Source organism: Centruroides vittatus, unplaced genomic scaffold (assembly GCF_030686945.1).
Source record: "Centruroides vittatus isolate TY-2023 unplaced genomic scaffold, ASM3068694v2 contig_150, whole genome shotgun sequence".
Taxonomy (NCBI): Eukaryota; Metazoa; Arthropoda; class Arachnida; order Scorpiones; family Buthidae; genus Centruroides; species Centruroides vittatus.
Window position 1 is genome coordinate 41,321 of NW_027120928.1, and position 246,824 is coordinate 288,144.

Below are 246,824 nucleotides of genomic sequence, written 5' to 3' on the forward strand. Positions count from 1 at the left end.
AACAGCTTAACATATTAGCAACAGGACTACATTCTGAATTTAGTGGCAGTGAGATTATACTTCATTAGATATCATGACACTAATCATCAATTATGTTGCTATTTAAATTAGATTTCAACATGCATGAGGGAAAGATACTACTTCCATTTTTTGGTATGTGCCAGTTGATATTAAAAGAAATAAAAATGCATTTGACATTTACATAATATAAACAGAATTCAAGGATGTGTTTAAATATGCTTAAGTTAAACAACAAAAACTTATTAACACATTATATACAAGGGCTATTTTTTAAATAAAGTCTGTTTGTGAACGAGAGTGAGAATGATGTGCGATTGCAGCAGTGTGCATAAGTGTCTGCTCCCAGCATGCCTTGCGCACATTTAGATGCCATTTGCGGCCGTATCGTCTGTGTTGAGCCGTAGAAGTTTATAATGTTTAAGAAAATTGAGTTTCCCACCAACTGTGAGATACGATCCGTTATTCGATTTCTGCAAGAAAGATCATGGCAACTATCTTTTGGGACAGGAAAAACTTTATTAGTGGATTTTATGCCAAGAGGCACAACAATCAATTCTGATGCATATTGTGTGACCTTGAGAAAACTCCAGCATGCCATACAAGATAAGCGGAGTGGCCTAATGTCTTCTGGCGGCAGGCTTCTTTGAAGTGAGAATTAAAAACAATTGTTGAGCGGTATGACAAATGTTTGAACAAAAATGGAAATTATGTAGAAAAGTAGATAAAAGTATGTAGAATATGGGAAAAAATATCTTTTAATGATATTTACTGTACAGTATTTTTCTCTTCATTAAAAAATAGACCTTATTTAAAAAATACCCTTTGTATTAATATTTCATATTTATTATTATAACATTATATTGCATTTGTAGGCATTTTTATGCACAAAATATGGTTTAAAAGGTGTAAAAAATAATAATACTAATTTGGAGTCAGGAAAAAATTAATCCACTTTATATTGTTTCCTATGGAAAAATTTGTTTTAGAACTTTTAGGAATGAATTACATTCAAAAACCAAAGTTTCACTGTGTAAGAAAATAACAAAAAACACTTTTAAATAAATATAACAGTAAACTTTGCAATATTTGCACAAGCACAAAAAATAAGTAATTAAAGTAAAGGCTCGGTGATTAAAACTAAATTCTATTCAATGCAGTTTTCACGTGGTACTAAATGAGAAAGATAATTTGTACATTTCATGTATATATATTTAATCTCTCTTTTTGACTGCCATGCTTCAAGAGGAAGATGCACTTTCTACTAAACATTTGGGAAGTGAAAACTTCAGAGTTGAATAGTCTTTCTGCTGCTGTTCTCAATGATTTCAATTTGATCACCCATCAACTCTAATGCAAATTGCTTTAGATATTCTCCTTTTAGAACTTTTACGTATTTGGATTAGATACAATACTACAGAACTACAGAAATATTTTATAAAATGCAATTAAGTTATTGCATACCTCCCTACCCATGGCATTGGTAAATTCACTTGATTTTTCCTGTTTTTCTTGTAAATCTTTCCCACTATTGTCAGTTTATCATCAGATCCATAGCCAACTTATAATTGATGAACCAGATATCCATTGTTACATTTTTGCCTGATTGAAGTCTAGGTGCCATCAAACATTTTCACATCATTAGTTGAAATGGAATATGGGCCATCAAGCTGTTTCCTGCAATAAATTTCAAAATAATGCAGTACATACGGGAGTCAACAAAAAAAAATTTGATCTTTTATTTACTAGGTTCAATTGGTATATACTGTCAATCTACAACAATCATATCAATATGTGAATGAGCACTAGGCAACATAATTAAAATAAATTACAAAAATACCATTCCTGGTTTTGTTTATTCTCCTCTCATTGCTGCACAAACAAATCTCCAAAATGAGCAAGTGGAATTCCAATTAATTTTAAATGAGATATCTACATTTGCCAATGCAACTTACACTCAATCATTTACAATACAGCAGATATAAAAATTAATGTTAATAACAAACTGCAACTTATAAAATTTTTGTTCACTTCGTAGCAATGTTATTCAGACATTGTGATAAATGCATTTATTTGTTAAAATTGCTTGTACTTTTTAATTTCAAACCTTTTAATTTATGCATTTGACATGCTGTAAATTACTAGATTTTTGTTGGTCCACTCTCCATTTCTCTTATAGAACACATTCCTTATTAAGCAATCAACAAAAAATTGATACTTTCTTTAATATTTTGAGTAACATTAATTTTCGAATTAAGACGACCGATTTTTGATAACCACAACTTTTATTTTTTATGCAATATAAAATTAAAGTTTAATATATAATTATTGAATTTGGATTTTAAGTCAAACAATTGCAGGATTATTTTAGCATATAATTAATAGTAATACAGCCTAAGTAATTTGGCACTAGAGACAGGCATTAGGCACCATCTGCTAAATTTTATAATTAAATTGAGCAAGAGATGGCACCTAACACTGTCTCTACTGCCAAATTTCTTAGTATTTAATAATAGTAATATAACCACACGTAATCCAGCAAATGTCTGGCGTTAATAAAATTAATGATATCAAATCTGACAAAACTGTACTTTTAAATACATTCTTCAAAGCAGAAAATAAACATTAATATTGTGATAATAGGTTAGAGCAGTGATTCTTAACAGGGGGTCACGGCCCACTGGGGGTCCGTAAGAAGTTTGCCGGGGGCCACCAAATTATGCCAAATTTCCTTCAGAATATAATAAAAAGAAAATTGATGCATAACCGAATATCGTATTGAAAAGTGAAATAAGAAAGATAAATAAAGTTTTTCCTATTTAGTTTTTTTTATTTCTTATTTCTTCCTACATATAACTTTGTTAGTACAGAAGAAATAAATGCAAATATGCTACTTACACTGCAGTACAGTAGAGAGTCGTTAATCCGAACCCCGGTAATCCGAATCGCCGGTCATCCGAACGATTTTCAGTCTGACTGTGTCGTGCCAAATCGAACGTTTTTGATACTAGATTAACTTCTAAAGTATAATTTTTGTGTTTTTATATTCTTCGATATATTTATTTTGTTTGTAGAAAATAAAGAAATAATTTTTAACAATACAATAGCCTCAACTATTATTATAAAAATTTTCGTTAGGCTTAAAATCGACGAAAATTCAATACGAAGCGACACGCAACGGAGAAAAATTTGAACATCAAACAGGTTAGTATCTTTTTTCGTACATAATCGGTTATCTGAACAAATCACTAATCCGAACAACCCCTGTCCTCAATTGATTTGGATTAACGACTCTCTACTGTATTTACTTTTTTATTCCAAAGTAATTCAATGCTTGGAATTTTAAAAATAATTAGGAAAAATAGTAGGCTTAGTAGTTGGCTTTGAAAATTTAAATATTTTTGCAAAAGATATGCAAAATCTTTACAAGTTGTGGGTGTTTCAGTTTTAGTTTAGTTTCAGCATCAACTTTGGATTGAACAATAGTGCATTTCTTTCTTAAATTGTGTGTTTAGTTTTAATTATTTATAATTAACCCATAAAAATGAGCAAAAAACAGAAAGGAACATTAGAAAATTTTTTAGGTTGGTTGGTTAGTTGGTGTATTATGGCACAAGGGCCATATAGGCCAAATGCACCAAGGCAAATAGTCAATCTGTATAAATTAATATATATATTATATAAAGTAACAACAAAAATAACAAGTATATACAACAATTAAAATAAACAAACAACAATATATATATACAAAAGTTAAAAGTAAATAAATAATTAAATCTCTCTATACAAATTAATGACTTTCAGAAAGTCTAGTAAATTGTCAAGATTTGGCCTCTGGCCCAAAACCTCAGTCAGACGTGCATTTCCAGAACATTGTCTACGTCTCGTCTCGAATGCAGAGCAATCACACAGTATGTGTTTTACACTTAGAAAACAGTTGCAATACTGACATACAGGCTGGTCATCACCCTTCAGAAGGTATTGATGTGTCAGTCGAGTATGTCCAATTCTCAAGCGGGTAAGAATAACCTCAGATCTCCTGTCATAGGGTTTCTTGTGTGTCCAATTTTCTATCATAGGTTTGATCTCGTGTAGTTTATTGTGGACTTGTGCATTCCACACATTTTGCCATCTCTCTGCTAGTCGTTTTTTAACAACTAGCTTCAAATCCTCCTTCAATATGCATTGTATGCTGTGAAGAACTAGCTGACTTTGCAGCTGTGTCAGCTTCTTCATTTCCTCTTATACCTACATGGCCTAAATTTTACAGAAATATTACTCACAATAAGATGGCGTAACTGTTTGCAAATTTTAATCACTATGGAGTGAGAAGTAGGTTCACACGAGACCAAAGCCTGAAGTGCACTAACTGAGTCCGTGTAGATCATGCAGCAACAACGACCTTTCCTAATTACATATTTTAAGGCTAGGTAAATAGCCTGCAGCTCTGCAGTAAAGATGGAAGAATTCAGTACTAATTGTACTGCCAAGATTTCATCCTGGCAGACAAAGGCTGAGCCAACGTAACCAACAGATTTCAATCCATCAGTGTATACAGGAATTAAATTCCTGTCACAATGTTGAATTTCAGCAAAGTGCTGTCTATAGACATAATCTGGAGTGAATTCGTTAGGAAACTGCTTTAAGCTAATGTCAACATTTATCACAGGAGTTGACCAAGGTGATATATTATCGACCTCAACCTGTGAAATGTTGCCTGTGTCCAGGTCAATCGTGCTGCTTGCATTTTCCATTCTTATGTCGAATGTAGGGACACTACTTGGCCGAGCTGCAAATAATCTTTTCAGCTGAGTATCTGATACTGTAAAATCAACTGAAGGTCTAGCCAGAGATTTCTGTTTTGATATAATAAAAAACAGAAAACTGTTCTCTCCTGAGAGATAGTGAGGGCTCATAAGCATCCATGTACAAACTTTGTACAGGGGAGGTGCGGAAGGCACCAGTGCACAAACGCAGTGCTTGATGGTGAATTGGATCCAGCATCCGAAGAGTAGATTCCCGTGCAAAGCCATACACAACGCATCCACAATCCAGCTTAGAACAGACAAGGGCCCTATAACTCCTGAGCATAGAACATTTGTATGCTCCCCAGGATGAGCAGCACAGCCCTAGGAGTGCTATTTCCCCTTTGAAAAAGTGAGAAAAGTGAGTTGAAATACAGAAAAAGTGAATAAAAAGTGAGTGCAATAGTGACAAAACAAAGTGAAAACACAGAAGGAAAACTCAGCAAAACAGCAGTAAAAATTGTTATTTCTTTTTATTCTGTTATGGTCAAACACATTTTAAAAATTTCTGTATATACTGTAATATAGTAGCCACTCGTTATATCGCGTTTTTTTGGTCCCCTAAATTTTAAAAGCATTTGAGTCAATTAATTTTAAATTACCAATTACCACTGAATTTCTATTTGCAACGAAATACGAGAAAGAGCTAAATATGCAGAACAGGTGGATAGATCGATTGTCATTTGTTTCCTTTTGATATAAAAGTTGTTTATTTATTAGTTTTAAGTACAGTCTCCTCATTTACAAGTTTCTGTGAATTCGAAATTTCATACATTTATGTGAATTAACGGTATTGCGTCAATTCACATAAAGGTGTGAAATTTCGAATTCACCGCATAACGTGTAAGGAAAAGATCTCTCTAATTCTGAACGAAAACTTCTAAAATTTTTATACAGTAGTAACTTCATTTTGCTTTTTAGAGAATTTTTACTCTGTAATTTTATAAGTTTTGATGTTCTATTATATATTCAATATTCATTTTTTTTAAATTTTCAATTACAGCATTTATAATTTTTATTGAAAAATATAAACTACACGAATTTCTAATAAGCGATTTATATAGTACTGTATAATAAAATCGCAATTGATGTTTTGTTTTTATATCGACAGTATTTGTCTTTCAATGTCATTGTTAAAGAAACAATGCTAAATGGGCATTCATGGTTTCCATGTTTACGTAAACGTCAATTAATTCGATATAACCTACGAATAAAATTCAGAATTGAAAAACTAAGCTTATTTTATATCAGAAACACTTGCTGATGAAAGAACAGAGATTCCATAGCATGTATAATCTGTTTAGTAAAAGCCCAGAATTTTTATTACTCCGTTATATCGCTTTTTTTTTTCTGTTTCCGGATAACCAGTGGCTTCTGTATTTCCAGTAAACCATGAATACTTGAAATGTCTTTGGCTTCTGTAAATAATCAGTCATGAAAGATGATGTTCTTTTATTAAGATTATTCTGCATGTTATCAACTTCCTTCTATTTCGCTTCCTCTTGCTTTTGAACACTTAACACTAATAAGCATCACACGTGCTGCTTGTACTTCATTCATGTTCTTGCTGTTAATAGCCTTCTCCAGTTTTTTTGTTTGCTGCTTCTAACAAAACTTAGACTGTCGCATGTATTTCATTTTCTTCTACATTTTTCTGGTTTAAACTCAGTTGCCGTTCCATAATCTTCATGTTACGAACAGCTTTCTTTTGTTGTTCTTCAAAACATTTTTGTGCTCTTTTTTCCGTTTCTCTTATTCTTTTAACTTCTTTTCATTTTCCAATCGTTCTTGATAATTTCCATGCACCGAGGAAGCTAATTTCAGTCGTCCTTTGCAATAGGTACAAGGTGTGGGCTTTGGTCATACATGTTTAGTCCCTCCTTAACAATCAAAAGTGAATTAAGCATTCTTTCCAACACTGATGCTCTATCAGGAGAAAGTGCCCGGCATAAAATTGATCCTCTCATTCATGGGAACGGGATTTTCGATGCTGATTTCACTAATTTGGCTATTCTCGGATATTTATCATTATCAGAAACTGTTTATTTTTTAATGCTTCGAGATGTGTAAATATTGATTTCCAAATAAAATAATAAATCTGAAATAAATATACTCCAAATAATATAAGTAAAATAATATTTTATTAATGATTTCATAAATAACAAAAAACTTTTTCCTGCAGATGAATAAAAACCAACATCGTTGCAAAGTTGTTAACCTTTGGGAAGCCTGTGAAAATCTTTCTCACAAGCAATTACGTGTTGTACTTTTTACAACACTTCGAATATTTTAATTTACTTGGTAAATTTTATATGTAAATATGAATTTACATTTTCGTTTACTTTTTTAGTCTCTCAATTAATGCACAATTATAATCGGCATAAGAGAAGATTAAAAAATGGATATTTCACAAGCAAAGTAATCACACATTTTATGAAAATAACACTTACTATATGGAATAATTATACTTGTAGTCAATTTAAACATACATTTATGGGAAGATGTAGATGTGATTTAACGTTAACAATATGCTATGAAATCATTAAAGTAATTTTATTAAACTCAAGTTTATGAAATTATTTAAAGATAAATCAAGTAAAAAAATATTTTTGTAAAGGACAACTCCATAACCCGATTGTTAATTAAAACCAAATAATCTGCCAAATTATTGGGCTATAACCAGGATAACTAAATGGTCAAAAACAAAATCTTTTTTAGTGGTAGGAGGTTACGCTACTATCTCGTGTTAATTTTAATAATTATATATTTTGAATTTAAAAGCGGCAGCAGTGTTGTCAGCTTGAGAGATTAATCCCTCTGCGTAATGTGCTTTCCCCTGCAAAAGGACTTTAGTGATTTTCTTAGAAAACAGCCAAAACTGCAGGGATGCTTAGAATACTTATTTTTAAACTCTGTAGAAGGAAATGCAATTCGGATAAGGTAGATTTTGGCGAATAATGAAAATATGGCATGAGTACATAACTTTACTCAACACTGGCTTCTGAATTTGTAATGAGAGGGATTTTTTAAGTGCATAAAAGATTTTTTTAAATACGTTAAATAAATTTTTGTTTTCTATAACCTAACGACACTGAGCGGGCAGTTGCAATTTTGAGTCTGCTCAGGGCCGCGTATTTTCTTCTAAAAAATTCTATTCTGATAGTCCGATAATTCGGCAATTCGTTTGGCTTTAAAATTATTTTTGGTTTGCCCCACATCTTAATTAAGCACGTGAAAATGACCAAAAAAGTGAGAAAAGTAAGAAAATGACCTGAAAAGTGAGAAAAGTGAGGATACTTCAGAAAAGTGAGTACAAGTGAGAAAAGTGAGCGACTCCGAGGCCTGGCAGCATACCACCTTTAAAAGGTTCAGAGATTTTAAACATCTACTCTTCAAATCGTACAAGTGTGGCAAGAAAGTCAATTTATGGTCAAACAACACCAAGAAACTTAGTCTCGTTGACCATTAAAATTTTAACCCCATTTAGGTGAATTTCAGGATCCAAGTGCAAACCACACCTTCAACAAAAGTGGATGCACGAGGTCTTCTCTGTGTTAAAAGTAAAACCATTGATCTTGGACCAATTGTTTATGCGATTCAGGGAGTTTTGCAGTTTCTCTTGATGAAACCCGTTACTAGACTGGCAGGCAATCTGAAAGTCATCCACATACAGAGAGTGTTTCACACTGGGAGGAAGACAGTTAGCTATGCTGTTAATTTTAATTAGGAACAGAGTCACACTCAAAATACAACCTTGAGGAACACCCTCTTCTTGTATGAAAATCCTAGATAAAGTGTTGTCCATCCTGACTTGGAATCTACAATTCTGTAGGAAGTTTTTTTACAAAAATTGGCACATTACCCTGCAATCCGAATTCATGCAGATCACAGAGTATCCCATATCGCCAGCAGCGATCGTAGGCCTTCTCTATATCAAAGAACACAGACACTAAGTGCTGTCGTCGAACGAACGCTTCGCTTATAGATGTTTCAAGGTTTACTAAATTGTCCGTGGTACTTCTGTTCCTACGAAATCCACTCTGATGTGGTGAAAAGTAGTTCTTTTCCTCTAGGAGGAACATCAGATGTCTTTTTACCATTCTCTCGAAGAGTTTACAGAGGCAACTCGTCAGAGAGATTGGTCTGTAATTACAGGGATTCTTGTGGTCTTTACCTGGCTTGGGAATGGAAATAATGATTGATAGCCTCCAAGAGTCAGGAAAAATATGTTCTGTCCATATTCTGTTAAACAGATTCAGAAGATTACTAAGGGAATTGTTTGACAGATTTTTAATTATGCTATAGTGAATTTTTTAAGGGTCTACAGCAGTATTCCCCAAGCGAGAGATTGCTGTATGTAATTTGATTCTCATGAATGGCACATTATATTTACTCATTAGAGGAAGAATGGAAATTTAAATTTGGTTTTTCTCTTTGGGCTTTATAAGCTTGAAAATTCCTTGTATACATTATATTGCTGGATGAAGAAGAAAACATTTCACCCATCAACTCAGCAATACCCTGTATATCGCCGATTATTGTGCCATTATTTTCCAGCATGGACAGAGAGTGAGAAACATATTTCCCATTAATTTTATGGATTTTATCCCAGATTGCTTTTAAGCTGGTGGAAGATGTTATGCTAGAAACATACTTCCTCCAAGAATCCCTTTGGCTTTGCCTTCTTATTTTTCTGGCATTTGCCTTTGCTTTTTTAAAAGCTAACCAAACTGTTAGCAGTGGGGTATCTTCTGAAAATCCCCCATGCTTTCTTTTGTTTTTTAAATGCTGCCTCGCAAAGAAAATTTTTTAATGTAATTAATCGCAGACCACGACCTATAGTGAAGAAAATACTAGTGAAAGTTCTGATAATACAGTGAAAAATGCAATGGAAAAAAAACCACAAGTCCTAAAACTAAAGGTATAAAATTAAGTAACATTAAAATTAGAAAATACAATCATGATTATATCAAATATGGGTTCGTAAGCATAGAAGTTCAAGGAATTATAAAACCCCAATGCGTCATTTGCAGTGCAGTTCTCTCCAATGAAGCAATGAAACCAAATAAATTGTTGAGGCATTTAAATTCTAAACACAAACAATATAAAAACAAAATACAGGATTTTTAATAAGAATAAAAGACAAATTAAAAAATCAAAAGATGCTCATAAATGTAACTACTAAAAATAAATTATTATTAAAAGCATCATTTATTGCAGCTCTTCACATTGCTAAAGCAAAAAAACCATTTACAATAGCCGAATAATTATTAAAGCCTGCCATGTTTAATATTTGTAAAGAACTATTCGAACCATTTGTGTCAAACAAAATTATTTAAATAGATAATGAAACAATAAAGTTATGATTTACATTTATTATATAAAAAAATAAAGCAATAATAAAAAAAATCAATTTATTATAGATAATTTAACAAATATGAATTATTATTAAAAAAATTATGAAATATTAAATTGGTGGGACGCAAGTACAAAAAAGGTTAAGAACCACTGGGTTAGAGAACTCATACTTACTCAACTCCAACTTGCTACCAAACTTGAATCATCATCATCCATTATTAATTCAATAATGGCATCAAGTCTGAAATAAAATCTTATTTTAGTTGAATTCTTTAATAGCAAACATATAATAATAATGAAGTTTTAATCAGCATCCGGTAAAGCAAAATAACTTTTCATTTTATAAAATCAAAGTAGTAATTATCATCCTAATATAATCATTACTACATATAAAATACATATGAACTCACCAAATCCTTTTATGTTTGATTCTGAAATAGAAAAAACAATATATTTATAAAAATCTGAAATTAATGTTCTTAATAATAAATTTTTTTTTAAATCAAAGTAATTCAGTTTAGACTTTTTAATCACAAAAAAATCAAACAATGTAGGTAAATAATTAGTCATCATTAAGACAATTTTGAAAATTTTGATATTTTGATTAAAAAACTTACCATTGAGATAATCCAGTGGAATTACTTTCTTGATATTTCCGTTTCAAAATCAATCTGAATTATTTATATTTCTGTAATTTGAAAATTTGTTATACTAAATAATAATCAAGTATGTTATTTCAGTAATACTTAATGACAAATCTTTTAGAGCAGTGTTTTTCAACCTTTTCTCATTGCAGACTGGTAAAATTACAGATATTTTATATGAACCAGTAATTGCGTGATTATTATTGTGTTATTATTCTTATCTATTATAATTATGTATTATTATTCTTATCTATTATACTTATATATGCTTATCTAAAGTTATTGTATGTAACAAAGTATGTATAATTAACTCTAGATTACTATTTAAAATGTCACCCATAATCAACTACAATAGCATTAGTCGTCAAATTTTTCAGAGAACTGGCGGTTGAAAAACACTAGCGTATCAAAAGTATAAATTAAATTTCATTAAAAAGCTTACCGGAAATGGTAGGAAATTCATCCATTTGAAACTGACCATCAAAATGGAAGTCAAACAAGTTCCATGCTACCAATGTGTTTGAATATTTTCCAGCTATTACCAAAACACCTTATTTCTTACTCCATTCCAATGTATCAACTTGCTGATCTCTAAATACTGAAATCACAGGAAAAACAGATCAACTTCATTACAGTAAGATCTTAGTGCATGCACTTATTCTATTGAAATCAGTATCCGGTAAAGATATCATTTTTAATCAGGAAATGAAGTATCATCATAGAATTATTATTCTGAACACATGCAAGTACAAAAATACTATGTACTTACCTCTAAATCATCTAACCTTCTGCATATAATTGTTTTAGAAAATTACTCTGAAACAAAAGAAAATTTTAACATCTGCAATTGATTTTACTTATTATGTAAAATTTTTGCAACTTTCAGTAAAGTTTTCTTATCACAGAATTCAGACAATGTAGGTAAGAAATTATATCATCATTAAATACTTTAATGCATTTTAACAAAAATTTCAGGTACTTGTGAATCTTTGTCCCAGATGATGGTGTCACCCTGGCAACCAACATCTCAACTAGTAGTACCTGTATCCCCTTGAAACAAACTGACTCGGCTGGCTAACCTACCAACAGACGCATGTTATCGACTTACGTTTGTTTCTTTATTTCCAAAACTTTGTTTGAAAGAAAGATGTGTATGTTATACGATTTACCAAGCACAGAAGAATCTATATTGTATTTTCAAGAGAGAGGTATTTTACCTAGTGTTCAAATATGCAAAAATGGCCATGAAATGAAATTAAATATGTCTAAAGACGTTGGTAGCTGCAACCTAATGATAAGCATCCATTCCAATAATTGGTTCGGTGGATCACAGATACCATTTTTAACAGCAGGACGATTTATTTATCATTGCACGGAGGAACTTACGTCTATTAAGTGGTGTCAAAAGTATCTAAATATTTGAAATAAAACAATTATAGACTGGAATAGTTTTATGAGAGAAGTGTTTTCTACATTTGTTGAGACAACTGAACAGGCAAATAGTGGTCCCAGGAAAATTGTGGAAATCGACGAAACGCTTTTCACAAGACGAAAAAGCAAAACTGGAAGGGTTCTTCCACACGGTAGATATTTGGCAGAATATGCCAAGAAACTGGCAATTGCTTTCTCGTTACAGTTCCGAATAGAGAAGCAACCACATTCGTGGCAAAAATCACGGAGCATGTCGAACAGGAATCAATGATTTATTCTAACTGTTGGCAATCCTACAGGATGTTTAAATTGGAAAGAGCAGGTTACAGTCATTTTACTGCAAATCGTAAATATAATTTTGTCAATCCAAGAACGGGTGCTCGCACTCAAAATATTGAAAGACTGTGGGGCTCCTCTAAGTGGCACGATAAAGAACGAGGCACGGCTCACCATCTGGAGTCTTACATTGCGCAGTTCATGTGGAAGTCCTTGGGACAAGAAAATGCTTTTGAAAACATTAAAAGCAATCATGGAAATATGGCAGCCACAAACTATATGCCAATAATATGTAATAATGTAAATGGTAAACATGTAATATACTTTAAAATAAACAATAATTTAAACCAATTTAATTGTTTGCTAACTTTTACTTAATTAATTAAAACTTTGCGATAATCTTAAGTGCCGAAATAACAAAACAGACCGAGTCGACAGCACGTGTCCGTTGGTAGGTTAACCGGCCGAATCAATTTTTTCCAGGGGATACAGGTACCGTACTAGTTGAGATGTTGGTCACCGGGGCAGTGCCACTATCTGGGATAAAGATTTACAAGTACCAAATTTTAATATTGATACACAAAGCACTATACTTAGTCATGACTTTTCTGAAATATAGATTAATTTGTATTGTTTGAGTAATAAACTTTAAACTGTATAGAGTGATTTACACTGGACAAGCTGTAAAATGTAACAAAGTTAAGAGAGCTATCAAAGAAACATGAGCACCCAATCTCACTAATTAAAAATTTCCTTATTAGTCAATGAGTATATAACAGCTAGGGCACGATACAAAGCACAAGCCAAAGAAAGTAATATTTACCTCAAGTTTTCCCCATACACCGCAAAAATAAAGACTTCTGAATTAATAAAATAAATTTTGTCAAAGTAATATTTTGTATAACTTGTTTCTAAAAGAATACAGACTTCAAAAATCAAGAGAAGGTCTTGGAGAAGAGGTTGGTGGTACGAACAGAGTTTTCAGACTTCATCCAACACCCGACAAGTATATAAACAATCGCCTAAATATCGGGCTATAATATGGCTAATTAAACGATCGGTATAAAGTAATTTGTCACTAGAGGTAGACGTTAGGCACCATCTCTTAAGTAAATTAATAATTATAATTAAATAAATTAATTAAATAAATAAACTTAGAACCTTCCGGAATAAAAGAACCGACCCGGGACGAGGCTCAAACCCGCAACCTCCATTTTTTGAAATTCATACATCGACGTGTTAATAAAATTGCCGTATTCAAAGATCGTTTCTACAATCAAATATTAAAAACAGGCAAAAGTGGGGACATCCGGTCACCCTAGGAGCAACCTTCCGATAGACCCAGATCAGTTTTCACGTATCTTGCTCAAGGTAAAAGGAAACTTTTAAAGCACATTTCGTCAACAACTGAATCCACGAGATCCCTTTTTGATTTACTCATAAATAGCTTGCAAGTCTCAACAATCTCTGGCAGAGAAATTGTTAGTGCAGAAGGTTAATCTTTACCTACATGGACCGAAATCCCGACAGCAAACATGTTTTCGATGTAGGCGGCGCTGTTGGTAAATTTGAATAATTTTATCGTCCGTTTTAACCTAACCTATTCTAATTGCTAAAAATTATTGGTAATTTATTAGAATAGGTTAATTAGAACGTGCGTCATCGGGCCCGCGAAAATTAAAAATCTGCATAATTCCTTTTACTTTCGGATGGAGAATTATTGAAGAAAATTCGCATAAAAAATGAACAATTTGATCAGTCATCTACATCGGATTTCTAATCGTGTATGCTATCGAGATTCCGGAAGTGCGGCCATGACGGGCCATGTAGATAAATATTAATCTTACAGAAGAAAAAACAAAACAACTTTTTTTAATATTAATTTTTGAAACAATTTTATTAAAAACGCAAGATGTTAAAAGGGATCCTTCAAAAATATCTTTAGCAACTTCTAAATTTCACTCATAAAAATACATTTTATACATTTCAAATTCCAAGTCACATTATAAAGTATTTTAGAAAAAATAAATAAATTACAACTACTTTTACTTCGTTAGGATTCATCATTACGAGTCATTCGCTTAAATAAAATTTGTGAACAAACATTACGATGAATGATCACAATCCAAACACATCGCTTTTTAAATAACAAGATTTATTTAAAATAAATGTTTTCAATAATTCTTCTACTGAAAAAGATCGAAAACCAATAATTATTTTAATCATTTAACCTACGATTTACAACTTACCCAACAAAACCTTCCATAATCTGTAAAATGCAGAAGGCACATGGCGCAAACATTTTTATATGTTGCATACATAGCGCCCTCTGAAAAATTCAAAAATTTTCTGATATATACCAACAAAAGTAACATGTATTTAAAATAAATCTGTAATTTAATATTATAAAATTTTAGCTTCATTTTTTAAATTAAATAAATAGCAATTATGTTAATAAGAACAAAAAAGAGTATAGAACTAATCTGTAACTTATTAATGAACTGTTTGTAACCTGAACGTAAATAATGTAAAAATAAATCTACTCAAAATTTAAAATTTTTCACGTTTATTGAATGATTTTGTTGCTGTTTTGAATCAGTGTCGGGGAGAAAATATCTATTTTTTATTTTTTATTTTTCATTAATAACTTTTAACTTTAAATTTTTAAAATTAAGCAGTTATAAGCAGGAAAATCTGACTTTCGAAGACTCAAATTCTAAAATACGTGATTTATAATAAAATGTGTAATAGTCACTTCGCGATCTCAGTCCGTTCCAAAAACTCTATCATGTGACAATAATGCCTTGCGAACTAAAAGTACCGTAAGGTTTTGTCTCGGTACTGTAAAATCAGACACGCAGCTAAAGGTTGCCACTTTTGCTGTTCGGCCATCCTACCGAGCCGCTAAGGTGCAGCCTACCCATTCTTGAAGACCAAGAATCAAATTTGGAAAAATCCCAGGAATTTGTGGGTGGCATCCATCGGGATAAGTCGCCTTATTGTGGGCCTGGCCGAAACCATAAGGCATTAAGAAGGTATTTCTTCCTGTGGGCATTAAGAAGGCATTTTTAAAAGATAATTTTTAAAAAATCTAGAGGGGGCATATATATACTGTATATATCAGGGGTGGGCAAGAGTTCAGTGGGAGCCGAAATGTAGGTTTTGCAAAATGCATGGGAGCCGCAGTTCTGTACTGTTCTGGCGGATAGTATGGTAAGACGCGCGATTTTATTATATAATATAAACATAATATAAAACAAATATTGATTTTTTTAATAAACATATTTTCACAAAATTATAAAAATAAAATAGTAAAAATAATAATAAAAAACAGAAATTAACACTTTCAGCAACAGCGGCATGTAAGTCAAAAAGAGCCGCATGCGGCTCTCGGAGCCTCATTTGCCCATGTCTGGTATATATTAATTATTATTAACATTAACATTTTATTAACGTTATTGACTGTTACAAACATCAAATAAAAATTAAGTAAAACATTAAGTAGGTATAAGAAAATTAGTGCTGACCAGTAGCCATATTAATTACTTCCTAATTTTAAAAAGTTTCTACATTTATATTGTTTTACACTTCTATGTTCTCTCGCTTATTTAAACGAAATAGACGCCAACACATACATATCCACGGAATTTTTTTGACTTTTTTGCGTTCAGGAGTATCAAAACATGGAGATTTCCAAAAAAAAACTCGGAAGGGCAAATTTGACACGATTCCAATACTTTCCCTTGTTACGTGTACATAACAGCCTGAAAATTAAACTACAGTAGAGCATCGATTATCCGACTCAATTGGGAACTGGGGTTTTTTTTTTTTTTAAACTCTTTCCGCCCTGTAGGCACTAAGAGGGCCTCTTTTAGTAGGCCCATTATGGGTTCGGCCAGGCCCACAATGGGGCGACCGGGTGGTGAGGGACGGGGCCCGACATATCCGAACGGACCACCCCCCGAAAAATTCCTGGGGATTATTCGACCCGTCCGGATTCGATCCCGGGTCCCCCAGAGCGGTAGGCTGCCACCTTTACCGCTCGGCCATCCGGCCGTCTGGGGACTGGGGTTGGTCGGATAACTGAAAAGTTCGATAACCGAAAAGTATGAAAAAATACATTATTAGTATAGTGTATTAGGCCTGGTTTAAACACTAGCCTCCCTTTCACGGTCGAGCCAGTGCTGCCAGCTAAAACATGCAAAAATTTAACAAAAATAATATTAAAGTAGAAAAGACATAACCAAATATTGTAGCGCCACATCACTAGCGGACATTTGAATTTGCCGACTAGAACGCAGTCGGTTAACCGATAAGGCGGTTACTCGAGGGTCGGATAATCGATGCTCTACTGTACTTTACTTTTTTAAGTAGGTATAATATCAAAATTGTGCTAAATGAAATAATATTAAAAGGCTATTTAAATCAATCGTTGTACTAAGGCCATAAAATTTAGAATTTAAAAATAAAAATATAATACTGATAATTTTTTATATCCCATTTTAGGGCTTTCCTTCGTCCTGGGTCTTGTGCCTGTGCACCTGTTACGTCTGTGCCTACTTATGGCACTGTCTATTCCATTGCAGATATGAGATGAGAAATAATGTCCTGATCATGAGATACTTATGAGAAATATAAAATGTCAGCCAACTTCAAACTGCTATAAGGATAAGCTGACATCTTATCGCGTTGGTCATAGAGAAATATACTCGGCCATGATACGATCGATCAGTTTGGACGACATTTCGACACGAAATATCCTCGAAAGGACACAATGCTCATATCATAAGATTCAGATGCGAAAGAGACTATTTGCAGATATCAATGTCTTCGCTAGGTTATCTCCCGCCTATGTGAGAGATTTTTTGCGCTCCTTATGAATTAGTGCAAATTTACCATTGAATTCCCATCTTTTGATCACCATCAAAACACTTTTGAATTGAGTTTGGATGGTGTGAAATCTGGCATCGTTGTTACTTAGTAGTCCGTACAAGTTTATTCCTTGTCAGATGAGAAAATCACCACAAGGATCATTTCGCACACGTTTGATCGTGGAATTTTTTAAATTCATGTAAATATATAATGCAAGTGTTAACACTTGGACCACTGGAGCTCGCAATTTTACTTTTTCAACGTAGTGTTCAGAGGCGCACTACATTGTACCCGTGCATTGAGACACTTTCAGCACGTGCCTTTTTTTTGCCTGGGTTGTCCTTTTCCTTATCCCCAAGAAGACCCAAAATTTCATTATCAACAAACAACAGAAAACTCGTTACTTCTGGCTAGCCTATTCTGCAAATATAAAAGAAACTTATACCTGTCCAGTGTCCCACGCAAATATTATTATGTAGTTATTCGTTGTATGTTGATCAAAACCGCATTCCTTGTTTTCCAGGCCAAGTTAGTCCGGAATGCAACCACCACCACCTAACGGAAACGCTGATTCGACGTTAAATCATAGTTTGAAGTTTCTTGCATAATGTCAATCAATTCTTTATTGTATGAACCTTAGTTCTTTACAAGGGATAATTTGTTACAAAAACAAAATCAATAGTAATATAATATAATATTTAACAAGTTAAATTTTAGTACAAAATAACACAAAGTAAAATATCGAGTAATAATCGGTTTTTGAGAAGCGCGATATATCAATAATACCTTTCCAAGTCTTGAACCTTATTAAATACGTCCCTATTATCTCTGAATTTTACACAATGAAAGAACACATGTTCCCGAGTTTCGTATACTTGCATAGTACACTTACTGCATACTTTTTCAGGATCTATTGTTAGTCTGTTATTATACGCGGAGATGTAATTTTAACCGCATCTCAAATGAAGGATTAATCGTTTAACATAATTTATATCTATAAGCAACTAATCTTCACACGTGAATGTCGTTTTAATGCTGCAATATAATTGAAAGTGCTTATTCTTTTCTAACAGAGACCAATCTTCTTGTATACTTTGTTCTCAGCACAGTTTTCTATATTTAACGGTTGATAACTTTCAATCAGATAAGGATCCTGAGATAGCCATAGTCAATCCAACAGATTTTGCAATGCCGACGCTCAGTTGCATCGATTGTCGTCGAACACAACCTGTGAAGCTTTTCATACGCTAGTTTAACATAGTTTTTATCGTCTACTTTTAAGAGACGTATTCAAAATAAAATTATTACTTTTATTGTAATTACTGATATTCTAGAAACTCCAAACTGTAATCGCAACATGTAGGCTGAAATTTTGTTGAATAACATGGATATTTTTCTAAAATATAGAGCAAAGATGATTTTCAATTTATCATAGTAAATGATTGCCCATATAGGAGCGGCGTAGAGTAATACGGATGAAATCATTGAACGAAATAATTGTAGGCCTATATAAGTAGAAGAGAGTTAATTTTCATGCTTGAGAAAATAGGTCACATTAGAGCCTAGTGCTATTTTAGTTTTACATAAACTATGATTTTTAGCCTGTAAGAATTGCCCGGAAGACGAAAATAAAACTCCCAGGTATATGTAATTTGAAGCAACTTGAAAGGTTGGTTGTTCAGAAACCATCTTTCTCTAGGTGACATACGACCTCTCTTCTTAAATACCACTATCTTCGTTTTTGAAACATTTATAGTTAACCCATAGTCATGCAAAATTCCTCTAGGATTACTATTTTCTTTTGTAGCATTAGTGCAGTGTCAGCCAAAATTACAGTGTCATCGGCATACATTAGTGCATTTATCTCAACTTGATCGGAGAGAGAAATACCAGGTAAACCAGACTTAGTAAGGCCATTGACATACAAATTAAAAAGCAGCGGGCTCAAAATCTCACCCTGCAAAACTCCTATGTTGACACCAAATGAATCGGTCGTCTCAGATATTTTCATTTGCAGTGGCTTTAGAATATATCTCAATCACAAGACCAAGAAACTGTTTGTTTAAACCCATTCCTTCTAGTAGAGCCCATAAAACTTTATGATTGACAGTATCAAAGGCAGATGGAAAGTCCACGAAAACAACATAAAGCTTTCCTCTCTTTTTTGCAATTTTAACTGTATCAGTGCGTTTAATATAAATATTTGATCTTACAAGATCGGCCAGGACGAAAACCTGCTGGCTCCTGACACAAAATCTCATATTTATGTATCCATTCCTCTAGTCTTTTATTTGATAAGGATGTAAATAGTTTCCCAATCACAAGAACAGAGAAAATAGGACGATTGTTTTTTCAGATCATCTACATCACTTTTCTCGTATATTGGAATGATTAGAGCAAGTCTGGCCAACCCGCGGCCCGTCACGTTAAATTTAAGCGATATTATATATCTATTAAAACTTTTGTTTCCCGTTATGTGTATACCAAAACAATTAAATAAATTTGCATGTATCATTGTTATAATGCGCAAGTGCGAGTACGAACTCTTGATATAACAATAAAATCTTATTCATTTTGTATTTGTTTTACTTTTTTAAAAGCATGTTTGCCTAAATTGTGGCCCACTGTAATGTTACGCGTGATCAAAGTGGCCCGGGAAACAATTTGGGTTGGCCAGGCCTGGATTAGAGATTCATTCTAACCTTCTGGAAAACTACAATACGGTTAAAAACTTCCAATATTGTGAGTAAGAATTGTTCTGAAAAACATTTTAAATATTCTGTTCGAATAAAATCCGATCCAGGTGAGGTGCCAGATTTAAAACGATTAATTGCTCTTTTTATCTCTTTCAACGTAAAGTCTGAGAAACAAACATTCTTCCTTTATTGGAAGCACTTTATATATATATCCATCGACAATTGATCTTCGTTAATAAATACAAAATGACCTTTAAAGAATTCAGCAGCATAAAAATTTAGCCAGCTTTCCAGAGGGTTTCTTGAACTGTAATTCGGTAATCTTTTACGTCTAAAGCCGTTGTTTGCCAAAATGTTTTAGAGTTGTTACATGTCATCAGTCTTCTGTTTAAGTTCCAAAAATAAGATTGTTTTTTTTCTTTTGACATAAACGTTTGAAATCTTTTAAATAATTTTAATATAAAATATAATATTCATTTGTATATGACTTTATTGCCCTCTTAAACAGCTTCCACAAATTTTTCTTCGTGTTGTAGCATTCATTATCAGACCATTCATTTGTTGTATATTTTACGTGGTAAGGATTAACGTCGTAAATTAAGTCCAAAGACATTAATGCTTTAGCTATATATTCTACTAGATCATCAGGTGTAAGAGTCCACCATACACATTTGATAGGACATTATCTAGTCTAGCAGAGAGTGAAGATTTAAGTTCATCTTTCCATATTGCACGTTTACTTAAAAGTTGTCTATTAAAAAGTCCAGATGATACCAATGGGATCATTGTTAGTAGAACTGGTGAATGTTCTGAGCCTATCTCTGTCAAAACATTTAAATCGTTTACAGCACTGTTATTTTCACATAATTTACATAAAATTGTCCCTCTATCGTTAACAATTAGATCTTTCCAAGCTCTCAAAGTAGTTTGCCAGTCACCAGTAAAACTTGACAAATAATCGGGATGTCCCGAGTGCAGTGGCGTGCCGTCATTGGAAGCGATGGAAGCGCCGATTCCACCTTCCAATGACCTTCCCTTGTATTTTATAAAATATAAATTTTCATATTTTAACCTACTTTGCATTAATTAAAAGTAATATTTTATTATAACTGCATTATGTATCTTTTACAAATTTCTATACTACATGTGAAAAAAAAAAAACGATAAGATTGCTATTGTATATTCGAATAATTCGGTGGCGGAAGGAGTGTCGAAACCGGGTCAGTCTCCAATCAGCCAGATTATATAGGCATTGGCACATGCGGTTCACAGAGCACCAACCTCACCCGGTTTAACTGGTAGAAGCAACACGCGCATAAAGCATCTAATTTTATATCCCGGACCGGTTCTCAGCTGTTAGCTGCCTGCCCGTCAACTTCCAAGCAGCCAGATTATAGGCATTGGCGCATGCGCTTTACAGAGCACCAACGTCACCCGCAGTGGCGTGCCGTGACATTCGACGATAGGGAAGCCGTGTTTCTGTAAGAAGCCGACTTACAGGGGCAACCAATTAGTTGCGCGTCGGGGCCCGTTCGTATTCGTTCGTTCGATAAGCCAGTAAAAACCGTACACTTCTTTAAATGTATTTTTAATAGATTATCCGACGTACTTAATAAATAAGAAAGTTCAATATAATTACCTCCGTTATTAGATTCAATAAATTCCCTTTGCCCTCTAAATGCCAATTCTCGCTTCGAGAAAAAACATATAACGTCTATTAATTTAGATATACCTATTAATCGTAATTATCTCGTTATAATTTTCAATATTTATTTTATATCGTCTACCAATGTTAAATTCTATTCCGCCTCGATTTCCAAATTGCTTCACTTCTACGAAAGAATCGTCATTCGTCATAAATTTTATCGTCAAAATGTCGAAATTTTTGTCGACATATTTATATTTAATTTAGGCATCGGTCTTTCTCTTTTAATAACGTTTTCTTTTTCGTTATACGGTCTCGAGCCAAAACTTTTTTAAAATAAATTTTTGAATCACTAGCCACGATATAAGGGCTAAAATTAAAATTATAAAAAGAAACTTACTCGGTAAAACAAAATGTGTGACGAATATACATACCTAGTACAAAAAATTCTTCAATCGTACGAATATACTTTTAAAGAAACTTATAATTAAATGTAACTTTGTGAAGAAACGTACATAAAAATAACAAAATATTCTTTACTTTTTAAATCTTAAAACAATCCACTTAGTGAAATACTGTAGCTCCATACGAGTGGCTAACGAATGGAATCGGAGACGGTCCGGGTAGGTGTGCGCTTACCAAATCCCGATGGTGCCGATACCGGTCGACGTCGAATGCCTCTTTTGTCGCGTCACTAGTATACTTCAAAGGACGCGACGGGGTTGTCGTAGATTTTAAACGTTTCTCGCCGTAGCCGTAAAAATCTAAATACGTTAAACTTAACGGATTGTCCGTCGTTCGTTTTCTAACTAATTCGTTTTAGGACCGAGTGTTGGCGGAAATTTCCAAAATTTACGACTTTTCGGTCACTCTCGTCGAACTGGAAAAATTTCTGTCTTTATTACGTCTAATATTACGAAGAGATCGGACCCCACCGTACTCGGCGAGAGATCGGTTCGGTTATGCTTCCGTTTAAGTAAAATTTCGGCTCTTTCATCAGGATTTTATTTATGTTTCTAATTTTCTAATCGCTTAATTATTTAACTACTACTTAATGCTACCGTAGATAGCCAAGATGGCGGACCTTCCGGTAATCTCGATCCAGGTTACTTAGTGACGTCAAAATGGCGGCCATCTTGACTGCGATTTACGATGGAGCAGATGTGATCACGTGATTTGCTCCGCGATTTATTAAATACTAAATCCCGATTTTAGAATTTAAGGATTTTGTTAAAATAATTACTATTTCGAAATATTAAAAAATAAAAAATAAAAAAAGTGAACGATAATTATATAATGTTATTACTTATGCCATTGTGCATGCTGCTGTTCTTTTTTTTTCTGACTCTTGGTTTGGATAGGAATTGATACCGTTTGACTACTTGTTTTTCTGTTCTTTTTTCCGCCCTCGTTCCTACTTTTATCGTTATCATCATCAGTAATATCGCATTTCTTCTTTTCTTCGACCACCTTTTTTACTTTTTTCTTAATATTAGAAACTGGGGCTGCAGGGACTGTCTCGGGTTCTTTCCACAAAGGAATTCGTCCCGAACCGGGATATACCTTACTTAAATGGTTCACAAATGTGTAGAATTTTTCCCCGGGTTTTTTTGAAGGCCAACCACAAAACTTTTTATACATAAAGGAATACATGTACGAGTCTGACAGATCCTCGGTGTAATGCTTTGGTAGATTTTTTTTTTAAATACCCCCATAGCCTTTCTATATTTTTCGTAAATGAGTACTATGTTCTGAAATATTAAAAAATATAAAAATGAACAAAAAATAATGTTATTACTTACGTTGTCCCGCGCTCTATTTCGACTCCTCCTAAATCTTCCACGTTGTTGTAAACTTTCCGGTCGTCAGTTAAGACCGAGCTTCCCGAATTGACAAATTTCGATATAATCCAATTTAGCGTGATTTCGGAACGATCGTCTACTCGACAGATAAAACGGCTCTCGTCTTCTCGACGTATTCCCCCTACGACCCATTTCGTACTTTTTAGTTCGCGGCCTTTTTCGTATTTTCGTTTACATACGACAGTCTCGTCGATTTCGACGGTTTTCTTCGGACCTCCGATTTTAAACGACGTCGTATTGGGCGAAGCAACTGTAAGGAACCAAAGTCCGAGCGTTATTTTTATTTTACTTTTATTTTGCCTATTATTCTATTTTGTTTGGGGCTTATGTTTTGTTAGGACGAAGGTTTCCTCACCATTCACCTTAAGTATTTAAAAAGGAAGAAATAAAACCCAACTCACCGACGACAGAAAAGCGCCATATGACTCACGCACATTTGCGCTCCCCGAGCGGCAGAAAATAGGTCCGCACCGAGAAGAGGGGGGGGAGAACCCACAAGCACGAAATAAACTCGCTAAACCTTAAGTAATAAAAACGTCCCGGAAAGAATTGTAAAAACTAATAATGTAAAAGGTTAGTGAGTAAACTGTCGGAAAAAGGGCTGCCAGACGATGAAAAACGTTATTGTTAGCATTTAAGTATGTAAATGAGGGGAGTGACCGCATTCAGAATTGTGACGTCACCTCACACTATAAATCCCGAGTCTCAAGTGAAGACGGTGAGGTGAATTCTGATAGCAACGAGCTTGGTGAGCTTCGCAGCAGTAATAGAGAGGTGTCCGATAGGATCTCGAATAAGTTCCAAGGTGATTTTGAAGTGATTCGAAGTTTGGATCGACAGTCTGAGAAAGTCTTGAGAGTTTAAGGAAATAGGTTCCGAGTATATTGAGGTGACGATTAGGATTTCTAGTTTATAAGAATTATTGTTTTAAGTTAAACTTTTTGGTTTTGTCGGATTCCCAAGGGGAATAGAGTTAAGTTAGACATAGATTTGAATTGAGAATTGTCGGGTTGACTTTGTTGAATTTCTTTGAATAAATTATTGTTTGATTTTTACTTAATATTGTACATAGTTATTGCTAAACGATTAATTAAATCTTTGATTTTTTTCTATTGACAAATATTGTCTTTATTTAATTCGGTGCACGCTTAAAGTCCAGGCCTGGCACGCTAACGCGAATCCGAGTAAAGTACCCGGTAGGTTAACGGTTGTTTCCGACACGGTAGAGTCGATAATCGTTGTAAATTAAAATAGTACTTTACACAACTAGCGTAACAAAACGTATATGGTTGGACCGGTCGACGGCAGCCTTATTCGAAATACCTACGGCGATAGCCGAGGTGGTCGAAGAGCGTTCCAACGCAATGTAATGCCGTATAAAAGAAAAGATTCTACTCAGTGATATTTTTCCCACGTTTACCTTTAAAGGTTCCTTCGAATGCCGAACTATTTCTTCGACATTTTTTGCATCTCGTCGCGCACGAATCTCGGTCGTGTCGATAAAAAATGTGGCAAGAATTCGAACAATTCTTACACACTTTGGCGATACGCCGTAATCCTAGACTCACCGCAAATTTAAAACCTTTATCGATTCTGGGGTCCGTACCTAATTTGGAAAATTTCGATTCGAGCACTCGATAGAAATTATGGGTGGTGCGCGCTGCCCAAAACTCTTGGGAAGAAATATCGAAAGAACTCATAACTAACCAATTAATATTAAACGAAAAACTTCGAAAAGAAAAAAAAATTACGTCTAAAGTCAAAAATCACTCAAATCAGCACAATTATCACACCTGTTGCTACTTTCCGTCGATAACTCTACACGAAACGCGTCGTTACTATTAATTTGCATATCACAACGCGATAGTTTGCAGCTCCCTCTATCTTGACGTCACTAAGTAACCTGGATCGAGATTACCGGAAGGTCCGCCATCTTGGCTACATAAGGTAACATTAACCCTCTTTATCAATTTCGAGGACAGAGAGTCTAGATTCAAGATCTACCATAGCAGTGTCTATATTTTCAATCCATGCCTGCATTCTATCTAATCGTTCTAAAAGTATTTGTAATTTATTATTTGAAGAAACTTGCAGTTTCAACAAAAGTTTAATTCCTTCCTGAACGTTAATCTCTTTTTCGGCACTTATATAAGACAAGAATCAAGTCCTCCGTTGAGTCACCCGTAACATTTTCTTCACTTCCAATTCGTTTCTTCACGTTTCGTGGTGATCCATCCTGGGATGGTGGTGAAAAAGTTTTCCTTTTCAGTCATTTTCCAAAAAGATAACAATAATGAGTCAGAACGTAAGAGAGCAAAACAATTCGCACCAACAGCTACGACCGCTAGACAGCGCCCTCCTCTTGCATAATGTACGATGCCCTTTTTTCATAGCTTGTGCCCCCTTTTCTAGTCTGCGGACACCACTATAGTGTTCGTTCTATTTTTCGTCTTTTCATAATTCAAATTAATACTTAATTAAGAATGTCGTCTCGCTCCCGCTTGTGACAGCACTGGTAATTCTAATGCCATGTTCTTTGTGACATTCGTTCCTAATAATAAAATGAGAAACTGTTGCAAGTGTACTGTACATAAACTAATTGATCATTCCCCCTTTAAAAATTTTACAAATTACACACTGATTTTAATTGTTTTCAAAAATTGTTCATTTCGAAACAATTATTCATTGCGATATCGTCACAATGTCGGGCTGCAATTTTTAATTTATTTAATTTAAAATATATGCCCTGCACTTCAAATTAGTAATGGCTTGACCCTTACATCATACTTTACCTTTAACCAGTGGCGTAGCGTGGGTGTCAGCCGCCCGGGGCGGAGGAAAATTTCGCCGCCTTCTTATTTAGATATCTCAATTCAAAAGACTAAAATATACAGTAATTCTAAAGAACTTTTCGGCAAAGAACAATCATCATTATTGTGTATTGTACAAGAGTATTGTGTATTTATTGTGAAATTTTGCCGCCTCCTAAAAGTGCCGCCAGGGGCGGGCCGTCCCTGCCGCCCCCACTACGCTACGCCACTGCCTTTAACAATAGAATTGTGCCGGTTATCTATCTAAAGCCTGGTACCCACATGCGGCAACGGACGACGGAAACGGTCGACGGAACGGCAAAATGACGTCACTTTTGCCGTCGACGTCGACGGAATACGAAGTTGAAAATTTTCAACTTTTGCCGCGACGGAAAGCGGCACGGTAAAAATTAGACTAATAGGAAAACCGTTTAGCAATGTCGTCATAGAGATCACGTGGTCATTCAAACTATGGCGGTCAGTACGAAGAGACAGCGTGTCATGTTTAATAACGAATATTTTATTGAAACAGTTCGAAAATATCCGTGTCTGTATGACAAAAAATGTACAGATTTCAAAGATACAACATTAAAAAAAAAACAATATGGACTGCAATTGGCGAGCAGTTCGGAATTAGCGGTGAGTACTGACTTAACATTAGTTCGAAACTATAACACGTTTTATAATTTTTATATTTTAAATTTACTAATATAATTACTAATTTTATTAAATTTACCGAATGTTGTTAGGGGATGATGCCGAAAAAAGGTGGAAAAACCTTAGAGATAGATATACAAAGGAGAGGAGAAAAATGCGCGAGAGCCACGTGAGTGGCGCAAGTACTTCGGAAGTATACTTCACGAATTGGAGTTTAAGTACATTGATGGATTTCTCGGATCTGTTTTACTACAGGCAGACAGGTATGATGATTATAAGTTATAATTTATATATATAATCGAGACGAGTTGATAATAATAATAATAAATCAGCGCAGAGCCCAAACGGTTAGGAGTTGAAAGTTGAAATTTGGTACACAGTTAGGGTACGTCACGAGAACGCACACTAAGAAGGGATTTTTCGAAATTCCTCCCCACGGGGGAGAGGGACAGGATTAAGTCTTAACATTTCCATCAACAATGGAAGTGTTAAGTAACAATGGAAGTGTGAAGCAACAATGGAAGTATGAAGTAATAATGGAAGTGTCAACAATGAAAGTGTTAACAATGGAAGTGTTACGTAACAATGGAAATGTTAAGAGCCCAAATGGTTAAGAGTAGAAAGTTGAAATTTGGTACATAGTTACTGTACGTCACAAAAACGCACACTAAGAAGGGATTTTTCGAAATTTCTCCCCACGGGGAGAGGGACGGGATTAAGGCTTAACACTTCCATCAACAATGGAAGTGTTAAGTATCAATAGAAGTGTTAAGTAACAATGGAGAATAAGAGAAGGCGACGTTCAAGATTTACGGGTGCTGGAGGAAAAAAAAAAAGTAATATGTTAGAACATATTCGATTTTCAAATTTAAACAGATTAATTCGGTTTTTCTCGACTTTCTTCTTTACAACATTCGATGAAAATCGAACGATATAATCAGAACACGTCGTGAAAATCGAACAATATTACAATATTCGATTTTCAAATTCAACCTTTTATTAAAATTATTTAGTTTGTTGATGAAATTACTCTTTTTCTTCTGTGACTATAACGTAATAGATCTAATCTTCGCTATCATTACTTTTGACCCGAGGCAGACAGGTATGATGATTATAAGTTACAATTAATTTATAATTTATTTAAGATATTAATAAAACTGATAATAGTAGTAGTTTGCAATGGTTAGTATTTTAATTTCTTAGTTCAAACATAGATTTGAATAATCAGTGATTTTTTTAAAATATTAAAATAGTGCATTACTTAAAAAAACCATTAAATAAAATTTTAGTGTAGTAATCATTTATCAAGAAATAATGATGTCAAATTATTTTAACAGCACTATAGGAAATGACGAACCAATCAGCCAACAGATTGAGAGTGCAGGTATCAACATTTCTGATACAACAGAATCTTTTTGTGAAATGTAAGTGAAATTGTACAATATTTTAAATTTATAACAAATAATTGTAATAGATAATAACAACTGCTGAGATTATATTATATTATATTATAGAGATGAGACATCTGAGATGCCTGAAAGCCCCTGTAAAAAAAAGCAGAAAACATCGAAAAAAAGTGAAGACATGTTGGATGTTGCATTGAAAACCTTCAATGAAACATCCAAACTTCTAACCGAAACTAAAGAAGAAGACAGAATAGACTTTTTTTGTAAAAGTCTAAATGTCAGACTTCGGAATTTAAACAAAAAAGACAGGCATCATGTAATAAAAAATATTGAATTTATGATGCTGGAAATAGAAGAAAAAGAAGAATATTTGAAAGAATAAAAAATTTTATATATACAAAATGTTATCATTTATTTTTCATTTTTACACTATAAATTTTCTTAACAGGAATATAACCCTTGATATAAACAGCCAGTCCACAGCATCTTCAGAATATATTCAGGAAATTTGTTACATGCTTTTTCAATATTTTTGTACATATTTGTATTATGTCTACTTATTTTGTACAAATGTAATAGACAAGGAGGAATAATTCAAATGTGAGAAAAATATGGAAAAATTACCTCAGATAAAAGAACCTTTTTGTAAAATTATCAATATCACTAATTGACCTGTATGTTTCACACTTACTTTTGGTACAAATGAAACTTACTTTTTGACTCACCTTCATACAATTTAAAAAAGTATTAATTAAAATTCTTGAAACAAATATAATTATACTTTTGGTATAATTATAACTAAAAGAATTGCAGAATGATCATGAAAAAACATTCTTCAAAGGATAACTATCCTGAAAAAAAGCATACCTAAAGTTGCCATAAACTACTCAATTACATCCATGAGATCTGGATTAATTGAGAGCTCATATTTTCATCAAACTCACTAGAATTAAACTTACTTCAAACTTACATCAAACTTACTAGAATTAGTTTGCATTTTTTAATATAACATTTTAAACAAATCTGATGGTAACAAATCAGTCTCTATCTTTAAAAAAGTTAAAAATTCTTATAAAATGCACATGATCTACATCTATTTAGATTTAGATAACCATTGAGTAGCTCCTTGCTGGAACACCAAACCAAACAATAAATATGTTTTTTTTGTCTGCTCGATATTTAGTAAGCTTGTAAATTAGAATAACTGAATTATAGGCTTTATTAAACTTCTAATTTGATATGATTTCATTATTATTATTGGATACTTAGACCATATTAATTAATTTAAACTATACAGAAATATTTAGCAATATATCAAAGGAACTGATGAAAGTTCCTATAAAAAAGAACAGATTTTGTGATAACCTTCATATAATATTACAGGAATTGTCAAATAAAGATAGACACGAGGTATTGAAAACACTGAATTATTTATGTTTGAAAAAAGAAATACATGAACAACACAATAAGTAAATCATTTAGCATACTTTTAAAATAAATCATGTTTATAAACCATTACTTTTATATATACAAAATTTTTACAAATATTTTTACATTATAAAAATTTAACAAAGGCCTCGATATATGCAGCTATCTTGCCATGCTACGGCACCTTCAGTACATAAATATTGGGCAAGTTTGTCACGTAACACTTTTGCGTCACAGCTATATGTGTTAGATCCTTGCCTACCACATTTATGTAAATGTTTTTGCTCATCACGCCATTGTCCCAGGTTGACTGAATGACCCGAATCCTCTGTGTCGACAAAACCCGTCGGACAGTATGTTGTGCTGCTTTCGGTTAATAAAAAATTATGTAACACAAGGGAAGCAGCAACAATCTTTGGCAATGTTACATTTTCATCAAAATTCAATGATCGTAAAAATATTCTAAAGCGTGATGCCAAAATTCCAAATGCGTTTTCAACAACACGCCGAGCTCGACTTAAACGATAATTAAAAATACGCTCTGCGTGATGAAAATGAGATTTACGAGGGTAAGGTCTCATTATATTTCTCCGTAAGGGGAATGCTTCATCGGCCACAAAGTAATAAGGAAAAGATACATCAGAATTTGGCAAATTAGCATCTTTGGGAAGATTAATCGTCTGATTTATTATTTTTTTGCCAAATGTACATTTCTGAAAAACTCCTCCATCACTCTCACTTCCATAATGTCCAAAATCTATATAAATGAATTTGTAGTGGGCATCTGCAACAGCCATTAATATTTTACTAAATCTCCCTTTATAATTGTAATTTAGAGATCCAGTATTTGCAGGACACTGCAAAACAATATGTTTACCATCAATACTGCCACAGCAATTGGGCAGTTGCCAACGTTCGAAGAATCCCTCAGCAATGTTTTGCCATTCCTCTTCTGTCTGAGGAACTTTCATGTATGTTCCTTTCAATCTTTTCCAAATAGCAAAACAGGTCTCTCTCACTATTTTAGTTACTGTAATTCTTCCAACTCGAAAAGTATAACTCAAACTTGGAAAAGTTTCTCCAGTAGCAAGAAACCTAGAATTTTAAGTAAAGTTTAAATATGATGAAAGGTATACAAAATTCATCATATTATCATCTCCATTTTGTCACATTCAATTAACTTGTTGTATTTAGAAATAAATAACCATTTATATTGCTGTACATGATAAAATTTAAATGAGAATCACACAAATTAATAACAAACTAGCAATAATTATTTTGTTTTAGTACTGGCCAACTGTTTTTATTGTTATAGAAATTATATAAGCAGATTATAAATGTTTGGTTCTGTAGTATAGCTAATAAGTTAATGTTATTATTTTATCCATTTCCTTTTTTATTATAAATTATAATTCGTATTTTGTTTTTTTAATACAAAATATTAGAATATATAAAACTAATAGGCTGTAAATGTCAATAATAATGCATTTTCTCCATAAAAATGTTTTTAAATATTCTTCCAAAACTAAAAGTCCAGCTTTAAAATATGAAGGTGACAACATCGAGATGATTATAATAGGATTGATTACTACTTGTAGTCTGAAATAATTCATTTTACCTTAATGTTAAACAAAGTCGATCGTGAGCCGATATAGCATCACGCCATCGGGTATTTTGTTTGGTTATATCAGGTTCAATTAATCGCAATAACTTCGCGAATGTCTCGATGGGCATTCGGACAAACCTACATTTAAATAAAATATATTTCATTTATTCGCTATATAGTATTACTATCCGAATTAAATATCATGTCAAATAGATGTACTGTACTTACTGCATGAAGTATTCGGGATCGTTTAATCTTAACTCGGGTACCAAAGTATTCGAAATTCCTAATTTCGAACGATATCGAAATATTTTTCGTACCCAAAATCTTCGCTTCTGTGGCTTTTTTATCTGTGACAAGACTGTCAGTAAACTTAAAAAGTTTAACTGGTATAACAACAAAGTTTCGTCGGCGCCATTTTCGTCTACTCTCGGTAGCTGTTTATATTTACAGCGGGCAGAGGGCGCGCGTTTCAATTGTAGAGTATTTGCCGCATGTGAGTACACGCGATACGGAAAGACGACGGAACGGCAACCGTTTCCGTTGACGGTTTCCGTCGTCCGTTGCCGCATGTGGGTACCAGGCTTAACTCCTTCCTCTAAATTAAGAAAGGACAGACAGTCAGTGGAAATTTATAGGTCTACAATTTTTTTCAAATTGAAGCCCAATCACATGACAAGAAGGAAACTTGAAGCGTTTGGAGTGCAGTTTGAAAAATTAGAAAAGAATTCGATAGAGTGAATAGTTCGAATTTAACACGCAGTTCGAGAGAGAACTCGGAAAAACAGTTTAACAGAAAAGACTTTATACAGAAAATTGGTTCAACTCAGTGATAGAAGATATTGCAGAACGTAAAAAATTGGAACAAAAGAGAAAATTGAGCAATATAGAAAATTCTACCAAATAAATAGGAACCAGAAACCAGACAGAGTCATCCTCGGTCGTTACGACAGTGACTATAAATTGACTTTTAAAGAAGATTCGTAATAAATCGTAACGAAATTTTCGAACAAATGAAGTTATACTATAAATCAACGCCACGAAGTACCTGGGCGACGCCCTGGTACTTCTTTAAAGAATAGTAAAGCCCTTGTACTTTATAAACATCTAGGTTGGACTTTAGACTATGTACCGCGGCCAAAAAACTGAGAAAATTATTTCTTGGGCTGTTTTTTGCGCTGATCATTTTTTGCACATATTTGCCGTTTTGTAAGTATTGCACCACAAAGTTGGCTTTTGCCCGTACAAAACTCCATTGACGGTGGCGATTCAAACATGGGGCGCCGGTTAGCGCGTTAGCGCTTCTCAATTTACGAGTATAAATGTATAAAATTTTAAAGCGCTTTCATGTTCTATTTTTTAATTCTTGTTTTTTATGAAAACACAATATGCAACTTGGATGATTCAAGTTTAGTTTATGCTTTTTATAATTTATTATCGATTCGAACACATACAGAATTTTTTAATCGTTTTGTCTTTAGTTGATTACTTTCTCATCAGATGGCAGTTCGTGTCCACTAGGGTTTCTCGTTTCCCGGTCTTTTGCTTGTCCCGGGATTCCGGGATAAAAGTGAACTGTTTCTCGGGATAAAAGTAATTATTTTTAACATATACAAAATAGCTTGAAATCAAATGATATAATTATTTTTCGTTTTTTAAAGTAATCTAATACGTTCTACAACCTCCAAAATCACATTAACAATGCTGTGTAAGATATATAGGCCTATTAAAAATTATCTTTGAATTACGAAGAAATGTTCACTAATAGAAAAAAATGTATTAAAGTTTGCTGGAAACTGCATACAACAACAACAACAACAACAAAAGACTTTGAATTGATTTAAAAATTTAAAGACAAATGAATTTAGATCAAACTTCTAACTTAGAAGGTAATTTTTCTTTCTTAAATAAAACATTATAATAATTTACAATAATATTTTGTATTATAAGATTTTAAAAAGCAAAGATGGTCAATACTCCGATCACTGGATCTAATTCTTATTTTAGTAATGAAAAGTCTCGCTACCGAGAATGCCCTTTCCGATTCAACTGATGTGATTGGAATCGTATTTAATGCATTTAAGAAAAAATAGATGTTATGTGTTTTTTCACCCGTAACCTGGAAGATTTCTAGTTCGTTTTCGAGATCGTAATACTTCTTTTGCTCTCTAGTATCCTTGATTTGTCTACCTTGGCTACTTTAATAGCGGTATTAAGCTTGTAGCCCGATAATTCGACAGTTCGTTTGTCTTTAATAATCAGGTTTATGAAGAAAAACTTCATACTGGTTTGCATCCTTGCCAATTTGCACAATCTGGCATAATGCACTTATTGAAGCTACTGGGCATGGTTAAAAATTAAGACAGCGTAAGCACAATTATTTCATATATTACGGATTCTGACAAGTAAAGAATTTTCAGAGTCCTGCCACAAATAAGCTACACATTGATTATTGACCATTTGTAACATGCCATAACGAGGAAAAAATTTAAAAAACTAATAAGTAGGTTTAAAATTAATAAATACAAATTTATTCTGACGGTTTATGAGTTAATTATGCTTTCTATTTGCAAAATTTCCTGAACTTTAACACAAAATAAGAAAAAAGTGAATTTTTAAGAAATTTGCGGGATTTCCCGGGTTAAAAAAACGACCGGGATCCCGTTTGAGAAACCCTAGTAACCACTAACGCCTTTAAATACGGATAGGTAATGCTGTCATATCGTATATATTGACATATTAATATAATAGATGATATTTATAAATTTATATTAAGGTGAGTAGAAAGTCTACTAGCCAAGGGCCTGATGAAGAAGGCTAAAGTGCTGCCTGCTGTCGGAGGAATTCGGGTTCGAGTGTTCGCGTCCAGAATAAATGGTAAAAATTTTCATGGATAATTTCGTACATGTCGGGCTTCTTCTCTTATCTACTATATGAAACCGAAAAAATGGTTTCTATCACGGTATGCCAAAAACGGCCACTAGAGGCGCTCCTAGCTATTATTTAAATTCATTTAAATTAACAATATAAATTATTTTATATTTCTACAGTATAATACTCAGTATATTATTATTTTTATTTGTAATTTAGTATGCCCCGATGCCTGCATCGGTCCTTTCGACTGGTCTTACGGATATTTCCTTATTCGAACTTTTGATGGACATGAGTAATAGAAGTAACAGACTTAAAATTTACAGAGCAGGAAGAATCCAACAAATAAATAAACGGAATTTCTGTGCCACAATCAAAACCGAGTTTGTAAAATATTAAAATCAATAGAAGAATATTGAAAGTGGAGAAATTGCTATTTGGTTTGGTTTATTCGTTTACGGGAATGCGAAACAATGGCAATTTCTCGGAAGGACTTTCTATGGAGAAACTGGCTCCTATGAACGTAAAGAATAACCGGAAAACTCTACATCGTTAGCCCGTTGGCCAGGCGCGAACCTCACGACCAATTAACAGTGTTCAATGATTTTATCCACTCGGGCACTGATGGAAACGAAAAAATGCTATTTGGAAAAGCTTGATTGGTAAATAACATTTCATTAATCATCATCATTATTATCAATCTATTAAGTTATTAATAACGACGATGAAATGTGAAATATGTCGAAATGTTGTTAAACTTGTATCCGAATAGAATCAACTTACTTTCATAATGGAATTAATTGGATTTGCAATAAGAGACATTACAGCAGTGTGCGCCAGGGCGCACTGGTGCGCCCTATGGTATTTCAAAGAAATATGTGCACAGATATAAAAATAAATATAGTTACTCTATTATACCATTTCATTACGGAAATACCGCTCTTTTTGTTAACACATCATTATTATATTTATTATTAACACACGATAATATTATTTTTAAATAAATATAACCAAGTAAAATGGATAGATTTCTCAAAAAAAAGCGTGGTATTGAAGAATCTGATTCTGAAAGTGAGCAAAAGTTAAGTACAAGTAAGAAAGCAAAATCGCTGCCTACTCGCAAATATAATGAATGTTATTTAAGCTTTGGTTTCACTTGGAAGTGAAGATCATCCTTTATCGCTAAGTTTAGTATGTGGATATAAAATGGCAAATGAATTATTGCGTTCTAGTAAATTGAATCAACATTTAAAACTATACACTCTACAAGCCGAATCTGTAAGTTTTTTCAAGAGATTGTCTGAACAGCAAACAAAAGCAGCAAATTGTTTTAAAAGTATAATGACTGTTTCTGATAAAGCTCAAATCGCTTCTTATCAACTCTCAGAACTGATAGCAAAAAATATGAAAGCTCATACTTTAGGTGAGTCACTTATTTTGCCTGCATGCAAAAAAATGGTCATGACAATGCTAGGAAATGAAGCAACAATGAAAATAAGCAAGATTCCTCTGTCCAACGATACAGCTCACAGGCGTATTATAGAAATGTCTTCTGATATCGAGATAATGGAATAAATAATAAGCTTTAGTATTCAAATTTTGCATTGCAAGTTGATGAGTCAACAGTCATTACCAACACGGCGCAGCTCTTAGCATTCGTCTGTTTTATTAATGAAGATCAAATAGTAAATCAGTTTCGTTTTTGCAAAGAATTGAGTGTTTCTACAAAAGGTGAAGACGTTTTTAACATTTTGAATAACTATCTTGATAAATGGCAGTTAACATGGAAGTCGTGTGTAGGCATTTGTACAGATGGCGCTCCTTTCGTGGTAGGCTGTATTAAGGGTCTTACATCTTTTGTAAAAAAACAAAATGAGAATGTTATTGTAACTCACTGCTTTCTTCATAGGGAGGCCTTGATGGCAAAAATTAAGAGTTTTAGATCAAGCTGTTCATATGGTAAACTTTATTAAAACAAGACCTGTCAAATCGCTTTGTATCGCTATGAATTCACAATACAGACCGCTGCTTTTACACACTGAGGTGAGGTGGTTGTCAAGGGGGAAAATACTTACCCGGGTACACAAGCCACGACAAGAACTTCTTGCATTTTTTAAAGAGATGAAACAGTTACATTTTTGTATTTTCCTTCGGTGCGAATTTTGGATTGTCAGATTACAGTATTTGGTCGATATATTTCAGCAGCTCAATATTTTGAATAATAGCAAAGTTCACGTTTTAGAGATGAAAACTTCGGCCGCAACCTCTCTATTAACAGAAGAAGAACTGGCAGCTATATCCAATGATCGTGGATTGATGATTAAACCCCATACATATATATTAAGAACTATATTTGAAATTTTGTATATTTCCGGCCCAAAATTTGTCGCCAGTCCGATGCTGTTTCGGGATATTTTTTATTTAATTTACATATTTAGAGCTAGAACAAATCGTGTTAGAAATCACCAATCAGATATCCGTGCAGTGCAATGTTAGCCTATCGCCCTGGAGGATCCACATTCAAACTGTATTCAGATATCCATAATTTATCATGCGCACAGCGAATCGAGACAAAGATTTGAACCTATATCTCATCCATATTGGTTGATCTCATTATGAATGAGGCCCTCCTATAACGGGCGAAACTGTGGCCGGTTATATAACCTACATATGGGTGGCACAGATAGCAATGTGAGTCGAAAAGACAGAAAGTCATATATACTTTAGAATTAGGAAAACAAACAGGAATTGCAGATAGGAAAGGGTAGAGAGAAGTAAATGGAGATAGGCGAGCAACTTGATGAGAAACCATGATGACAGATGAAGTAAAAGGGGTACTGAATGGCAACTCAGAGACAGAAAGAGGCGCAGTGGAAGACCAAGGGCACAATGGAGAGATGATATCGTTACATATGCTTAAGAAACAATGAACAAGAACGGCGTGGGATAGAGAAGTTGGAGCCTATGTTCAGCAGTGACGTTCAGATGATGATAGGTGATTTAAAAGTCATACATAATTCCATTTCTTATACAGTCATTTAAAAGTTATAAAATATGATTTAAGTACCATTTAACTGAATGCATAATTTAGCAAGTCTAATGTTGTATGTATACATACATACATCACAAGTATACCTATTTGGATGGTCTGTATTTCGCATAAGACTTGAAATTCATCCTGTGTAATGCGTTGATTCCACGCTTTAATTAATTAATAAATCACATAGAAATCGTTATTATAATTAATATCATAAAATAATTTAAATCGCATCTTGCGAATTATTACCTTTCTTTTTATGTCCTTCAACTATATTATTTAATACTCGTAATTTTTCTTTATCAAATTTTAACGCAATCGAGATAATATTCTAATTATATAGGCCTAAATTAAATCGATTTTACTTAATGGGAAAGACAAATTCTTAGAATTAATTTTACAATAGGCAAATCAATTGAATAATACTTCCATACTTTATAAAAATAAAAAATTAGACCCAAGTTTATAAATTAAAAACAAAAATTTAAAAAAATACAAGCATGCAACAATAAAAGAAATGTATACTTTGTAATTTTTTCTCCTCCTTCCTTCGTCTTCCTTTCCCCCTTTTTATTCTTCTTCCTTCTTCTCCCTTCTTCGTAATAGTTTTTATGAAGTAAACTTTAAAAATTTATAATTTAAACAATATTCTCGAACTGATAAAAGAAATTTGTTGCGACATACAATGAAAAAAGTATCAAAGATCGTGAGAATGAGCCATTAGTAACAAGAGAAAATGATTATCGTGATAACCATTAGTTTCGATAATGCTTCCAACTAGTTAATTAATCAATGTATTGCCATTGTACATGATTTTCCATCATTTATACATAAGCAAATCATTGACGAAATTACATTGCATTATATAAATTTCAGAAAATTAGATTTTTCTAAGTTTTTTTCCCAGTCAAATGCAGCTATTAAATAGTTTAATAATCTTTATATTTAAAATTTATTATCTTTATTAAAAGCTGAAATGAGAATTTGATTTATTGTTTCTGGTGTAAGGCTGATTTTGATAGGTTTGTTATGTAAAGATAGATTATTTTTTATGCATAACAATTCTGAAATTTGTTCTATAAGAATTAAAACTGTAATGATAATTTTATTAACGTTAAATGCATAAAAACCTGTCTAAAGCGGATTTCCTACAAAACGAAACCCGCCTAAATAAAAACTTAATCTCTGAAAAATATGATTTGGCATTTATTATTTGGAACGAATAGCTGCGATAACACAACACCGTTGTTTCTCCCTCTCTACAAGAATTAATAAATATTTCATAAAACGGCGAATTTTGGCCGGTCCCCAGTGTTCAGTTTTAAATAGGTTTTACTGTATATAAATAAAGCAAAATGGAAATAATTTATGTAAATAAGTTTAGATTTAAAACATTATTTAACTCTATTTTTATAAACAAAGGTCGATAAAAGTAATATACAGTATAGCCTGTATATTTCTGCTTTCTTATCTAGGTACTGTATGTATAAAAGTCGAAATACAGTCGAATCGCGATAAGTCGACATTCTCGGTTAAGTAGTCAGTTTTCTGTGGTCCCGGCCGACTTACATAGGCATTAATGTTAAAAAACTCCGGTTTACTCGACATCGTTTAACTCGACATCCCCTCCCGAAAAAATGAATTCACTCCGCACGTGTGGTGCGAACTCATTTTTTTCAGGAGGGGAGTCGATTTATTTATTAATATATAATTAATATATATACATATTAATAAAAATGCCTTAACATTTTATGTATTTTTATGTATAAAATAATAACAGATAAACAAAAAGAAAATATACAATCTACATCAACGTCATACCAGAATCCAATTTTGAATTTTCTCACGCCAGAGGCATTAAGAATCCTTAGACGTTACTTGCCAACAAGTGACAATTGCGAAGATGATGCTTTCGAGGCATTCGTGTTCGTTGAAAAAGAAAGTCGAGATAGTTAAGTGCTCGAAACAAACAACACTCAACGAATTTTTCAGTTTATCATCTACAGAATAATTGTAAATGGAGAACACAATGTTTTGTAAGTCTGTGTTACTGTATAAAGCACTACTGTATTTTATTAATTGTAGTTTTGTGGTTTTTTTTCCAACTTCGCTTTAGTCGACACATTTCCACTTCCCCTTGGGGTGTCGACTTATGCGGAGTCGACTGTATGTACAGTACCGTATTATGTTAGGTAAAGGTTTCTGCACCATTAAACGTATCCACACCAAATTTCTGACTAATATTCTGCGACACCCTAGAAAAAAACACTGCGAGGTCCCTCACCCATCCCTAAAGTTCAACTCCTCTTAAGTCCGAATAATTATTTTGTTAAGTGAATACAGTAACTACTGTATTTTATATTAGTAACGTTGGTTTTCTCTACTGCATTACGGATCAAATAGGCTACAATAGGAACCTCATTTATCAGACTGTTCCTGTTTTTATTCAATAAATAAATCAGAATCAATTAATTTTAGATAATGGAGAAGCAAATCACAAAACAACGGGGTAGATGGACTAAATTTTAATCTATTGTTTTCTAACTAGAATTGGTTCTAGTTTATTTTATTCTATTTTTTGGAGTTTTATTTCCTTTAGAAATTGCGACCGATTTGATTTGCTTTTGATTCTCAAGAAATACATGTTTATCTTAATCATAATTTGTGTTTATTTTTATGATATTTAATGATTTAAGCCAAGGAACACAAATTGCAAATATGGCCGAATGTACACCTTTTCGAAAATGTTTTATTTTTGACAGTTCTAATTCAGTCAGGTACTGATTTTCTCGATGTCACATTCGATGTTCTAATGAATAGTGCGTGGAATTTTCGTTTTTGCAAGTCCAGTTTGTTAGGGAAAAAATGTCAAAGCGCAGCTAGGCCTTGATACTATGACCTAGCTAAATATATATATTCAGAACTATAGAATTATATATACATTTATTTTATGGCTTTGTCATCTTTATTCCTTATTTCTAAGATTCTATGAATTTTGCAAACTGTTTATTAAAACACTAGCTAACGAATTATTTCCGGTGAAATATGTGTAGTTTGTTCATGATAAAAATACTCTGAACAGTTCTAGAATTAAACTTGTCAAAGCCAGTTTTTACTATTTCATGAAATTTTTCTTTACGCAAATATTATTATCATGTTCATCTTGAGGAAGTTAAACTACAGGAAGGGGAAAACTCCAGAAGGGATGTGTTGCGAATCTTACAATTGGTATATTTATTTTAATTATACAACAAACTTTCTCTAACATAAAAATTCTGTTACAAAGTACAGAATTAATTTATTATAATAATTTAATGAACTTTCGGTGTAGCGAATAGTTTGGCTCAGTTCTTTGTGAATTCGCTGTATTGAGGATCCATCATATTATAAATTAATCTTGAAATTAAGCATTCTGCATTAAGAATAAGAAAGGTGTAACTTTTTAAATCATTTGCATTATTAATTAATTTAGTAAAGTTTATAATTTAAATTTGAAAACTAAGACATAGAATTTCTCCCAATAAACTAATATTTAAAAAAATAAACAATTTAACGTATATCAGTAAATGATATACTATACACTTCACCATTATTTTCTACTGTACGTTAAATTTATAAAAAGAAGGGGGAAAAAATTACTAACTCCTTTAAACAATACATTAAGCGCTAGTTTCTTTTTTCCTCTCTTCTATTTTAGAAGAAAAACAAATTTACTTAGAAACCATATCTAATTTAAAAAATTACATTGCACAATATTTAGAGGCAACGATTATTAAGCGAGTAATCTTGTAGACATTAACTAGATCGGTTTGGCTGTTTTCTCTTTATTCTTTAAATTAACCCGTTAACTAAAGGGAAGGATTTCGTGATGTGTAAACAACCACGTCGAACAGTTTTGTGATAAATTACGTCTCCACCAAAATCACGAATTAAGCGAAAATCGAAACGAATTAAGAGCAATCACACCCTATAATGATTGCTGTTTTTTTTTTTTTTTCTTATCTAACAGCAGCTGAGGGGGTGCTTCTCTCTTTCTCTACCTACTTTGATGAACTACATCCACTCCCAAGTGGTGATGATGCTTCTAATTAAAATTTTAATTTTAATTTTAATTAGTTTCTCGTATAACGTTTTTCTTTATTAAGAATGTATGGTTATAAATCATTTTCCTTTCTTCATTTTCTTGAATACGGAAACTACTTTTTTAATGGAATAAATAATTTGTTTGAAAATATGTGAAATGTTTTATTAATCTCGGCATTATTATAATCTAAAGTATTTTTATGATAACCTTTGCAGACAGTTCGTTCTTTGAATAAGAACGAAGATTATGTCTAACCACTTTACTCCGCACACACGAAGGAAAAAAAAAATTTTTTAAATTACTTATTTAAATATATTCAAATATTCTAAATAAACTAGAAACATTTTAAATAAATATTTTACAAAATTTCTCTCTTAAAAATGTAATTAAATTGTTTTATTTTCAAATAAACTTTAAAAGTTTCAAGCGTGTACTGCTTCACGTCGCAATATTATCATTATATAATATAATTATGCGTACTTAAATTATATTTTTTGCTCATATATTGGACAAATCATCTTCTATTTTATTTGCATATAAATTTTTAAATCGTTGTTAGAAATATTCAAATATTTAGGAATATAATTGATTGTAGCTGAGGTCAGGAACTGTGAAGTTTGAGTAACTATACACATATAACTGAAGCTTGCGATACTGAAATTTTGTAAAAACAGCATTATATGCTTCAGTTAAGCTTGAAATAGCTTTTCTTCCTATTCCTTTATCCATACAGAAAAATAGTTTTAATTATAATTTCTGACATCTCCTAACTAAACGTAGTTATATAATATTAACCGCTGTACAAACCATACTCACTGCCAGTGGCGTATTAGGTTCCACCGAAGCCCTAGGCGCAATTTTGTCATAAGGCCCTTTAGAAATGTTTTTTTTTATATTAAAAAGACAATACACTCCTTAAACAATAACAATTTTTTTCTTTAATTATAATTTATTTATTTAATTTGTCTAGTTAGTATTAAAACTTATCTGCAAATTCATATTTAAGGCTGTAATAATTTAATAATAAATTTTTAGAGGCATATTATTTTTATTTTTATTTATTTATTTATTTTTTGCTGTGTAATTTTTGAGACTATAAGGTCCTAGTGCGCCTATTGGGTAATCCGATAATCCGACATTGCCACTAGAAACAGCTACGTAAGACAAAATTACAGAAACAAAATATATAAAATAACCATTAATTTCAAGTACATAAAATGATAGAAGTCAACTGTAAAATAACTGTAAAATAAGTTCATAATGATTATTATACATTTTGTCGTTATAGATACAGGAAAGGATCTTACACGAACAAAGCGTAGGCCAATATTTTTAATATTTTCTTGTAAAAATGGCTTCTTATATTTAAAAAAAAGTAATTTTATATTCAAATAACTAGCTTTTCAATACATCAAGCTTTTTCAAAAGAATTTTTTCTGGTTTATGGACGATATTCCATAAAAACCATTTTAAAACTAAGTTTCTCCTCACTCATTTTGACACGTGCATAAATGATTTTGCTTGGTGTAAAATTCTAATAAGAGAGAATTAATTACTTAATCTGCTTTTTAATCGTTACCTTTTTGTCTATCTCTAAAAATAAATAGTAATTTATTCAATTTATTGATAAGAGGGAAGAATAAATGTTTATAAAAATTTCTGATACGATAAATGTAGAATTATTAAGATAAAACAGATTTCGTGCGGTTTTTATAGAAAAGTAAATAACGATTTTACTAACATATGCAAACTTTGCTTATCTATATATATAATCGAGACGAGTTGATGATAATAATACTAATAATCAGTGCGGAGCCCAAACGATTAGGAGTTGAAAGTTGAAATTTGGTACACAGTTAGAGTACGTCACGAGAACGCACGCTAAGAAGGGATTTTTCGAAATACATCCCCACGAGGAGAGAGGGACAGGATTAAGTCTTAACACTTCCATTGTTGATGGAAGTGTTAAGAGAAAGCGACGTGCAAGACGCAGATGCAGTTTTTTTCGTTTTGGCGGGAAATCGAACTATTTTTAAACCCAACTAAAAATTCTCTAATCAGTCTGGAAACAGGGGAACCCAATTGCTGCATTCTGTGAAAAAGTTGACTATAACGTAATAATCTTAATCTTCGCTATCGTTACTTTTAACCGAGCAACGCCGGGCCTATCTGCTAGTTTAATATAAGAACAGAAAAGATAATACATATTTTGAAAGTGGACCATTGTAAAATCTTTTTATTAGCTCAAAATTTTACAACTTAACTTTTAAAATATCGAATTTTATAAGAAAATAAAAATATATCTAATTAATATTGTGATTTTACGTTGGCATTAATTATTTTTTCATTATTTAATTGATACTTTTTATTTTAAATTTAAAATGATCGGAAATCGAGATCATTTTTGTACTGTACCGTACGTACAGTACTTACCTCTAACTGAACTGGCTGTATTTCTGTAAGACCCATTTATATATATACTATTTGGAATGAATATAACTATGTATACTTTTGAAGTTGGAAAATTTTATAGCATTTTTACTAAATAATTTAGTGAAAATGCTATAAGTCTCAAAGTTATTTGAGTTACATTTGGAATAGAGGGGAAAAACAATTTTTCTAAATGTCAATTAAAAACAAGTACTGTACTAAAAATTAACCTTTCTGCAAATTCTAGATAAACTTTAATTTAATTATAGATAATTTATTTTAAAATTTAAAAATAATTTTATTGATAATAATTTGGAGAATCAAAGTTTTGAATATTCCGAATCAAAGCATTATAATGATTTTCCAATATTTCAAGTAACTATTCCTGATAGCTCAGTTTATACTTAAAACACGCATTTTATATAATAGCAAATACTATCTTTACCATACTCAACTTTGCTTAATTTATCTATAAAATTTAAACGCTTGTTTTTGAATAGCTGAATTGCATTTGATTTCTTTACGTGTAACACAATGTTTCAAAAAACTATTAACACTACAGATGAAAAAAGGTTAATATTTGATTTTCTGAAATTCTGAAGAAGCGTCTGTAATAGATTGTAACACTATTGTGTTACAATCTATTCCGTTTCTTTCAAAAACGTGGCGAGTAGATAAAAACCACTAAACACTGGTCGCGGGTTCGCACCTGATTAACGGGCCAGTGTAGAGTTTATACTTATAGGCAGACGGTCGAGACGTCATTCCTATCCCTCACTTGTGCTGGTTGACCCCATTGTGGGTTAGACCTACCTATAATGGTGGCTATGTTTAACGTTCTTGTGTTTCATAATCTTTCGAATGGCTGTTTTGCTAATTTTTTCATTAAAAATAAGTTTTTGTTTACCATCGCTGTATAAACTAGTTTGCGGCATTCACATTTATATGAAAGGGTCCGAAATTCGAGTGTGTTTATGTGATATTTCTGTTTCGTGTGAAAGTAGGGTTGGTTAGTTGTGTTGTAGTTGAAGCCAGAGGTTCCCTTAATAATTTTATTCTAAAATATCGAAATAGGCATCTCTCCAGTACGGTTTGGGAGAGATGCCTATTGGATTTAAGAGAGATGCATACTTTTTCTGAAATAGTTTATTATGAACTTAATTAAATGTATTAATTGTAGGTGTCTACTGAATACAAAAGAAGGGAAACTGGTTCCAATGGGCCGAACAGGACTTAGTTCTTCCAGCTGAAACGGTACAGTACATACTAATCGTCTAAATTACTATTGAGCAAGTAAAGAATTTAACATTTCATATCGTACTCTTCGCAGAGATTAAAATAGTAACTTAGGAAAGCGAGCACTTGGATCAAATCAAATTCAATGTTATGTACCCAAAATAAAAAACATTTGCTTATCATAAAGTATAAGTTACGAACTAGAGACGTCTTACTAGTGAGTGGCCTCGTGGATAAAACCACGGAACACCGGTAGTTGGTCGTGGGTTCGAGTTTCGCCAACAGGCTCGCCATATGAAGTTTTCCAGGGTTTCTTCACTTTAGTAACATCTAAATAGGGGCCATTTTCCCATACCATGAAAAGACCTCCCGCGGCAGATCGCTTTGCCATAACTAAATAAACCAAACAAACTCGAGACAAGTGAAGCCGATCGGAATCGATGTGCGATGTACAAAAAATGGAGGTATGAAACATGTATAATGTATATTAAAGAGTATAATAATCGTGGAAAGTGCAAAATGTTGATTAAGATAAATAAAATAGGCATCTCATCCTTAACTAAGCATTAGGCAGCACTCTGGGAATACCTCCCAGAGTGGGAGAGATGCCCAAAACGGATAAGTGTCATTTTGTTGCTCCTTCTGTTACGTCAAGTTTTTATTTAGCTTTGTTTGCTTTAATTAAAAGATAACTCTTAGCTATATATGCGTTATATATTTATTTCTTCTGGATTCCACAATTAAGCGAGTTATATGCGTTCATCAAAACTATAGGCGTCTCACTAGGTTTTGCCCTATATATATAATATAATATATTATCTACAATTATACTATGTAATCATTACAATACAATCGAAAAAAATCCAGCAACAAATTGCTCAACATTTGATGGCGCCATCGATTATCATATTTTATTCTTAAGATCTATATATAAACGTGTTTGTGCCTATATCTCACTCTGCAGCCAAAACTACCATCGCACATGAATAGTGTTTGTGTGTGGTAGTAGCCCCAAGTCTCCCATCGTGCACTATGGTAGTTGCGTCTCGATAGCTATAAGGGTGTGGGAGATATGGGGGTTGAAAGTGGTCGACTACAAAAATGTATGACGCTTCAATGAGAATGTTCCAGTTTTTTCTAGAAATTTCCAGAACCTAGACGTGAAATTTGGTACACAGTTAAAATACGGCATGAAAACGCACATTTCCCCGCAGGGGGGAAAGAAAGAGGATTAAGTCTTAACCTGAAGAACGGCTTTCTACTGTACTATTTTAGATGCGATTTTTTGCATTTAACTACGTTTCAGTAGGGTACGCAATGAAAATAAACACTAAGAAGGGATTTTTCAAAATTTCCTCCGCGGGGGGAGAGGGAGAGCGTTAAGTCCTAACCTGAAGAACCGCTTCTACTGTACTATTTTAGATGCGATTTTTTGCATTTAACTACGTTTCAGTAGGGTACGCAATGAAAATAAACACTAAGAAGGGATTTTTCAAAATTTCCTCCGCGGGGGGAGAGGGAGAGCGTTAAGTCCTAACCTGAAGAACCGCTTCTACTGTACTATTTTAGATGCGATTTTTTGCATTTAACTACGTTTCAGTAGGGTACGCAATGAAAATAAACACTAAGAAGGGATTTTTCAAAATTTCCTCCGCGGGGGGAGAGGGAGAGCGTTAAGTCCTAACCTGAAGAACGGCTTCTACTGTACTATTTTAGATGCGATTTTTTGCATTTAACTACGTTTCAGTAGAGTACGCAATGAAAATGAACACTAAGAAGGGATTTTTCAAAATTTCCTCCGCGGGGGGAGAGGGAGAGCGTTAAGTCCTAACCTGAAGAACGGCTTCTACTGTACTATTTTAGATGCGATTTTTTGCATTTAACTACGTTTCAGTAGGGTACGCAATGAAAATAAACACTAAGAAGGGATTTTTCAAAATTTCCTCCGCGGGGGGAGAGGGAGAGCGTTAAGTCCTAACCTGAAGAACGGCTTCTACTGTACTATTTTAGATGCGATTTTTTGCATTTAACTACGTTTCAATAGAGTACGCAATGAAAATGAACACTAAGAAGGGATTTTTCAAAATTTCCTCCGCGGGGGGAGAGGGAGAGCGTTAAGTCCTAACCTGAAGAACCGCTTCTACTGTACTATTTTAGATGCGATTTTTTGCATTTAACTACGTTTCAGTAGGGTACGCAATGAAAATGAACACTAAGAAGGGATTTTTCAAAATTTCCTCCGCGGGGGGAGAGGGAGAGCGTTAAGTCCTAACCTGAAGAACGGCTTCTACTGTACTATTTTAGATGCGATTTTTTGCATTTAACTACGTTTCAGTAGGGTACGCAATGAAAATGAACACTAAGAAGGGATTTTTCAAAATTTCCTCCGCGGGGGGAGAGGGAGAGCGTTAAGTCCTAACCTGAAGAACCGCTTCTACTGTACTATTTTAGATGCGATTTTTTGCATTTAACTACGTTTCAGTAGGGTACGCAATGAAAATAAACACTAAGAAGGGATTTTTCAAAATTTCCTCCGCGGGGGGAGAGGGAGAGCGTTAAGTCCTAACCTGAAGAACGGCTTCTACTGTACTATTTTAGATGCGATTTTTTGCATTTAACTACGTTTCAATAGAGTACGCAATGAAAATGAACACTAAGAAGGGATTTTTCAAAATTTTTTCCGCGGGGGGAGAGGGAGAGCGTTAAGTCCTAACCTGAAGAACCGCTTCTACTGTACTATTTTAGATGCGATTTTTTGCATTTAACTACGTTTCAGTAGGGTACGCAATGAAAATGAACACTAAGAAGGGATTTTTCAAAATTTCCTCCGCGGGGGGAGAGGGAGAGCGTTAAGTCCTAACCTGAAGAACGGCTTCTACTGTACTATTTTAGATGCGATTTTTTGCATTTAACTACGTTTCAATAGAGTACGCAATGAAAATGAACACTAAGAAGGGATTTTTCAAAATTTTCTCCGCGGGGGGAGAGGGAGAGCGTTAAGTCCTAACCTGAAGAACCGCTTCTACTGTACTATTTTAGATGCGATTTTTTGCATTTAACTACGTTTCAGTAGGGTACGCAATGAAAATGAACACTAAGAAGGGATTTTTCAAAATTTCCTCCGCGGGGGGAGAGGGAGAGCGTTAAGTCCTAACCTGAAGAACGGCTTCTACTGTACTATTTTAGATGCGATTTTTTGCATTTAACTACGTTTCAATAGAGTACGCAATGAAAATGAACACTAAGAAGGGATTTTTCAAAATTTTTTCCGCGGGGGGAGAGGGAGAGCGTTAAGTCCTAACCTGAAGAACCGCTTCTACTGTACTATTTTAGATGCGATTTTTTGCATTTAACTACGTTTCAGTAGGGTACGCAATGAAAATGAACACTAAGAAGGGATTTTTCAAAATTTCCTCCGCGGGGGGAGAGGGAGAGCGTTAAGTCCTAACCTGAAGAACCGCTTCTACTGTACTATTTTAGATGCGATTTTTTGCATTTAACTACGTTTCAATAGAGTACGCAATGAAAATGAACACTAAGAAGGGATTTTTCAAAATTTTTTCCGCGGGGGGAGAGGGAGAGCGTTAAGTCCTAACCTGAAGAACCGCTTCTACTGTACTATTTTAGATGCGATTTTTTGCATTTAACTACGTTTCAGTAGAGTACGCAATGAAAATGAACACTAAGAAGGGATTTTTCAAAATTTCCTCCGCGGGGGGAGAGGGAGAGCGTTAAGTCCTAACCTGAAGAACCGCTTCTACTGTACTATTTTAGATGCGATTTTTTGCATTTAACTACGTTTCAATAGAGTACGCAATGAAAATGAACACTAAGAAGGGATTTTTCAAAATTTTTTCCGCGGGGGGAGAGGGAGAGCGTTAAGTCCTAACCTGAAGAACCGCTTCTACTGTACTATTTTAGATGCGATTTTTTGCATTTAACTACGTTTCAGTAGGGTACGCAATGAAAATGAACACTAAGAAGGGATTTTTCAAAATTTCCTCCGCGGGGGGAGAGGGAGAGCGTTAAGTCCTAACCTGAAGAACCGCTTCTACTGTACTATTTTAGATGCGATTTTTTGCATTTAACTACGTTTCAATAGAGTACGCAATGAAAATGAACACTAAGAAGGGATTTTTCAAAATTTTTTCCGCGGGGGGAGAGGGAGAGCGTTAAGTCCTAACCTGAAGAACCGCTTCTACTGTACTATTTTAGATGCGATTTTTTGCATTTAACTACGTTTCAGTAGGGTACGCAATGAAAATGAACACTAAGAAGGGATTTTTCAAAATTTCCTCCGCGGGGGGAGAGGGAGAGCGTTAAGTCCTAACCTGAAGAACCGCTTCTACTGTACTATTTTAGATGCGATTTTTTGCATTTAACTACGTTTCAATAGAGTACGCAATGAAAATGAACACTAAGAAGGGATTTTTCAAAATTTTTTCCGCGGGGGGAGAGGGAGAGCGTTAAGTCCTAACCTGAAGAACCGCTTCTACTGTACTATTTTAGATGCGATTTTTTGCATTTAACTACGTTTCAGTAGGGTACGCAATGAAAATGAACACTAAGAAGGGATTTTTCAAAATTTCCTCCGCGGGGGGAGAGGGAGAGCGTTAAGTCCTAACCTGAAGAACCGCTTCTACTGTACTATTTTAGATGCGATTTTTTGCATTTAACTACGTTTCAATAGAGTACGCAATGAAAATGAACACTAAGAAGGGATTTTTCAAAATTTTTTCCGCGGGGGGAGAGGGAGAGCGTTAAGTCCTAACCTGAAGAACCGCTTCTACTGTACTATTTTAGATGCGATTTTTTGCATTTAACTACGTTTCAATAGAGTACGCAATGAAAATGAACACTAAGAAGGGATTTTTCAAAATTTCCTCCGCGGGGGGAGAGGGAGAGCGTTAAGTCCTAACCTGAAGAACCGCTTCTACTGTACTATTTTAGATGCGATTTTTTGCATTTAACTACGTTTCAATAGAGTACGCAATGAAAATGAACACTAAGAAGGGATTTTTCAAAATTTTTTCCGCGGGGGGAGAGGGAGAGCGTTAAGTCCTAACCTGAAGAACCGCTTCTACTGTACTATTTTAGATGCGATTTTTTGCATTTAACTACGTTTCAATAGAGTACGCAATGAAAATGAACACTAAGAAGGGATTTTTCAAAATTTTTTCCGCGGGGGGAGAGGGAGAGCGTTAAGTCCTAACCTGAAGAACCGCTTCTACTGTACTATTTTAGATGCGATTTTTTGCATTTAACTACGTTTCAATAGAGTACGCAATGAAAATGAACACTAAGAAGGGATTTTTCAAAATTTCCTCCGCGGGGGGAGAGGGAGAGCGTTAAGTCCTAACCTGAAGAACCGCTTCTACTGTACTATTTTAGATGCGATTTTTTGCATTTAACTACGTTTCAATAGAGTACGCAATGAAAATGAACACTAAGAAGGGATTTTTCAAAATTTTTTCCGCGGGGGGAGAGGGAGAGCGTTAAGTCCTAACCTGAAGAACCGCTTCTACTGTACTATTTTAGATGCGATTTTTTGCATTTAACTACGTTTCAATAGAGTACGCAATGAAAATGAACACTAAGAAGGGATTTTTCAAAATTTCCTCCGCGGGGGGAGAGGGAGAGCGTTAAGTCCTAACCTGAAGAACCGCTTCTACTGTACTATTTTAGATGCGATTTTTTGCATTTAACTACGTTTCAATAGAGTACGCAATGAAAATGAACACTAAGAAGGGATTTTTCAAAATTTTTTCCGCGGGGGGAGAGGGAGAGCGTTAAGTCCTAACCTGAAGAACCGCTTCTACTGTACTATTTTAGATGCGATTTTTTGCATTTAACTACGTTTCAATAGAGTACGCAATGAAAATGAACACTAAGAAGGGATTTTTCAAAATTTCCTCCGCGGGGGGAGAGGGAGAGCGTTAAGTCCTAACCTGAAGAACCGCTTCTACTGTACTATTTTAGATGCGATTTTTTGCATTTAACTACGTTTCAATAGAGTACGCAATGAAAATGAACACTAAGAAGGGATTTTTCAAAATTTTTTCCGCGGGGGGAGAGGGAGAGCGTTAAGTCCTAACCTGAAGAACCGCTTCTACTGTACTATTTTAGATGCGATTTTTTGCATTTAACTACGTTTCAGTAGGGTACGCAATGAAAATGAACACTAAGAAGGGATTTTTCAAAATTTCCTCCGCGGGGGGAGAGGGAGAGCGTTAAGTCCTAACCTGAAGAACCGCTTCTACTGTACTATTTTAGATGCGATTTTTTGCATTTAACTACGTTTCAATAGAGTACGCAATGAAAATGAACACTAAGAAGGGATTTTTCAAAATTTTTTCCGCGGGGGGAGAGGGAGAGCGTTAAGTCCTAACCTGAAGAACCGCTTCTACTGTACTATTTTAGATGCGATTTTTTGCATTTAACTACGTTTCAGTAGAGTACGCAATGAAAATGAACACTAAGAAGGGATTTTTCAAAATTTCTTCCGCGGGGGGAGAGGGAGAGCGTTAAGTCCTAACCTGAAGAACCGCTTCTACTGTACTATTTTAGATGCGATTTTTTGCATTTAACTACGTTTCAATAGAGTACGCAATGAAAATGAACACTAAGAAGGGATTTTTCAAAATTTTTTCCGCGGGGGGAGAGGGAGAGCGTTAAGTCCTAACCTGAAGAACCGCTTCTACTGTACTATTTTAGATGCGATTTTTTGCATTTAACTACGTTTCAGTAGGGTACGCAATGAAAATGAACACTAAGAAGGGATTTTTCAAAATTTCCTCCGCGGGGGGAGAGGGAGAGCGTTAAGTCCTAACCTGAAGAACGGCTTCTACTGTACTATTTTAGATGCGATTTTTTGCATTTAACTACGTTTCAATAGAGTACGCAATGAAAATGAACACTAAGAAGGGATTTTTCAAAATTTTTTCCGCGGGGGGAGAGGGAGAGCGTTAAGTCCTAACCTGAAGAACTGCTTCTACTGTACTATTTTAGATGCGATTTTTTGCATTTAACTACGTTTCAGTAGGGTACGCAATGAAAATGAACACTAAGAAGGGATTTTTCAAAATTTTTTCCGCGGGGGGAGAGGGAGAGCGTTAAGTCCTAACCTGAAGAACGGCTTCTACTGTACTATTTTAGATGCGATTTTTTGCATTTAACTACGTTTCAGTAGGTACGCAATGAAAATGAACACTAAGAAGGGATTTTTCAAAATTTCCTTTCGCGGGGGGAGAGGGAGAGCGTTAAGTCTTAACCTGAAGAACGGCTTTCTACTGTACTATTTTAGATGCGATTTTTCGTTTTTAATTACGTTTAGTCTTCATTGAGTACTTAGTGGTATTAAATTGATAACATTTCAGACATTGATATAAATAGTTTTATATATTTCGATTTTTTAACCAAAGGTTCGAACCGTTTTAAATTCGAATTTGTTATTGCATATTGGTTCGATTATAGAACGATTGTTCCAGAAAATTTATCAAATTAAAAACAGTTTGTTTGATTTTCAGCAATTCTCACTATTCTCGGCGGTAGGTGTTGAATAACAATTACTATGGTTGTTGAAATATTGAATGTAAATACGATTTGCTTGCAAAATCCGCGCGAACGAAGCCGCGGATAACAACTAGTATTTTTATATTTTTAATTATTATAAAATGGCAAGAAGCTTAATTTTGAGGGTAGGGATCAGTTTTATAAAAAAATTGTATATGCTAATAATGAGTAAAATCGTCATTAAGACCGACCTTACTGGAGATAAACACGACCCTTATTATCTCCCTACCCCTCGACTTTTAATCACCAAAATTTAGTAGCATCAAACCCTTAATAAACCAATCTTGCAAAATTTCAGAAATTTTCGAAAAAAAGCACAGGCGTTATTAGGATTCAAAGAGGGCGAACAAAATCGTGCCCCCAAACACACTAACGTCCCTGCATATAGAAAAAAAACCCCAAAATTATTTCGCATTTCTCGACCTGAGTCCAAAAATGTAAGAATCTTGGGGGTTATTTTTTGACTGATTGCCTTACTTTCCCTCCATTAGGAGTGTTTCAAAACTATATGTCAGAAATGTAAAGGAAGGTAGAGAGGACCTAAATAAGCAGATTTCGTAAATGAATGTGGGTGCGGAAATGCAGGGAGATGGTGCTGTTGAGTTCGGTGGATGAAAGCGCTTCGCTGGCTTGAATCGTCATTCTCCACACGGGTTTTGAGCGACATGCATCGTTACACCAATGCGGAGCTTGCCGACATGCATTTCGCGTGTGGGGCTGCGCAAGGAAATGGAATGGCTGCTCACTTCAGCAGGATCGTTAGGAATCACCTGGACGCTGTCTAAGGCCAGCATTGGATAAGACGGTGGACCTGTTCCTTGTCCACTGCGCTCTCAAGATTTGATGTGCTTGAATTTCTTCTTTTGGGATCACATTAAGAGCGTGGTGTATGATAGTCCCATAACATTCTAAAGAAGATTTGGTTGCTCGATTGTCTGTTGCTGCTGGAAATGTGCGTGACATGCCTGACGTTTTTACTAATGTACGCCAATTCATGCGCTGCCGCTGTGAATCTTGTATTGCTGTTGGTGGTCGCTCTTTCGAGCAGCTGTTGTAAACTTCTTGATAAATAAATTGTTGCTTTCCTTTGTCTTTATTTGTCTTTTCACTTACCTGTTGTTAACACTGCCTTTCAACGCTGCATTTCCGCACCCACATTCATTTACGAAATCTGCTTATTTAGGTCCCCTCTTGTAAAGGCCTTTACATTTCTGACATATAGTTTTGAAACACCTTGTATTACATCCGGAACACTAAAATGCAAAAAAATGAAAGATTAAGTACCGGTGAAAATAATAAATATTTTAGTAAATATCGAATAAAATACTAAAATCTACACTGAAAGAACTGTTCTGTGAATGCAATAAATCGCAGCTAAACATATCTGCGATTTGTTGTATTCACAGAATAAAATAATACTGTATTTTATTGCAAATCTATTGCACTCTATAGATACACAATGTAACACCACTTATGAATTTTCTATATTTGAAAATTCTATCTAAAGAGCTACTTTATTTCATACCTTTCCGCCACTTATGAGATGTTTTCCTGAAACTTGGTATACTCGTAAATCTAGTTAGTCTCTATCTATATATCTGGAAAATTAAAGATAGACTAAAGATTCAACTTATACTCAGACAATTATAAAATAATGCAGTATTCGGGCATGAGAAAAGGTTCCACCGGTATTAAAAGTTTGAATATTGGTGTTTTAATGTGTAAGCGTTACACTCGTGGAGGGACAAACTAAAAAAGAAAACAAAGAAAATACAATTCTTTGGCCTTACATTTCGGTTTTAGGGTTTTGGAATTGTGCTCAAGACAAATATGGTTTAATTATAATAGCTTATTATCATTTTAAAACTTATCCGAAATATAGAAAAATATATAGTGATTGGGGGTAAGATGGTAAGCGGGGGAAGATGCCTAATTTTTGTTATTTTCAAATGGTGACGTCAGATACTGTCATATGTTTGTACGATGGATCGTTGGGCCAATATTGAGTGCAGAAAGCTGTAGTTGGCTACCGTTACCACGTTTTCTACACCTGAGAAGAATAAAAGCAAGATAAGAACGAAGTTTTTGTTGCGAAATGTTTCTAGAGTCATTTTAAAACTAAAAGTTAAAATAGAAAAAAACTTAAACCAACACCTTAATGTTCGCTGAGAGATTTATTAATTTAACTAACGTTTTCGGCTTACTCAATAAGCCATCTTCAGGTTTTAACTTTCGAAAAAGAAGCAATATCGTTTTATTAATAGAATACAATTGTTTAAAAAAATTTTTATTTTTTGTCCGTTACTCCCGGACAAACGGACAAAAATAAAAATTTTTTCAAACAATTGTATTCTATTAATGGAACGATATTGTTTCTTTTTCGAAAGTTAAAACCTGAAGATGGCTTATTGAGTAAGCCGAAAACGTTAGTTAAATTAATAAATCTCTCAGCGAACATTAAGGTGTTGGTTTAAGTTTTTTGTATATTGAATTCTGCTGGATACGAGTGTGGTTAAAATAGAATTTATTAAAAATTTCGAAAAACAATTAATGTGTGATGTAGTTAAGGTTCTAAGTTTCCATTGTCAGCTACCGCCGATCCCGATCGGACATGCTAGAACACGTGACTCCACTAGGCATCTTACCCCGACAAATGGGAAAGATGACACATTTTTTCTTAGGATAACATGCCTATTTTTAGTAAATTTTTGTTTTCTCGTTTTATTGCAAGATAAGCATAGAAAGTAGGTATATAGGGACTTTTCAAAAAGGTTTTTGGACTGAGAAAAGCTTTCAGCTAGCTATTGAGCGCGTTAAAACCGGCGGGAGCTTAACAATACTTATATACTGTGCTGTTACACTTACTATAAAGTACTTTCTACTACATATGCAATAAATTAAATTTGATTAAGATATTCGAAAATTAATTTTATGCAATTATATTTGTTATTTTACCCCAATGGCATTTGGCATCTCCCCGGATACTCTGGATGAGATGCCTAAAATGCCAGACAGTGAAAAAGTCGTCATTGCAAACACAATACATAATTATTTTTTATATACTCCAAAGTTTTATTTGAAAAACATACTCAAGAATACGATATTTTCGTTAGAGGCCCCCAAAACCCGAATTATCGCTATAATTTCCTTCATAAGCAAAATGTTAGGCATCTTCCCCCGATCCTCTCTATATACATAATACGTTATCTACAATTTTACTATTTATTCAGTACAATCGGAAGAAATGAAAAAATCGAGTCACCGACTAACTGTATACAGTATACAGGAATCAGAGTTTCCGATTTTCGGGGTCGATTTCTACAATTTTCAAACGTCTATAGTTAATGTGAATATCTCGTTCGAAAAATACTCGTTTTATTAAGTAGTGTGCAAAATTTTAGGTTTTTCCACAAAGGGGTTGCCGAAATATAAGTAATTGAAAAGTGCAAAGATGGTCATAAAGCTGTATCTTTTCTTTTTCTTCTTCATTTCGGCGGTGCAGATACTCCTAGAGAAAAAACGCTACTGGATCTAGAGAGCTCAAATTTTAAACCTAAGCCTTTCTTATTATCAGTGAGGTGCTCGTTAAACTTCCGGGTCGATAGGTCAAAGTTCACGAGGGTTTCCCATAGAGCTAATTCGGTTTTAAGGTTTAATTTTATGCTTATAAAGGATAAAATTTCGTGGAAACAGATGAATTTTATGCAGAACGTTACTCGGAATTACAAAAGCTCAAATTTATGCCAATTAAAACTTTTCATAACGTTATTTCTAAACGGCGTATCGAAAGCGTTCGGTCTGCGGCCGTCGCCAAAAGCCGATCGAACAATACTTCATCATCATTGGTCTTGATTTAATAACACAATCCCAAAAACAATTGATATCCAAACTCTTTAGAGGTCCCCAAAACCCGAATTATCGCTATTAAGATCTGAGATGTACAAAAATTCTGTCAACTAAAAAGTTATAACAGTTTGAATGACAGTCAAACTTTTTCTTAGGGGTTTTTCTTTGGTGAAGATAAGTTTGGCGCTTTCAAGCGAAATGTATAAAACAATAGTAAAAATCTTGAGGATACCGCTCGCAGTGCCAAGCTTACCTTCACCAACGTTCAAATCTATACTTAAACGACTGTTCTGTGAATGCAACAAATTGCAGATAAACAAAAATACAGTATTTTATTGAAAATATATTTTTAAGACTAATTTATTAATATGATATAAACATTTTTTGTATGAATCTTTCCCGATAAATGCACTGAATGTAACACCATTTGCTCTGTACTTTAGAGTTTCGAAAATCTTGGAACAAACTTTTTCTATTCTCTTCTTTATGATTATTTCATGAAGTTGCTAATTTTAAAACATTTCCATGTAACTTTTTCTGTAGATTCTCGGAATATAAAACTATTAAAAATGAAAAACAAAACACAATTCGTTTCATTTTACTTGTGTTTTGATCGTATAATTGATATGAAAATTCTTGCTTTCGTTTCTTCTCTTCTTTAAAAATTGTTTCGTTGAGGATGCATTGTGTAATGAAATTTCAAGTGCATCCTTATTTTCGGTTGAAGAATAATATTTAGAAATATCAAACGAATCTTTTAATCAATTCTTAATATAAATCAGTGATTCTTCATCAGATTCCATAGCCTTCAAAAGATAAAAATCAACTTCTTAATTTTATGTTGTATGAAATTGTTAATTATTATGTTAAGAAAGAAGCATATAAATTACTGTATCGTGTTCTTTTTATTTTAATAATTGGACTTCTTTTGTACTTTTATTTTAAGCATTTAAAAATATTACTCCAAGAACTGGTCCATGATCTTCACCTGACTGGAAAAGGGGTCCATGAAACAAAAAAGATTGAGAATCCCTGATTTAAATAATCGATGCCTATAGGTTTCCGATTAAGAAAATAGCTGTTTTGATTTGAAGAAATTTTAAATTAGAAATTATAAGAGGAAATTTAAATCTTTATATAAAAATTTGAATGGATATTTTGAAATATGATAAAATATTAATTCGTTTATATATTATATATGAAGAACTTTCACTAACTTTCAACGGGAATGATATAAAAGAGCCCGCAAATTATATGAAGCATTTTGCATGCATAACTTTAAATAAGATATATAAGATAACCCAAAACCAAGTTTAATGCTTTACAATTGAACGACGATGTGTACAAATCTTATTGAAATATTCTTAGAATCAGCATTTCAAGTCATTTATATTTACAATGTATTTAATGTATTTGCTCGTAATTCTAATTTCAATTGTGCTCAATCTTATCTCAAAGTTTGATACCATACTTTTTTAAATTTCACACTCAACAGATACTCGATTCCTTCAAAATTTTTAGAATGGTTTGGTATATTCCAGGGGTGGGCAAGCAAGAGTTCAGTGGGAGCCGAAATGTAGGTTTTGCAAAATGCATGGGAGCCGCAGTTCTGTAATGTCCTGGCGGATAGTATGGTAAGGCGCGCGATTTTAGTATATAATATAAATATAATATAAAACAAATATTCAATTTTTTAATAAACATATTTTCACAAAATTATAAAAATTAAATAGTAAAAATAATAATAAAAAACAGAAATTAACACTTTCGGCAAGAGCCGCGTGTAACTCAAAAAGAGCCGCATTTGCCCATGCCTGGTATATTCTATCCTCGAAATATTGTCATAAAAACTCAATAGCCTTAAGTGCTCAGATCTAGAAAATGTGAAAGCTACTCAATTTCCAATTAATACTTGTGCTTTCAGTACAAATATTAATTTGAGGAAAATGCATTGAACGCATCTATATATATAATCGAGATGGGCTGATAATAATAATAATAATTGCCATACAGGATCAGGTCATAAATACTAAAAACTACAGAAAACACATACTCAGAGATACAACAGGCACAAATGACACATGCAGAAAATGTCACATCATGTCTGAAACTATACAACACATCACTTCTGGTTGCAAGCTCTTGGCACAGATAGATTATTTACATAGACATAATCAAGTAGCAAATATAATACACCAAGAGCTTGCAAAGAAACACAAATTAGTAGATATCCACAAACCATACTACAAATACATTCCACAGACAGTATTGGAAAACAACACGCACAAAATGTACTACGACAGAGCCATAATCACAGATAAAACAATTTACCACAACAGACCAGACATCACACTCATTGACAAACACAATAAAATCACATACATTATAGACATATCCATTCCAAACACTCACAATGTACAAAATACATTCACTGAAAAAATTAGCAAGTACACAGAACTCGCCCAGGAAATAAGGCATCTGTGGAAAATGGATGGGGTGCTTATTGTACCTGTTGTTCTCTCCTCTACAGGTATCATACCACACACACTACACAAAAGCCTGGGCACATTACAATTGAATAGAAACACATACATCACACTACAGAAGGCCACTATATTGAGTACATGCCATATCGTCAGGAAATTTCTGAATACAGACACTGACACCGACATACTTATTTTATTTTAGTTTTGTTTTGATTGCTATGCCTTGACTATGGTCTGGCATAGTACACAGCCACTGGTGTCAACCGAGTATAACCCACTAAACCCAACATAATAATAATAAGCGCAGAACCCAAACGGTTAGGAGTTGAAAGTTGAAATTTGGTACACAGTTAGGGTACGTCACGAGAACGTACACTAAGAAGGGATTTTTCAAAATTTCCCTCCCCAATCCTCTCCCTCTCCCCAACGGAGAAGAGGGAGAGGATTAAGGCTTACCCCGAAGAATTCGACTTCTACTGTACTATTTTAGATGCAGTTTTTTGCGTTTTTGATTGAGTTTTAATAGGGTACGCCACGAGAATGCACACTAAGAAGGGATTTTTCGACATTCCTCCCCACGGGGGGAGGGACAGGATTAAGTCTTAACACTTCCATCGTTGATGGAAGTGTTACGTAACAATGGAAGTGTTAAGAGAAAGCGACAAGATTTACAGGCGCGGATGCGGTTTTAAGATTTTTTGTGATAAATCGAACATATTTTTAGACCCATCTAAAACTTCTGTAATTAGTCTGGAAACAGGGGGACCTAATTCTTGCATTCCGTGAAAACGGGTAAGATTGGCTATAATGTAATAATCTTCGCTATCGTTACTTTTTGCCCAAGCAACGCCGGGCTTATCTGCTACTTGTGATATAAATCAGGGGTTCCCAATCTTTTTTATACCGCAACTCCCTTTACAGGCTGTAATTTTTTTACGACGCCCTTCTAAAAGAAGATACTTACGTGTAGCTCTAGCAGACATTAAAATTACTTTATTATTCAAAGAAAACTCCAAAGAATATAGAATCTTAATAATTATTATTTATTAGAAAACATAACAGCACAAGTAATGAGAAGGATGAGCATTGCTTTTCTGAGCATAACTTCTCAAATTGGGGCTGAAGTTTTGAAATGGCTACTCTTCTTTGTACTCTTTCCTGAGTCTTCGACACGTTTTCTATTTATTTGAATAAAGTTATCCATTTTACGATGCATAAATTAAATACAACACACTTGAAATCAAAACACTGATTTATCAACGCTTATAATCGACGAAAACAAAAGACTGAACGAAAGAACAAGAAAATGGAAGAGCGGGGTGATGAGATGCATGCGCCGCGCACTCACTCATTACGTCGCGTGCAGGCGACCTGTGGGTATTGTCTCGCGACTCCCCTAGGATAGCGCCGCGACGCTTCAGGGCGTCGAGACGCACAGTTTGGGAAGCCCTGATATAAAGGATTTAAAATGTTAATTTAAATATTTGAGTAAGATTTGTACTGTACATCTCGTCGCACCATTATAATGAAACATTAAACTTGGTAGATACCTTTTGGTCATCCCGTATTAAAGAAACGGCAGTTCCTGAAATTTTCATTAAATAAGGACTTTCTTTAAGCACGAGTTATATATTAGAGTTTATATTTTATATAGTAGTCATTTCTCCTATGTTACTTTTAATATTCTAAATATTCGTAATAAAATTTCATCAAATTGAATTCTTAAAATTGCATTCATCGTAATGCTCACTTACTAGATTATTTAAAATCTATTGACTTATTAAAAAAAGTACAAATATAGCGTATGGAGATTTTTTAAAATTTTGTCATAAACTATTTTTAATGTGTCATAAAAATGAAAATATATTTGTTAATTGTAATCAACTTTATGAAATATAAATTCAATTTAAATGCATGACTAAATTTTTTGCGCGAAATGCTGATTAAGATTAAGAGTTCTTAATCAGCATTTCGTGGTGTCAAAAATAGTCCTTTATAATTGCTATTTACTGCTGATATAGTTGTTGGAGAGTTCATTGATTAGCAATTCTTAGCTCTCTGAAAGTTCAGATCTCAGCTTATCGAGAGATCTTGGAAACTAATCTGACCAATAGATATATATCTCATCTATACATCCACAAGAGCCGAATTATCGGGCTAGAGTCGGCTATAATGAAAAAATAAATAATAAGACAATTTGGCACTAGAGCTTGGCGTTAGGCGCCATCTCTTACTAAACTTAATAATTATAATTAAATTAAATAAATAATTTCAATAATTTGGAACTGGAGGAAAAGAAATCGGCCCGAAGCGGGACTTCGAACCCGCAACTTCGGCTATCCGTGCAGACACGTTACCAGTTACGCTACCCGGACCTTCAGTACGATCGCCTCCTCCAGTATATATAAGCTAACACGACGACCATCGACGACCATATTTATTCATTATAGCCAACTCTAGTCCGATAATTCGGCTCTTGTGGATGTATAGCTTTGTAACGGGTTAGTCGTTATTTATTTATATATAGCTCATCTGTTTTTTATTTTATAAGAACGCTAAACAAGTTTTGCTTATCACGCCATTCTGTGAACGTCTTTGTCTTTCGTATAATCGTCAATAAACTTAACCTTATCCGGAAGAACATTATTTTTCATAAAAATATAGACCGATGTCTCCTGTATCAAGTTATACAGATAAGTTAAAGATCAGTTAACTTCTTTTTTAACGAAAAATGCAAACTAGAATACATGTTGATAGTGATTCCAAATCAAGCCATCTCTCAATAGATGAATCATAATTTATCTAAAAAAACTACAAAACTATTCTTCTCTATCCGGTTGCGTCGCAGCTTATTCTTAACTACCGGATATCCGGATGATCAAAACGAATAGAATATATAAGCTGCTTTATGTTTTGTGAAGCATATGAAATATTCTTATAACTTATTTATTCTTAGTGTGTGTAATATGCTTTACACAATACAATTTTTTCTGTTAACTGATGAACTTCATAGACAAGTTAGCAAGTTTTCATCGCTTCGTTGCATCTTGGTGGCTAAGATTAGCTGTGGTTAATTCTGAATTCTGTAAGAGCACTGATTATTTTCACGTGCGCTAACACATAAGTTTTATGTTTCATTGAATTGTTCCAATACTTTAATGAAAATTTTTTTGAAGTATTCATTGAACATGTCTAATTTATATTGACTAATTTAACCTTTCTTGATCTATTTTTACTTAAAATTTGATATATTTATGAAAAATGAGTTTTAAGTTAAAACTTAATTATTCATTTTGTTGTATTGTGATAAAATATGTTAAAATCAATGACGTATACTCGAATAAATAATATATAATATCCACCAACAGAGTTGGGTTCGTTTCGCGCCCCCGCTAATTAAAATATTGACATCCCTTTCAGTGGCGTGTTACAACTTCATGGGATCCAAGCAAATTTGAATTAGGGGGCCCCACTTACAGTGTTGACTTCAGACATTTTGGGGAAAGTATTTTCTTATAAAAGATTGGTTTGTAGTCTTCTGTTGATGGGAACCCAAGCAATTTCCCTTTTTTCTCTTAGGATAACGCGCCACTAATTACCTGTACCTTTTCCTCTTCGGCCCTCATGTTATCATGCCACTTCATTGTTAAGAATCTTCCGCTTTTAAATGTAGAAGATTGTATTATTCATTTCATACACAAATATTGTCTTTGTAGCCTGTGAGAGATTAAATGCGTAATTAACATTTTAATTCTTTTCTACTATGTCTTCTTATTAGGCAGCTGTTGGAAAAAATCATAAAAGATAGCCTACAAACCGACTTACCACTGCACCCCTCACAATCGCTGGAGCTGAGGAATCAATCGTGATAATATCTTATAAATTAAATGTGAAGGAAGAAAGAGTAATGCTTACTTTACTCTGTCGATTTGATTTTTAAAAATTTTCCGAGTGCCTATAGCCCAACTATCTTTTATAAGTAGGAAGAAAATTAAAGCTGTAAGCGGTAATACAAGTAATTAAAAAAAGAAAATAATTTAAGTTTCAAATAGGTTATCCTGTGTATAATAAATATTTATTAAAATATATTATTAATAATCAGCGTAAATTTAAAAAAATAAACTTTAATACAGTTTCTAACACGAAAATATTTCAACATTTTGAATCCGAAATTATATAATAATGCGATAATCAATTTATTATTCTTCTTTATATCTAAACTTTCTGTAAGAAAAATTCTCAGCCTCGTAATAGGTAGGCCTATTATAACATTAAAAGAAAAAGGGCAGGAGAAAAGTAATCAACAACCTTTAAAAAATTGTGTAGTTTCATAAGAGATATCAAAATCTCCTATTGTTCATCAACAATATCAAAAATTCGAACCTGTTTTTAACAGGAAGGATCTAGGACATAATGACTGATGAGTATTCTAATTATCATAATTTATAATTCAAGTCACCAGCTATAACTAAATCATGACCGAGCCAATTGCTACTAAATCATGTTTAGAATAAATTGAAGGCACGCGTTAAATTCGATAATAACATCGCAGATATTATGCACGATTTTTATACACAGATAAAATTTATAATTCGTAAATTTTATCGAATACCGAATATATAAATAATCATTTAATAATATAAGCACTACTCATAATTTAACCATTAATTTTTAATTCGTTTTATTTTCTTTAACTCGATGCACAAAAATTACATTTTTTATTAAATTAAAATTATGAGTATTATAATATATATTACACGAATGAATAATATACAAATTTATGAATTGTAGATTATTTATTTAAATTTTATTTAAAATCGGATATTTTGCCGTTGTAATTGAATTATGTTTATCTTTAGTGAGTTTGATAATGAATTATTAAATAGATTAACTATATCTTTTATAATTTAAATTTGTATATAAAGTCTTAAGATATTTATTAATATTTAGGTTAATGCTTTAGGAAATGGCTGAGGGATGCTTATCTTGCCTAAATGGGGTTGCCTTATAAATATATTGTAATGAAGAATGAAGAATTATACATCACTTTATAGAGATTAATCTATTCTCTCGAAAAGATGTTTGTAATTTAGATTAATATTTTATCAAATTAATAAAATACTCTATTATGAAATGCGGTTTATATTAAATTTAAATTCATTATTTGATATTTCTGAAACAATAAAATAAAAAATTTTCTAAAAACGTTTATCGGTTGTGGAATTAAGTAAATAATTAAGCTATTTTATAAACAAACATATTCATTCCTTTAATTGGCTGGAATCGAAAATATTTAGTAAAAGGCGTGTCTGCGGAGATAATAATCGTTTGCTGTTGGATGATTTTTAAATCATTATAAACAATCAGCATTAGTAAAGAAGTGTTGGTTGAAAAGAGATAGGTTGAAAGCGTGTATATTAATATTTATACAAAATTATGCAATAATTCAGTATATATAGCCTATATATTAAATTATTGCATAATTTTGTATAAAATATTTAAAAATTTCAACCAATCAGAGATAGGAATATATGATATTTTTAAAATATCCTAATTGAAAAAAATGCATCGAGGAAGATTTTCACGCTTTATTTAAATAATGCACTTCTCACAGACGATAAAATTTTATTATAGCCAACATTTTTATAGTAAGGATTCTCCAGTGGCGAACTTAGCTGGATGCAGGAAGTGTAGTGCAATGGGCACAGGATTTTGGGATGTCATAGTTGCTAACACCTTACTTCTTAGCAAGAAAGAAAATAATTTTTAAATATTTTATACAAAATTATTATAATATGAAATAATTCAATATGTATATATTGAATTATTTCATAATATATATTTCAATATATTATCAACAAATTTCATAATATATATTTCAATATATACATATTGAATTATTTCATATAAGGTGAATTATTTCATAATTTTCAATATTTCATATTCATATACATATATAATTCAATATTTCATATACATATTGAATTATTTCATAATATGAAATAATTATGTTACCGTCAAAACCCGATTTTACGCCAAACTAGTTTTGCCTAGGCCAAACTAGTTTGGCGTAAGGGTGTCAGGCCAAACTAGTTTAGAATTATTATTCAAGTATATTAATGGTTAAAATTAAAAGGCAATCAATTAGATGAACAATATTTATTCAAACATGGTCTACTTAATTATAAAAAACGGGGTTAATGTTACCCTAGGTATCGAAGGTGGCGGCTCGTCTCCGATTCCAGCGATCAGAAGACAGGGAACAGTGGGGACGCGCGTTCTAACCTAACCTAACCTATTCTAATAAATTACCATAATTATTAGCAACCAAATTATTAGAATAGGTTAGGTTAGGTTAGAACGCGCGTCCCCACTGTTCCCTGTCTTCTGATCGCTGGAATCGGAGACTAGCCGCCATCTTCGATACCTAGGGTAACATTAACCAAAAACGATATTAATTAGAAGTGACACAACACTTGTACAAAACTATAAAATAAAAATAAGCTAATCAGTACTTATCAGTTTGTATTTTTTTAATTAAGTCATGCACTTTTAAAGGTAATTAACTTTCGAAAATATTTTCAAAAGTTCAAACGAAATAATAAAAATAACATTTAAAATCAAACTAAAATTAAAAATGAACTTATTTGTGTTTTATGATTAACTTAAATTAACCATTAATATACTTGAATAATAATTCTAAACTAGTTTGATCTGACACGCTTAGGCCAAACTAGTTTATATATATATATACAGATTATAATTTTGTATATATATATATATATTTATTTATTTATTTATTTATTTATTTATTTATAAGTCCCGTGATACAATTGATCCTCTGTATTCCTTACTAATTTTCTCACAGCTTTCAACGCAGAAAAATGAGTGTTACGTGAAGCATTTTCTACATTGCAGCCAATAAAATTGCATTCTAATTAACATATTATATCAAATATATTTTAAAATTCGAAATTAGGTATTATAAATTTAGATTTTTGTTGCAAATTATTAAACTGTTCGTACCGATAAAATTCTGTTTAAATAACCACACAAGACTAGATTGAAAAGTGATTTTTATTCAACAAATTGTTGGTGTAATAATCCCAATATATTTGTAGCAGTGTGCTGATTGATATGTGCCAACATAGTGATGTATTCCGTCTGAATGATACACAACAATGTTGAAAAATGAGTGAATAGAGATGAGACGATTCAAATATGAGAAACAACTCGTTATTCTTTCTTTTAGGTATTTCGAAAGAAATAGTTATTTCTTCATAATTTTTAAGGACTGTAGAACTAGTCTTTTCGTTTTCGAATAATTAATTTTTTTAATATTTTCATAAAATATAATTGACATTTTAACAATAATTTGGCAAATATAAACATAGGGAAAAAAACACTCTAAATCCAATTTTTCAAAAATAATATTTAATTTGGGTTTATCTGTTTCAAAAATATGAAAACTTTGTTTAATTAGAAATAAATCAATATTGTTTAAGGGCATTTTTGATAAACGTTAAGAAAAGACTAGATCTTTCAATCCTCCTGAAGATAACCTGACATCCCATGTGACAAATATACGCGTTATGGTCCAATTCTGTACACACACAAAACAAAGAGAATGTGAAGCGTGATATATTAATGGCCCACTCTGTCGAAATGTTGAGCATATTATTATTAAGTCTTTTTTTTAATCTTATTTTTGAATCAGTCTAATTTTTTCTTTTAATTATTTTTTTCTTTTTGGTGTTAACTGGGCACAAAACGAATCCACACAATTTAGCAAATTGGGAGAATGCATAATGTTCAATCTCCACGAAGTTTCAAGTTCTCTCTCGGTTTTTTTTTTTTTTTTTTTTATATATTTGTACACATAAACACACACGTGTTACACACTACGGTATAAGCAAACAATCAATTTAAGTGCTCCGATGGGAAGTCCACTTAGGCCCCAATCGATTCCTTTAAGTCATTGTTCTCGGAAATAATCTTGCATCTTCATTGACTAAATATAGTTTAATCATGGTTTAAAAGAGTGTTTGTCACTTCAGAGATTGATAATAATGGATTTCCATCTTGCTTCGCTGAGGGTGGTCTTCCATTTTCTTGCCTGAGCAAAGGCAACTAAGAAAAAAGAAAGAAAATATAAATTTAATTTTTAATTTAAAAATCTTTTAACAAATTAATTTTTTTAGCACACTGATTTGTTTACATGTTCAAATATTTAATGGAATCTAAGATAAATATTCTAAAGCATACAGTTTATCCTATGAAAAATTATGGTTTGTTTGTTAAATTATTTCGTTACATTACTCATCTTCACGATATAATTAATGGCCGATATATTATTTTATTTTATTTTTCTATAAATAGAACCAATATTTATTTAACTTATTTTAATTTCATTTGTTTTTTTATTTTGTTCGAATTATCAAAAAATAATAAACGTGACTGTCAAGCATAGAGATAATTTAGCAAGAAATTCGTACCTTGAAAAAAGCAAAATCCTGTATCGTAAAAAAGAAAGAAAAAATAAAATGATAAAGCATGAAGAAAAGCATAATACAAAGTTGATAAAAATACTTTTTTAATAAAAAAGCACTCATTAAAAAATCTTTAATAAAAAATTTGTTCGGGGAATTATTTTTTAAAAATAAATTAAAAACTAACAAAATTCGAACCTATAAAAAAATTGTAAATGAGCTTATTTACATGAAATTTTTTTATTTTAATTTGTATCTATAATAAAATTGCTGATATTTACCGGGTGCCTTATTTCGAGTCCCATAGAAGGATAAGGAGTACTGCTATAACTGACTGAAGGTGCTACTTTTCCACTTGCTGGACTCGTACTGTTATGAGGTGAGGCTGATTTCGGCGTTGCAACATGTCCCATCCATTTACAAACAGAAGGTGATACACTCGTTAGTTCTGTTGTCGTCCGACAGAGGGAGTCACCGTACTTACTTAACTTACTGTCAAACAATCCCCCACTCGGATGCGTTGTCGAATGTCCTGTCGACCTACTTAAAGGAGAACCCCACATAAGAACACTCTGCCTGGTATCGTTGGAATAGGATGTAGAAACAGGAGAATCACTGTGATCTTTTTCTTCTTTGGCCAGATGAGGAGAATCTCTCAAATGAGGCGGGAGAGCCGAAGTAGTTTTCGGTTTAATTACGTTAACACAGTCCACACTAATCGATTCCACAACACTAGGTAGACCAAAGTTTAGATTTCGACAACTTAGATCACTCAGTTTTGTCGGATCTCTTTCGAGTGGCGGTAGCAGAGGTTGCAATCCAGCAGTAGTCGTACCCATTATACAACCTCTTAACGTGGCACTCGGATCGGCAGGATTTACGTACGCTTCACAACAAGATGGTTTCGAACCGACTTGTTGAACTAATCTAGGTGATTCTCCGTTAAATTTAGCAGCGTCCATTTGACAAGGATATAGTTTGTCATCTTTGGTTAATTGAGAACCATCGGGTGGATAGGGAGTAGGAAAACATGTCCTGGCAGTGCTCGTCATGTCTAAGAAACCATTGCCGCTGTATTGAGCCGCTGGGTGGTATTCTGGATAATATCCTCCAGCGAAATGACGATAGTGGAATAAATTTTCGGGTGAGAGAAGACGAGTATTATCAATGGCTGCTGTAAAAAAGTTCTGAGGCATTGCTGCTGCGTAAGGACTTAAACCATTTGCATTCTCCGCTGGGTAAGGGTAGACGTTATTGTAGCTCGTTTCGTCAATGTAAGGATCTCCGGGTATCTTTCTTTTCCTGCATGTTGTCAGTAATTCTCGAAATTGGGATTTATACCTTCTCGTCCTTTGACATCTTAGAATAAGATCGCTGTCACATAAAAGACCACTCCGGTCGGTAATAGCTCCTAACCCTCCATCTAAATATGTCACTTTAAAGTCCATTGTTCTCTTTCCCAACAAATCTCGGCCTTCTTCTTCCCTGTAATAAAGTAATTTTCCTTTTTTTATTGGCATTTATAAGGTCTGATTATCTAATTTATTTTCTATTATTCTTTAATAAATGTGCTATTTGCTTAAACACAATGTTTTTAAAGGCTTATTAATGTACAAACCTCCTATTCATCGACCATTGTTTTAGAATTTAATCGTAATGAATTTTTAAAATTCAAAAGTTAATAATCAAAATTAAATTTACTTACATAAGTGGCCTATGTGTACATAAAATAAAATCTGGTTTGCTATTTTTGTATATAAGACGAGCACTTGTTTGGAGCCATTGCCATTGCCCTTCTTTCGTCGATAGTCTGTAAGCAATTAACCCTGATGCGCCGGTTTTTAACACTAGAAATGATGATAAAAATAATTTATTAAGCCTAATTTTATATTTAAAAATTCTTTTAAAAATGTAATTCCGTAAGTGCAATAAGATTATTATAATAAATTATGAGAAAAAAGAATTACTCGAAGAGTTTGCTTTCTAATTATTATGTAAATCTGACAGTTAAAAATAATGTAATAATTCAACTATGATATCTTTATTTTTATATAATTTCACTTGTTTAATTCATGATTTGTTTTTCTACTTTGTTCTGACGATTACTTTATAGTAAGGAGAGAAAAATTATATATTCGCTTCGTCAATTTTTTGATGATGATAACTTATCGATGATAATTTTATCGTCAACTCGCTACCCATCTGCATTATTAACTTATCACGATTTGCATGGCTTAATTTAGCTATGGCATTTCATAGATGACTTAAAAATTTGTACTCGAGGTGTTTGAAGGGTTGATAGTAGCAATTTATTTCAACCAATTTCCTTGCAATTATGTTTTTATATGGAACTTGTCACATAATAAAAAAAATCTTTTTGCCTTTTGTATTTTTCCTTTAGGCAGTCTCAATTAAATTCATTGTCAAAGATATAATAATAAACAATTATTCAAAATACAAAACCTAGAATATACAGTAAGTTGAAAGTGTAAATAAACTTTACTGACAATCTACAGTACAGAGATAGAAAAAAATAACTTTTGTTCCATTTAAAGAATTGGAAGTTTTATTTTTTGTGAATGCGTAACTTATGTATAATATTTTCTAATTAATAATTTATTTATCCAATTATTCTGCACGTATAATGAAGCTACATTCTTAAATTTGAGCCTACAGAAGAGCATTTCAGATAAAATTGCTACTAACATTTTTGCTTAATTTTATTAAATAAAATTTTATTTCACTGTATTATATTTATACTTATTATACTTATTAACTGTATTATAATTATACTTACATTCCTGATGTGCACTAGCAACATATGCCAAGTCGTCAAAATGGACTAGATCGTATCCTCCTTTATTTGAGAGGTCGGCATCCGAATAACCTAATACTTGTTTTCCCCTAGAATTAAAGAAAAATATATAAATATTTACATAATTATTAATTTAATGAAATAAATACGATTTAGAAAATCATTTTTAAAATTATTTTATACGATTTTACAGTCAGATTTTATTAATTTCTGTTATTTTAAGATTTTAACTATCAAATTTTTTCATTTAAATTAATAAATAACATTTGAAAGAACTAATTTTAATTAGACCGATGCGAAAAAATATACACAAACAAAGAAACTTTGCTACCTCTTGAAATTACTCAGAAAGATTCTTTCTTTGATAATTAAGTTTCAAAACTGTGTAATTATCATTATATTTTTTAAGAAGGTCTTAGTTTATGGAAATGATTGCATTTATCCTTTAGCCTATATTATGAAGATTATAATTACATATGTAAATTTGACTGTCACAACAAGAAATGGGACGAGAAAGAACAGGAAGATCACGGTTGCATGTGATCTGAGTTCATTTAGCTGAAGGCAAAAGTTAAATGCAAACCAGAATGTCAAATTTAAATATATATATATATATATATATATATATATATATCTTTCCACGGAATTACCTTGAAGTGTTGCAAAGGTTGAAGAGTGACCTTCTTGATTTGAGTAGGCGAGTTACTTGACCGCCTTTAGATTCAAAGTTCAAATCAATTAAAAGACTAAGTTACATCAACGAGTTTTTACTCAAGCTACTTAATCTAGCTCACGAGATAAATTAATTATACGGGCATTTAAAAATTAATTTCGAACTTACCTTTGGTCCATGGAGACTAGAGACAAATCTAATTTATGTTTACTCTTAAACATCGAATCCTTTTGTGGCATCTCCAGTAATGAAGGAGGACCGAACGGCGTACATACAGCAAATAAAGCTAATGGTGGATCTTCCGTTTTGTGATTTTGACCATGAAGAACTTTCACCCTCCCTCGTATATCCAATCTCTATCAAAAAATAGAGTAAAATTGTTTAAAAAATGAAGCCATCTAAATTCATGACTCTATATATTTGTTAGGGATTCAGTTATAATAATGATTTAGCGATGATGATACTTACCAAAAAACCCGATGTATTGTCTAAGAGACAGCGAAATCTGACTGTAAAATTCCTCTCGAGATATTGAGCATTTTCTTCGAAATAAAAGAAATTTAATTAGTTACTGATATCCTTTCAATATACAGATTCGTAAATTACATTTTAAAAAGTTTTAATTATATAAAATACCTGGCAAAAGAACTTCTTGTAAAGTAATCGTTCCTCTATCAGCTGGTAATTGAGAGTTCCATATTAAATGTCTTTGCAATTCTTCTCTATCTTCCGAATGAACTAATTCATATACACTTTGATGACAGATGTCCGACTTGAGGGAGGAAGAGGAAGGAGGAAAAAAAAAACAGCATCAATTAGACAATCATCGGATAAGAGGTTAATTTTTCGTCGATGTTTCTTCCCCTCTACTACTTTTTAGTGATATAGGAGCAACGGACAAAACGCAAGACTTCCAACTCAACACATTCATCAAAGCAAGGTACGGTGACAAGATCATCTGTTACATCCCTGCATCGCACAGTAATCAAGAACAGAGAGGTTCAGTCTAATTAATCATAGCCAGGGATGGCTAATGATCATCTGAACTGTGTTATTCTATCCAGGTCGAGTGGATCCTTGTCTTCCGTTGGTATCGTTCGCTTGACGGATCCACACGCAATTACACAATCAATTACTTTGGCTGAAACATTTCCGCCGTTCCAACAGTTGTGTTTTGATCGTCTGGGTTAAAATGTTTTTCCTTTTTTTATATATATTTTGCATTCGTTGGAACTAATGTATATTTTTATGAGCCTAAAGTTTATATATCTGTTTTTTCTACGCTTTCAAATAACCTACATTTACGTCTATATGTATTTATGAGTAAACATTATTCATTTTCGAATTAAACAGGCATTACTGTATTTATAATACTTTATTTTGGTATAATTCATGTTTTCATCTTAAGAAATTTTATGACAAAATAAAAGTCTAATTTTTGGATTTTTTCGTGTATACGATTATTTTTTTAGATTATTAACAGAAGAAAGCAAAGTCTAACTTTTACTATTTTTACTCGAAATTTGACGCCAATTTTTTAAATTTTTATATAAAATTTCAGTTTCAGAATTTTTATTTAGAATTTAATTTGTTATTTTACTATTTTTTTATATAAAACTTTAATCCAAAAGTGTATCCTTTTTATTTAACATTTTAAGTTTAAAGTTCGCCAATTTTATAGAAAATTTCATCATTTTTATTTAAGATTTTATCTTATCCGTTCTCAGTTTTAACACAATATGCCACTTAACTTTACTCCAAAAATCATTTTTATACAAAAGGCCATCCTTTTAATTTCAATTTTTTCATTTTCTTTCTTTAATACATTATGTGCTTTGTTGGAATTTTTGAACGTCTGCTGGATATTAACTATAATTGAGCAAAACGAATTCGTGGTTAATCTTGCGAAGAAGCATGACGAAAAACTATTTTTAAATTATAAAATACTTGTCCGACATATTTATTCTATTTAAACTAAATAATATTTATAAATTAAATTACAATTTTTTGTTATATACTTAAAACAAATATTAATGAAATAGGCTTAAATATAATTTCTAAACTAATTTTAAAATGTATAGGCCCTAATTATAAGATGAAATGCAAACAAATAACTTATTTAGTTATAAAATAAATTATAAAAGCTTAATATATTTCCGTAATTTAATTCGTGCAACCTTATTGTCTACAGAAGTTTATAATTTAAATAAATTAACGAATTAAATATTTATATTTAATTAAGATTACAATATATATAAAATAAATCATAATAGTTTATAATAATTATTATTTTTAGTTAGTTAATTTAACTATATTATTAAAATTTATAAAAAAAAATTATTATAATAAAGTCTAATTAATGGCCAATTAGTATAACAAAATGACTATATTCATTATTAAAAGATCGATTTTTTTAAATTATTAATAATATAAATCTTATATTTTGATAATATTTATGCTACACAATTGTATATAAATTGTAGGCCTATATAATTGTAGCCTATATATTTAAATTATTAAAAAGGTACAGTACAGTACTGTACAGTAGGCCTACATTTGATTACGTATTTGCCGATTTCATTGATACAAATTTATTATTATAAATAAAAATTAATAATTTCATTAATATTTATCTACTATATTATATAAAATTAAAATTATTCTATTTAGTTATTAAATAACATTTTTAATCCGATTCTATTCGATAAATCACATATAAAATATATAAATTTGACTTTGCCTATACATAGTTTATGGTAAGAATCGGTAATATTTAAATAATACAATAGATTATAATGAATTATAATGTTATAAATTAATTTTTAAAATATATACATATTATTTTTCATAAATGTTAATGATAATATATTCTGTAAATCAATGTTTATGGGTTTCTTCCGGTAATTTAGACTTTTGATATGATAATCCCTCAATTAAGGTTTATTAACCGAGATGAAATAAAGTCGAAATTCATTAAAATTATCTGAATAAATCAATATTAAGTATATGTTTAACCTGTCACACAATTCGTAAAATTTAACATTAAGGTTGCGTGATAGAAAGCAACGAATTCAAAAATTACTGTTAAAGTTTTTAATTCCTTATTTTTCTCACGTAAGTTCGACATCAACTTCAATTTATTCCCATGAAAAATACTTATATACACTATTATAAAATTGTTTTAACTTTATATAAAAGTAAATTACAAAATACATGTTTTATAAATTTTTTATTTTAACATTACATCAATAATTGCTAGAATTTTGTAATAAGTCTATAAGAAACTATAAGTTTTGAATTCATTTTTTTTACGATTTCTATAAATCTTTCCGCTATAATTTTAGATTGTTATTATCAGAATAATATGTAATTAGTGTTTTTAATGTTTCAAAAACATAATCATGATCTATTTGCATAATTTAGCATAAAGAATCGATGTTGTAGCCTTGTTCCACTCTCTTATTCTTGTATCATTCGAATCAACTAAATACAGTAAAATCTGTTTAGAACGAAACCTTACTAAAACGGAAACCTCCCAAACGGGAAAAATTCTTCGGAACGCAATGATTTAGTGTGTTTAAAAAAACCTGTTCAAAACGGAAACCTGCCAAACCGAAGATAACATTCGATATCTTGCGAGTCGGGTTTACGCAGGTTAAATAAATTTTTGAAGATTTAAGGTGTGTTGAATCAATTCTTTATGAATTATAAAATCAAATTGAGCATTTATTTATTAAATTCAGTATAAAAATTATTAAAAGTCGAAAGATCAACCCTACGTTAAAAAAATCTAAAATTAATAAAATAAATTTAAGCGCTACTTACACATAAAGTTTCGTGGATAATAAAGACGTAAGCTTAAATTTATAAAATTTAGAAGATATGCCAAAAATTGACTCAAAATTTGCTAAAAAAAAAAAATTTAATTTAAGCTTTTATAACTTGCAGGCCTATCTTATAGAGGTGTAGCTTTGCGATTGTGTTTAATTTTGATTTAATATTAAATGTTACTCATAAAATATCTTTTATTTATATTAAATTATACAAAAATATATTCTAAATTAATTATGATTTAGGAAAGGCAATTCAAAATACGAAACTATTAAACATAAAATTCTGCCTTCGGAAGAATGACGAAGGTGTAATGTTAGACGAGGAGAAAGACTTGTACTAGGGGAGAATATATATAGTTTTTTCTTTTCTTTTTTTTTTTTTTATTATTCTTTCTAGAACTGACGGCAGTGCAATCGATATGGTAATCGAGGAAGTAATACATTTTTCCCCATTATCTTCAACGTAGTGGTGGGTTACCGAACACCTGTGCCTCCGAAGCCAGACACCTATACCAGAAACATTGCGTACGTGACAGTAATGCTTTTCCTTCTCTTCTCTCCTCTTTGGCATATTCAATTATTGTCGGCAAGTGGATAGCTATCCATCTCTGTCGGGTTCTAAAAGTCTTTCTCGTGCATCTAATGGCTTCTCAGGCGCCTCAAAGTGATATGTAGCTTCTCGCTTGGCCACGTGGGTCTTTCCAGCCCCCTCAATTTTCGTTTCAAATTTTTTCTCTTTTTTTATTTTGGATTATTTATAAAGTACAGAAACGGGATTTTATCCTATCCGTAAAGAAATCGAAAGTTTTAGATAAAATATTTCCTTCCGGAAATACTTTTTTGTAAATTAATTTTCTGGCATTTTACTATCAGACTCTGTTTTTATTCAAATTAAGAGTGTCTACGTGGGCTTAGAAATACATTAATAACAGTAAAACAATTTATCATTTTATACATAAAAAAGTCTTTATTTAGGTTTTAATCATTTATAACACGAATTTAATTTATTCTTTAATTAGCTAAAAACAAGTCTTTCCTTTATCAATTATGCGGTTGGAATTTATCGATATTTTAAATTTTACAGTCCAAATCGTGTAAATAATTTATAAATTTACTATGATTTTAAATATAATCGTTTATAATTTAATATTTCGACAAATATTTTTCAATTTTTATGCAATAAGAATAAACTATTTTGTAAAAAAACTTAAACTATATTATAGTGATTTTTGAGAGTTAAGATCAAAGTTGATCGAAGGGTACGGGTGAAGAAACCTTAAGGTCGTCATTAAATTATTGCTATTGGAAGTCATTAAAGAAACTAGACGTTGACCACGCATTGTCTAATGAGCAAATTAATCATGAAGACGTTACGGGGTGTTGCACTAAACGCCTTCTTAGACTTGCATTAATTACTACATGAAAGTGACTTCTTGTATCACTATCTTCGATGAATCATCTTCCGATTTAATTTTCTTAAACACGACTACTGTTTACAACAACTGACTACTAATTTAGGGAATCGGGCAGGATGCACCAAAGATTTTAATTATACTATTATCGGTTAAATATTCTCTTTCTTCGGGGCATTCTAACGACACCTTTTTTTAATCCCTAGCTTGTTATAAGTCTTTAATTGATGGTTAAAATTTATGCTAATAGATTAAATGAGTTAATTAAGAAGTTTATACTGTTTAATCATACCTATTATTTCCAATTTTATCTGATTATTTTGATGTTTCTGTTACTATTAAATTTAATTAAATTCAATTTCTTCCATTGAAATTAATTTAAGAAACAAATGTTTATATTAGAAATTAATTTATGCATAATTTTATATTTATAAATTTAAAAAATTAACTAATTTTTCCACGTATTTAATTACAAAATTTATTTTTATAATATTTTTTTTTTTTTTTGCTGACAATTTTAAAACTTTTTTTTAAATTTGAAATGTGGATTTGTTATTGCGTAATACGAACTCCTCCTTATTTTCTGATTGGCGACTCTTAACATAGAAATCGCGTTTGTCACATGCTTCCATAGCAACCTAACTGTTGTCCAATTGAGCGAATGGCGCATCCGTATCACGTGAAGTCCGGGGCGTGATATATCTAACTCCTCCTTTCATGAAAGTAGCCTGTAGGCAGCTAATTTTAACAACGAGGAATATTTTCATTCTCGCAATAAAAGTTTTTCGTAATTAAGATGCCAAAATTGAGGTTAATCGTAAACGTTTACGACCCTGAATATAACATGTGTCTTTAGATAAGAGATTGGGTCTTTTGAACGTGTCCACCTGCAAAACCATCTGATAATAACATAAGCGGTGTTGTTTGTTAGAAAACAATGCAGTTTTTTAAGCAGATAATTTTTGAATCACTATCTTTTTTGGTCGTTAACCGCAACCCAATTAATATTTCGAATTTTTTATCGATGTATATCGCTATCTTTGCTAATTCCTTGACTGTAGCCCTGTTGTTAATATATCAAAATATTTTTAGTAAATTTTCTGATGTAAATCTAAACTTGAGATCAGATAAAAGCGAGTAAGTTAGAGAACGATTCAAATTATTAAGCAAAATCAGAATAAAATTGTCATTTTTTACGTAGAATTTTCTAATTTAAACAACCAAAGACAAATTCTACTTTTAACTCTAAACATTCGGATGAAAATAAAATTAATTTGGTCAAACTTTAAATACTAATAGCTAGATAAGACTTAATTTATTTATGAAACGTGTAAGCTATCTCCCTCTCTCTCTCTCTCTTTGCCTACCGTGCTCATTAAGATCAAATTTTTCCTTCTGGCAAGATAAGAAAACAATTTAAAATAAAGTAAAATATATAGAAAGAAAACATTAAGCTAATTAAATTAGAAAAGTTAACGTTTAAATAACAAAATTCGAAATTATTTTAACTTTATTAATGTTTTCTCTTTACGTATCCGTACTCGTTTCCTTCATCTAACTACAATCTGTTAAACAGAACGTGAACGAAAGACAAATGATCATCATTGCAATCGTAACGAGATGTTTTTCAAATTAAATTTTGACTGGATTCCTCACGTAGAAATAACATTATTGTCTCTCTCCATAAAAGACATTCAACAATTTCTAACAGTGGCTGGAAGCAGTCAGGACGGATCTGGTCGATCTCCTACAGTAATTTCTCGCCTTTCACATCTCCAAGATTACTTCGCTAAATTAGTGTCATTACTGCTGCCTCTGCCATACACTGTTATCTGCATGCATTACGGAAGAGATAGTATCTAATGCAAACCGACATTGATTTTCCTGGAGCACTACTGTAATGTCTTCATCTCTTTTCTTCTTGCCATGCAGCAAACCATTTCAAATGTTAGATGATGCCACACTTCGTTGATTGCTCGGTGCCGTACCTCAGAAATGGTTACTGTAGCTATTAAGGTTTAATATCTAAAAATTTCTTAACACTAATTTTCATTTTTTCTCAACCTTAAAATATCTCGTTTTTCAGCTGACAGCTATTTTAATGTAGAATGATCCTTGTCAGTACGGTACTGAGATTATGCTAGAGGCTTTTGATAATAGAGTAATTTTATATTACGAGATGACAGAGAACTTTGTAGTCGATATGTTATATCTTATTTTCTTATATCGCCTAAGGCTTTGTAAAATGATAAGAACTTATCTAAAAGAAAGAAATTGAAATAGTCTTATTGATTACAGTAGTAAACCATCAGCAAGATTTATTATTGTAAAATTGTGCGATATATAATGTATCTTAATTGATGTTTCTATGGAAGAATGCTTAACATTTCACCCAAAGCTAGCAGACTTTGTTCAAAATACAGTGTAATTTAATTTTTTGCCAACGATAAAACGGGAAAGTTACTAAGGTTTATATATATATAGATTATATATCGTTTTTATCGATAATTTAAGTAACATTTCTAAAAAATTATCTAAATTTTAGAACTTTTCATATACACTTTGAAAAAAACGTTTAATTTAAACCGTAAATTTATAAAGAATTCTATTAGAATTTATAAGATGTCATATATAAATTTTAGTGAATTTTTAATGCTAATTAAATATATGAAATATTAGTACAAACTGCATTAAGACTACACTTAATTACAGTTATACTAATTACGAAATAAAATATATACAGTCCATAGGAGATATATAATTTGTCAAATTGAATTTCTTAACTTCACAGTAGATTGAGCCATACCTGATGAAAGCCAAGATAAGTTTCGACTGTATGTGAAGCGTAAAAGACCTCCCCATCACATGTCAAAATCAACAGGAAGCCATTGAGGGCCTATTGGGTAGAAAAAAGAAATTATTTTTTTCAATCTATCATATTATAACAGAATATATTCTATAATTTTTCGATTAAACTACCCTTAAATTGTTTACTATAATTAATTAAATTTAAACCAAATTTTGCTACAAAAATTGATTTAGCCTATTAATTAAGATATTTTCTTAAAATTTTCTAATCTTTTTCTTTTATTCTAACGGTATAACAGACATATAAGTCTAATTTGATCAGATAATTACAGATCTTCTATAAAGAGTTATACCTGCAAAAATAAAAAATAAAAATTTACTAGGCTATTGTCTGGCGCCTACCTTAATTATTCTAGTTATTTTTTTAATATTCGACACGTATTTAAATTATTATTATTTTATTTGACAACTGAGCAATACTTCGATAATCTATATTTAATATTAGTTATTTAGATTATTCTTTATTACTATATACAATATTTTTTAAAGTAATTTACTTGTCGTTGACCTTCTATTCAAAAAATATCCATTTAAAATAGAAAAAAAATGAAAAACAATAAAATTGGTTTTTTGTTGGAAGGTTAATGGAGCTGTTTAGAGAGGCGAACTCAACTCGAACAAATTGTCTAGCAAGCACTTCTGAAAAAAATTCGTCCACCCAAAAGAAACGGTAAGATCTAAGTGAGAATTGAATCTATACCGTGATTATTTTCTATTATTTTAATCCTTGCCTTATGGTTTTACTTATAGGCCTATATGACCTACAACTTAACCAAACTCTCTTTAACATAAGCTGTAACTAGTTTAACAGGCCTAAAACATTTTTTATTCTTTTAATAGCCTACTAAATATTTCAAACTGTAGAAAATACGTAATTTATGTCTCTATGATTTTTTTATATTATTATTTTAATTATAGATAGATAGAGCATTCTGCTGCTTAACCATAGCTTAAATGCATATATTTTACAAGTTTGTAGCCTAAACATTATGTAGGGCAAGACTTTTAGCTTAAGTTTTTGGGCTTATTAATATTAAAAAATTCTGCAGTTTTCTCTATATTTATACGATTTATTTCTGGTGAAATTCAATTAGTAGATAGGCCCTCATGATATTTTTATCTAACGTAGATATTCTGTGAAATACATATAGTAAAACAATCAACTTTGATGTATATTTTGAAAGAACCAAGGCCTTTGAAATCGAATCATTCTAAGTGATCACCCTTCGATAAGATGTAGCACCAATCACGGGAGTAGGTAACCATAGAAACAAAGCAAGGGCGGGAGATGGTTCATAAATCATTCTTGTAGATCCGGAATCCCCGAAGGTAGATGGGGTAATGGTTTTCATCACTCGGAAGCATACGACACCCAAATGGTGTAACGAAGTGACGGGTGGATCCAAGCGATCGATAATTCAAGTAATTCTTTTACTTCAAATCGGAATATTACCTTTAAAATTCTCCGCCTGTACTGTCGATACGTACTCCAAAATCCATAAAATATAAGAATTTTTTTAAAAAATGGAGTAAAGCATCATTCAAATATGAAACTATTTTAAGATTTACAAGCCAGTAGATTGTTACAAATGAACACAATCTGAGATTTCCACATTACCTAAATTGTAATTAAGTAATTATAATTAAATATATTTTAATAAATTTTATTTTATTTTTGGATCACAATTCTCGAATTGGATGAAGGCAATTGTACTCAACACTAATCAAATGGATTTTTTACACGGTTACAACGTTTTATGGATCATAAAATTAACATAAACGTGTAAAAATATTAGTAATTTAAAAATAATTTTTCTCTTAACCGTTTATTTTTCGTAAATTAATAATAAATTATCCATTTATAAGGCTTTCTTTAATGTAAGCAAATGAAGTTATTCTATAATAGAAGAGGCATTTCTTAGAATTCAGTTAATTTTTTTTCTGGTTTATTTTTTTTAATAAAAGCATTCGGTTTGATAAAAGATAGTGGGAACAATCAGATTTGTTGACGTTTAGTCGCGTGACTTCAACATTTGGCATTCAACAATAAGCGAAGCTATGTAAACTGATAGAATGTTAAATCCATCACTCACGACTCGATGTAAGATCCAAAAGGTGAATTCTTTTATATTTTCCCTCTCCTTTCATCCACAATAGGGAAAGGAAAAAAGATAGTAAAAAATAAAGAAAATAAAAAATATTTTAAGACGAATTTGAAATTCACTTTGATTTCGACTATCAGCATAAACCTTTCCCAGTCTGTCATTTCTGTTTATAGATTCCATTTATAAATGACTCCCTTCAACAAATAAAACCCCCTGAACTTTAGATTATGTGTATATACAACTTCAAAATAACGAAAAAAATTACATTTTATGTAGTCCCGTACATAGTCTTCAATGAAATGCATTGCTTTTTCCAAAAATATTGCGATAGAATGGATGGACTGAACAATTGTGCATAGAAATTCAACTTCCTGAGAGCTTTTTATAAAATCTCGTTTTATAAATAATAAACTGTAAGAGTTTTTTTCTTATTATATATAAATATATCGGCTTTTTATACTTGCAAAATTTCGAATTTTTACTGAATATTAACTCAGCTATTTACTTTTTCCCTCGATCTTCTTCCTCTTCTTCATCGTTGTATAACTACTTCAATACGGGATTTCGTGTGTCTTTTAATGTAAGATAAGCTAATTTATTATAACGAAAGAATTCGATTAAAATAGTAACAAATGCGTTTTTGTGCAATAGTTTTGGTAAAATAAATATTTTGTTCGAATGATAATTAAATTATTGTTTATTTTAAAATATAAATTACCAGTTGCGTAACTTTCCTGGCAAGAGTTAAAAATTGCGTTGCGCCTATCTGTCTTGAGATTTTATTTTAAAAATTTTGGTGTTATAAATTATTAAAGTGGCAAAAAGTTTAATAATGTGGGTAGAGATGAGTTTTATTTTTAAAAAATTGTAAATGCTAGTAACGAATAAAATATTCATCAAGTGACACATGACTCCCCTCTATCTCCCCACCCCCTCGACCTTTAACCACCAAAATTTAACAGCATTAATATTCTTAATACACAAACCTTCCTGCAAAATTTCAGAAATTTTCTACAAAAGACACAGGAGGTATTAAGCTTTAAAGTGGGTGAACAAAATCGTTCCTCTCCACACACACTAACATCCATTTACACAGAAAAAAAAACCCAAATTATTTTGCATTTCTCGACGTTTCAAGGTCCTCCGCGTTCAAAAACGTAAAATTTTCGAGGTACATTTTTACCGATTATTACCTTATTTAGTTTATAATATAGTTTTACTGATTATTCAGATTTTATTTTCTTACTTTCACAATATATTTCAACGGATAATGTAAGGAAATAATGGATAGTCTTACATCGTGATATTTTAAAGAAGAGTAGGACAAAGCTGTTTGTTTTTTCTTCTATAAAATTGTTTCATTTTTAAATAAATGCCCCATAAACTCTCTCATAATGTCTTTTAATGAAATCTAGAAACCTAAATTTTTTCATTCACAATGTAGGCTTGTAGGTCATGCTTTTAATAATGATGATAACGAGGGATGAGGATAAATTATCCGGTCTTATAATAGGAGATAATTATTCAGAATATTAAATTTATCGTTGATTATTTTAATAAAAATCAACATTAATATTTTAATTTTATAAATATATTTGTAAAAAGTATAGAAATTTTGAGAAAAACGTTAATTTCAATGCAACTTAAACGATGAGAGAAAGTCAAAAAATACAAATAATATTTTTACGGTAAAGAAAAAAATGGATGAACTACTTTATTATTTTTTTAAATTGATATTTTGTACTAATTTATGTATTAATGTAAGGAATGTAGACAAGATAGTAGCCTATTATAACTAAATTTTCTGTAAGATTATAAGGTACTGTACAGTCAGTACAAGTAGGCTATATCAAAACATTTAGAGGTAATTTTCAATGATTGCTGTGTTATAATAATTTTAAATACGCAGTTAATCGGAGTTTAATAAATATATTAATACAGAATTTGATTAATATTTAATTAAAATTGAGAAAATATGCTTAATCGTTTTACGCGTAACTTAATAATTAATAAGGATATCACAACGTAGCATCCTTATTATGTAACTTATAATAAATTACCTTTATGTATTCCCTGTGCATATAAAAATAATAATTTAATATACATAAGCATGCCTATTAAGATTGATAAGGATGCAGGACTGTATCTATCAAGAACTATATCTCGATAGGTACTGTACAGTATGAATGAGTAATTTTTTAATTTTAATTACTAAAAAAATATCAATTTGTTAAATTTTATTAAGGTAAATTATGAAGATTTACTGTTAATTGTGCTGTACTATACATTATAGACAGTATCTATTCTAGATTTTCTTATACAGATATGAGCAGTTTAACGACGAGCCATGTATACAGTACGACCAAGATTATAATGGAGCTGAAAATTCGTAAAAACCTGTATCTTTCTATATTTGGATATGCTTAGATGCATAATCATTGTGTTACTTACAGCTTATATGAATAGTAGATTATACCATAAAGGTTTGTTTAAGTATAATATAGTACTCTATGAGGTTCTACTATGTATTTCTAATCCCGTCGTTAAGCGGAGTGTACAATAAACCACATAATCTAGAATTACCTCAATTACCACACAAGTTTTATATTAACCTGCCAATATATAAAAGTATTTGAATTGAGAACTTTTACTTGGTTTTATCCCTGATTTGTCTGTTTAATTATCGATTTTAAACTATAAATTTTAATTAAACGAAGCTTATAGAGTATAATTGATATAGTTTCAATAATTCTATAAATAACTCTATAAACAATGGATAGGAAACATTTATAATGCATGTAGATCGAGGCACAAAAATACTTTGTATAAATTAATATCAAAGATACTGTACAACTTTTTAATGAAGTTGATTAGATCATTGTCCTTTGTTAATTAGTGAATCATTCTTGTCAATGATAGTTGCTCTTATCTGACAACGATTGAAGGATAGAGGTGATAAATAATAAATGTAAATGTTCTAAAAAGTTGAAAAAAGTTTATTAGAAGAAAACTCAATTCACTTTCGTTTTTTATTAATTAACATACAAATCCTGTTTCAGTCAGTAAACTCTTCACGCTTATTCTTCTATTTTTTTAACTTAATTAAATTTTCTTTTTTAATTTAAATTTCTGTTTCATTTTCTTAAAGAAACTAATTAAATAATGAGTTTACTATAATATATATTTAGAAACATTGATGAAAATTAAGCTTCTATCATTTTTTATTATATGAGAAATGCTTCAATGTCTGTGTTTTAATGGAACTCATACAAATAAAGCATAGAACTTATCAGAATATGGAAGAGTTATTACGATTTTTATATTTAAATGCTTATTAATTAAACAATAAACAATTTGTTAAACAACTTTACAAATACAGGCGAATAAATTTTAATAAATTTAGTTGATATTTAAAGTTAAAACTTGGAATTTAAATTTTCATAATTTATTTTAGAAGCTTATGTAAATAATTTTTCGTGATTAATGATAACGTTTTATGCGTGATATTACTTTTCGAATGTAATATAATAGGGTAATTGGGTGTAGACAAGGTGAAACTATCGTGAGTGACAAAGAAATCGGAGGAAATAATAATAAACAAGAAAATGGAACGCTATATTGTATCACTTTTCTTCGTTTAGAACGTTCGTAGAGGAGCGTATTTAGTTTCTTAATTTTATATGGTTACTATATACGCGAACTGAATTAATTATATTAATTATGCTGTGGTATTTTAAAATTTTAATGTTTTTCTTCATAACCTTTGGGAAAATTTAATGTTTGTGATTGTAATGTAGGCTTATATAGCCTACGTTTTGCATTATTTGCTGCTTATAAATTAAAAGTTTCTATGTATGAAATATATTTATCATTATTATTAATTTTTTGTTGCTTAAACACTATGTAGTGCAATAAATTCGAACACTTGGCATTCTTTCATCTCTTATTTTAGTTCAGTTCATACGTTTTAAATTACACGTTTGGAGCATAACACGCCCCTTCAGCCAACTAAAAATACGATAAAAATACATACAGCACATAAAAAGGTAAAAATACATATAGGCCTAAATGGTTAAGATGTTTCTTCAAAGACATACCTCGGAATATTTTACGAACTGGGCTCTATTGGATGAGTACATAATATGTATACGGCTTACACATTTATTATTGTATATATATTTGAACAAATATCACAAATATAATATTAATCATTACAATACATTGATTTGCACAATACATATATCTACACTATTAACATACCTTCGTTATTCTTCTTTTTGAGCCAATACAATTAAACGGTAAGTATATCGCCAGTACGGAACTTTACGTTCATACTGTTTTTGTAATTTTAAAACATGTTGTTAGTATTCCTTCTTATCCTTGCCTAAAAAGCAACGTGGTGTTGAATCAAATTTCCATTTCGAATTCTGCCATTTTTTTTTTTTTTTTAATAGGAGGTTGGAAGTTCACTATAAATTATCTCAAAGAACCCAACTGATATTTGAGCATAGGCCCTCATCTATTAAAGGATGAAATAGGTAAAATTAACACTGGCATCTGGTTGCATCATATGTTGTCACCACTTGTGCACCAGATGTGGAAGGTAACACACCTCCTTCGTAACCGCTGCCTACATCTTGTAGTAATGTCTGAACCTGCAACTCTGTCGTCTTACCATTTTTGGTATGTATTTCATATTATCTAAACTGTCTGTATAACATTAGTTCATAACTGTAAACCAATAATTGGGCTAACTCATAACTGTTTTTGTATTAGCACCATGTACAGTACACTTTACGCTACCATTCAACGTTATGAAGAATTATTACTCCTGTCTACATTGATAATGCTTACTGCTCATACAGTCATGACGACGTTTTCATCTTTATGTTGTATAGCTCTAGGCATAGTTTTAAGTTTATTTTTTTCACTTTGTATAATTTTTAAGTAAAGTAAAACCTTTAGTTAATACCAACTGATGAGGGACTACTTTCTATTGGAAAATAGTCCGAAATGCATTTTGGGTTTTTCTATTTTCTACTTATGTAGTCGTCTTATTGTACACCCCTTCTTTGTTTTATTAAATGTTTTTACTTTGATTCCTGAGCGTTTGTGCCCATTATCATTGGTGATAAGCCCTTACTATTATCTGCCTCACGGTTATAGATTGTAATTAATTTAATTATACCTAGGGCTTAAAGCAATCTCTGTAATAATAAAGTATCTCGTTATAATAACATTCACAGAATAAATACGATGTACGGTACCTGTTTATTTTTTATATAAAATTCAATATAACCAGTAAAACACAAATGGTTGTACAGTAGAGCGTCGGTTAACCGAAAGCTTTCCAGTCGGACTGTGTCGTGCCGAATCGAACGTTTTTGATACTAGATTAACTTCTAAAGTATAATTTTTTTGTTTTTATATTTTTCAATATATTAATTTTGTTTGTACAAAATAAAGAAATAATTTTGAACGATACAATAGCCTCGATTATTGTTATAAAAATTTTCGTTAGGCTTAAAATCGACGAAAATTCAACGCGAATTCAACGCAATGGAGAAAAATTTCAACATCGGATAGGTTAATATATTTTTTCGTACATAATCAGTTATCCGAACCAATGTTGCCACGTCTACCGAAGTTTCGGTAGATCTACCAATTTTGGGTCCGGTCTACCGATCTACCGATTGAAGCACCAAATCTACCGAAAAGTTGACGATAATTCAAGAAAGAAATTTTTATTTTCAATGTATCTAAAAATTCTCAATAAAACATTTCTTTGTACCTTCATTTCTTATAGTAAAAAACTTTATTGCAATACAAAGTTATTTCTGCTGATCTGTTTAGCGCCATCTATTATGTAGTAGCATAATCATTGGTTACATTATAACAGAAATAGCCAGAAATGTACTCTTAGTTATTCACACTGTGAATAATTTTAAAAATATTAGAAATCGAAAAATGAGTGACCAAAAGTACGATAGTGGTGGTGAAGGTTCTAGTACCGATGTTATTAAAAAAATATATATATAAACAATTCTACAAACACGAATGGGAATCCCTGCCAGAGTTCAAAGGGTGGTTAACCCGAAGTAAAAAAGGGCGATAATTTGCACTTTGCAAGCCTTGTGGAAAAGACAAAAACATTTCAAGTGGAAAAGACGCTTTACTTAAACATAGTGTCGGAAATTTCATATAAAAAAAGTGGAAACAATCTCAAGTAAACAAGTCTCAATGATGAAAACTTTTGCTATATCCGGATCAAGGCAAAAGCGATTGGAGGCATCAATTAAAGAAGGTACGTTTTTGTGACAGTTAAAAATTAAAAAAACTAAACTAATGACTCGTTACTGTTGTTATATTTAGTATTATTAATGTTATTTGTTATTCAGGGGAAATACGCCTTTCGGCATTCGTAGCAGAGCACAACCTGCCTTTCTTGGTTATGGAGCATCTGCCGAAATGAATTATGAACATTTGTCCCGACTCAAAAATTGCTCAAGGATTGGCATGCAACAGAACCAAAACAACAGCCATTGTGTGTGTTACTGGTAACGAGGGTTTTCTTCGGGTTTGTGAAGATTTACGAAATAAGGAATTTTCCCTTATCGTGGATAAATCAACGGATTGGAACATAATAAAACACTTATGCTTAGTTGTAAGGTATTTAGAAGATGACGTTATTCAAGATAGTTTTGGTCTTGTTAAATTACGCGCTTCTGATGCAGTTACCTTATATAATCGCATTACTGAAATGTTTAACCACAATAATATTCCCTACAAAAACAATTTGATAGGGTTTGCCTTCGATGAAGCTAATGTTATGATGGGAAGTCATCATTCTTTGATGACACTATTAAAAAATGATGTACCTAATTTATATATTATAAAATGTATATGCCATTCGTTTCACTTGTGCGCATCATATGCCAGTCAGAAATTCTCTAGGTACGTCGAAGATCTCTGCCGCGATATTTACAATTATTTTAATTCTAGCCCAAAAAGAGTATGTGAATTCAGCCAATTTCAGCAATTTTGCAATATTAAGAGCCACAAAATTCTACATCCATGGCAAACCAGATGGCTTTCAGTTCATGGTGTGGTAATTCGAATCTTAGCGCAGTACGCTGCTCTAAAACTATATTTTACTGATGCCGTCAACAGTAATGATGTCCTCGCTGCATATGATATACTGCAGAAATCGAATGATTCAGTTTCAAAATTATTTGTAGAATTTTTGGATTATGTGTTGCCTCTATTCAATATTTTAAATATAGAAATGCAATCCGAGTCCCCAAAATTGCATGTTTTGTATGATGATGTTTGCCTCGTTTTGAAAACAATTTATGATTGCTTCCTTCAAAGAAATTATATAACAACCACTCCAATCCAAAGTATTGATTTTAAAAATCCAAGAAATTATGTATTTAGCTATAGAAAACATGTATTTTGGAGCAAAAGTCGTGGCTTCAATGACGCAACCGAATCTTACAGATGAACACATTACATTTTTTCGACTACGTCGTTTGGATTTTTACATTGAAGATTGCACCCAAATTACTGCTAGATTTCCTCTTAAAAACAACTCTATAAAATTTTGGTTTTTTAACCCAACCGCTGTTAAAAGTGGAATTATACATACAATTACAGATGTTGCCTTGTTATTTCCTAATCTCATAACTAATCGCGAGCTTTAAAGTTTAGATTCCGAATGGAGACTGTTAAGAAATTATCAAGAAATACAGTCGTTTAGCAATGATGCGCAAGTTTTCTGGCCAAATATTAAAACTATTACTCTGGGCGATGAAACACTTGTTTTTCCAGTGTTGACTCGTTTTATTGAGAATATCTTGTTTCTGCCTCATTCTTCGCCTAATGTGGAAAGAATATTTTCGTCAATAAATCTGTTTAAAACGAAACAAAGAAATAAACCGAGCTCCGAAACAATCACTGGCTTACTTCTTACTAAACTATTAATTGGAAAAAATTACTGTTACGATTTTCCTGAAAAAGGTAATTTCATTTCAAAAATAACAAACTGTTTTAAAAAACATACAAACGGAAGATATTCAATAATAATTATTATTATTATCCTAAAAATAAAAAATAATTTTCTGTTAGGTACTACATTTCGTCTTATTTTTCTATCTAATTAGTAAATTATTATTTTTACGTAAGTGTTCTGTGTTAGTTTTTGTTTTTTATTCTTTATAGTTTATAATAAAATAAATGACGAAAAAAACGCGTTATTGTTAATGCGCAACCCCCTTTCAGCCACAAAAAGTCGATCTACCGAAAACTACCAAAATCTACCGAAAATTGCTTAAGGAATCTACCGATGGCAAGCAAATCGGCGTGGCGACAGTGATCCGAACAACTCCAGTCCCCAATTGATTCGGATAAACGACGCTCTACTGTACAACCATTTGTGTTTTACTGGTTATATTGAATTTTATATAAAAACTAAACAGGTACCGTACATCGTATTTATTCTGTGAATGTTATTATAACGAGATACTTTATTATTACAGAGATTGCTTTAAGCCCTAGGTATAATTAAATTAATTACAATCTATAACCGTGAGGCAGATAATAGTAAGGGCTTATCACCAATGATAATGGGCACAAACGCTCAGGAATCAAAGTAAAAACATTTAATAAAACAAAGAAGGGGTGTACAATAAGACGACTACATAAGTATGAAAATCGAAAAACCCAAAATGCATTTCGGACTATTTTCCAATAGAAAGTAGTCCCTCATCAGTTGGTATTAACCAAAGGTTTTACTTTACTTAAAAATTATACAAAGTGAAAAAAATAAACTTAAAACTATGCCTAGAGCTATACAACATAAAGATGAAAACGTCGTCATGACTGTATGAGCAGTAAGCATTATCAATGTAGACAGGAGTAATAATTCTTCATAACGTTGAATGGTAGCGTAAAGTGTACTGTACATGGTGCTAATACAAAAACAGTTATGAGTTAGCCCAATTATTGGTTTACAGTTATGAACTAATGTTATACAGACAGTTTAGATAATATGAAATACATACCAAAAATGGTAAGACGACAGAGTTGCAGGTTCAGACATTACTACAAGATGTAGGCAGCGGTTACGAAGGAGGTGTGTTACCTTCCACATCTGGTGCACAAGTGGTGACAACATATGATGCAACCAGATGCCAGTGTTAATTTTACCTATTTCATCCTTTAATAGATGAGGGCCTATGCTCAAATATCAGTTGGGTTCTTTGAGATAATTTATAGTGAACTTCCAACCTCCTATTAAAAAAAAAAAAAAATGGCAGAATTCGAAATGGAAATTTGATTCAACACCACGTTACTTTTTAGGCAAGGATAAGAAGGAATACTAACAACATGTTTTAAAATTACAAAAACAGTATGAACGTAAAGTTCCGTACTGGCGATATACTTACCGTTTAATTGTATTGGCTCAAAAAGAAGAATAACGAAGGTATGTTAATAGTGTAGATATATGTATTGTGCAAATCAATGTATTGTGATGATTAATATTATATTTGTGATATTTGTTCAAATATATATACAATAATAAATGTGTAAGCCGTATACATATTATGTACTCATCCAATAGAGCCCAGTTCGTAAAATATTCCGAGGTATGTCTTTGAAGAAACATCTTAACCATTTAGGCCTATATGTATTTTTACCTTTTTATGTGCTGTATGTATTTTTATCGTATTTTTAGTTGGCTGAAGGGGCGTGTTATGCTCCAAACGTGTAATTTAAAACGTATGAACTGAACTAAAATAAGAGATGAAAGAATGCCAAGTGTTCGAATTTATTGCACTACATAGTGTTTAAGCAACAAAAAAGAATTACGACACGGTTTCGGATTATCAAATTATTATTGTTGTTTGTGCTGAGTGAGTAGTAATTCCAAATGTATGTACTGTACAGGGTGGTCCAAAAATAACTTAACTGACTTTTATGCCACTATACATTACATATTAATGTATAGTGACTTAAAAGTGGTACAGTACACTTCTCTAATGCAGTGGTTCTCAATCTTTCTGAAGTCGGGGAACACTAAACTTTGACATTTTTTTTTTTTCCGCGGAACACTTACAATAGGCCTACATCGGCTTTAAAGCAGGGTGCAAATCTTTTTGAAATCGAGCGCACTCGGTCTAGTAGGTGACAACATTGGCATTTGCTGATTACATTCCTGTACACAAATTATTTTGCATTGTATTGATATTTCTTTTGCGACAATTTTTAATTGTATATTTGATTTTTCGCGGAACACTTGAACTGGCTTCACGGAGCACCCGTGTTCCGCGGACCACAAATTGAGAACCACGGCTCTAATGTATAGTGGCGTAAAAGTGGCTTAAAAGTAGCCTAATAAAAGAATGAAAAATCGTAAAAATTTCTAAAATTAAACAAAGATAAAGTAATTATAGGTGTTTCTGATCACGAAGCGATGCACTAGAGATGTTATTTGATTAAGTGTAACTCGTAAGTATATGCTAAGTTTAAGTATGATAGAGATTAATACACGAAAATTTATTAAACTACTGATTCAAATTTGGTCTATTTTGGATCTAGATATTCGAAAACACTCATACACTGTAAAAATCTTTAGAAAAGTTCACGCTTTCAACTTGAAAGGAGATTCAACCACAATCGAAATTGTATGAATCATCGAAATTTCAACCAAATACAGAATTAATTTCTAACCGGATGTACTGTACAGCATAATTTCTTCTACTTGTTGCAAAATTCCTTTTAATTTACTACTTTTCGTCTTTCTATCGTTAAATATGATGACATTTCAGAATCATGATCACATTCGTTCTAAGAGCTGCACTTCTGTCAACATTTCCTTATGTTAAGCATTCTTTGAGATACTTTAAATACAGTAATAAATAGAAATTTAATTCCAATTAGTTCATACAAATTATAAATATATACTAAACATAAGTGTACTGTACTGTACCTTTAATTGTTATATTAATTCTGCATAATGGACAACTAATAATTTAAGAAGGAAAATGTAATTGTGGACATATTTAATAATTTGTAAATTTTGTTTTAAAACTGTTCGTAATTACTGAGTAAAAAATAATTGTAATGAGCATTTATTTTATAATTGCTTTAACATAATTATAAGATAAACAAACATTTAGAGTTAATATCAGTAGCAGTGAAAAATGATCGTATGGAAGCACAGGTGATACCTTATCTACTAGTCTATGTAAACCTAAATGCATAAAAACTAAAAAAAAATTTAAATTTAAAAGCATTGTTAGTTTATTAAATAAATAAATATTTACTTTAACATTTTATATATTTAGAATGAATAGAATGAAATTAACTTCATGTTCCTCATCTATGGACGAAGCAATGGACAAAACATGGAAGTAGATATGCAGCTGTGTTCATTGCTTAACATTTAAATTAATTAACACCTACATTACACAATTAAGTGCTAGTTTTTATATACAGGTATACCTCGAGTTACGTCGTTCCCGATTATACGTCGTTTGTCAAAAAAGTATATGGAAAAATAAAAATCAAGTTTAAGTCAGTTTATTCGACTTTAAATCCGTCCGCCATAAACATTGAAGATGTAATATGACTAGAAAAGCGTTGAAAGCACATAAAATCATATTAAAATATGTACATTTACAGTAAATGTTAATATAATCATCGTAAAGCCTAGGAAAGGAACCATGAAAACATCTGTGTTTCTGTGTTGTCGTCTCATTTAGCGGTCTTTAAGTGCTCATTATTGGCGTTTAGTTACGACATAAGTCAAAACTACGACTTACGTCGCCTCTCCTGGAACCAATTACCGACGTAAGACGAGGTATACCTGTATATATAGGCCTATATATACAATAAAAACTTTACAGACTTATATTTATAATTTATTAGACAAATAATTCACGATTTTCACAGCGTAGTCGAAAAAAAGAGAACTGGAATTTACGATTTTGTGATCTTTAATAATTAAAAAATGCAAAAAAGTATAAATATAGACATTTCTCGTTTAAAAACTTTCTCGATGGACATTAAATTAGCTATATTTAAGGGGGAGAAATAGAAAAATATTAATTTCGACATAAGTGTTCGAATTATCAGAACGTAAGTCTTCGACACTATCATTACGATGCCAATTGCTTAATATGAATCGGGTGGAGCTGCTAGATATAGCCCTGTAGATCCTTAGAACATAATTAAAAATAAGCTCAAGTATTTGCAATTTTCCCTGGGGAAGTAGTGAAGAGCAATTCTAGTAACACACCCAAATATACTGATTGACCATAAGAAGATAAAGACCGGATGACTTACAGCAATAGTAAAAATTTATGCCAATTAACCCAAATCGATTTGATTTTTCTATAGACGAACGGTTGATTGTGTTAATTCAGCACGTGAATAGATTTTCTAAATAAGTTACAAAAATAAATTAGTCCTTTAATCTGTAATAAATCAATGTTAAAAGCTTGTTTCGCGCGCACAATGGTTTTTACAAAGGAAATTGTACTATACTGCGCAGTACATTCTTCTGCACACGTAGCCATCTCGCTTGCACTTAACCATTGCCAAAAACCTCTACGTGAAGGAAATAAGATGCAGTAAAACCTGTCTAAAACGGAAAAAATCCTTCTCCGTTAAAAGAAAATCTCGCCGGAACCGAACAGTTTGGCCTGTTTCCGTTCAAAACGAAAACAGGCCAAACCGTTCGGTTCCGGCTTACGCAGGTTTTAGTGTAAATACAATTTAAACAAACCTCTTTATTTGAATTACAATTTTGAAATAATTACACTTACCTGCAAAATCAAATCACCTTCCATTAACATATCGGGATATAACAGATCTCTCGACTTATGCCCATGATCTGGTCTATCGTGGTCGCGATGTAAGACTGCTACAAAAGAAAAAAAACAATAAAAAGGGGGAAAAGTAATAATCGCCTTCATTTTCTTATATATTATGTAAGAATAACAATAAGATTTATAAAGTTTACATATTTCACTATTAAACAGTAATTATTTTTTAAAATGTATAACCGCTTAACCCTTAATGATTGTGTCTTAATAAAAGAAGAATAAATCTTTTTAAAAAATGATAAGCTTGAAGACAAAATTAACGTTAGATGGGTATAATTAAGCATTAAACGTTCGATATAAATTGAGGCAAAGAAAACTATCCATGTTTTTTACTTTAGGACATAAAAGACGTCTATGCATTCTTATCAAGGGGTGGGAACCGATCTTAAAGGCATAAACATGTATGATGATTATCATTTGTTCTAAGGCGTCTACACGTTTATGAAATCAGGTATCCCTAATCGTTCAATATCTATATGCTCAGAGAGAAATTTAGCAAGTTATGGACGACAGAAGAGCAAAAGGAGGATCGTAGACCAAAGTATTGAAGTACAGTACAAGTATGTAGTGCCATTTCTGTAGGGGGGAGAAACATCGGTGAAAATGAGGTACTAAGTATTTTCCAATATTCATCCCATTACGTAAATGATGGTATTTCACTATCATGCTGATGCCAGTTTTTAGGTAAGCTACCGTGTTCGGTTGAGAGTTTCTCATGGTTTTTGCAACTGTTCTTATTGAAAATTGTTCTTACTGACCTAACATTAAACAAAAATAAATAAAATAATCTAAATGAGCTCATTAAGAGAAGGTATCTTAACTTAGTCTAAACGTTGAAAGGATTATTTGTATATTAAATTTTTCGTAAAAGTTTTAATTAATAATGTCTGAAACCTGATATGGGTGTAATTTATATAGATTCCAGCTTATTTTATTAAATATATTCCTTGATGTTAAGCCTAAGAAAGGTTAACAAAGTTCTGTTACTATAATATTTATAAATTTATATTTAAAAATAGTAATATTTATATAACATTTAACCTTGATTTCAGTGTAAATAATTTTTTTTCATATGTTAATACCATTATAGTCTATGATATCAAATTAATATAACTTAATTTAGAGTAGGTTATATCTCATAACAATATAGGAGAAACCAGGACAGAACGGAACCCCAGGGCAGAATGGAACTCCCTATATTTTTTGGTCAGTGGGTGGTGCAAACTAGCGAGAACTTGACAAACTTCACAACAGCGCGTATCTGTACTGAAGAGAACTTGAAGAACCCTACAGCGCATATCTGCACTGTCGAGGTCACTAAGTTGGCAATCACGTGTTGAAAAGAGTTCTTCCCTCTTTCCAGCAAGATATTGTAAGTTTACTAATTCTTATTCTCGCTATAAGTCAAAAAACTTAATGCTGAGTGTTATAAGCAATGCTACTGCACTTTGAACTGTAGACGCGTGTACTTACATTGTAATTCTCCAGTTTCTAATGTAGACTAACAGCATTCAAACATAACCTCTGCGTCCGGGGCAGGATCGTTTGCCAAAGTGCCTCAAATGGACTCGCAATTCATGTGCTGAAGTGGACAGTGCCGATGGAGATGCTATTCTCATTTGTGAATTTTTCCATTAATTAATGATAATAATAATGTTTTACTTAACCTTTTAAATTTTTCTTAAGCAGGTGTTCCATGCGCAATATAACTAATTTTGACAAACAATATTTACATGACGCAAAGTAAACTAAACAACAATGTAATTTTATCATTTGTTATTTTCGTCTATGTATATCCTTTTTTACTATTTTACAATCCTTAAAACCCTAAATATTCCGTTCTGCCCTGATTTTCCCTACTCTATTATTCTATAGCCGGGTGGTCCGGAAGTTAGTTAATCATGCTTTGTTTTGTGCTCCAGCACTTTTGAATATGAGTTTAGAACAACGAATTTGTCTCTTACAAAACTGTTGAAAATATGATTAAGTTTGTTAGCAAGTAGGACAGAATTGACGTTTTACAACGGTTAACTGACACCCTTATATAAGAATACGTTATATATCATATCGCATTCTTATCTTTTAACAGAAAATGATGAAATAATAATTATGAAAAAATGAATTCATCAGACACTACTTGATCCATGAAAATTATATAAATGTTTATATAGATTTGTACAGGTTTAAATATACAGAGTTATACTTATATTCTCCTATTGATCCTAAGTAATAACTTTAGTTTAATGATGCAATACGCTTAGCTAAAGCATCTCTATCTGTTTGAAGAGTTTGCTGAACACAAAGAAAACAACAAAATTTAATTTTGAATCGTCTATATTAATTGGAAACAAATTTTTCCGGATCATAATTAAAACTCGCACAAAAATAATGCTTAAATAAGCATTTTAAGCGAACAAAATGCTTAAAATCAAGCTAATAAATTAAACTGGAAGAGCTGGAACCGGTCATGAATATACATTTACATTGCTTGTTGTTGCAACTGGATGCAGAACGATGATAATCTCTATTCACTCGATAAAGATACATTATCTAACAAAAGCAACATTAACCAACACCATTGAATTAATCAAATGAAAATTAAATAATTGATATTTTATAAGTAAAATCAGATTGAACAAGACCAGGCCAGTTTATTATCGAGTGAAATTATCTAACAATTGCTGCTTAGGGATGTAAAGTTTCTTTATATTTTCATGTTCATGTAAATAAAAGCATTTAAAGGGCTTTCTAATAGACGAAAACCTCCATTTACACCATAAAAATATCATTTCCATGCGCAACGTATCCCAATCATAGTTAATGATTGATGTCATTCGCTTATCAGAAGAGATACAGACTATGAGCTTGCTGGTTTCGTGATAAACACTTATTAAACTAAGCTAATTAGATTAATGTTTTATTTTAATTATATTAGATTTTTATTTTGAGTTATTTTTCCCCCTGTACTTTTTAATTCAAAAGCGATTGCCGAGCCGTACTTTTACATACGATAAATAATCTGTTAACCAACATAACCATTTTAAAATCCTTTAATAATATTAATTAATATATAGAAAAATTCTACTATACAATGCCAGATGGATATATATTTACAGTTTATCTGCCATAACATTAATATTTTAATAATAACTATTTGGTTATCAATGCGATAAAGATCTTTAAAGATCGAAATTTTCGAAATGATAAATCGAAATTTATAGTATTATATCGACAGACCTACAATTACATTTATCTATGTCACGGTTATCCAACTAAATGATCTTTTTATATTTACTAAAATGTCCAGTAGCTTCTTGGACCTACAAATTAATACAATTTTTAAAGATTTTTTAATGTCGATTTTAAACAACGTCAGCACAATATTTATATACGTATCTACTTGTGGTGCCAACATTAAGAAGAAGTAGCATCTTGAGCATTTCATCATCTTCCCTAGAGCAAGAGAAATTTGGTTTCCCTCCCCACGTTTAAATCGTTTAACTTCCAACATGAACGTTAATTGGTGGTTATAATGATAACGGAATATCGTTTAATATGTATTGTGCTTTGTATTGAATATGTATTAAGAATTCGGTTATCCATCTTTGGACAACAAGATGATCATTCATCATCATGTAGAAATATAGGGTGTCCGTAACTACTGGTTTACTACCAGTCGATCATTTTTTAATAACTAATTGACTGGTAATCCGATGATATCTGAAAATAAGACCAAGAACGAACAGGTCGAAGGAACGATTTAGTTCATTGATGGAAATTCTGAAAGCAATAACCTCTTTAATGAGTCCTTACATCATATATCTAAGTTGATTAATTATTTGATGCAAACTATATTTACTCGTCTCAAGAATTCTATAATATGCGTGGATATAATATATATTATATAGGCCTATGTGTGTGTGCGCGCTTCTAGACCCATATTTAAAGTAATAGCTATAGTCGTATAATCGAAGAAGTATTTTTAGTAGAAATGCTTAAAAAATTAATTATAGATAAATTGAAAATTAAAGTTTCTCCTATCAAATGTTAAGTTTCCAGCCAATAAAGTAACTTTTATTATATTTTTATAACGGTTTCATTTAAATAAATTGTTTGTTCGTAAATTTAATATATTTATCTAAACAAAATAATTGGTTTTTAATTTATTTTCTGCTAGGAAAATCTGTAAAACGTTGCTCTCTTTCTCTCTTCTATACGTGCAACAAGGTAGCAATTACAAGACTTTGTGTGTGGTTAAACTGCATATCCAAACGGTTTGACAATAAATCTACTGCAGATAATTAACACAATGACCGAATGTATAGATAAAGTCAACAGAAGAGTTCAGTCGAAAGCTGTGTACAGGCCATCAAAGTATTAGAAGCACTTCAATGAACATGACGTCCCAACAAAGGAATATAAAGGTTTGAATAATGGTGCTTTCTCTTTTGTTTGCTCTCGTCGGGGAGATGAGTCCAACCAACTGTCAGTCCAGGTGTATCCAAAATATCTCTCAATTTTTAAAAATTATACATATTTGAATTTATATTCGTTCGCATCAATAACAACAAAAATTCTCAATGGAAATCAGTTATTTTGATAATAACAACTTAAATTGTTTCAGGATAATTTTTATGCTACTTTTCCATAAATTCTTTAAAAATTTATTTAAATATAAATATTGTTATTATAATTCAAATTTCTAAAAATATTTCACCAATTCTTTTTTACAGTAAAAGCATCTCGAATCGTTAGTTTCTTAATTACACTGCCACAAATTCGCATTTGTAATTATAATTAAATTAGAAATTATATAACTTAATTATCGATTGGTTTAATAATATTTACTATAAATATCAACGACGTTTATTTTATTATAAAGAATGACAATTGACAGCCGTTCGATTGTTCTAAACAGCTGTAAACAAAGTAATGAACCAACAAGTAACAGTAATGATGCTTTAACTGCATGTTCATTGTCCGTTCAGCCAAGGATTCTAACAATCAGAATACCCTGTTGTTTCGCCTAATTGCACTTAGTGGCCATTGCCTATGTTGTTAGCTCTATTAGGTGATTCTGGTACAGCGACAATGGATCTAATATTGGAAAGCGGCAGATGGTATACAGCATGGATGCAATGTTCCAATATGGGCTAATGTACAGTACAGTACGGTACCTGCGAATTTGCGCACGTTACGTACTGTACATATACACGTTGCTATATTAAACGAAATTACATAATCTAATACACAATAAACTAATTAAATAATATATATTTAAGCTAATTATTCTTCTTATTACAGGAATAACCAACGTGGACACACGTTAAAGAGGAAGATAAATAGCTCGGAGAAATGCATTGATTATTCTAAAATTTTAATTCAAATTATCGGACTTGTACTAATAATGATCCTTCCTAGTCATGAATTATTTATTTTCCGATACATTATTTATTAATATTAAGATATTAGTTATTTTGAAGACAATATTGTTATATTTAAGAGTACAAAAGGAGGGCTTCAATCTAGAGTTATAGAAGCTGTCTTGTCTATTGGCAAAATATCGATTGGAGCCAATAGCACGTGTACATCTAACCGTCAACATTGCTCTTCTGTAATAGGTCGATACATCTAGCCCTAAGTTGATTAGTTGGTCAATAATCGAGCGCTGGTCCCAATGGTAGCAAAGAACAGAGACGATACTATTAGAAGCGAACAAAGCCAAACCTATAGGCTCATCACTGATGGAGTTCATCGACCTAGATTTTCTACAAATAAATCTTTTTTTACATTTATTTCCTAATCTATCCTACTATGTAAATTATAATTTAACTGCATTAAGATTTTATATTATTTTTACTTTTAAATCTTGTCGTTGGAACGTTTTTATATTTTATATTGTATGACTTCTTAACACTTCGTTTAGTGTTATTAAATGTTTTTTTTTCAGTTTTTTAACATTTCATTTTAAGAAAATCGACTTTAACTCCTTCCTTTTAATAACTATTTTGAAGAAGTAGGCTATAAAACATTTTAAATCAGGAATTCTATATTTTTGTGTTAAAATTATTATACAACTTTATAATTCTACATTTTATAACTCTATAATTCTATATTTAATATTAAGTATTCCTTTCTACATTATTTACTAATTTAATTTTAAAATTCTACGTTCAAGTCTGTAAACTTTAATTCCACAAACCACTGTATAATTCTATATCATAAAGCTCTACATTTTGTAGTAATAAAGTAAGTTTTTATCGTTTAATCACTTCTTTCTTACATTTAAATTCTATATTTTAGTATTATAAACTAGTATATAACTCTATATTTTACTGTTATAAAAACAATCTCCTAACTTAATAACATTAATTTGCATACTCTCTTTCATTTAAGATCCTTTTCTGAAGGATAGAACATCTCTAAATCCAGAAAATTGTTAGATAATATGAAGGTTTGTTAAGATTAAAACTTATTTTTTTAAAGAAAGAAAAATAGCCGTTATACATTCCATTGAAAGGAAGGCCCCCTTCTTGTAGTTAATTTATAGGTTCTATTGTAAAAAATACAATCAATCGTGGAAAGAATTATTGCCGAACTCGTCCACTAATCGCCAAAGCAATCAAATAATGAGATGATGATCTTCGCGAATACAATCTCATGCCTTGCACTTACGATACGTCAACGACTTAGAAATGAAGACGGATTGGATACTAACTAAACAACTTAACGAACAATAGAAACAACCTGGGAGAAGAAAAAGTATTTGAGTGATTAAGTGTGTTTGGATAGTAGTGCTTCGGGCCTATAGGGCTTCACTCTTGCTACTGGAATTAGCTATTACTCAACTATTGCAATTTGTAATCACCAGAATGGTTGCGAGTTTCAATTGGTAAAACTTAGCATTAATATTATAGATTACAATCTTCTCGCTATATAACTTACTTTTTCCCTTTTATCTTATACGGTGTTCAACAGTTCAATTTTATAGCCTAAATGCTTTCTCGTTTATTCTATACAGGCCTATTTACATTTGGAATCATTTATACTTGCCATCGATGTTTTAACTTGAATTTCCAATAATAAATAATAAATTAATGTGATATATATATATAAATTAAAAATAAATTTATGTTAATTTAAATTTAGAATTTTTTATTAGTTGTTTTAAATTCCCTAATTAACAATTAAGAATGTTACTTATTTAAATTCGCTATTAGCACTTGAGTGTTTAGCCTATATAAATAGACCAATTTATAACAAAAACAATTTTTTTCGTTTTAAATACAATATTTGCGCCTTTTTGTGCACAAATTAAGCTTAAAAATATTAAAATTTCCGTATAAAAATCACCAGAGAACATTTTTTAAGATGAAGGATTAATAAAATTTATTATCTATAACGTTATTACGTATAACTTAATAAAGCTATAGCTTATTTTTATAGCTTAATATAAACATATCAAGAGGATAGATCATAAATATAATTACGTTCTTAAACATTATACGAACAATGTAATTATGCACATTAACGAAATATCCGTTTTCTGTGTGACTACGTGATGGTTTTATTGAGATACAGTTTACAATGCCCTTACGTCCAATTAAGATTAAATAATGTCTCGGGACACTATTTATACCCCGAGGTATATCTAAAATGCGACTATGCGTGAAACCTTAATAAGTTAATGGACGTTTGAATAGAAGAACCCCAATTAGAGACCATATAATGTCATAACGAGTAGCAGTCGATTTAAATAGAAAAAAAATCGCTAACATCACACTCGTTACTCGCATTACCTTTACAAATTAATACGAACTATATATAGGTTACAGACGAGAGCTAATTGCATAAATTATTATATAATTATTCGTCTTTAAGGGGTAATCAGTTGGCGTATTAATGTAGTTATAAAACAGATGATCGCGTATAATTTTAATTTAGAAATTTCGTCGAGGTTCTTAAGACGAATTTCTTATTTTATCTGGAAGACAAGGGATGGCCATGGCCCAAAGGTCAGTTAATCCAAGGCTAAGTTAATGTCGTATTCGAATGCCTAAATCGTATTTCTACAAATTTTATATAAAAAGCAAACAAGTGCATATGAAACTCACAAAAGAACCTTTGGGCCGCTGTGTAGGTAATGAAAAATATGTACTGTATTTTGCATAAACTATTAGGCCTACATAATATTTTTTAAAGCAGAAAATTTTAAAAGGGGATCTCGCACGGCTATTAAACCTTTAAAACGTAATAAATTATTATAAGCCTATATATGTATACACCTTGGCTTTAAAAATATTAAAATTTATAAATAAGTATATCTCGAATATGAAGTCGTTACCCTGTTCAAGTACAAGTATCGACATTGTGTTCAAGGTGAATAATAGGTTCTATAATTCCTATGTAATCACGACATATATAGAAATTCGATCAGAATTTAAAAAATATCGAACAAAGTATAAATATAATATGGAGATTTATTATAAGTTAAGAATGAAATTTTTATAGACAAATTTAAGTAAAAGTATTCATTGGTGAATTCGAAGAAGTAGAGAATAAATGTCTTCTGGGTAAAAGTGGCAGAGTTGAAAATAGCCTGGAGAATGTCCAATGAACGAATGATCTACCTTCATCTATCATTTCACAAATTTTCCGATAGAAGATATTTCATGTCTGCGAATTTGTCTTCCCCTCCATCTCTTTCCAAGTGATTCTCCAATCCCACCCCAACCCGTCGGTCACAATAAATTTACGTGTATTTATGATACCCCCAAGCAAACTTACTCACTAACTAAAAAAAAATCCTCTCGTCAATTGGGCTAGATTTTGGGCGTCTCTTTTACGCCCATCTCCTGCAGGTGTAAATATACCTTAGTTGTCACCCTCGTTTATTCTGGTAAATGTTTTACTTAAAATTGTAATAATAGAAACTCGATCACTTACAAATTGAATCCTTTCAATAATTTATATTATGGAAATATTTTCGTAAATTGCGATTTATATTGATAAAGTAACTTCGAGACTTTGTAAATGCATATTAATAAAAAAATAATTGTAATTAATGTCAAATTTAAAATGTATATAATGTATATTAATAATAAGAAATTAAAATTTAATATTTTTATTATTAAAAATTTAGCGAAGAACACGGAATGTCTAATGATTTACACGCGAAAATCTTTAATTCTGCAAATAAATTTTATATCTAGATAGCCTATATTATTAAAGTTTAGAATTTAGTACCTTAGTTTTTAGTTATTAAATGTGTTTTTTAAATCAAAAATAGTAATCAATTAGGAAGAAATGCTCATTTTTTGTTATTATTTAATCGATAAATTATAAAAATAAAATGTCCATTTTACTGTATATTTAACATTATTTCACAGTAAAATACGCTCTTTACTTTTATAGATTATTGACTAAATTATTGGAAAATGTAAATAGGTATTTGTAGTATGGACTTGCTTCGAGTTCAATGATTGATTAATTAGTCTAAAACAAAAAAGTAACGAAATTTCTTCCGCTTTATCTAAGTTTTTAACCTTTTAAATATTATTAAAAATTAATTTATTACAGAAACAATTAATACAGGCATTTATGCCCATTTTAATGATCATTAAAATTGGCATAAATTTATAATTTTAGATTTTTTTAATACACGTAACTATTTATAAATTCAATTATTCCTAATTTGTGTAAAAATATTCATTTTAATGATGTATTTTTATGTATTTATATTCTAGTTACCGTATACTTTCGACGATAATATAACAATGGTTTATATAATTTAAACTATCATCAGTTTATCACTAAAGAAATTGGTATAATTTCTGTTTGATAATATATACGAGATAGCGGCTGTTTACATAGGTAGGTTATAGCCGTTAGCGTAATTTATAACCAAGCATTAAGGTCATCGTCCAGTAGTGTTTCTTACAGTGGACAGTGAAAAGGAGCTTCCTGTTGGACAGTTAGTACATCGCGTGCCCAATGGTCATTAGAGAGAATCATGGTTCGACCGAGAAACTGTCAGATTTTCTTCACACGAAATTCGGTACGTAGACAACTCCCACTCATTTTATCGTCAGAGAAAATTTCATTTCACATTAACTAAAATAAATACATTGACTATTCTTTTTTAAATATTTACGTCACGTTGTAAGCGGGTCGCGTGAATATTCCCGAAGTTTTAAAGACGTTTTTAAGTCTTCTTCCTTCTATATTTATACTATTAAGCTTATAAGGTAAACTGACGTATACTACCGTATCTATTATTTATTAACGAGGTTATCTCCCCCCAAAAAAGTATATTAATAATTAAATATTATAATTTTAATGGGTAAATAATTGATGCGCTTGATACACAGTTTAAACCTTTTGCATAAGCTAAGAACGATTATAAAATAAGCAAAGACCAGGGGGAATTTTTGCACCAGATGAACTAATTAATCACCATAAATTATAGGGAATTTTACAAATTTATGGAAATTAAACGAACTTTCAGAATTTCTTAAATTATTATTAATATTTTTTTAAAATTTGTAGAAAAGAAACGCACTAATTTTCATTACGGAGGGGGAAAGAAAAAAATAAGCCTGCAATAGTGATCGGAGGGAAAATCTGTATCGAAATAATTAATAACAGACCACCAATATGAGATGCACCTCCTGCTGTTTTGAGATCTGCTGGAAAGAGGGGGGATATAAATAGAAAGAGGGTAGCGATAGAACTGTGGCTGCAGGGATCATTAACGGCAACCTCACTGTCTTGACAGTGATGAATAGCTGCCGTAAGTACATCCGGGACCTTAGCATTACGAATGTGCGAAAAATTACCGTTGGTTTAGGAGTCTGTGGTTTTACACGTATCTTAAAAAAATAAAGGAAAAAACCCAAAAATTTTTATTTTTTTCTGCAGTTTTGGGCCGATATCTTCTAAAGAAACTCTTATTTTCTTCGCATTTAGGGAATTTTAACAAAGGGAGGTATTTGTTTCCACCTCTGCAATTTCGAATTTACGAATATATCATGGAAGGGTTGTCATTCGTATGCAAAGTAAACTCTTAAACATTATTGAAAATTTATTTTCTTTTTATTTTTCTAGATATGTTTTAAAAATTATAAAAACCGAATAGCCTCAGAATAATCATTTTTAAGTAAAAAACCCGAAGAGAAAAGTGTGGGTTAAGCGAAAATCATTAATTTATACTTTATGAAATGCGAATTTAATCGATTTTATTCGATTATTTCTTGAAAGACTTTATAATTTTAAAGGTTAAAACATTAAAAATGATCGTCTAAAATAGTTTTAAAGGCAATAAAATATATGATTTTAGATAGAATATCGAGCGATTTTCGTCATAAATCCAAAAAAGGAAGACATGACATCGGAAAAAGTAAATGCTTTGCCATCATACCATCCGTCAAAATTTTTCTAGGATCCGTAATTATGGTGAGACGTCCAATTTATCTCATTATGTAATAAAACATGTCTAGCGGTACGACTTGTGACCGGCTGGGTACCAATTACGCTATTAGACGTTTGAGTAACGAGCGATTTTTAATTCGGGACTTTAATTGAGGGCGTAAGATGTGCACATGACATAGGAGAAAATATATATTAAACACTGTACTGGGCCTATGTTAAACTGTTTACAAATTGTCATACGATGAGTTTTTTTAAATTAAAATTAAGTAATAAAATTCGTTACAGTTAAATGGTTGCTTAATTCTTGATTTTTATTTTTAAAACACGCTAATTAAATGCAATTAAAATTTTTAAGTAAAAATTATGAATATTCTTATACCATTTCTAGAAAAAGATTAGCTATAGCTCATACTTATTTATTGTGATATGTGTTTTACTGTATAGTACTGTATAGTACATTAATTCTTATTAGAAGGATGCTGAGGAAGAGAGAAGAGAACGAGAAAGAAGAGAAATGACGCCAGTAAGGTGCTGGGCAGATAAGGTGAATCATAATAAAGCTGATAGAGTAAAGTTAAAATTGAATTTAAAAAAAAATAATTTTGGGAATAGGCCCTTAATAAATTAGTTTACTTAATAAAACTGTAAAATATATTAAACTTAAGTAGTGCTATGAGTTAAACATACTTTATAATCATATATTCTGCATTTAATGTATTTTATTTTATATAGTATAGGCCTATTATTTGTAAACTAGAGTACGAGTAGAGTGAATGTATGTGTTAAGATTACTTTAATAAAGTAATCTTAAAAGTAATAAAATTAAAAATAATATTCAATTTAAATCACCATTTTCTACTACTGATTTATAAAGTTAACCATATCGCTTATGGTGAGGTGCACATCCTTGGCACCTAAACATGTCACTTTTTCTGATTATTATTATTTTAAATTTCAAATATAAGTTAAGGAATTGATGGAGATTCTATATAGATTGGCATATTGGGTGTGGTTCTCGTAACTGATGTCCGACTTAAACTTTTTCTTAAGTCATTGATGATTTTTGTCTTTCTTATACCATTAAGTACAGAATTGTATCATCAAATAATTTCCCTTTCTTACATCATTCAATAAAGAATTGTATTAATGGCATTAAGTAGACAATCACATAAGGATCATCGTTGGTGTACTTCACCTTAAATCACACTTATTAAATTTCAAATTCAGATCGAAGAATAAAACGATTTAAGAAGGAATTTAAGTAACTTACACACTGTATTTCAACGAAAAGTAAATAATTGTAAGTTCTAAACGCCAATTAATTTTCTTTAAACGGACTTTAATATACTACCTTTCTACATTGGGGTGTTCTTAAGTTCGGAAGATCGAAGCAAGCGCTTGGTTTGCTTGCATGATAATCCGTCACCGACAATTAGGCCCTATAGGTTTTGTATTATAAATAACGAATAAAACTGACAAATTTATTAAAATTTAAAAGGAAATTTCAATTTTTTACGAATTCAAAATGACAAGAACTCGATATTTCGAACGAAGAAATTTGTTCAGCTAAAATTATAAAATACGTATATTTTTAAAACAAAATTTGCATTTTACAAAGACAAAATAAGATATAAAATTAATTTAAAACCAAAAACTCTAAAATAAAATAAGCATCTCAATATTTAAATACATTTATTTTAAAAAATTAGAATAATATAAATATATTAATATCAATTACTCGTAATTTATTTAAGGGACAGTACACTACAGCACATTAAATCTAGCAATATCAATAATTGCAAAGTAGAAAGTGGTTTTTAATATATAAAAAAGGAAGATAAATATTCAATACGGATCTAATATTTAACGAGTCATTTGAAAAATGATTATTGGTTAATCGCCACAACTTAAAGAATTAATTTAACGCAGTATAATCGTAACACGGTAAGAAAAAAATAAAAAAAGAAAGAATTAATGCAATTTTACACTCGGTGAAGTAAGATAGAATACACAATCATTTCATTATCAACAAGGAAATTATCCAATCAATCAATGGTGTCTGATCCTATTGCAATACAATTGCGTGAGACATTTGTACTCAAAGAAAAGCAGCAACAGGAGTCACCCACTCGCCCCTCCCGACTACATCTGCCATAATATATCACAGAATCGGGCGGAGCACACTCTATCTATGAATAAAATTAACTCTAATGCTAGTTCTATTGATTTTTCTCCACTCCCTACTTCACGTCGACGGCAATCGTCTGTTTAGAATCGGAAGACATTCATTTTTTGAATTTTCTAGATAGACGCCAATACATGGAATGATTCAAATTGAGTTTCCACATCACGCTTTTTGGTGTCAAATTTGACTTAGCACGCAACTACTTGTTTGGTTTAAGGCTATTGAACTATATTTACTCGCAAGTTTTAAGAATTACACTACGGCTGAGCTTTCTTTTTTTATTTTCGTTTCAATAAATTAACTTAATCTTCATTTTAGACTTTAATTTATGCATTTATATTTAAATATTTTTACACAATTTCATTAAAATATTGGTTACTGCTTTTGAAAGTTATCGAGGAAACTTGACCAAAGTCGCTAAATCGTAAGCCCGTTTTATCGCTCTTATGGCGCTTAAATTAAACATATTTAAGTATATAATTAATAATAATGTTTAAAAATGAATATTTATATTATTTTTATTAAATATTTTTGCTGAAATAACTATAAGGTAACATTTTTTTTAAATTGATAAACAGTAAAATCCTTAGTCCACTTTACTTCATTTTTTAATTTTAATTTCAACTTATTTACCTATTTTTACACAATATAATTTGATATTTCACATTTTAAGCCATTAAAATTTACGTTTCAGGTTCTCGTGTTCATCACTTACGATCATTGGTTACAGTAATATATAATAAATTGATATAAACCGAAGTTACTTGCATTTATATCACTTTCAATCAGCTTGTGTGTTCAATACTAATTTTGTTACGGTTTTAATTGTGTTCTTTCTATTTAGCAATCTAATAATATCAAGGTTCCACTTTTAGGACATGGAGGCCCATACAGTGTCATTTGGTTTCAGAATGACAAATCAATTTATTGATTTTTCACAAAACTTGGATCAAATTGCCTCGCGACATCTAGAGACACGTCGAGGATGGAATGGAACACTTCGTCGTCTCTGGGCATTTCAGGTCATATGGGAGTTGATGACCGATTAATGTCCTCGTCAACACTACGAATTGACTGGAGTAGTCGATTGTATCATTGACAAGGGATGGACCGACGATAATCGAGGATGGACTCCGTCTTCCAGGAAAAACTATATTTGATAACGCATCCCCAAAATGGCTTCTATTTAAATATCATTCATCTTTACTTTTAACTGTTATTGGACAGTAAAATACGTCTAATTGTATTCATCTTACAATTAAATATCGAGTAAATTTATTTAAAAGTTCATAAGTAATTTTATAGTTTATTTTTCTTCGGTTTAAACTACAAATTAATAAAGTAATAAAGGTTAAATAATTTATTTATTTGTGAATTTTTAGCAGTTGCGGTGTCTTGTTCTTAAAAGTTGGTTGTGTCTGAGTATTTTAACTCGAGGAAGAAATTTTTATATATATTTTTTTAAATTTTTCTTTTATATCGAATTTTATGTAAAATAATCTAACTGTTTTATGGATTTTTATTGCTATAAAGTTCGAGACAATATTCTAGAAATATTCTACAAATTATGAAAGAATTCTACAATTTAGACTATTTTATGACTTAAACAGAATAAAATAATTTCCAGTTTATCCGGATGAATATTTGCTTATATTTCTAATTAAAGATACTATTTAAAAATAGTTATATAATTATTTCTGTAATAAATGGTTAAAACCGTATTGTATGGTTAAAATAGGTAAAACTCATACAGGTATACCTCGAGTTACGTCGTTTGTCAAAAAAGTATATGGAAAAATAAAAACCGAGTTTAAGTCATTTTATGCGACTTTACATCCGTCCGCCACAAATATCGAAGTCGGGTTGTAATATGACTAGAAAAGCGTCAAAAGCGCATAAATCCGTATTAAAATATGTACGGTACATTTACAGTAAATGTTAATGTAATCGTCATAAATCCTAGAGAACGAAACACGAAAACATCTGTGTTTCTGTGTTGTCTTATTTGGCGGTCTTTAAGCGCTCGTTATTGGCGTTTGCCACCGTAGTTTCGACTCACGTCGTAACTACGCAAGTAAATTCGTCTTACGTCGCCTCTCCTGGAACCAATTACCGACGTAAGACGAGGTATACCTGTAGTAAGAGCACATAAGAACTTTATAGAGATGGAAACTGCAGTAAATTCTATAGAATATACTGCAGTTTTCATTTCTATCTTCTACCTTATCAAATGAGAAACTCGATAAAAATTTATAAATCTCTATAAAGTCATTAAAAAATAACAAAGTATTGACCTTGAGCAAATAATTCTTGGGAGAAAAAATGTAGAAAATAAATAGATTTATTCCTTTTAACTTTGCTTGGAATCATTTTAAAGACATTTGCTAAGTCGAATAAAATTTTTATGACAGAAATGATTGTGAAAGTTTAAAAGATCATAAAACTTGAAACTATTCAGTTGAAAACTCCTCCTGATCATTAAAAGATCGACAATAAAAACTTTTAATTAATCCATTTCATCTTATATTCATGCGCCATTATTCTAATATATCAGATTTAATTACTACTATAAACTTTAATGGTGTTTTTTAGTTAATAGAGTGTTAATTCTGATTAAGGAAAAACAAAAAAAAACAAAAAAAATTACTTCACAAATTAGATACATAATTGATCTAGATAGACGGTTCGTTCTAGAACTTTATATTAATATAAAGTGTTTAGATTTTCGATATTAAAACTTGTAAATTTATAATTTATATAAATGAATATGAATAAACAACGTATCGGTTTAATATAGTATACAACAAGAGAGAACAAGTAGAGTTTAGTACACTGTATTAATATAAGAGAGAAGCTACTAATGAGAGAATACAGCTCGGGTACCACCCCTCGTACTCACAACTCAATGAGATACGCATAACCTTCCGCAATCGTGACAGGATCGTGAACATGTCACGACCATGATCACGTAATGAGAACAGTTGTCGGGGAAACACAGCACCTGCGATACCTGTCTGATACCCAAGGCTATGCGCATATTAAAAGCTGCTCGGGGTTGAAACTCGTCTCTCTTTCCCGCGATACCATTTAGATGTAAATTAGTGGTCCGTTAGTCTTCCACCATATTTATAAACAGGAGGACAATATGTTGCTGCAGATGTCTCGTTTCTGCCAATGTATATATTATCTATACAGCTTATGGTTTGTATATCCTACCTTTGTACTGTACATACGTGTATATATATATATGTGTATACAACAATAACGAGCTAAAATTATGCGCTAATTTGCTTAAATTATATTAAAACTACGTTACGTTATCACGTGGTGTAGACGTAGAGACAAATAATCTGTTTATAAACAGGACCGTAGAAGTATTTCGTGTAACAATCTTTTCCCATTTAACTTTACTTCTATGAAATGAATCTTGTACTGTACTGTACTGTACTGTACTGTACAGTACATCAGAAGTTAGACAGATTTAACGTTCTACTTATACAGGCCTATAGAATTAAATAAATTTATATATCTTCTTTTAAAATATATTAAATAATGTATAAAAACTATCGTGTAAAAATTCAAACAGTAATATTTTAATCAACAGATCAATTATTATCAGTTCCAATTTTACATGTTTACGGGCCCTAGGCAAAATGATAGATTGAGCCTTATGATTTGGAAGGTTTAAAAGTATTAAAAATTAATTATTTGTCTAATTTAGGGCTCTCTAAAATCTTAGAAGGCCCTAAATTATGGGCCTTAGGCGAGGTGCCTCGTTTACCTAGGAGTAAAAACGACATTATTTTGCGTTCTTATTTATTAGAGAAATAAATGTTAATTTGAATTTTTATGGAATTCTTCATTTCTGTTGATATATACGTATATATGTATTTATTATTCATTTATTTTTTGTTATTTTTAAATCAAGATTTGAATGAATAAATTAAGTTATCATAACGAATAATTAAAATATTACATATAGGCCTACATTAATTTAACAAAAATAATTGTGTGATGATATACATATTAACTCTAAGCATATTAATGCGACTGTGGACTTTTATTCCTTAAACTATATTCTAACAGACCCTACTGGTTATCATACTTGTAAAAACTCAAAATCATTATCAAAATAGTAAAAACATAATCTAATTTACATATTTAAACCATTAATTATCATAAAAATTGATCGTTATTTAAATTTAACTAATAACAAAAACGCATATCTTCATAATCTAAGGATTTTAAATTCAGTTCAATTAGAATACATGAACAGGGCCTGACTTAAACCTGTTTAAATCTTTAAACTTAAACTTGTTTTGGCCCTAAGCTATAGCATAGAAGTCCTTTCTTCAAATTTAAGAGTGTGCCTTAAATTGTAGCCTCGGTTTTCCAGTTCTTAAGTTGGAGTTTGTTTAGTTTACGTGTAAATTTGGCCCTACATACCAATTAAAATAATGGAATATCTATTTATAGAATCTGTAAGGTGCTTTAATTTTTTTTTTAAATATGGGTTTATATACGCATTAATGGGCCCTCAATTATCTTTTTACTAAATTCCTTTCGGGCTTTATGGGTGTTGAAATTCAACTTTGAATTATAACTTAAACACTTCAAAAGTCGATTATAAAATATTTATTATAACATTTATGCTATAAGTTATCAAGATTTACATAATTTACTCGAACATACTCAGAGGAAGTTCACACATCTCTCCTTTAAATACCTTTCGAGTGTATTATGCGCATCTGAAGTGTTATATAGACTATATCATAATATTAAATTACAATTATAGATTTTTAAACGTTTTTCTCCATATTTAAATTATTATTTCATTCACGAATTGTTAACGTGCAGTAAAATGCATCTCTATATTAACATGGTAATAAGAGAATATGATGTATTATCGTAGTGTGATCGAAATAGTTACGTGATCCCGAAACAACTATTAAATCACACAAACAGGTGACCAGATCGAATCGTATTTTCACGTGCTCAATTGGTGTTATTTGCTGAAGCCTACCAAATTTTATTTTATTTTATTTTTAAATTTAATTGTTATAAAAATCTAGTATAAAATATTCGGTTAAATTTTTAAATATAGGGCCTATAATTAATTTCTTTTAGATTTCTAGTGTCAAATGTGTTCTTCATTAAGCGTTTATAAGCGTTATGTATATTGTATATTATGTCGGGTTTTCACAAGTTTTCTTACAGTAAAACCTGTGTAAACCGGACTCGTATGGTACCGAATATTTTTCCCGTTTAGGCAGGTTTCCGTTTTATTAAGGTTCAGTTTGGACAGGCTTTACTGTATGTTATATTATATTATATGTATAGTGTTATGTATACGGTACGTTTTTATTTATTGTATTTGTTATACAATAACAGAATTACAATAAAATTTATAACCTACTAAAATATAAAAATTATTCCTTTTATTAAATGACTCTCAAAAATTTAATTTATATTATTGCAAAATATGAATTGTAAACTGTAGAATAGACAAATGTATAATAATCCTGTATAAATATATTAATATATTTTCTGTCTATTTTTAAAGTATTTAATACGTAATATCGTAGAAATTACCACAGATTTACGCGTTAAGTTAGAATAAATGTTATAAAATAATAATACTTTAGAAATTTACTTAATTATTCATAAAGTTAATCTAATTATAAATAATTTTAACAAATTATTATAAAAATTAAACCGTTATATTATAATAAACCGCTTAAAATAACTTATCTTGTACTGTATAGGTACTGTACACGACCTTTCCTCGGCTTATGTACTGCACTGTGTGTAGTATAGTAAAATCACCTGCATATTAATAATTTTAATAAAATATTTAACAGTTTTAATATACATTGTGATAATAGTTTATGTACAAGTAAGTCAATAGAAAATGTTTATAGTCGGCTCTATTTGAAGTTAGAAGAAATTTAAAGCGCTTATAAGTTTAGGAAAAAAGAAATTTTATGTAGAAATAGGACTTATCGAAATAATGGTTAATTTTTTTATTATTAACACAGTTATGCGCGATTTATTCGAAAAACAGCTTAAAAGACAATTTTGCACTCTAAGATAGGCCATATTCTTATTAGACTACAAGGCCCGAAAAAGGCGAAATCATAAATATAAGTCGTCGCTTATCTCCAAGAGCCATAAAAATATGTGAACAAAATCAATAATATAAATAAAAACGATTTTTCAGCGCTTGCCAAAAGTAATATTAATCCATGTCATATATTCCTATGATACTTTTTACACAAAGGGCTAAATTTTGGAGCCCTCTGTATTCGAACCCTGTGCCAAATGGCTCTTTGGGTATCTCCTCCAATACAAGATCAGAAAATTATATAAAATTGAAAACCCATTCAATATAAGGAAACAAGCTTAATTATTATACCTATAGAAATAAAAGCCGGTTTAATTTATATAAAACTTTTAAAAATGTATTTGGCATTTAATTCAGATAAAAATAGTAATTAAATTATATTAATTTTAATATTTATAACTTTATTTGTACAATTATAAATTTTATAAAAAGTAAAATCGTTCTGTTTAACGTCTTAAAAACATCATTTTTGCTTAAAGAATATAAAAGGTTTTATTCAAATTTCCTTCTGTGTAATAACAATTTTAAGGTAATTAATGTTTATTTTTAAATTTAAGACATTTATAATTAAGTTTTATTTAAAAATTATATATATATACACTAAGAGGTATTCTATTGACGTTTCAAGGCAGAACTTAGATGTGTTTAGAAAGGAGAAAGATAGAGAGAGAGGGGGAGATATTGCATGTCTCGTTAGTGTTAAATTATTGGAATATACTCCGGTTGTTGCTTTGAAATCTCCATCAGCTTCTTAATGAATGCAGCAGGAATAGAATAAGCAGGGGAAGAAAAGCTCTTCATTCTTTTGCCAACAATGTTGTCTATTGTATGTACTGTACTGTACATACTGTACAGCTCTAGGCAAAAACGACTCCCCCACTGCTTTCTTTAATTGCCAATAAGTCAAGTTTAACATGAATGGTTAGAAAAAAACTTAACTGACGATATTTATCCAATCAAAAGATACGAGTCTAAGTGTAAGAAAACAAGTTCCTTTATTCTTTTTTTTTATTGAAAGATCATTGTAAGAAGAGTTTTTAATTTAGAAAACCGCTTACTTTTAATATTTAGCAAAATATATTAAAGTTTCATAGCAATTTGATAAGGAAATAATAAAATTTTCAAAATTCTGGATGCACGACGGCATTTTTCCGTGAACAAATCACACTCAATCGGCGATGCGATTTGATCTGACATGTCTTCGGTCATTTATGAAACAAAATTTTAACTTTTTTCCAAAAATTTTAATATTTTTCATATTAAATAACACAAAATATATGTAAGATTTCTTTAATAAATCTAATTTTTTACAAAAATATTCATGAAAATTTATAAACATTAAGCATGCAAATTTGATAAAAATGTTTAAAGATTACAATTTAGATATACGATAATAAATATAAGAATTTCCCATTAAAAATGCTTTCAGGAAGGAATTCTTTTAAAGATTAGCTTCAATGGGAAGTTAATATTCGTGCTCTGGTTCAAGAATGAGGATTGGTAACTACCGAAGCCAATACGATTAAGTCAGATTCGAAAAACGCCATCAAAACCATGGACAATCCATCGTCTAAGAAGAAGTTACAAGCAATAGCTTGGGGTTAGGTAAGTTAATGGAGCTATTACGTCTTCTGATCAGGCAGTGTAAGAAACGATCGCTGATACAAACTAACTGGTTGCTTGCTGTAAAGTTCGCAACACTCATATAAATAGCTAAGTAACTCCCACCCCGGCGGAACTTATCTGAAATCGCTTGGGGCGAGTCTTGTTTTGTGATTTAAGATGTCGTATGCTTCTTTCGACGGGTGTAGACATGCTTAGCACGTCTACTAACCAGCTTCAAACCATTAGGGGTAGCTCGTCCCCTTTCGTTGTAAAAATCTTCCTACTAGACTACTGTAAGTATTTAATTTATAAATGACTTTTTTGGAAGTTTATGCCGGTTAAATCTGTGTAAAATTGATGGCAAACTCTGAGAAAAGTCACTTTTCTCTTTATTAAACACTTTAATCATTTATATTTACTGTTTTCTTTCGGTATTCTTGATGCATCTGTAACAACTTTACTCGAAATCTTAGCTAAAAACTCAGTAGAATTTGATAAATTTAATAAAATAAAATTTCATTTTTAAGCGTACAATTTGACCTTCTAGTTTACACTACAGTGTAGACTTTGCTTAAAATTCTTTACATGAAATAATTAAATTAAAACTTATTTAATATCTTTAACGTTTAATAAATTCGATTTTACAGTCGACTTTTTTATGTTATATCGATTGATTCGAAGTAAATCTCTTTTACGTAAGCTTTAATAAATTAATTAGATTGTATTATATTATCCATTCTAATGAAGCGAGATGTTCAATAATAAAGGTGATGAAATTGATTAACGCTGAAATAATTACTTTTAAATCAAAGTTTCTTTATGAAAATAATAACATAAATTTAATTACTTAATAATTTTTCAAAGAAATTTTAATTATATAGTCGAGAAATTTATGTATTTATGTAAACAGTCCTCGTAAGTCTATATTTAATTCTTATATATATATATAGGCCTATATACACACAACTTAGAGCTATAAACAGTAGCAAAATACATTAAAACCTTCCTTCTAATCTCATAAAAACTGATTAAAAAAAAAGTGAAAGTAGATAAAGACATCACCAATTTAACCTGCCAATCTGGAAACGAAAAAATGGCGAACTAAACCACACCTTCTTAACAAAGGTTGTGACTAGTTTCTCTGCGTGGGTTTTGAGTTTATACGATCATTAATTCATACTTTCTGACTTTCAATCTTAACAGATCATCCCCACACCCTTCTGTAAACAACCAGGGCGTTATACCTACGCTCCTTAATCCATGCTTCATAGATTATGCAAATAACCACTAAAGGTGGGTGGATGCTTGTATATACTTTCATGAATTTTTTTTTCCTATCGATAACAATAGTTAGATACATATTAAATATTAAAAATATCTTTAAGTACTGTTATAACTATGGTGTGTATACAAAAGTTAATGCATCTTGAATTAGGTTTATTGTTAAGGTGTTAAAAAGGTTTACTTAAAATTTGATTATTTTATTTTAAAAAAATTATAATTAATTAAAAGTTTTGATATTTAATTCATAATTTTCAAGCGTTTTCTAACTTAAACAATGAGACATAAATATAAAATGTATAGTTGTTTGTATCCGTTGTAAGCATTTTTATGTCCTGTACAACGTAAAAAAAAGAAATTACAGACCCACTTGTTTGTCTTGTTTTGTAATTACATTGTAACACAGTATGGAGTGTTGTGTAAAAAGATGTTTTCTTCTTATCTAAATTGTTAAATTATACATAAATTCCTCCATTGGGGTAATATTTCTTGGTGTAAGAATAGATGTAGTCAAAAGTATTCAATAAATAAAGACCTTGTAAGTGAATTTAATATAAAATTTAAAAATAATTTAAAATAAATGAATTTTTAAATCCGTTAATAAGAAATTTAAAACTGTAAGCGTATTTTTAAATAATAAACACATTAAAATATATAGAAAAATCGAATAACTTTTCTCATAAACTTGCTTAAAGTAACCTTACATGAATAATTGTAAAAAAATAAAGTAATTATTATCTATTTAAAAATAAGTAAATACTCATATATTCATATACGTGTATTTTAAGCAGAATCTATTGTTTGTTTCTACGTTAATAAAAACAGAAATATAAAATTAAATAATAAAAACAAAAAAGTTATTATTATAATGATAGGTTCTCCTTTTAAAACGAAAATCTTAAAAAAAAAAAAAAATTGAAAGTGTTCATCGATAAAACAAGATAAGGAAGGAAATGACAAAAAGAACTTTCGTCCTTGACAAGTTGGCAGTAGGTGTGAGGTTGCTTGCCGTGTTTCCAACAACACTTAAACACGCACGCATCTCTCAGTGCTGCTGAGCACCTTCACTCCGTTGAGCCTGCATGAAATGACTATAATCATAACACCCTTTACTCTGATGCCACCGTCACGAAAGATGGGCGTTTTTCACTCAAATAGTACAAGTAGTGGAACCTTAAAAGCTTCCGTTCCTCTCACATAAAGAAGAAAAAATAAAATAAAACCCTTAATTACTTATCTCCGAAATTATGTTATGTTATTCTTTAGAATAATAGAAGACTTATGAGGCATATATATGATAATTTCACACTAGATAGGAGGCTTATAAAATTAAGTACAATTTTTCTTAAATTCGTTAATTAGAAATTACGTTTCAAAGCGCGTAAACGAAGAGAGTAATTTGATTTTCAGGCAAGGATAATCGCTAAATACTCCTAAAATTTGAATGAATTTAATAAAACAGCCTTTAAATTATATTCTATTTTATTATTATACACAAATGTAAGTTAATTAGAGTTATAATTTTTAAAATATTTTACTTCTTTCGACCATTAACTTATAGAAATGCTACAGATAAGCTGGTGTTTTTTGGGTGGGGCATAAAACAAACAGGAAAAAATGCGTTGATATGTCTATATTTCGAAGAATTTCTCATAAATATCAAATAATTTATCATTTACGTTTATTATTAGTTGATTAAACTACCAGCGTGTTCATTAGAGTATTCATAGAAGTGTCTAAATGTATCTCATCAACTAAAACGTGCTGATAACTAGTGAAAAATTTAAATTATACGCACAAAATTAGCATAATTATATAGATAACGCGTAAATATTTTTGTATCAATTCGAGCTTCGAGCATTGATTTAATAAATGAATAAATATTGTTTATAAACTATACATTATCTCATTAATAAATTTACGTATTAACATCTGTGCTTATAGGGTTTAAAATTGAATCAAATTTTTATGTTTTATTAATTTAACTACGAAGTCGAATTTGTTAAAATCCCGAACTGCTGATGGTAGAGACGATCAGGCGCCAACACCAGCTGTCAGGATAATGTGATGACAGTGTGTAAAAACGGCACGTGTTTCGTCCTACACCTGTCAGTCAGGTCTCGATGTTACCTTCCACGTAATTAGGCCAGTAATTATAGGTTAGTAGACCTAGGTAGAATATCCTCTTCTTCCTCTATCTCTCATTAATTCTTTCATTCTTTCAACCTCATTGATAGCGAAATCAATACTTTAACTCTGGAAATAATATCAATGATTTCTGCGTATACGTGTGTTATGCCTCAAAAATGAATATATTAAAGATGGGGATTAAGTTTAGAAAGTAAAATGAGCACTTAGGCTCATTAAGTGATGTATAACTTTTAACATTTTCACCTCTTAGTGTGTGGAGATTGCAAACAAAGTGATCAATGCTGACTACTTTAGGAGATTCTAGACACGCCTCTTCACAACTCGAGGTTAAAAGGAGCGCTACATAGTGGCAGGAAGATCAACTAAAGAAGCGTGGGATCTTCTCCACCCAGCAGAAGATGCACTTCACCAAAGACAACAATTAAGGTGTCAAGCAAGAGCTCTTGATACACGCCACCCTACACAGAACTCTATTAACGTTAGCTACGGTGTCTGTTGACACCTATTTCTTTAAAGATATTGAAAATGTTACCAATTCCCAGATTTTTCTTCTTAGCAATTACATTTTCTACGCAAGCATTGCACGAATTTATAATATTTTTAAGCTTCTTCACTGGAACTTTTTAATCAAATAACAAGTGCATAATTAGTATATCCAGTATATCCAGGTGTTTAGCGAATTAGTAAATTAAACTGTACGCTAATTATTTATAAATAAGCTTTTGTCCTATATGTATTATGGACATTAGTACACAAAAAATTGATAATAATAACTTCCCAGAGCCTATTGTAGAATCGATAGACCTGTGTTTCGATATAATGATGGGAAAAGTCATGCTCTTTGTCGACAGGGACTCTCTATGAAAGATATGTCTGATATTATTATTGACAGTAAAATTTATTATTGAATGTTTTTTTGCTGAATTCAGTATTTATTTCATCATTTTGCGATATTTATATACTTAATTTCTTATAATAAAAAAATTAAAACATTTATTTAGCGGTTATAAAAGTAGAAAACTTTCATAAATATAAGTCGACAAACGTAAAATTTCTCGTCCTTTTTGAAATCATTTATCAATAAAATAAATTAAAATTCGCGTGTTTCCGTTTATTTTTTAGTTACTTAAAATTTAAACTTTAAAAAAATCAAATAAATAATTAATATAAATCTATACAATTTCCTTTTTACACCGAATATATCGCTGCTTTAATTATAATTGTATAGTTATTTATACACAAAAATTTAATATGTAATTAAAAATATATACTTAAAAATGTCTTTTATAAGTTGAGAAATCGTGTAAGGATTGCATAATTCTAATCGAAGAGGGAGGAGGAGAAAAATTGAAATCAAAAATGATGTAATTTTCAGTTCAATAGTGTTAGAAAGAAATTTCTGACCATCATTTATTTACAAAACAAACGATTTATACTTAGGTAGGAATTTTATATTGTCATCATCATAACCATTCTTTCTTTCAGCCGAAAAGAAAAAGAGAAAACCAGTTGTCTGTCATCGATTCTGCATTACTGCATCTCAGCCATTCAACAACTTCAAATCGCCCTACTCTTTTTCTATATATATGTATCTACTTTGGTGCGACTGCCTGAATATAAATGTTCTGATAACAGCATCTAGTTTAAATCTGACAATTTGTAACTGCTATGCTTAGGCATTTCATGTTTAAAATTCGTTACGACATGAAAATCGTTAGGGGGAAAAATAAAATAAACTTCGAGCTGCTCTTAAGTGAAATTTTCAAATTCTAAAAGAGCCAGCTTAATAAAAATCTATGTCTTATCAATTAGAATCTATTTAAACCAAATTTGTAAACATTCTAAATTCGTTTACTCAAAAATGTTTGCTTATTTTCCTAATTTTCAGGCTAAATCACGGCTTCACTAGCTATGGTTTAACCATGAAAGCATATTATAAATGAGCTACTTTTTCTAATTTTAATGCAAATTAAGCTGTATTACTGACTTTAAATATACAATTTAATACATAATGCATCGATTTAAATACGCAGTTAACTCAATTATTTAACTATGTATTATTATTTTTTTATATATTATAAATGAAACTAATTTGCGTGGTTTAAAATAATTTAAGGTTATTCTTAATTGATTTACACACGGATAAACGAGAAAAATACAAATTTAATTAATTAAAATGAGACAAACGACAAAGTTCATTTAAATGGAATCACATCCCTTGATATTCTATCTTTCGTACAGTACGTTATGAATAAGTAATTTTTATAATATAAAATAATATAAAGTAGAATTTAGTTAGCTTATACATAAATGGAAAGGAAAGATAAACAATTTAGTTAATTTAAACAAATATAAACAGGAAAAAAGTGATTTATATGGAGCCGCGTATCTTGCATATTATTATTATTGTTAATCATTATAAAGAACTGGATTGAACAAATACAGGTTTACTATTTAGATCTATACGTGAATAAATCGATATATTTCGATTAATGGAAGTGAGGGAAATAGAATGCTGCCCTTCGACATGATTGGCGTCACGAAAAGATAAGTTAGCACACGCCATACGCCACACGGACTGGATAGAATTGTTACATTGTACAAACGATGCACATTCTATTATTAAAGAGGATCATTTCGTAGAAACCATATCTGTTCCAGAATTTAATTTGAATAGAATTTTGTAGGAATATGAACGTAAAACAGATTAAATTTGCGTGACTAAAATCACTTCACGTTAAGAGTATAATAGAAACCCGATAAGAATTTTATATTGGCCTGTTTAGTATAATTATGCTTATAAATTTTTGCTGACGAAATGATGATTCTATAAATCCGTAAAGGAAAAATTAAAAATAGAAATAGAAAAAATACAGAATAATTGCTCTAGACGTACTGTACTGTACATTTCAAAGCTTTTTAGTCTGTCTGTAACAATAATTTTGTTAAACATTTATTCAATAAATACATATAATAATACTAGTTTGCTTTAAAGTAGCTTAAATTTATTATCTAAATGTAAATTTAGCTTCAAAAATGGGTTTAAATAAGGTTGATGACTAATTTCTTCGTGGCTATAAACATGCAAGCAAATATAAATTTAGTTTGCATTCAATCTATCTATGTTGGTGGCAAATTTGCAAATCTTACAAACAAAGGTTTATGACATTCTATGGTTAATACCACGTAGAAAGATCAAAATAGTCCTATGTTACCCCACAAACTTAATTGTGTATACACAAAAATTACACAGTATAAAAGTATTCATTTTAAATATCGAATTTAGGATCACAAATAAATATTCACGATTCAAGCAGATTGCCGCTGTCACATGATCTAACACAAAGTAGCGTATGCAAATTCCATCCGGCACTTTAATGAGCTTACTAATAATAATTAAATCAAATATTTTGTAACAAAAATGTAGTCCTAGTCATTATGGAGAGAGTAAAACATTTTTTACCTAAATATAATTAAATAAATACGAATTAATTTAATATGAGCCGTGCAAAAATTTGTTCCAAATAGCAATTAACTAATTGATAATAAATTTTAAAAAACGTTTCTAATAATAAAATAAAGATATAATGTAATTAAATTTGGCCTTAAACGTTCATTAAAGATGGATAACGGCAATATAGATAGCATATATTGCAAGTGCCGTTATCAATAATAAATATATTACAGAAGACATCCAACAGACAGATTTGGTATATCACACGAAAAGCACGTGGATAGAGTGAACTATTTTACAATCTTCCTTGATACGTGGTAGTGAGATTTTCTCGCTGGCGACGTTACAGAAGAAAGTAGAGAAAATTGCAAACTGGCACGCATCCGGTTGTGAAGTAGAGAATCGTAGACCAGATGGAGAGGATGTGGGCTGTGACGTCACAGTAAATCAGGGCAAACAGCTTTCATCTATTTGGAGTAACGGACCATTGGCGAATCTCCAGTATGACGCCGATAACATGACGTAAATCAAGAGGAGGTTCCTAACTGTCTGAGAAATAATATAAAGTTGCTGCATCTGTTTTAACAAGGTCATTTTTGTTAACGACTACAATCAGTCGTTAAAATAACCTTATTTTCTACTTAGATCTTCGCTTAATTTTAAACGTGTGTTCTTATCAAAATTTATTATTTTATATTATCCTTTGGTATTTATATAAATATTTCAAATTCTGAGCTATAATTACATTCAAACAATGATATTCAGTTGTATAAATATTTTATTTTAAAATTTTCCCAGGGAAACCCTCTTACTTTTTAGAAATTCTTGCGTAATTTCGCTAATTACCGTTTAAAATTATAAGCTTGCGTATTACTATTATTTACTCAATAAATACGCATAAATTTCCATAAACAATAAAAATTGGGCATTAAATTTTCATATAAACTTAAAAAAACCACTCTTTTCCAATTGAAATATATTTAATATGTAAGCCATAATTCTTCATATTTTATTCATATTATTGCCTTGGATATTTTAGAATATTTATATGATTTAGGATTTTTTGTCTCTTGGGCATAAAATTACAGTATCTAACAATAAATGTAACTTTACAAAATCGCTGTTATAAATCACAATAAAATGCAAATCCAAATGTTACTTCTACGACTTGAAACATGGCCAATTTATAATAGAAATGCAACTAATGTTTCATACTAAACTCCCCTTTCCACTTTATTGATAAGTAAATAATTAATTCGATATTTTTTACGCTTATATTTTAATTTTCTATGTACGTAGATAGTATACAAACCTACATTATTAAGTCAATTTTTATAATTGAATAATATTTCGAAGAATTTCTATGTATTTTATATAGGCCTGTGTATGCTGATAAAAATATCTGAGAGAAATGAATTGAGAAATAACTTATAAAAATAATATAAAATGAGAATTTATTAATATTTTTATTTTTGTAAAATAATTTTTAAAATTAAAAAATTACAAAAAAATATTTAGCCAATAATTAAAATAAGCTTTTCATGTTGTTTAAACTTTATTATAATTATTGGCTAAATAATTTATTTTACAATTTTACAAAGGGAAAAGATTAGCCTTATATCTTATTACCATTTTAATCTGATTAAAATGTAATTTTAATTATAAAATACTGAAGTAAATTTGGATCAATTTTACAATTTTAAGACATTTTTAGGAATAATTATGTATTTGGCATTCATCCATAGAAATAAATTATAAGGTTCACTCTAAGAAATAAAAAAAATAAAATCAATAAAAGAGAATTTAAATTTTAATTAAGCATTTTAATCGCTAAAATCCCGAATTTCATTTATAGAAAATATAAATTAAAATTTAAAGAATTGAAGACAAAGCTGCGAGACAATGCCTTATATCTTTATTAAGTGTAAGCTGTCAGTTATATCAATAAAAAAAAATGGAGAAATTATAATGAAAGAGTAAAGTTTGTAGTGTAATTGAAGAGAAGATAGAAGGGTAAATTGGGGATATCTGCACTAAAACTTTATAAACGAAGTTTCGACAAGGTGAAAGACCAGGGCGTGTGCTCGCACTTACTCCTCCATTAGTCTTTCTTCACCTACCACACACTTACGCTTGTCTACAGACGGGTATTTTGTCTGTGTCGTGCTGAAAAGCCGAGATACGAACAGAACTTCCATGACTCATCCGCTGTTGTCTACAGTTAATTATAACTCGCATGACATGGAACCCATTACAGGGTGCAGTAAGAAAATGAGGGGTAAAGTTTAGGGGTGGGGGAAAAGGTTAGAAGGGAGAATAGGCGGGCTCCCGTTATTTCTCTTTCCCCTCGGGGTTGTATAATCTGTACCCCGCTCCGCCTTTCATGCTACGAAATACTGAAGGGAATAGCAAGTGAGATATTGATTGACATATTCTTGTTTGATGATGACCCAGTGGAAGATATGCAAATGAGACCAGGTGTGGGTGGAGATGAATTATATGACGTCAGCTTTAGATCTCAGAATTGGGAAACTGGGTATAGGTGATGCATTCGCTGCTTGGTGATAATAATCGATTAGCATCACTAAGCGGATAGTGATTTGTCAATTGCTTTCTTCTTGCTTAAATTGAATATTTGATCAATTTAAATAAGCTACACCTTTGTATTAATCTTTAACAAATTTCACCCCAATTAAATTTTAGTATTTATACGTATAAAATGGGTGATAAGTGAAAACATTGATAGAATCGTTTACTTTTGAAATCTAGCAAATATTTTTGAATCGTGAGTGTAATTACACAACTTGATGTGAAATTTTAATGAAATTTCTTAATTTTTAAAATAGAAAGCGCATTACACGAACGAATTTATATTTGATACCGACAAGTAATTTGAATAAAAATTATAAAAATAAAATACTCTACTTTAAAGTCCTCAATATATTAGAAAATTTCTAAATGTAGAGAGTGGCCATTCTGTTTTCTGTTCCAGGTAAACTCGTTCATGTTTTTCTCTCATAAAGTCGCTGGAAACACCATTAAAAGTATTGGAATAAGACAGTAATTTAATGTTTACAACTGTTAACTGTTGTAAACATTAAACCATCTTGCATATAAACATACATTGCTACGGGATTATAGGTTCAAAATATTGAATAAATTAATGCAATTATATAAATAAATTATTTTTAATTCAACGAAATAGAAAGAAGAAAATAAATATATTTTTCCTTTTGGAGTAAACGGAAAAAATATTTTAAATTAGAGATTATAAAACATTTATTTAAAAAAATTTTGATTTCAGAAAAACAAGGAAGAAGGAAGGTTTTTCTATATAAACAGAACATTAATATTTATTTTTATTGTAGAAAAAGTCAAAATGGAGTCATTTACTTTAATAAAAATAAAAGAAAATCTGAAATTACGTCAGTAAAAATGTATTTTAGAAGATTTTACTTATAGAAATTGTATTTTATTACAGTATACCAGCATAAAAACTTATTAAACTATACTTGATTATAAATTAGTTAATGAGAGGCTAAACTTGTCTTATATGTTTATATTTTTTTTATAAATTAAACTTTAGTTTCTGTATAAAATTAAAAACATTTCAATAAAATATTTTGTATTTGATCATATTTAATCGCTAAAAAATCACTAATATCAAAAATGATATAAAAATTGGTGGATTTTGTATCCTTCAACTAAATTCAAATTTCATCCTGATCCTAAATTATATTAATGTATATTTTAATTATTACTACGAAATGTAATATTTTGCGTATTTCCAAAACAATAATTATGCGAAATTATAAATAAAGTGTACAAATAATAAAAATGCTTACTCGTTCTGTAATCTCTTAAGTCTAAATTTATTGGATATTATATTATTATAATATATAAATATTATCTTTAAGTATAAAATTTTAGAAGAAAAACGTTCAAAACAATCAATGAACAATGTAATTTATTGTTTTATATATTTACATCGATGCAAATCTTATTTAAATCCATAAAACAGTAAACTATATATTGCTATTATTTTATAAATTACTTTTGTTTAAGTCCAAATATAATTTTTCCTACAATTTTTATTTGTTAATATAAATAAGAATTGGAGGTTGAATATTTTTATTTTAATTAAACTTTAATTAATTAACGTTGTCTAAAGACAATATAAAAACGTATGATTAGAAATTTCGAAATTTTATGTGAGGTAAAACCTGTTTAAAATGGAAACTTGCCTGAACTGAACGGTCTTCTATGTTTATAAAAAAAAACCCTGTTCAAAACGGAAACCTGGCAAACGGGGAGCTGTGTGATTCCGGTTTATGCAGGTTTTACTGCATATTAAATTTAGAAATTCTATTTTAAAATTTTAAAAATTTTCAACGAGTATATAATTTTAATGATATTTATAATACTAATTAACACTTGAATTAAGTAAAATTAGCTATTTTGAATTTTTCTCTTTACTAGATCAATTTCTTTAGTAGATATTAATAATTGAATAGGAGTTATTAGGAAGAGTTGTATTGAAAATTATAAAAGTTGGTTGGAAACAATCTAGTGTAGATTAGATAGGAATCTGAGGAAGATCAGAATCGCATTTCACTCTTATATGCAGAGATGCTAGTTTAAATCTTTCTGGTAAATGGATATCTGAAGACTGAGGCGGACAGGTGAACCGGGGAAATTACACCTGAAATATTCATGCGATCTTGGTTCCATCGGCCAAGTAATTACAGTGCTTGTGCATTAGTCCGATGTGATTGAGGAAATGATGTCTATAATGGCTTATTTGTATAGGGAGTTCGGTATTAGAACAATGTGCCCATCCCACTCCTGCTTATATTCCAAATTGCTAAAGATGCTCCTTGCCTTATTCAGGCTTTTATTTTCAAATTCTTAATTACTCAACATTAATAACAACGGTGTATTTATTAATAGAATATATATAATGAAATTTGTAAATGATAAATATATGTTCTTTTACCGTTCGTTGAGAGCAGTTCTGTTACGTTTTTTAACTTATTTTACAGGTTTTACCATGACCTTAAATTACTTTTGCGCGGTTTTAATTGGTGTTTTTAGGGCTTACAAATTTTAAATTGGTTCGATAATTAGGTATAAATTTGGCGAAAATAGTAATATAAAACTATCTACCCTATCGAAAAACATCGTTTTATATGTAAAATTTGAATTTTCGTGTCTTCTAATTGTTTAAATCGTTGTAGAAAACCGTGTATCATGTTCGTAAATTTTAATTTTGTATATAAAATGTATAATTTAATTGTAAAAAAGTGTAAAATACAAATCAAATTTACAAAAATTACTGTGGGACGTTACAAGGGACGTTACTGTAGATTTGAATTGTATTAAAGGACTTGAAGTTTAACACAAAAATCAAAAATTACGCTTTAAATGTAATTAATTTCACTATTTTTTCATAATAATATCCTATTTTCAGCTATTAAAAAATAGGATTTAATAATTCAATCAAATTGTAAGTGACTAAACTTTATTGGTCTTTAAAGTATTAAAATGAAATTATAAAAAGGCGGATAGAAACATTTTTATGTCTTAATTTTACTGCTTTAAAGGGCCCGACACCCAAAACAATTCATTTATCCATCGTTAGTATCGACAAACAAATAAAACGAATAAATATAATTATTATTTATTTATTCTCTACATAAATCAAAATTTTATTTTTATGCAAAAAATAAATAAATAAATAAATAATAACCTACAGGTACTATTCAATATTTTATCCGATTTTATTCAAGAAAGATTTTTACAGCCTTTCCTATTCTATTTTATCCATTGCATATATATTCAATAGGCTATTCAATCATTCAATGCAGCCAAAACTATCTCCGAACATTTTAAAAATTCTATCAATTATTCAGAAGGCAGAATTCATGAAATATGAAGAAAAACAATAAATTTCAACTATTAATATATTATCGATTTTTTTAAATGGAAATCTTTCTCGTTTTTTCATGTATAATTTTGATGGAAATGCTTTTTAGCCCCTCTCACCATCGAGAATTTTGTAATTTAAATTAAATTCTAATGCTTAGAATAAAATTTTAGCTTTAAAATACAGTAAAACCTGTGTAAGCCGGAATCTCGCAATGCCGAATATCTTCTCCGGTTTTGGCAGATTTCTGTTTCGAACGGGTTCTTTTTCTTGACAAAAGATCGCTCCGTTCTAAAAAATGTATTCCGTTTTAGACAGGTTTTGCTGTACTTCTATATATTTTTTTAATTTAGTTACCTTGATGTCGGGTGTTTCGTATTAAATTGTATCAAAAACAGCTCTTCTGATCTCAGTTGAAGATCAAGAGAGTCGTTTTATTGTTTTTCTTAAATAAATTCTGAAGGACAAATTTGATTATAGTAGGTTCCAGATCGTTACTTTCGCCCAGGGGCATCGAAGTTAATGATTCAATAGTGGTATGTTCTATGGTTTAAATGCTATTGTTTATAAAAGTTTTCTACACGATTCCCTCTATAAAAGTCTAAATCATGTCTAGAATGGCATTAGTTGGAGATTAGAAATAACTCGTGTAGATTACAACAGGTAAAAACTAACAAAATACTTGTAAATTATACGTCTTTCTTTACAGATCTCGTATCAAGTATAGTCGTTACGGCTTAAAAAATATGTCCTCTAAAACATATTAAAAATTGTATATACCTATATAGGTTATATATGTGTGTGTGTACAAGGAAAAAAATAAAAGATTAGAATAGAAAAACAACTCGGAGTCTCTAGTGAATAATGAGAGGTCCGAAATTTTCTGATGTGATTTCTCGCATTTTTCAATGTCTTTCCCCCTCCCCCATCAAGAACCGTTTATCAAGTATGTGTCACGTGAGTATTCCCGTGGAACTGTATTAAATTTCCCACAGTGTAACCACACCTAGAGTATATCATAAATCACAGTCATCTACTTTGTTCAGACAGTCGAGAAAATCGATTAAACTTCCTATACAAAGTATATTTTCATATTTCGCGACTTAAAAGATTCAACTGCTCTACGTACAGCTAGCCTAGAATCTTAATAGACGTTCTAAAATAATAAAATATAACCTCCCCGTACGCGTGTCAGACAAATGATCTACATCTCATTTTCACTTAAAATTAAATTAAATATAATATTGAAGTATCGAAATTACATTTTCAAATTTAGCGGGGAATACACTACTACTAGTTGTGTAACGATAATTTACACTGTATCTGCGTTCTGTGGCATTATTAAATAGGCCTACATATTACATAAAGGGTGACCCGTCGTAAATACTGAACTAATTGTGTCTTTTTTAATCGTATTCCCATCGATTTTAGAGGGAAAAAGTACGGTATCTGAAACACTGTTAATGACTTTTAGACCACTCTCTATCATACTTAAGCTTAAAAAAGGATCTGTTTAATCTTTATCAACTTTTTACACTAAAATGTGAAGAAATACATAAGAAAATCGCATGTTCTCATATAGCTTAGCTATGTCTGAGTTTAAATAAATTATATACGTTACAACGCTATCAAGATAGGAGAGTCTATAAATAAATCTATTTAATATCGTCGTTATGCATAAACTAGGAAAGTAGTCTGGCAATTGCTAAATGTTTTCCTTAAATTCATAGTTTTAAAATTAGATTTCGAATCAAAGAAACCCAATATTTGTGCAGAATACAACGTGAAAGAAAGCCACTTTCACGTAATTTTTTAAATTTATTTTTAAGAAAAGTCATTTATATAATTAATTTATTTCAAGATATCTTTAAATAATTCTATGCAGAATCGTTTACAGCAAACTCCTTTATAACGACTTAAAAAATTCTTTTTTGATTGTATTAAATATGTTTTTAAGCTAAAAAAAAGCAATTTTAAATGCAATATCTACGTACAATTTACAGAATTTGAAATATAAAATCTTTAGTGATAGGCCTATACAATTTCCAGCATGTTAAAAACAATTATACACTTTTATCGCCTGCCGAAAATAAGGAATATAAACAATTATGGACGATGTACCTGGTCGATACCTTCCTAAATCACCAGGCGACACCAAAAATAATTTCGGAAAAAATGAGCGTATAAAATAGTGAATAATTTAAGTTGAACTAAATGTTATATTTTACATCGATATATTAATATCCGTGAATTTTGCCACGATGTTGGTGTGACCTAGCGGCTGTTAGAAGGCAATTTTTCTCGAGATGGAAGCAGAAAAACTGCCTCATTTCTCCTTCACTTGATTCCAAGAACACAGTGTGAGGTAGATAATCACTGATGAAAGGTGATTTGTAACTGTCACTTTCATCGCATCTTGCACCTTCGTCTTCCACTAACTCATTTTATTTCATTTTTTCTAGCAAACTACAGAAAAGACCAATTCAAATAATTCTAATTCTTCTTAGAAATACGCTCAAATGACGTTAATCCTTTAAAATTTCTAAGTATTTTATACGGTTGAATATAACAGGAAGCGTATATAAATCATTATGATTAATATAAAATATGGATTCGTATCATAATAAAGGAGGAAGATTTATATTGATTGGTGAGAATTTTATCTTCTATATTTCAATACAACTTCCATGTCTTGAGGAAGGTTTAGAAATATAGGTCTATATATATTTCTTCATTTAACTCTTCTGCTGTTACGGTAAAACTTGTTCAGAACGGAAACAATTTTATTGCTTCGAAACGGAGCAATTTTCTATGTTAAAAAAAAGAAAACCTGCTCGAAACGTTCTAAGAAATGCGATTCCGGTTTACACAAGTTTTACCGTATTAATATTATTTTTAATAAATTCAACAATAAAATTTTTCACTTAATTCTTTGTATGCCGTTGACCTTGAAGAAAGTACTATATTTGTTTTTAAAGGTTTAGAAATTGTAGAGAATTAAATAAACTTATTTAATAATAATTAAAATATATGCGCATATATATATAAATTGTACAGCAAACTTTAAAAAATGATATAATTTATTGAATTATAAACAGTTTATGATGAATAAAATTGTACAGAAATGGAGACATGGCTTTATTACGTGCAATTATATTTATTACTGTATTCTTCTCGATACATTTAGTTACGTTTGCTGTGAGAAATAACTTCATTATTGTATGCCACGTTGTTCGACAACTTAATGTTAAAGATTTGATTGAAGTACAGTTCAGTACGATGTCTTTTAATCCTTAAGTTAAAGCATGCACGCCAGCTTGAAATTATCGTTTCTCATGCTCATTCAGATATAGGTCACTGGATTGTAACTACTATATTTAATTACTAACAATAATTCAAATTATACTTCAAGAAAAAGAAAAAAATTATGTAGTTTGTACGTAAAACATAAGAAAATAATAATATATTTAATTTTTTTATACGTATATGTAGGTTAGTTTTTTGTACAGTACGTTAAATAGGTTAATTTTTCAAACTATTTTTAAAAATTTCTAAGCTCCAAAAACTAAAATTAAATTATATTTTAATTGAAATATATTAAATTTAACTTTACTAAGGAAAATTTTATTATTTATTATACCTTTTTTTACTTGTTTTCTAATAATAAACGTATAAATGTATGTAGTGTAAACTATATTATTAATGCTTACTTAATGCCACAAATCAAAAATATAATTATTACGTACTTTTATTTATCGAAAAAATAAGGTTAATATTGTTTCCCTTTATTTAATTCCAGAAATAATAAATGTTAAACAATAAGGTAAATTACTTCTGTGGTTTAATATTACAGTATCTGAGGTTCTGCATTATCCCAAGGGAGTCTGTAAGTGAATACATTACTTTTCTTACGCTTGTAATTCATAAAAAGAGCCCATAAATCTTTTATATTCGTAATTTTTAATCCGAAATGGCCGTAGCGTACTCTAATTCCATATTACCACAGATAATCGTTCTACTTCAATGTAAATAAGTAAGGTGACTACTGTAAAGCCTAAATTTCTGTCTTATTCAAGTCACGTTTCCACTAATTTTATGCAAGAAAAACACGTTGTTCTGTACTCAGTTTACTATTTCATGTTTGAAAACACTGATTTTTGGACTGTGTATTTAAAAATAGTTTCAGCACGAAAAATATTATTTTTTCTATAAAGGAAAATCAGCTTTTTAAATAAAATCGTTTTGTATTCGATATCTAAAATAAGTGAAAATTACAAATGGAGATTTTTAGAGCGTAAAGAGTAATATACACTTAAATTTATTTCCTCATTTTTCTTTGTTTTTTAAATATATTTCACATGCTTTGAAAGCATAATTAACGTTTGCTATCATAAAGAATAATTTATAATTTATATAAAATTTCACATAAATACTACACACACACACTAATTCAAGTGGTTAGAAAATGTGAACTTTAACACAAGGAATGATTTGCAATGCATATATTTCCTATATTCATATTTAGTTTTAATATGAATTTTTGTCCCTTGCCTTCCACAGCCCTTGAGTCTTCTAACGACCTCAAGAAGGGGAGTAGCGCCCACTTTGGAAATCACTGTTCTGAGCAATTGCTTATGAGGAAATTATAGTTTAATATCAAAAGGGGATTCCCCATTTTTTCAACTTTATTTGATCAATCGTCAAGCTAAAGTTAAATTATTCGTTAAATAGAACGTGCTCAGCAAAATATTAAACAATAAGCAAACACTTTTATCGTTGCCGAGAAAGTTTATTTAAAACAAACGTTTTCGACCTATTCCATAGGCCATCGTCAAGTTGAACCTGTAATGTTCAACCTGACGACCTGTTGTAATTAGGTTAAATTTTTCCCCAATTTTATGTTAGTAAACTGCTGATAGAATGAACTTTAATATATATATATATATATGTATAAAATAAAGTTGAACCTAATTTATAATGACATCTACCTTACTCGTACTTTCAATCCTATGCGATAAAATTTCAAAATGACAGTAAAACTCGTTTAAAACGGAACCTGAATAAGACTGAAATTCCTAAAACGGAAAAATTCTTCGAAACGGAGCGATTATCTATGTTAAAAAAGGACCTGTTCAAAACGGAAAGGAATAAATTTCGTGTGATTCCGGCGGCTTGCACAGGTTTTACTGTATTCATTTTGAAATTATTATTATTAATAATTTTAAAAGTTTTTAAACAAATTTTTTAACGAAAATATGTATTTTCTTATTAAATTAAAGCTTCTTAAACTTAATTTAATATAAATACAGTAAAACCGGAAGCGCATGATACCGAATATTTTTCCAGTTTGGCATATTTCCGTTTTATTCAGGTTCCATTTAGGACAGGTTTTACTTTTTAACTAAATTTATGAATTATTATTTATTACAAATTATTATTATGTTTTACTATACATATACATTAATTTAATGTTTATGACTTTTGGACCACCCTATATGTAATATATATAGTTATATACATATTTATCATTTCTGAAATTAAATACAATAACGCCTGTTCAAAACGGAACCCAAATAAAACGAAAACCTGCCAAACCAAAACAATATATTCGTTACCGTGCAATTCCGGTTTACGCAGGCTCTACTGTATAAATTAGAGAAAGATTAGACAAAATTGAGAAAATTAGAGAAGAAGTTGAAGAGTAATTGGAAAAAATCCTGTACATTTTTTACACTAAGAGACATTCATTATAATTATGAATCCTGACAAAAGTACTGTACACTTGTGAAAGAAAAGAAGGATATAAATTAAATTAGTTTCGCAAATAATTTAAAGAGTAGAAGAGTAGAAATTTAGAAAATAATATGTCTAAATCAACAATGCTGAAGAATATCTCATTACGATTGAATTCACGTACAAAATGTCTTGGTATGTGTCCACAGTAGCAGACAAGTAGAAGCACGAGATAAAGTAATAGCCCAGAAGTGTACTATCACAATGGAGAGACCTCCCATTGCGAACTCTCACAGATTACGTGCTGTGCCTAGACCAAGCACATTGCCTTCTAATATCTCTAATAGTCCCTGCTTAGGAACGTCTTTTGTATTGACGTCTAGCATGTGAGGTCTGTCAAACTCAAATCGTCTCGCGCTCCAGCTTCTACTCCTCACATAAATATAAAATTATTCAAAATTACGCATAAAATATTCGATATTTTATTAATTAAACTTATTTTTAAATAAATTTATGTTTATTGTTAATTAATACATCATTCAAAAAACTCTTGTAATAGTTATTATAATTATTCTACGATGCAGTAAAACCTGTTCAAAACGGAACTTTAATAAAACGCAAACCTGTCTAAATGGAAAAAATTTTGAAATACAAAGATTTTCTGTGTTAGAAAACCTGTTTAAATCAGAAAAACTATTCTGCACGGTGCGAGTTCGGTTTATACAGGTTTTACTGTATTCTTATATATATACTTGAATAAATTCAATGATTAAAAAGTTAATAAAATTTTGATTTAGAATGAATTTAAACCTAATTTTTTAAAATATTTTTCCACTTAAATTTATTTTTTAGATATTTTTCTAGATTCATCATTAAGAAGACAATGACTTCAAATCTCAAGGATAAATAAAAATAAAGGAATCTACTGTGAATACAATAATAAAATTCTCTTTTATTATAAATACATAAAACATAAATATAATTAACGGTTTAACGAGAAGATTCTACAAAATTAAATACTTGAAACTGCAGAAAATTATTAAAATGTGTTATTACGAAATCTCTGAAAGTACTTGACCCGATTAAGTTCAAAAGTATGCGAATTCGTTAGTAATTCACTTATCTAAAAAATGCCCTTTACTGTAAGCAATTGTTGCATACTTACTGAGCTGCCTTCGATGTGGAATTCATTTCATGTATAGGAATGGAGCGTGTAAAAACCACACACTCTATTCCTTTATAATTACGATAAAACCTGTCAAAGCGGAAGAAATGTTCGTTATCGTGCGATTCCGGTCTTACTGTAAGTTTGTTTGATGTTTATTTGAATATTTTCATTGTCGTACGAGGACCTTCAGGGATTTTGTTTTCCTACGTTATCTGGCACGAATTCGATTAATTTAAAAGAAAATTTGCTAATGAAGAAAGAAAAGTACAAAATAATTTATATATATATATAAGAAAGGTTTGGAAATTGGTTACTTGAAAAATTGCATGTAAGTAGAGGAGATTTATTTAATCAGAATCGAAATAAAGAAAAATAATGTAGCCATTCTTCTTGGTATATCTATTAGTCTCGTGAACAGTTTTCTGAAGGCGATTGAGAGAGAAAGATGAGAGAGAAAGTTTTTTTGAAGGCAGTAATATCCGTGCAAAGAGTGGACCACAATCTTTCGTTCATCTTATTCGGACAGCAGCAGAAATAGCAGCCGGCAAACCAATCAGTTGTGTTGTCCTATCCAGTCCATCAAAACTGTCTGGGACATGAGCCGAAGATCTCCTACTCCGAGACACATTCAATCGAGAAAATGTCAGGAACCAGGTCTGAGTGATCGATGTACTAACGTGAGATACGTAATGTCTCGAACACAAACACACACTGATAGTCTTGGGAATGCACTTTCAAACTCTTCTAGGAAAAAAGCTTTCTTTCCGTAATGTTCCATCAATTTATTTTTCTTAATTTTGCTTAATTCAATTACTTTCCAATTTTATCAAATATATATATATATTTTAAAACTCTCTAATTTAGTATATTGTTAATTTGATCCCGGTTTATGCGTGGAGATAACGTCTTAAGCAAGAGAGAAGGAATAAAGATTGTACAGTAAAACCTGTGTAATCCGGAATGTTTTTGCCGGTTTGGCAGCTTTCCGTTCCGAAGAAGTTTTCGTTTTCGACAGGTTTTAATGCAACACTTATTAAGAACTAAATAAAGAATTCAACTATGAAAATGTTCTATAAATTAAACTAATAATTTAGTCGTTTGCTTTTATATTTGATAGAAACAAGACTTGAAATTTAATATCGAAAATACGTTTGTGAAGTTTTATATAAAAGAAATAATGAGAAACTTTGCTTGTTTTTAAAATTTTTAGACTTAATTCTAAGAAAATTACAACGATTAAAGGTACGACTTGCATTATAAGAGCATTCAACTCTCAAACTCCTATAATTGTACTGTAGCCTATATACAATAAATTATGTTTATAATTAGTTTATTTTATATTCAATTTTTGTGTAATGTGTATAAAAATACCTAATTAATCAGTATTTAAGCAATATTAAATATTTTCTTTAAATTATAAATAAATTATCATCGTAATTTAGCTATAACACACAACAATAAAACACCCTTATTCAGATAAATAAAAGAGATAAAGAATCAAAAATTTTTTTTATATACATAGGCCTAAAGATATAATATAGTATAGTTCAAAAAGTATATAAATAATAAATATAATTAGCTTCAATTTAAAGTATAGTTTCCTTTGTTAAAATATCATTAAAGGTTTAAATTATACGTTTTTTAAGTGAACGAAATGGATTGAAATTAATTAATTAAAACTAAATATCAAATCTCTTATGATATTTTTAAATATAAAAGGAATAATTATTACCATAAGATAAAGAATTACAATGCCAAATAACTGATAAAGTTGATAAATATATACTATAAATTATATTTTAAAATATTTTTACAAATATATTTACGAATATTTCGTAAGTAATTAATTATTTAACGAGAAGATTGAAGAAATATCACATTAATTAATGGCTGAGAAGAAAAAGAATGTCTTAATTAAGAATTTGCAGGATACTTCCGAAGATTTATATGATTTTTTTATATAAAACTTCTTGAATTTAAATTCAAAATGAAAAAAGATTTATAAAATGAAATAAGAACGACAAATTAATTGCTTCTCTACAGTTTCTTAATTAAAATATTTAATTCAAATAATACAGAAATAAGAAAATCTGTGAAAAAATTCTTATAAAATTTTATTAAACTAAATTTAATTTTATCAAGTAAATGTACTTAAGATTTATTTTTGTCATTAAAAAAATACTAATTAGAAAATAAAGTAAAATTTTATACAAATGTATACAAAATCTTGCTATATAAATTATTAATAAATAAAGCATCTTAATATATTATTTAAATTGCATTTATTTTTCTAATTATCACAGAAACTTACCCCGTAAAGCTGTATTCACTGTACTGGTATAGCTTCTTTGTGACTGACGGAGAAACCACCATTAAGGAGCCGACAAATTTTTTTAATAAAATTGTCATTTCTTTGATAATTAAATTAAATTAAATATAATCAAAAATAAATTATAAAAATAAAAAAATTGTAATAACGTATTAATAAACTTAGGAATTATTCATTTCAATGAAATTAATTATTAAGAACGTTTTATATAAACAATTTATAGTATTTGATATAGCTCAGTAAACTTCAGTAAAAACCTGTCTAAAACGGAACCCGAATAAACAGGAAACCTGACTAAACAGAAATATTCTTCGGAACAAAGCGATTTTCTACGTTATAAAAAGAACCTGTTAAAAACGGAAACCTGCCAAACTGGAAAAAATATTCGGTACAGTGCGATTCCGGTTTACACAGGTTTTATTGTATATTGTTTCTATACGTAACAAATAAAAATATTTCATATTTTTTGTTAAAATTTCCTGAAAACATTTGAATTTATATAAATACATACAATTTTTTAAAACAAAATATTGCATACAAAACACGATTCTAGAAAATATGAGGTAGTGTGATTATAGAGTGTATATAGTATATTTTGAACATTGAATTCATTAAAAATATTTTATAAATGTGAAAGAGCGAAAATAACACGTTTTTTGAATAACGCACCTTACTGTTTACACTCTTTTCTATTGTAATTTTAAAGAAAATTCAGTTTAAAAATATTAAAATACGTTCAAAATTCTTTACAATAAGCTTTTTTCAACTCCAAATTCCTAAATTTTAATACAAAAATAAATTCGAATCAGAAATAGAATAGGATCATTTCCTTCTTACAGCCAAAAATCATTTACGTATTATTGTCAATAATGTCATTTATATATCATAAATCTAAATTTCAAGCTATATCTAGTACAAATTTTAATAAATATTATGTAATATTTTAAAATAAATTATTATAAAATTGTACAGTACAAAATAATTCCTGTACAAAACATTTTATATATAAACGCCAAACGTTAATACAATCTATAAGTCATATATTTACATAAAATACAGTAAAACCTGTGTAAACGGAAATGCACGCTACCTAATTTTTTCCGGTTTAGCATATTTCCGTTTTGAACAGGTTCTTTTTAACATAGAAAATCGCTTCATTCCGAAGAATTTTTCCGCGGGTTAGGCAGATTACTTGTTTTGGAGAGGTTTTACTGTATTTATAATTTTTTAAATGTATAAATTTATAAATTCTGTTTCTCTGATGATCAATTCAGTAAAACCTGTCCGAAACGGAACCCGATAAAAAAGAAACCTGCCTAAACGCAAAAAATTCTTCGAAACAGAGAGATTTTCTATGTTAAAAAAACAACTCTTCAAAACAGAAACCTTCTAAACCAGAAAAAAAAAGTTCGGTACAGAGCAATTCCGGTTTACACAGGTTTTGCTGTATTATAAACTCGATCTACTGTTGTTCGGATACGAATAATATTTTAATTAATTGAAACTTTGATAGTACAATAAAACCCGCGCAAAACAGAACCTGAATAAAAAATTCTAAATTCTTTGGAACGATGCGATTTTCCATGTTAAAAAACAACCTGCTTAAAACGAAAACCTGCCAAACTGGACAAAAACATTCGATATAGGGCGACTCCGGTTTACACAGGTTTTATTAAATTTTCTGAGAATATTATTTTATCGTGGAAAGTAAATATTTTCTGTTCGAATGTTTTTGCTCAAATTATTATAATTTGAAGTGGTTTCAAGCCGGAATAATAAACAGAAAAATATTCATGTTGTTGATTTAATCAAATTACTGAAAACCTTTCTGAAAAACAATTTAATAGAACTTAAATTATTAATTTTACATCTGTATCAGTAAGAGGAAGATAAGGAATTGGACGTCTTGCATTTGGAAATACTTTTTCTTATTTATATAATAAGAGTAATTTTTAGATACGTGGAAAACAGTCAAAATTAAACCAAAACTTTATTTTAAGCCCTTGAAATAAATCATAAAAACACTTGAAACAATAAATTTAAAAGTGTTTTACAATAATAAAGTAGAAAATAGATTGATAGATGCAGACGTAACAGAGAGAAATGGTCACCATTCGACAAGACAGTCGATCCCTGCACTTTGGGACAAGAAGAAGCTGATGACGATGGTGACGTTTTGCAATAATATATATCAAATAATCAGCAAATAGAGAATGTTGAAGAGATTTGATTTTAGCTCCAAACTGGAAAATCAGTAATACAATAAAACCTGTCCAAAACGGAAACTGCCTAAACGGAAAAAATTCTTCTGCACAAAGAGATTTTCTGTTAAAAAAGAACCCGTTCAAAACGGAAAAAATATTCGGTACGGTGCGAGTCCGGCTTATACAGGTTTTACTGTATATATATTTTGTATAACTGAAAAGTAACCAATTAATTTATTTCTTAGTTAATTGTAATTATTATTCATTAAAAATATTTTTAAGGACTTGTATCATCACTCGATGATTTTTATGTATGAACTCTCGTAAAATTTCTTTTTTTGAATTAAATTGCAAACGTAAAAATAAATTATTAATTTTACAAAGAAAAAATTCTTTATTATGGTAAAATTTAATTTAATTACTAATAGATATTGATATTCGAGTGTTATTTCATTTTTAAATAACCAATGTAGAATTTCACTTAATGAATCATCAAACACCTATCGCTGAGAAATGTTTATTTAACGAAACACTAACATTTTCAGCCTAATAGAATAGGCCATCTTCAGGTGTAATTGAAGATGGCCTATTCTATCATTCTGAAAACGTTAGTGTTTCGTTAAATAAACATTTCTCAGCGATAGGTGTTCGATGTTTCATTAAGTGTTTAAAAATGCTGAGTTTGATATTTAGTTAGTAGAATTTCACCCAATTAATACAATAAAACCTGTGTAAACTGGAATCACACAGTAACGAATATTTTTGCAGTTTCGCAGGTTTCCGTTTTTAGCTTAGAAAATCGCTCCGTTTCAAAGAATGTATTCCGTTTAAACAGGCTCCGTTTTAGACAGGTTTTACTATAATAAGAAAGGGATAAACGTAATTACAGTGAATTTTTTTATTCCCCATGAGCACATCCCGGATTCGGTTAATTTATAGGATTTATGCTCTTTAATTCCACCTTTTGTGACGTAGAATAATCTATAACATCAAATTGCATGTATAAGAAATGAAGAACGACTGAATTATTCATGCAAAAATTGTAGAATATATATAAAAATTCGGATCCGGATTAATCACGATAAGCAGAAAATTCTTTATCGTGCATCTTACAATTCGATTTAATCATACAAAATTCGAACCCGGATTCATTATGATAAGTAGAAAACTCTTCATCGTACATCTGAAGAATCTTATTTTAAAATACAACTCTATAAGACGATACTGCTTTAGATATGAAACTAAAAACGAAAAAAGTAGTATATTAATACAGTAAAATCTGTGTAAACCGGAATCGCACGGTATTGAATATATATATTTTTTTCCGGTTTGGAAGATTTCCGTTTTGGACGGGTTCTTTTTTTTAACAGAAAATCTCTTTGTGCCGAAGAATTTTTTTCCGTTTATTCGGATTCCGTTTCGCACAGGTTTTACTATAATATAATTTACTACACGTATACAGGAGTATATGTTAATACACTATATAGAATACAGTATAACAGTATATATAAGAGTATCTATACTGTAGATGTATAGGGATATATGGATAGTATATATGTATAAGTACAGTACATATAACAGTAGTAATAGTAATACAGTAAAACCTGTTCAAAACGGAAACTTGCCTAAACAGAAAAAATTTGGTACCGTGCCGGTTTACACAGGTTTTACTGTACTGTAAATTAATAGAATAATACAAGATATATACAACCTGTAGAATGTGTATGATATTACCCGCTGCACTGAATACGAAATTTTAAAACAATTCTGCAAATTTAATTAAATATATTCATAATATTCATATTTAACTTTCTAAAAATTAATTTTTTTGAGAATATACGAACTAAATTTACGTGTTTCCTATCGAAAATAAAACATAAAATTTCTTCTTTTGCGCTTAATCAGTTTAAATCACTTAAAAATCGTATACAGAATTTATTATTTAATAAATTAAAAATGGCTAAATAATAAAATAAAATTTATTTTAATTTATTAAATACTAATCAGTCGATATTAATTAAATTAAATTTATAAACAATGCGAGTATACCTTAATTTATTTAGTATTAAAGAATGATTTGTAATTTTTCAGAAGTATATTTATTGATTTTTATTAGTAATTTATATAATTGTAAATTGACTAATTTTGTTTAATGAGGCTATTAAATCACAGAATATGTACATTAGCATTTCATTTCAAATAAATGGTCTTTCAAGTTAATCTTATTTTAATAATAGGCTTTATGCAGAGTAGCTACAAAATTGCTATTTAAATGAACTTTACTGCATTCAAAATGTCTTAATTTTAAATACAATTTTCAAATATAAAAATTTGATTTATTTATTTCTTAATTTTATTTATAAAATTATCAATAAATAACTTATAAATTGCAATTTTTTAAAATGTATAGAAATGAATGGATTTTTTGTCATTTTTAGAGAAATCATTAAAGAAATATTTTACAATTTATTATATTATTTATTGTTTAAAAATTGAAAATATTTTAAGAAGTTTATACAAATATCAAACGTTCTGTCTGATTTGTGATGTACTGTACTTGTGGGGAGTGAGCGGGTGTTGGATTCCCTCAGAGGCTTTGGGAATAAAATTTAAATTAAAAAAAATGTACAAAATAAATAAATAAATGCTTGATTTTTCTTCTTTCTGATTATCAGTCTCTCAGATCACCCCCAGAACAGAATCTCAGTTAGACCACATTTTGTGAATAATTTTTTTTTTTTAATTTAGTTTTAAAATTAGGAAAATTCGTTTATATAAACTAATGGATTAATAATAATAAAATTAAGTCAATATTTTTTAAAATGTAATAAATTTATAGCGATAAAACTACTAAATTCAAAGATTGCCCAGAAAAAATGTACTGTTCTAAGTAGATTAGTGGCTAATCTGCTTAAGATTAAGGAATAACAGTGGCTATTTTCTTCTATATACTACATAAATTTTCAGTTCTATCTTATAAATTAAAATACGGACCAAGTTTACCGTACGTATTCGTGACAAATAGGCCATAATTTTGGATAAAACAGAAAAATAAGCACCACTAAACTTAATAACGAAGAATGGCACACTTTTCTGGAGTAGCTTCTGAGTTTTGTAGTCGTATTCTTAACGTTTGTACAGAGATTTTTATAATTATAGTTTAAAATTTATTAATAGAATAAATCATTTATCGTAAAATGAATATTATCCGACAAGGAATAATTTAAATATCACAATAGTAGACAAAATTTTCCCCATACAGTAATCATGAAATCTCGGACACATCTTTACAGATTTTTACTTTAAGCATAAAAGTTGCATGTTAAATATACAGAGTCAGTTAACCGTTAATGGAACAATATATCGAGAAATTTTTAAAAAGTTTGAGTGTTATAATTGTCATATTGAGCAAGGATCTAATCTTGAACAACGTATATAAAGTTTTCAAGTAATAAATTATTTGAATAAGATGGCAATTTAGTTTTTACAATGGTTAACTGGATCTTTTAAAAAACATTTTAAAAACTTTATAACTGATAAGATTCAGATATAAATCTTAGGCTGCTAAACAGATCTTCGGATTTTTCTGATAATGATAATAATGATACTTAATACATTTACACGGAGTTTTTTTCGGAAAAGATAGAAAGATGTGAATGACGAATTCCTCGATTAAATCCCACGGAATAAAGGTGCTGTTAAAAATAAATTCCGAGTTGAAAAGCACGAGAAACATGCTGAAGATGGATTAAGAGGTTTAACTAAAATTCTACCTCTTCAAATTATGTAGTCGGGCAGTATTTTCTATACCAAGATTCACGGAAACATTTCTTGAAATAAAATTACAAATATTAAAGAATATTAAGTGTGAGAAAGTCGCCATCGAGTACAGTACACAAGTCGAGAGCTTATCAGCAGAAGACTTATTAGGAAAGGTTGAAATTCAGCATTTCTTTCCAAAGCTTGAACTAGAAGATAGTAGTTCTTATACAACCGTCATCGAAGCAGATAGGAATGACAACGTAATAACCGAATGGGGTTAACTACGAAACAGTAATTACCACAAATGTTGTGCTGTAAGCCATAAATACGGTCAATTAATGGTTTTGACAGTTCGGAAAATGTACGAGTAATTAAGGCATTTCTTTTCATTTTTACCTACTCGTCTCCTGTTACGAGGTAATAATCCCGGTCTTGAAATAAACCCCTAAGGATACGTACGTTTTAAAAATAAATTAATAGAGGAAATATAATACGTACACTGTACAAGTACTGTATATGAGACTAACATAGAAGATCTAACGAAGGAATTTGTAATTGTAGTGTTAATACAGAACGTAGATCGGCAGACAAATTTCACAAGTACAAAGTATATTTATATTTATAGAAATAAATATGAACATGAATATGATACAAATACATGCACTGCACATACACGAGATCATCAGCTCTAATAAAGGAGTCACAAATTATAATACTGACAGAGAATTCTGTTCATTAGATAATTTTCATTTCACAGATACAAAAGAATCTTTAGAAAAATAAATAATTATAGGTTATTCCGAAACATGGAGATTTTAACGAGTTAAATATACTATAAGCCTTTATTTTTAATAACGCTCCTTGCTTTAAACTCTGATAAATAAACAAAGCTTTCAGGATCTACTGATATTATTTGACACGAAAAAATGATCTCAGCACAGATCTCTATTTAAAGAATTGGATTAAATTGAAATATTTCAACTTTATATTTTATTAATTTCTTTCTGCAGGGTCTAAGCTACTTTAATCATTTGTTTAATGCATGCAAATCTTTATTATGTATAGGAGTGTAATTTCATTTAAACTGTATCCAACAGCAGGTTAATGAACCTCTGAATCCAGCCGTTATTTAGCTATGTTCAATATCCTAATCTAAGATGCAGTTGGCAATATGTAATAATCATAATCTACATATATTTATGGTAATTTTATAGACTGTTTCTGATTATCATTATATTTATTTATTTCATTGCTTAATACCAACTTAAGCACTTTCTCTTGAACATTTCTTATGAATTTCTTTCATTAATTATTATTATTTTTTTAATTTTAAATTTGAGAATAATTAAATTATTTAAAATTAATTCTGTTATAAAATGCAGAATTTAAAAGAGAATATTTAAATATTTTACTAATGAAAATTAAAAGTATTTTTTCACTTTTATAACAAAAACTGAAATAAAATAATTAATTCTTATTAAAACATTTTACTAAAATTGACTAAATAAATAGATTAAATAAATAATAATTTAAATTAAATTTTTAGAGTTGTAATATAATTTTCTTAATCTCGTATAAAATTCGTAAAATAAAAAAATAAAGAAGAAAATTAATTTTTTAAAAATTTAATAGTTTCATTTATTAATTTTTATAATCAGTGGATTATGAAAGTAATGAATAAATGATTGTACAAATTTAAATATTTAAGATTAGATAAGAAATGATTTTTTTAATTAAAATAAACAGAAAACGTGAATGGTAATTATCTTGTATTTTTTAATATAAGAAAGTTTCTTAATAGTAAACATTGTTCATTAATTTGAAATAAAGTTCTATATATGCAATGCACGTACTAACATTAATGCCTCGATTCCCCCCGTCTAGTTTTAATGCCTTGGAGTAAAATAGATTCGGATAAAAGTCATTTTATATTTATGGATACGGAATTTAAATTGTGCCAGAAATTTTTTTTACACTTTTTTCGTCTTAAAAATTCAATATAACGTTCTAAAAATTCGAAATTTTTTATTTTACTTATTTATAAATGAGATATTTAGTCGATTTTAAAGGAATAAAAATATAAAGTATAAATATTAAATATTTACAATAAGTTATAAATTAAAATTGTATTATCTCAATCATCTCGATTACAATAATTTTAAATTTAGAAATTAATTCAAAAATTATTAATATATAAATTGGTTAATTTAAAGTCAAGAAGTATTTATACCTTACATAATTATATAATCTATGTTTATAATTAATTACAATAAGTAAATCATTTAAATATTGTAAGTTATCCCTACGTTCTACATGAAATTACTTATAGTAAATTTCCATAATGGTTTATAATCTTTATTTAGATCTGTTATATTAAATTTGCCGTTAATTTATATTAAAATAATGAATTTTTATGTAGAAAAACCAAATTTTATGTGAGTAATTTAAGCTTCAGTACTTTAAATGGGTTTATTTAATCATGAAGACAATTACAGACGATTTGATTCTAACCAGTCTGCCATTTTCTATCAAAGTTTTATTGTCTCACTATTATACTTAATATCAATTTCTCAACTTTAGATATATCAACTTTATGCACACATTACTATACAAAAGAGTATGTTACAGTACATTTAATCTTAATTGCTTGCATGTAGACTGAGCTACTAAGTTAATCAAATAGTTAAAAATATTCACAAAATATACTTTAATTAATTACACCTTTATTTTAAAACGTGTAAAATAATTAAGTAATGTGCATTATCATAGAATTAATGTAGAAATTCAATTCTAGACTTGGTTACGATCACGATTTGTTTATAAATAAATGAATATATTTAATTACTTAAAGAAGGTAAATATTTTAGAATATCTTACTTTGAAAATAACTCTTTGTTCGTAGGTAACTGACACTCAATCTAAGAATGGATAATTTGTCCAGCTTAGTTAGGACACTATGTTCAAAGGGTAGAAGACTTGCTAATGTGTCCAGTTCTGCATTTAATCTTTCACGATGCCTCTTACTTGGATTGGACTTCGTTTGGCAGTCTTTGGGCGGCACACGAACACTAAACAATAATATAATTACAATAACGTTAATGGGATAGATTTGCAAGAATAAATTAATGTTATTCGAAAATAATTACATTTAAAAAGTTATTATTAAAATATTTTTGCAAATTAAAAACAATTGAAAAGTAATAGAACATAAAATAATTTAATTAAACGAGATCGTATGAATTGATTTGGCTCTTTAAAACGTCACCATGTAATTTGTTTAGATGTAAGCTTTAGGCAAAAGCCTACTTAGCTTATGTGCGAAGTAGGCTTTTGCCTAGGGTCTTGCGCTCATAATGATCTCACACACATGCAAATATATGCATGCGATATCCTGAAGTGACCCAGTATTCAGAATATTGTACTAATTAAAATGCTAGACCTTATACAATGTCAAGTTCCGTGTGATACGAGCTTTATGCAAACACATATAAGAAAGAGCCGCAAGTCTATGCTTACTTCAATCTAAATCAGACACGACACTTTGTTTCAATTATCAATTCATAAGAATTTTTTAACTGTATACAACAGCAATAAAAAAATTCCAGGTACAGTACATTAGTTACCTTCTTGTAACTATTTTTATTTAAAGATAACATTAATGTATTCAATTAATTTATTTATTAATATAAATTAAATTATAGTTTTCGGTAACTCTTATAGCTTTTAAATATTTTATTTCCTTTCTTTATATTATAATTAAAGAAAAAGTAATAACAATAATCTACTGCGTCAAAGAATTCCTTATAGTTTCGAGGAGGAGCAATTCTACGTTACGGTTGAATGTAACATTAGCACTTTCTACAACACTCAGCTTAATTTAAACGAAATTATAGATGCCCAGAAGAAAATCACGAATCTACAACACGAAAAATCAATAAGTAAAGCGATGATTCAATAGATAACAATAAATATAAAGAAAGAAATAATAGTTCTAACACTGTTTTGTGTAAACATAACGTAGTGAGGTACTAAACGATAAACATATGCAATTCAAAAAATGTTTATGATGGTAGTACCGTATTATTGAGAACCATTTTCTAGCTATATTCTCTGTCTCTCAAGAAAATTTAATCTGTAAAGTCAATTTTTAACAATACTATGTGAATAAAATAAAAATTTCTTCGTAGAAAAAAATAATTCTTCTCTAAGCCATTAAAAACCAGCGTATCGAATGTTAAAAATTAAATTTAACCATGGAACTAATTGAATTTACAATTGATAAATTTATCACGTTTAAATTATTTTTATTCTTGAAGAGATTTTTGTAAATTTTACAGAAATTATGGTTATTTATACCCTTCTGGATTATCTAATTTATTATTTTAATATATAATAATCGATCGGAAAATCTACGGATACCAGAAAGTTCTTTTTATTGAAGATTCTCATAAAATATTCCCGTTAAAGTAGTAATATCTTATCTTGAGACAATTTTCAGAAATTTTCTAAGGAAAATTTACTCTAAACAGCTTAGAGTAAGCGCATTTTCATAGAATTTATTTCAATATTTATGTAAAATTGACGCAGAATTTATAATATTGAAATAATATAATAGCATTTTAAATACGGAAAAAATTAAGTTTAAATAAAATACGAAAATAAACGATAAAAACTCTTTTCAATTCTTTAATTAATATATTAATCTCAGAAACCTTTAAAATAATTAAAAATATAAACCCTTTATATCTTTTTTATTAATAACTTTTTATATATTTTAAAATGAATTTTATGAGCCGTTATATTTAACAGTCAAGTAACTGCTATTAATAATGGAAACGATCAAAGAAATTTATCATCCTGTCCTTTTAAGACTGTTAGTTATTCATTTAAGATTTTCTTGTAGCATAAAAGTTCACTAATAATCAATTTCTAATCTGTAGAATTACTGCTGAGAACACTGACATGACAAATGCATGTGGTGTGGACGACATAGGTGGCGCCGTCAGGCTCAGACTTTGGCGACACCTTACGGACAGATCAGAAGCGCCGCCTAACGGCAGAACTGTTTGTCATCAGATGAAAACTAGCGTGAGATGTGGACATCGTTCATCTGGCAATGTCTCTTCTATAGTTTGACTATAATGTTGACTAGTCTGTAGAACTGGTCTACAATATTAATGGCTAAAAATTCCCACACTTCTATTCTTTAATCTTGTAAAATATCATCAATATTAATAAATGCGAAACAATAAACAACAAAAACTTTTATCATTCGTGTCAAAATATTAAAAAAAAGTTAAAGGAAATGAATGATCGATAATGAATAATGAAAACTGTCAATATTTTTTTTTTTATATCAGTAATTTAAAAACATTAATAATAAGTTTAGTCGGCGTTTAAAATTACATAATCAAATTATCATGAACATTAAAATAGTTTAACACTAGTTTTTATTAATAGAAACTCGTCTGCTTCATTTGCCATTAGTGTATGTTTATCTGTTAATAATTTACACAGAAATTTTTTCGGGGGGAGAAAATAATTGATCTTTCTAATTCATGCGATTTTACTTCTTTTAAAATTCTAAGCAGAAATCTGATCTTAGACCTAAGTATATTCCTTATTCTCAACAAGTTTGCTATGACGATAAGGTAATGGGCCCTAACTATCTGTACGCACTCGATCCTTCGTGTTAGCCTGGAGGAATGTTTTTACCTCCTCTCAGTTGTCTTCCAATTTTACTTCGGGTTACTTTCTAACTTCCTTTCTTGTTGAGACTATTAATTGGACAGATTTATCTGTTAGTCTAGTAATAGGTTTACTTGTGATCAAGTTTATAAGATTATAAAATAATATGAATACGACTTTTTTAATAAGTAAATTTAAACTTTTTGATTAATTTAATACATACTAACTGTGTTTTATTACTCAACATTAATAACCATTAATCGTGTAAGGCAAAAATACTTATGTTTTATTACATTCTATATTGCTAATAATGTTTTAATTTATATTTCAAAAATATTAATTGATTTTATTTTATATTATTACTGTACTTTATCAAGTTCAGTAATAAAATTTCATTCTGAGTTGAACTGTATGTTTTAATCAGTTATTACACATTATAATATATATAGGCTATATAATATGATTTAAGATGATTTAAAAGAAATTAATTTAAAAAATGATAAAAGTTAAGATTTAATTCAGATGAAATTTCTACAGTTTATATTTAACATTATTTTAGTTGAAGTCATGCATTTATTCGTACAGTTCTAATTTGGATGTTCATCATGATCAATTGTGCAACTGAAGATATTCCAACCATGTTCTCGATAAAAAGATTTTGCTACTTTCTTGCGATTATTTGCACGACATGTCTATTCGCAAGACAGCCGTGATTTCTAATTGATCTCGTATGCCCCGAAGCAGAATAAAAAATCCTCAGTAAGAACCTGGTGCTACTACATCAAATAGACCGACTGCCATAATTCATCCAGATTGTGCTGTGTGCAGCACAAGGGAACTTTGCTGACGTTCAAGAGATAGAGTCTTTTCGATAAAAGAGGCAAGTAAGAAGGGACCAAACTTCATGGTGGGCCAAAATCTTTCACTAAAATGTAGACAATTCTTGTATTCACCAGAAAATATCAATGGATAACAGGGTGCGAAATTAATACTTCAGTTATCGCTCAACATTAATAATAACCGCTTGCAAAATGCAAACAATGAAGATTACGTGGTTGTTGATACTACTAAAATTCAATTTTTATAGAATTTAGAATAAGAAAGTTTAAATCTACTTAAAAAGAATAGGCCATATTTAAACAAAGATTTTGGACTTACAGTTGCATAAAAATATTCAAACTTTTGAAATTACTTTTTAATAAAATGTTAAACATGTATATAATTAAAAATTATAATGAAATACGCTAGCTACATTTCTTGAATTATTGCCAATTTTAAACAGAGTTAAAGTGACATCATCATTATCAATCGACGATATATATTTGCATTTCATGTAAAAGATTTACGTGTGGTCGTGCTACTTTGCTACGAGTATGTGCAAGTTACATATAAGGGAGGCCAAGAGTTTGCAGTTCGACAACTTCATTATTGCCATGAATGCTGCCCTTCAGGCTTTCACGAGATTAATCCAGCATACACACCTCTTACATTCCTGACTAGATTTTTTTTTACTTGAATTATGGTTTCGTTATCCTTATAAAATTTTCTGCAACATTATTATAATGATTTGTGCATTTTAATAAATATTTTTAATGAAAAATTAAAAGATAAATGATCTTAGTTTGGATTTAAATTTCCGAAAATTGCATTGAAACTACTTTCCCAAATTAAATATAATAAATAAATTGTGTTAATGAAAATTGATTGCATTTCTTTTATTTAATTTCTTCTAATTTCTAAGTATATTTGGCAATACAATTTCATAGATTTGTAATTACATTAATCTCAAATCGTTAATTCACTGATAGGAATGAGAATAACACCTTTATATGGATAAAATATTAATAAATATTATGATGATTTACAAAATATAAAAAAAAAACATTTCATGGAAGTTATGACACTTAAATTTACTGAATTTTATCCCGTTTCAAGAACTATTAACCTATTCTTTCGAGTATTGTATATCTTACAGGCCTACTTCATATGACCTCTAAGTAAATTATCATGATTATGTAACACTTAAAAAATACATTGTATTTTTCTTAAATTTAATTCTATAAAATTACCATTTTTCATTTAAAAAAAAATGCATTTTTCCAATTAGAAATGTCGTTACTTTCGTTTCAAAGAAAGCATTGCCGTTATATTACAAGAGAAGATATTACGTCGACTTTAAATAAGGATTGAAGAGTGACGTCATCAGATAAGTCAATTTACATACAATCGATCCGATCCATCACGTGGTCGACAAGTAGGATAGGTGGATCTTCAACAATCGATCTAGATTGATTTATGATGAGGATAAACATTCTCTTATTTTCTTCCATTTTTTTCTAACTTAGTTAAATGCGAGAGATAACATTGACTTTCAGACTAACTTTACATTAAATTAGAATAGAATAGAATAAGACAAAAATTTATTATTATGTCCTACATTATATATTATTTTATTTTTTCCTAGAATTACTCGTACAATATAACTACATTTTGGATAATGTTTAAATGTTCTTATTTTGTAATCGTGGCCTTTTTATTTTTGAAATTTATTCTAAAAAATGTTTTAAAAAATTCTTCATTTCCGTTAGATTAAAGATTTTGATAATGAAAATGTCAAAATAACGCTGTAAATTTTATTATTTTCTGTTAAAAAGTCCACCCATTTTATGATATTATGATACTGTTTTCTTCATTTGCGTTAATTATCTTTAGATAATAGACTCATTAAATGATGCAATTAGAGAGCTGTTTCGCTAAACTAATTTTTCTTTATTGATGATGATAGGCTGTCGACCACCTTTCTTTCCTATTCTTGAATTTTTTGGTTTTTTTACAAATTATAATATTTAAATATATCATAAATTTAATCATAAAAAATTGAGTCATTTGCACCGGAATTTCTGCAATTTATGATTTACTGTATTTTTTGTATTTTGATTAATTTAGTATTAAAAAAGTTTTTTGCTCTCGTTTTATAATTTATTTTAAATACTTTTTATTTATTTATTTGTATAAAAGCTTTGTTTTGTTTTAGTAATATAAATTTGCATAAATGGCAAACCTTTTTATTGAAAGAACAGTATTAACAGTATAACAGTGTTAACATCAGAGCACAAGCTCTGAAATCACAATTCTATTATCATTTTATTTTTATTGGCTACCTCACACAATTTTTACGTTGTACCGTCCTCTACGCTGTTCCATTATAGTTAAGTCGTTACTTTTTATATTTACAGCCATTACGTATATATAGGCCTATATATTTTTTGCTGGTTCCTTGTGTTAACTTATTTTGTATATAAGTTTTATTTTTTCACGGGAAGCCAATGACTTTATTGTTTTCAATCCACCGTGATGCATGTAAACACTATTTAGGATTTGTATTCTCTTTTACTATACTGTACTCACTACATCCTTAAAATGAAGCTGTTACTTTATGTAATTTACCACTACTAGTGTAAGCATTTCTCAACAAATGTAGCCTATGTATTTTTTTAATGCTTTCTCCTTCATCCTATCTGCTTAGCACCCCATTGGAATCTTTTCTAGTTCTCATCTCCTCACACTTCCTTTCTTCAGCTTGACTCTAAGTAGACTCTACTTTTAATAAAATTCCATATTAAACGTGTAAACAATATTTATTATCTACAATAAATGTTTTAATTACTAAATTTCTTTAATTCATTAAAGATATTTCTTTAAAATATTAAATAGACAGGATTATTTTAATAAATTAAAAGCTATAGGAATGACATGAATTTCTTAATATTTGATACGAAAAAACGTATTTATAGCTTCTAATTAATGCATTTGTTTATATTGGAACTTATACTTCTTTATATTTGAAATTAGTAAGTTATGTGGTATTACCATTAGGCTGTATACAAACCGAAACAAACCAACGTAAGAGATAAGAGGTTATTAATTTCTACTTGTTTTGTTGGTTTTCTTTCAACTTGTTTGTCAATAGTAATTTATATGATTGAATTATAAACTGGGTAAGAGTATCTGAAATTTGTGACTTGCTACACTTTCTTTGTATAAACATTAGGAAATCTTCAATCAAAATATAGGCCTACTTATTTCTCTACTAGTCTATTTATAATCTTATTGTTTATTGTTTAATGATGATACTTAACGTTATTTTTTGTTTTTATCTGTTTATTTCAATTATTTTTAAAACGTAAGTCGGGCTCATTCGATGGAAGAAGATGGTAGAAAAGCCTCTTGACCGAGACTCGGATATAGAAGGGCTGTAAAACTTATTGTTAGCTTTTTATGTAAAATATACGATAAAAAAGTTATATAAAGTAAAATTTCTTTTGATAAGAGGTAAAATAATCTTAACTAGGCCTACTCTTAAAATAACTATCAGGCTCGATAGTAGATGATCAACATAACATTTAGCTGGGCCCCGAAATTTCGTATTTTAAGAAACACGATCAGACAGTGATATAAATTAAAGTTTCCTTTGATAAATAGCGAAATATGTTTTATTAATTTTATTTATATAGTTTTATATACTGTCAGAGAGAGATGTGTTCCTGCATTTGTGATTGACTTGATTGACTTATGCTCTATCTCATCTCTTCTACGTCTAGAAAAGCCTTACTACAACAAATAAATTTAATTATGGAGTAATTATGAATATAAAAAATGAATTATAAACTATTAAATGTAGTATCTATTACAGTTACTTACAAAATATGTTCGATCGTTGCAGTTTTTTAAAAATAAATGCAAAATATTCTTAGTGATTAGTAATTTTAAATCATTCTTACTCTTATTTATGTTATTATATAATGTACTGTATAATAAATTAATTATTTTTTAAAAAAATTTCTAAAGAATAATACAAAATAATTAAATATGCAAGCCTTATACAAGTCTACAGTATCGAATGTTGTTTTACGACTTTTCAAATATCGAAATTATGTTATTTTGTTATCAAATCATAAAAATAATGAATAAATATTGATTAATTATAGAATATTTTTATTAAATATTATTCATCAACAGGGAAATTTGAATAATTTAATTTATTAATTGCTGTAACCTATAAAAATATCAGTGTAGATAAAGTAGTGTCATCAGATTTACACAATTTATTCAATTTCAGTATGTAGGCCTATATTATACACATAATTAGTTAAATACAGAAAGTTTTCTTGTGATTTTTAATATTAAGCTTGGAGAATTTTATATTAATTAATTAATTAAATATCCTATTTTAATTTTGAAAATGATATGCCGCTGCTTATAAAGAGAATTTGAGACTGACAAGATGGATTTGTGGGCCTCACGTCTCTTCGAAAGCAATAAAAATATATGAATAAAAATCAATAGAAAATATAAAAACAAAATCTTTACTGTTTTTCCAAAGACAATTTAATTTATTTTATTTTTTTATCGTGTGTCTGCATCTGATTATAAACCGACCGACTTATAATATGTACCGACTTATATTACAATGTAGCTGCATTTAACAACTAATTAGAAGCAATTAAAGTTAAAATATCATTTAAAAAGAGATTTTATGATATATTTAGCATTTTCATATTATTAATGCCTACTTCTTCAAATACGGTATTGCCAATTTAACCTGATCATTTCGAAGAATTAAATATAAATTATTATTTTTCAAGTTCGAACAAAATGAAGTAATTCAAAATTAAATTAAGTCAAAATAATTTTCACATTTCAGTATACGACTTATATAAAATCGATTTATTACTATAAAAAAATAAAATTAGAATTGATTTATAAACTAGATCCATAAATATTTTTAGTAATTTATTTAAGAATTTATGGACTAGTTATATAACATCATGTAGATTCTACATTTATAATTAATATGTAGGGCCTACATAAAGATATTATCAGATATGATTATAGATTACGTGTTTGATTTATTTTGAAATAATTAATTCATAAATTTGTAAGATTATGTTTATAATATAATTCTGATATTTATTTTAAAATAATTTAAATAAAGTGTAGGTTATAAATAGTATGTCTATATTAGAACAGTGTTCATCTATTTATAGCGTATAGTCCATATATCTATGTATCTACTTGTATGTAGGTCTATGTATAGGACTATATGTATAGGTTCTATCTGCAATATGTGCAACACATTTGTTTGTCTATAGTAGAATTCGTAATCCTCAGCAATAATTATAAATTTATTATTTAAATTAAGCTGTCTTTTGAATATTTTAATGAAAATATTAAGCACGATATTAATAATAAAACATACATACAAATATATTATGCATATAAGCGTGTATCAGAAGTAAGGAAGAGAACGACTATTTATTGTCACTTATTTAAGAATTTTGAATTATATTATTTAAAAATAATCTAAATTTAATATAAAATTTATTTCCTTACATATTAATACATTATATAAACATTTAGTATAAATTTATATATTAAATAGAGAAATTCATATATATTAAAATTGCTTTAAATTAAAAGACAATTAATTAGGTTAATGTGATAAATTCTTAAAATATATTTATTTATTTTTTCTATAGAAAAATATAAAATTTGCCTGATTAAAAAAATGGAAAATTAGACAAAATATGGTTAATTGAAATGAATCAGCCTATTTTACTAGGCGTACACAAGATGGAATCATAGCAATTACATTGTTTGATACACCTGGAATGGTTATATTTTACTTCACAACACCTGTTTATCTATGTGACAATCTCTTTAAGCTAATACGTGTTTAGGCATATATAAAACATCCTTACGTCGGCTATTATTGTATTTGAAATTACTCAATCGAGGAAAAATTATTCTTGTGGAAAAAGTTTGTTAAGATTTATAAATTTTATATTACGTTATGCAGACGAAACTTTTGTTAAAATTGCCTTTATTTAGATAAATCGGATCGAAGAGAGCAACGTTAGCATCCGGTCTACGGAAAGGGAATGAATCTTTCGCATCAATGATTCTATTGTCGATCACTTGAACGTATCTTCCACTCAATTGATATCTTTGCAAAGGGGAATTTTAAGCGTGGTTGAACCTAAGTTATCCAAGAACAAAGTTAACTTAAAGATGAGAGATTTTTATACTCCGTTTCATCTATAGAAATGAACTAAATTAAACTATTCGGCTATCGAAAATAAGATTACTTCCAATTATACCATGCCAAATGAATCCGAGTTTTAAAGTTTTAATAAATTACAAATGTTGTCGATTTTAAGCTTAAATGTCGCTTAAATTTTATAGTAATTTTTCAATAAATTCTCCTTAACCTTTAAAGTTTAATAATATTTTATAAATAAACATAAATTTAGAATTGAAACTGGATTTTATAATAAAATAATGACGTAATTTCATTTAAAAAATGATCCTAAAAATATTATGGAATGAGATTAGACGACCGACCTTCGACCTTGAGCGTTGGATTATAAATAAGAGAATTAATTCTTTAAAGTCGCGAATGCTTCTAATTTATAAGCTATTAGCAACTGAAGAAAATTTGCCTCCAGCTATTGAACAAATTCTTAAGACGAAAGAAAAAGAAAGTGCCATAAGAAAACCAGAAGTTCCTTCGAAGGTCACCTGCCTGAAATATCGGTCGATCTAATAATATATTAGTCCTGAACTTAGCCTATATGTAACTGATGAATGTATAACTATTTATTGTTTGAAATCACGAATTTTCTTTATTTAATAAATACATGCCTTCGCTATAATTATAAATTTCGTTCTATTATTAATTATCTTTTTACTTAATGTTAAACAATGGTACAACGTGATTAAAAATGTAATAGGTTCAGTGGCGCGTTATAGCTTCGTGGGGCCCAGGAGAATTTAAATTGGGGCCCCATGTAGTGTTGACTTCAGACATTTTTTTGGGGGGAATCGTTTGGGGAAATTTTCTTATAAAAGATTGGTTTGGACCCCCCTGTTGGTGGGGACCCCGGGCAATTGCCCTTTTTGTCCATACGATAAAGAGCCACTGACTAGATTATGTGACTTTATGAATAAAAACGTTATCATTTCGTTACATATTTTTATTTTTTATAATATAAACTTAGTCACTCGTTTAATGTGACGTAAATTATTAATTAAATATAACAAATTCGTGTCATAAGCAGTTTATGTTTGGCATGAAAGACATCACTAATGCAGGGTAACTCAACACTCAGTAAATCCCTCGTTTTATTTTTTATTTTTTGACCAATTTCATATATGAAAACACGCTCTAAACTCAGTTTACAAATTCATATTCACAAGGATATCTTGAGTACAAAGAAAAGACGGGAACCTCTTTTCTTCTGTTATAAGAATAATTTATGACACATTAAGTACACTGTACGTAATTTATATAAGTTATTATACAGAAAACATGAAAAATTAAATTCAATTTTATTTTGTTAGTAGGATACACGAAAGAGGCACTAATTCAAGACTCATATACATAAACGTCAATAGAGGTTTGTGTTTATAAAAGAAATTATGCAAGGAAACCTTCTTCACCCGGATATTTAAGAATCTTAAATGATACGTGATCTTTATAAGATCCGTTATTGCTGATCTAATAGGAAAAAAGAAAAAAATGAGTTGCGACCTCAGATGTCTTGCCCCATTAAGTGGTCAACGGCACGCGAACCTTTTCGAACACGCAAAACCCTTCGATACAACTAATGATTTTCCCCCTTTTTTTTTTATTGAATAACTCTTAAAATACTTTAAAGAAATGTCCAATGGCGGTCCCAACCATATTCTTCTTTATTCTTTACACACCGCTTCGACGTAACTGAACTAACCAGACTTAAAAAATAAGAAAAAAATGAAGTTAATCGACCGTTGCACTCGGGTTCTTTCACTACTCTTAAGTCTAAAATATATTGGTAAATATAAATTCCCCAACTACAAAATTGGAATTTTGTGGTAGTCACGTATATTTCGATAATCTATATAACAAGAAATCTTACTTTAACAGTACAGAATATTATGAATAATTAAAGAAATTACTTTTAAAATTATAATTTAACTTTTATAATCGTTTATTATGTTATAAACACAAGCTTATAGCTTCTTATTTATGTATGTAATTTATTTACGTATGTTTTACTGTCTTCTAGATATGGTAAAAGTTAAATTTTGTTATAATAAATCTTATATTTAATTAAAAATGAACGAGAATTTACATGGATAATAAGAAAATTAAGCATGGAATCGAGTTACAGAAGCATTTTAAAATAAATATCTGGAGATAAGTAATTCTAAATTCGATTCAACAGATCATAACTGCATGCTTTAAGCACCAATTGACAATCATAATAGAAGAAAGGGAAAAAAACCATTAATTCAATATGTTTTTTCATGCGGAATGGATTGATTTTTTTTCTTTTTTTAATTCGCTTGCAACTAGCATTTTCAAATATTATTAAAATCAATTCTACACAGTCAGAAAGTCAGATCTTAATATACACAATCCATTTTTAAAATAATTTCTATAGGTACAGTACATGTTTGAACTTTTAATTATGCTCTATAATTTTTATTTTCTGTACAAACATACTGCATTCTAATGTATGCTGTATTTATTTTATGTACAGAATACTTCGTTTATTATATTTAAACTGCTACAGTTCCTAATTTTATAACTTCTATAGCTAGAAGTCCGAAATGTTTTCTAAGTTATAATATGAACAAATGCAGAAGGCTCCTAAAATTCAGCGAATATTGTTTTAATCATCTTTCAGTGTCATTTTTATGCCTGGAAATCGAGATACTCGCTCTGTAGTTTTACACGGCCCCAAGTCAGCCAAAGAATTAATTTTTAATGCTATTAATACCTCGTGTAGGAAAGGCCAGAGTTCACCATCTAAGGTCTTAAACATGTAAAATCGACACTACGCATTCCTATTTTTATTAATAAGTAACGAAAAAAATCTTTAATTATTATTTACAAAATAATGTAAGATTTTCTGCAAATTATTTGATTTAATAAATTTACTTTTTTATTTATGTTAACTACCAGAATTAATTAGTTTACATCATTATTAATGATATTTCTGGGGTTTGCAATGGTTAAATTATATTAATGTGAATAGAGAATAATCTATACCATGCAATATTTATTAATATGTTCAATGTGATGCAGAAAATTCGAATATTTTCATTACAAAAATGTAGAAATTATCTAATTTATTCAATAAAATAAAAGAAAATAAAAATAATAATGAGTAAATTATTATTGTAATGTAAGCATATTTATTATTCTAATTATCTTAGTGTCAGTGGTGGATTTCAGGCATAAACAACCTAAACTTTGAGGGCCTCTCCAGAGTCGGACTTAGACATATGTAAGATAAAAGAGGCCCTTCCTCCTCCATCAAATAATAGTGTATAATACGCTAAGAATCTCACTTCATCAAAAACACTAACATATAATGATACGTATAAAGTTTTTTAGAATGGTGTGTATAAATTCTTTACAGCTTGAAGAACGTACAAATCCAGACCTAAATCTGACGCCTTTAAGGCCTTATATACGCACAAATATATGCTCAGTCCAGAACTCGAAATTCACTATTAAATAGGGTTTTAATTAGCGTGTGACATAGGCATTACATTATATAAGTTCATATAAAAAGGGACCTCGCGCATGCACGCTTGTCTGTGCCTCGAACAACCCTTACTGCTTAGCATAGTTACATAATTTGTATATTGCATTTAGGAATTATTGTACTAAAATTCAGAACTTTGAAACTTGGTTTCCTCTTTTTTTTACAGATGAACAAACGGGAGGTTGACATCATATTATTTCCAGATTCCCTCGCTATTTTGATATAATGATGGCCACTTCCCATCTCAAAACGAATTTCATAGAAGAAACGAACGAAATCACGGCAGCTTGTCACGTATCTCGTGACAAATATTTCGTGACGATTTGTCACTAGTGTGATGCATCAACGATAGCTGTATGACCCGCACCTATACAATACATTAGATAATTTGAATAAAAGTTGAAGGACATGCAGCATCATGGGTGGGAGGTTTAAACTCTTTTTTCTATATAATATCTTGTTCCTTGTAGCACTTCCTATTTGCATGTTTGTTATGCACTGTTTGGAATGTCACTAACCTTAAAATATTGTTGAACTTTACATTTTTATTTGTTTATTCCTAAACATTTAATATGATCAAGATGGAGGATGTAAAATATAGGATAGTTTATTAACTCTAATAAATGGTTAAAAATTTAAAACAATCGTCTATATTTTTACTAATTATTGATAATTACATTATTAAATTCTTAATAATGCAGTATCAAATCCTTAATTTTAATGCTATAGTATTGAGGATTTATATTGTGTGTATAGAATTATCATTATTTTCGTATTAGATCCTTAATTTAATAAGCTGTATTAAAATTAATACAAATGTTCTAAACAATAACTGTATATATCTGTATGTAAGCTATTATAACAGTATATAAGCTCTATGTGGTTGTATAGAACAGTATATATTAATATATATAAGCTGTATATAAGAGTATACGTGATACGCTCTCCCTATATAATGAATAATTATAGGTATATATAATTGTTCATTATATCGGGAGTATATATTATATTGTTCATATATAACTCTTGATATAGTAAATGTACTAAGTCCCTTGCTAATTCACAATATCGAGTGTTCACTGTAGGCTATACCAATACGGTATACAGCATAAATATAAATAGCTTTACTACCCTCAATCGTAAAAGCCTAAAACATTATTAATATATACATACAGTGTAAATTCTTGATTATAATACGTCAAACCTCTCAAATGAGATTATAAAATTATAAATCTGATGCAAAAATTCATCGAGAATTTTTATAAATTGTAATAAAAAGTGTTAATTAAGGTATTTAATAAATTTTAATTTTTATATTAATATTTAAGAAGGTCATTTTTAATTCAATTTCTTAAACTTTTTAATTAAGTTAACAGTATTTTTATCATTTATTTTATTGAATTAATTTTAACATTATTCTTATTAGCCTAATTGTTTTTAATGAGTAAAATATTAATTAAATTTTTCATAAAGTAATTTGTTCCTCAAAATTGTTATAGATATACAGTATATGAGTTTTAATACTTTACTCATACGTAAGTACTGCTTCAAATTATAAAATTGCGAATTATCTTATATATTACAGAAATATAAACAACATCTGCACTTGTCATCGTATTTATTAAAGTATAACTAAGTATAATTATAATTAAAAAGGAGTAAAAATGCAAGTAGTAAAAAATAAAAAAATTATAAAAATTTGATTAAGACCTTCATTTTGTTATGAGTAGAATTTATTTAAAATAAAATATATATTTTAGTCGTGTATTTTTATATTTAAAACATCCTCTTTATAAAGTATAGATTAGGCTACTTAAATTTTTAAGGTAGAATATTGTAAGAGAATTTTTTTCTTTTAGTATTTCTAACCGGAACTAAATGCAGAAATTTTAAAGACGTCAAGACCGGTGTCATTCGAGTTGTCAAAAAATTTTCTCAAGACGATACTGAGCTATAACTTTTACTACTTAAATTGTTCCTCCCCTTCTTCCAACAAGGATGTTTATAGCCAAAGTATAGTGATAAGACTGTGAGTTTTATGAGGTGTACATATATCTCAACAACTTCGTGCCCTGTTATTACTAGATGTCCCTGAAGACAAACTGTTGCCTTATTGTTATTTTATGTGTACTGTTTAACGTGACTAGCCACGTTTTTCATACCCCTTTCACCATAAAGTTTATAATATTAAATAAGTTTATTTTTACAAGAGTTTCGGGAGGAGTTAAGTTTTATATTTACCGTTTCCTCTTTTTTTATATGCCACGTGTAATTTATAGTATTCGATTTTATATCCTTAATTTGAATAAGATGTGTATTATTAACTTTCTCATTTATCGTTAAACTTGAAGCCGTATACTAATAAATTTGAAATTATTCTATTGTATAGCCTTTTAATATGGATCAAGTTACATAATAGAATGAATTTAGTATGACTATATAAAATATAAAATATAGGCTTATTATGGCGTTAGAGACTTCCATATGAAAGATTCTCGTAAGAGATGAATAATTAAGTGCTTATTCATTTTTCTTTCAATTTGTTACCTTTATTCAGTATAACGACTGTATAAAGTAATAAATAGGCCTATATATAAAGTCATGGAAGATGCACAACATAAAAGATTTGTTCCGATTTTACTGGAATTAACTAACAAAGAAGTATATAAAAAATTGATATAATATTCTTTAAATATTTATTTATTTAATAAGCAACAAGAATTTTTAGAATAGAATTTGTTGTGTAGTAAATATTATTGTTAAAGCTAAACGAAACCGGCTTGTTCCTTTGAGTAGGATAAAAACTGACATTCTATCCAAGCAGTTTTGATGCCACCTACTGCACTGTACTGTACAGGCAGGGAAAATGCCATTAATTATTCAATAAACTATTTTAAATTATTAAAATCTACTGTAATTAGCTCACGTCGTCGTGACAAATAAAAAAGTAGTTTTAAAATTGAAATTAATAGTGAAAATCCTTGGCTCGTGTATCAATAAAGGCGACATTAATTCCAGTTTAGATTTATTTATCAAACGAATTAAGTAAAAATATGCAAGTTAACTTAAATTAGGTGTCACAGAGTCTACTATTTTGCTAATAGTCTGTGGGATAATGATTTTTATTCGTGGTGGTCTCGTTGAATTTCTCTTACATAACATTTGTTTACCAAACTTCTTCACGATATATCCCAGTATATAATCAACGATTATCAACACTTAACGCATTTTTCGATTCCTATAAGAATCCAGAATCGATCAACAAGAAACGACATTCATATATCATTTCGAACATCAATGATCATGAGTAGAGAATGAGGTTTGTCAATCTAAATGGTCTTCTGTAACAACGGAGATGGTGGAGTAGACCAGGTGTATTCCCGAGAACTCTGACGTCATGACGACCTTCTTCTTCCCCTTCACTCAAAGGACAGGTGTTCCTGGTTTTGGGGTGGAGTAGATGCACGTCATTAGGGTCCAACAAAATAGCGCCCATCGGCTCTCTCTCTCTCTCTCTCTCTTAAGCATGAATCCCGTATATTACAACTGTCATTTTACGCTGCCTAATAATTGGTACATTTTTTGGAGAATACAACTATTGTTTCTTTTTTTGTAGACGAAAATAAGGGCCATTTCTTTCTTTAGTTTACCCCCTCTCCATCTTTTGTTGTTTAAATAGAATATACTTTAGCAAAATAATTGGGGGGTACACTTGAGAAATACTATTACAGTTCTAAAACAAAAGATCCTAATAAATAATTATAGGAAACTATAGAATAATTTACTAATATTTACAATTACGTTTAATCTTTTAGTTAAATAAAGAATATATAACTGTTTACTGAAGAAAAAAAATTAATCTTAATACAGGAAATAGAAGCTTAAATATAATTTTCTAAGCTTAATTTTTCTCATACATGAAGGATTTTATACTTAATCTTTCCTTTAATTATACTTAATAAGGAGCACTATATAATTAAATTAATCTATAAATCCACAATTAAAAACTCTCTTAAATACGTAAAAAGTTTTTATTATGGAGGACTTAATATAAGATAGGCCTTATAAGAATTTAAATAATAAATTAAATACTTAATTATAATATTTCTTACGACATATTTAATTAATTTTAATTTTGTTACTTGATTTTTCCAAAAAAAATATAAATAATATAAAATATTTAAAAATTTCGATTTTTTGCATGTACAGAAAAGATATTTGACAGTTAAGGTTGTTGTATAATGAGTCACACAGCCAAAAGTTACATGCAGTGTATAGTTGTTTGCAAATATTATCTACTTTCTACGTGACAAGTATACAAAATGAGAATGGGATCGCATTTCGAGTGATTGACGTGCTCAGCATGGGGTGGTTGAGCTAACAGATCACGGCCTGTATGAGGTCTCAAGGTTGACATAAGCACATGCAATATCAACACTACTTAATCTATGGTGAAAATGTCATATAAACACATCACTTAAATATTCCTACAGAGAATACAGGAGCTAATACAGTTTACTTTCATAAAATTCAAGGCGTAAATGGGGTGAAATTAATTATTTTTTTAAAATTATTTACTCGTGTATAACTTAGATGTTCGGTGATATCTTATTTATGAGAGATGATAAATAAAAAATATTATTTATGTCCTGTATATACGAACATCATATTCTGTGTAAGATGATGATCATCATCATTTGTTTCCTAAATAAATGATTATCGTCGCATCCTACTCGTATACCCTATAAAAATTAATGATGATGATAATTTCTGGTAAATAATACCTTAATTTCGCATATTTTGAGTGAATTTCTTAGAAAAATTATCTTTATTTCGAGGGAATAAATTATAAATATTAAACTAAAAGTATTTTATTTAATTTAAAAGTAGTAAATCGTCACGGAAGTCTAATTTTTAATTTAATAATTCCATCTAAATTTTTAAAAAGTAAATAATAAATATGCGTCTTTTACAACTTTAAAAATGAAATAATTTATAAAAGAATGTTATTATGCTTAAAATTTAATTGAAAAAATTATAAATCTTAATCATGTTTAAATTAATTTATTAATAAATTATAAATCGAATTATATACGTTTTCCACGCTTCAAAGTTCAATTTAACATGATTTTTTTCACAAATATCCCATTTAGATATTTATTTTATAAAAATTGAAATGATATTATAGTTTATCGAGTAAATTTATTTCCACAATTTCTTTTTTGCCCTTTGCCAAAGGGAATTTTGGCATTCAATATATCGAGGTTGAGCAAATTACTCATAAGGTTAAACACCTTGTAAATCATTGGGAGGCGTTTTGATGTCTGTAGAGTTTATGCACGATTACTTAATTTAAAAAGTTGAAAGCTAAACGCTTAAATAATTTCTCATTTTTAGGACATTGTGAAATTTATAAGAATTTTATCTAAAAGAAATAAAAATCACAATTAATTTTTTGCTTTAAAGCTGTTTTTAAAATGAAAATAAATTTAATTAAGTTTAATTTATAACATTTAAATTATCTTTTATTAATTTAGAAAAAATGTAATAGTTTATTAAATTCCTCTGAATGTTAACGTTACTTAATTATATATTATTAAAGTGAAACGAATCTAAATAATATATAAAATTATAACTTTTGACAATGTATTCAATTTATTTAAATTTAATGTTAATGTAAAGCTATTTAGCTAGCAACCAGCATCACTGGACAATAAAAAGATAAACATTTTCTATATTTATAATAGGTAAGTGAACTTAATCGTTTTATTTATCTTATCTACAAATCGATGTACTGTTTTGCCTGTGACTTTCTAACACAAGCATACACACTTTTCCTGATACTCTTTACTTATAAAGGCCTATTCTTCTTTTTACAACCAAACAATGGACATTTATAACAATAAAACGCATCCAGTCACGTTAGAATTATGAAAAGTTTTTAATTTTCACATTTAAAAGCGTTAAACTGATTATTATGTATACCTTAACTAACTTATTAAAGCGTAATTAAGTTAAAAATACTAGAATAACAAATATAATTATTTTTGTATGTTAATATCTTAAACGTCTTTAATTTTAATTTTAAAAATTTCGAGTGTTCGTGTCACGTGGTAGATGTTGTTCAACGAGTAAGCACAGACAAACAGACGAATAGAGCGTAAATATTACGTAAAAAATATAAATTAAATTTATGAATTTTTAGTAAATTAAATAATCCCATTTAAAAACTTGGCTGGCCCATAATTAGGTTTAGCATTTCTCGGACTGATTCTCTTGTTTCTACTTGTATAAGTCGGATTATTGAAAATTAAAAAATTGTCTTAAATAAGTTTATTAATAATCAGTATTTTGTTTCATAAATAAATGTTGAATTTATTCAATATTCTCAGTAAAATTATGTTAATTTAACTCATTTCATTGATATGTTAATCCCACAATAAGGAAAATTGTCCGTACTCAATAAAACAATTGAATTAAACTAAAGATAAATAATTTAATAAATTTAATTTTCTGTTTACTCTTGGAATAATTATATTTTTTAATTTATAATTCATTTATTTGATTTTTTCATTGTTTAAAAATTAAGCTTAAATTCTTTTATAAAAACTTAAAAAAAGAAAATAAATAAATTTATTAAAAGTTATTAAAATTATATTTAATTTTGTAATAGTTAAATTTAAATATGTTTACTAATTTAATAATTCTAAATAATTTTTTAAATTAATCATTAATTATAGACCTATTTAAATTATTATATAAAAATAAAAATTAAATAAATATAAAATTTTATTATTATTATTATTAAATATTAAATTAAAATAAAAAATCTAAAGATTTGCTTATTGAAGCAATAAATATTTAATTGCAGCATTAAATGTTTTAATTTTATTGCATATAAATATTCAAGTTAATTAATTTTTTTTAAAAAGGGAATTACTTATAATAAATGGGAACATACAAATATAATATATATATATTAAAAGATATTTATCTTTAAATACTTTTTTTTAGATAAAATTATTTTTATAATAAAATATAAAAACGTATTTAATGCTTTTACTAATTTTAACGCATTAATTAACCTATTTAAGTGAATCTGTCTACTAGTGAATTTTATTTAACTTCGAATTGTAATTACATGTTAATATATACTGTTAAATCATTATACAAACAACTATAAAGATAATTTTAATTATTTAAAAATGTTTTTTAAATAAATTATTTTTTTATAAAACTGTACTCCTATTTAATGATTAGATTCTGTGTTTTGAGAAAGGTTTATAAATATATTTTTAATTTATAGATTGTTATATTTATTAGATCTGTTCTTAATTATGTGATGAGGCATGATAATATTAATTTTTTTCTATTTTAGTGGCAGGCATTTTAATTTCTTAATTATAAAAGTTAGATTTAAGTTTAAAAGTTGTTCTTAATTTCTCCCCCTTTAAAGAAGAAATTTTTTAAAAAATATTTACGAATAAATCCTTAAAAATAAATCCATAAATTTAATATTTAAATCCTTAAAATAAGCTAAAACAAATTCTTAAAATTAAAAACAAAATTATTTTTTTTTTATTTTAAAAGCTTAATTGCCCAATTTTAAAGTATTTATTTTAATTATTTATGCAATTTAATTGAGATTTTTATTTTTTATGTTATTTTTCGTGCATACAATTATTTATTATTAAGTTCTACCCTAACAAAGCAAAATTAATTGGTTTCGAAGGTTGACATTTTACTTTGAGCAACTCCTAGTCAATATTACTTTATGTACTCATGAAAAATGAATTATAGATATTTTTTATTGTTTAAAAAAACATTCTGAATATTCTATTAGTAAGGATAATAGATTATTATGCCTAACTAAATTACAGCAATGACGTAAATATTTAATGTATTTTCTGTACCAATATAGAACATAGATACGTTTAAATGGATTAATTTTAATGTAAAACAGTTCCATGCTCAATTAAGTTTATGTAAAAGTACTATTTATTTTAATAATTATTATATATTATCAAGTGACAGCCTGTACCGACGTATGATGAGCACTTTTTGGAATTTTAACGTTATAGAGCGGAGGATAAAATAGAATTTTGCGTAATTTGCGTAATTATCGATAAAATATATATATTTATTTATTTATTTTATCGATAAATTACGCAAAATTCTATTTTATCCTCCGCTCTAATATATATAGCCTATATATATTTTAAATTAAATTTACTTTTTAAGCTATAAGTTTTTAAAGTAAATATTTTACTAACGAGTTTTATTGTTCTAATTTCAAGAATTTTTGTATAAACTTGAATAAAGATTAAATTAAATTATTAAGTATATTTTCTAATATAGTTTTTATTACAAAATTATATAATCTTTTAAAATTTAAAAAAAACTGATATAATTAGTTTCTGGTTCAAATAAATTATCATTAGATTTAATTTTATTTATAATTTAGGTCTATAAATTAGATCTATACAATCCAATATATGAAATGTTTTCTATGTACGTTTTTAATGTTTTTTAGTTTTATATAAATTAAAACTACTAATTATTGCCAAAAAATAATCCATAAGTTTATTAAGATTATCGTATTCTTAACAAACTTAATTTTAATTTATTAAACACAAATTTTACTAATTTAAACTCGTAATCATGGATTTATATATTTTCTCAAATACAGATTTTTCTTTAAATTAATTTTCAACTTTTAAGATTTAAGAAATAAATCTTATAAAATAGGAAGAAATAAATCATAATTCGATAAATATTAATCATTGTCTTAAGAAATCCATAAATCCATTATCAGCTATAAAACCTATCCAAACCTTATAATTAAACATACATTTACTATTGAAATCCTTACAAGTAAAAGAACAGTACAATAGAAAATTCACGATACGAAACAATACTTAATTTACATAAAAGCTAAAATTAATATATATATATATTAACTCCCCTTTAGTATATTAAGAGATATATAATTAGGTGATGACATATCTTTCTACTTAAAATATTTGTCGTTGTTCTTGTGTATAATTATTTGAATTTTTTCCTGCTTCGTTATTCGATATATTTCCGTTTTTTAAATATGAAACAAAGGAGATAGTAAGAGTAGATCTAACTCCTCCCCTATTATCTCTCTGAATCTCTCTTTCAACACCGTTTCCTGTTGGTGATAACACCATAACGGATGTTCACAAATGCTTCTCTTTGGATTCAGCTGATTGGTTAACAACAAATAAACCATCATTCAATAAGGAAACAGGATCCTTCTTGGAGAATTTAAGAGAAAAAAGAAAATATTAAATGATAATGTCAAGTCTTAATTAAGCTCGAATCACACACATCTGGCTACGAAAAAATTGAGTCAATATGACTTAGATAGGTGATAAAATAATGGTGAAGTCGTCGAATTTTGATATATGATTAAGGTGTATGATATGTGAATTCGTAGCCCACCTAATTAAAAGTTCCAACCTCTGAATCGAAAGAAGTAACTTCCTGTTGTCTAGCTGAGAAACAGATTAGTATCGTGATACCAGTGATCCAGGTGCGAAGTTGCGGACTTACAGGTGATAAATTAGAACTATTCAACGAATATTCTAAAAATGTATTAGTTTTTTTATTTTATAGATTTTTACTCGATTAAAATCCTCTGGTCTCCTCTAGAGGATCTCTATTTAAAACATCCTCTAGAGATCTAGTCTAAAAGATTTTTAAACATTAGAAAAAAAAACAGAAAGAAGTTTTAAACGTAAAAATTCAGTCGTTTAAAACAATTTATTGGAAATCTAAATATAAAATATGGATAATTGACTTATTCTAAGCTCAAAGAAGCAATAGTTATGAACGTATCATTTATATCAGAATTAAATTATAAATAAACCGATAAGATGATCTGTAAAACAGTTTTAAATTTATTATTCGTAGTTAAAATATTCCAAATATAACTTATACAATCTAATATTAAATTACATAGTTTAGCATTAATTAAATATAACTTTTTAAAATACTATAACAGAAAATTGGGCTATGAATGACTTGAATATCATTTGAAGTTTAGCATCAGTAAAAGAAAATTACTGATACTAAAGTTGAATTCTAATTAAATCAAAATGATTTAGTATGTAAAATTTATAGAAAATAAATAGAAAAATATGAAAGAAAGCTAAAGAAAATTGGTCCAAAATTTAATAAAATATTATTGTTATTATCCTATTACTCCGAAGCATTGTTTTTATTGATATTTTAAGACCTCTTCGATTATTCAAAATTATAATTTGAAAATCAGATGATAGAATGATTATTATTAGAAAATACCGAAACCAAAGTTAATATTATATATTATTCTATATATTTAAAATTAAAAATTTAATACAGAGCTATGAATGCAACTAAAATTTAATTTTAAAAAAATGTCATAAAATATCATATGAAAACAAAAATTAATGTAACGAATTGCATTAAACTAGAAGATGTATAGGAGCAAAATCTCTAATAAATAATTAACTAAAAAAATACATTTATTTTTAAAGTTTTATTAAATTTAATAACGTTATAAACGAGCAAATTTAAATATATTTAAGTCCCATTTAACATAGATAAATTATTTACACTTAAATTCTTCAAGAAGTTAGACTCCTTATTCATCATTTTTCTTAAAAGTAAAATAACTCCCTGAAGAATTCGACAGAAAATTCTTCAAGAATCTTTAAGATAAATTTTCAAAAAAGAACTCAAAAAAAGGATTTAAAACTTTATCTTTTTGGAATTTATCTTCAAATAAAACATAATTTTTGAATCCTTAGAATTTTGTCTATATATTTCGGATCCTTCTTGAGGATTAGCTGTGTTATAAATTTATTTATATCAAGAAGAATTCAATCGTAAATCCTTTTCAGAACGATGAGTGATTCCTCAATAAATAACTCGTTGAAAATTAACTTTAGGAAGGATCTAATTTTTGAATCTTTAAAATTTTGATTAGAATTCTTGGATCCTTCTTGATGCGAATTAAATATTAATCTAACATAAAATTTTGATGACAGACTCTTTGAACATTTTTTGAAAATAACTCAATCATAATCATGTACTTAAAACATCATTTTTTCTCCTGTTAATCATAACTTAATCTAGCAATTAGCCATGTAAATTTGCATTTCACAACAATTAGTTATTGAATGCAAATTTTCTAACCTAATAATTATCAAATCAGATTTTTCTTTCGAGAAAATTTTATTTTGCCAAGTTGCAACCGTTAATTATTTATGCCATTTCTAATGATTAGGTTTATATTTAGAGTACGAAGAAGAAATATAAAAATTAAATTATTTTTGTAACAATTAAAATCTTATTCTTCAAGGATATAAAATGACTTTACAAAGTTTAAGACAATAAAAATGCCTCTAGAAATTCTAATGAAATACTATAATATTTTATATAAATTTATTTATATATTTTTTTGGGCATAATTCTTAATAATTTTACACTATTTAATTTATAGGTTCGTATATTGTAGATATATTTATGATATTTTCTAAAACTTTGAAGAATAATGTCTACATTTCCCAACAAGTAGATCGAGAGCTACATTCAACAATTAAGGGAATTAATAAGTAAAGAATGTTGAAAAATACTAATTCAAACTTTATATTTCTTTAATAAACTATTATTATAGTTAGTTAAATTATTTAAAATTGTGGTATAAAAATATATATATAATTATCCAAATTAACATTAAATAAATAAATATAAGAATATTATTATAATTATTATTTGGAAAATAATCTTTGGTTATTGTAAATTAATGGAAAGGAAAAAATACGAATTTTTCAATTGAATTCGAACGATTTTAATAAACATTAATTAGTGAAATAATGCAATCTTCATCAATCAATTTTAAGAGAAGGAGAAGAAAAATCTCGAGTTAATTACGTTTAAAAGAAAGCAAATAAACTTTGAGATAATTGGTTTAAAAGGAAAAAAAGAGGTAAAAAAATAGGGCTAGAATATTAAAATTATTCTATTATTAGAATCAAATTTGTAATTCACTTTCATATATCAAAATGACCGAAAACTCTGATTTTAGCCTGAAGCTTTTATTATTTTAAGAATTTGACCTATTTATAAAGAAAATTATCTAATTTTTGAACATGAAGATGCTTCTACATCTTTTTCCCCCTTCTTCACTCACTTTTGGGTGTATACATTCTCATTTTTTTTGTTTTTTGCTTTACCAACACGAAGCTATGATTGTTCCTCTTATTGGATTCATGCCATAAGTTGGGAATATCTTCTTGAATACCAAATAACTTCCCTTAACAACGGGGAAATGTATGTCAAGAACAATGTAAGAAAGTAAAAATCATTTTGATTGATTAGTTTTATTTTATTTTTAAATTCGTCTTACATAATCGAAACCTGACACCACGTATTTTAACACGTGGCGTGGCATAAGTTCATCAACTAGAATAATTCAATTTATATTATGAACATTTAAATAAGTTTTAAAGGTGTTAAATTCTTCAATTTTTATTTAAAAACGATTAAAAATAAGACAATCGAACCTATTTAAGATTTAATTGAAGTTATAACATTAATAAATATCTAATTAAATTTAAGTTATACATAATTTTTTAAGTGTTGGAAATATTTTTTTAATGTAAAAGTGTTAATAAATATTGATGTAGTAGAATTTTATGACTGTTATCTATTACTTGGAGCAATATGAAATTAATTAACACTGCCAAGGATATCTCTTTGAATTCATTAATCAATGAGATAAGGTCACGTTGGATTGGAAGCACGTGTTCAATTCATTGCGGATGAATAAAATTTTCAAATATTGAATTTGAGTAATTGGTTAATTATTGCTTCAATTCAACATTGAAAAAAGTTCAATTTTTTAATTTGAATTCTTTTGAATATCTCATTTTTAAATTGATTATTTGGTAAATATTTTAAAAATTTAAGATATATTTTTACTATTTATTTAATTTGTACATGTTTAATTTAATTTGAGACTTATTTTTTAAAAATTAAAATTTTATTGATTACTTTATAAATTTTTAAATACAAATTAAATATAAAATTTAAAAGCTGGCATGTGAAATTAAAGTATAATTATTTTTTAAAGCAGTTTAATGTAACGTAACTGTTAAAATTGATTTTAATTAATTTAACTTCTACTTAAAATTTAATTAATAAAAAATAATGAGAATTTCAAAATACGATCATTAAATGTTTTTATAAAATAAATTTAAAATATTTAAATAAAATTAAATATTGGCTAAACTTCAATAACAATAAACTCTTCTGATATTAAATAATGTCATTTTGATGAAGGTTATATAATTATCAAGCAATAATTATTTATTTATTTTTCTTTATAAAGTACAGTACATACTTTTTGAAATAATTATATTCTTGAGCATAAGGCAAATATTCATTGCGTTACAGTAAAATAAATACAAGCTCATTACTAATTGGCCAATATTAATTTTATAAAAATTCGTAAATTTATTTTAAAGTTATACATTTAAGGTTTTTATTGCATTTGTGTAGAGTAAATTTGCTGTTTAGGCCACGTTCGCTCAAACAATAACGGATGATGAGAAAGCTGAGGATGTGCAGAGATCTCGCTCTCCACATCCTCAGCTTTGACCACGATAGGGATGTGCAACAATTGAATACAGTTCTATAGAATCACCCCTTTATATTTGTTTACAAATTCATTGAATAAATAAATAAAATTATAAACCTTTAGCCACTAGAGGTCTAAATTTCTATTATTTATCTCCATTTTATACAATTAAACTTAAATAGAAAACAGTTAAAATTTGAATAGAACACAATATTTATCATTTTGATATTTACATAGCATTCAGTTTTTTCCACACTGACTTCAACGCTTCTCATTGAAAGTTGCTCTGGGACAATGTATTGAACCTCATTATCGATAGAAACAATAAGAACGATAAGTATCAGTCTGTGCATAGGTAATGTATTTATGACATAAAACATCTAGCAATTGGTCGTAACAGGAGCAGCAGTTCAGCTGACTCACTGCCAAACCTGCAGTACAATGTCCCCGGGGGTAGAATCCGCCCAAACTCTAATTACAGAACGTCTAGGGGAAAAAAGTCAATTGGACGCCTTTATAAATTCCTCGACCATTCCTATTGGAGAAAGATCTTTGGAATATACAATTTTTTTTAATTCCGGAATTTCAAAACTGGTTTATTGAAGTAAATAATAGGCAACTATCAAAATAATAAACGATTTATTCGCTAAAAGTTTAAAGCTATTAGCTATTTTGAAATCCTGTTCCCTGAAGCTATTTAATTCTTGAGCTATTGGCAATTTTGAAATCATGTTTTCAGAAACTTCCTCAAGGCCTACAAGTTTTATTTAATATACAGAAATACTACGTAAATTCCAAGGACTTATTTAATAAAAAAAATCTTAAAAATGCATTAAAGTAAATTCGGATAAAGTTATAAAATTCAATATTTATCATCCTTAGAATATATTAAGAATATTTAAATAAATCTAAATTAATTTCTTCTTAAATCATTAGCCTTGTCTTTTAGACATACCTTGTGAATTAAGGGTAGGAAGGTGAAATTAAAGTATAGCATATTTAATGAATTGAAAGTCTTTGATGTTTGCTGAAGGAATTTTTAATGAGGAGTTGACGTTTAGTATGCATTTACCTTTCGATTTTTGCACTTTAGTTTAATTAAATGGACTAAAAAGTATTAATAGGTAATTAAAATGTATAATAATTAACAAGATTTAATTAATATACAAGTGTACTATAATAAAAATTGCATTGTTACTAACAATGAGATGTTATGATAAAACTATAAAATAATGAAATGTATTATGTAATTTATTTTTAATTTGGCAAGACGTAAAATTATTAACTAAAAATTAAATTTATTATAAAAATAAACTTATATTTACTAAATAAATGTATATAGAAACGTTATAGCATTCAGTACTGTTGGAATTTTGAATGTTACACTAAGAATAATTTATAATTTTGCGGAAAATAATAATTATTTTTGTAATAAAAATTATAATTTCTATAGAAATAAAGAAAATTTTCGTTTAATTATGTCTGGGGGTTTTAAATTTGCAAAGAAATCAAATATTTTAGAGCAAATTTTTATGTATTACTAATTGTTTTGTGTGGAAGAAGACCTCGACTGATTTTCAAGGAAAACAAAGAGTTTTAATTTACTATTATATTTTTTTATTAAACAATTGTAACAGACATTTATTCCTGATTATTATTTTACCCTTTATCTTACATTTTTTTTTCCCAAAATTCTAAGTTATTATCCAGAAATGTGAGTTGAATAAACACGCGAAACTCTTCCATTCGTTTAAAAAATTTTCAAATATTTCAAATTATATGACTCACATAACTTTAATATACAGCATATAAGTTTAAAATATTATTTTTGCTTTAATTTCGTTTCAAATTTACGTTTTTACGGACTTAAATTTCAAATTTACATTACAGAAATCAATCAAAGATCTCGATTTTGGAAGCGAATTTTAAGATTCTTTATACATAAATAGATTAAATGAATGTATTGATATCAAGTTCTATCATTTCTGAGATCTTAAAAACGTATTTTATGTATAAATAAAGTAATAATAAAGAAAAAAAGTGAAAATTATGGATAGAAAGCAAGAAAACGAGTCTCAAGGTTTCGTGTCGAGGGATGGTTTGGAAAGAAAAGCTGTTAAACGAAGGCTAAAATTACGAAAAGGGTAGAAGAAAGGTAAATTGTTTCTCAAGAAAAAGATTAAATACCATATTATCTTTGGGATATGATAAAGCGATGAAGATAAATGACTACGTAGTTTGCTCGACAACGATAGGGTATTTCATATTAGTTTATTTTAGTTTTCTCTTTTTTCTCCAGGTTTTTAGTCGGTTATATAAATTACTTTATTACACACAAGAAACAAAGATAGAGGATAATTTTTTATATTAAAAAAGTTGAAAAAATTGGTGTTAGAAAATCGGAATTTGTCGTGAAAAATTCTAATAAATTCAAAATAATAACTAGAATTACTTAAAATGTTAATTTTAAAATTGATTGGAATATTTTCGTTGTAAAAATGATTTTTATATATATTTTTAAAAATTTATAATATTTTTCAAGCTAATCAGATGAGAAAATTAATTGGATTCGTGTCTAGAATTACAACATAAAATTATTTATTTGATTTATAATATTAAATGTTATAGGGCCTAAGTGCTTTTTTTATATATCCTATAAAATTCGGTTTAAAATTATTAAATATATTCTTAACCAGGTAAATATTATTTTACACAATTTTCATTAAACTATAGTTTAAAAAAATTCTGCTAATGCAAGGATTCTGAATTTGTTTACTTGGATCTTCATGGGCTTCTCGAATAGATTTCAGGGAGTTTATGAACTTAAATGGAAAAAAGACATCTTTATTTTTATAAAATTTTTCTTCAATTATAAATGCAAAATGATTTATTCACTAATAGAAATCACAATTATTTTCATATCAAAAAATCATTTGCGCTCATAGTTTATATGCACCAATTTGTAAGCAAGTGGAAAAGAATTCTTTTGGGGGAAAAAAATACAAACCAATATATATTAACTGTAATTAATTCAGGACTGATTTCTCCATTACTCTCTATGTTGAAATAAGTAACTTTTTTTAAAAATAAATTTAACACTTACAATTACCACTTAAGATTTTATTAAAATATTTTATAAGCTAGCTCTTATGTCTCTTACGCCCACCGTTGGTCGACGGTAAAGCGTCGTAATCCCAAAATTAGAAGAGATTATGCGTGAACCGGTGTCTCAATTTGTCCCAATCTGCTGGGTTCAAAAACAATAAGCTGACTAACCAATGATGTAGTTCGTTTCATACGAAATGTATTATGCCATTGGTTTTCTTACATAAGCTGTATGTTTTTGAACTCATCCTTGTTTTTTATGCTTCATACTACTTCAAAATTAATATCAGAAGCATCTATATTATTATGTCAAAAATTTGTTTTCTATCTTTTCATAAGTGTAGTTCTATGTAATTAATTAATTTCCTGTATAATCCTGTATGTAGTATTTAATTTTATATATTTAAAAACATTATTCTGAGAAGAGGGACCACAGATTATACCAAAATGGCAAAAAATTTTGGGATTCTTAACCTTCTTTTTGCCAGTATGGCACAAAAATGGTTAAGAACCTTTAATATTAAATTATAAAGAATTAACTTTATAAGCAATTAGTTAATTAATTAAATATAGTAAAGGCATTTATTCCATTCATAAATATATTTTCAATTTAAATTTTAAAAAGTTTTATAATTTTTCTCATTGTCCAAATTAAATTATGTTAAATTTATACATTTATAATGATTTTTAATTCAGTTTTTAATATTGATTAAAACAATTTTTAAAGTTTTACAAAAATAAATTTTAAGCAAATTTATGATAAATTTAATAATAGGTCAATTTCTAAGGACAATTTTTTTATTAATTTTTATTTCATAAAATTTAAAAAAATAAACTTGTCATTCTTGATTATAAAATCATTTTTATATGTATTCATATATTTAATATGGATGTAGTGAAACCTGAAATTTGTTTATTACATGTTTTCAAAGGTTTTACGATCGAATGAATCGTGTTTGCTTTAATAAATATATGGAAAATTTCATCATTAAAAGTAATAATAAAATGGAATAAAAATTTTTGCAAATTTCATAACAAATTATCAATGCAGAAATTTCATATATAATTTTTTTATAAAATTTATTATATATAAAATTACTTTAATTACTTTATTTATAAATTTTATTAAATTTTAAAAAAGTCTACTAAGAAAAATTCGAAATTATTTTATTAATTTGTTCATTTTTATTTAATTTAATAATAATAATAAAATATAATTAGATATGATCTATCTTAAAGGGATTTATATGAAATTAATAATGTGGGATTAGTAGTATGGTATATTATAGTTCCTTAGCAAAAATTACTTGATAATCAAAAATATATTTAGATAATTATTTCTACTTTAATTTGCTCTAAACATCTGTTAATTTTAGTACATCTCTAGCGAGACTTTATTTTTGAGTAATTATATGGTACAGATCGTAAAAGTGATTGATTATCTTGTAATTAGGTCACCTTAAAGATAACCCAAAATTTATCAGCTGTATTCAGCTTAAGTATTTTGGCAGATGATAGCAAATTAACCTTTGTTTATTGCTTATTATCGCGTGTTAGTTATAACTTGTAATAATAGTTTGATATGTAAATTCATCTAAAACATAATTTTTTAGATATAAATTTAATTTAAAACATTGTCTTAAATAAACATTTTTTAATATAAATTTTAAACCCTAAATAGTTATTAACTTTTTAAATCATAACAGAATTTGTATAGGATCCAATTGAAATTTAATTAGGGAAAATGGGGTATTTAAAATAGACTCAAAATAGGGATTAAGCATTACAAACGAACCAAATATAAGTAAAAAAAAAAAAAACATTAATTAACAGCTGAATTATTGAATTTCGTAGAAAAAAATAAGCTAGGCCTTGATCTGAAGTTAAAATTCTTTATTTTGTCTATTGAAACACTAATTCGGGTGTACTGTAGTGTTATTATTACACACTATATACTGGAGAATACATTATTCTAGAATATACTGTAGATAATATAAATCTACATTAAGACTATAATATAATACTAAAGTAGGCAATACTTTCTGTCATGTAGTTAGATATTCAGTAACTATTATTAATAGTTTAGATGAAAGTTCAATTATAATTAATAATTGTTCTGAAATAATGGAGTCTCCTTTCATTCAATTGTATGCTTATTTATATTTTCAACACATTTCTTGGATTATAATTAGCCTAATTATTATATAGAATATGCTATTAACATCTTTAATAGGAAACGTTTATTCAGTTCACGTGATTAGATAAAAATTAGCATAGCCTATTTCTATAATCTAAGTAGGTCTAATGTTTTTTTTTTTTTTTTTTTTTATGGAAGACAATAGGTCAATACCCAAATTTTATAATAGAATAAAAGATTTTCAAATATTTACTGAAGAGAAAAAAGGATAAACGAGTCTAAAATCGGCACCAGTTTATTACCGGAATTTTGTGTTCTTTCGTGTAAAAATGATCGAATATAATTTAAAATTTAAAATATTTTTATGAAGAAATAAATATTATAATTAAAAAGTTAAATTTTATGTAAAAATAATAAATATTTTTAAAATTTTGAAGGAAAATAGAGAGATATTCTGAGCAATTTATTGATTGTCTTCTACGGTTTAAGCGTTGAAATTCAATAAATATATAAAATTTATTAAGATAAAAATTAAATAAATTTCATAACCTTATATTTAATAAAATTTTATCATTGTTTTTATACTATTTTAATTAAAATTGCAAGTTTTTCTATCGAATAACACGTAAAACAATTCTAAGAAGCCTAATTTATGTGTAGTGAGTGTAGGTTATGTGTATTATATATATTGAATAGAAGATTATTTTAATAATATAATTGTATTAAATATTAATAATACAAGACTTTAACATAGCAAATACTCGAAATGTATTAAAATATTTTCTGTTAAATTTTACTACATAATAGTTTAGTATTATAAATGCTATATCTTAAATCTCAATTTGCTTATTTAATTTTATTTTAATTAATTAAATATAAAGCTTTAATTTTATTATTTATTTTTTTCCTCCAAAAAACCAAAAAAAAAGAGAGACTTGTTCTAAAGGTTAAGCAGCGAGATTTTGCTCGTAGTTCATTATAATCTTATCAATTCTTAATCCTTATTGACGTAGAATAGTCTATCATATAAAATTTTAAAGCAAAATTCGATCGAATTATCTAAAAACTTAATTTTTAAATTATTAATTTTATATCTTCCCTTCATAATGCCAATATTTTATTCGAGTAAATCACAATGACAACAGTAAATTTTCTGAAAAATAATATTAATATTCCATCCCTTATCAGTAACCGTGGGATATCAAGATTAATTTTTAATTTTATCCCAAATTTTCTTTAAGTAAATCAGAATTGCTTAGTAAACTTTCTGACAAATTATATAAAATAGTATATTAAATATATCTTTTATATAAATATACAAATTAACATTTTATTGGGATAAATCATAAGTGTTTATATTAAACTCCATAAATTTATATGTATATCTTAATAATACCATAAAATTATTTTAAATTTATAAAAGAATTATCTAAGTATCTTCAATAAGCATTTATAATGTAAGCAATACATCCGACATAACGCGTTGAGAGAAACATTTATGTAACTATGTACTGTACAGTACAGATTAAAAACTGCAATTGTTTTTTTTTTTCCTTTTTTCTTGTGTATGTGTATAGTATTTATTAAAAGAAACAATTTTAAGCGTTTCATTCTCAAGAGCTTCTTAAATTCACCACTATTGTTTAACAAGAAAAAGTTTCGAATAATGATAGTGGAGAACAAACATATTATTAAGCAAGCATCAATCATTGTCGTAAACAGAGACAGAGGACACTCGTCTAGATTTTGACAATCCGACTACTTATACAGAAGAGAGGGGACGTTTATATTTGTAAATATATATATATATATTTAAAAATCGAATTAATTATTTAATAGAAAGCAAATGAATTTATCAGATTTATAGTTTAGTTAAACGCTGAAGATATTTATAGTCGTACGATATTCATCAATTAATGGAACTATTTAAAATGTATGACACGAAATCTAGTTAACAGAGGTATCAAAAGTTTAATCTGAAAGGTCCAGTTTCAGCCGTTTTCAGATACTTTGGATAAAGATTCGGTGATTGTATAACGTATGGTTAGATTCCCACAGGGAAATTTTTTAAGATAGTTTCCTGTTGATAACTATACCTGTACAAGAAACGTCTCTTTTTTTATTTTTATTTATTAACTTATCCTTTATAGTCTACAAACAATGTTATTACAGTGTACTTTGTCTTTACAAACATTAAAGCATCGCTTATTTTAATGATAATTGTTTAATTTATTTAATACGAGTCTTTAAACTTGAACGATTTAACTCGCAATTTTTTGCTGTAAACCACGATTTTTTTTTCTTTTTGTCAATTTAAACTCGATAATTTGCTTAATTATAAATTAAATGCCTAATAACTCAATTAAATTTGTGGATTTTAATCGCTAAAACATGAAAATATTTCTATATTAATTAAAGAAGACGTGTTAAATGTTGAAATCATTCGGATATTCTTACAGAATTTATTATTTTATGTGTAAAAGTAATCAAAATTAAGGGGGAAATTAGCTTCTGTAGAAATGAAATTAATTTTATTTAAAGTAAGTTATTACAATGTAATCAATCGTATGATTATGAGTTAAAAATGAGATGAAAAATGGAAAGATGCATTACTTATGTTCGAGATCGTATAGTATTAAACGAACGATAATAGAAAATAAATTAAACTAAATGTATAAGAAAATCGTCCTCCAACTATTCAAAAGATTATTATTTAGTAAATTTATATGTATAAATATAAAAAGACACGTTTAAATTAATAAAATCTATGCCTTTTTTGATTTAAAAATGAATTATTCCATAATAAAACATTTTAAAAATTTATATTTGTTTATTAAACGTTTGTTTTTAAAGTATTTCATAATTAATAATTGTAAAAATATGAATAATTTTTGACTATTTTAAAGTAAAACCCCTCAAGAATTTTTTAAGAATTATATAAATTTAGGTTATATATATACACACACAATATAAAGAGGCCTACTGAAGTAAATAGAATCTATTCAGCCAAATAAATTAATGCCATAAAAATTTTAATATATTTTAATTAAACAACACTTTAAAAAACTATGTAAATTGTTATACTTGCTTAAAAAATCTAGATTTAATTATTTTAAACATCAATAAAATTGTATAAAGTACTAACATTTTTATATACATGTTCATGTTTAACAAACTATCAAATAACAATTTAGTTTATTTGAATTTTCTTTTACTTCTCTTTTAAAGAAAAAATAAGAAAATTCATTATGAAGGAATCTATCTTTGGAAAATATTCACAAAGTATATTATGTTGAAACTATAGCTAACAGCATTGATTCTAAGAATTGGTAATGGCCTTGTAGTGATTGATGATAGACTACTGGTGATTAAAACAACAGTCACATTGAGAGCAGAATTATTCTAATTCTCTTAAAAGAGTTAAGATATCGAAGACAACAGCAGCAGTCACTAACAAAGAACAATATAATTATTTTTGAAATTCCATAAATACTCTCACGCTTCATTTTATTCATTAACTCTTACGCTTCCCCCCCTCATAATGTATCAAGGATTCGATTAAAATTAATTTTTTTAAATATATAATATTATAAAATGGTTTAAAAATTAACGAAAATATTAAAATTTTTAAGTTAGGAATGCCTAAAATTGCGATATTTTTTTAAATTTAAGCTGTTTTTAATTTTTATTTTTATAAATATTTTAATAATCTGTTAGTAAAATCAATACAAGGATAACGTAATTAAAATCAAGGTATAAATTACTAGAAATTAATTTTTCAAGGCATTTGGAAAATCGCCTATAGCATAAAAACTTGTTTGTAGTTAAGTGCGTGTATATATAATATACATATCTTATATCTTAAAATATATTTGAATTTGTAAATATTTATTTTAAGCTTTTTTTAAATTTTATTTCCTTAAAAATTCTATAAATTTTATATATTTAGGGCTTATACATATTATAGTAGGACTTATTATATATATATATATATATATATATATATATATATATTTTTTTTTAGTTTTAATAAATTTATTAACAGTACAAGGTCAGGTGTATTCATATACAATACAAAATAAAATTCTGTGCATTTATTTTAATTAAAATGATTTATTATTGATAAATGTCTTAGTGATTTCATTAAGAAGATATAAGTAAAGTACATATACATAGAAGAATCATTATTTTATAGAAGTTATGTACTAAGATAAACATAAGAATACCTTTAAAATTATTCTATATATGTATAAAATTATTTTTAATATTGGATTCGCCCAAATTCAGCTCTCTGGGGTCTATATTTATTTATTTTCCTTATTTATATAGAAGATATATGCAAATATATTTATATACTTATGTATATCTTCTATAAAAATAAGGAAAAGAACTGACTATAAATCCCAGAGGAGTAAATTTGGGGAATTTAATATTAAAAAGAAATTTTCAAATAATTTATCACACATCATGAAAATCAGCTTATATTTTATTAAAACTAGAAAATATATTTACAAAACAACTAGATAATTTGAATATTTAGATGAACAAAAGGCCGAATTGAAAAGATTTTTGTTATATTCATGTATAAGCGGTCCTACATTCGAAATTATTTAAAAATAATGGGAATAAGTTAAATTAATATACAACCTTAAAACATTATACAGTAGTATATTATATGTGTAAAATTAATAAGAAATTATCTAATATTTCGACAGTGGAAGGGTTGTGTATAGAATACATCTACAAACTCCATAATTAACTTGGTGTGTATATCGAATGTTTGATGTCCGATTCATTAAATTGTTTGCTGTATTGTTCATTATATTTTAGAATTGTTATTAAAAAATCACAATTAATCGTTCATTAACATTATTTATCTGTATATTTTATAAAATGAATGCACTTCAACATGATTAAATTCTCGTTAATTCGCAATAAAAGATACATTTTATATAATTTAATTAATTTAAAATAAATAAAATTTATTTTATATAAAGTTTACAATCCCAAGTTTAATTTAAGATTAGGCGTTGAACCTATTGTAGATGCTTTTATTTAAAATTAAAATATATAAAATTAGTGAAAAAGTTATTGATATTTTATATATTAAAAGAATATGCATAGTGGGGTATATTGTATATATTTTTATATATTTTTTATTACGTATTGTAATCAAGTTTCCAGAAGACTTCTAAGAAAATAGCCTTACAAGTTTGAATTTTTCAGAAATTAGCCTTTAATACCATTGTCATTAATATTGTAGAAGTTAAATTACTTTTACTTGCCTCCAACTACCTTTATTCTTAGATTTAAATATGCTTTGTTAAAAATAAACTAAAACTTATCTAAGTTCTTTTGATGTTATCGACAGCAACTTAATGCTTTTTTACGTTTAAACCAAACTTTTACTGATTAAAATCAATCAAAAGTAATTTTTAAACTTTTAAATGACTTTAAATAGAAATTATTTCCTTGTTTCGACGTTTTCTCGCGCGGTTTCCTTTTCTAAATTGAGATCCATCGCGTAAAACTTTATAATATTTAAATTACTTATTTCATTTTGGGCTATTCACATTAAGTATAATTAAAATTATAAAAAAATTCCAATTTAAATTATTTTTTTTATTAAATTTAAAGGAAAATTACGTAAAGAAACAGAAAGACTAATATTAACCCTTTATTATTTATTAATTAAAGTATTTTACTATAGAAATTCATTACGCAGAATAACGAACTGCTTAATGTAAATTAGTAATTTAGTTTAATTATAATTAAATTTCTTTCGATGTAAATATGCTACTTTAACGTTAATGTTTATATTACATTTTAAACGTGACTGTATATAGGTTAAGTAATTTATAAGATGATAACTGATATAAAGATGAATACTTGATTATAAGAGTACTTGTCGTTAGTTCATTCTGAGAACTTATAATCTAAATTTAATAATTTTTAATCGTAATTAATTAAATCTGCAGGCTTACTTAATAGTTTTTACTTAAATCTTGTCTACAGACCTAATTTGTATCCCGAATCATGCTAGTTTTCCATAGAAACAGAACGATAAAAAAAGTTTTCTTATGACGAAAATATGGAAAATAATTAATTTTATGCAAGAAAAATTACTTCATTCTATAAATTATTTATAAACGTTTTTAAATAAGATAAATTATAGTCTATATATAATTTATTATTTAAATTAGAGGCCAAATTTTCTTTTATATTAATATTTTGTTGTTGCATCTCTGCATTTATAATGATACTAAGCTAATGATACAAAATTGAATCGTCGTTAATTCGGTTAGGAGGCCTAATTAATTATTAATCTTACAGAAATGATATTTAATGTTAAAATCTTAACAAATTTCTGATTAAGTTAGGCACAAAATCTGATAATTTCCTGTTAAATTAACTTAAAAAATTCGATTTTAATAATATTTTCGGTGGAAAAAACGCGAACTTGTTGCACTTGATATTGAATATGGAAGCGTGGAGAAGGTGAAAGAATCTCGTGGCTCATTTCCATTTTTGCACCCAACTGACACATAACGGGCAGCATCCCATCGCCCGAGGAAGACTAGGGAAACCACAAAACAATCGAGGAGATCAATAAGAAAATTAGAGGGCAGGCAGCCAGATGACTCGCAACATGCAAAGTCGACACGTAACGTCGCCTGTGTGAATGTGACCGAAACGAAAGGAAGGATTATCCTTTCCGTGTGGTGCCCCATTATTCTGCTACCATGGAACAAGTTGCTGTGGAAGATGACAGACGGCCGCCGGCAAATAAAGGGCGATCTCTAAACACCCATCTGCAGGATCCCTCAGGGTAGGTCGTGACAGGGTCGGACAAGGTGTGGTTAGAAAAGTTCACAGATCACTTACCTTTTACTATTCCTGCGCCGCCTCTTCGTGGCATACATAGTACCCAAATGGTTCATGACTGTGCCAAGAATCAGGGATACCACATCGCAATTTGGTACCCTGATTAATTGCAATCGGCAACTTTAGGTTACCCGAAGGATTTTCTGTACACGTCGAAAACACAACACACACAACAAAAAAAAAACAACAGCACAAAATCCCAATGTTACGTTCTTTAGACGAGGAGGATTAGAATTGGGACGGAAGCTCCATCAATGAAGATGGGGTGAAGGGTTAACACCACTCGCTAACATGATGTTAGGGGAGGTCAAACGGAATGACGTACCAATGCAACGTGGTACTAGCAGACCAACCCGCTCCGGCTGACATTGTAAATTCAGGTAGGTATATAGTGCCATCGATAGCTTTTCATTATATGGAACATGTATATGTTTATGTTTACTTAGTACTCGTATCACCAATTCTCCACTCATAGAGTCCCGTCGGAACCATCTAATACATTCTTAGTCCAGCGACTCTTCCTAACTCAAGCTGTAATATCACAAACGGTGCCTGATTGATAGCTTACTTTCAGTTGTGAACTAGGCATCGTTTTGGTGCCGCCTCTTTCCAGTTGTCATTGTCCAATCAGGATACAGGTAGGTTGTAGCAGCATGGCTGACCCCACGGTCGCCTAGGTAACGTGTTTGATGAGTAAAAACAAGGCGACAGGAGAAACCTGGTGGCCGACATCTCAAACTGTAATGGCGGTTGCAAAGATTTTCACTCCTGATTCTACCTTTAACATTCTACCAGAATTCGGCATGTTTGGGTGAGAGATTTATAAATACTATTGCATTATCTAATTTATATTAAGGTTTATTTTGAAGGTTTTAAGGTTACATCTATTTATATACTTAAATATATATATATATATTCTTGAAGTTGTTAAGTGTAAGTGATTGGCTGTAAGAACATGAAGTGCACTTAAATACTGTTTGCGTTACATTTCTAAGATTTAATCTCTTTTCGGATAAATTAATAACGTTTAATAATTGTACTGTACATGTTTTAAACCATTAGACAAATTATTAATAATAATAAATTTGAATAAAATATAATTAATTTTTACATTAATTATTCTGCTAATCTGCTCAGATTCTTTTTCTGATAAATACTTTCTATCAATGGCAAAAATATTTTCTCAAATTTATATTGATTTTATAAAGGTCTCTAAGTGATTTTTCTTGGATTTCGTCGCTAATATTTCTATATTAAATTGTGATTTTGTATGCTCAATTTAAATTAAGCGCTAGTTTACTTTCACCAAATTTTTATGGTGGAGGTGGACTCGAGACTTAAAAGAAAATATGGAAATATTCTAAATACAGCTATTTTTGATTGCCATAGTTAATTTTTTAAATGAAAATTGATTTTACTTGATATAGAATAAATTTAAAATATTATTTTTGAGGCTTACTTTCTAGTTTGAATGACCATCGAAGATTGAAACGTTTCCTTGACACCACCGTGTGCAAGTTAATTAATATTTTAGATTCTGAACAAATCACAAAATTTACCGAATTTTTTAAAATTTCATTTCGTATTTGGATCATAATTTTCTAACTCGTTTTCCTCCTCATAAACTTGCGACACAAAGCAAGAAATTAATAATAAAAATTAAAATTGTCCATAAATGTAGGATTAAAAATAAATAAAATATTTTTTTGTAATTTTAATTCAGGATTACGACTGATTATTCAATAATAATAAACCTGAATTTATTATTTTAATTTAAAATTATTATTTTTATATATTATAGAAAATTATAAAATTTTATATCTTACTTTTAAGTGGAAGAAGACGTCTGAAAGATAATTATTTTTCACTTGATTTTTCTGATGACTTTTCTTGAAAAAAGATTTATATCTTTGTAAATATTTAATTCTTAAAACGAGAATTCCATTGTACAATGATAAGAACTTTTTTTTTATTTTACATTGCTCCAAGACATATCCCATCAAAGCAAATTAAGCATTTAGTTCTTCTCATGTCAATAGCATGAAAAATATTGTTTATCAGGACATATTTTTTTCTCTCGTTATCTATATAAGACTACTAGTTTTACTTATTTATTTATTTAGATAATTAATTTAACGTGACAATTTTGTAATTAACTTAAGAATTATAATACAAAGATATACAGACTTCATTAAGGTTATGTTAAAGTTTACGTATTACTAGTATTAAAAAAATATGCTCTTTATAAAATTTTTTAACTTTTAACATTTCTTATATTTTAAATAATTTTAATTTGCTTCATATTACATAATTTATAAACAGAAATTATATACATACATTATATATATATATATATATATAACGATTTTTTAAAGTAAGACGTACACACTTTTTAAATTCGTAAGTTTGATTTATATGTGCTACTAACGTAATATTTAAACATACTTTTTAATAAATTAATAAATAAATATACTTTATAAAATTATTTATAAGTATATATAGAAAAATAGAGAGGAAGGTGATCTAAAGTCAGTTAACTGCATTTGTTTTCGTGTATTCAAGTACAGTACACTTGTGTGTATGAACAGTAAAGTGAGTTTAAAACACACAAAATTTGGTACAAATGTAATTTTAAAAATAATGACTTAAATAAGACAGCAATTTAGTCTTCAGAGCGGTAAACTGACTTTTGGACCACCCCATAAACACTTAAAATTAAGTTCTAAATATTCATAATGAAACAAGCGTTAAACAAAATTAAAGCACGTGTGTATTTTATTTTGATTTTATTTATTATTTTAGTAATTTCAATTTGGTAATGTAATAAAACAAATAAAAGTAAATAAAAATTTCGTCTTCGAAAATAGTGGATAGTTTAATGAAGCATAACGTAAAATATTTTTTTTAAATCATTGAATCATTAAAGTAAACATTTATTTATTTATTTATTTAACTGTATTATTAATTCAATTAATAAAAACTAAATGCATAAAATTAATTTTAAAATATTTTCTATATTTAATATATTATTTTTTACTACTCAGACACCTTATACTTCTGAGTATAAGGTGTCTGAGGATATATTCTATACGTATCCTCATCCCGTATAGAATATATCCTCAGAAGTATAAGGTGTCTGAGTAGTAAAATTTTGAACTCTGAGCATTTATTCAAGTAATATATTATTTTTATTTAGCAAAAGGAAGATAAGTTGTGTAATTTTTAGCACTTAAATTTTAAAAAGTAATAATAAATTATCCTTTAAAAAAAGTTGATTTATTGTTAAATCATCCTACAGATTATAATAGATATACTGTATATATTACATATAATCTGTAGGATGATTTAAAACAATATATATATGAGCAAAAAAAATATATATATATATTTATTTATAAAATATATTATATATATAATATTTTTTTTATTTATTATTTTAAAGCAGTTTATAGAGTTTCAGTTATAATGTTAAAGATACTATCTTTACACTGTACAACTGTACAGCATTGGATTTATTCAAAGTGTCTTTGTATTTTTTTCCTTAAAAATTTATTTTAAATTTATAATTTGCAATAAAACTTAATTAAAAAAAAATAAATAAACAGTAATTGTATATAAAATTTCCAGAATTTAATTTATTTTCTATGAACCTAACTCCATTTAGATCCTGTATGTAACTTGTATGAGGGAGAGATACTGTATAGTACAGTAAGAATTTAATTATAATTTAAACGAATTAAATATTTGTTAAATTATAGTTATAGTCTTTTAAATAAATAATATATAGTATTATAAATTGAATATTTATAAATGAAATGCTTCAACTTAAGTTAGAGTTCAGTGCATCTTACAGGCAATTTTACTCACATTTATATCTGAGAATACAGGTAAATACTTAATATAAATTTTTAATTTAATTTATATTTCGTGTTTTTTAAGCCGTTTAATTAATATTTTGTGTCATAAACCGTTTATTCTTGCCTTACACGCTAATAATTTGATGGTTTTAGGCCTGAAATACACAAAAATATACTTGAATTTTTCATAAAAATAAAGAAAATTTAACATAAAAATCTCCTTAATTTATAAATATAACGTTTATATTTGACAAATTTGCTTATTTTAAGCTATAAATGCTCTAGTAGGCCTGTAACATATTTTTTTCAGGTAGAAGTTTAATAAATTTGTTATAATTACACGGATAAAACTTATAAAATTTTTTAAAAATCTTAATTATAATTACATTTTTATGTTTTAAAATTAATTCTTGTAGAAAAACTCATAAATGACATTACACATAGCTTGTTTTTAAAACAATCAAAATATGGCCATTTAAACGTGTTTATCAGCCAAAATATATTACTTTTAACGATAAAAATCAATAATTTATTTGAAAAAATTTGTATTTAAGTACACATTACTCGAAAATTAATATAAATTAAGAATTATGTTCATTTTCGGTTCATTTATACAGTTATGCCCTGTATGTTTTTAGTGTGATTATGCGATTGTTCTGCGATTTAAGCAATTTTATAAGGCTTTAATTAATTGTAAAATTTATAATTTGGATCAAAAAGTACTTTTCTAACAATCATAATCAATTATTTTTCTGTAAGTAACTATTTGATTTGGGGTAGTAATGTAGGTCTTGGTTATATCTTCAGTTATCTGTCATCGGTCTTAGAGAATCATATCATGATTGACAAACTGGTTTTCGAAGTTAGTAACTGGTGAGTTCCCAAACTACCACCTGGCAGACTTTCTCTAAAGAATCGAGCCAGAAAGAAGCGTAATTGTTAAGCCTCCTTCTCTACACTCAATTCACCAGACAGGTTTCTTCGTGATACCATTTTATACATTTTAACTCGATTTATCTGTATTTTTATACAAAGTAAACGTTTAAATCCATTAATAAAATAAATTTCAGCTCGATTGAATTCTATTTTCATGTAAATTAACTGTTTTAGATAGAAATTATCAACCTGAACCAAGATTAATTAAGCTCACCCCTAACGAAAGTAAGAATTTTTTATAAGTTGTTCTTTTATTAAACAGTGTTTAATTAATTATAATTTTTATTAATATTTTATTTATATCTTATAGCTGAATATTTTAACTACACTAAATCGCTTATATTTATCAGAATTTTTGCTTGTATTTTAGCGTTAAGAGTATAGGCGCTAGATAAGGAAATTTCTTACCCCAGCTTAAATTTAATTATTAAATTAAAATTTATAATATATAATTAAGTAAATTAATTCGAAATATCAAATTTATCAATTATTATAATACTTATTTATTAAAATAAACGTAAAATTTCTTACTTAATGCTTTATAATCACGCCTATTTCAACACTTATAATAGGCGCATTTTAATAAGATAAATTTTAATTTCATTTAAAATAAATTTAATTAAATAATATTTATGAATAAAAACTTAAAAAATTGCTTTATAGGCCTATATTGGTCAATTCTGTAAAATTAACATTTTCCTCTTTAAAATAAAATTTTAAAACATTAAAGCCATCTCGGTTGTTTTATAACTACACAACTTAAGAATTTTGATTATAATTAAATAAATTATTAAATTATTTAGACTTAATATATAAAATTAAGCTTAAAATATGTCATTCTATTTAATTTTTTGGAATTAAATAGAATGAAAGAAATTTTGAAGGTTTTCGTGTTTTAAGTCTATAATGTAATTTATTACTTGGATATTACAACTAAAAAATAAGGCCCAACTCGGAATTATTCGGAGCAATTGTGCAAGAATCAAGTTCAGAAATGGATGGTGGGGAGACCAAATATCACGAAAAGCCCTAGGCTCAAAGAGAACAACGTACTAATGACCGAAGAACTATTATGTAGGGTCAAGAATTGGTGGGAGTACGGATCACCCTGAAACTGTATACTTCCGCAAGCATGCTTTGAATTCAATGAAACTTATTTTTCTTTCCTTTTTCTAATTCCTCGTAAAATTTCGTTACATGTATTTTATCTCAAGTGTTCTGTATGAATATGTACAGTACAGTACCACGCATTCAATCAACTTATTTTCATACGAGAGTTTATTTAACTGTAGAAATAAAGAAATATTTTACAATAATTCAAAGAAAATTTCAGAATTTTAGTCTTTTGATCCGTAATTTTGCCGTTTCGGGTCTGATAAACTCTATTGTTTTTATACACGAGTTCCACTTTTTATATTCTCGATTCGTAAAAATTACCTGAGAATCGAGAATTATAATAGTAAATTATGAAATTTTCTTTGAATTATTGGTGTAATATACATAAAAGATAAATGTTTAAAATGTATTTTATAAATTAAACATTTATCTTTTATGTATATGTTTTATGTTATGTTTAAAATGTATTTTATAGTTAATTTTACATGAAAAAGTGGTTTAAATGTAGAGTTTTATAGATTTATTTATGGTGGTTAGTAGGAGTTTATGCACTTCTAGAGCTACTTAATGATTTTAAAGAAAAGTTTATGTTTTAGACATAAACAAGCTTGATTATTTTATTTAAATAAGTATTTTCTTTAGATATTTACAGTAATCTTTGATAAATAAGAAGTTAAATCTATATTCCAGATGAGTTCTCCGATTTTAAAAGTAGCGTGGGAAAAATTTAACCAATTATATTTAGCTTTTATATATTTTTCTGTAAGTTTAAAGCTTAATTTTTGTATAAATATTTTAATAATCGTCACAAATTTAGCTTTTAAAAATAACAATTACCCTTAATATATACAAACATCTCACATAATACAGTTAGGCCTTGTATAAAAATTTTATATTAATAAATAATATAACGTTGAACATTTAAAATATAAAATAAACGTAATTTGAAAAAATATATCTAACGATAACATTGAAATTTATGTAACTACTATCAAATAAGTACAGTTCAAGTAACGTCTAATCTATAGATTATTTCTAATTGGCAGTTACCGATGTTGATATCGTGTAATGATTCTGGATCATTTACAGGTAGATTTACAGATTTTTCACGAAATATTCCACGATTTTCTCTCTTTAATTTTAAAATTTAAGCTTTATAAGCCCATAAAACAGGATCATTTTGCACAGAAACACGTGATAGCATTTGATAGCATCGGGATTTCGTACACGTTTCGAAGATCTATTATCAGAAATCATTTTATATGCCCCTCATTTATAGCTTTAATATTAAAATCTACAAAAATTTAATTGAAAAAATACCATAAAAGTTAGGAATATAATCGTTTGTGTAACTGATTGACATATCTGATCATTGAAAAGTAGTTTATCTGTGTGTCGTAACAATGATGCATAGATCATTATAATGTTACTCGCGGGTAAATACACTAAAATTTAAATGTGACCCTTTAACGATTGTAAAGTTGAATAGCGCTGCTCTAATTCTTTTGATTAATCCGCTTATCTTGTATGTAAAATCGAAGATTTATAAAGAACAGCTTCAAAATTCTTATACTTTATCAATGGAGGCAATAAAAGAAACTTGTAAGCGTAAAATTCAAAATTAAAATTCAGTTATGCGTTTAAAAAATTCGTTTTAAATTTATTTCTTATTGAGGTTTATAATTTATATTATTTTTTAATTTATAAGTCAATTCTTTCAATAAATAAGAACTTATTCCTTTATATTGTATAAATGGCGTGTAAATTGTACAGTACTGTACATTATTATATTGTTACGTAATATAATTAATTATATTTGACATTTTATATAAAATGATAAAGTTTTTAACCTTCATTAACAGTTATCTTATAGTTTAATGCTGGAGTTCTCAACCTTTTACATGTATCGACCCCTTACAAAACCCCTTAAGAAAATCCCTAGTCTAGTATGATGCATCTATTCATGTTATAAAAATAAATTATATTCGTGATTTTACTTTAAAATATTATAAATAATTAATTTAATAATTTAAAGCCATTTTTATTCCTCATTAATTCTTTCATTATTTACTCAAAATTCGAGGCTCCTTATTATATTTCTCTTGGGGTGAGCCTACGTAAGGATCTAGCAATGCTCTCTCTTTATTAGAAAACTGTTAATAATTTATACATTTAATAAAATTAACTTAATATTTTTTGAATAAAAGACTTTTTAAATGTTATAATTATATAAAATCAATGAGTTTTTCTAAGTTAAAGTCTAAAAAAGCGGGATTAAGAACTCATTTTTAAACTTACTTCGCAAGCAAATGTTTATTTCTTGAAATTTATTTATAATTAGGTTATTTTAATATTATTTCCTCTTACAGTTAGCAGTATTTTATATATTTTCAAGCATGAATTTCATGAAAAGTGTTGGATTCGTGTTATTTGCTACCAACCCGCTACTTTGCTCGTTAGACTAGAAGAAAACCGGATGCTTCTCCATTAGATTTTTGATGATTTTAATACAAAAAATAATAAATAACATATTGAAAGCCCTCCCAATGACAGATTTTAAGTGTCTTACAATTAAAATAAAAGATTATTTTATGAAATTCACCTGTTGAAATGTAATTTGTAAATGAAACAATGTGTCAACTAATTTCCTTAAAATTTCCTTATTTTTATCATTTATTTAATAAAATTTTAATACCTTTCATTTGTTTAATAATGTTTACAGTTATAATTAAGTTTAAAAAATTAAATTTTCGAAGAGAAAATTTAATTTTTAAGCTTAAAATTCTTATCTAATTAAATGATACAGACCTGCACTCCTATATTACTTCACTTAAAACTTTATTTTAAATTTTCTAAAACGTTTTTACATATTAATTAATAAAACGTATCACTTTCTACATTACTATAAATACAATTCTAAACGTATAAATCGCCATTTTTGAAAGATAAAAAAAATCAATATAAATATTATATCTGTTGATTCAGGTTTGTTAAAGGAAATCCTGTTTTACGAAAAACAGTTTAAAATGTTATTTATAATGTCTTAATAAGTTCAAAAAGTAGGAAATTTAGAAATTTAGGTAACATTAAATGATTGCAATCATCCCTTCAACGGGTCAAAATACTTAAACCTGGCATCAAGGTCAAGATATGGATAAGGAAAAAAATTTGCCTGCTAAATACTGTTTCAGAATAATAATACGTTTGAATTTGTCAATATTATAATAATGCTTATTAATATTCTTATTATTTGCTCGTAGGGCTACTATAATTTAATTATCACTATTATTGTAAGCGAAATGGCCAATTATATGCAAACACCAAAGCCAATTTTTATATAATTTTAAGTTCAAATTGCTCACATTTTAACGGCTTATTTGAATTATTTTAGTAAATAAAATTTAAAAAATTAGTAAAAAGTCAATGCTTGTTAAAGAGGAAAGTCTTTGGATTAATTATTAATCAGTAAATTTTAATTTTATTTAGTGAAATAATTCGAATGGTCTATCGAATTTGTTCAATTTGCATTAAAATAATGTTTTAAAAAATGGCTTTGAAGCTTGCAAACCCTGTTCGAATCGTACCATACAATGAAACCTGTTCAAAACGGAACCTGAATAAAAAGGAAACCTATTTAAACGGAAAAATTCTTCTAAGTTATAAAGGAACCTGTTCAAAACGAAAAAAAAAATCGGTACCGTGTAATTCCAGTTTATACAGGTTTTATTGTATTTAGCAGGTTTCAGTTTTAAACAGATTCCGTTTCGGACAAGTTTTACTAATTAATTCGCTATTTCAATTACAATTTAACTTTTTGTGAATATTTCTTTATTACACTATATTTCGTTTTTTCTATGATATTTTCTATAGAAATTAATGACAATTATAATGAAAATTATGTTTTATATTGAATTTATAAGCACGGAACGTATACAAATACATATATAAAATTAAAATTTAAGTTAAAATTTAGCTTCCAGAAAACATTAAGCTAGAAGTTCTAACACAAATGGGATCTTCTAGATTGTACAGTACAGTACCAGAGTGCCAAGATTCTAGAAAAGGCTCTACTCTATAAGAATAATCTGTTTATAACTTATTTTATATAAACTTTATTTAATATACGGTGTATAAATTTCATAATTTGCTATATAATGGATGAAACTTTATCGCTTGTAGGCCTAATTACTTCTAAAGTTTAAGCTAATTTATCATAAACTTTAAACGAAAGCGCGCTTACTCGATGCTTAATATCCCAATTTAACAATTAAATAGAATAATTATTTAACAAGTAACAAAATAAATCGATAAAAACTATAGTTAATGCTCTTTTAAGGGTTTAATGTGTATATTGATTACGCATTTAATAGTAAAGCCAATTAGTTTACTGTTAATTTCAAGCAATTTACCTTAAAAACGTTTAATTATATTCAAGGTTACTGTTTTAATAGCTTTATTTATCTGTTGAATAAAAAAAAATCGTGAAATTGTCTCCAGATAACACGATATATAAAAATTTGGCAGCTGGTCATAATCTATAGAGCCTGTGGGTAAGAAATGCTCTTAGTAGCATATTAATACGTTCAGCCTATAATCTAACTTGATAATTTATGAGTGAGCAAGAAAAAAAATACCCTAAGATTTAGCTATATAATATTAATCCCTACAATATAATATTCGAAATTTTACTACATCCATAAAAATATTATTTTTTTAAATAATTTAAAACAATGCAGAGCAATTGCTAAAGTCTTCTACTAAAGTATGAAGTTGTGTACGCTACACCTCATTGTTTCTCACGCTCATTACTCGTTTATGTAATTTTAATTGTTTAAAAAACTTAATATTTTAATTTAATCATTTTAAACACCTAAACTGGCAGAGAGTTGTAAACTGCAAATTTTTATCGAATTATATGATAATATAAATAAATTATTTAAGTTATAAGCATTAAAATTAGTAAATACTTGTATAAATTAATATAAAATTGTTAAATTGTTCCACATAATCTCAGGAAATACTTCGATACAATCATCTGAAATTGTTAGTTATAAACTAGCATGCCACTTATCTATGTTATTATGTCGAAGTAATCAAAAACCGAACAAACAAATAAAAATTTATAATTTCGTTATGATTTACAACAAATTTAGATTATTTTTTAACGTATAAAATTAAGAATTATTCCTATCTCTTTTATCTGAAGCCGAAGGAAGTACATTATAAAGACTTCCTGCATAATATGCAATAATTGACTCAAACATTTCCTGTGTAATAATTAATTCCAATTTTTTATTTTATTTTTTCTTTATTGCTATCGATTTTCAGTATAAATGTGCCGAGAAATATAACTCCTAATTGGCCAATTTTAAGATCAGATAGACCAATAATTATGCTTTTAATGGCGGTTCTGGCCAAACTTAAACGTGAAAATGAAATTTAATGTTTTATATATTTTTTATGATTTATTAATTATAATTATTTGAAATAATAATTAAACTATAAATAAAATTTAATGGAGTATTATAAAAAAAAATATGATTTATGGAAGATGGTTAAGATCATTATCAAGAAATAAATTAAAGTAAAACCTGTGTAAACCGGACGGTACCGAATGTGTTTTTTTCGGTTTAGCAGGTTGTTTTTTAACATAAAAAAATTCTTGAGTCTCTAATCATTCTTACCGTTTAGGCAGGTTTCCGTTTTATTAAAGTTCCGTCTTACATAGGTTTTACTGTGAGTAAGAATTTATATTATACATAAATTAAGTCATAATTTGATTAAATGCTTTCTTATACAGTTTTTATACATTGTAACACATAAAAGTTGCTTAATAATTTAACTTAACAGGTTTCACTGTATAACTTAATTTTTATACAGTGAAACCTGTCCAACACAGAACCTGAATAAAATGGAAACCTGTTAAACCGGAAAAAATATTTGGTACTTTGTGATTTCGGTTTACGCAGGTTTTACTGTATATTATGATTATTTTAATAAATATGTGACAAAATTAACTTTAATTTCAATAGTTAGGTTAGAGGATTTTTTTCACGAATTACCACCTTTTTTTATAATTTACGTGAAAAATAATTATATAAACAGTAGTTCCTTATTTCTATAGAATTAATTTAATTTTAAATAATTTTTTTAAATTTCAAATTGGAGCAGTAAGTGTATATTAAGTCATTGTCTTAATAATACTCTTGATGATTTACATATACGCTAAATATAGGTTTGGATTTAAGCTAAACAACTTAGGGCCTCGAGCTATAAAGGTCTCACGTTTTATTTTTTTGTTTTTTTTTTTTTTTTACTGTTATTTAGTAGAGGGAAAGATCTCTTATGGCCATAGAAAGTCTAAATCAGGCCTACATATACAGTAAAACCTGCGTAAACCGAATTCGCACGGCACCGAATATTTTTTCTGGTTTGCAGGTTTCCGTTCTGAACAGGTTCCTTTTGTTTTTTAACACAGAAAAATGGCCACGTTTCGAAGAATTTTTCCCGTTTAGGCAAGTTTCCTTTTTATTCAGATTTCGTTTTGCAGTTTTACTGTAATTTACTTTGAAATATATTCCTGCGTAAGTCAAACTTAAAGTTCTTCATGCTCATTCATTGGTTTTTTTTAATGATTCTTAACAATTGTCGTAAAAATACACTTTTCACTTTTGATGACGTGCCCATGTCTAAAAGGAAAAAAATTAAAAAGGGGGAAGAAGAAAACTATTTATATGATAATCCAAATCTATAGAACATAACATTTATTTCAGTAGTTGTCATGTGTTGTGGGAAAGTTGAGGAAGTTGCACTGCTGACTGAATTACATTAGCTTGTTACAAGGAAAAGGTTACATTTCTTCAAAAGCGTTGACAGATCGAAGAGTATACTTGATTACAGATACACTATAACCTCTTTAAATACAATTTTTTTCACTTGTCGGCTCCTTTTAAAATTTCTTCACAGATTTAAATATATTCTAACTTGTGAGTTTATCTTAACGATGCCTCAGCACGTCATATAGAACAGCGTGAGAAGTGGAAATACACTTGAATTTGTATAAATCATGTAGAAATTTATACAATTTTTTTCCTATTATAACTATATTTATTGATTGTTTAATAAAGTAATTAAAGGATTTAGATAGGTTTTATAGTATATTAGTAATTATGCGACGAAATATTTGCTCGTTTTTTAAAGTATCTACACTGGTTCCTTACCTAATCTTTGTTATTAGTTGTGCTAAATATTAATGTTTTGTAAAATATATGCTGAAATATTTGAAAATTTTGAGGTTGTTTTATTTTAATAAGATATTTTGTCATAATAATTATAAAAATACGGAGTAGATTAAGCGTAAAGTTCAATAAAAAATGTCTGACGGTCATTTACATTGAAAAAATTCACTATTTTTATAAGCATAAACTTCTTACATATGTACCGTAAAACCTATCAAAAACGGAACCTGAATAGAAAGGAAACCTGTCTAACGAAAAAATTTTTCAGTTATCAGATTTTTTATGTTAAAAAAGAATCTTATCGAAACGGAAACCAAATCGAAAAAAACATTCAGTACACTGAAAGTGCGGTTTACACAGGTTTTACCGTATTTATAACATTTATATTCTAATTAACGAAATAATTAGAACAATTTAAGAGTTAATTCATTCTCGTTGCTCCTACAGATGATAATTTTAAGAACATTTTGGATGCCGACACGAGGGTTAAGTAGACACTTTTTATTCACCCGATAGAGAGGTTAATAACACGAAATCAAAGAGGTTACCAAACTCAGAATATAAATCGATGATAAAACCGTCATCCTAACCTATCTCTTAATCTTACATACGAAACCTTATTCTAGATAGGTTTATATACAACCTCAGGCGGTTCTCAACAACACTTAACTGACAACGTATGATTTTCTATGACTTGACACAACATTCGTGATTGAGACGTTATAATTCCGATACCAAGTTTAAAATTCACTTATAAAAAATGTATTTAATTATACATAAAACATCATTTGCCAATCCGGGCAGCTAAGCTTACGTAAGTTTTCCTTAAAATAGTAAAATTATACTGCATTTGTAACTACCAATCTATAAATTATAATGATTTTACGAGGCTTTGTTTTAATTCGTTTAAACACGACAGATTCGTTCGCGGTTGATTGGTTACTAAAACACCATTCGCTGTTGAAGAATAATTCGTTAAATGGGAGTAGGTATATATAGCAGATGGTCATAAAAATCGAAATAACGTGTAACTCGACTTCATTAGCCAGTCGACAACAGTGGGGGGACTATCTACTTCATGTTAATGTCTTGGAGCAGGTGTGTTTTGGAAAAAGGACGGTGATTGAAGGAAGAAATTTATATATATAAATATTTTCAGAGGCCAATAGGGGTCAATATAATCAATAGAAATTTTGCAGTTAAATCAAATATACAATACAGATTACATCGTTAAGTGTTAAGCTTGTGTTTTTTTTTATTTATACATTGCATTATAATGCTCAGTTACATTTACTTTATTTGTGTGTGTTTTGAGTGATAATGAATGGATTTAAAAGCTGTTTTTTTGATATTTTTTATTTTCCACTCGTATTAGAATATGCTTAACTACATTTAAATGCGTGTTATGAATGTCAACGATAGTGTAATCGTGCCTTAAATTAATAATTTTTCTGTGTGAATGCGATATTATAATGCTACTGTATTGAAATAAATGCTCGCTATATAGACATATATATATATATACAAGATTATTGTGAAAATATAGGAGTAGGTAATTCTGTCGAGTCTTTAATTTATAGAAATGTATGAAGTTTCTGAACTACAGGTAAAGAAATGTACTTTATTTACAGAGAAATTGTAAATTTTTTAAAAAAATTTCAGCTGTTTTCTGAAGAAAACTGTTTCATAATATGAAATCATAAAGACAATACGATTATAATATAAAATTATTGTTTATAAGTCACAATCGATCGCAGATTTCAACTCAAATCTATCATTTTTGAATATCAAAACTACAACAAAAGCATAAAATTCAACACAACTTTACAAAATACAGAATAAATTTAGATTAGTTTAAATTAATCTAAATTTATTTTGTATTACGATTAATTTCAAATTTTGATTAATTTATAATAATATAAATTTTAAGAAAAATTTAAGGTAATTTTACAAGATTGATCAATGAAGAACCCTAGCGTATAGGCCTACCGGTTGTCTGAGAACACTTTGATCTTAATCTAACTTTTATATTTGTATTTTTGTAAGAAGATAATTATATAAAGGATAATTTAATAATAAAATAGCGGCTATTATTAAGTTAGAAAGATATAATGACAAAGATAACAGACTGAGTAGTGGATACGGTATCTCGAGATAGATGAAAGATGCTACAAACAAACCACTCGAAACTTTCGAAATTTTAAAACCTGTTCAAAACGGAACCTAAATAAAACGAAAACCTGCTCAAAATGGAAAACATATTCGATACCGCGCGAGTCCGGTTTACGCAGGTTTTACTGTAGTAACAATTTAAACACTTGAATTTCAAAATAATTTAATTATTTTTATTCATAAAAACTCCACAATTGCCTGAAAACTGTTGAAAAAAGTTAATTTGTTATTGGAATGAAGAGAAAATTTGCTTTACAACTACTGCTAATACTGCAAATACTACTGATACTAATTTTCTTTATATAAGAAAAGCATATAATTTCATCCAGGCTATCAGTTGTTTTGTGCAAAAAAAACATATCACATGTTTAATGACTTGAAACTGTGTCGCGCTTGATTCTTGTTAAGTACGAAACACAACATAGTGCTTTGAAGATCACTCGGCTTTCTTCTCCCTTTTATTTAGTTGATGGTAGTCAACTAAATAAAAGGAAGAAGAAAGCCAAGTGATCGTCAAAGCACTATGTTGTTTCGTAGTTAACAAATATCACATGTTGTTTTTTGTACGCCAGTTGATAACTTGGATAAAATTTAAGGTATTATAACCTGGATAAACTTGAATTTTGAGTAGTCCATTCGAAATCAATATGTAGCACATAGCCTAAATATAATTAATATTTTAACCAAATTTATAATTATAAAAAAAGTAAAATTAAAATGTATCCATGTTAAGTATTTGGAAGACACGGCTTTATTTATTTTTCTTTAATTATTAACTGTTTACATGCCTACACGATTGCGAATTTTGAATTACTTAAAGAAGAAATTAATGTAGATTAAAACCTGTAAACCGGACTCGCACGCTACCGAATATTTTTCCGTTTCGAACAGGTTTTTCTTTTTTAACACAGAAAATCGCTGCGTTGCGTAGAATTTTTCCCGTTTAGGCAGGTTTCCGTTTTGGACAGGTTTTTACCGTAATTATTCCGAAGTTAATCCTTCAGATACCTTACTACATTGTTTAAGAATAGTAAACTAGTTTTTCTGGGAAGGAAGGGGGTGAACTTTCTTCTGATTCCGATACAGATAGACGTGTCAATCATTGAAGACTTCACACGTTTTTTAAACTTGTTTAAAGGTTTAAATTGACAGGACAGTAGGAAGTTTCAACAAAAACATTCCCTACAAACCGTGGATAGAATCTCTTAGGAGGATGTGCCGAAGACACGTGCGACATGTCACGCTTTTTCGTGACCGTTGATAAAAAGAAATGATGTTAATAAAATTTTTCCTGTTTCCCGACTCTGTTCTTCATACATTTGCGATTCGTTTCGTTGATTCTCATTAACGTCATTTTATATGTAGCTCAGAATTTCACACAGACTGTAATTGCCCACGTTGACAAATTGTTACAAGTTTATTTCCATATGAATTAATGAATATAAGAATTATTATATAAACACGATCTTATTTTAATTTAAAATATAATTTTTAAATAATTGTTTTAATTTTTATTAAATTTTATACGGAATTTATAAATTTTTAAATCTTTACACAGTTCGAATGGGATTTTACTCCTTCTAAGCAATGAAATTAAGTGTAAAGTGAAGTAAAACCTGTATCAACCGGACTCACACGAATATTTTTTCCGCTTTGGCAGGTTCCCGTTTTGAACAGGTTCTTATTCTAACATAGAAAGTTGCTATGTTTATAAGAATTTTTTCCATTTAGGCGGGTTTTCGTTTTATTCAAGTCCCGTTTTGGGCAGGTTTTACCGTAATATAAAATGAGGTGGGAAATGTTTTCCTGAGTTTAAAAGAAATTTTCTTAAGGAAAATTAAAAATTTCAATATTATTTATAAGAAAAATTGTTGAATAACAGTTTAAATAACGATCATTATTATTTTGAAATTTCGTAAAGAAAACACGCGATGAACCTTGACCTAAATTACTATGAGAATGGTTCCAGACTTGTGATTCGTTATTTTTAATATAATACTTCGATCACTAATTATAAATTAATTAATTTTTAAATGAGATTTTATGAGAAATTTTCTTGAAGAATGTGGGCACAAATAATGGAATGTTCACAAAGCCCACGTGGACTTTAAAAATCAAGTTAAAAACGATCTGTATAACGCATTAGAAAGTTAATTTGTATAAATTGATACAAAATATTATGAATTAGTAAATAATTACTAAATTTATTCTCATATCTCGTACTTTAAATGATCTTCACACCAGGATCACGAATGCATTTTTAATGCTGAATCGCAACAAAGTAAAGAACGTGTTTATTTATGGAATTGCAAAACTGTATTACACTTTATATTGATAATGACAAATTTGCAATGAATTTTTAAAATATTATAATTGCATAGCCTAAATAGAATCTAAATTGTTTATCTAATGCATTTTACAGATTGTTTTTATGCTGAATAGAATTTAAGTTATTGCGGTTTGAAAGTGGACAAGATCTTCATAGACTCTTGTTCATTGCTTTCATTAAGGTTTATTGGATTTAATTTAACACTTTGCTTTTTATTTTTCTTAATTTTGATGCATTTAATTACCAAATATTAAATTCTAACTTAATTAAAAATCTGTAACATTATAAAATTCACTTTCTTACAAAAAATTATGTTTCTCATTAATTACAAGAGTAGTTTTGATGAAAGTGTCCAATAAAACATTCATTTTAATGACGTTTAAAAACGATGCATAATATTTTATTTTGAAATTATGCTATTATTAATTGCCATTAATTAACTATCATTATCTTATCATCATTAATATGATGAATTTATGTTAATAAAATTATTTTAAACATAAAAATATTATAAATATAATTTCTTTAGAAGTATATATTCACAATTTCTAATATTTAAACTAATGTTATTAATTTTTATTAAAATTTTTGATATTTAACTGAACTTTAATATAATTTATTTTTGTTTGATTAAGTTAAAATTATAATTAACTTATTGCTATATTTTTAGTACTGAAAATATAAATAAGTAACTGAAGATGCTGTACATAACTGTGAAGACTTCTACAAAGATTAAGTCTGTAAATTAAGCTTAATATTCTTAAAAAAGTAAAATAAACTTCGTAAATGGTTAATGTTTTTTCTTAAATTATAAAATTGTATATATTAATATTGTATTAATCATTACATACGTCACATAAAGTCGTTGTAGGCCTTGAAGGGCTTGTACAATACATGTAAAATATGAACGTTTAAAATGTTTTCCTAATAAATATTAATATTTATTTAAATTTCTTTGGCCTGTTTGATATTAATTATGTTTTAAAATCAATTACAATTAAATCTTTATTTTAATTTAGCTTCACTTTATTAAGCTTAAAATTCATTCTTTAAAACATAAAATTCGGCTTAAGTTAATTAAAAGCAGAAACATTTTTATTTTATTTCAAAAGTTTAATGGTAATTAAAAATTTAGGTAATAAACTTGATGTATAAATACATTTAATAATATTAATTATCATATCTATGGCGCGAATATCGAAAAGATGTTACAATGCATTACAAGTCCAAAAATGTAAGAAACATTTTTTTTCTGATAAATTTGTCGTGTAAATAAATAAATGTTGATTTGAATTGGACTTTTATGCAGTTTTTCGTTACATTATGTCGCTGCTTACGACACTTCCGACGTTAATATTCTCAAAAGTTGCATCTTTGTACCATTCTGAGAGTGACTGAAACAATTTTGTTGAATTCAATCTCATCTGATCACTTGTTTGATGAAAAATATAGAATATTTATATCATATCAGTCAAAAATGACTCCCCAAAATTTTTATATTTTTGGATTCAGGACCTTGAAACGTCGAGAAATGCAATAACATGGGCATTTTTCTGTTGGTATGAACGTTTGTGTGTGGGAGGAATATTTTGTTCACCAAATTTGAAGCTTAATAACTCCTGTGCCTGTTGTTGAACATTTCTGAAATTTTGCAGGAAGGATTGTGTATTATGAGGAAAATCGAACCGTTAGTTCGGGAGATATGGCCTCCATCCCGAACCGATCTGAAGACATAAAGATAATGGTAGCAATTATCAGGGATGAAAAGTCCAGTAAAAACATTACCAGCTTTTATTTTTTGTATTTGATCTCGATCTTTTTTATATTTTGTGTAAATAAATCTCTCATATTTCACTGCTTTCCTCAGACGTGTATTCGAACTGTATCCTTACAAAAACAAATATAACGACGATATAATTATCTCATTTTTAAATTACATATTCGAATTTCTCAAATTTTATCTTAAATGTATATTCTCTGAAAAAAATGTAAAATTTTACGTTTAATTCCTCTCTTTTAGCATAAATATTATAACGCAATATGACAACTGTAATGTCCTGCTATAAAATCTAAACCTGTCATTAAAATAATGTAAATTTTATTAATATTATTTAATAACCTATTATTTGTTTTTTTATTAATTAATAAAAGTACATGTACAAAATAATAATAAAATAATTGTTATTACAATAATTATTCATACGTATATTATTGTGTTTAAATCTTTAAAAATATCTACATAAATAGGCCATAGCATAAATATGTTATACGAAAGCTATTTTTTAAATAAGGTCCGTTTTTTAATAAGAAGAAAAATACTGTAAATATCATTAAAATATATTTTTTCCATATTCTACATACTTTTATCTACTTTTCTACATAATTTCCATTTTGTTTAAACATTTGTCATACCGCTCAACAATTTTTTGAATTCCGACTTCAAAGAAATCTGCCGCCTGTCAAGAAGCCCAATCCACGACTGCAGTTTTCACTTCTTCGTCGTCGAAATGTTGACCACCAAGGAACTCCTTTAAGTATCGAAACGAGTGAAAATCACTGGGTGCAAGGTCTGGACTGTGTGGATGATCGTATCGAGTCGAAACGATAAAGCACTGTTTAATCTTTTTGTTTTGTGATCGTCAGAAAGCAGTCTTGAAACGCACCGAGAAAACAATTTTCGATAATTCGGTTTCTCCGAAACAATGGTATACAAAACTGCTCTTAAAATCTGTGGAAATTCAATCGATAACGTTGAAATCGTGAATCGTCGGTCCTCTCGAATTTTGTTATCCACATCACGAATCAAATCTTCAGAAATCGGAGAAGGTCGGCCAGGGCGTGGCTCGTCGTGCGCATTAACTCGCCCATCCTTGAACATTCTTACCCATTTTCGAACTTTACTGTCACTCGTAGCATTATCACCGTAAACTTCACAAATCTGACGGTGAATTTCCGCTGCTGCCAAGTTTTTTGCATTCAAGAATCGAATAACAGATCGTATCTCACAGTCGGCGGGAGACTCGATTTTCTTAAACATTTTAAACTTCTACAGCTCGGCATACAGACAGACGATATGGCTGCAAATGGCGTCAAAACGCGCGCCAAGTTCGCTCGGAGCAGAAGCGCTTGCATACCGCCGTGATTGCGCATTATTCTCACTTTCATTCACAAACGGACCTTATTTAAAAAATAGCCCTCGTACATTATTTTATTAAAAATTTAAATTAATATAATACATTAATTATAATATTATATTTATATAAAATTTAATTTTATATATTTTATCGAAGTTATAATCGTCATATAACCTGTAGAATTAAATGTGTTTGTAGGCAAAAGATACGAAAATATTTCTATTTTCTCAATGAAATAAAAGCAATTTATGATATAAAATAAATTAAAACTTCTTAACATTTTTATTAAAATAATTGTTTAATTATTTAATTAATTTTAAGTGAATTATATTACTTTAAACCAGACGTCAAGTTATTTGTATATCGTAATTAAATGTCATTTAAAATTTAATATGTTCGTTGAAAAACGAAATGTTTATGAAGATAATCATTTTTAGTTTTAATTTATGAATTAAAATTACTAGAATTACGATAAAGTAATTCAAGGAAGAGAATTAAAGACATAAACAACGTGGTATCTGATAAAATGAATGAAAAATATTAATGTACTGTACAGTACAGAATATTTTTATAAAATATAATCATCGATCTCAATTAACACCTTGAGTTTCAGAATTCCATTGATCCCCAGTGGGTCTATATCGACTCCATCGGAAATCCCTGACTTAACTATATTAGAACATCCTGAACATTAACTTCTTTAAACACTTCAAGAAAGGTTTAGTGTGTGTATATATATTGTATAAGTTCCAACACACACACATACATACATACATATATATATATATATACGGGAGGACGGGGCAACTTCGGCACGTTAAGAATAAGTTAAATTTTGTGTAATAAATACTGCTGTAAACTTAAAGAAAAACGTTGTTTATTGTCTACCAGAATATAACCTTACCATAGAACTGATTAAAATCAGTTTGGAAATAAAAATAATCATAATAATAATAACTATATAAAAATCTAGCAATTGCCGAAGTTGCCCCCCATACCAGGGGCAACCTCGGCAATAGTAATGAGGCAAGACAGGCAGGTATATAAATTTGTGTTATTAACAATGTATAAGTTGGAATTCACTATTAAAACAACGAAATACAAGCCCAAAAACCTATTCAATATTGTAACAACGAAATACAAGTTCAAAGGCATATTTAAGTAAAAAAAACGTAAACAAAAATTAATTACAAAAAAAATCAAACAGTAATAAATGAAAACATTCTAATAAGTTAAGTTAAAAGCAATATAAATGAATTAGTGAACTCAAACAAACAGTAGAAATGAAATATGCTTAACAGCAAATTGTTTACGCTCTACACATATTCCACATCTGTACAGTCACATCAGCCCACAGTTCACACTTGCAGCACATAATCCACTTTTCCTGAGTAGTACTACATTGTTCATTGCAATATATGCAATAAGTATTTTCATCGTCATTTTCCGCTTCTTTAGGACTTTTCTGCCCCTTTCCTTTAATGAACTTCGAATCCGATTTCTCCAAATTCATTGCCCTTCTGCAAGTTCCTGATTTTTTAATTTTAGCCTTGGCTTCTAGTGTGACTTTGTATGGGGATCCAGTTATTTCTTCTGCTTGTTGTTGTTTGCGGCCAAATCAAACCATAGCAAAACACGATCGGAAACAAGATCGGCAACGCTGCCGAAGATGCCCCAATAGTCATGATTTAGAAACATTAAGTGAAACCCTGAAAATAGGGTACCAAGCCATGATCTGGCCACGTTAATAAGTTAATGTTTTATCCTTCTAACAGAAAAAATAACTTTCGTTATTATGGAATTATAACAAAACATGCCAATTCTATATAAATGGAAGCAAAATATTATAAGAAATTGAACGAAACAGACAACTTATTTGATCAACTACGCTTGTCGGAGAACAACACAGACACCACACTCAACAACGCCGTCATTAATTAAAACTCAACTGCCTAGCCTCTAAAGAGTCTCCTTTTATTTTGTTTCAAAGAAAATTTAATTGACGAACTTGCCCCGTATGTCGAAGTTACCCCGTTCTTCCCTTCCCTACATATATATATATATATATATATATTATATGTTGGAACTTATAAAGTAGAATAATAAAATCATCGAATTATCACAGTGGACTACTGTACAGTACTGTACTTTTTAATTTCCGGTTGTTATATAACAGAGGGAAAGTTTAGCAATCAATGACCCTCAGGATTTATATATTTTTTGGACTTAGAGAATTACTGAAACGTCTAGAAATGCAAAAGTTGAGGCTTTTTTCTGTTTTTCTGTATGAATTTTAGTGTTTGTGGACACGATTTTTTTAAATCTAATTTGAAGTTTAATTAATCTTGCACATTTTGTCGAAAATTCCTGAAATTTTGCAGGAAGGTTTGCGTATAAGGGAAAATTTTTGTAAAAATTTTCATGGAAATCGGACCATCTGTTTGAGATATATGTGCTCCATCCCCTTAATTTCTCTCGAACCAAACTGAAGACGTAAAGGTAATGGTAGCAATTATTAGAGATGAAAGCAAATAAAGAATGCCGAAAAATCCAGCTACAACGCTACTAGCCTTTTCATAAAAATAATTGAGAAAATTCAACTCAAAATTGGCTTCAGCTAGAAAGTACTGTACAGTGTACGTACAGTACAGTACAAGAATATAACTTGTAGACCCATTTAGCCTAGATAGATTAAAAATAATTAATTTTGGGTTAAATCAACATTATCATTGACCTCATTTATTATGAACTTATATTTAAATAATAACTTATAACAATATTAAGAATTGGATTTGGCACATAACTAATACATTCACATTTTCTGTTATACATATTTTCATTAAATAAATTCATTTTTATTGATAATAAGCGCTATATTTTATAAGAATTGACGTAAATATTTGAATAATTGCAAGCAATAACACATAAATAAATACACTGTTCCATTTTCAATGATACAATATAGTTTTAGCATAATTATATATGCATGTAATCAATCACGGTTGATAAATAATATCAAATGTTATTGATTCTGTGCATATGTAATTATTTTAATTATTAAGTAGAAACTACGTAGAAAAAAAATTATGTATAAAAATTGCTTATGAATGTTCATCTGGATAGAAATCAAAACAATTTTTTAATTTGAATTTTATAACATTATGTAATTAGTAGATAAACACGATAATTGATCATGCAAATTTCCATATTTCTATTTAAAAAATTAAAATGTTTTATTTTAATATTTAAAATTAATTTCTTACGTTTGAATTATTTATTGGGATATTTAATGGAAAATTATCCCATTTAAAATTCCTCTCTCTAAAAATTAAAATTTAAAATTATATTAAAAAATTAAAATATTTAATTGTATTTTACATCAAATAATTTTAATTAACATTTTATATTTATACGTTTAAATTATATATATATATATATATATTTTAAGCTTTAATTTCAGTTATTATAATGCAATTTATTTATAAATATAAATATTAAAATATTAAAATTTTAAATTACGGAAAGATTTTACTATAAATCAGATTATTTATATATTTAAATAAATTATAAGATTAAATAATTTATTCTATAAATAAATAAATATATATTTATTAGATTAATTTTTAAAAATTTTTAAAATATTTTTTATAGAAGAAATTATTTAATCTTTTATTTAAGAAGAAATGATTAAATTTTCCAAATGTTACAGAATAAATTTATAATTATGTTAAGCAAATATTTAATATTTTTAAAAATAATTTTATTTATATTTTGTCAGAATTTGATATTACAGTAAACAAGCCGAAAGGCCCGATGCAGGCATCGGGGCACACTAAATTACAAATAAAAATAATAATATACTGATTATTGTACTGTAAAAATATAAAACAATTTTTATTGTTCATTTAAATAATAGCTAGGGGCGCTCCTAGTGGCCGGTTTTGGCATACCGCGACAGAAAGAAAGAGACTGCCCATTTTTTCGGCTTTGTATAGTAGATATTTCATCATGTTTTCGAAAATATTCTTGTTAAAATATTATATGGGCCCTATTTTGTCTTCGTAATGATTCCTACTTCGATGATGATAACTGTTCGAAAAATCGAGTTTTAATGATGATAATGATAGAAAATTTAAATATTGTGACGATAACTACTTAAAATTCAAGTTTTGACGATAAAAATTTCCTGATCACCAATCGGAAGATTCAAAATTTAATTATAATAAATACAGAAAAATTCGAAATTTTAATTTTAACAGAGAAATTCGAATTTTAACAAAGTCGAGCCTTAAAAACCATTTACATATACACAAAACTTAAACAATAAATTTTTTCACCATTAAAAAACCTTTATACATTTATTCAAGTTTCGCGGGACTTTCTTCATCAACTTAATTATATTTTTCAGGATTATCGAGTAATTTTTTCACTTGAATATTTAACAAGTCGATGTTTTAGGAGTGACGTGTTTATCGAGCAAGTTAGAGGAAAAATTGACTTGTCAAAAGTTAAGGAAAAACCGCAGGCTGGCAATTCTGCCAAGATTGACGCTAAAGGGACAGTCTCTAATTATGGCCCATTTACTGATCAAGATAAAAATGTTCTATGCACGGTAGCAAGATGTTGAAAGATTCGTAGCTGATATGTAATTTTAGCAGTTTTTAGGGAACTGGATAATTTGTACGCCATTTTTCCTTATTGTTATTTGTACACCGTGACGTTCCTTTGACAGACAAATGAATATTGCCCAACGTTCGTTTTAATTACATTAAGTGGAGGATGTTCGACTTCAAAAAACCCAAAAATTTCAATTTAAACTGTATTATATTTATCCAGTTTAATTTGCATACTTCGACCCTTTTACGTAATTTTTTGTCATGTTTTTATCGATTATAACTGAATAGGAACTTCGAACTTCGACTTAAAAAGTCCTGCACAAGACGGAAACCTGCCTAAACAAAAACAAAATTCTTCTAAACGGAGCAATTTTCTGTGGTAAATAAAAACCTGTTTGAAACAGAAGCTTGGCAAACCGAAAACGTACAGTACCGAATATTTGACAGGTTTCCGTCTTCAACAAGTTCTTTTTTAACACGAAAAATCGCTCCTTTCCGAAGAATTTTTTCGTTTTGGACTGGTTTTACTGTATGAACTTCTAAAATTTAGCATCTTCATCTATTTTATTAGAAAATAATTGCAGTTTAAACGAGAAAACTCAAATCTTTTAATCCGGGAATTCCTTCTAAGTGCATCAATTGTTTTATTTATTGATAGTTGTATACATTCTACCCATGCATTAGCCATATATCTTCAGACACCCATGCATACAAAACAGCCTCGCCGACATATAAAACAATCAAAAATGAAGTTTAATTATCATCATGTATGATTTTATACAAAAATGAACATTTAAATTAGTCGACTTCATTTTTTTCTGCCATTATAGGTACAGTACATTTTTAATTGTTTTCCATTAACGTATCTTTGATTCTTACTAAAAATTGATGCAGGGAACATAATCATTTCAAGGCAATTAAATTCTTGAACAGTTGAACATTTTCTGTTAATTTTGGTGCCTTTGTAAAACTTAAAACTTCGATTTCTGTCTACTGTGTATCCTTTGTATCCTCTTATTCTCTTTTTCATCTTCTTACTCTCTTTCTTCATTCAGCCCACACTCTTGAGCAGACTCTACCCCCTAATATATGTATATTAATACTTATTTCCTTCTGTATAGTACTTGTATGCATTTAATTTTCATTGTAATCTTACGCAAATCTGTACTATCAAGACTATTTGCATAAGACAGAAAATGGAGGTCTCCGTCCTTATTTTTTTTGACTTGATGAATTACGAAATTGCATAAACAGTATTATAAGGTTCACCTTGTAAAACACCTTTGTAAACCTTAATTTGACTACAATAATCTCTAATAAATCTAATTTACAACCTAATTCTTGTGGTTTCTTAATTAAACTAGAAAGTAAACCTATCCCTAAATAAAATGAAAATAAAAATTTATGTTCGAGCTACTCATCTTTATTCAAAAGTAATTAAAAATACTGTATATTATATTGTTTATACTTTTGTAGAGAGCCTCCATACAATTGAGCTGTTGAACACAGTTATCAATATTAAATTTAATATCACGTTTTCACTTATATTAATTTTAAAAAATTAAATTAAGATAACTAATTTTTTTCCTTTACCTTTCGTCAAGTACGTTAATTTTGTTTATGATAAATACACTGATTTGTCGTGTTTATAAAGTTGTAAACAAAAAACGAAAAATAAATTTAGATCGACGTACGATTAACAATCACTTCGAAATCACCCCCTTTTACGATACAAAAATTAATTTTAGTTCCATTAATATATAGTAAACCTGTGTAAAACGGAATCGCACTTGGCAGGTTTCCGTTTTGCACAGATTTTTTTGTTAACGTAGAAAATCGCTCGGTTTTGAAGATATTTTTCCGTTTAGATAGATTTCAGGTTTCGTTTTGGACAGTTTTAACTGTATTAAAATTAAAAATTAAGCTTAATTTTTAGTGTTATTTATTGTGAAGATTTCAAAGAAAATTCTGAATTTAATGGTAGATATTTTAAGCAGAATCTACGCAACAGTGATTAGTAAACATTACACAAGATTGCACAAGGATTTCTATGGAAACAAATAAATTTATTATGCAGAAGTTGGTATTATCCAGCACTTATCAACCATACTACTTCATGCATTTGTTATACAGGTAATCTGCATTAGCTACACTTAAACACAATTAAAGAAGCTTTAAATTTGTCCCAAATGTAAATAATAACATCAATTTCAGATTAGTCATTGTTTTTTTTTCTACTCCCTTTATTTCTATAGTGGATATCGCCCAGGAAAGGTTAAATTTTGTCGTCATGGAAACATTGTTTGTACTTTGTATGTTTGTGTACACAACAGCATTGAGACATTGCCTACGTATTTTTATAGTTTTTTAACCGTGTTTCAGGTTAAACTTTAAAACCTACTCCTAATCGATTTATATTATTTATATATAAAAAATGTACAAGAACATTTTAACGATAAAATTTTAATTAAATATCTCTCAATTATGCCGAAATTTTTAAATTTTTAATATAAACCCCATAATTCTAATACAACTCCATGTTAAAGTGTCTCTTCTCCCCCTCTTGTGTGGTTAGATTGTTAGTTTTAAGTGTAAAACATTTATTATAATATAATAAGGCATATTTTAATTGTAGTAATTATATAACAGTTCTAAATCTGTCATCAATACAGTAAACTTGTCCAAAACGGAAACCTGCCTAAACGGTGAAAATACTTTTTGGAATGGAGCGATTTTCTACGTTAAAAAAACCTGTCCAAAACGGAAAACATATTCTTCGAAAGGCAATTTTCTACGTTTAAAAAGGCTGTCCAAAACGGAAACCTGCCTAAACAGAAAAGATACTGTTCGGAAGGAAACGATTTTTTACGTTAAAAAAAAAACCTGTTCAAAACGGAAACCTGCCAAACCCGAAAAAACATACGGTAACGTGCGATTCCGGCTTACACAGGTTTTACTGTACTCACAAAAATGACTAAGTGGCTTCGAAAGAATGATCATTTACTACTTTAGAATACGATCGAACTGTCTACCCGATGTAAACACGCAATAGTCGTATTTTATATTACAATATCAGTCGATGCACGCTGCAAACACAGTCCAAGTCAATGAATTTGTAAGAGTTATAAACTCGAACATCAACACTTCCTTCAACGAGGCTAACGACCTTTCTAGAAAGAAATTTTAGCCACTTAACTTAAAAAAAAATAACATAAATTTAAAGAAATTATAATCTATAAACAAAAACTTTCTTTATTCTTAAGACACTTGCAAGGGTTTCTCTATCTTCGTAACTCGTCAAGGAAATTTGCCATAAGAAAATGATGAATAATTTAAATGTAGGTCCCTAAATGGATCTAAATAACTTAAATAAATATTTATTATTAATATATATATTCCAGCGGGTTGATATATTTATGATTCGATTATTATTAGTCTTATAATGAAAGCTTTATCTGAAGAATAGATGAAGATTTACAGAGACTTTTGCCCTTCACAATTAAATATGGAGCTTATCAAAATGTTTTGAATGCTTTCTTTACTGTTTTTTATACAGTAAAACCGGTTCTTTTTACTATATTAATTTATGATATTTTGTAAAATATTTTGTTAAAAAAAATAAATATAAATGAAAATAATTACAGTAAAATCTGTGTAAACCGGGATGGAATATTTTTTCAGGTTTTTGTGGGATTTTTAATACAGAAAATCGCTCTATTCCGAAGAACTTTTTTCGTTTTAGGCAGATTTTCGTTTGGACAGGTTTTACTGTAATACGAATCATTGAGGAAACTTCTATCTACTTAATATTTTCATTGATACAATATGAATTTATTGGGGATATAATAAGGAAATAATGATATTTTAAAGTGATTTTAATGCATTAAAGCATAAAATAATAAAATATCAGCAGGTGTTACGCCATTAAATTGTTTGCTCACGTAACATATTTTACCTCTGGAATTTTTATATTACAATGTATATTATATAAAATTATAATTTATATATAAATAATAAAAATCGTCCTGGTTTAAAAGTGATTAAACTCTCTTTAAGAAATGGATGAAAAACAGATAAATTATTTGCCTGGAAACTGGAAACTTTTAGTATACTACAAATAATACAATAAAACCCGTGTAAACAGGAATCGAACGGTATTGAATATTTTTCCTATTTGGCAGGTTTTTGTTTTAAACAGGTTTATTTTCAACATAGAAAACTGCTCCGTTCTGAAGAATTTTTTCGTTTATGCAGGTTTCCGTTTTGTTCAGGTTCCGTTTTAGACAAGTTTTATTGCAGTTGTGCAACTTGTGGAAAAACTCTTCAGATAGAACAGATTGTGTAATTCCCAAACTGGACCGGCGTACGGACCTACCTGTACCTGGCCGCCGAATACAGATAGGGATAAAATTCAGACAAAATGACTTCTTCCCTAAGGTTACCCAGGTGTCAGAAAAAATTCGAAATACTCCCGGAAAACCGTGACATTTGGTAATTCTACCTCCATAGTAAATCATTGAGTCTGTTAACCAATTGTATAATTTTATAAACCAAGTGCATATTTGAAATTTCTGTTCCAGAAAATAATTACTTTTGGTATTTGTCCGGGTTTATTGTTAAGTGCAATGATTTAAAATTTAAATTAAGTTGATTGAATTTTTCCTTCGCAGAGCAGAGAGATTTTTGTCGGTGACATGATGACAATTTCGATACTATCACTGGAGTTTTCATAAAGTTGAACAGTATCAGCATATAGAAATTAAATAAATAGAGAGAAAGTGGATCGCCTTGAAGAATTATACGTGACATGGAGATGTCATGTAGAATTCTTCAAGGAAATGTGCCATTCCCTGAATGATATTGATATCGTAGTCTGAGAATGACTTAAGCACAATAGAGGAAAATGCTTTCTCTAGCTTCTTTAGCTCTGAAAATTTCAACTAAAAGCCGTACGTATATTTAATGGCGCGCAGAAAATTTTCCAAGCAAGGCAAAGCTTAAAGACAAATAATTACATAATTTTGAATTTTTCTCCCACAAGTAGATTATAGTATGCAGTTATGGTCGAGGGTGTAAGTACGATTAAAGTTTGTGGAATTTTTTCTCGATTCTAGGGGGCAAGTGCCTCTGCGCTCCTTTTTCCCCGTGCTTCAACTTTTTATGCATGCGTATTGCAATTTAGATTCTAAAGCCATTTTTATTTTTAGTTCATTGTCGAAATTCTTTATCTGAAATTGCCTTAAATCATTTTCTTATTGTGGAAAGGAGGGATCGATAATTTCTGAAAAAAGATTATATGATATTTAAAAAAAGAGATAAAAGTCAAACAGAATTCCATAAAAATGGATTAACCTACTACTTAACCTATTAAATTCGGTGTATGATGATTTTTCTTAATCATCATACATCGAATTTAATAGGTTAAGTAACTTAACTATTGTCAAATGGGGTTAGTCAGAATGTGACCGTATCTTAATAATTGGATCGTCTGACTGTAAAGTTTGAATCCACACGTTCGTTATTGGCAGATCTGAAAGTAAAAGACGACCGGATGGATGAAATTCTAGAAAAGCTCTCCTAAAAATTTAGCCATAGATCAAAATTTCTGGAATTTCTAGAAGATTACTGCTACAGTACTGTACATTCAATATTGAAACGAAATTTGCGAACTGTTGGCTAAAAGAATTTTCTATTCTTTCGTTAATCAAAATAGTTTCCAAATTTATAAAATTACTTTTTCCCCTTAGTTTGAAGTAAATTATTGTAAGATTTTCTTAATTAATTTAAATTATATCTGTTTTATTAACTTCTTTTTATAACAGTTGGAATCGAACCAGAATTTCTTGAATTTATATCGAATAATATGTTTTTATATATTTAATACGCACTGTCCAGTACGTATTCTTTCATTAAGTGTTCAATCATTGCGTAAATTTCACTACAATTAGAGTTACTTATTTCTAGAGGACAAATTTGTTTGTTATTTCATTCTTACGTCTTGCAAAATTATAATTTTTATTTTAACATATACAGTAAAACCTGTGTAAACCGGAATCGCACGGTACCGAATATTTTTTCCGGTTTGGCAGGTTTCCATTTTGTACAGGTTTTTTTTACTATAATATAGAAAATCCGATCGTTTTGAAGAATTTTTTCAGTTTTTTAGTCAAGCTTTTACTGTATTAAAATCTGTGCATAGATCGAATAGGAATTCGGAACAGATAGTAAAATCAGTTATGGATTTTTTTGTTATGCGTGATGCAAGTAAATTCTGCTGGAAAATCTGATTTGACACGACTATTAATAAGTACAGCTTCTGATTTATTATAAGATTTATCAAATTTAAGGCTAAATTATTAGGATGCTCATCTTTTGAAATTCGAGTATTAAGTTATTGGAGCCGTTATACCAAGAATCATTAATTTGAGCAATATCGAGTTAAAATTTTCCAATAGAGGAATAACATATGTGCTGTAATTAACTGCCATAATTTTATCAATTTAAAGATTTAAATATATGTAGACATTATGGTGGAATATAGGCGATTACCGCGATGGTTAATCCTCAGATCCTTAGATAAAGTTTTCAGATTTTTTGGAAAATTTCACATAAATTCTTTCTTTTTTTAATAATAGAGCTATTCCTCCGCTAGGTCGACCTGAGTCTATTGATACGACCGGAACATTTTCTATTTAATAATATTTGAATGTATTTGATTTATAAAACAATTTGGAAGTTACTCATGTTTCTGTAATTCCGACAATATCTGCTTCAAATTTAAGACATTTTAATCCCTGGCAATTCCAATTTTCTACTGTAAGCATTTGACTACTGTATGTGCAATTTCAGTGCAGAATTCTCTCTTTTTTATCTGCCAAAAATTAATTTATTAAATTCGGTGGTGAGGAATTGGTAAAAAATTTTCCACATTTACTAGTTGCTTTGTTCTAAAACGGTATTTTACTCTATCCATCAATAAAAAGTCATTACGTAGTTAGTTTTGCCTTTTCATTTCAATGTAGAAAGGAAGAAAATTGTTTCGTCTAAGTCCTTTATAAGTTAAAATTTGCATATTTTGCCAATAATTAAGCCTTTCTTTTGTTTTGTTTGTTAAAGAAGTGAACACCGGTTCCGGATTTGGTTTGTTTTTAACGATAATCTTATTGTAGGAATTCTTATATTAGTTAATTGAATTATACAATTATATCTAAATTATCTTGTTTATTCTTCAACTCTCGAATGCTGTACAGAATCCAGATCATCTTTTATGGGAACCATCTGATTAACTAGTCTCTCATTAGATATAAGTTATTAATTAATTCTGAAATTCTATTCCTTAGATCTGTCATTGAGGTATTTGACGATTGGTCCGAATTTATTAGTGATGCGGGACTTAGTGCGTTTGATCATCTGACGATTTCTATAGACTCTGTAGATCTTTATCCATCTGTAATACGATTTCTGTGGATTTTTATTCCTTGCAGAATTGGAATTGAAATCAGTTGCTACTTTAGCATTAGAAGGAGAGGATTGGAGATCTTTCACATTTTGAGATAGATCTTTGTAATCGATCCTTGGAATGAACTTAATCCTGATTAAGTTCCAGTCCAAAAACTGATTTTTAGAAATGTGTATTAGATTAATATTATCCTTTTTTCTGGTTGAATACTTTTAAGAATCACAACATAAAGAATTTTTTCACTGAAGTCTGTAACGAAGTGCACCAGCAGCTTTGGAATTCACGACGACACCTACACTACTAATTATCTTTTAAGTAAATAAAATATAATATAATCAACATAACATTGTTCCTTTCGATTTTGTGAATAATTTATTTATTAAAATAGCTTAAAAATCATGTTTATATCATGTTCAAATGTTAAAAATACACAATTAAAAGATAATTTTCACAAATTTTATAAAGGAAATTATAACAAATTAAAAATGTAATTTACATTTTTTATTACAATTTTATTTATATTATATAATAATAAATGTTACAAGTAGAAACAAATTCATATTATTGAGAGATTTTGAACAATAATAAACAGAAATTTATTTAAATTTTATAAAAAATATTTCCGTTAAATATATTTATTAAAATTGATTTTATAGAAAATTTATGCAATGTAACTTCGAAAATAAACTGATATAGTCAATAATAATATAAACAATATTCGTTGATTTTTGAATATTGTTAAAGATTTAAAAAAAATAATAATGTTTTGAGTAAAATTATTCATTTTAATTATAGAAATTTAATCAAGAATTATGAATTATTCATTTTTCATTATTGATCAATCGATATAAAAACGTTAAATATTTAATACTCGTAGTTTAATTATGTTTTCTACAAGTCGTCCCTAAATTTGTTAGAATCGTTATAAATTAAGCAATAATCAATACCGAATAATAACAATTATAAATTAATTTCTAATATTAATTTTACAATTTAATTCTTTAAATTTTTTTCATTATATGCAATTTAGGATAGAAAGATACAAAATTAAAAAATTACTTATAATAATAAATAATATTTTGTTACATGTTACTTGTTTATGATTGATATTTGTTTATTTGTGAGAACATCGATACAAACAGGGAATGTATTTGAATATTTATAAAAATGCAAGTATAGTATTATTGTCCATTTTGACATTTAGTGGAGCCACTAAAATATTGTATATAAAATTACTCAAAATTTAGTCTTTTGAGTAAAAAACACGATAGAAAGTGAAAAATTAAAGTTTCTACCGGTAATTGACGAAAGAAGCTGTTTTTACTCGTTTTTATTCGCATATTTTTAAAGATTTTGAAGAGTTGTGCGGTTCGTCTCATCTTTTCTGGCTCTAATCTGAAGAATTTTATTTATTTTTAATTAAAAAAAAACAAATTATTTCAAAATTACGTTTATTAAGAAATATAGTTTCGGCATTTAATTTAATTTTACTTCATTATTTTTTAATTGGATCGAAATAAAACGAATTTAGTTAGTATATATTGGTTCAAAGTATGCAAAGTTCTGTATAAAAATAGTTAATTTAATTTATAAATTTTCATGTATAAATTGAAATTTATATTATATTATTTGATATTTAATTCATTTAAATTTCCACTCTCTATACATTAATGTATAATTTGTATATAAATTATAACATTTATAACAATATTTATTACATTTTATAATAGTTATTCTTATTTATCTGTATGTATAAGATGTATATTTATAATATTAATGCAAAATATTACTAATTCAAATGCAGATAAACGGGAGTCATGCACGTACATCTTCTTACAATCAAATTTTCAGATAGGATCAATCCTCAAAGGAGTTTTAAAATTTTCTAAAAATAAAGCATTTTAAAAACTTTGTTCAATATAAAATTATACTATTACTTAAAATAAAGCAATCTAAATACTTTTTATTAAATAGAACAATTTAATTTCATTAGAATAAGAAATTATATCATGTAGAAGTATTTTGTCTTCTCTTTCTCTCTCTCTACTGCAATAATTCAACAAAAATTTCTATCTGGCTATTTTTATCTACTTAATAATAAGATTTTTCAGGTTCAATTAACTTTAAATTGGAAATTTTATTTACATTTCCTCTAAAATTAAAGAAAATAATATAATATTAAGCGCTACTTGCGTTAATATTATAAGCATTAACTGCGATAAGCTTAATAAATGTTAATTTAAAAATTAACATTTATAAAATTATTTAATATATAAATAATTCGCCGAATAATACGATTTTTAAAAGGGAATTCTAATATATAAATAAAAATTGGCTTGTAATATGATGATAAATGATCAAGAGGAAGGGAGGGTTTATAATTCTTTATCTTAAAGATTTATTCTTTTACTGTACATTTTAAAAAACACATTTATTAAAAATTAATATTTATATTTCTAATGCCACAAAACAATCTCCTTAATAATTTAAAATATAAAGATTTTAATTAACAAAATTATATCAAAGCATAAAAAGACAGGAAGCGAATATTTCATAAGTGTTAAAAGTTTAACATTTTCTTTACTTTCTAAGCGAACTATATACAAAGTTTATATTAATATAATTAATAAAATTTTAACATTATATAATAATTAGATATAAACAATAATTAGACAATATTGCTGAATTGTTATGGTGGTGCTTGATAGAGAAGCTCATTAGCCCCTACGCTAGAAAGACGTGATATTTTTCAACCGTAACAGTTGAACTAGACGTCTGTACAAAAATAAAATTTTGTGTTAATTTTAATCACAATTTGATATAAATTTCAGAAAAAATTTAAATAATTTACTTCCTGTACTTCGTTTTTTAGTGTGTCAGTCTCTAAAGTTTGTCGTCGCTCCTCTTATTTTTATTGTAAGGTTTTGTGTTTGTACACGCCATTGGAATTAAATTCGTATTTTAGCCTATAAAGTAAACGCAATTTCATCACATCTTGCGTTTTTATGATGTTATATAATAAGAAAGATTTCATAACTTTCAAAAAGTACTGTATAGCAATTATAAATGATCTTATCTTAACTGATAGACAGAAAATTTACACCATTTATTCTTAGAATAAAATTTTTATACACGCAACTTTAAAAGTAAACAATTATTTAAAAACAAATCACAATCTTACATTACAGAATTTTCCTGTAAAAAGTCATTTCTTATTTTTATTTTATATTATCAAAATATTAACATAATTCTTTGACATAAGAATTAATTTTATAGCAAACAAGATAATTTATAATAAAAATTGTTAGGTATGTGGCTGTCACGTGCCAAAAGTTGATCTCCTGAAAGATAGAATGTGATGTACTGTACGATGACACTGTTTATTTTTTCTCGTTGCCTATGACTCTCTGAAATCTTGCTGCTTTTTAACGTCGAGTGTGTCTGTAGCTCTTTGTAGAATAAAGACGTATAGAAGTTTCGTCCGTCTCCCGTCTACATCCTTGCTGGCTCAGTTTATCCAACTTCACCAACAAAAATTAAGTTAAAAGTATTCAGTTTTGGTGTAAGAATTTAGTAGAGAATTATATAGAACGTGAATATAATTGGCTTAAATAAATAAGATGATGATTAATTGAGAAAAATATTAAATTATTTAAATAAAATTACAAATTAAGTTTTATTAAATTTGACATAATATATATATATATTCTTCTGTCAAATTTAATTTATCTATTTTATTATAAGATCGTGTCAAAACAGCTGAATATGAAGGAAGTTGCATGTCAGGAAATTGTTTGCATTGTTTCTCAATGGAAACAGAAACATTCCTGGAAATTATATTATTAATAAGAACGAAATATTTAAGAATATTTCGTAGATTTCACTAAGTTAATACATTAAATGGAAATAATTTATCATTATTAATGTTAATATCAAGGCAACCATTTGCGGTGGGGTTATTAAATTGAATGGAAACTATTATCAGTATTGATTATAGTAATAATATCGATAGAAATCTATCTATTTACACATATATTATAAATTTTAAACGTTTCTAGATATAAAAAGTCATACATTTGGAAACAAATTACTTTAAATGATCCAACTGGATCATGACTAACCGGTTAATGATGCATTCAATTTACTCGGGTCAAACTAATTTTAGTCTAAATAAACTTAAAATTTCATCTTTAGGACAAGATAGAGAATAGAACATTAAATCAATTTCTTTTATTTTTTAAGGTAATTTTTTTAATATCAAAGGTCCGTGATGTTATCCAGGTATATTAGTTTACACCCTCAGGGTGATCGCGATCTTCTGATTGAGAAACAATCTAACGATGAGAATAATTTTCGTAAATGGTAGAGGAGATAAAATTAAATTAGACATCTAAAGTATGGAGAGAATTTTCTAATCAATTTGAAAAAGGACCAAGTATGATATCTCATTAAAATCACATAAATGATATTTAAACTTTAATATAAAATACGATTATTATGTTATAAAAATACTGTATAAATCTATCCATACATTAATTGAAAGAGGATTTCAGATTGTCCGACTTAATTTGAGTAAACGGTTCATATATCAGATTAAAGCTCTTGCCCTGTAGATGATACTGCTGAACAGAGATTTGAGAAAGGTTCAGTACAACGGTTCAACAGTGGCCAGGTGGCAAACATACTGTACAATGTTAAGTCTATGGGACAAACGCCCCCTATTAACTTTAGCCCGAGCAATTTTTTTGTCTTTTGCAGTTTCATTTTTGTAAATACTGAGGTCAATAAATGTACTGTGCATTTTCGTAACTAAGAGGGTTTTATCACCCTCTCCCAATTCACCTCGCCAATCTTCCACCCCTCAAAAGCCCTGTCAATGCCGGGCATACCAGCTATTATTCTTATTATATAATTATATACACCTGATATAATGTTTTATTTAAAAAATTTGATTATTAAATTATCAATAAAGATATAGTTAAAGCCAAATCTTTGTAAAGAGCTCGTAGCTTATATTACATTATTTATAATAATTTTTACATGTTATTTTAGTAATTTATAAAAATTGTATCATAATTTAACGAAAATAAAGTTTAAAATAAATAAAATATAAAAGAATTTAAACCGAAAGAAAGCTTAAATAAAATAAATATAAATTCTATAGGCTGCATAGAGATATCAAGTCAGGAAATGTGGGCTTGTCTAGTAATTAAATTACTTGTTTACACTTTCCTACTTCTATTGCTAAGCCCATTTATCCTATCGTCCAATGGTATCTGATTTTTCCAGATAGATAAATGCGGGCGGAGCGTGGGATATACGCAGTTATTTTCCTCATAAGTTATAATTTAATCATCCTACGATTCGTTGAACTTAAAAACCGATATAAATTATTAACCAATTAAAAAATAAATAAAAATATGTATTAAATTAATTTCTATTTATTCAAATACTCGAAAACTATAATTAATTTATGCAAAAATTAATAATAGAAGAGATGGTTTTTAGGCGGAAGGAATGCAAATAATTTCATTAATTATAATTATTTTATGCGGAAACAATAGTAATTATTATAAATGTAGAATAATGAGAGACCGTAATATACAGGTGATTGATACATAAATACGAATACTTATCACTCTACAGAGCGATCGATGTTTAGTGGAGAATAGAAAATCTATGGAAAGAAGTAACGAAATTTGTTTTATATCAACATATAGAAATTTTGCTAGCCTATAGATTTAGCATAACCCGCCTAATATCTATTTTACATGCTGCAAACGGTTGAGGCGTATCTCCACGCTGTGCTTGTTCGGTGATAGGTGGAGCAGGAAACATGCCTCAACGCCAGTTTCCAGCATTGGGAGTGGACTTATTCATATCGTTTCATAATTCTTTATTATGAATGCATACAGAATTGCTCTTGAATGTCGAGATTTTTCCATTTTGTTACTCTATAATAATTGTTATTATTTAGGCGGATATACGTCCCAACTTTATATTAATTTGAATTGCTCTCCTATAAAATATATGAGCTTTATTATCTGTGGGAGGGTAAGAGATAGATTGACCTTGCTCATCGATATTTCTTCCGGTAGTATATTAACAACTGTATATATATTTTATCTACACTAGTATATTTTTTAGCACGTGGTATGCAATTTTTAATAAGTTTGTGGCTTTAAGATGAAGAAACAAGAAGTTTGGATTAAATTAATGAGTTATATTTTCGGGATAATAATAATTTATAGATTTATTGTGGATCTACAGCTTGTGAATCATGCATAAATTGTTAGTATACTTTGCTGCTCCTGTATTATCCCATACAAGTTATACATATTTAATTCAAAATTATTTTAAAAATGAAGAAAATAGTATATATTATTAAATTTAGTCTTAAATTTTTTCAAACTATAACTTTTAACGATTTAATTACATTTTAACAAATTATATTCCGTTAGATTGATACATAAAGCTGGATAATTTCACTACAGACATAAAAAAATTCTTGATATTTTAATTTTTATAAATCTCTTAATACAGGGGTGGTTAGACTTTTGTAAGATAAGAGCTACTTATAATATATTCCAAGTCACGCGGTCACCTAACGACTAAAAAGAAACACCAGCCTTAATAATAATAATTACGATAATTACAAATAATATATCAAAATATTATTTTAATGTAAAATCGTATAAATTTACCCAGAATGTTGGAGTGGTCATCCCAAAATTCTCAATCGATGCCTTGCCAAGTATATTTTTATACTGGACCTAATGAATTTGGTAATATTTATTTACTTATTGTACAGTACAGTACAAATATAAGGCAATATATAAAAGCATAAAGTTACCTTCTCCTTTTAACAATGTAATTAGAACAATATTATAATAAAATCCATAAAAATAGAAGTAAGAGTTCAAAACAATGATCATTCTTATGTATTAATAAAAATTTAGAGATATTATCTATTTTAACTTTAATACTTTCATAATAAAAAATTTTGTAATAAAATAAATTCTAATACAATTTCTTAATTTCAATTTAAGAGAAATTAAGTAAAGTGTAGAAGTTGGAATCTTCATCTTGAAATAAATTACAAGAGCTTGAAACTCTTCTTGTGTTATTTGAAGGGTTGTATCTACATCTCATTCAACTCATGGTTTATTTATTCAACTTCTTTTAATTAAGATGTTCTTTCAAATAAGAAAAATTCAGTAATTTAAAAGTTAGTTAACATATCAAAGAGATTTTATAGGCAGGTCTACAATAAAAGCAAAGCTTTAATAATAATAATGAGTCGAGCGCTTTGTAATTCATTTAATGTAGAGTTGTTAAAATCGAATTAAAGATATAATAGAACATAACTAAATAATAGAACATAACTACTTTGTCTGATCTTCTTTTAAACAATGAAGCCATTAGTTTAACAATACGCTATACGAATAATAAGTAAGAAAAAATTTTTTATTGTCTAATGAATACGTAAATATAATGAAATTCGCTTCGTTAAATTATATATTTGTTTACCAGTCTTTAATTAAATTACTCACAATAAAAAATACATCATTTTTAAGAATATAATTGAGAAATTGATACTATGATGTACTGTACACCTTATTACATTTAGTTCATTTAAACAATTAATAATACTTAATTTTAGGGTAGTTTCTACAGATTATTAATTAATAAAAGAATAAATTTAACGCATTAATAATTATAAAATCAATATTTAGATGAAGTAATAAGTTATAAACATTTTATTTTATAAAAAATCTATTATTAGGCCTAATTAATAATAAATGATGTACAAAAAATATAAAAATTTAATAAATAATTAAATTGTTTTTTACTTCCAGGAATCTAGGAATTATCATCGTCTTTTTGAATTTAATTATATTTAATTGTAATGAAGATGATTTTTATGAATACTAAAGTCAATAAAGTGTTATAATAAAATAAAATTTATCATTTTTCCATTCAGCTAATACTACTATGATATATAATCTGTATAATTTTGCAAAAAACAAATTTGTAATTAATTGTTTAATAATTTAGAAATATATAGGGAGAACATATATTCCAGTTAAGTAAGGTTAAATACACACTACTATCTACTGTGTTGATAAACTGTATATATTGATGTTGTTATTAAAACACCCTGATGTAATAGGCTAACGGCCTAATACGAATAAATATAATTTTGAATTTGAATTTGAAAAAATTGAATTTATTCTATTTTATTAATTTGTATCATATAACAAAGGATTTTGTTTGTTTAATAAAGTGGAATTGAATTAAAATTGTTTTGATTATTTTATATTGAATTTTCGGTTCTAAATAATGCAAATTTAAGAAATAACATTATTAATTGGTTAACATTACCAAAGGCTATCATCTACGATTAGCTTAAGTCTTGAAGTTTCAAAACAATATCGATCGTTTAGCTGTAAATTAGAATTAAATCTGAACTGAAAATCGTTTAAACCTAATAAAAGTTAGTTAAAACCTTAAAAACGTTTAATATTTAAATATATATATATATATATAAAAGAATAAAATGTGCTTAAATTTCGATTAAGTTAGCAGGAATTCATTTTAATTTCAATTATATAAATTACAATTTAATCAAATTTATTAAAGATTGATTAATTTACAGATATTAAGTATAAATTTACTATAAGTTGCTTTTTTATTCGTCTTTAAATATCCTATAGATTATTACAGCAATTTCTGAATTATAAACTAATATAAATAAAATAAAAAAATTAGCAGAAAATAAAAGCAGTGTATACGAATGCAGACATCAGTAATGACAATTAACTTTATTACATCTCTTTAAACATCATTAGATCTAATTAAAATCAATTTTATAACTAAACTTTAATTATACTTAAAAACCCAAAACCTAGGAGAGAAAAGTCGTGTTATTTTTCGTTAACTAAAATAAACTAAATTAATTTAGTTTAAGTAATAAAATAAAATAAAATTATGCATCTTTAATACGACGAGATAATTAAAATTTGATTTAGACGGAAAAAATACTTAAATATTTCTGCTTTAGAATTAAATAAAAATTCTAAAGTGCCGCAAGTTCTAGCATCCCATTAATCGCTCATAAAATCTTTTGCATTGCTACCTCATATCTTTATTGTTCATTCTGTCAACTTATAGCCTAACTGCAGGCATCTATTAATGAAGAAATAATTCAATATTTCTCAAGAGTCCATTTTTATAACTTTTACAGCCAGGAAATGAAGACCAAAGATTTAACGACCCTGATATTATCTATTTGCTGCTAACACGAGAGGTGTAGCCGAAAACCTGCTCCTCACTTCATTCCTTTTTTAATTTAGCTACGTTAAGAAGTAGAAAACCCAGTGAACTCTTGAATCCCTCAGAATCTTACTAAATTTATAAATTCAATATAAAAATAATCGATTTTTTAAAAATTTAATATATTTTCAGTGGCGTGTTATAGCTTCGTGGGGATCAGGCGAATTTGAATTAGGGAGGCCCATGTGAAGTGTTGATTTACTTCCGACATTTTTCTTCGGGAAAATGTTTTTGGGGAATATGTTTTTTAATAAAAGATTGGTTCGGGGCCCCCTGTTAGTTGGAGCCCCAACTGATTGTCCTTTTTGCTCATAGGATAAGGCGCCACTGTATGCGGTATTTTACAGTATAGTCCGAAATGAAGCATTGTTCGGCGGGTAATTTTTAGAGAAATTTTTAAAGATTTGAGTTATTCCCGTATTTACATTTATTTTTTATTAACACGAGCGAAGAAATAATAGGGAAATTAATGAACCGACTGACTTATATTCTCTAAAATTTGCTTTAAATGCATACCTCTTAATATATATTTGAATTTTTTGACTATTCATAAATTTTATTATTTTTTATTTAACACTTCGAGGCATATTTTAACCAGAATTATTTTATTTTTCGTCGATAACATAAATGATCCCGACTTCTTTTGAAGTATAAGAGCAAAACAATGTAAGAAACTCGTATAGTTGGGTGGGAAAGTGATCGTGGTCATTAAACAACTTACACTACATTTTTTGTTTTTTTTTTGGTTGAAAAATTACCTGAAAAATTATCTCTAAAGTAAGTTTAGAGGCGATTTATAAATATAATATATGATAAAAATTACATTAAATAGAAGCGTTTAATATTTAATGCAACGTTTATCACATAGCCTATATTTAAAAACAATTTTTTATATTTTTAAATTAGAAAACCTGCGAAATTTTAAGATCTTTAGGTTTAAATCTTTAAGGTAATTGCGCCTTGTTAAACAATAATTAAAAGATAAGTAGTACTGAAACAATATACAGTGCAACAAACAAAATGCTTTATTAATTTGCTGTCCTTTGCAGGATAGATTTATATGAGATAGCATGAAATACGTGTATAACGATTAATTATTATAATATAAATGGTTAGTTAACGATTTATTGTTTCAGACGCACTTGCGAATGTGAAGTGTAAACTGAACTTAGAACAACATTCTTTCCTTTTACAAAACAGCTTCAACAGTAATAACTAAATATATAAGGATAAATATACATTCAACTTTCATTTAGAGGTAGTTATTAAGCTATAATTTATAGTTACTATAGAGTAAAAATGTCAGGAGCACTTGTAGTCAAAGCGCATTCGTTTCATTGATTGGTTAAAAGTAAAAAATCAATAATAATAATAATAATAATTGTTGAGATGTTAAAGTATCAGTCACAGAAAGAAATTTATCTAATTATAATGTTAATCTCGTCTCAATAGTTACATATTCAATCGATAAGCGAAATGGATAGATACTGTACAGCTTATTTGGTTTATAAAATCTAAATAAAAAATTCCATAAGAGAAATTATCTTTGTTTTTTAAAGAATTCTGTCATTCGATGTGTAAGCTGTGAATAGAATGGATTTGTCATGAAATTTAGCGAATCTTTCCTAAAACTTCCTTATGAAATACGCTATTTTTTCATTTATAAATATTTTAAATGCAAACGAATTTGGATGTACTGTGTAGTACGTACAGTACAGTACTGTATACATAAGGACAACTGTTTCTCCATACTGATAACATACATAAGGTTTAATTTATATTATTTTAATAATAAAGAATATTATTTTTAATTTATAATCTTAACTATTTTATATCAATAAACGTTTTTAAAAGACATGTTTTCCCTTTAAATACAACAAATGCCAACAAATACAAATACAATAATTGAATATATCTTTTTATACTACAAAAAACTCCCAAATAATTGTTATTATTATAAATTTTAAAAGTATTAACATTTAATTTATGATTTTTAATAAATAAAATACATTATATATTGCTAAAGTCTATATATGTATAACAATTTCAAAAGTCAGTTAGCCGTTTGTGTTCAAGTACACTTGTGAATGTGAAACTGAACATGAAACAACATTCTTTCTCTTTACAAAGTGTTGAAAACATAATTGAAAAGTATATAATTAAGTATTTAAATAACTGAATAAGAAGAGAAATTTAGTTTTAACAATGCTTAACTGGCTTTTGGGCCACCCTCTATACAAAATATAAGATTAAATCAAAATTTCCAATATAAAAATTGCTCCTTAAAGACAATTGCAATTATTGATCATAAAATAATAGTTTTTTGTTAAATAAGCAGCATATTTATTTTAAAATTAAAGATAAATGTGTAGCTATTCACTTACTTTATAACAAAGTTTAATTGTAGAAAAAAAATATATATAAACTTAGGAACCTTTAAGTCTATATTAACCTTTGAGAACGTAAAAGAAATGGCTTTTAAAGAATGTATAAAGTAATTTAAAAAATCGAAAATATGGGAACGAAAAAAGATAAAAACTGTGTGAATCGAACGTTCTTCTCACAAACAACCATTTTCAATGTCTCTTTCTTATTTATAGTTCATTGTTATTTTACTCTGAACAAAATTATTCAGATAAACAAACGTTTTATTTATCCTAAAGTTAAAATAAAAAAAAATAAAATAAAATAAAATAAACGTATTATATATTATTTGAGAATGGAATTTGTTAATGAAAGCACATTGTTAAAAACACTTCTTGGTAAAAAAAACATATATATATATATTTGTTATGTTCATTTGTTAAATTTAATTTATAAGGTTTTTGTCTTTATAAATATATTATAAATGTTTTTATCACAATTTATTAATTTATTTATTCTAAAATAAATAAATTAATAAACTGTGATAAAATAAAAATTGTATACATTTTCCGTATAAAAAGTGCCCCTTTTTTAAATTGAAGAAGCAAAATTATTTTAACTAAAGAGAAACTGAAACAAGAACGAAAAGAAAATTCTTTATTTGGTATACAGCTTTAATAATTAATTATATAAAATATACTCTCGCAGATTTAGACACAGACACTAGTCCTGATCAATTGTAGTCGATCTTTTTATAAAAAGCCAGTATTCGAACCTTTATGAAATAAAAGACTACTTCTGGTCCTTTATCTCATAGTTAAAATGAGATAAAAGACCAGGATGTAACTCCACACAGGCAATTATTATTAAAATAAATAAAATTATATCAACAAATAAGCGCGAGACAACCAAATTATTCACTATAAATTTAATTTCACTCCAACACAGCCAACTGTAGATACACGCCCGTAACAGATATTTTATGAAATAAATAATTTAAATAAAACAATAATAATAAATAAACTTTTTCGATAAACTTATAAAGTTTATTACAAGACAACATCATTGAAAAGCTTCTTAATTTTGCTCAAAGTATAGTGAAGGAAATAAGACTTATAACTTCGATTCTATACATAAAATAATAAATTTCGACACGCCTATTTATGTCTAAGATATAATATTTTACGACGAGATTTTATAGATCATAAAACGTGTTGTAAAATATTTTTTAAAATACATTTCCCCCCGTATGTTAAAAACTGTAAAGAGAAATGGTTAGCCAATGATTGTCTATTATTGTGTTCTGGAAAGGAAACGTTTAGCTTTCAATAATAGTTTATATGGTAACATCTGCGCAGATTACATGGGGGACAGCTTTCCTCCAGGCATACATGGCATAAGAAAGATTTTGATCGTTTACCGGCCATCCGTGTAACAATGAAAAATAATTTGTTGTAACTAGGCGTATTCAGAAATAATCAGCTGCTTCGCCTGAACAATTTGAAATAGGAGAAAAAAATTATATAAAAAAAACCGGTAAAAAATAATAATAGATCTTACTGTCTAATCTCTTGATAACATATGGCTTTAAGTAGTCTTAATTATATAGGTCTATATTCAAATTTACGATGAATTAACGTGTAAATTGTTTAATTGTAGTTGCATTTTTGTTAAATTTGTATGAGTTTTTGGTTTAGATTTTTATTTTTTAAATATTTATAATTTATCTCAGAGTGATTATGCTCTCTTGTTACTCCTTATAGTAAATTTATGTATTAACGTGCAGATGTACCGTACACAGTTCAGAAATACAAAGTATATTAAAAGATATATGCAAAGTAGTTTACTAGATCATCGTTTGAATTCGCGGACCCCTGTGGGTCTACCGATCATTTGAAGATCAAGGAAACGTTCAAAGGATATCTCATATGCATTATTTTCCTCAAATATACTGATAGAATCATAACGAGTTACCTTATAGTACATTACTTTTTCGATACGATTATTACAAATACATATTATAATAAATTTACTCGAAGAACTCACTCAATTCCCGCAAAACTCTCTATATATAGGGGTTCACAATAATTTTTTTGATTTTTAAATGGATCTTTAGCTAGTTTGGGTATTTTTCTTCATTAGATGGGTGATTCTTAACTATGATCCGTAGATCCCGAGTGCATGAATCATTGGTCAGATATCCGCGTGTATACTTTTAAAACATCTTTTCGATATCAACAAAACATCCAAAATATAAAATCACAAAAGGATTACGTAGGCCTACTGTACAGTACATAAAAACACCAAGGGTACGGTGTAATATAATGTATTATTTACTTTAAATTAAATAAAATTGTAAGCAAAACTCTAAATAAATGTAAATGAGAAAAGTGTTCATCGAAATCTCTCATTGAAGTTCTATCTCTTCCAGTCATAAAGTTTAAGAACCATTACACTAGATAATTAAAAGCGAAAGTGTGTATTTTTCAACCTTTTTAGTTTTTCAATGATCTTTATATCACTGAATTGTTTATATTTTTAATATACTCTCTCTGCTGAGAATTATATTAAAAAGCATAATAAAAAATACTATTATTGATCAACACTGAAATTAGTAACTGTAATAAAAATAAAATATTTTTATTACAGTTACTAATTAAAGTTTAATTTCAGTTTGTTTCTCCATGGTTCATTAATTTTATATAATAAATTCATATATTTTCATTAAAAAATTTTAGATAATTTATTAATAAATACAAGTAATTATTTAAAAAAAACTAAAACCAAAACCAAAATTATATATTAACCTAGACCTATATACACTTATGTAGGTATTATAATAATCCAAATTCGAAATTCCTGTCGTTTCGACCAATTAGCATTCAAATAATAATTTTTTTTCCAGTTAAACCGTAAATTGTTTTTAAACTTTTAGCGTTAATTAAAGGAGGAGAAAAATCTGTTCGAAATCAACCGCAACGGAAAAACAAAAGTGATAACAGAAATACATATTTAGAAAAAGTAAATAATCTCAATTAATGTCATTTAAACCTAATTAAATATCATTTTACGGAAGAATATGATCGAAAGGAAATAAATTTAGAAACTCAGCCAGAGGCCTAAACTGTATCTGACACCTGCAACATCTTCACGCTTCACTATCTCATCTAATTGTATTTAAGAGTGTGTGTATATACATGTATATATATGTATTACTCTTAAGAAATTCATCAGTAATCATATGTATAGTTGGTGCAATTGTAAGTCGTATTTAAGAATGTATATATATTATACACTCTTCGACGTTTCAACGTGATTTCACCAATTACACATGCTTACTGATGAATTTCTTAGGAGTGATACACGATTTTTACATATAAGAATAAACAACATTTTATAATAATTTTTATTTATTTAATTTATTAAAGGAATTTTATTATTTATTAATTCATTAAAAAATAGTTTATATATATATAAAAACTAATAAATAATTTTAAAATTTTCTCTTGCTAAACTTAAAAGTCATTGTCCTAATTTTAATATTTTGTTTATAAAATTATTATTAAATATATTTAAAAAATAGGATAAATAATTAGTGATTTATAACTGAATAAGTAGCATTTTATGATGGCAATAAAAATTTTATATCCGTATAATTTTTATGTCATTTTATAAATTAAAATTATATATGCATAAAATTTTTATTAAGTTATAAATCATTAATGATTTATCTTAATTTTTATTTGTATTTAATAATAATTATGTCAACGTTATGGAATAAATAATTAAATATATCAGAATATTGAACTTTTTTAAAAGTAAAAGTAAAAAAATGTCTTAAATTTCAAGGTAATTCAAAAGGAGAAAAATTGTATAGTAATTTATATAACTTTTTAAAATAAACTGTCTAAGTAATAAACTGTACGCCTATATAACAGTAATTTATAGATATTAATTACAATAAAATTATTATTAAAATAACTTTAAATATTAATTTTATAGGCTCATTTTTTAACTCTAATTAGAATAGAATAAAAATGGCTTTATTCAAATAAATAAATTAATTAGATTATATACAGTTAATATTAAAAAATTAAATATATATATTTTTATTTTATAATGTACATATTTTTAAAGAATATTTCCTGAATAGGTTAATTGTCATTCAGTTGCCATATTTAAAAATACTCTAAATATGAGTTTAGACCTATGTAATTATAGCTGTAGGATAAAACATTAGTCAATTATTGTTTACATATTTTAGACTTATCATTTTATAACCTGGCATACCAATCATTGCTAACTTCCTCAATTGTCAATGTGTGAACATGGCATCACGTGTTTGTACAAGAAATACAAGGATCTCAATGAGTACGTGCCTCAACTGACAATTGATGAACGTCAGTCATTTGCCCCCGTTAAAAAACACTAGGAACTTGTAAGACCTGTTTATTAACCACACGTTGCCGTTCATTATCAAACAACACTGGCAGCATCCTTCTATTTTTAAAATTAGAGGAAGAAAGCCAAGTGAAATTGAAGGAAACATCACGTAGTGTGACGAAAATTGTTCAGTTTAAAGACCTGTTCTCCTACAAAATGATCTCGTGCTTTAGATAAATAAAGTTAACCTCAAAAACTGAATATATATATATGTCATTACGAAGACAATAGAGTAATAAATTATTATGAATATTAACAGTATTGAAAGGATAACAATATATTTGATATTTGTTTCTATAATAGCCAGATAGATATCTAATGTTATCATGTCAAATGTATTTAACTTAACTGTAATTATTTCTCTAAAATAATCTTTCTAATACAATTTTAAAATTATATCTCCATGGCTTTTGTATATTTTAAATATTTTATATGTTTAAATAAACTTTTTCATTGTATTTTTGCTTTTATTCTTGTATGACTCGCAGTTTAATTGTTATACACTTGATACACTTGTAAGACATTTCTTCCTCAAAATAAATTAACGTATAATAAAATAAAATGATTTGGTTATAGACTTTGCTTCATGAATATTTACTTTTAATTAAAAAAAATATATAAGTTTATAAAATTTAATGTTAATATTTTTAATTATTTTCTTAAGTTTATCACCTTAACAATATCGAATGTATTTAATTTTACCTTAATTATTAAATATTTTAATAATTAAGATTTAAATGGATTCTAAATTAAAGATTTATCAGTTTTAAATAAATTAAATTTTACTTTTAAAATTAAAAAAAAATATTTTTCTTCAATTCGTCTTAAAAATATTACAATTTAAACAAAAATAAAATAAAAAGTAACTAACCAGGTACTTTTAAATCATTAAAATGCATTTAAATTTTAAAAATGTCTAATTTATATTCGTAAAACAAGCTTTAATATAAAAATTAATTCGATTTGACCTTTTCAATAGTTTAAATTTAGTAAAATATTTTTTTATATTTTTTGAACATTTTTAGATAACCATCAATCATATTAGAATTATATAGTTTAAAAAATACTTACATTTTTCATTTATTAATTTAATTTCATACCTTTAGTCGATAACAAAAAATGAACAAATTTTCTTCTTAAAAGAAATTTTTAAATGTCTAATAATAAAATTAACACATTTTTAACGTTAAAAATTTCCTTTAAACAACTTTTAATTTGCAATATTTCAATCATGATTTATAAAGTATAAATAACTTCAAAAATATTTCTAAAATCAATTATAGTTTATTAAATACGTTTAATTTAAACATTAAACAACTGTTTAAATTATAAATCAATATAAATTCTTTTAAATTGAATTTTTATCATTTATTATAACTTAGTTATTATTTTTAAAAATAACTATTTTATTATAAATAATTATTTTATGTTTAAAAAAATAATAACTAACTAAAATAATAATAACTAAGATTCGAAAATAAATAGAGTGAAATGCAAAATGATGAAGTAAACTTTATATATGTTGTGGAAAAAAAACAACAGATTGTCACAAGTGCCCTCATAAGAAGCAAACGATCCATCATTTTATGACAGTGTTTCTCATTAGCAATTCAACCATCATTAGGTTCCAAGTCAGCCGGAGGACATAGACTAGAGACACGAAAAAAGTCCAAAATACAGAGAGGGGGAAAAGGTAAGAAATTAGGCGTGGCGAAAATGTTTTCGAGACAAGAAAAACCAAAGATCGTTGGTTATCTAAGCTTAGAACACGAAATGTATATTGACAAAAGTATAGCCACCGATATGTGTAATGCTCTTTTATGATGTAGCTGTTCGACATTGATATATGACGTTGATAAATGATATTTTTCTGGTGGGTGGTGACACATTAGCCTCTGGCTTTAGACTGATGACTATGCAAATAACACCTTTGTCGCCATCTTCAACTGGCAGGTGGTAAGCTTTACTTATCACTTTTTGCCTTGTATTTTTCATATAGACATTATATAATATTCTCCATTTCACACTTTTTGACTTTTTGATACTGTTTTTAAACGTTCTACATAAAATTCGAGCAGAAAACTTGTTTGATGATGTGACAGTCAACTCGAGTATGGCTGATAAATAATTACTTTATGTATTTATTGTTTAATTTATTTAAGAAAATGATGAGTAATTTTATCATTAAATCGATTCGAAATTATTGTTTTAATATTAAAAAATATATATATATAAGTTTAAAAATGTATGATGAATGTTAATAATAAATTTTAAGATTTTTTTTCTGTTTCAATTAATTTCTTGTTAAAATACTTAAGAATTTATTAGAATTTTTAAATTTAAATTTATTTTAAATGCTTTAATATAAATTAAATTATTGTTTAATATTACAAATTATTACTTTTTTAAATATTATTATTTAATTTGAGCTTGGAAAAGTGCTTCATGAATTTTAATTATAGCACTTTAAGTAGTTTCTTTATTGTTTAATTTATGTTTGTGCGTATTATATCAATTTCTTTCTTTAAATTTTAGTTTTTCTGGATATTATGACGTACAGTTTTCATACCATGTATCAATATCTCTGTATGTAGATATGAATGCACACATAGGTAGATATCACAGCTAAGAAAATAGAAATAATTATTTTATTATATTTTTTTACTTAATTAATGTATCAGGATTAAAGACACGTTAATTGTATTTAAAATATTTCTTTAAAAATATATAAACTTGTTAAATTAATTATTTAATATCTAGAAAGATAATTTCATATACTCGAGAATATTTATTAAATTTTTAACTATTTTGAGCCATATAAATATAAAATGAATTAGTTTAATTAATATCTGCAGAATTAAATAAATTTTATATCAAAAATTAAACAGAAAATAAACCCGTTTATATTAATATAGCAAAAATACCTCTTTGATTTTTATAGAAAATAATTATCTATATTACAAAAATGTACTTTATTATTATTATTATTAAATTTATAATTAAAACAAATATAATTATTTATTTTTTATAAATAAATAATTATATATTTTTTAAAAGTTATAGTTTAAATAAAGTTCAAGTTTCATATATTCTTTAATATAAAGGAAATGAATATTTATAATAATTAAGACACACTAATCAGTTTAAATGAATTATAAATTAGACAATAAATAAATTTAAATTAAAAATTGCAATAAATTCTTAAGCTCTTTAACAAAGAAATTAATTATAATAGAAAAAATAATCTTATAATTTATCATTAACATCCATAATAATTTTTTTAAACTTTTATATAATATTTTAATATAATTTAGAATGGATTTAATGATAAAATACTTATAATTTATATCTATAATATTGACAATTTTATTTAATTTTATGAATTTGTTGGTAGAAATGTTATTTTTCAGAAAATATATAGGAATTACTAGCTAAACTGGTTGAATAAAATCGTTAATTACATTAGACTTACGGTAATTAACAATCATTTTTAAATACACAAACACGGAATGTCCTGAGTCTAATCGAAATATATAAGTTTGAATCACTTATTTTGTAGTTATTCTAATGAATTTTAAAATGATTTATTTAAAATTATTATTTAAATAATTGACTTAATTGAAAAAATCAAATTTATTTATATTTAAATTGATTGAGCAATTAAATTAAAGCATAAATTACCTTAATTATTAACGATAATTAAAGTAAATTTATGCGATGAATGACAATCGACTTCTTAAAATTACACATGCTAAACTATTTTGCAGTAAATATTTTAGTCTGTACTGTAAAGCAACTTTTGTATAATTTAAAGTTTACTTCTTATGTACAGTACAGTACATTTACATACATAAATATCCATAAAACGGACATTTGTACAAACAATTTCTCTTCCTAGAATTTTAAAGAGCGGATTTAAAAAATCAAAATTATATAAAATATAGAGCTACAGTGTATACAGCTTAATAAATTAGTCTGCATTTAGAAACTAAATTTAAAAAATAAATAAAATAAAATAAAATTTTTGCTCCAATTGTATTTAGTCTATTTAAGAACAGAACTTCTGTTCTCTTTCTTAAAGTAATTCTTTTACAACAATTATAATGATTTAAGTTTAATGCCATATAATTTATATGTTTAACACAACAATTAATACGGAATAAAGTGGAAGTATTTAAGTTTAATGGGTACAAATCATCAATTAATTGCTATTATCGAATGCAGAACGAATAATTTTAAAACCGAATGAGAATTTGGGACACCTGGCCAAATAACATCTTGTACATGAGGCCCTAAGTGTCCTAAATTTCGAATGAGTTTCTTTATTTTTAAGAATTGCAGGAATTATAGACTCTATAGGTAAATTCTAAATAAATAGATAAGATATAATAAAAATATAATTTAAAAGTTTAATTAATATTTAAATACATAAATAAAGAATAATGAATAGGATTTAATTCTTCATTAAATTAAAATTTTTAAAATATTATTTGTCTTTTAAAATTATTTTTAGTTCTAATTATTTCTATATAAATTTTAAATAAAAATTTTATCAGGTGGTTGAATTGTAGCTTAATTTAAATAAAATATAATTATTATTTAAAGTAAATGTATATATATATTAATAAATTGATATTAAAATTTAAATTTAAATTATCCAGTTAATCCTTATTTATAAACATAACTTGGATTGTTCTTGAATACATTAAGAACGTCTTTATCCTTTAGAATTGGTTTAAATTTAATTTAATTCTTCAATTTTTAGCCATAAATTTATATTAATTTTGCATTTTTTCAGTTCGTACTAACAATAAGATTGTCTATCACGACATTATTTATAAATGCCAATGTTAATTGTATAACTTTAATAAATGGTAAGCTTATCTCTTAAGGAAAATATCCTTTGCGCTTATCCTAAATGAAATAAAATGAAGTCGTGCAAGTAAAATATTTTTCCATAAACAGTAAAAATATAGAGCTTAGTTATGCTACCAGAGTATAAATTCGGGTCCTTTATACTCTAAAGGAGCCGAACCTAAGACTAGAATGTAACTGAACCCACGTTCTTCACAATGTATCAAATGTATTAATTTATCAAGATATTGCTTCTTTAGTCTTCTACACCGTTAATTTAGTACTGAGTAAAGTTAATTTTAATCGTGTTTAGTTTACATAAAATTATTGAATAATTGAGTTATTAATAAATAAATATCGTTCGAAAGATAAAGTTTAATGTATAAACTATATATTTACTCAAGAAATAAAAAATAAAGACACATAATAAAGACTATATGAGTAATGTTTGTCACATGGTCACCCTTAAAAAGGACAGAGAGAACATATGTCTGAGGCTTGTGTTTTCAAGGGTCCACTACGTAGACCCATAATGGTTCTATCACAGCATCAAAATATATAGAAGAACTATAATTCTTGTTTCTTAAATAATAATATATAAAGATTAATCTTAATAATTTATTTATAAATTTATAATAAAACTATTAAAATTTGACTTATGTGTGGCCTTGTTTTTTCCTCTGTACTATACTCCTTCATTCATACTTCTCTCTGAATATAATTTTAAAATTTTTCAATTGTTAAATTATACAGATCTTCACTTATATTTATAATTACTTAAATACAATTATGTAATCTAAATTTAATAATAAAAATTTTTATAACTCTTGATTAATCAAAGTCTAACACAGAACTTTCGTGACATACAAAGGCACTTTATTGGTTACTTTTTACACAAGTCAATACAAAAATATGATAAAATGATATATAATTTATACACACGATTACAATTCAAAATTCCACGATGTGTCTGTTATTAAATAAAATTTATCACGCCAATAAAATAAATTATTATTGATACTGAATGTATAAGTAAATGAACTGATAGCATGACAAAAATTTATAATTTTACACACATTTCTAAAGTATTATCTACAATAAAGCGAAGAAGAAATGCTTAAAATGTCTCTAATATTGTTATAATGTTATACTTTTAATTAATTAAGAAGTAGAACGAATTCTCTGTGAAGCGACAATTCAAATGTGGAGTACAGTACAAACGAAGGATCACACGACATAATGCTGTGCGTGTAAGTTATAGTAAATATATTACTGAATATTGAATAAAATCGTGATTATTTTACATAAAAAAATATAAATATTTAATTTAAAAAATATCATACATACATAGTTTAACTTATCAATACTTAACGGATTATATAATTCTTTTGATGTTAACTATATACAGTAAAACCTGTGTAAACCAGAATTGCGCGGTACCGAATATTTTCTTCCGGCTTGGCAGGTTTGCGTTTTGAACAGAAAATCGCCCTGTTCCGAAGATTTTTTCCCGTTTAGGCAGGTTTTCTTTTTATTCAGGTTCCGCTTTAGACAGGTTTTACTGTATATATAAATTTTTCATTTTTAAAAACTATTTATTAGGAAATTTATACATTTTTATATTGAATATATACTGTATAAATTTGGCATCTCTTTTAGTTTTAAATCGATATTTTAAAAAAAATGCAAATATTGAAACATGATCCAGACTTTTAAAAGATAAATTAATTGTGTTGAATCTCAAGAAGTTAGAGCTTAGAAATTATAACTAGAGAGGAGCGTAGGCCTTCTCATATGTGGCCAATACGCCTTATTGTCAGGCTTCAAATTTAGTGGCCTCGGCATTTGTTATAAATTATTCATTCCGTTTCCTTTATATTCTATCAAATTTTATTATTTAAACAATTTTTAATGCTGTTTTTACCGGAGGCCCTTTTAAGGCCTCCAGTATATTATTAAAATATTAACAATTCGCGCATCTCCCAAACTCTGAAAGGCCCTTACTACGACAGACATAAATTTCATCACCGAGAAGTCGATCGTGCAAACAAGTTATAGGATTAATTATGATTTAGAAAATTCCGGTTTACTCAGGTGATATTAAGCAACTATTCCTCAAAACTCTTCCGTTTCCGCGTTAGACAGGTTTCCGGTTTATAATAATACTTTACGTAGGAAATCGTTCCATTCTAAGATATACTCTTTTTGTTCAGATAGGTTTCAGTTTTGTAGAAGGTCCGGCTTAGACAGTTTTACTGTAATTTTAAATTATAAAATAATTTAACTTTTTTTAATTATTGGGAGATTGTTATTTTTGTTGTATAATCTCCAATTCAGCTAAGCAAGGTTTCAACATACTTCACAACTTACCTTAATAAGTGCAAATTTTTTGTATTTATTGTTTAATACAACCTTTTTATGAAGGATCCAATAGTTATTTAGCATACAAGTTAAATTACGTAACGTTTTATTGCTTCACTTAGTTTTAATTCAAAATTAAGGAAATCTATATTATGTTCACTGCCAAGTTCTGTTTTGTACTGTACAGTGGAAATTCAAATCTTATTCAGCTGATTATTCATTATTTATTCTCCTGCAAGATATGCTTCGATTTATTTATTCCACTAAATCAAGTTTTATTCATTAATTATATTTTCGCATTTAAATTCTAGATTTTTAGTTTAAAAACTTATTAATTTTGTTCCTATAAACAAGAAAGTAACGACTAACTTATTATATAACACTCAACTTCATTAAGGAGTCACGTAATATTTCATAGATAAATGTTATATGAATTATATGATTTATAACTTAAATTAATATTATTTTTTATTATTTGTCCTTTTGAATAAAAATAATATTGAGTTATAACAGGAAATAACATCAATGCGAATTTTTAAGAGATAAGTTTTAATTTGATAATACATGAAATTTTAATTATTTTAATTGAAAAAGAAGGAAATTTATTATTTACATAATTATTTTTTTCGTTAATTCAATTTATAAAACTAAAAGTTGCATAATTAAAGTAATATTTTTACACTATTTAAGTAAATTTAGTTAATTAAAAAGTTATACCATTTAAATCTTTTAATAAAAATGTATTATGGTTATCGTTATGTACAGCTTATGCACATAATTATATTAATTTGTAAAAATTAAAAGAAAATCTTATGTATATTGGAAGAAGAGGAGAGACTGGAGAGGAAAAAAAGAATTTTTTCGTATTCGACGTGTCAGATGAGCGAATTTTATATTAAAAAATTTCTCAGATGATACTGTGATAATAGATGAACCCCGAAGGAGTTACATCTGGGTGATTTTTTGAGAAAAGATGATAAGTTCAGAACTGTCAAATATTTGATGGAATAGGTGAGAGGACGTTAGGAAAAGTCATCTTTCCGAAACGTGGTTCAATTTGTTTCTAATTACATCACCTGAGGTGTGGTATGCCGAGCACTTTTTTTACAACAAACTCCTTCAGGTAAAAATGATATGCACGATAAGAAAATTTTTCACTACCTTACTTAAGTTTGGGGAAGTTCAACTTTTACAGATTAGATAATTTTCTGGATAATATTTGTATTAAATTTCTCTATTATCTCTTAATAATATTAATTAAACTTTATAATAAAGTATTATGGTAATTTCTTAATAAAAATCTTTTCTGTGTAGAATTCTTTTATAAATTATAAGTGCGAGCTCGTGTGTTGATCTTCTGATGATAAATTTACATTTTAAAGTTCGTTAATTCTGTTTTGTATGTAGGATTATATGATGATGTATATTTTATATGCTTTTTAATAACTTAAATTTAGTGTTTTACACGCAGTTATTGTTATAGATTGCTGTAAAGTCAAGCATTGTTCAGGTTTAAGATTTTTATTATAAATTTTAAACTTTTTAAAATGAAATGATATTTAAATAAGTTTTAAATACATGAGGTAATTTTTTTACTTTAAATTTACAATTATTTTCTTTCCATTTAGTCCACACTGTGCAGATTACTGTATAACTTCACTTATAATTCCTAAGATTTAAATGAAGGAATAATAAACTTTTAAATATAATAAAGTATAATCGAATCTTAAATTTAAACCATTTTTTCAACAATACAAATTAATTCCTGCATATTTTATAAATTTTGCACTCTTTCCTCGTCTGAAGTGAACATAAGAAGGAAAATTTGTTTAAAATTTTTGTCTTTATATACTTAATAATTTATTTATCAATTTTAAAATATAAATTCATAATAAAATTTGCTACATTTTATTTTTTAAACAAACTACACGTTTCTCTTGTTATTTATTTTTTGAAATTACTGCCATGAAGTTCCTATTTCTTTATGATATTTTATGCATATATTTTTTATGACATGCTTTCGACAAACAGCACTATAATATATTTTCCCCCCAGAAAAATTTCTGCACAAATTTATTTCAAGGAAAAAATCCAATCGAAATTTTTTTTTGCGGAAAAATTTGACCTTCTAAATACGTTTCATACGAATAAATTTGCATATTTAAGTTAAATCTTGATTTTAAAAATATTCTAAAATCCAGGAAGAGTTTACATGTAGAACATTTGAAAAAGTATAAAAATATTTCGGCAAAAATGTGAATTTTGCTCAAATATCACACACAGAATCACATGATGCCAGCTGATCAAACAAAGACTTATCTAAATTTAATTGGATTTAATTCAACGTGCACTTCATATTGTTACAAACACTAGAATCAAAAATTTAATTTAAATTTTAAATTTTTAATAAGTTTATATATTCAAATTTTTTAAAATTTAAAGATAATTAACGAAAATTAATTACACAAAAAACACAATTTTATAATTACTGATAATTAGATTTACTGTACTTCAATTTTCCTAATTAAAACCTACATTAAAATTGAAAATACATAATAATAATATGATAATTTTTATATTTTAACAATTTAATTTGTTTTTGAAGAAAATCGCTAAATATTAATGATGATGTTCTCATTTTTAGTCTCTCTCGTCAGATGAATTTGAATGACATTAAGAGAGTTAACTCTCTTTATGACGTGAAGAGATGATGCTTGCTCAGATCGTAAATACAAAGAATATTCTTTGAATAATTTATGTTTACGATAAATAGACGTAAGAGTATATATTCAATATAGTTTATTATCTCGCTGATATCGGTTAAAATATTTTTATAACGATTTTATAACAAATTATTATTATTAATAGAGCTAAAATGCAGCACATGAATCAGGATATTGTAAATTTTATTTCTATTTAAAACCAAATTAATGGAAAGTTTGTATAAAAAGCTTTGTTCATTTATCTGTTCAGTGTATTTTTGATGATTATACGAAAAATTGCTTACTGTAAAGACTATTGTAAGTAATTTTCGAGTGTATGAATGTTAAAAATTAATGTAATGAGTAACATTCTCTCTTATTATTTCTTTAGCCAAATGTTACCTTCTTCATTAACATAATTACACTTTTAAAAATGGTTTTAATTGTTTTTTTAACCAAATTAATTTATAATAAAAATCAAAAACCAAAAATTAAAAATTTGCATGCTTTAACATACAAAATTTTGAGACAAACTTTCTTCCTGATCACATTTGGGATCTCCAAGATCAAAATATTTATATATTTTATTTATAAATTATTATAAATATATGTTATATCATTTTATCATATTAAATCGAAATGGGAAATGATTAAAATCTTTAAATTTATATTTTAAAAAAATCATTAAAAATCGACTGATTTATGAATATTCATTAAAAATTAATATGTAATAAAGAAGCAATTCTGTTAAATGTTGTTTAAATTTGAAAATTAACCAATAATTTCTAAATCGAAAATAGTAATATTTATACATTTTCATTTACTAAATAAACATTTTTAATTACGCTAAAGGTTTCATTTCAGTTATACATCCATTTTAATTACAAATTTTCTTTAAAGAAAGGTCGAACAAACAATATATTTATATGCTTTTCTCATAGCTTCTCCTATCTTCTCACGTATCCATAGACTGTGTATAACAATAGACCATACATGTTTAAAATTATAAGGAACACATTATGCCAGAGGCTTTCATTAGTAGTTATTCATGAATATTTAATTATATCAAGTCACACGCTAAGTATTAATTAGCAGAAAATAAGTAGGTTTGTGATATAACAATACCAGGATTGATAAAATGCTAATAAATTATTTTATATGACGTTGAAGTAGATTGAGAATAGTAGAAAATATTAAAAATAACGTATTTAGAGAAAAGTGTTAACTTAAATTTCGTAAGAAGCCGGTTCAAAAGTCGCTTAACCGTATTCTGTTTTTGTGTTTCAGGTGTATTTGGAAATGTAAACCGTAAAGTGAGTTTAAAACAACGCATTGAATTAATTAGTCAATTAATTAATTAATTTTTATTATAATTAAATGATTTTTCGGGCATTCTGTTAACTACTGTGTTATAAAATTTTTCAAAGAAATAAAAGGTAGATATTGACGATAATTCCTGTTATAATTATATAAAATTTTATTAATAAAAATTAGTAAAATAGCCAGGAGGACAATTATAGATTATTTTAAAAAAGTCTATCGAGATGTGACATGGACGAAAGATAAAGAATTTCAGTGTTTATTCAATTATTTTCTTGTAAAATTTAAAGTAAAAATTAAATTAAAATTTTGTTATAAGCATGCTTCTGTGTAGATTCTATAAGGAATTTCTCGAGAGGGGAAAGCATTTTTGCAGTTTTCTTCTATTGCCTTTAAAAATAATATATCGTGTTTACTAATTTAAATATATATATATTTTACAATTAAAAGATAGAAATTCTTGTATTTTTCTAAAAAATTTCTAAAAGATCCGCATAATTATTAATTGAATCGTTTATTATTTAAGAAATAATAAATATAGCAGTACACTATTTACTTTATTCTTGTAATTTTTATCCTTATTTTTAATATTTTTAATTTTTATCTTCAATGTAAACAGAATTTAAATTCGTAAAATTTGTAATAATTTGTATAGCAAATTATATCACTTTTGCAAATATATAACAATTTTTATTTAATTATTTTATTAAATTAAAGAGTAAATAACACGAAACTTAAATTATTTTAAAAATTTATATTATCAAATACAAACAGATTTAACTTTACGAAAATATCTGAATAGGCGCCAGAAATTAATTAATTTTTAGTAATAAAATATAAAATTAATTATATATTTTGAAGTTTTATGGAAAAAAATATATTTTGAAAAGGAAACAAAGGGATTTAACATATTTTCAAGTTATTCTGATGTTTATTATTATTATGAAAATAGCACTAAATTTTTGAATATAAATCCAAAAACTTCCTTTTCAAACTGGTATTTCACA

General features: G+C 28.4%; 3 protein-coding genes and 2 long non-coding RNA genes across 6 annotated transcripts in view; 2 read left to right on the forward strand and 3 right to left on the reverse strand.

The window, feature by feature from the left end:
- LOC136968655 (uncharacterized) overlaps nt 1-14,832 on the reverse strand; it is a 17,717-nt gene extending 2,885 nt beyond the window's left edge. Inside the window, exons 1-7 of the long non-coding RNA XR_010879684.1 lie at nt 14,782-14,832; nt 11,595-11,641; nt 11,268-11,423; nt 10,799-10,869; nt 10,592-10,612; nt 10,356-10,422; nt 1,483-1,695 (exon numbers count right to left, since the gene is read on the reverse strand). This is a non-coding gene — a long non-coding RNA (uncharacterized lncRNA). The remainder of the gene's footprint in view (nt 1-1,482; nt 1,696-10,355; nt 10,423-10,591; nt 10,613-10,798; nt 10,870-11,267; nt 11,424-11,594; nt 11,642-14,781) is intronic.
- A 15,213-nt stretch (nt 14,833-30,045) lies between these two features.
- Nucleotides 30,046-31,747, reverse strand: LOC136968644 (uncharacterized). Its single transcript, XM_067262647.1, has 3 exons — nt 31,743-31,747; nt 31,527-31,652; nt 30,046-31,003 (listed from the first exon to the last, which is right to left on the reverse strand). Exons 1-3 carry the CDS (start codon nt 31,745-31,747, stop codon nt 30,046-30,048), a joined length of 1,089 nt encoding a protein of 362 aa, XP_067118748.1.
- A 3,657-nt stretch (nt 31,748-35,404) lies between these two features.
- Nucleotides 35,405-35,960, forward strand: LOC136968645 (zinc finger BED domain-containing protein 5-like). Its single transcript, XM_067262648.1, has 2 exons — nt 35,405-35,477; nt 35,530-35,960. Exons 1-2 carry the CDS (start codon nt 35,405-35,407, stop codon nt 35,958-35,960), a joined length of 504 nt encoding a protein of 167 aa, XP_067118749.1.
- Nucleotides 35,961-66,944: 30,984 nt separating this feature from the next.
- On the reverse strand, nt 66,945-186,198 carry LOC136968614 (aryl hydrocarbon receptor-like). 2 transcript variants are annotated; one of them, XM_067262610.1, is made up of 12 exons: nt 185,581-186,198; nt 146,391-146,581; nt 94,102-94,199; nt 79,105-79,194; nt 71,690-71,825; nt 71,522-71,595; nt 71,222-71,409; nt 70,363-70,469; nt 69,271-69,412; nt 67,847-69,050; nt 67,572-67,589; nt 66,945-67,206 (listed from the first exon to the last, which is right to left on the reverse strand). In XM_067262610.1, the coding sequence occupies exons 1-12, from the start codon at nt 185,634-185,636 to the stop codon at nt 67,099-67,101; spliced, it is 2,412 nt and encodes an 803-aa protein (XP_067118711.1). In that variant the 5' UTR covers nt 185,637-186,198; the 3' UTR covers nt 66,945-67,098. The 2 variants fall into 2 exon arrangements, with proteins under 2 accessions (XP_067118711.1, XP_067118712.1); XM_067262611.1 differs by lacking the exon at nt 67,572-67,589 and having other exon boundaries at nt 185,581-186,197.
- A 98-nt stretch (nt 186,199-186,296) lies between these two features.
- Nucleotides 186,297-204,178, forward strand: LOC136968615 (uncharacterized). The gene is made up of 2 exons (XR_010879679.1): nt 186,297-186,391; nt 203,899-204,178. It is a non-coding gene; the product is annotated as an uncharacterized lncRNA (long non-coding RNA).
- The last annotated feature ends 42,646 nt before the right edge of the window (nt 204,179-246,824 follow it).

Coding starts and splice junctions, on each gene's coding strand:
- LOC136968645 (XM_067262648.1), top strand. CDS start 35,405: ATGGATAGATTTCTCAAAAAAAAGCGTGGTATTGAAGAATCTGATTCT. Junction 35,478..35,529: donor TGAGCAAAAGTTAAGTACAA/GTAAGAAAGCAA, acceptor ATGTTATTTAAG/CTTTGGTTTCACTTGGAAGT.
- LOC136968644 (XM_067262647.1), bottom strand. Junction 31,004..31,526: donor CGACTTTGTTTAACATTAAG/GTAAAATGAATT, acceptor TTAAAATTCTAG/GTTTCTTGCTACTGGAGAAA.
- LOC136968614 (XM_067262610.1), bottom strand. CDS start 185,636: ATGAACCATTTGGGTACTATGTATGCCACGAAGAGGCGGCGCAGGAAT. Junction 71,826..79,104: donor CTTATCTTGGCTTTCATCAG/GTATGGCTCAAT, acceptor TCCTCCCTCAAG/TCGGACATCTGTCATCAAAG. Junction 70,470..71,221: donor CTAGTCTCCATGGACCAAAG/GTAAGTTCGAAA, acceptor CTTTAATTCTAG/GGGAAAACAAGTATTAGGTT.